Source organism: Epinephelus lanceolatus, chromosome 4 (genome assembly GCF_041903045.1).
Source record: "Epinephelus lanceolatus isolate andai-2023 chromosome 4, ASM4190304v1, whole genome shotgun sequence".
NCBI classification, from domain to species: Eukaryota; Metazoa; Chordata; class Actinopteri; order Perciformes; family Serranidae; genus Epinephelus; species Epinephelus lanceolatus.
Window position 1 is genome coordinate 32,214,081 of NC_135737.1, and position 256,189 is coordinate 32,470,269.

At 41.3% G+C, this 256,189-nt stretch overlaps 8 protein-coding genes and 1 non-coding gene across 9 annotated transcripts; 3 read left to right on the forward strand and 6 right to left on the reverse strand.

Moving 5' to 3' along the window:
- Positions 1-17,587: 17,587 nt before the first annotated feature.
- On the reverse strand, positions 17,588-31,012 carry rab38a (RAB38a, member RAS oncogene family). The gene is made up of 3 exons (XM_033631702.2): positions 30,654-31,012; positions 23,337-23,617; positions 17,588-18,859 (listed from the first exon to the last, which is right to left on the reverse strand). Exons 1-3 carry the CDS (start codon positions 30,853-30,855, stop codon positions 18,704-18,706), a joined length of 639 nt encoding a protein of 212 aa, XP_033487593.1. The 5' UTR covers positions 30,856-31,012; the 3' UTR covers positions 17,588-18,703.
- A 2,095-nt stretch (positions 31,013-33,107) lies between these two features.
- ctsc (cathepsin C) lies at positions 33,108-43,917 on the reverse strand. Its single transcript, XM_033631701.2, has 8 exons — positions 43,568-43,917; positions 41,884-42,029; positions 41,050-41,204; positions 39,563-39,718; positions 39,222-39,340; positions 36,695-36,826; positions 34,190-34,422; positions 33,108-34,023 (listed from the first exon to the last, which is right to left on the reverse strand). Exons 1-8 carry the CDS (start codon positions 43,731-43,733, stop codon positions 33,757-33,759), a joined length of 1,374 nt encoding a protein of 457 aa, XP_033487592.1. The 5' UTR covers positions 43,734-43,917; the 3' UTR covers positions 33,108-33,756.
- A 22,065-nt stretch (positions 43,918-65,982) lies between these two features.
- On the reverse strand, positions 65,983-157,497 carry grm5b (glutamate receptor, metabotropic 5b). Its single transcript, XM_033630342.2, has 18 exons — positions 157,326-157,497; positions 151,182-151,572; positions 149,529-149,966; positions 149,201-149,315; positions 134,484-134,558; positions 133,883-134,057; positions 87,006-87,241; positions 86,181-86,302; positions 85,268-85,392; positions 84,998-85,166; positions 83,386-83,512; positions 78,834-78,951; positions 77,011-77,197; positions 75,256-75,414; positions 73,980-74,105; positions 72,043-72,225; positions 70,657-70,823; positions 65,983-67,222 (listed from the first exon to the last, which is right to left on the reverse strand). The coding sequence occupies exons 2-18, from the start codon at positions 151,353-151,355 to the stop codon at positions 66,085-66,087; spliced, it is 3,834 nt and encodes a 1,277-aa protein (XP_033486233.1). The 5' UTR covers positions 151,356-151,572; positions 157,326-157,497; the 3' UTR covers positions 65,983-66,084.
- A 13,537-nt stretch (positions 157,498-171,034) lies between these two features.
- tyr (tyrosinase) lies at positions 171,035-176,941 on the forward strand. The gene is made up of 5 exons (XM_033632104.2): positions 171,035-172,278; positions 172,766-172,982; positions 174,473-174,620; positions 174,807-174,988; positions 175,084-176,941. Exons 1-5 carry the CDS (start codon positions 171,451-171,453, stop codon positions 175,329-175,331), a joined length of 1,623 nt encoding a protein of 540 aa, XP_033487995.1. The 5' UTR covers positions 171,035-171,450; the 3' UTR covers positions 175,332-176,941.
- Positions 176,559-210,821, reverse strand: nox4 (NADPH oxidase 4). Its single transcript, XM_033632103.2, has 18 exons — positions 210,400-210,821; positions 209,862-209,957; positions 203,361-203,471; positions 202,822-202,906; positions 199,953-200,050; positions 198,275-198,302; positions 197,845-197,917; positions 194,531-194,611; positions 192,727-192,886; positions 191,518-191,682; positions 191,271-191,333; positions 190,474-190,534; positions 187,269-187,350; positions 184,332-184,451; positions 184,111-184,219; positions 181,994-182,062; positions 178,852-178,952; positions 176,559-178,765 (listed from the first exon to the last, which is right to left on the reverse strand). Exons 1-18 carry the CDS (start codon positions 210,454-210,456, stop codon positions 178,645-178,647), a joined length of 1,680 nt encoding a protein of 559 aa, XP_033487994.1. The 5' UTR covers positions 210,457-210,821; the 3' UTR covers positions 176,559-178,644.
- On the reverse strand, positions 181,230-181,301 carry trnad-guc (transfer RNA aspartic acid (anticodon GUC)). The gene has a single exon. It is a non-coding gene; the product is annotated as a tRNA-Asp (tRNA).
- Positions 210,822-217,963: 7,142 nt separating the features above from the next.
- naalad2 (N-acetylated alpha-linked acidic dipeptidase 2) lies at positions 217,964-231,529 on the forward strand. Its single transcript, XM_033630541.2, has 20 exons — positions 217,964-218,121; positions 218,751-218,862; positions 220,086-220,272; positions 221,443-221,544; positions 221,652-221,777; positions 222,095-222,175; positions 222,465-222,570; positions 222,651-222,744; positions 223,990-224,085; positions 224,860-224,945; positions 225,223-225,342; positions 226,304-226,386; positions 226,491-226,554; positions 226,661-226,728; positions 226,875-226,966; positions 227,822-227,912; positions 228,469-228,733; positions 228,838-228,919; positions 230,058-230,150; positions 231,099-231,529. The coding sequence occupies exons 1-20, from the start codon at positions 218,040-218,042 to the stop codon at positions 231,286-231,288; spliced, it is 2,220 nt and encodes a 739-aa protein (XP_033486432.2). The 5' UTR covers positions 217,964-218,039; the 3' UTR covers positions 231,289-231,529.
- Positions 231,530-244,685: 13,156 nt separating this feature from the next.
- Positions 244,686-247,727, forward strand: LOC144462858 (uncharacterized). Its single transcript, XM_078167512.1, has 7 exons — positions 244,686-244,759; positions 245,143-245,484; positions 245,907-246,033; positions 246,199-246,293; positions 246,929-247,288; positions 247,364-247,412; positions 247,501-247,727. The coding sequence occupies exons 2-6, from the start codon at positions 245,148-245,150 to the stop codon at positions 247,387-247,389; spliced, it is 945 nt and encodes a 314-aa protein (XP_078023638.1). The 5' UTR covers positions 244,686-244,759; positions 245,143-245,147; the 3' UTR covers positions 247,390-247,412; positions 247,501-247,727.
- A 576-nt stretch (positions 247,728-248,303) lies between these two features.
- On the reverse strand, positions 248,304-250,956 carry LOC117259219 (lithostathine-like). Its single transcript, XM_078167513.1, has 5 exons — positions 250,897-250,956; positions 250,474-250,560; positions 249,611-249,970; positions 249,487-249,535; positions 248,304-249,398 (listed from the first exon to the last, which is right to left on the reverse strand). The coding sequence occupies exons 1-4, from the start codon at positions 250,940-250,942 to the stop codon at positions 249,510-249,512; spliced, it is 519 nt and encodes a 172-aa protein (XP_078023639.1). The 5' UTR covers positions 250,943-250,956; the 3' UTR covers positions 248,304-249,398; positions 249,487-249,509.
- Positions 250,957-256,189: the final 5,233 nt, after the last annotated feature.

The following is a 256,189-nucleotide window of genomic DNA, read 5'->3' on the forward strand; positions in this document are numbered from 1 at the left end:
ACGGTTAGATAGTTAACCACGGGAATGACAGCATAAACCAGCAATGAAAGTAGGCGCAGTAATCCAAAGCAATCCGCTTTCAGAAGTGACTGTCATAATATGGATTTTGCCTTTAAGACTGATGGTCTGAAATGTTAAGGACATGCTGGCCTACAGTGCAACGACCAATGCAAAGCCTCAGTATAATACTGAAGCATAATGTGTGTTGATATTCAGTCAGTCACACCCAGTCCCACATCAGTGGTTGAGGCCACTTGTAGATCCAGAGGCATCATTATATTTTAATACAAAACTGAACTATGTAATGTTAGCCATGGGCATATTCAGCTTTGCTATTTTATGACAGCAAATCTGTCTCTCCTCTGTGGGCATCTGTGTGTGTGTGTGTGTGTGTGTGTGTGTGTGTGTGAGTGTGTGGAGTTGGCTTGTGAGGGACAGTTGCAGAGGCTGACAGTGTGCCCATGAAGCCGTTGCAGCAGGAGCATTTGCCAGCCCCTGGCACTTCATCAAAGACAACAAGATGGGGACAGAAAGAGAAAAAGACATGAAAGCGAGACGGGGTGAGGGAGACAGGAGAGGGCTTGTGTTACAGCATATGGCCTGTGTGGGAAGACAGATGTTTCTGTGCAGTTGGGAAAGGTGAGCGCATACGTGCCCTGTTGCGTCTGCAATTGCAATCCCCCCACCCCCCCCATGGGATGAACAGACAGATGTGTGGAGAGGCCGCACTGGCATGCTGCGAATCTCAGAGCTCATCCAACGTCACTCTAAGGAAATTCTCTCTTCTCCTCTCCACCATCGCCATCATCATGTCCTCTTCATCTCCTCATCACGCCTCACTTTCACGATTCCTCCAGAGTTGCTCATACTCTGGCATCTCTCCTCTCAGACCCCCCTCTTCACAGCTTTCTTTTCAGTTACTCATCTTCTCACTTTTCCTACAGTGTGCATGTTAGCCATTCTGTCGCCGGCACTCGTGCATGTTCAGTGCAAGATCTACAAGTTTGTGCCTAGGGTGTTTTAGGGTGCGCTCTTAGTGCCTTTTCTATAAATATGTCCCAAGATTCCTGATTTAATTACTGCTGTTTATTTGACAGAGAGTGCTCAGGGTAACATTTTGCCATTCTCAAATACCTAAACAAATAAAAGTGACTGACTCTAATGCAATCGTTTGAGATTTCCTTCATTTTCAGGCTGGTTTTGTGGATTTGGAGCTAAATGTTGTGCCTGGGGCACATCGTGTATTAATGATACTCGTTACCTGGAGAGGTTGGAAAAAGATATACGTTTCTTCCCTGTTCCAAAACCAAAATCAAACCCTGAAAAGTGTAGGGTTAGCTAGCTAGCTACTGAAGATATAGCCTACTGAATGTATACGCATGCTGCTTTTCCTTTTTAATGATTATAACAGTGAAACAAAGACCGACCCTGCTGTACAGGAACCAGTGAAGGGAAGCAGGGAAACTTTGCTGATATTCAACCAGCTGTGTGTCATCACAGTGTGTGCATATTAACGTTGTTTGACTTCCCCTGGAGAGCCCTGCCCATCCCGGGTGGGGCAGTGGCACAGGGGTGAAGCCAAACACAGTTCATCTGCACACACTGTGATGCCACACAGCTGGTTCAATATCAGCAATGTTTCCCTTTATATTCAGTGTCTTCTGTGGCGATCAGCAGTGATGTGGTGGTTCACTTTTACACTGTGATCTGTAGCCTATAGTTCGGCTTTAGCTTCTAACTATCTTTGTCTTTTTAACCTGTTGTTGCTGCTGAGTCAGTTTGACATCCTGGATATATCCTTCAAACACAGACTGTAGACCCCTCTGTCTGCTTCTCTCTGGAATCACTGTTTCATTTTTCCAAAAATATGATGATATTTCTTCAGGGAGTGCAGTTAGCTACAGTGAGGGCTCCATGCTTACTCTGACAGCTTGTCAGACCATCACAAAGGGGCAGGGCTTAGCGAAAGGTAAGTTCAAGACTTGGTGTGTTTGCAGGAAAATGAGACAGGTTAAAAACAATGTGGTGTTTAACTGTCTCTGGTGACAGTGCTGATATAGCTGTGGTAGGTGAGCCTCAGTTTTAGTACAGATCAGGGGCAAGCCAATCTGTATGATATACTCACAATATTACAATTATTCCCAAACCGATCAGGAAAATAGTGATTGTGGTCCATGAAAAAAAGATAGGATGTGCTTCTTTGACAGCTAAACTACCCCAATAATCCTACTTGTCCAATAGTGCGACAGTATGGCTTCCTGTTTATAAACTGCATGTGATATCCGCAGGTCTTCTTGGTGTATACATCAGGACAGAGAGAATGTAGCATTTGTTCTTCTTTCATTATCTTTACTGCCTGTGAAATATGAATCTTGGAGAACCTGTGCATCATCGCAACAGACCTCATATTTGTTTTTTCACAGATTCTACATCTATCTGCTATGTCCATTTATCTTCTGTCTTTTCTCTCCTTCCTCGCTGTGAATGTGCACAGATGACTACGGTGTCAGGTCTCAGGTGGTCTCATGTGTTTCTCCTGTTTTTATCCTTATTCCCTCTCCCAGGGACAGTTATAAATCACATTGTGTGTGTGCGTGTGTGTGTGTGTGACAGAGGGGGATAGAAAGAAAAAGAGAGAGAGACTTGATTAAGGAGCAGAGAGTGAAGCAAAGGCTGTGGCAGGATGGTAAAGGTGAGACAGACACATTGTCTTGCTTACAGAGGATTTCTGGATGTAAATGACTGCATTATAACATAATTTACAGTTTAGACATTTAGAGAGAAGAATTATTAGTGTGCCTAAACTGAGTGACCCATTGTTGAGGAATAAAGGAAGGATTTGGCTGTGGTGCCACATTTACTTCTTTAAAAATATACTGTACAGGGTTTACCTTTTTCTGCAGAGACTCTGCCCTCTGCGTGTATTTTCTTATTCTTTTAATATTTTCTGTACCTGGGACATTTATGGACGTGTACCCCCACAGGTCTCAGGTGAGGTTGGCGGTTTATAAAAAGGTAGCAACCAGGTGCCAGACTGTAAGCAGCAGGCATTCAAGAGACACAGCACCAAAAAAACTCAAACATCCCAAGGTGAAACGGCAAACATGAGTGAATCTGAGGTTTACTTTTCCTTTCAGTGTCGCTGGTGATGGTCTTTACAAACATTAACTGACAGTCCTGCATAGTATACCTTTAAAGCAGTGGTTTCCAAGTTGCGGGTCCATTCTGAATGGATCAGAAGTGACTCGGGAACATGTTGAGTTTGTAAAAACACACTTTAATTTGAAGAACAGTGAATTTTTGGCACAAAGCTTTTATTTTGAAGTGCCGCTTCCTGCTGTAGAATGACTGAATAATGGACAGCTACTTGACAGAGACAGCAAACTAGGTCAAGGACATGACCAAACATATGTATGGACCTTGAACTAATGGCTGAGGAGCAATCTGGACCCCGTGGGTGGACCACATGGGAACCATTGCTTTAAAGGGTAATTTTATAATGAAGTGCTAGTTTTAAATGACAATATCTATAGGTCATAATACAGTACTGCTTTTAAGGGACATATAAATGAAACCATCTAACATTAATCAGTCATCATTCATCTACTGATTTATAATCACCCAGTTTATTTAGTGCACCTGTTATTAGGCTAATAGATAATGAACCTGACAGAGTCGGTCTGTTTTGATGCCTTGAGACACTCTGTGTGCACAGTTACAACCAACAGGTACAATGAAATATATACAGCATACAAACCTCCTTGTGTGCAATGAGCTCCTTCGATGGATTATTCTGTGACAACTCCTGTTTATAATCAGCACCCTGGAAGGAAAGTCCTGCTGTGCACAGAGCAGTATTAGCATTAGCATTATATTAATGATATGTTATTGCAGCACTATTATGAGTCCAGTAACTTTGACTGGAGTGTGATCTGGATAAGAGTGTCAGCTGACTGGTAAATGTAAACATGGCGCCAGACTGTTATTACAGACTGAGCCTGAGAAAGAGATTAGATGTTTTGTCTGACGCAGGTCACATTCCTTGACCTTGCATGTGATGTGCAGCATTGATAACAATGCCCTAATCTGCTCCCAGTGCTACTGCTGTTACTATAACTGGGAGCAGTGGGTCGGGGTTACGCACTGGTTTTAGTCTTGGGCAGAAAAACACATCACATGGAGCCACAATCAAACAACCACAGACACTAGCTGCATGGTGAAGTTGTCAGGTGATGTTTTTATCAGCATGTATATGTGATATTAAAGCATCCATATGTAGCACATCCTTATACAATGGTTCATGTGCTATTTAATGAATTAGTGCCCCATGAATGATAGCACTTCCTTCTTTACTCCTGTCAGTGCATTGATCGCGGCCTTCCTGAATACATGGTTATATGGATTATGTGGATTATACACAAGTACAAACAGTGCACGAGAACAGCCTGCCATATGTCATCACCTTATAAAGTTTATATCGCTAACAAGTTAGCAGACAGTGGCCTATCTATACACCCCGCAGACACAGATCAACATAATTAGGAGTCGTGTTTCTGTTGACCTGAGGAATCTAAGTTGAATATTCACTCTTCTTGAAGCTCTGTTTTGCTCCCCACCAACTCCTGAGGGAGTTATCTAACTGTTTAGCTGCTAAGCTAGCAGCTGGAAATGACTGATCCAAACCAAAACAATGAGCTGATGCCAAAGACCGTATAAATAATAGATGTAGCTACCGTGATGCCACCCATTGGTTCACAGTCTGCTGTTTAAAACTCGAATTTGGCATCTCAGCCATCGCCATCTTGGATTTTTGGAGCCAGAAGTGACCATATTTGGATGGTAGGGTGGAGCTGTGGAGGGGCAAAGGATGAATCTGACTCATAGCGATGCCTAGCAGACAGCCATCACTTGCCCTCCCCTTTATTTATGCATAACTTTAAGCTTTAATTAAATGTAAACAAGTTGCTTATATAAAAATAAACCCCTCGTACAGTTGTCATGAAGGGGGAAATTAGAAATAGAGACCAAAACTGTATTTGTGCCAGGCTGCAAACATGTTTATTGCTGCTGTAAAATTGGGCATTTTAACATGGGGGGGTCTATGGGGATTGAGTCGCCTCTGGAGCTAGCCTCAAGTGGCCATTAGAGGAAATGCAGTTTTTGGCTCTTCTGTGTTGGCTTCATTTTTCATCCCTGGAGGTTGCCACTTGGCTGAGATACACTAAAAGCATTTGAGAGAAACTGCAGAGTTGTGTGATGGTTTTCTGTGGGCTCGTCCCCACAGATATCACCTTTTACATTACATATGATCCAAAAGTACAGATTACTGACAGGATCCGTCTTTTCAAAAACTGTGTCTGTTTATCTTTGATGGTAATTTATTTATCTTTGGTACAAACTCCAGCAAACTCTAAGCACCGGTGAGAAACTAGAAATGCCTGAGGGTCACAAGCCTGACAGAGTTAAGCAGCCTCTGTGTTTTGATGTTAGAATTAATGGGCCATGTGTGCGCCATGTAAGTTGGGGAGAGGGGGAGGTATGGTGAATTACAACTCCCCATGTAAGGATATCCCACCAGTGAGTCTATGCAGGTCATTAGAGCGAAAATCCAAACACACATACACACACACAAATAAACACTGTGGCAGCCTCGCTTCAATTTATTACCTCTATTTATATCTGTTACGGCCGTGGAGGAGAGGAGGAGGGGGATGGAGTAGGAGGAAGAGGAGGAGGACTGGGGATTGGAGAATGCGGGGAAATGGGGCAAGAGAGAGATGGATCTGGAGAATAGCAGGATAGGGAGGTGGGAGGAGAGGAGGGGTGGGGGGCAGGATGAGGAGTGAGCGGGTGTTTTTGGTACAAAGAAAACAGAACATGAGAACACAAGAAAGAGACAAAGAAAGGCGAAGACAGACCAGAGAAGAGAGAGACGTCTGTAGGATTCTGGGACAGCTGAGATCTTGCAGAAAAAGACGACATCCTCTGTTGCCATGACAACTGCCTCCATGTGAGCGATCGCTCGGTCCCATGCTTTCTCGCCCACACAGAGAGGAGACACACATGCTCATAGACACAACTCTTCAACATGCCCTCAAACTCCCACGCTGCCTGGCAACTTACCTCTCATCCGCCCACCTCCTTCCTATCCGTCCTCCCACTCTCCAGCCATCAATCTATCTGTGCAGCCAGCACATCAGCATCCATGCTTCCTTGTACCGTCTACCACCCTTATATATGTCCATGGAGTCATTTCCTTCCTTTAGGGATGTCTTTTGAGTTATCAGAGACGAGTGTTGAAAGTTTTGCAGAGGTACAAATGCTTTAGGTATCACAGCCTTAGATCATGTGTTTAATTTTGCAAAGCATTACCTTTCTTTTGTATCTCCAGTTTAACATGTTTGTGCAGCCAGATTATGTGGGAGTGTGTTTGTTGGTATGCAGTGTTTGTGCAATGCAACACATGCACTGCTAGATAGCGCTGTAAGGCACCACAGCTGCTGAACCGAATCCACAGACACCTACAGTGACTCCAGAGCACAAATCCATGCACAGTTTTTGAATGTGTGGGGGGAGAAGGAAAAAAAAAAAACACTCACTGACACACCGGATTGAACACACTCAGCACAAGGTCACATTAACATGGATATTCTGTACACATGCTGTTCTGTACACATCCGCAGGAGGAGAGACAGTTGGCACAGAGGGGAAGGGCATTGCTGACCAATATTCTACCTAGCCTTTTTCTCTGCCAAGGCAAAGAGCGCCAGTAAACATGCTGCTGCTGACACACACACACACACACACACACACACAGTGGCCTTGGCCAAAAGAAACCCAGGGACAAACACAATGCAGCAGCAATCAACTTCCTGAGCGGAGAGACACTTGTTATAAAGTGGAAACCATTAAATCCATACTGACATAAATTTTGCTGACATTTCCTACCTCCTTTTGCCACAGTCGAAAGAGGGTTAACTGGACAAATTGAGTGTAATTGTATGGTAATGTGACACAAATATAACCCTATTGTTTCGACAGAGGACACTGAGGCATTGTGCACCTAGAACATAAGTACCATAGACTGTATAAAATAAGTACATGGAAAAACAACAATTAAAGAGACACCCAGCCAACATTTGTATGTGGGGCCCATGTGGGTGGTAAATGGGCTGAAAAATGGACCCTATATTCACCTAAAAAACATAGCTCGTCTCCACCCTCACTCTCCCCCACTGTTGCTGAAACTGTCATCCATGCCTTCATCACATCCAGAATTGACTACTGTAGCAGCATTCTTTATGGTACACCATCCAAATTCCTAAATAAACTCCAATACATCCAGGACTCTGCTGCCCGTCTGCATCACCCCATCCTTCAGAACCTCCACTGCTCATAAAGCCCTCCATAACCAGCCCCCTCCCACCTCACTGACCTGCTCCACCACCACATTACTTCACACAGCCTCCGCTCCTCTGATTCCAATCTCCAGACTCCTCCACTCAGGACCAGGCTCTTGACCTGGGGCGACAGAGCCTTCTCCATATCTGCCCCCTCCCTCTGGAACTTTTGAGACTGCTCTGACCTCTTGACTGAAATCACTACTCAAACCTCATCTTTTCAAAACGGCTTTAATGTGTGTATTTTATTGTATTCTATTTTGTGATCGATTTCAACCAATGTGCTCTATAAATGAAATGTATTATCATTATCATAATTATTGTAAATGGGTTCCATAATGGCCCTATACCAATTGCCCACATGGGTGGGTTTACTCATAGGTCTGCCAGATTAGATGCCTATTTTGGGCTCACACCCACTTGGTACCCAGGTAGCCGTGGCGTAACCCATGTTGGACCCACAGGTAAACCCACCTATGTGAGCATGTGTCATGGGGCCATTACAAAACCTATGGACAATGCCATATAGCACCCATTTTCAGCCCATTTACTGCCCACATGAACCCCTCATACAGATGTTGGCTGGGCAATAAGGTATAAGATGTTGCGGTGACAATCAACAGCCCTATTTTTAACATTTGGCACCAAAATGTGTCACATCACTGTCCAAGGTGCTGATCCTGGGACAGGCAGGGGTACAGAGCTGTTGATGTACTGACAGCAGTCTGGAACTGATGCATAACATGTGCAACATAAAGTAAAAATCACTCAGGGGGGACATGAAGACACAATACACTTAATTTTACACATCAGTGTCTCTTAAAATGCTCTCAGTGTGATGCACTTTTGAATGAGAAAAGAATGGCCTTGAGTGCTCAGACTTTCTCGTTTGCATGATGGCAGGCTAGGCTTCTACCAGCATGCTCTAGAGAAACACCCTGAAAAGGTCAACAATCTACAAGGTTAACACAGACTCATACACAAACCTGCAGACTGCGCCTTGGAAGAAACTGGAGCACTATAAGGGGAAACCTAAAAGGAAGACAATGCAAACTCATCACAGCATGTGTGTGTGAGTTTTTCTCACTGTGAGTTGACAGTGCTAATCACTGAGTCACTATGTCACCTCATACACAGACAGCCTGTTCAAATAGAAAGCAGGCGCTGTCGGTCACTGATGATCTGCGCGGCGGTGTGGATGACAGGCGAGATTTGCAACTTAGGGGACGATGCCAGGTTTTCAAACCAGGCAGAGATCCAATTGCATACTAAGCGGTCTGTGATGAGTCTGTAAAAACAGTATTTGTCTTTTGTGTACATTCCAGCACTCCCCCCCTCACTGTGTGAACCTGAACGTAAGTGACTACTTGCTTTTTTATGTGTGTGATGTAAAATTAATAGCAGCCAGTTTACTGAAAATCGTGAACTGAACATCACAACCATTTTAAAGTTTGTGGATGATTAAAAGTCAAACTCTAACATGGCTTAAAAGGAAAGTGTACATGTGCAATCCACTGAATTCTTCAGGGATTTTCAGTCTCTAATCGTAACAACAGATGATAGCATTCATCTCCTTTTCCTTTCATAACGTGCACAAACACAACAAGGGAGTTCTTGTAGCATAGGAACAGCATTGAGATCTTAGAGCTGCATTTTCTTTCAAAGGTTCATCCAGGGACTTAAAGATGTATCCTTTGTCTGACAGTGTTATCAGTCAGGTGAACCTAAGACTACACTGCTTGGTGTCAATAATATAGTGTTGGAAAAAAACACTCTAACAAAGAAGTCAAACTTAATCACATGTGTAAGGACAAACAGTCTGTGCTGTTCTCCATCTTTAACTCAGCGCAGAAACATCTCAAAGAAATCACTTCCTGCTCTCTGGCTCATTCAGTGCTTGTTAGAGTGACAGTGTAGGAGCACTTGTCTAGCTTAGACAGAGACATACCTGATGTGCCCTCTTTAGCTCTCCCAGCACAGGTTTTTTTTTTGGATTTAGACAAAAAGCCCCTGGTGGGCAGTTCTTTGCTGTCTAGACAACCACTCAGTCAGGGGCTGCCCACAGTACATTATTGTGTTTTTGGCCCTGTTGGCAGTACATTACATCACTAACAACCTTTGCCTCTGGATTTTAAGTACATCAGAGGGCAGAAAAGACATGAAATTAGAAATGATGTAAAAGTGCACTAAAAAGTTTTCAGGTCTCTGTAGAACAAACATGAATGAGAGTTGAATGAGATTTTTAGATACCTCCAAGTAGGATACTATTTTAATCGGAGTTTTATAAAATGAAATCAGTCTCAGTTCAAATCCAAATAAGTACATCTCTAGATTGTATAATGCTTTCCTTCATGCTAAACATTATAAATGCCTTGAATGTTAAAGAAAAATGGAAAATAGAAGCAAAAATTGAGCTTTCTGAAAAGGTTTGAGGGGAAACTTGCAGTTTTCAGTCATCCTCAAATACCTCCATGGATTGGAAAGAACATGTGGGTAAAGAAGTATCAAGAAATGTTAAAATCCTGCACCGGCAACAGTCACAAGAATCTGAGTTGGACAATTTGGAGACAATGTGGATCAGGGAGCAAATCGTTTTCATATATTCTGGGACTGTCTGAGTTTATATTAGAAGGACATCCTCCAAACATTAAGCACATTATTTAACACTCCAATACTCCTGAACTTGGAGACTTTCTTTATCTCAGACGTAAAATAAATACCTCGTCCTCATATTAGATTCACAGCTAAAATTCGAGAAGCATGTTAAGATGATGAGCAAACGTACATACATTTAGACTTATCAGAGACCATTTACCATCTCACAGTTTTGTGCATGCTGTTTTTTTCACATTTAAGTTACTGTGTAAGATCTTGGTCACAAGCAGCATCTACAATAACTAAGCCTCTTATGATGATATACAATCAAGCAATTAAAATTTTGGACAGGAAACCAATATGAGCACATCATTGTCATGTTCTTCAGAAACTAAGTTTTGATAATTGAATTAATTTTTGCCAGTTTCAAACTCATCCATAAATGCCTACATAATCAACCTCCCCAGGTGCTCAGTGACCTTGTGGTTCCACTTAGAGCTCCTGGCTCAGTAACACGTGGAGCAGCCAACGGGAATTGTAAGGTTCCCCTGTGTAACTCCTCATTTGGGCAAACAGCTTTTTCTGTCTGTGGAATTAACATGTGGAATTCTTTACCTACAGAACTCAAATTGGATCCTTATTTAGATCACTCTAAACTCAAACTGAAACAGTTTTTGAAGAGGAATCAGTTATGCAGTCATAAATAATTTGGTGCTTCCTATTCTATGGTGCTAATTATGTATCGCAGTTTGTGTCTTGTATTATTCTGTCTGTATTTTATTGTTGTTTGTACTTTGCACTGTTACTTGTGTTCTTGTTGCTGAGTCTTTTGTCTTTTGTATTTTACAGCCCAGCTAGGGACAGGCATTTCAAATTAGCTAAGGCTATAAATGCTGTGGTGTGTGGCATTTATGTATGCTACATACTTGTCCCTATACAAAAAACACTAAATATATAAATAGATGAACAAAGGGACAAAACAATTGCAAAAAAATACAAACTGACTACAAAGATGCAAAGCAACTACACAAAGACTCAAAACTACTACTTAAGCCCTATTCGGACAAGATTAGTTTTACACAGGTACGTGGGGTAAAGTAATAATTACCAGAGATTTTAGTCCCGTCCGAATGTGCCATGTCAGTAATCATTACCGCACGATGTCAGTGAAGATTACCGCGACTTTTACCTTCTGTAAAAGGGTCCCGGAAAATTACCTCAGGTAATACTAATCCCGTGCAAATAGACCAGCAGTAAATATGCATGTGTAGATATTTCTTCATATCCTGTTTACAAGTGGTTTTTCATGGATTTTCATACATGGAGGCTCTTGAAGAAGCACTCAATTTTGCACTTCACAGTCGGACAAATCCGTGTGAAACCTCAGGTACTGTGGGCCTACGACGAACACGATTCAAGTGTGTTCCAGTGTGGTACGCACAGGAAGCAATGTCATACGCACATGACGACAGGAGGGGACAGCGGTACATGAAAGGATTTACCCCTCCCACTTGTGGTAGTTTTACTGATATTTCTTATCCCATGTGAATTGGCCATTAATATTACCGACGTCCTGTGGTAAAGTGACATTACCCCACGTGCCCATGTAAAACTAATCACATCCGAATAGTGCTAAAGAGACACAAAATGACTATAAAGAGACTCAAAATGTCCACAAAGAGACTCAAAATGCCCACAAAGAGACTCAAAATGACCACAAGGAGACACAACATGACTACAAAGACTCAAAATGACTACAAACAGACCCAAAATGACAACTGAGACCCAAAATGACAACAAAGAGACTCAAAATGACTACAAAAAGACAGACACAAACAAACAGACACAGAAGTGGTAGCCACTGTTTCATCCATGCTTCCACAAGCACCCTACCCAAATGCTTGACTCATTTAATAGTTTCCGTCTAATTTTAGCATTTCGGCTTTAGATGAATCAAATAGTGGGCATAACCAGAACACAAATGAGCATTTTCTGAGGGAATATCTACTAATTTGTACCAACGTATAACTGACATCATTAAAAACAAACACAAATGAACAATCCTTTAATACACAGGCCTGTAAATCCCATCAAATCTAAAGGTACAAAGGCTGGTATTGGTGGCAAAAATGTACAAACAATATCACGTCCTACACAACTGTATCACTGCTGTATGTGTAAGCAAATCCTCAGGTGTAGTCAGTACTACATTTGCCTGCGTGTGTGTGCGTGCGACCTGGGTCTGGCATTGAAGCGGATTCTCTCTCCAGCCAAGGTGGTTGCAAATGATGAATCATCCAGAGTAGGCCTTTGATATTCCACAAAGCAATCCATTTAAAAACTCAGAGAAACTTCTGCTGCTGTGAGGTCGGACACACACACACACACACACACAGGTAGACGTAAACGCAGACAAAACCTCACACTTATCGATGAACGTTGGAGGTGCAGCCGCTATTTTCATTCATGCAGAGTCTCCCTTGGCTCCTGCTATCGATTCCGTTTTACCGGGTGTTTAATTCACAGCCAGGGTACGCCTGCCACAGCCTCCACTTCCAACACCTCTCTCAATGTTTATCGACCGTATAGTTGCACTGCAGCCGAGCTCAGTGCCTGTATTTTCACTGTGGCTGTTTTATTGCTGCACTTATAAATCATATTATCCATACTCATATGTATCAATGCTGCAAAATCAAGATGCTTTATCTTCAAAGGGTATTTTGTCATTTAAGAACAAGAGGCTGAATTTACAGTGGACAGCCATTAGGATTTATTCTTGCAAAATTTGTTCTTGCCAAGAAATCCTTGCAAACTCCAGCTGAAGGCTAATGCAAACATTTAATACCATGTACTGAACAATAATCGTGACGCCCTGACAGGTAGAGCTGTGTGCATATATATATTGGTGTGTATGTGTGTGTTTGAGCTAGTGTGTGTGTAAGAAAGAGGGAGAGAGAGAAAAGCCTTTTAAGTCATTCTGCAATCACGTGCAGCTTATTTCCCCCTTATCCTGTATGACTGAGAAGTCTTGTGATTATAGTCCCTTGTTGTGGTTCCTCTCTTTCTCTCATTTTTCTCCTCCCTCTGTTACATGGGAAAGGAATCTAGAAGAACTACAAGGACAGGGCCTGTGAGTAAAGAGAAACGACACTATCACTCTCTCTGCAGCGTGTTGCCTTAGAGACCAGCAGAGAGCAGACAAATCTGTGAAATCTTCTGATCATCTCTGTATGTGTGTGTGTTTCAGTGTGTGCGAGGAGGGTGCCTGTGTGGGTGCACAAAGAAGGGGGTCGGCATCTGACACACGGCAGAGGAAAATTCCCACATAACCTCGCTCCTTGCTCCCTCCGCCCTGTGTTGTCTCTCACAAATTGTTAGATCAAAGCTGAAAAATCGGATCCAATTATTACAACAAATTACAGAGTGGCATCGTCTTTCTCCAGCACATGCCCTCACATCTGAACCGATAACCAACAGAGATTCTGTTAAACAATAGATTGTGTATTTTGGTCTCACTGGGATAAAAAGAAACCACAGTGTTAAACAAGGCAAAAAATGTTATCTTCAGAGGGCGTTAATTAGATGGAGTGTGTGTCAGGATAAAGGAGAGGAGTGGTGGTGGAGGCAAAAGACTGGAAAAGGTTGAGTAACAGGACAGTCGTGTTTTGGTAGAACAAATTTACAAACTGAGCATCACCTCACCAAACTAGTGAAATTAGCGTCTGAGGAAGCTGTTGAGTAGATATATCTGCAGCTGGAGCAGGTATGTGACCCACCCACATGCTACATGACTGCCCACACAATCTGCCGCCTTCACTCCTTGATCCAGAAGCAGAAGCCCTAAAGCAAAATGACAAGTTAGCACTTGACCAGCTATGAAATGTTATGTAGGATTTATAGGCTACTTCTGCGTCAAATCGATGCTTACCTACGTTGTAGGCTCTGCGTAGACGTAGCGCCTACACCATACCCTACACCATAGCCTAATGTGCACCTCTCCAGAAATGTAACTACACGTTGCGGCGACGCAGACCTCCTGTCTATTTTTGCAAGCTGAAACCACTTACCAAGCTTTTAACTTTAATTTCACAGATAATAAAAATACTTTGTGAAGACAAAGCCTTCACAGAATAGCCTTTTAAGTCTTGTGTGTGATTTATCCTGGCTTCATATGAGGAGAGGAAATATCAGCTTGTTGCTATAGGCTAATTTATACAATGTAAAATGCCATAGGCTTGTGCTAAGAACATTAGCATGTTGTATTTGTGGGGAAAATGTGCCCAGATAAAGACAAGTACTTTGTCTGTGAAGTATGTGTCTGTGAAGTGCGAGTTATAGTGAAGCTGATTTGTGCAGTTGTGTTTGAAATTGTCTCTATTAAGCCATGTTTAATGTGTGTTTTGAATCAACCAAACTTTACAGCACTTCACAGAAACCCTGCCGCCCACTAGTGTTTTGGAGGTGTAACTGCAGAATGACAGACACACCACCACCACACAAGTATAAATGCCCACAACAGCGCAAGCTTTGTGTGTAAGCTACGGTGTGGGCTCTGCATAGAGCTGACACACAAGTATAAATCCCGCTTTAACTAAAAAAGTGAAGCAGTTAAGGTAAGGCAAAGGGTAAAGGTTAAATCTCAGTACTTCAAAAGTGAATCAGGCCTAAATGTATAATGAATTAGGTAAATGAATAAAGTGGATTACTGCTACAATGTTGTGTTGGAGCAGGGTTCAAATAACCATCGGGTTGGTGGATTTGTCTTGTCGTGGTGGGCGCAATTTGTATGTTCTCCATGTTGTGTAGGCATCAAACTGAAGAAGGGGCTGCAGTTATACAAATCTCACAGCAGTTGCAGTTACTGTGGTGAACAAGCAAACAAGCCAGCAGATATTTTGGCAGGCAACAGTCTCAATCAAATGTTGGTGGCAATGCTCCATCCAGTTGCAATTTGGCATTAAAAGAAAAGAAGCGGTCAGATGTTGGCAATAACCATTTCTGTGAAGTGCACAACAGCAGTGTTTGATTTGAGATAACAATATCCTGTCAAAATTCACCCATTACACAAGTACACAGTGTACACATAAAAGTGTACTACCAGAAGTATTCAATTTAGACACAGCTGGATTAAAAAACATATCATATATATAAGTAAATCTAATTTAAATGTCACAATTCTTCTTTGTGTGGTTGCTTTTTTGTCCTACAGTGTGATGGTCACAGCCGACACTCTTTAAACTCATTACTTTGTTATCTGCACAGGTTACTTTCATTTACATCACACAGTCCAATTTAGAATCTGTTTATTTGCTTTTAACTTTACATTGTTTAATTTAAGTGTACACATTCTAGCATTGTAAGGTTACAAAGGCAAATTGTTTGATATTAATTATCTGTTTCTTTGTCTCCGAGTTACTGTGGTTGTCCGGGGAGGTCCCTTCCTGGTGGAGCAAAAGGCATGGCTGAGGGCTGAGGACACTTAAATCCTGGAGCCAGCTCATTGGACCAAACCATGTGCTGCCATGTCATGGGGGGGATTTGGATTTAGTTAGTTTTGCTTTGTATTTAGTTGTAGTTTTTGGTTACCCCTTGTGTATTATTTGAATTGTCTGAGCCACTACATATGCTCCCTCGTGTCTCATTTTGACAGGTCAGTTTGTTCAGTTATCACCTTGTTTAGTTATTATATTGGGTATAGTTTTGTTATGTTGACCTTTTTATAGGCCTATCTGTCCATTTCTTGGTTTGCGATTTTTCATGCATTTTTGGGGGAAATAAAAACCCACAATTTTGTCAACAACTCCTGTGTCCTTGCTGCCTCACTGCTTGGTTCCTAACATGACGAATTGGTGCTAGTCATTGAGAGGGTGTGTGGGTCAGCCCCAGGTTTGCCTGTTCTTTGCTGTGACAGCCAAGGTGGAAGCTACACTTGGTCTTAAAGAAATGATCATCAACATCAAGAAATTCTAGGTACAGTATGATGTATTATGTTTCCGAAACAATGGACCACTACAGTGTTATCTGGTATGAAGGTAAAGACTGTGCAGTTCCAGCTGGCTGCAGTCATATGGCAGGTCAGATGCAGGTCACTGAGTAAAGTAAATCAACAAACAAAACTATTATACTGGAATCTGAACTCTCTGTGAAATCGGATTTTCATCATATTTAGTGGGGTTGACTGGTAACTCATACTGTGAGAAAAACATAACCCTCTCCTAAGAGGAACTGAATGAATGTTTGTCCATGAGCCTGAAATTTCCTAAAAAGAGAGACACTGTAAATAAATCCTGTTGTTCAGTGCCAGAAGACTTAGAATTGCATAAACTGAAATGTGTTATGCTTTCACTGAACCTGTGAATCTAAAAGGTATGATGCAGTCTGATTTTTAGCAACCGCCTTCTAACATAATACACCATTTATTTCTCATGTGGGTCCAGCAATGATGATGATGATTTGGAAAACGGTGCATTAATTAGCTGCGTCTTCAAAGGATATCTGACCTGAGTGGTTGTGAGGTTGCCGGCTGCAAAACTTTTACTCTTAGAAAAATTGGTTCATAACAAGGCTGATAAAATTACATGCTGCCTGTTTGTGGCAAGCTGCAAGTTTGTTAGTAATTTAGCCAGAAAAATAACAGGAGGATGTCAGTCACGCGCAATCTGGTCACAACCTAAAAACAAACTAACTGCCCACAGATATAAAACCCTCAAATTGATTGTCATTGCACCAGGGACACTCTCTAAATAAGATTTTCTCCACCAGAGCCCCTTCTAAATTTCTGCTGTTTGACTGGTGTATATGACTTAAAACAAAATATCTGGATCTGCTTACGGGGACACAGACATGCTCTCTTAAAACAAGGGAAATAATGGTGAAATGTATCCCGCATTAAAACAAAATCCACTGTATATTTTATGTTAGAAAACACCATGTTTTTAACAGTAGTTTAGCCCACTGTATCAGAGTGATTTAGATGTATGAATGCTCTCAACTCACCCAGGTGTTTTCACTTTGTTTTCTGATTAGGCCCCTTCTCAGGGCTGTGTAGATGTGTACCACCTTTGCTCAAAAGTATTTTCTTTCATATGTAATGTCACAGTGTCAGATGTTCATATTAGACATGGCCAAAGTTTCAAAAATGTGCCGCAAAGTGCCGCATTTTTCCATTACAGTCATTCCCCAAATGGAAGTGTATTTTGAAAGAAGACAATGCATTTAACAGGCAGAACTTGACACGGCGTCCCAGAACGTCAACAACCAACACACCCAGGGTACCTTTCATAACATATCTTGAAGTAGAAGGTCCATAACCAAACGTCGATATGTGACAAGGTCGGAGTAAGAATGTGATTTGAACAGTAAAACCTGTTAACGTGTCCTTGTAAAAACCCAAAATACAAGTATGAACCCAGAAATTGCAAAAAAGCGTAATAGATCCCCTTTACTCAACAGCCCCCTCACTCTCCTGTAAATCTGTCGCACCTGTTAGGGCGGGACTATTCACACCTTTACCATCATTGGTCCAAATTGCTAGAGTGATTGAAAAAACCCGGGTGTGCAGACTAAATCATAAAATGACATCCAGACATCGGTCAGTAAAGCGATGGTTTATTCATAAGAACATGTTGAAAACTGGATACATCTTTGGTTCTATAATCTGTCTTATTATTCTGTATATAATATGTACATGTTTGTATATATATATGCATTTATCCCATAATTACAAATATTACAAATATCAAACAATAGAATATAAATGTAATATAAAACCATTGAATTAGAATGGAAACTTCTTTCTTTAAGACACAAAATGTTGGTCATAGTATTTTGAATACATTGAAATGAGTGGAGTTCTATCACAGTGATGGAAAGTAAGGTACATACCTTTAAGTGCACTTATAAATAAAATACGTAGTGACTATATCTATTGAAGACATTAAATAAAATGGTTTGTATTAGAAAAGGCACTTAGATCAATATAATCTGTTATACATTACTGCAGGTGGCAGATGTGCATGAGGGAAGACATACAAAGACAAATGACCGTGTAAAACAAGATGAAACCAGATCTTAAGAAACCATAGCTAATAATGTAGCTGTAGTGTTATCAGGACTGAGATTGATTTGCTTTGGATATGTGGATAAAAACGGTATATAAATTTGCTTTTTGCCTGCTTATTAGCCCAGAATGACACGTGAGAAACTAAAAGATGTCTGTGAGAGATGAGGAGAAAACAACAAGAAAGAGACACAGAAAAATAAAGAGTGGGCAAGAGAAGGAGGGAGAAAGAGAGACAGCGTGGTTCGTAAATAGAGATTACATCCATGGACCTTTCTACAGATATACTGTGATTTGCTGCGATCTTTCTGTGCCTGTGTTCATTAACTGTGTCTCCATGGTAACCCACGTGGCAGTGTCAAGGCTTGAAGTCACCCAGAGGGTGACCTTGCCTTTGACAAGCGCACACAGCTGCATCCATCTCTCTTTCTGTCTCCATTTCTTGAGCCAGCTGCCTGTCTGTCATCCGCTCACCCCCACCCACCCACCAACCCAACCACTCCACCTAACCCGAGCTACCACACAGGAAAAACAGTTGGCAACCCTACTACCTTCCTTAAAAAGTGGTTCTCTCTCTGTCTCTTGCTCACAGACAGACTCGACTTTGTGTCTAACGAGATACAAAAGGACATCCACCTGTCGGGGGCAGTTACTGGGATCTGAAGCAGGAAGAGCATGTCCCGCCTTTGTCATTCTCTAATTGGGGGGTGATGGTGTCAGGGACTTCTGATTGGAGCATGTCATTCTCACTGGCAATGATGTGTTTCACCAAGCAGTTCGCCGCTTCATCGATGTTGATGTTTTCCTGAAAAGAGAAGGAAAAAGTAAAAGAAACAAATAAAAATTGAGATTGAAATATGAGGAGGTGGGAGAGAGAAGAGAGGAGGAGGCAAGAGAAACACTTTTTTTATCAAAGAAACAAAAGTGCAGCAGGAAAAATCTGTGGGAGCAGGTAAGTGAAGAAAATGGACCGTTACTAAAGCAGCCATGATGTGAACACAAAGTGAAAAGGGAGTTTTACATAAATTTCTCCCCAGCTGCTGCCACTGTGTTGCTGCTGTGGGGGCAGTGACAAATGACAATACAACCTCATGCTTCATCTACATACAAACACGATGTGATGACTGATCAAACAATTGTAATGTGTGAAATCTCTGAATTGAACAATAGCATTAGAGTGTAACAAATACAGACAGTAAACCAAAACAGAAGTTTCAACAGTGCGTCTACATGTACAGTATTAGAAACTATTCTCAACTTGAATGTCAGTGCATTACACGCTCTAGCAGATAAGGTATTGAGTGTCTCCTCATTTTGGACGAGCTGGCTACACTCACAATGATAAAAAGGCTATGGTTACATAAAAATACTACACAAGCACTCACATACAATACAGATGCCAACCCAAATTAACTGTAATGATTAATCTATGCAAATTGTATTCCTTTTCCAATCTGTATCTCACAACGTCAAACAAAATTCATCCAAAAATAATTTCTTAGGTCCTGGATAATGTGAAAGACTGTGTTTTCTGTTACAGGTGAGTAGCTTGATTTGTCTTGCCTGATTCTGCCTATTCTGCCCATCAAAATAAAACACAAATGCAAAATGACCATTCTGAACAGCACCCAGAAATTAGACAGCACCAATACAAAAGATTCAGAGCGACTTGGACCGCAGCTGAAGGCCAAGAGAAATAGAGAAATGGCCCTGGGCGTTCAAGGGAGGTTCACATGAGGAGAGGACCAGCAGCACCAGCGAGTATTAATGAGACACACACACACACACACACACAGACATGCACACTCGTTCTTAATATGTGATGCAGTAGCAGCAGAGATGCTGAATATTCATAAGATCTAACAGTGTGCTCAGTTGGATGTGACATGGTGCCGTCTGCAGCTCCCTGAGCTTCTCCCACATACAGAAAAACCCCTCTGTGTGCCATGTCGTGATCTATCCTGCTTACTGTTGGATCTGGAACAAAGGATTCTTGTGCATGCAGACCGTGTGCAGCATCGTTGAAGATAAAAGTTTGAAATGATTCTCCTGGCATGTTATTTGGCAGTGAGCTCAGAATACTTTAGATATCATCCTGATATGTTACAGACTCACTTAAAATTCAAAGCTGTATACTTTCTAGTGGTGTCACAAAACTGGAATTTCTAGCTTCTCTACAATACCTTGAAAAAAAATATCAATACATAAATACCATTTTTTAATACCACAGAAAAATGGACATAAAAGGCATTAAATGTAAAACTTATATTAAAAGACAAATATAACAAGACTGAGAAAACACAGCTGATGAAGAATTAGGTAACAGTGTATCGATACTGTGTAAAATAAGCATTAACACCATTTCAAATATTCAGAATCCATGTATCGATAAATTAATTTTTTTTGACAACACTACTTTCTTATACAGATGACACTTGAGGCATACGGATTTAATGGTCAATGGTTTTCTATATTCATAGTTATAAATATGATGACTCTTGGCAGGATTTCACAAAACAAAGAGCTGTATGGGCTTTGAACTGTGCAGTGTACACCGAGTCATCAGTGCAGCCATCATTTTTCACATACCAGCTCACACAGCGTGACCATCTACAATTAAAAAAAAAGAAGAAAAAAAAAGTCACATGATTTGTGGTGGCGCCTCAGTTCGTTTACTGGTTTATTGCAGGCTCTCAGTGAGTGTGCCACACTGTGAAGCCAATTTGTATAAACACAACCTCCGAGTCCGTCATGTAACGCCACTGGGCCCAAATATGAGTTTTTCTCATATACTTATATTAGAGGAAATGTCTGTAAAGCAGTGGATACATTTTGTTGAGCGTCAGAACCCTGAAATTACTCATTTCAATATCGGGATTTGATCCATTCATTCTAAAAGTTTCCCGCATTATTGGGCTCCATGGGCCCAGTGATGCTGGCTTATTTTATGCTTGGGAAGCCGAACCACTGAGCAAGGAACAGGGGCCCGTCTCAACACTGTATCAAATTGTCTTTGTACATCCGTGGGTTACTGCCTCGATTTCAACTGCTCCAATCCTAAATTTATCTTTGGCAGCTGGGGTGGCCTTTAACAAAAAGGTACATAACTTCCAAATGGATCTACAGTCTTCCACAAGATTTCTTTTGGGAAGACATGGTCATGAGCCAAAGGACAGCTGATTAACAGTTCATGCCAATAGGGTAGCGGCCTATAACAAAAAAAGCATATAACTTTAAAACGGATTAATGTGACATAACTAAACTTTGTAGACAGACAAACACACATAGCCACAAACACTCATAGACAAATACACACACATCATTGTGCCATGTCTCCTTTCACAGCTCATGAACTGGTTGTCATAGGGAGGTGTCATTGGATGAGTGACGAGTGTTTTTGAGGTTGTGTGCCTGTGTGAATGCATGAACGCTTAGATGCTTGTGTGTGTGCTCATTCATTTTCCGTAACTGCTTATCCTGTTAGGGGTCACAGGGGGACTGGAGCCCACCCAGCTGACACTGGGCAAGGGGTGGGATACACCCTGAACAGGTCGCCAGACTATCACAAGGCTGAGACAAAGAGACACACAACCGTTCACGCTAGATTAAAATTAATAAACATTTTCTATTGCCTTGGTGAAGGCACACACTGAGTACTCTCTGCTGTCAGTTTGACACAATTATGCACCTCCGACAGCTACAGTGCACAACAACACAAGAGAGAGAAAGCACGTCTCGGCTTTTTTCCCTCACCTACCATCCAGCTGTGAGATTCCTGCGCCACATTAGCTGCTATCACTATCAGGCTTGTGTCGGTGTCTCACTGAGTTAGTGTGTAGGTGGGTGAATCCTCAGCTCATCTCACAGTCAGAGCTCAGTCACCACGTTCTTTCACTCCTGTCTGCGTCTAAGAGTCTTGACTTATACGGTACATTTATTTGTTAGTTTAAAAGTCTTATATTTGTGTTTCATATTTTCAGGTGTTTTCCCCTGTTTTCAGTCTTTGTGCAAAGCTAAGCTAACCATCTTCTAGCTCCAGCTTCCTATTTAACAACCATGACGGTGGAATCAGTCTTAAATCACGTAGGAAAAAAGCAAGTACTCTCAAAATAAATCCGTATGTGATGAAGACTTCCTGTCGAAACGTCTGTGTTTCTGGTACTGCCACCCAAGTTGGTTTATTAAATTTACCAAAAGGACATTTGTGAGTGCTGGCATTTTTCCCTTTGGTGGAATCAGTCTTCTCATCTAACTCTGGGCAAGAATGCAAGTCAGGGTATTTCCCAAAATGCCCCACTATTCCTTTAATGTCTGTATCCATTAGTAGAAATCAGGGAACTGATATATTCCCTCATCATTCTTGGACACCCTCCCTGGATGCGAGAAGAAAACTGATGCAAGTGCAGCTGACCTGAAATAACATAGTGGGAATGTCTGCTGTGAGACTCAGATCTGCTCACTGACTGAAGCAAAAACTGAGTAGACTGAGAGTCTGTTAAGCTCAGCACTTTTAAAGGAATACTTCCCCAACAGAATGATCATTTGTAAATCACTTACTCACCCAGTGTAGCCTTGACTTCACGAGGAAAACATAGTTATTTTTGCATACCTCCCCAGTAAATGAGGAATCCAAAACGGAGAGAATTCTTCATGACTTGGAGTAAGAGAGGCAACAACGATAAAACTATACCAAAACATCCGTTTACAAACCGTCACACAATTTGTGCAGTATAATGCGAGTCTCATTTATCCAGTCATATGCTCACTGCTTCCCAAATGCATGTATTTTACACCACAACCTTACTATTTAAAATACTTCCTCATTAACATTCTCATGGGAGACGAGTAGCCCGCCTAGGCAAGGACGTACTTTGAACTCTGCTCTTGCATTCCATTGAGCAGATTCATCGCGCATTTTCTCCGTTTAGGGATTCTTTGTTCAACTTGTTCAACTAAGTTTTCCTTGCCAATTAAACGTAACGCATGGTGAGTAATTGAAATAGAAATGGTCATCATGTGGGTGAAGTATTCCTTTAAAGAATTTCTTCACTTCCTGAATGTGCCTCTGTGGTAGTGTCTCCATGGGTTAATCAGGTGTTTGGTCTGCTACAGTCCAGCTGGTAGGGCGTAAGATGCTTCTCAAGGACATCTGAACAGGAAGGACACGCTTGCTTGAACCTCAGCGCTCCATCGAAGGCTACTCTATGTAGCCACAGCAACAATCCTGACAGCTGTGTTGCTGCTTTGTATTCATGTATGTGTGTGTGTGCTATCTTTCTCACCTTGGCAGACGTCTCGTACCATCCCACAAAGCCATTCTCTTGGCAGAACTGCTCCATCTTTATTCCATTATTGGTCAGAACGTCCCGGCCCTGGTCACATTTATTGGCCAAAAGCACAGTGGCTACATGTTTCCCATTGGCAAGTGTCAGTTTGGAATCCAAGTCCTCCTTCCATTTGGTGACGGCCTCAAAGGAGGCGGGCCTTGTGACGTCAAACACGATGAAGGCGCCCATGGCCTCGCGGTAGTACACGCGGGTCATGTTGCCAAACCTCTCCTGACCTGGAAGACACACACGGACAAGGACATAGATGTATACACACAAAGAACGAGACTGCAACTTTGGTACCAGTGTAAAGATGTAAAGACGTGTTATACTTTCACAGATGCACATAGAAGAATTAATCTTTTTATTTTGATCAGCTTTATGCTGGCACTGAAACAACAGCAAGTGATGCTGCTTCACCTCAGCGGCAAACAGACACAGAGGCATGCATCATCCGATTTACTCATTTTATCACACCCCTGTCTCAAATGTGCTACCATGCAAGCATTCCCGACATACCCACTCTCTCTCTCACACACACACACACACACACACACACACACACACACACACACATAATTACATGCATTTTTTTAACTGTTAGATCTGCAAAAAGAGAAAGATAAGATGTAGATACGGACAGAGGCAGGATAGGAGGAAGAGAGAGAAGTCTTTGGTGTGTGCCTGCCTGTGAACTGTAAAAATTCCTCAGGGTAAAATTAATTCGATAAGCTCTGTAGGAATGTTGTATCCTCACAGATTTTTCCCATCCATAGCGTCTGCTAGAGCACCATCAGTACCAGCCTCACAGTTCAGCTTGTGGGCAAGACATTTTCACAGTGTGGAGTAACTCCAAAAATCTAAACCGATCCTTTCAAAAGCAGTTTGCATCCAGAGGAAGAGGAATCAAGATGGTATTAATTTCAGGGTTGTCAAATATACAGCCCATGGGCCAGAACTAACCCACCAAAGGGTCCAATCCAGCCAAGTGGACGACTTCACGCACTAAATATTGATGTACTTGCAAAGGCTAAGAGGAGCCAAGTTTCAGGAGCAAGGTAAACAACAATACTGCCTCAGAGGCTTTTCCACCCTGACCAGAACACAGCAAAACATATTCAACTTGATATTGAACACTGTACAAAATACTGTCAATCAGCAGCTTCAGTATAAAGAAACATGTATCAGACTTCTGACTTAAAGCAATACCTTTAGATTTGTGAACTGTTGGTAAGGCAGGGATAACTTCACCTGCTTCCTGAATAGCTTCCAGGTTAGTTTGGTGTGGGGATGCCAGCCTTACTACACAGGAGTGGAAATGTATAGAAAAATTCACATGTAATGGTACTAAGTAGAGTTTGATACCCCTGCTTTACATGCAACTGTGTTGAGGCCCACGGGATCATTTGCTACTCACCTGGCGCCTTATTTCGGAAACTTCCTAAGTTTGAAATCCGATCTTATCTTAGTTTAGGATGACAGTTAGCATTCTTAGCCTTGCAGAAACACATTTCCTAACTGCATTTAGGAAAGAAAAAATCCTATCTCATCAATTTAGCCACAACTGTCCTAACTGAGGGATTTCCCACCTTATGAGTCCTAAATTAGGATGGCATAGACTCTGTCCTAAATTCATGAAAACTGCCAAAACTGCTCGTCCATCCACTGCACTTCACCCACAAAATGGCCGTCTGTAAATCAGTTTGTCATTCCATGTTACCTTGAATTGGTGAAGTCATTTTTCTTTCTCACATGCCTCATGAAACATGGCGAACATATTGATTTATCGGGGGGCCACGTTTAATGCAAACTCTCACACAACTCGAACAGAATAATCCAATTTTGCTGAAAACCATATGATTTAAAACTGAACTGAAAGTGAAAGCTATCTATGCTTTCTTTGAAGCCAAACTCCATTGCTAAGGTTTTTCAGGGAATATTCATGTTCACTGTTAACTGTGGAGACATGCAAGAAGAGTTTTCTTCACAAATTCAAAGTAACACGGCATGACTAACTGATTTACAAATGGTCATTTTGTAGGACAAGTATTCCTTTAACATAGATGCAGGCATGACAGGATGAGTACAAACCGAAAAATCTAATTTACAGTTGTAGTTAGGATTTCTTAAGACAATATAAGACAATATAAGATAAGATAAGATAAGATAAGATAAGATAAGATAAGATAAGAGCTCTGACATAGGATAGCACACACCCATGAATTTAGGAATTGCCTCTGTAATAGGAAGATAGGATTTTTCCTGTCTTTGACACTTAATAATAATAATAATAATAATAATACATTTTATTTCTTAGGCGCCTTTCTGTCACTCAAGGACACCTTACAATGGATAAAAGACAATGCACAGTACACAATGTAATCAATTAAAATAATTTAAAATAAAATTACAAAAGAAAATCACAAAAAGTACACACGAGTAAAAACAGTTAGATGTGGACAGGAAATGGGGTTAGTGAAGGGAAAAGGCGATCTTAAACAGGTGTGTTCTGAGTCGGGACTTGAATTGTGATAGTGTACTGATGTTCCCTATTTCGGGTGGAAGAGAGTTCCAGAGCTGGGGAGCAGAGCGGGTGAAAGCTCTGCTCCCCATGGTGGTGAGACGGGCGGAGGGGACAGTCAACAGAATGGAGGAGGATGATCGGAGGGTGCGAGAGGGAGTGGCGATGTGGAGAAGACTTAAGTTAACACAGGACAAGCAGTTAGGATATTTTTTTCTGTAATGAGGCCCCTGCTTTCCTGCACAGGTGGATCAGGGCACAGGGTCAGCTGCAGAACAGCTGGGAGAAGGTGTGTCTAGTTCAAGGACATGTCAGAAGGTAGAACACTGTATTAGATACGTACAAGTATCATAGTGTCATTGTATACCTAGTAAAAAATAATGTTCCCACCTTTCTGTCTGAGCCAACTAAAACATACCAATGTTTTCTGGGCAATGATCAAGTAAAAATACTATAAAATGTTTTCAAACTTTACAATATGAATATTCATGATTAAATGTGTTCAGAAAAAGACAACAATATCAATTATGAATGCGAATCTGCTTCATTTAAACTGTGTGGATGTAGTTTGATCAGATTTGACAGACAGTGTATCATTTTAATTTAAATATTTTTAAATCATGATTGATGCACAGGTTTAAATGACATCACCTTTACGAAACTGAATCTTTCCAAATTATACTGCTAAAAAGAACTCAGACAAAAACATAAATACATAAATCTCTCATATAAAATAAACCAAACTGTCTACGATGGCAAAAACTTGTGTGTTAATGTGTAGACCCCTGTGCTGATAGTAAGGAGCTGATGGAGAAAGCAGAGCCTTTAAGGTGCAACGGCTTCATTGATAGAAATTAAATGTGGTAATGGTAATTATTATTCCATCGAGATGAGGGAAGGCAGACGCCCAAAACATCAGGAGTTCATCTCAGTATTGTGTCAAACCTGGTCTGCAGCCAAAGACTCCCACTCAACATGTACAGTACAGGCCAAAAGTTTGGACACACCTTCTCATTCAATGCGTTTTCTTTATTTTCATGACTATTTACATTGTAGATTCTCACTGAAGGCATCAAAATTATGAATGAACACATGTGGAGTTATGTACTTAACAAAAAAGGCGAAATAACTGAAAACATGTTTTATATTCTAGTTTCTTCAAATAGCCACCCTTTGCTCTGATTACTGCTTTGCACACTCTTGGCATTCTCTCCATGAGCTTCAAGAGGTAGTCACCTGAAATGGTTTTCCAGCAGTCTTGAAGGAGTTCCCAGAGGTGTTTAGCACTTGTTGGCCCCTTTGCCTTCACTCTGCGGTCCAGCTCACCCCAAACCATCTCGATTGGGTTCAGGTCCGGTGACTGTGGAAGCCAGGTCATCTGCCGCAGCACTCCATCACTCTCCTTCTTGGTCAAATAGCCCTTACACAGCCTGGAGGTGTGTTTGGGGTCATTGTCCTGTTGAAAAATAAATGATCGTCCAACTAAACGCAAACCGGATGGGATGGCATGTCGCTGCAGGATGCTGTGGTAGCCATGCTGGTTCAGTGTGCCTTCAATTTTGAATAAATCCCCAACAGTGTCACCAGCAAAATACCCCCACACCATCACACCTCCTCCTCCATGCTTCACAGTGGGAACCAGGCATGTGGAATCCATCCGTTCACCTTTTCTGCGTCTCACAAAGACACGGCGGTTGGAACCAAAGATCTCAAATTTGGACTCATCAGACCAAAGCACAGATTTCCACTGGTCTGATGTCCATTCCTTGTGTTTCTTGGCCCAAACAAATCTCTTCTGCTTGTTGCCTCTCCTTAGCAGTGGTTTCCTAGCAGCTATTTGACCATGAAGGCCTGATTCGCGCAGTCTCCTCTTAACAGTTGTTCTAGAGATGGGTCTGCTGCTAGAACTCTATGTGGCATTCATCTGGTCTCTGATCTGAGCTGCTGTTAACTTGCCATTTCTGAGGCTGGTGACTCGGATGAACTTATCCTCAGAAGCAGAGGTGACTCTTGGTCTTCCTTTCCTGGGTCGGTCCTCATGTGTGCCAGTTTCGTTGTAGCGCTTGATGGTTTTTGCGACTCCACTTGGGGACACATTTAAAGTTTTTGCAATTTTCCGGACTGACTGACCTTCATTTCTTAAAGTAATGATGGCCACTCGTTTTTCTTTAGTTAGCTGATTGGTTCTTGCCATAATATGAATTTTAACAGTTGTCCAATAGGGCTGTCGGCTGTGTATTAACCTGACTTCTGCACAACACAACTGATGGTCCCAACCCCATTGATAAAGCAAGAAATTCCACTAATTAACCCTGATAAGGCACACCTGTGAAGTGGAAACCATTTCAGGTGACTACCTCTTGAAGCTCATGGAGAGAATGCCAAGAGTGTGCAAAGCAGTAATCAGAGCAAAGGGTGGCTATTTTGAAGAAACTAGAATATAAAACATGTTTTCAGTTATTTCACCTTTTTTTGTTAAGTACATAACTCCACATGTGTTCATTCATAGTGTTGATGCCTTCAGTGAGAATCTACAATGTAAATAGTCATGAAAATAAAGAAAACGCATTGAATGAGAAGGTGTGTCCAAACTTTTGGCCTGTACTGTATATCTATGTGATTTCAAGAGGCTGAACAGTATATAAAACCCCCATAATCTGCCCTAAACCAGCTTCACTCACATCTTCATGCTATATTGAGCAGCTGGCCATGTCACCCTGTCGGCCCTGAGCATAGAAAAAATGGCAGTCAAAAATAGAACGGTTGAAGTTATTATTTGTCTTGGGAAACACACAGCAACAGCAGGTGATTTATTACATCTGTGGCCTGAGAAAACTTCAGTCCAGCTTCAGATCCCCAAACAAACCCACAGCAGTGCTGGGGAAAGTAAATCTGTTTTAAAAAGGACATTTAATCCACATATTTGTTTTGTAACCTGTGATTATTTGACAATGGACACATAATATGGCCCACATAATATTATAATGGACAGACTGTGCGGATTTAAGATTAACAGGCTTTTTCCAAGGCCTCCACGACTTCAGAGTGACTGTAGGGAGCACATACAATACAGACCTATCGCTCTGAGGGAGACACTCATCCTTCGTTCACAATAAAAGCTTTCTGTATACAAGAGCTTGGGCCTCAAATCTCCCTCACATGAGTTTGAGACACATGACTGCTTGCGCTCACTGGAGAGGGCGCACAGGAGGGGAGAGAACAGCAGGTCAGAGGATTCTTCTAAACCTCAGCCGACACTCATGTGAGATGAGACTGCTGTAGCCTTTAGGTTTCATGTCCTTCCCAACAGCAGCCCACTCAAAAGCCTTCATTATTTCAGTGTCTGCCAAAGGCACTCAAAGCATTTCAACACTGACTGCGAAAAGATATTAGAATATCTTATTTGCACAGAAGATATTTTCTACACTCTTATCAAAAGGACCGGGGCGGGCATGTCATATCTGAACCTCGATAAATGCATACAACAAAATAAATTTTAAAAAAGGTGAAGAATACAGAGTATCTTAAAGGTGAGGAATGTCACGCAGTACATAAGATTGCAGAGAAAAGGCAAGTGGCCACTGGAGGCAAGACAGAATTACTGTTACAGAATACAGATACAGAATATATGTATCAATGAATTAATTCATGAGTAACATGACTTAAATCTTAAAGACAACTCAGATGCCACCTGCACATGGCCCCACAGAATAGAGCAGATTTAATTTTGTTTAAGAAAGGTGAAAGGTCATAAATACTTTCCTGATTTAATAACAACAATATATATGTAGTGATATCCATAATCAATATGTGATGTTTTTGGACCTTGGTTTCGGAGAAAGTTTCTCTGTCTGGATTTGTGTGTGAGCTGCTTGTGAGTATAAATAAAGAGAAACATGTAATTGCGGCAATGCATTGCCAAGTGATTTGAAGTGAGTAACAGGTCAGCTGGTGCACATGAGGAACATTAACCCCGGATCACAACTGTGACAAAATAGTCTCATGCTCATGCTCTGAATCGCTGTCTTTTTCTTTATCACTAACCTCAAACTATCTGTGTATCTAAAGTACGCAATTCTTTGAAAGTCAGGCCATGACATCTGAGTTGAAACAACGTGTTTATTATCAATGTTCTATTGGAGCATCTGAACACTGAAAAATATTCAATTTATGATTTGGAAAGTTTTGTCTCTAACCTTAAACAACATGCATTAACATTGGGAAAAAATGATTTTCATAACCACCACATTGAAAGATTGTAGAGCAGATTCATTTAACTATGTGATATTCAAAAAAAGAATAAGCAACATAATTATAAACATAATTTCCTCCAGGACTAAAACATTAATGAATTTCCAAATGTAGCCTTCAGCTATTTTTACTTAGAAGGACATTTTCAAATAGACTGAGTGAATTTATTTAATTGTCTATCAAAGTAGTTCAATTTTCAATTTCATCTGAAAAACAAACAACAAAAATAAGTATTTTCTCAAGAGTATTAACCAATAAACTAATATCCATCTATTTTAGAACAATGTGCCCTGCCATATGGGTTACATCTGCACAAATCCCAACTAATTTCTAATATATTTATTCATTTAAAGATACTAAATCGACTTTTCTCCTTTGTTGTGGCTTCCTAAAAAAATGTATAAAGTTTGAGTCAAAGAAAAGTCATAGAACCGCCTGGAAATTTCAAACTTCAAATCAAATAATCCCTCATATTTGTTTGCGTAAAAGTTGGACCGTACCTGCAATGTCCCACAGCTGCAGACGCACCGTCTCCTGGTCCCAGTTGAGGACTTTGAGTGCGAAGTCCACGCCGATGGTGGCTCGGTAATTGGGGCTGAAGTTGTGATGCACATACCGCTTGATGATGCTGGTCTTGCCCACACCGAGGTCCCCTATGACAAGAATCTTATAGAGATGCTCCTTGTTGTGGTTGTTCTGCATGGCGACCGAGGAGGGCGAGAGCTGAGCATGAATCCACCGTTGTGGAGAGGGCCGGGGGATGAAAGGGGGAGACGCGCAGGACGGCGCACAGAGGACTGAGGGGGAGCTGGGAATGAGTTCAGAGGCGAAGCTGGAGAGAGGAGAGGGGAGGTGAGGTAACGTTACGCCCTGGCCCGCTGGGGGAAGCGGAGCAGAGACGTCTGGACCTTGTGACTCAGGCAGGGGAGCTGCCTGGGAGTGCCGGGATGTATTTGAAACACCCAGTGGACGGTGGGAGAAGTAATTAGATTACTTAGAAAAGTAGCAATCCATTTGAAGTAAAAGTCTTGCATCTACAATGTAAAATAATTGCCAGCAAATTGTATTTAAAGTTTCAAAAGTACAAAGAGTGGTGGAAAATAACTACATTTACTCAAGTGATGTAGGCTACTTAAGCACAATCTCCAGGTACCTCATAACTTTGCAGACTCAGATTCATAATACAAAATATAAATCAACAAATACACTATGGCTTATTATTATGGATAATTATAACACTATTGATGAAGATGAAGAAAATGCAATTATTTTTATTGTCACTGTATATAAATACAACAAAACTCAATACACAGATTAAATTCATTTCAAGAGTGATAAATTAATAATAAAGGAGGGGATATCATTCATTCATACTCTAAACACACACATGCTGCACACATACACACACACAAGCAGTGTTAACAGCTGTGAACGTGAAGTAAGAAAAAAGTCAAATAAAACCACCACCTCTTGGCGATGGTGAGGCCTTCTGTGTTGAGCTGGAGACCCGCTATCGCTACAGTCTGTGAACATTGTGAAGACACTGGTTTCGCTTTTAGCACGTAACCTTGCAACTATTCTTTAACTACTCGCAGGAGAGGCCACCTGGAGGGTGTCTTCAACTCCCCCTGAAACACAATCAAGGAACTACGGCTGCACAGATGACCTGGTCATTCTATTCAGCAAGTCATCCTGGGAAGCAGCAGAAGAGGGCCTCTCTGAAGACATGAACATCCTGTCTTCATACTGTACCTGAAGAACTGGCGCCTCAAGCTCAGTGTTGACAAGACCGTAGAATCAATGTTCCGCCTCAACAACAAAGAAGCAACCCGCGAACTACAGTTCCAGCCCTTCCCCACATATCTGTGTGTGAAGCTTGACAGGACACTGTCATTTAAACAACACCTGGTCAGTGTCAAGGCAAAGACAACCGTCCGTGCAGCACTAATACAGCGTCTAGCTGGTGCCACATTAGGAGCCACAATGAAGACACTGAGCTTTTCCACCGTGGCCTTAGTGTTTTCAGCCGCTGAGTACTGTGCTCCAGTCTGGTGCTGTAGCCCCCATGCCATGAAGCTGGACGCTGCACTCGAAGCCTCCCTACGGACTGTCTGCAGATGTCTACGAGCCACCCCAACAAACCAACTGCCTGTCCTCGCTGGTATCGCTCCAGCAGAGGTCAGACGAGCAGCAGCCACGCTGGCCCTCGCTCAAAAGGCACAGATGAGTGAATCCCACCTCCTCCACAAGATCACAATGGAGACACCACAGCGCTTGCATCGGAAGTCCAGGCGCCGTACAATACCCTCTGATACCTCCAAGGCCACCTAGGTCAAGGCAAAATGGAGGGAGCAGTGCAGGAACCATCCAGGCTTCACCACTACACTGCCGACCCCACAGATGTTTCCAGCAAGCACATACTCCAAAAGCAATGGACAACCCTCAACCGCACATGCAAAAATTGGGTCTCGTAGACAGTGCCCACTGCGAATGCAGGGATCCACTACAATCTGTGGAACACATAATAACCAGCTGGCCCAAACACCAGCCACCAAATGGCGACTGTAGTCTAGTTGACCTGAACAATGAAACATTGGATTGGCTTGCCTCAATGGAGCTGAAGGTCTAAGGACCTACGCCAGAAGAAGAGTAAATACAAGCTACTTAGTTACTTTGGTCAGAAAATTAAACTAAGATTTACCCACATAAAGGAGCTTGTGACAGTAAATCAACCATTTTTTCATTCCTTCACCTCCTTATACAGTTATATTGTTTTGCTTGTAGTTTGTTGTTAACCTCATCATACATTTTGGTTTGTTATGAGAATCTTTGCTTGAGAGTAAACTGTTGATTGACTCCAGTCAAAGCTAAAACAGACCTTAAATAAAATCAAACAATGCAGGAAGATTGAATTAAAAATTCGTTCCATCTTTCACACGCAAAGAAATCATGCAGACATTTTGAAATGCTTTTATTCTGTCAAATTTTAAAAAACAAAACAGTGCAAATCAGAATAAAAGGCACTACAATCAGTAAAATCCCTTTATTGATTCTGTATTCCCTTTTAAATGCTTCAAAGGAAACTCCTACAAATTGCCCCAGAGAGAAACATGGCAGTCACGGTTTCAATTTGATGCAAGGACAGAAGGTGTTACAATTCTCCACTGTTGCTTCCCTGAGACAAAGAATCAAGGTCCTGCACCTGACAGGCAAACACAAACACTGACTCCTCAGTTACCAGTTCCCTTTTAATCAGAATTTATCACACTTCATGATTTGTCACAGCATGTACCGAGGCATTTTGAGTCCAAGTTTGTGTCGGCAGTTACAGCTTGAATTAAAATCGTCCATAGACAGCTAATCAGTGATTGGTAAAATCAGGAAATGTTTAAAAAAATAAAAGCAATGTGGTAGGCTAACATGCTAAAATCATGGCATCCAAAGAGCAGAAGAGCAGTTTTCCTCCAATTCAAATCTGCTGTAAACAGTATGTGTCAGTACTTACTTATACTTTTAACTAATGTCAGAGATGCTTAATTTTATGACATCTACAGTGGGTAGATGTTGAAACCATTCCTTCCTTTCATCCTCACTTTACAGCCTCTACAGTTTGGGGATGGGGTTGGCTGCTACAGCGATGCTCTCGATGGAACACTCATCGCTGCCCCGGCGGATTCGGAAGTAGCCATCCTCGCCCCAGTCTGTGCCCCAGCTGTTCTTGACAATCCAGTACTTCTGTCCGGTCTTGTGGCAGCGACCATACCCTACCAGCAGCACGGCATGGTTGGTCAGCTCGAAGGGATTGAAGGAGTCTGCGAGGCCTGTGTGGTGGTAGATGCCCTCCTTATAGATCATGAAGTCAGGGTAGACCTGTGGGAGGATAGGGGCACTTTAAGACTAAGGATCTTTTGTTTTTCAGATAAGTTAAGGATTAAAACGCAATTTCTCAACCACAAAACTCAACCAAAACTCTTCGCTGCACTGACAGAGCAAAACTACTATACTGTATGTATAGAAACAGCAGCAGCTGTTTTACCTCAAAGGCCACTGCCATGGGTCCATTTTTGACGAGTTCCAACATCATGGCCATCTCACTGCAGCCGCCATAAAATCCACCGACGTAGTTGTATTCAGCGGTGTAAATGCGGCCACAGTTTTGAGGAACGCCACACGGAGAGTCCTTCGCAATATACGGAAAGCATGACTCATCCACAATCCCAAAATCCTGTATATACTTCCCAATCAGGTATGGGAACCCACCATCGCAACCTTAAAGAGGAGAGATGAACGTTAAATACTGTTTGTTCAAATAGGTCTGAAATTCATTATCATCGTCAAGAAATATTATTGGAGGTCCTCGACTGTCTAACTGGTTAAGAAAAACAAAACAAAACTTAAGTATTCTGATTAGGGAGGACAGTCTGTCCCAGAGCTCAGAGCCCAGAGCGCTCTCCATGTATCGCAAGATAAATATTCGACTAAGTAGGGGAGACTGGGAACAGCTGTAACATTTTTTGGTCTTGATGTCATTACTCCAAAATCTCTTGAGCCATTTGGATACAGTTTTTATGTGGGTAACTTGTGTCTGTTTTCTACTTGATCACAGATATTAATTGTTTTTACAAGCAATGTTAGAGTCAGAACATTGATTAAAACATTAGAAGTTAAATGTTGCATCTGCCCCAAGGTGCAGGGGAGATTCAAACAGCTTATGAGGGTAACTGTAACAGCACATTTAATACCTTCATATAAATACCAAGGACAACAATAAACTTCTATGCAGGGCTCAACAATAACAATTGCCCGATTGCCCGGGGCAAGTAAAACTCAAGGTCAGGCATGTAAACTAACAACTCACTTGCCCGATCGGGCAAGTTGCTAAAAATAGTAAAAGTTAATAACTAATTGATAAAATTCTGAAGACAAAAAGTAAAGTTCTGAAGACACCCCCATTAGCACTTAGCACTGCAATAAATCGACCAATCGAGCAGGGGACTACAGCCCTAATAAACAAAGAAGGCTGAATGAAGCCTGTACTTCTGGTTTTGACTTGCACTCACATGATTTGACACTGTCATTTTTGTGTAGGAATTAAGCTACAATACATGACATATGTTGTTTTAATTAATAAATACAGTGTGAATAAAGATTACATAACATAAAAATAACTGCAGTCATTGTTATTTGATAGCCGCTTAAACAATTTTTATAGGGCAAGTAAAAACTGACTTTGGGCAAGTAGATCTCTGACCAACTTGCCCAACCGGGCAAGTGGAAAAAAAAAAAACACCTTAGCGTTGAACCCTGCTATGAATATAGATATAATTAAAACAAGTCATTATCCACTGAACAATTAATTTTAGCTTAATTAGAACAGTATATTTAATAACACAGACATCAGTTTGTCTTTTGGCAGACAGAGAGGGACCATCACAGACTATATGCATAATGGTGTCATAGCTCTGTCTCATTTCAGGTTTTGATTTACGTTTTACGTTTTGATTTTCAATTTTTGGAGCTGGACTGTTCATTAGGGAGCGCTGTTGGATTCCACATACCGTGCAGTTATTTATAGCTCCATAAGACTGTAAAAATAAAAAATGTAGTTACTGTGACGTCACTTATTGGTTTGGGGACTCCCATTTTAAAGCCTTGAGTTCTGCATTTCAGCCATTGCAGTTGTGGTTTTTTAAAGCAAGAAGTAACTATATTTGGGTGAGAGGCTGGCGCTGTGGAAAAGTGAGGGGTGGATCTGACTGAGAAGCTGAGGACAATATCTACAGACAGCCTATCACCCAAAGTGGACCGCTCTTGATTATGCGCAACTTTAAACCCTGAAAAAAATATAAATGGATGGGTTATATAAAAATTCAGCCTGCAGTTGTCATGAAGGGTGAAATTAGCAATAGAGACAAAACCTGTTTTTTGTACCAGGCTGTAAACATGTTTATTTCTGCTGTGAAGTTGGGCATTTTAACATGAGTGTCCACTGGGATAGACTCGCATTTGGAGCCAGCCTCAAGTGGCCATTCAAAGAACTGCAGGTTTTGGTGCTTCTGTGCTGGCTTCATTTGCAAGCCCCAGAGGCTGCTGCTTGATTACTTCACTCTCAGAGCCCAGATCGCAATCTGGGTATTGACAGAGCAGCAGAATGCAGTGGAAGTGAAACTAGGGTCTAAACATTTGCCTTGCCTCTGTAGCAGTTGCTCCAGATCAGATCGCCTGATCAATAATCTAGCCCACAACTTAAAACTCCTCAAACTGCTGCGGATGAAAAAAAAAAAACTCATGAAGAGCTCCGCCTGTGGTGCTTTTGTGGACACAGACTGATACAACAGGACACACGGGCAAGAAAAAAAGATTTTAGAAGATTTTAGTTCTGGTTGCCACAATGTGAGATGTTACCATTGCTCCTGGTCTCCCCTACATCACCTACATTTTCTAACTGCTGCCTGATCGATATCTACAATACACTGCCTTTTTAATGTAAAATGAGTCAATATGGTTGTGAAACAAGATTTTAGAGTTTGAGTTAGTTTACCTTGAGAATACTCAGAACAGGAAACCACTTGCTGCGGGCTGAGGATGGGATTCGCAGTGTTATTGGTGAGGATTCGAATACGAGCTTCCAGCATTCCCATGGAGGCAAAGGAGTAGCAGCTTCCACATGATGCTGTAAACAGAATGTCAAAGATTCACCTTTGAGTTAAATCGCACTGCTGTGAAACACAACACCTTTAACACTGTCCACAAAAACTGTCCAAAGATACTGTAGGTACCTGTCAACAGCACATGCAGTCCTCTAAAAGACCCCTAAAATAAAACCCTCATAAGTTGGTAACTGTGCATTGTAATTTGTTTCAGAATATATTTCATCAGTTGGTACCAAGTTTCTGTAATGTTCCTACTCCAGTATACTTATCCGCATTAGTTGTAATGCATAATAATGGAGCAAGGCACAGACACAGATACACTCATTAAAGCCGCTGGTTAGCATCAATAATGTGAGACACCAGGTTCTTAATAAAATGCTCTGCAGAAACAAATTAGGTCAGAGAACAGAGGCTGTGGGGATTTGCAGGGTGGTTTAATTGTAGTAATGATTCAAGTCAGGGTGACAGTGAGAACAGTTTTCATTTGGGTCCAAGACTTAAGTCTCTTAAGACTAATAAGATGTTACAACTTTAAATTAAAGATCTGCGCTAGTGGGAAAACTTTGCCGTCCTAATATTTTATAATATGATGCAATCAGTTCCCGAGATGAAAGATGAGAAGTTTGTCATGTTTGACCCACAGGACACAAAAGTTAGAGCTCCCTCAGAGGACTTATGGGGAAGCTTTAAAGGAATACTTCACTCAAAAAATGAGTTTTTGTATATCAGTTACCCCGTGTTACACTGACTTTGTGAAGAAAAATGGTTTTGCATTTTTCTCACACGCCTCCATGGTGAAGGAAGAATCCAAAATCTGAGAAAATTATTAAAAACTTGGACTAAAAGGGGGCTGCAATAGCTAACAACAGCAGTTATCAAAACCATCTGAATACAAACACTTACACAACTCTTGCAAGTCTCATTTATGCAGTACTTTCACATGCACAGGGTCAGTAACTGAAATACAAATGATCAATTTGTGGGTGAAGTATTTCTTTAAAGGGCACCTATTATTCTTTTTCTGTGATTTGTTTAGTGTTACAATGAGGGATGTTGATATTAAGCATGGCCAAACTTTTAAATAATGAGGCAAATGTATGTAGAAGTAATCCCTGTGAGACAAAACAAAGGTTTCCCACCATTCTGAACACTTTGTTTCCAGTAGTTTTCTACTCTGGTTACAGCATGATGTCATAGTGTGCTAGATTTATTTATCTGTTCCAGGCACGCTACTGCAAGTGTTTACATAGTCTTACTGCTACATGAAGCTAACATCTGGGAAACCAGTAACCTTGGTTGCTGATGTTGTTATTTGCCCCCAATTTTGGATCATATTCCTGTTCATTTGGAAGCTTTTATTAGTGATTTTTCACAGTAGAAAGGGCCGCTATTCTACGTTACAGCCATTCCTCGGTTGCAATGATGGTGCCAAGACCCTGAGATATGGAAGACCTGTAAACACAGATCATTTAGAGCATACTGGGCTTTTTTCGGTAGGGAGGCTTAAGGAGACAAGCGCTAAAACAGAGCATCTCAGACGTAGGGTGAATACAGGTGTTCCAGCCCAGACAGCATGAACAAAATAAAGCGTTTTCATACCAATTTTTGTGAACTGAAATGGAACCTACAAAGTCCACCTGACTCGAAACGCTGAAGCAAAAATAAGCTCTGCAGCACTGCACAGTGGCTTAGAGGGCTTCTATTGAGACTCTCCAGCTCTCTCCAGATCCTTAAACCCAGCCCTACAGAGGCCCTCTCAGACACTCAAACTACTCAGCACGCATAATCTCTCCACTCACACACAAGGCTGTGCAGAAACACAGGAGGAGAGCAGAAAGCAGACCCGGGCCTGCCAAGAGGAGCGCAAAGTAGCTGGCGAACTGCTGTTCAGTGTCTGCCCTTACCGACAGCTGCTCAAGTGTAAAAGTGCGGCTTTGTCTGCCCCCTGCAAGTCTTCTGATTCATATCTGTGAAATTTCTAATATCATGCGTACACAGGTGTAACACAGTTAACTCTCTGTCCCTTTAAAATCGAGTTTTGGGATGCTCACAGCAACTTAATGTGATACAGTCTCCAGCTTTTGTTTGATATCTAGTGTTGGAAAAAATGTTGTACATTTCAGATCCACTGTTAGCATAGTAAGCACCCATTAGCTTGGAAGGCTAACTTGGCTTGTTTACTATAATTAGGTGAACGACACTGTCACCCAGAACATCCCACTGAACCACATTCAAAAATCTGGCACGTCAATAAAGTAAGAAAAAGGAGCAAACCGTCCAACAGTCAGTGAATCCAATTCGACTGACACAATACCAAGTCGTGTACAGCCCTATAACCAATTAACTTCGCATGTCAGCACACAACAGCAAAAAATAAAGCCTCAAGGTTTCTAAAGAACAGCAACTCAATGTCACCTTGGTTTCGCACAGGGCTGACAAAGTTAACGCCGTCAATGTTTCTCCAGTCCCAGTGCTCAGGTAGAGCTGCTGCCATCTTGGCCATGTTAGCTTCCACAGGCCTAGGGCGAACACGCCTAAAGTAAAAAAGAATGATGAGGGAACTTTACATTAGACATTTTGCCTTGAGAAACAGTTTTACAAGAAACTTAAGAGGTCATATTATACATTTTAGAGTGGACATCAACCTCTTAAATGCACTAGTTATTCATTTAGAAGATTATATGTCCAATATTTGTGCATTGAAGTATTTTTTTTCCTCCATGGTTATAGTATGGGAAATGCAAATAAATACACACATGGGGATACGGGAGGCGGGCCCTCCTGCTCTGTAGTGAAGCTCCTGCAAAGTGTACATCTCAAGCTCTGGGTAGGGTGCAGCCTTCCAGGATTTCTGAACAGAGTTGATGGTTTCAATGAAGTCCAGGTTGTGTTTGTACGGCTTCTGGAGCAGCCTGGAGGGCGAATAATGTTACAGGTTAGGCTTTTTTTTTCCATAAAAGGGGGCTCATTTGCCACAGAAACATAAGAAAAAAAGATATTGCAAGCATCTGCTGAGTTAAATCACAGTGTTAGTTAGTATGTGCATCTTTGACAAAACACACACCTGTCAGTGTAATAAAATTATACAGTTGCACTGCAACAAAAGTACCACTTCTGTTAGTTTAAATTGGATAATTAAAACTTGCAAAGATATTTTCCAGTTATTCATACTTAACAGTTTTGCAAAGGGGTTTAGTGCTAAATTGTTCCCTTGAGGGTTGAAAGTATTCCAGTATGAAACTACACCTAACAGAAAGTTAAAAGGAAGGACAGTACAAATCCAAATACAAAGCAGAACTATAGAAACCATCCACTACTGAATTACGTGCAGAAATGTTAAGTGCAGCCTTGACAGGAGCTCTGCAGATATTTTAACAAAGGTGTGAATCATTATCATGAGTGCAGAGTTTCACATTTCATAGTGAAAGAATAGGTTACAATACTTACAGATTCATATTACAAAGTATATATTTTTCAATTGCAACTGTGAGGAAAAACAGTTTAGATAAATACAACACTTGCCATGCACCCCCCCCCCCCCCCTACTGCTTGCAAGTTGAGTGGAATAGCTCTCTTGTCATAGAAACAAAGAGGGTTAGGTTGCAAAGCATTGCCTACACAAACAGACCTCAAATTCCACTGATCATTGTTGTCAGTGGAGGAACAAACATAGGTTAAACATTAAAACATCTTGGCATAGTCTAAAAAATACTTCTGCAGTCCAATGCTCATGAGCAAGCAGGGGCAAAGATGAAGACAGACATTTTAAATGTGAAAATGCAACCCTTTTATAGTTTTATGATGTAATTGTGGTCAAGAAATATACTAAAATAATAAAATAATATACTAAATAATAAATTGCAGATAAACTTGAGTCTGGTTGAGCTCCAACTGGAACCAAAGAGGCCAGGAAGCAGCTTTATGTTGCCAGGAACTGTGTCAACATTCATTTCTCCACAAAGCATTTTGGTATCGCCTGTTCAGCAACATTTGTGCTTCAACATCAGATTTCTCAGATGTACATTCAGATTTCAGGCCTGTGCCCAAGCCTCACTGTGGCTAACTTATTCGCATCAGAGGAGGAATGAAGGAGGAAATGAAAGTGTTGATTAAAGCTGAGATGTCAAAGCTGCACAGCGCACTGAACGCAGGGATCGTCAACACTGCCTGCTCTTACATTCTGTGTACATCTGCACCACTGATGTCATGCTTGTTAGCTTAGCCATCATCATAATATACGTACCAGCTGCTGAAGAGTGGTTTGTAATCTACACGGGGTGGTGTTGATTTCACTCTCTTCCCCACAAAACAGGCCCAGTTGTTCCCCAGAACATCATGGACCCACCCTGGCAGGGTCTGGTCACAGTAGCTGGTCACTTTAGAGCCCTCTTGAGTGTACTAGAGGTGTAGTAAGGCAGATTAGGGATTGTTGTTTAATATGCAATTTTATGCAAATACAAACACTCAGGTCTTTAAAAAAGCAACTAAGTTAATATCAGATTATTGTGTATAAAGTGAGATATTTTCAGCACATTATTCGGACATTCACTGTTATAAGCTTGAGAAGGAAAACAAACCAAAAAAAATTCTCCATTCATCTCACTAAAGCAAGTCTAGAAAATGGGGAAGTTGAACTAGACATGGATAAATCATGACAGGCTTGAAGGCTGTCAAACTTCCCTCAGCTCAGTGTCACATGAGTAATGGCAAACATTAACACATGACTGAAAGATTAACCTTTAATATAGCTGCTTTCAAACAGTGCATTATTTCCTACTAATTTCAGGCTGGCCTAGCGCACCAAAGACATGCATAGTTTCCAGATGAGAGCAGAGGAAACTGAGTGACAGTGAAACTAAACCTTTAATGTCAGGAGGTGCTGAATGATGAACTGAACTTTGACTGCATAAAGTTTGTGATCAGCTGGGCAGGAGATGAACGGTGCATGATACATGCTGAGTTATACAAATGGAATATTAACTTGTTTGTTGCAAGCATTTTACTGGACTGTAGTGAACCTTGACCACCCAGGAAATTAAAAAATACTGAACTAATTGCTCAGATATGCATCTTTTACCTTAAAGAAGGCAAACCATTTGTACCCATTAAGGACCACTTCATAGCCCTGGTTGTAGATGAGGGTGAAGAAGCCAGTGTGCCCCAGCTCATCTGTGGCTACAGACAGTTTCTCAAGGGTCACAGTCACGGTGCTCTCACCTGTGGCTGAGGAGGAGCACCACAACATGCAAGTGTTACACTGCAGGAAATGATTCAACTTCTCCTTTACAATCATCACTTAACAAAAAACATTAACCAAATGCTCCTATATTGAGCGTGGCAATATTACAATTTGATATAATGTTAATATAATGTTCTTAAAGGGGAACACTGCCTACGCTAAGAATTTCAGTACTTTCTAGGAAAGTGAAATCAATAGTTGTAAGCATGAGCTACTCTCTCAAAGCCAGAAACCAGACACGTTACTTTAAACTTGTGATGTCATCAAGCACAAACTCTGGAGCTGCTACACAGACAATGAATGAGAGCCTGATTTTGTGGATCCACAGAATATTTGCTTTCTTTTTTAATACACAAATGAGATTTATTCTAATATAGCAAGCATGTCTTAAGTCCAGCCTGGGAGCAAATCGTGGCCTGTGGACTGATTTTAAATGGCCCCCAGCTTGTTCAAAATGCACTACATGTGGCACACAATTTGGTTATTTAACCAAGTTCACTTTGCATTTTTTCCATTCACCTCACGAAGGCAAGACTATCATACAGTTTGTGGACATGCACCAAATAGGAACTATACAGAAAACTAATGTGTTTCCATAAAGAGATAGTAGACAAGCAAACACACAGTCAACAGCAGACCTTTTCCTGCTAGACAGCAAACATGGCCACAGCAAAGAAGAGATAATGGACAGCTAGGGCAGCCTCTTTCAGGAACACAAGGCAGTTGATTACTTAACTAATGATGAAACAACTGCATTTACCTCATTGGTATCCAATTTATTTGACACCTGACACTCCTGTATTATAGCCTTCTTAGCTCTAAAACAGAAAAATGTACCCATGTAACATCTTTCCTAATTCATTGCCTAAGGAGCACCTCCAGACTTTATGCTCTGTGACATCACACATTTTACTTTTAGCTCTCCAGTCTTTTGGGGAGAGAGTTGCTCATGTTGACTAATATTTTTTGACTATCTTAGACCATAGATATAACATGTATGTGATCTTAAGATGGACATAGTTCCCCTTTGAATTACAGCCCTGATGTAGGAGTAGTGAGAGATACTGTAAGCCCTTTTCCTTTAATGCTCTACCATATTTTGCTAATAAAGCTAACACAAATTCTGATTTATATATGATGTGAAGAGTATTTGTATTTATACATGCATTAATGTGTAAGATATTTTATATAAAAGTTAACATTTGTATTGTACCAATGTTAGCTTGAAGCTAATCTTCATCTGTAGTCCCTTGGCAGGTCAAAACATGCACACACTGGTGAAAGGACACCACTAAGTATGTAGTGAAAAGTAGTATTAAAGTAATGTGTATACCTGACTGATGGTGCACAAAGAGGAAGAAATCAGGGGAGCATCAGGAAACCCCCTGCTTTCTGTCTTAACTTAAAACCTAAATTCAGCAGGCCCTAAAATGTCACCTGATTTCCAAATTACGAAACTACTTCCGTCTCTTCTGCCCAGTCCCATGATGAGCAGTTTATTCTGTAGTAATATGGTCTTTACCTTCAGCGGAGCAGTTAACGGTCTTGTCGTGTCCTCCTTTGGACAACTGAAACACCCATGTCCCCAGCAGGTCCTCGTAGGTGCAGTTGGCCGGGGTGTCACCCCAAGACCCCTCAACCCACAGCAGCAGCACACACACGAGCACACCGCTCAGCCTCATCTTCATACACAGCTAGCTAACCTGCCTATACACACACTTCAAAAACTACGCAGCTAACTCTGCGTCCACTGAGAAAAGCTAAAGCTTGAACCTGTATGGTTTCAGCACCACCGATCCCACTTTAACTCCTCTGTTAACCCCTGTCCTCTGCCTGTTATTTAAACTTTTAACAAAGAGACACACTCCAACTTCTACGGTCAAGATAACACCCTGAAGCTAAACACTGAACTGCACATGCGCCCAAGTAGCTAGCTCGTAGGCATTTTCTAGATATACAAGAGTATTTTCACGACATTAGCTCATTAATATTAATTAAATTATAAACATACGCGAGCTCTCAGCATGCTAACATGTCTTATCGTAACGTTTCAACTCGTCCACTTCTGACCAATCTTGCTGTGATTTCAGCGAACAAGGAACAACACACAGGTATAAATCTCAACCACGACCGTGCTTTGTCTGTCCTTCGCTTTTTGGTTTCGGTTTCCTTGTCATGTGACTACCCGCCAGCTGCGGACATGCGCAATATACACGAGAAATGAACCGCATGAGGTTGTCCCTTTTTTTTTTTTTTTTTAATTTTAGTTAATTATGTCAGCTTTAGTGATATTTTAAATCAAATATCAGTAAAAAAAAAAAAAAAAAAGAGAAATAAATGAAATGTCATACAATAAAAAATAAAATGTAATTGTAAGAATTTGAAAGTGACACCATGATTTTTTAAAAAAATATTTTAAAAATAAAGAAATAAATAATAAAATCTAAATACTACAGGGATTTTTATTTATTTATTTATTTTTGACTGTTATATGTATTTTTTGGAGAAAAAAAAAATCTATACTTATGGATTCAGTGTTTTTAGAACCTGGGTTTTACTTTTGAAATTTTGGTCATACACTGTAGGCTTTTTTTCACAGCACACATTTTATTTTTTCATAGCAGGAAAAGCAAAGCCAGATGGAATTAATAACATTAATGACAACTGCATTAAGCATATGTGTGCTAGTTCCTAGGCCCACTGACAGGGCTTATTTGAACTTCCAAACTGTGCCAACTTTTGTATTAGTGTCCTTCAGAACAATCCCACAATTGAACAAATTAAAACAGTGTCCACTACTTATTGTTAAAAATCCTTCAATGAAGTGCATCACATTTCATAGATGCAAAAAAAGAAATGTGGTGTTCAGGCAGTATTTGATGGTTGACATTGACTGTTTGCAGTATGCTGTGTGGCTACATCCAGTCATATTCATTCAGGTGTACAGTGCCAAAGTTATGATCTTCACTTATCACTGTTACTCTAACGATCATGCTCATGCAACGCAGTTTGCTGCCACAGCTTGTTCAGCCACCCCAAACTTCTCCTTAGTTTATATAATATCTTGCATTGTTGATTTACTAAGATTTAATGATAATGTAGGCCTATGTGTTTTTTTTCTCAGGGGGATTGGGTTTCTGAAGCAGAATCCTTGGATTCCTTAAGAGCATCATCAAACAGCAGAGCCTATCCCACCAAATCTTAATGTCAGTAAGAGGCAAAATCATCTGAAAAATCACTTCGCTGCTCACTATAGAGTAAGCTAAGTGTTTATTATATGGAGAGTCATATTAGTGAATGAGTGAACCAGGTTGTGACTTCATACACAGCCAAAATATGACTACCAAACAAGCTGCAAGTAAATCTACATTTAACCATTGTATCTTAACTCTTCATATCACTTTATAATCGACCATTTTATGACTGCACACGCACTCAGCTGTGGTAGAAACTAAAAGTTGTTTTTAAACGACAGTTTGGTTAAAGAGATCTCCATTAGTACTTTGATCATGTAGCAATGTTGAAACATTAACAGGGTGCATGATGTCTTGTGTGATGAGCCAGAAAGACCAAATGACATTGCATCAAGAGCTGGCAGCGGGTGGAGTGGCAGCAAATTGCCTTACACAGAGAAGCTCACCCAGAGGTTGATCCTGGAGTGTTTGAACATACTGAGCCCCAAAAGTCACCTTTTGAATTAGTTTGTGTAAACAGGACAATAAAGTCCTGTTGATGCTGCTGTTCAGTTGCTGTTTGCCACTTTATATTCGTGTTTGCAATGCCACAGTATTCTTACAATCCCTGTGGACGACGTCTCTTTTTACTTTTCTCCTGAGGGAGGTCAGAGTGTCAGCTTTCCTGTTTGCATGCGTTTGAGTGTGTGTGTGCGTGCATGTGTCACTGCATCCTGATGGGTCTGTATTAAAGGGGATAAAGAGCTTTATTTTTTACCAGCGGGCACTTAAGGGAAGTGCTGGAGGCTTTGATCACCATAGTAACCATGACACAGACTGACTCATCTCCTTGACAGACCATAATAAGCACTCATCTGAAGAAGGGACTGAAGAGGTATTAGTCATGCAGTCTCATTAGTGCCATTACACTGTGTTTGTGTGCAAGTGTGTGTGTGTGTGTGTGTGTGTGTGCGCGCGCATTAGTGTGGGCACATGTGTATATTATTGCGTTTATGTGACTGTGTGTGCCTATGCAATAACGCAAAATCGAGGAGCAGGGAGATGGAGGGATGATGTTATGAATGTTAACAGCCTGAACCCACTGAGCTCCCTCTGAGAGTGACTCATTGAAACTCATGTTTCAATCTTGATATTGTTCTCGCTTCCACTGGCAGGAAATTAAAACTCAAGTGACTTTCAGTTCTGCTATATTGGCACCCACAGATTTGTTCCCTGCTTGCATGGCTTCCTCTCTCCCTCCATCACACGTTCTCTTATTCTGTCATGCCTTTTTGGTTTCTCCCCTCTCCATACTTCCGACTGGTGTTGTTTAATTCTTGTGCGTGTCTCAGCAACACATAGTCACACAAGCTCGAGATCTGCTTTATACGAGTTTAGACACCTATCAGTAACACCTGTTCAATTATTTTTTTGATTAATTGATTTGAGTCAAAGAATGTGTTTAAAATGTCAAAGAAATCCATCACAGTTTCCAAGAGCCCAATGTGACACCTTTTACTATCTTATTTTGTCCAAAAATAGTCCAAAACACAACAATACTCTTACAGACTCATCTATCCATTTTCATCCGCATATCTGGGGCTGGGTCGCGGGGGCAGCAGGCCAAGCAAAGCACCCCAGACATCCCTCTCCCCTGCAACACTTTCAAGCTCCTCCTGGGGGACCCCAAGGCGTTCCCAGGCCAGATGAGATATGTAATCCATCCAGCATGTTCTGGGTCTGCCCCAAGGCCTCCTACCAGTGGGATGTGCCTGTAACACCTCTATCGGGATGCGCCCAGGAGGCATCCTGATCAGATGCCCGAACCACCTCAACTGACCCCTTTCGACGCGAAAGAGCAGCAGCTCTACTCCAAGCTCCCTCCAGATGTCCGAGCTCCTTACCCTATCTCTAAGGCTGAGCCCAGCCATGCCACGGAGGAAACTCATTTCGGCCACTTTTACCCTCAATCTCATTCTTTCGGTCACTACCCATAGCTCGTGACCATAGGCAAGGGTTGGGACGTACAGGTCCAGAAAATCGAAAGCTTCACCTTCTGGCCCAGCTCCCTGTTCACCACGACGGTCCAGTGCAGCGACCACATCTTACAGACTCCTCCTCCCAACTGAAAGGCTTTCGGCTGCCAGTCAGTTGTCTGCCAGTTGCCAGTCAGCAACGGGTCTCTTGACAGGGCATGTCTGGATCTCATTCCAGCCAAGGACCAGCCATGGACAGTACAAGGTCCCAGCGGGGATCCACCATGGCCCTGCCTGCACTTTTGCCTGAAAAAATAACCTAATGAATTGTTTCAGCTCCAGCCTGCGTGCAGGTATCTGTGTGTGAGTAGGCGCACCTTTACAGGTGTACAGTATGTGTATGAGCATAAGCACGCCTTCATCTGCACTTATCTTCTTTGTATTCTCTTCACAGTTCCTCACTCCCTACCACATAAAAAAAAATCCCTTTCCTGAAACTGCAGCAGCCGTTTGAGCGTGATCAATCCTGTATTACCCATTTATGCAAATTTAAACTCAGAATAAATTACTGAAATTAATAGAAGTGTAATAATAAAAGTAATTTATGAAACCGTTTGCTCCAGTCCTCAGTTCAGACAAGTTAAGTCATGTTCGAAGCTGTAAATACCTGATGAACATCTGTGACTAAACTGCCTTTCATTTCTACATTAACATGCTGTTTGAAGGCCATTAAACTCCTCATGTCGCTTATGTGACTTCAGCTGTTCAATCATGATTTAGCTCCACTTGATGGGAGAGAACATTTCGTAATAGTACGAACATCATTTACTTTTTCTGCCTTTTTCTCACACATTGATCATCTGGAAAAAAAGAATGCAAGAGCAGCATTTCATTAAGTTAGAGGTGTGGGTGGAGCCACTCCATCACAGAGTGGGGTTGGCCACTCCGGCCCCGTGGTGTTAATGTTACATCCTTCACATTTAAATTAAGTCCTCTGGAGTGGCTTCACGGTCACTTACCTCAGCCATACACAGACACCTACACACAGCAGAGCCGAATGAAATGCTTTCACCTCATACATATGTACATGCCCACACAGGCATGCTATGTATATACACGCACCTAATATGTATGTCCACGCACATGCATGCACAGTCTGACTCTTACTGTTAACCACATGCTGCCATGACACTCTTTGCCCACACACACTTTATATATAGGCTCCGCCTGACTACGCTGAAGCCACAGCATGTGGTTTAAATGGGAACAAGCAAAACTAATCACTGTACATATATGTTGTGGGATGTTGTATGAGGATTACTCACTACTTCCTGGTTTTATTCTAGTCTTTATTATTCAAAAAGCATGTAAAATGTCATACTGCAAATGTACAGTGTGACATTACAGTACCAAACGAACAGCTCACAGCTGAGTGAGGGTGTAAAGTAGAAAATTAGGGAATTTAAGGGGCTCACAAGGGTGGTGTGACGTCACATCTAGCCTAGCATCTTAAGATACATTTTATGGCATCAGAAATCAAATCAGAGCTTTTATGTTTCTTTTAATATCAGGCACAATCAGGGTTTTATTCACTTGAAGCAGGCCAACTAAAGCATTTACGGATGACCTCTGTGTTTGACCTTGTGATAAATTCTCGATTGCACTTATAGGAATATTTCAACATTAAAATCTGCAAAACTGTATTCCTGCCAAGAGTTAGAGAAGATTAATATCGCTATAGTGTCTCTGAATAGGGAGCTACAGAAGCAGTCAGTTAGCTTAGCTTAGCATAAAGACTGGAAACAAGGGTGAACGGCTAGACTGGCTCTACCCATAGGTGCCAAGAGGCCTTCCAGTACCTTGAAAGCTCAGTAATGAACACACTGTGTCAATCAAAGAGTCTAGACTGTCAAGCAGTGGGGCCTCCAGGAGAGCGCAGGGACAGTTCACCTCAAAAATCAAAAATACTGATTATTCCTCTTACATGTAATGCCATTTATGAATTGTTTTGGTGTGAGTTGCTGAGTGTTGGAGATATCGGCTGTAGAGATGTCCTTCTCAATTATACTGTGACGAAACTTGATGGCACTCGGCTTGTGGTACTCAAAGCACCAAAAATTCAGTTTGGGGAAACTCAACAGCAATGTCTCTTTCCAGAAATCATGATCTGGTTACTAAAGATAATCCTCAGACCTTGTTGTGAGCAGTTACATGTAGGAACTCTCTTCTTTCTACCAAACTACACCCGTCAACTATACCACTACGCAAAAGGAAGCGTGCATCTGCTGCTAGCTCACCTAGCACCACTGAGTTCACGAACATTACAGCTCAGCCAAGGAGGACGGCATTAATGTTACCATACTTTTTACAGTCACAAGCACAGGTATCTCATCCACGAGTACATGCATGCTTCCTTTTGGGTGGTGATTGGGTTGGTGGGTGTAATCCGGTAGAAAGAAAATAGTTCCTACATGTAACTGCTCACAACAAGGTCTGAGGATTATCTTCTGTCTGTGGATTATCTTGAGAAGCCAGATCAGGATTTCTAAAGAGAGACATTGCTGTTGAGATTTTTCAAATGCTTTGTGCCTCTAGTTCCATTAAATTTGAGAGAGGGGAGACATATCCAACACCTGGCAACAGACACCAAAAAAAAAGAAAGAATCTAGACTGATAAATAGCACTACAGGTAAGAGATATGTGTATTTTTGAGTTTGGGGTGAACTGTGCATCCAGCCAAGAAATAGCTCCACACTACCACTGTGATGAGTGGTATTTAGGACCCAAACGCTGCACTCTGGAAGTCAGCAACAGTTGGAAATGACCTTTAAACACAGGCAAAACAGGAACTTGGGCAGATGAAGAGACGAAGGTTACAGTTGGTTCCTTAAGCTGGAAGTCCACTCACAGTCTCTGGGGTTCAGGCTTGAGGGTCAGACCCGGAAACGGGGCTGTGAGCCCATGGGAAAAACACAGTTCAGTCTGTTGGGGGGGTGACGGTACCTGAGAGGGGCAGGCAGGGGACGTGGTCGACAAAGCAGAGGGTTCAGAACCAGACGAGCAGGAGGATGAAGCAGAGGGACCTGGTAGGCTAGCAGACAGAGCAGAGGTGCCGACAGGGATGAGCAGGAGGCAAGCAGAGACCAGGCAAGGGATCCAGGAGCCGACAGGTTGGTAAATAGAGAACACATACACATGGACAAGTGCAGCATCTCACCAACAGTCTCTGAGTTGCAGCCGACAACAGGTAAGCAGATGGGAACACTCACACTGTGGCATTGATGAAAGGCAACAATGCAGCCACAGGAAAACAGAGGCGCTGACGCAGAGCTCATGGTTGGGGACAGAAGGCTGGTGTGTTTACTGGGAGTCGGATGAGGAAGGCTAGTCTGAGGCAGGTAGAGTCGGCAACAGTAGATCAGGCAGGAAAAGGGTTAGAACGCTGGGAAGTCTCGCATTAAGGTGAAGAACAATCTGGCAAAGGGTGAGTGAGCTGGAGAGGCTTATATACTGGGCTGATTGGAGATGAGCTGCAGCTGTGCTTGCAGGTGAGTGGTGTTGGGTTGATGAGGTGGGAGTGGCTGGCAGGTAGCGTGAAGCAGAGGCAGGGGAGAGTGGAAAATTGTTGAGGGAGAGGGAGAGCAGGAGAGTGGAGCTGTGACAGCCATGTGGTTTTTACACATTGTTTTTTTCCCCCTACAAATTAAACAAGATACATGTTAATTGGTGAACTTAAAGGGATAGTGCACCCAAAAATGAATATTCAGCCATTATCTACTCATCCATATCCCGAAGGAGGCTCAGGTGAAGTTTTAGAGTCCTCACATCCCTTGCGGAGATCCCAGGGGAGAGGAGGTAGCAACACAACTCCACCTAATGCAGGCTGGGCGCCCCAGGTTAAAACATCCAAAAAACACACAATTGAAACCACAAAATATCTCCATACTGCTCGTCCGTAGTGATCCAAGTGTCCTGAAGACGTTTTTCCAAACAGCTTTTTATGTCGGGGCTTCAGGGCACTTGGATCACTACGGACGAGCAGTATGGAGATATTTTGTGGTTTCAACGTTTGAATCTGGGGCGCCCAGCCTGCACGGTGGAGTTGTGTTGCTACCCACCCTCCCCTTGGATCTCCGCAAGGGATGTGAGGACTCTAAAACTTCACCTGAGCCTCCCTTGGCATATGGGTGAGTAGATAATGGCTGAATTTTCATTTTTGGGTGCACTATCCCTTTAAGAAGTGCTGGTGGCCAGATTTTGTTACCTTCACACAGATCCAGGCTAGCCGCTTCCCTCTGCTTCCAGTCTTTGTGCTAAGCTAAGCTAATTGGCTGCTGGCCATTGCTAGCGCATGGCAAAAAGATGAGAGTTGGAATGTTTTTCTTTGGTTGAAAACAGTCAGGTTTGGTTGAGCTGCAGCCACCAGGGACTTCCAAACATGTATCTTATACTGTTATCTTTCCACAACAAGATATGTCACTCCAAGCAGATTATCTATCAGGATAATTTATTGTCTTTCACTGATTTCTTCTCTGGTTTTCACTTCAGCATCAATAATTATTGATTAGTTGCTGAAAATGAAGTTTGAGGACAAACAACCTAATTAATTAACCTCATACTGCTTTTTTTCAGCCACTAATATAAGAGTGTTATCTGAGAACACATCCAGTATACCAAGTCTTCATGAAGAGAGTAACTATCGATGCTATCTGTGACATTTATATAGATTGTCCCACAGCACTGACACTGGTTATTCAAACTGAAGCTACAGAGGCAGCTCTGGTGATCACTGAGCATTAAATCAATACATATTCCTTTGAGATGCACATGTGAGCATCCTACAGGAGATGACCGAAATAAATATTGATGCAGTCATGATACTTGAATAAACCTATCAATGACTGAGCTGATGAATGTGTTTGTGAGCATATTATATGCACTGCCCAAATTACCTCTATTGTAATAAGAAACCAATTTCTGGCTTCCTTCATTTTGTTTTTTCCATCTTTTTTATATTCCTGACATTTGCTCATCGCCTTTTCATCTCTTGCATTTACTTGAATAGCGGGTCATTTGCAACAATTTGGAGATTTCATCTAGAGAGAACATTTTCCGTACCGAGAGGTGAAGAAAGAGAAATAAAAGGATGATGACAGAGGGGAATACACGAGGGTGAAGTGAGGAGGCCGGGAGGAGATGGGGAGAGAGAATGAAAGATGGCAGGGTAATTTCATTGTCTTGACCTGTATGCCTTCCGTTAAATGGGGCTGTTTCATAGTGGAGCTGTGTCACCCTGTCACAGTGGCTGTCACTGTGACACTGAAAGAGATGGAGGAAGTAATGGCAGCTCTGCGGTGCTCCGGTAATATTAAGCCTGAACCCTCCTAAATGTGGTAAATATTTGTGCACATTTTTCACCCCATTAGTATTCTTTTGTTTATTCTTACACATGTATTGTTCATCTTTTGGAGAACCAAACCTTAAGGGGTGGTGGTATCTAACAGTTGTGACTGAGATATTTGGTACCTCTAAAATCACACATGACCCTGACCTGTTCCCATTTGAATAGGTGTAGACATGCCACTTGGAGGAGGAAGTGAATATCACAGGAGCTGTCAAGGTGCTGTCTAGCAGCTTCCACTGACTAAGTTCAACATGTAGGGCAGAGACTCACAGACTGTTGAGTTCATTTAATGTGGGCGACAAATCTGGGAGTCTGTCCAGCTACTGGATGAAATACAACCAATGGAGACTGGAAATGTAAGGTGTGAAAAACGTTTCTTTCTTTCAGGCCTGAGCAACATCTAGGTTTAGTTTTCAATTCTTTTTGCATGATGATTGCTGCAGTATTTATTCATTTATGTGTGATTGAATGATGCTGTGAAAGAATACTGAATGGATCCATGAGTATGATTTATGGATATCTCCTGATACAGGCTATTATAAAAACTGAAACCTCACTGTGAGGAACTCATTGAACTCACACAATTTTTAAATGACATTGATAAAATTAGTATTTATGTGGACTAGCTGCTTAATGTGGTAAAAATATGTGCATCCCCAATATATTCTGCATTCATTTATTATACATTTGCTGTATATAGCTTTTATTAACATATTCCTTTCAGTCATGTGAAATTAAAAACCCAGGAGTGAAGAGATAAATCTAAAGCCTATATATTTCTTAAATCTTATGTTTATTTCATTTGGACCATCAGCTATGTTGAAGTTCCTGAACTAACATTTTAGTGACCACTTTTAATCCATTAATATTCAACATCCTGTTTGGTACACATATTTATGTACAGCCTGATTTAGTTATTATGTGTTTAGATTAGGCTAACTGACCGTTTTTGACCCCAGATCAAAAGCCTGGTGAGCATAAGATGGGTTGACCACTGCAACATGATCGCCAGCATGGATGTTGGCATTGTACGTTTCTGCAAAACACAGATATGTAACATTTCTATGATATTATGTAGTGGATATGTTAAAAAAAAAAAGTAGGCCTTTCCATTTCAGAAACACTGTGAATGTGTGGTTCATGTTTAGGCACAAAAACACATGATTATGGTTATGAAATGATCATGTTTTGGCTTAAAATACTCAGTTTTGGCAGCATAATCATGGCTGGAAATGCCACTGATGTCTCGCTAAAAATTGCCCGTTTTGGTGGCACAATCAGAACTATGTCACTTAAAAAATTTTTGATATGACATTATGACATATTATTTGGTATGCAACAATGTAAGGTATCCATAGTTTAGAAAACGTACAATGCTAACATTTTCTTCTGATGACTGGGCTGGTTGACTGCGTTAAGGTTTGTATTAAAGGTCCAGTGTGTATATTGGCAATAAGTATGTTTTCTTTCATGTATAATGACCCAGAAAGTAAGAACTGTTGTCTTCTCTTTACCTTAGAATAAGCCGTTTATTTATACATAAGGAGCTGGTCTATGTTTATGGAGATCGCCATATTGCACCGCCATGTTTCTACAGTAGCCCAGAACAGACAAATCAAACACTGGCCCTAGATAGGGCCGGTTGCATTTTTGCATTGGCCACCGTAGTAAGAAGTCCAACTGCAATGACCAGTGGTGGAAACTGTTTTACTCAGTTTAAATCACCTGCTCAGCTTGTTTGGAGAGAAGGGGACCTTTGTTGATAATTCAGCTTCAACGTCTGGATCTTATGCTGTCGGAGAAAAAAGACCACACACTAGCATGTGTTGGACTAGCCACCACAGCAACATACCAAACTGTGTCAAAAATACATTGATTTGCAACATGAAACTGTTTGATTCAGTGTTTCACCAGTTTTAATCCTGAACCTTAAAAACCTCCTGACTGTCTGGACCAGAAAAAGGTGAGCACACAATAGCATGTTGTGGGCGAGCTGACAGTATCCAAGATGCCAAGCAGTGTCGGAGATGCACTGATTTGTAACATAAACTGCTTAATTCAGTGTTTTTAGCTGTTTTAATCACCTGGTAGGGAGACCTCTGTGGATAATTCGGCTCCCGTTAAAAACCTCCTGAACAATGACCACTGAAGGAATCTCAGCTGTGGGAAGTTTAGCTAGCTGCAATCTGCAATTCACTGCAAGACGCCACCAAGATGCCACACTTCACCTTTGAACTGTTGTAACTTTCTTATCATATAAAGATTGACTAAAAAGATGGAAAAGACAAAGCGGTCAGTCATAGATTTTTTTAATAATGGTTTCAATAATGATTCAAAGGTACTTTTTAGTACACTTACACAATGATTTATCAACGGCAAAAAAATTAATCAAAAAGCAAAACCCTTTCTTTGTTTGTTAGTTTTTTCCCCACACCATATCCCATCTCCTGTCTGACTCCACAACACTGCTGCATGGTGGTCACACTGACTGGAGGGTCTCAGAATTGTAGCATTACATCCCAAGTAAAAAAAAAACAAACAACATGAAGAGAACCAAGTCATCGTGAAGAGCTGTAAGTTACAGTTAATGAATGCCCTGTGACTTCTTTTGCTCCATGTAAAGAAGGCTACTCTCGCTCTTTCCTGGTGCTCAGTGTGTGGGTGTTTGACCGCGCTGAGTCAAACTACGGTGACTTTTAAAAATCCACCTGTTAATGCCAGAGTGCAGTGGTAGCACAGTGTGTCTGCAGAGAGGAGAAGTGCTCAACGAAAGATGTAATTCATGTGTTCCCTTACCCACAGTTACAAAATCACAGAGTTACTTCCTGGTATGTGGATATGCAGCAAACTGTAGCCGCCTCATGCTCGTCTAACTTCTGGTGCTCACGGTTTCTCTTTATGCACAGGCTTCTAGAGGTTTGTGGTTCTTCTTAGATCACATCTAATGCATCTGCACTCCCAGCCTTGCAACATTAATGTATTGAATATATATATATATATATATATATATATATATGAATATATTTATAGAGAGGTGTACCCACCTATGTTGTGCCACAGTTGGTGGTTTTTAGGAATTTTAAATAAATTTAATAAATAAATTGATTTATTTGCTAGTTTTTTAATCATACAATGTGTTTTTTATTACTCCAAAACAACTGAAAACAATAAAGCACATCCATATACAATGTATATGTGAACTTGCTCAAAGCCCTTCCAAAAATCTCACCGCTCCTCATTCCTTGTGTCCTCCAATAAACAAAAACAACTCTGTATGATTATATTAAGAGCACAGGGAGCATCCTGTTAACACTGCCCACTCTCCCCTCTCTTTACTGTTCCCAGTGGCCACAGATCAGCCCAGAAAGGTGCCTTCACAGGCATTGCCGAGGGCCAATTTGGAGTGAGGAGATAAAGATTCATTAATTGGGAGATGAGAAGAACTCTGTTTGGCCGCAACTGCTCATGATCTCGCTGCCAGGTCGTATGGGATACTCCAAAAAGCCTGTGAACGAGGCCCCAGTGTCAGTGACAAAACAATCCAGTTTGGATCCCAGAACAATCTGAAAGCACTTCATTTGGTGATCAAACCTTTCTGGGAGCGAGACATCTTACAAAGGCCGAACTAGTCTAAAGCTAATTTGTGGCTGAAAACAACGATCGAACATAAAATCTGCCTAAAGTAGATGTCTACAACCCCTCCCCCACACCCACCCGTCATCAACCCCCACTAAAAAGCCACTTAGAAACATACTGTATTTCCAAATAGAGCCACACGCTATATTCTCACATTTCACAAAGCGGAGTGAAAATATTAAATAGAGAATCAAACATCCAAATATAAAACCATCTTCCATGATCACACCAATAGAAAGCATCAAATTACATTCTACAGTTCTGAACATCAGAGGAAGAAAAGCAAATAGACAAAACACGCTTTTAAAAAGTCATGTTCATTAAACTAATTCACTTACTACCAAATGTCCCCGAGGGTGGATAAACACAAGGCTTCCTTTAAAAAAATATGAATTTAAACCATCTTTTTCTTTACACAAACAAGATGTTGGCTTTGTTAAACAGCTTCTGAAAAACATTTTTTAATTTGAAGCTTTCACCACATGTAGATGTAAATTCAGTTTAATCAAATGTCTGAAGTGTTTATCCACCCCTAGCAAAAAAAAAAGAAAAAAGCAAAAGCACTTGAATTAAAAAAAAAAGATGAGAGAAAGTTGGCACTGAATGGTGGAGCTTATGTTAACGCTGCAATTCAATCTTAAATTTGCTGTTCTTTTTTTTAAAAAATAAATAAATAAATAGCACACATTAATCGTGAATTTTCATTTCAGTAATGGTGACTGGCCACCTGGAGTGAATAAATACCTCTAAATCAATATAGAAAAAATATATATTACATTCTATTCACTCATTATAGGAAATTCAGCTCATTCCACTTCCCCTTAATTACGTTGATTGTAACTCATCACCATTTTCTTTTTATCTAAACGAAGCCCAAACTAGCCGCTCCAATGAGCCCGACTGAATTACGGTTTTGATAAACCCGGGTTGTAAATAGATTGGAACACTTGCTTACAAGGTTGTAAAATGTCACAACAACTGAAGTCAGTAATTAAATGTGATCATCTTGATTATCTCAAGTGAGCAGTAGGCATGTAAACATCACTTCTAGGCAACATTCGTCTCCTTATTGATTTCTCTAACACTCTTTTGAAAATAGAATCTCATCAGAATTTAAAGCAGGGGGTATTAATGGGATGTTGTTTGTGTTTGTGTCCACAGCAGTAATCCAAACAAGATGATCTATGGAGAATATAAAAAAGCACACAGCATAAAACCATGTTCTCTGACTCTCAAAGAAATCACCCACATCGGTGTTTCTTTGATCCTCCGTCATGCCCTGCAAGGATTCCTCTGTGTTGTACGGTGTAATATCACAGCTCGGTTTGGTTTAATTCTCTTATAAATAGAAACATGAGTTTGTTTAACTAAATATATTTCACAAACCATCAATATACAATACTGTAAATTCTGCAACTTCTCTGTATTAAAAACAATAAAGCCCCAAAGACACACACAGACCTGCTTAATGAGTTATTCCACTTCCTCATAAATCCTGAAGCCAAATAAAAGCAAACTCCTCTCTTACTTCTTATCAATATAACATAGAACCTTATTTCTTATACACAACTCCATGTCCTCTGTACTATATAACCTACACCAACTACCTAAGATCATTTTACTCTATAGGCTGAGGAAACAACTGCATATCAAAACACACATGCTCCTTACTCAAGTTATAAAAAGCAACATTCAAATCAGCAGCTTCGGACAAACTTACAAAAATACGCTAATGATTTTTAAGACATCTAGCTGACAGCCCCCCCGGCCACGAGCTTCATATAACCAACTGCAGCAAAAGTGGATTCATCCAAGGAAGAATGTGCCATTCTCAACAGTAGGGCTGGGTAACGCTCCGCAGGCTTTTCTTTTGCTCTTAAAGGTCCAGTGTGTAGGATTTAAGGGGATACACTGGCAGTAAGTATGTTATCTTTAGTGTATAATCACCTGAAAATTTTTCTGTTTTTGTTAACTTAGATTGAACTGTTTATATCTACATAAGAAGCAGATTGCCATCTAAGGAGATTGCCATGTTGCACTGCCATGTTTCTACCGTAGCCTAGAATGGACAAACCAAACACTAGGATTGGGAAGGTTCTTGGTAATACCAGTTCGATTCGGTACTCCGTCTTGGACCAGGTTTTTTTTTTTTGAGACCGACCGGACCGCATACTTGGGCGGAACGTACGCGGAGCGGACTCCGCAGAGGTCCGCCCGGTAAAAGCGGACGTCCGCAAGCCCTGTGTGCGCAAAGCACGACCGCGCGGACTCCGCTCCGCGCACCAGTGTCAAAAGACTGCTCGGCATGTATGTCTCACATCATGGGGATTTTTCACAGACATTTTTACAGGAAACTACAACGCGGAAGTGCGCTTGACTATGGAAGCCTGAATGCCTCAGGACATTCCTCGCGGAGTCCACTCTGCTTATAGTACGCCCAAGTCTGTGAGCACCTGTGTCTGCCTCTTCGCCAAGTGCACAGCGAGCAGGAGAGAGCGGGGGGTGGGGGTGGGGTGGGGACTGAGCTAGGGGGTGCGAGTGCGCATGCACCGAGGACTCTACTGTAGCCTGGGGAGTCGATAATGGCGGACAATTCAGTCTCGAAGAGATCAAAGAATGCGCCACTATGGCAACACTTTGGCTTTGAGCCAGACGAAGGAGGCAACCCTTGTTTGCACTGACTGAGTAAGCTGCAAAATATATCTGTACGGAATAAAAGAAACATCGTGTTACTGTTACTCTGTTGTCCTAAGGTCGTTTTTTATTTTAAATGAGTCAACTGCGCCTCCAAGTGGCGAAAATCCGGTATTACCGACTTGATGCGGTTTTTCACAAAAACCGAACCGTTTGTTATCAGAAAAAAACAGGGGGAGCACACATTAGCATGTGCAGGGCTAGCAGCCTGTCTCCAACATGCCAAACAGTGTTGGAGAAACACAGATTTGTAATGTGAAACTGCGTTATTCAGTGTTTTTGTTTTGGAGAGAAGGAGACCCCTGCGAGTAATTCCACTCCTGGTAAAAACCTCCTGAACATCTGGATCAGACAAAAGTTGTGCTGGGCAAGCGGGCCATCTGTAATACGCCCGACCAACAGCAAAGGAGAAAGACTGATTGGTAACATAAAACAGCTTTGTTCAGTGTTTTTACAATTTTTAATCTCCCGGGACCTCATTTATAAACAATACATATGCACAATTCGAGGCCTGAAAGACGTGTATGCCACCTCCCGTGCAAAAGTTGTGATCTATAAAAACAGACTTGATTGGACAAACTCTGACCCTTGCTTATGAACATTCTGGAGATTGGCGATGCTGATGGTGAGGTGGAAGCCTGAGTGTAGAAACTGCCAAATATTTTTTGCCTCACGCCATTTTTGGCTTTTGTCTGTACAAACGTTTTTAGTAGGAATCCTACGCACTGTTTTATAAATGAGACCCCTGGTCTGTTTTGGAGAGGAAGAGACCTCTGCAGATAATTTGGCCCTGAACAATGAACATTGAAGGAATTCTTACTGGGTAAAGTTTCTGCTGGTTGCAAACTGCAATCCTCACCACTAGATGCCACTAAATCCCCCTAAATCTTACACACTGTTCCTTTAAATATCCCATTTTTACAGCATTGCATGAAGCTATTACTCTTAGGGATGAGTATCATTAGGATTTTAACCACACTGTGTATAGATTTTTTGATTAGTGTGCAAAAAAAAGAAAACAACTGACAAATGTGAAGTGATTTACTGTTTGGCAAACAGAGGGAAGAGGGGCTGGCTGATCGTAGCTGAGAATTTCACAACCCAACCCTACTCATCACCTCTCTCAGTGTGGTTTAGGCCACATAAGCATCTTGCCATTTACTCATTTCATTAATACTGTTAAAAGGTAAGAAACAAAATGTAATGTCTACCAAATTACACTCATCAAGGTGTTCATCATGACACATTATTTATAATAATTCCACAAGAGTCTGTGAATGTGGGCTGTCAAAACAAACTTCTCCCAGCCTGCCCTGACAGTGTATTCAACCATATGTCTATTTGGTGTTTACACAGTAAACATAGTTCTGTTCTCTGTATTAAATCAAACAAATAGTCGTGCAGGGCAGCGGGAGAGGCTGCTGCCAGTCTAAGTTAAAAGGCTCCTCTTCTGAAAAAACGTATCCCTCATCGGTACATCACCAATCTGCCTCCAGATGCTGATTTACGCAACATAAAACTAAATCATACTGCACACTGAAACTAAGGCTTGCTTGAAATACAGTTATAAATAACACTAGAGGGAACCATGTGGAACAGCTCCATGGTGACGTATATATCTGGCTCTGAACCAGGACTGGTTTTATATTTTCATTCACAAAGTATAAAATAAATGACCTTGTGTCTTTTTTTCTCCCTCCGAACAGCAGATGAGCACGTCTGGATTAAAAGTATTTTTGAGCACGGGGATTATCAATCCAATTCTTTAGAGTGCATTTTACGAAAATAAAAGCATTTTGGGTAGAAATCATCAGGAGATCATCTTCTCGGAGAGCATAAGATTTTACTCATCATCATCATGTTTTAGCTTGTATATGAGAGGAAATATCTATAACTGAGATCATCCCAGATTAATATGAGTGGTGGCTTTTTGTGATCCTTGAGGTAAGATGCAAAGCAATGGTTTTGGTGCAGAGAGCAAAATGTTCTGTCTGCAGCTCGACTTCTTTCATTTCCGTACAGGGATGATTACTATGAATTCTTCATGGGAAATGTTAGAAAGACAACAGAAGAGGCTGGATTCAAATGCAAGAGGGCCTGAAATCTTAATTTGTCAAAAAGCTACAGTGTATGACAGATTCATTTCTATCTCTGTGTGGTTCTGTGGGTTTATGTTGATCTTACAAGTCAATACCTGCATTATTTCTGCACACCAAATACACACGAGGCCATGATTCTCTGCTGCTCTCTTGCAACCAGTATCCTTTTAATGACTACTTGATTTTAATAAAAGATGATGTCACAGCCCTTAAAGAGAATAAGACAGCAGTAGATTTAAGCACGGATCCTGTCTTTTTCTGCAGAGGTAGCACACAACTGTCGAGCCTCACCCAGGGGGGCTGATAACACGCAGCTGAAGTGCTGAAGCAAGCTCCTTGTTACTCTCTCAGCATGTTTTAAACACTGTCGGTGACAGCAGCACACAAAACAACTCCTCCCCGATAACATCTCAGCGATAGCACTGGTTCGTTTTCCGACAACAGGTCACGGCCTAGATTATTAAAATTAGATGAGGAGATGTGGAGGTAATGATGCACAGACAGCACTTTGAGACAGGAACCAATTATGTCAACAATTATGACCAACGGTTCTCGTTCGGTGCTTTTTCTGTGAACATTTTTAACCCTCTTATAAGCAAAAATCTCCGTGCAATTATTTCAGATGCTGAGTTGTAGAGACATACTGTAGCTACTTTGAGGACACAATATCAGGTTTGCATTGATTAACCAGTGCTTACAAAAACAGCAAAAAAAATATTAGCAACAATTATTGGCACACACAAAATCATCTCTTAATTATCTCACATGTCGACTATGTCATCAGTGGACTGGACTCTGACCAAAACTTTAGATCAGAGACTGAACCAGGGATACACAGCAGAAACAGTGGAACAAGCCCCAGGTGAGAAGATAACACTGCAAAAATTAGGAGTCACACCTTCTTTGTTACTAGAAATTACGAAATGCATCCTTCTTATTACATTAAAAAAAATGTCAGCTAATCTACCCGCCATCTTCCTTTCTTAATTGTCCACCACACGGTACAGGAGGATGAAAAAGAACAACAATCTAAAACATTGTTTATGATTTAAGAAACCCCTCGGATGTGCACCTTGTATACGTATGGATAATATTGCTTTAACACTGGAAAATGTGGAATATTTATATAGAAAATATCCAAAACAATAGAAACAGTTTTACATTTACATTTTTAAACATTTTTTTATGAAACCACTTATTTACCCACGAGCTAGTAAGCTAGACCCTCCCGGACCCCTTTGGCACAATAATCATATTAATATTAATTATTATATCGTTGAATTACAAGACATTTGAATAGGAATGGTCACTCACACATTCAGAGTAGTAACACAGTTTCTGTAGTCGTAACACATATTGGTACTGTATGATGTTATAACATAGTTCAAAAACATCTCTTTTTTTCATTTTTTTTCACCTTTGTTGATATGTAAATAAATTCACTTTCATCTGAAACAAAACAGAACTGTCTTTGCATGCCCTTAGTATTTACAGAATCCCTTTGTCTGAGTTTGTTCTTGCTGGCTACTGTAGAGCAGAAATACAACACTCACAAGGAGAAATCAGATCTTGGACTGCATCTGCATTGGTCAGCAGATGAATGCATGTGCTGCAGGAAACATGGAGATCATGATGGACAATAATACACAGGCAACATTTTGAAGTACTGACTTTTGTTGCAATATCAACAGTCCAATTATCTTTAATTATGTCATATACTGATTCATGTCTTTTCTGCAGAGAACATTCCTCGTATAAAACATCTAAAAATGTTTGTGTTGTGTATCACAGCCTACTGACTCTTGTTTTTTTTTTTTTTTGACTTTGCTGAGTGTTTTCCTCTGCGGAGGGAGCTGTCACAAAGCCAGGGCCCCATTTCTCAAAAGCATCTTAGTGAATGCATTCATCGACACGTTTTAGATCCCAGTCTGGGTGTTCATGAATTCTGTTTAAATGTGGGCACATGTAAGTAAAATATATTCCTTTTTCAGACATACACTTTCAACCCAAATCTTAAAGGGACATTTCACCCCAAAATGAAACTACATATTCTTCCTCTTATCTGTAGTGCTATTTAGCAATCTAGATTATTCTGGTGTGAGTTGCCGAGTGTTGGAGGTATCGGCCATCTCCAATATGATGGAACTAGATGGCACTCAGCTTGTGGGGCTCAAAGTGCCAAAAAAAAAAAAAAAATACATTTGGAAAACTCAGCAGCAATGTCTCTTTCCAGAAATCATGACCTGGTTATTCAAAATAATAACAATAATAATAATAATCCACAGACCTTGTTGTGAACAGTTTCATGTAGGAACTATTTTCTTTCCACCAAACTACACCCAGCTCCCAACTACAAAAGTTAGTGTCCATATACTCATGGACGAGAGGCTAGTAATCATGACCACGTGAGATGTAAACCTTTGGGTGCCAGGTGAGCTAGCAGTGGATGCACGCTTCCTTCTGCATAGTGATATGGCTGGTGGATGTAGTTTAGTGGAAAGAAAATAGTTCCTACATGAAACTGCTCACAACAAGGTCTGTGGATTATCTTGGGTAACCAGCTCATGATTTCTGGCAAGAGACATTTTTTGGCTCTTTGAGCACCACAAGCCGAGTGCCATCTAATTCCATTATATTCAAGAAAGGGCAAACATCTCTATGGCCGATATCTCCAACACTCAGAAACTCACATCAAAACTATCAACACTGATAAATTGCACTACAGGTAAGAGTAAAAATTTGTATTTTTTAAATATATATATTTATTTGACTTTTGGTTGACCTGTCCGTTTAAATTTGGCCAAATTAGATATTTTAGATTCTGCATTCTTATGTTAGGCAAGTTCTCACTCAGGTCTCACTCCGAAGTCGTCGAAAACGGGCACTTGGTCAGTGAATTCCGGTGTGAAACACCAATTAAAAAAAGCCGTCCTTTCGTGTCGGCATGATAAGCTGCTGTTAATGTTTAACGTTGCCCGGCAGCATCAGGGGGAAACGCGATGGGACAAAAACGAAAGTTAAGGCTGTGGAAGTCCAAGTAGGATGGACAGGAGGGGTGGTGAAAGGGCTCCAACAACCATTGACTTTCACCCAGAAAGATTATAAAGCCAAACCCTGGTCTTCGTTCCAAAACCCAACCACGTGCGAGTGTTTGCAAAACACTGTTTGGAAAAAAAAGAGGTCAATTTACGACATAGTGCGTTTATTTTGAAAGAGACTGTATGCAAACAGTACATTTCCTGTGAAAATGGAAGTGTATTTTGAAAACAGGCGATGCATGTAACAGGCAGAAGATGACACGGCGCCCCAGAACATCATCAATCAATGCACCCAGGGTACCTTGCACGCCATATCTTGACATGGAAAGTCCATGACCAAATGTACGCCACCTACACAGACGTCACATCTCATGTTAATATCACATGATCTACCACCGCTGCCGAATACTTTTTTAGAGAAAAAGTGATTATGACTTGGATTGCATTCACTCGCAACATTTTTCCTAGTACAGGAAGTACAGGATTTGGGATTGTTCTCAAGAGGCCAGACCTCACTTTAAAGGAACAGACTGACATTTTGGCAATTCACTGCTTCGCTTTCTTGCTGAGACAGACGGGAAGATCGATAGCACTCTCATGTCTGTCCATGAACCTCTTTTGTTATTCTGCCCTCCTTCTTCTAAAAAGAGAGGAGAGGTTCAGAAAGGTCTTTCCACTTGTGCAACAGATGACCCTCTGATCAACCAATCTGTGCCCACAAACATTAGAGATGATTGTGATTCCAATTAGTCCTAATCAAAGCACTGTCTGTGACGAACAGAGTGACACTTGTGTCCCGCTGACACATTGTGCAAAGAAAATGTCATGACTGGGATCCCGCTGAGCCTCACATTATGCTTTGTCAAATGTCACACACCAACAATAAGCTCTGAGGTCAGGTTTCTGCCAATTATCCACCTGAACAAGATTCAGTGACTAAGATGTTAATGGTGAAACAAGGCCTGGTCTTGTCAATCCCTCCTCTCCCTCTTTCTCGAGTCACAGACAGAGAGGTACAAAAGGTTTGGTCCCAACTGCTTCAGGAATCATGTAGAAAATATACATTCAAACTTCTGAAGAAAACAAACTGGAAGAGTAGAAAATACCGAAACACTGGCAGGATAAAAGAAAGCAGCGAGAGAAAGAGGGACTGAGGAAAAGAAAGCGATGTGGAGGGAACAGATTGGAGAGCCGAACGAATAAAAAGATGCGTTTGTGAGAAGGTTCTTCAGAGTAACATACAGTCTGGTATGTTAACGCAATGCACTTTTGTCAGAAGCATGTTGGATTTTATCACCAAAGAAAAATCCATTACCTCTCATATATTTACAGTGTTTTCCCCTTACATTGTATCTGTGTGTGCTCATGCCTAAGTGTTTGTATGTGTGTGTGTGTGTGTGTGTGTGTGAGTATATCAGCAAATGTACTATATGTGCCCTTGATAGCCTCTGTTAGTCTGCACAGGCTTTAGGAGTCTTACCTCATCAATACCCTTGGCTGTCTTGTTGGCATTTCATCTCACTGACTAAGATACACCAAAACATACTCATGCACACACACACACACCCACCCACACAAACACAAACACACTGACACTCACAATCTCTAATTAGTTGATAGCCATGATACCTTAAGGCCACTACCCAAATCTAAATGATACGTAGCTCTAGACCTTCAAGAATGATTTCTGACTTCACAGACAAAACACTGCAAAGTCATAGTGGCCCTTTTTGCAGCTCGTCACGTCCCACTTGTGAGAAACTGCACTAAGAAAATAGAAGCTTCTTATACTTGCATCTCACTGCAAACATGTAAACACAACAGCAGACAGCAGACTGTCGCAGCTTGGTGTCTTCACCAACCAGCCCTCCACGACTCCTTCACTGCAGGTTTTTTACTCCACGTAGGGACGAATGGATTTTAGTCTTTCCATCCTCCGATACTCTTTACTCACATTGACTGTGTTGTTTCTGAGTGCTCCTCTTCACTTCGGCGTTTTCTTGACTTGTCATGTCTGCCTCACAGTGAGGATGAACTCTGACTGTAGTTTCTGAGTGTCAGTCTGCTGTACCTGGGTGTAGGGGGGGATGGGGGAGGGTGGGAGGGGACCGGGGGGAGACATAGACCTGTCTCTGAGACAGGTGAGCCGCTACTCGATGCCAGGGAATCGCGGAAAGGCGACGGCGGAGTCAAAGCAATAAGCTCCTCTTCCAACTCCCCCCGCCTCAGAGGGGAGTTGTTGAGGCAGGTGATCAGGCCTCCTCGCATGGGGGAGACAGAGGGGGAGGTCTGGGTGTGAGGAGGTGGCAGGGGGTAAGGTGAATGAGGAATAGGGTGAGCGAGGCAGCCACTCCGGCCCACCAGGCTGGACTCGACAGGTGGGAGGGGCTGGACGTCAGCGTAGGTGGTGAGGGTCGGGGGCATCTGGATTTCACGTGGCAGCAGGTATGGGTCGGCGGGGTGAGGAGAAGGAGGTGTGTGTTTGTGCGTGTGTGAATGTGTCGGAGAGGATGACAACATCATGCTGTTGAGCTCGGTGATGTTGGCGGTGAAGCGGTTTACCACGCAGCTGATCTGATCCATCAGTGAACTCTGTCCTGGGCGGTTGTCCACAGCAACCAAAAGACCGTCGGTCCCCATGATCAAACGACCATCACTGCATGCAACCAAGCGACCGTCACTCCCCGCAACCACAGAGCTGCTGCTGGCATGACCACAACTACTGCCGCCAACGCTGCCACCACTGCCACCGCTGCAAATGCTGCTCGGGTAGTTTGGGATACCAGTCATCGGAGGCTCCTCCGATAATCCTGCCCCGAGCCTCTGGCTGACCGTGCTGATTGGTGAGGGCGTCTGCGGCCGGTATGTCATCGAGTAGTGCTCCTCTGCTTCAGAGAGCTCATACAGAGTCTTGTCCGTGCCAGAATCAGGATGAATGGACAGGGAGGACATGGAGGGGAGAGAGGGCAGAGGGACATGCGGTGGCAGATCTCCCCCTCCACAGTAACGCTCCTCTGAAGTTTTGGAGAAGGGCTTGATGACGGCAGTCTGATTGTTCTCCTTCTTCTTGATGTGGAAGGACAGCCGTTGCCACAGGTGGTTGCCGCGTGAACTGCTGCGCTCCGTCTGCGCCCAGGACACTGATTTACCGTTGGAGCTGGAGAGCAGGAAGGAAGTGGAGGGAAAAAAGGAAAGAGAAGGAGTTGTTTATAGAGCTTGGAGGTAGATGTACCACTTTTAGTTAATTAGTAGCTTGTTTTTTTTTTCAGTTTGCTGTGAAAAACAAATGTAACTTTTTTTAGTTTAAACAAATTATTTGATTTGAGATTATATAAAAGAGAAGGTACACAGTTTTATTCCATCTTTTTCAGTTTAAATATAGAAAAAGGTTTTTGATTTGCATGGTTGTATTTGTTATGTATAGGTCCCGGCTTCAGCTTGACAACAGGCTGTCTAAATGTTTTTCTCTCACTTATTCCAACTGCAGACTCTACTTTCTGAACATGGGGCATTATAAATATACTGAAAATTATTTACACTTTCCTCTCCTTTGTTTTTGTATCACATTATATGACATTCCAAACGTAGATGTGATAGCAACTACAGTCAGTTACTATAGCAGGTGATTTTATTGTTCTTGAACGTGTAGAATTACACTTTCATACTTGTTCCTACAATAAATGCTATTTTATTGTGCTGTTAATCATCAGTTCAGGGTTTTTCTAGATAGCAAATTTAGTAGTAAATTAGCATTACAAGCAAAATTACTGTTAAAAATACTGTTAAGCTGGCCTTACACAGCTTCTAGTTTAACCTCAGTTGGAGCACACTCCCGTGAGTCTCCCAATTCTGACAAAATCAAACATGTTTAATATTATTGTAAGTTTTTAGTCGAGGTTTCGTACTAATAGTGAAGAATAGGTGCGCGTTGTCCAGCACCAACCAAAAAGCAGTCGAGGAGATAGTAAATATGGAGGAGCCTCAGAGGAGGCAAGAAGTTGTTGTTTAATTCATATCTAACCAACTGGAACTTATTTTAATGAGAAAGCTAAGCTAAGCTAAGATAACCAATGGAGGCTGGCGGCAAGTTTAGGGCGACAAAATCCAAAGTGTAAAGTTTCACGCAAATGCAGTTTATTTTTATGGATTATGCTGATGCCAAATTGACAAGAATACTATCCATGTATGACACCTTTTATCTGGTGTTTCTAGAGGTATGTGTTTTTGTGGACATGTAAGGAACTATTAATATGTCATTATTTATTTATTTATTTTTTTACTTTTTATTTGTTCATTTTTCAGTTTAACAATGAACAGAATACACAATTAAACAACATTAATAAAAGAAAGGGAAAGAAAAATAATAATATAGACAGGGGCAATACTCTCTCTTTATCTCACGTATTGACTTATTTTTATCATGTCAGCTGGGAACACGACCCATAATTGGTCTTGTATGCCGTCCATTTAGCCCTCAGATAGTGAGTCAATTTTTCCATTGAGTAAATTTCCTCTACGATATCCAGCCACTGCTCAAATGTTGCAGGGTCACATTTCAACCAGCTCCTTGTGATGGCCTTTTTACATGCAAGTGTCAAGATTTTGAAGAGATACATGTCCTCCTTTAGAATTATGTCGCCTGGTTTCAATCCCAGGTACACAATCCAGGGATCCTTAGGAATCTTGGAACGTAAAACATCCTTGAGAGTCTGAGTAACCCTGTCCCACTACGTCATTATTTTTAAAAGGGGGTTGGCGTAATATTTTCCACCAGGACAAAGGTTGGCAAATAATCTCAAAAGGAATCTAGTTCTTTCAAAGAGTGACCCTGCAAGATCCCCCGTCTTCTAGTCTGTGACTAAAAATGTCACAGTGTCTTTAGATGTGAGCCAATGTCAAACTTTAAAAGCCTTTAAAAAGTCTTTTCAAAGTCTTTTAGAGTATTGTAGGCAATAGTGATGAATTTGGATAAGGGCAAACAGTTTTTAAAAACTTTACTGCAACAAAACCAAACATGGCAAAAACATTATGTAAATGGCGCCTGTTTAATATTAGTTCTTTTTAAATATTAATCTACATTAGTAATGTAATTTAATTGATGCAAAAATTTAAATGGAGCCTTGGCTCAACCACAGAAAATCAGTTGGACTTCACATGCGGAGTAATTTCAATTACAATTAATTTCCTGTTCTATTTTTTCCAGACAGTATGTTCTCCATTTGTCTTTGTCAGGTTCTCTCTTCCTCTCTCTGTTCCTCCCTCTATCTTACACTTTTCTCCACTTTTCTCAGCTTCACATCAGTCACAGTACTCTGTCCCCTGCCTCCCCCCCAACTTTTTTCCCTCTCATCCTTTTGTCAGGTTAATTAGTGTGATTAATCTATAGTGGAACTTCTGATTAAACCTCACACCACCGTGGCTGGGGGTGAAAAGAACTCAAATCACCCTGGACACACACTCACATAGACACATATGCACACACTGCATGTCCACACACACACATCCATATGCTGCACATGTCAACCTGCACCTACACACACACAGTGCTGTGATCTACTCATTTCAGCACACAGGAAGAGTCTCTGACAGACGCTTTTGGCGAAAGGTAGACCCAAGCCCGACCTGCAGAAACACATGTTGCACATACTGAAGGAGTGCTTGATTGATCTTATCTTACATACAGTGTGTCACATCCAGTTTAATGTCTGGTGAAGGTAAGCTTCAGTAGTTCAAACATTTGGTTCAAAAATCAGTCAAATATTTGTTTCTTCTTCTTCTTCTTCTTCTCCCCCCCCCCCCCGGTCTGCTGGTTTCATGTCTCCCTGTGTCTGTGCAGACTATACAATGACAGCATCTCAAAGGCAACAGCTTCCAACCCTGCACTGAGGAGATAGACAACCCTGCCAATTACCACCACCCACAGGGGAAGATAGGACCAAAAGAGATGGAGAGGGGAAGAGAGGAATAAAAGGAACCAAGATGGAAGCACTCCTGACATTTCTCATAAGAGCGTGATTGAAATCTTGCTTGCCAAGCGGGGTGAGCTGCAGTAACGTGCTGACAAACGAAAATGTGTTCTTGTCTTTTTCCTTCCTTTTCATTCTGGGCAAGTGGCTGTGCATCACTCCCTTTGTGTCCTTTGATCGGTTCCCTGTCACTGTAGATGGCTGCTGGATGGCCTTAAGCTGGGTGTGAAAGCCATTATGTCTTTCTTCTTTGCACTATTACTTTAGCTCTTTCTTCTCTTTCTTCACCATCACTGCTGCTTTTCATCTCTCTGTCCGTTCCCTCCTTCCTCTGTTTGTATTCAGATTTCTCTCCCTCCCTTCCTCTGTTCACTTCTCTCCTTCTTTGCCATGTCTCCATTAGGCAATTGTCTGCAGTTCATGTTAGGGTCAGAGGAACAGTCAAGCAGACTCAGGGGAGTTCAGAGTATCAATCTTTCAGAAAGCTCTAACACACACACACACACCATAAATAGTCTCAGAGTGGGGCCATTACAGAAATGGTGCCTTGGACTGTAACTGAGGAGTAACCTGGCATTAACCTGGCCAATGAGCCTCTAGTGTACACACACTCACACACACGTACCTGAGTGTCTCTCCAGTGGAGCCTCTGCGTTTCCATAGGTTGACCAGACTAGAAGAACGGCTGGCGGCTGAGGACGATTTGCCGTCGCCCACATGCATGCGCACCACTGTGCTAGTGGTAAAGGCACTGCGCACGTTACGCTCTGGTTTGGCTAGAATGATGTACACCTGTTATAAAATACAACATGATATTCAATATATGATGTTCAAATACAGCAAAACAGCTCTAAGACAAAGAGGACCACTTAATTTAATAATATACAGACAGAACAAATACCTACATCACTGCATCTGTTTTAATAAATGTTCTTTTAAGAGGAGTGATGGAGGCGTCATAGTACGCCTTATTAATGTAAAACTCTAATGAAAACACAATTCTCAAAAGAGGCAGCAGCTAATTGTTTTTATTGATTGTAATGCTGCTGCTGTGTCTGAGCACAAACTTCCTCCGTGAATCTCCACAGGAGTATCGAGCTATTACTGTGGAACGGGGAGAAAACATGATACGTGATAATATTCTAAATTAGCCATTTCACTTCAGCGCAGGCGTTTGGTGAAAATTTAATTTCAAGTTTCTAATCCCTTATTCAAAAACTGAAGTTGAACACTCACTTTCAATTACATGATGTTTACTGGGAGTGCTGCCCGTGCATTACCACTCTAATGACAGGGTTACTGTTAGACTGTCAATAGGAAAACAGTACCGTGGGGTGCTTTATCGTCAAATGTAAGTCTTCACATACCAAATTGTAGTTGTAAGTGTAGTTTAACTGTGTGCATAACATGAGGACAGGTATCGGGGTGAGTATGAAAAAGTAAACTTGTGGAAGAAACACAAAGAAAACAAGTTTCTTGGTTCTGGAGTTGGACATCAACATTCATACAGGGGCCGAATAACTTAATCAGAACACCTCAGAGTGTATTACTGAAGTCAACCTGGATTGTATCAAAAACAAAAGATTGTCAGGAGTTTAACATGTTTGTAAGTCTATTTCAATAATAAGATTTATATGCTATAACAATGTAGCATGACGTATCAGTACTGTTGTCATGGTTACCTCCTGTTTAAATAAACCTTGGACCGTGGATCCATGCAGAGAGCTTACAACCACAATATGTTTGAAGTTGAAGTGTGTGAAGAATTTTCTCAGTTTTTGGATTCTTCGTTCACCAGAGGATTGTGAGAAAAATGTACTTCCTTTTTTTTTTTTTGACAAATTCAGTGTAACATGGGGTGAGTAATATAACAGTGCAGAACAAAATAGACTACCAAGCTTTTATTGTCATGAAAGTATTCCCTGAATGTTTAGGGAGACTGAAAGATATATAAATCAAAAGCAATGACTGAGCGAGATGTAGAAACCATGCATTATAGCTTCAGCCTTACCTTGGGTACGAACATGCAGCACAGTGCCACAGTGGCACTGAGGCTGACACTGAAGCACATGGTGATAATCTTGTAGTTGGAGCCAAAGTAGATGGGTACAAAGGCCAGCCAGATGATACAGGTGGTGTACATGGTAAAGGCAATGTACTTTGCCTCATTGAAATTAGCTGGAACGTTACGGGTCTTGGGAAGAGATAGAGTCAGAGACAAAGTGTAAGCAAATATTCATACATTTCTTTACTGTTGTTGAATCATTCTGTGGATTCTGCCTTAAAGGGAAATTTCCGTTTATTTCAACCTGTCTCCTATCGTCCTAAATTTGTTTCAAGTGACTAGTGACATAAAAATAATAGTTAGCATGTTAGCCATTAGCCTAGATACAGCCAGGGCGTATAGTAGCGTCAGACCTGTTAAAACGTAAGTGAATGGGCAATCTTCAAGTGCAAAGTTAGTCCACTAAACAAGCTTTTTTTCCACAAAGACCGCCTCATATCGTTAGGATAAATGTCAGAGAACATATAGAAAATGACATGTAAACATGTTGTCTTATCTTACCGGTGTGGTGCCATGTTTGTTCACATTTAGCTCTGTTTTCCAAAGCGCGGACAAAATATCGCGAGAACAAGCAGCGATCTCATACCGTGCCTGAAATCTTGCGAGAACAAGCAGCAACAGCTGGAAGGCAGAACCGGACAGTAGCCTGAAAAGTTCATTAATTTATTTTATGAAAGATTTATAGAATAATGGCTGACTTTTTGCCAGACTTCGACTTTGTGGAGGAGGAATTTATTTTGCAGAGTTTGATGGCCGCCCTTATTTATTTGAGCCAGAATACACTGATGAAGAGCTTCGTGAAACTGAAGAACGGAGGAGGAGAGAGAGAGAGGTGCAACAGGTAGAGGACGAGAGAGGAGGAATGGCTGCTGCAAGGCTGCGTAGCTCTTGAGATTGGTGGTGTACCTGTGAATGCTGTGCCCCAGTGCCCACAGAAGAGGAATGCCTCTGTTGCAAGGAATGGGACCGGTTGCAGCCTTATTTTCAAGGTCTGGATGTGACCGAGGACGAGACACCTCCACCTGGAGGCTGTGCTTTGGAAAGCAGAGCTAAACGGTAAACAAACATGGCAGCATACCGGTAAAGTAAGACAACATGTTTACATGTCGTTTTCTATATGTTCTCTGACATTTATCCTAACGATATGAGGCGGTCTTTGTGGAAAAAAAGCTTGTTTAGTGGACTAACTTTACACTTGAAGTATGCCCGTTCACTTACATTTTAACAGGTCTGACGCTACTATGTGCCCTGGCTGTATCTAGGCTAACGGCTAACACGCTAACTATTATTTTTATGTCACTAGTCACTTGAAACAAATTTAGGACGATAGGAGACAGGTTGAAATAAACCGAAATTTCCCTTTAAATTAGGAAATAACACAAAAAGAGAAACTGACAGCTTTGGACTACAGGCCTTTACAGAACCAGAAGTGACACTGTTGACACTATTACACACCTTTGCCTTACCGCTGGTTAGTTGGTTAGTTGGATTGTTTTTCTACTGTTGTGTTCATAAACATAGGTTGTTTATTTTTCTGATGTGCAGTGTATTTCAGCGTTTGTCTCCTTTTACCGTTCTGCTCTCACACACTGCAGCAAATGGATGGCTGCAGGCCACTGATAATCAAACACTGACTTTATAATGTGTTCAACAGAATTTCATTTACTGCTGTTGAAAGTTGGAGAGCACCAAAAACAAACAGCATTTCAATCATTGCTTTTTACATTATGTCTGTGTGACCTTTCTTATGTAAAGCACCTTCAACATAGTATGAGTACATGTTTCTACAAATAAGGACTACGCTTGAGATATCCATTAAGATATTTTCATTTAAATCATACTCGGCACTGAATCACAATAGTTACAAACACTTCAGCCAGTACCTTGAAGGCATAGAAGGTGCAGCTGAGGATGAGCAGGCCATTGTATCCCAGCGGAGCGACCACACCCAGGTTAGTGGTGTTGCAAATGAGGTTGACCTGGCGGATGCTGGGGTAGTCATGAATCACCTACAGAAGACGGAGGAGGAATAAAAGTCAAAGTTTTTGCTACAAGCAAAACCGAAAACTCTAAATAATGTTTGCCGAAATGGGTGTGTTTATATGGACATAAATAAACCCATTTATGGTCAGGTTGCTGGAGTCTCCAGTTTAAAGTGTTCAAGCACGCATACACCATATCCCATTTTCAGAAACCAGGATAAGACCTTATCCCGTTTATGAGAAAAGTGAATATCCTTGGTGGAGTGCTACAAAAGAAACTGGGATACTGCTGCATGTACACACCTTACCACATTTTCTGAGAGCCGCTGACTACCCGCACAGGCATGGCTTTAGCCGTGTAACAGAAATAAAAACAATGTTGGCAACGACAGTGTCTCACTTCTTCAGCAATGAAGCAAATTAAAGTCATTCGGTAATGAAAGAGGCTGCGCATCTTTATCCATTGCCCCCCTTTCCTACATGGTGGCAGACACAGCACTGGTCAAAATGGAGGACAGTGTTATTTCGAGGGGCATAGCTGCTTTCAGGAATAATGTTAGCTGAGTTTTGTGGTGCATTTGTGATTAAGAGAGAAAGACAGTGGAGGTGGTCAGAGCAGACAAATGTTAGCAATCAGAGCAGAGAAGAAATTGCATAGTGTGGTGTTCAGTATTTTCTGTCGCTCTCATCTCCCATTGCTGATTTGTTTTCATAAACATTACAGGTCCCTGCGCAAATAAACTGCAGTAATCAGTAACTAGGTCACTAGTATATTTCATGTAGGGGAATAATCATAACCTGACTTCTCTGTGCTCATGTAAACACCTTATCTTGAATAAATAGGATTATAATCGGGATACGCCTCATAAACGGGTTATTCATGTCCATGTAAACACCCTGTATGTGACCAGGGTGGCATTAAAATAGAGTGGGGAAGCAGTATAATTTCACAAACTAGCAATTCCCTTCAATACGCTGCCAAATTGAGATCAATACTTAAAGTCTGCTGGCAAAAATGACAAATAGAGTGGGACTGATTAACTGCTTTGGATAAAGGCAAGAAAAGTGCTTCATTCAAGATTCAACAGATTCAACAGACTCAATGGAGATCACAGGCCTAATTATAAGGTAACTTCTGCTCTTGATTCGCCTTTATGTTTCTCAATCTCTCGCCTACCTCAGGTGGCTCCATGAGGAAGAGAGCCACGATGATGCCCAGCTGCAGCAGTATGAGGAGGAAGGCAATGATGAGCTGAGCACAGGCAGACATGAAGCGAGGTTTCTTTGTACAGATCTTCTTCTTGCTGCCTGCCAGGATCCGAGCAATGCGGTTTGTCTGGGATCAGATTGCAAATACCATTTAGTAAAGTATCATACTGGCCCTCATTTATCAATCTGTCGTACAAACCAGCTCAGATTTGAGTGCAGAAATCATCTAATGATAGGATTTATGTGCAATTCATGAAAGGTTCTTATCTTGCTGATGACAGTGTATGAACGATCAGGTGTCGATAAATGTGGCCACTGAAAACAACTGTCAATTACATATCCCAGCCAAATATATTCTTGGTTTAGAGGCCTGGCCCCTCAAGTTTATGACATGGAAAGATGTAAGTCGGCCAAGAGGAGAAACTTCTCTTAGCTAGAAATGGAAACAATGACGTCCCAAGTCCATATGGCGGCTATACATTTTTCAGTGATTAATATATGGCTGCAAATACTTGGATGCCAGTCAGAATATGGTCTAATAACAATTCTCCAACTCAGTCAGATTTACTAAGGTGAGGTGAGGTGAGGTGAGGTGAGGTAAGGTAAGGTAAGGTAAGGTAAGATAAGGTAAGGTAAACTTTAATGTCCCTGAGGGGCGATTTGAGATATAGACAGTAGTCCTGTGTACAACAAAACAGACAGTACAGTACATAACACACAGTATCCAGTATCACACTGCAAATGGCGGCGCAGTGGTTAGCATTGTCATCTTGCAGCAAAAGGGTTCTTGGTTTGAACGTGGGGTTGGGAAGCCCTTCTGTGCGGAGCTTGCATTTATCTCCAGGTACTCCATCTTCCTCTCACAGTCCAAAGACTGCAGGTTAGGTTAATTGGTGACTCTAAATTGGCCATATGTGCGAATGTGACCATGAATGGTTGTCTGTCTCTATGTGTCAGCCCTGGGATAGTCTGGTGACCTGTCCAGGGTGTACTGTATAGGCCCCCAACAGGATAAGTGGTTATGGAAAATGAATAAATGAATAAATGCACTGCAAGTCTTGCATACACGAGCTGAAACCTGACGTGAGATCTGATCGTAGCTTCCACTCACATCCACATGACAAATGCAGACCAGTTTTCTGTCATGCTTTCATTTGGTAAATGAGGGTCACTATATCAAAAATTCCAACCATCTGCTTTCTGTATTTCTACACTGCTGTTACTGTCCTTAGGTAGATGTATTAGTAAGAAAAACTTAAAAGATATTGCACACAGTAGTCAAGATCTAGTACGATACACTCTAGATATTCTTTTACGGGAAGGACATTGCAGTTCGCTGCCATCATTGAATCCTACCTCCCTGTTCCCTCAGCCCTCATTTGAAAAATCCCATGGGCAGGGTTAGGACAGACTGGCCCTGCTTGTAATGTTATAGTACAAATCTGCACTATCGAGCAACTACAGCCCCTGTTTTTAACCCAGTTTCTTTCTGATTAAGTCAACAGTTTTGCGTCCCCCACAGGTGTATCTCTGGTGATGACTGTCCAGCATCTGAAGCTTTTCTGTGGCTATTCAGTCCAGACCACTGATGACCAAGGCAAGTTAACATAGATCTAATGATAGGAGTGTTCCATGTCTTTAGAGGTAACCTCTTTAGCCCTACACCTCTCACAACTGCACCACCCTACATCTCATACTTATTCCACTGATCCTTAGACATTACCTTGGTGACAAGTGCAGAGTAGCTCATAGCAGGTGACAAGCCTATTCCCAGTCGTTGGAGGTAGCAGTGGATGACATGGGGTTTGGCTATGAGGCTGAAGGTACACAGGTATCCGAGGCAGATCCCAGCCAGTATAATGTAGCACAGCTCCCTACTGGAGGATTTCACTACTGGGGTGTCCCGGAACCTAAACACATCCAAATAAACAATTATGCACAGATAAATGTAAGGGATAACATACAGACATGCAGAAATGCAGATTATATACAATTTAAACATGCACAGTGGTTAAAACTGGGGTAGGCAGTTTAGAGCTCTCTCCCTATATTGCTCTGCTTCATTGATCCACTGTGGACTGCTTTGCTGGGAAAAGGGGAGCAGCGAATTCGGAGACAAACTGTCACCGAGCAACTGCAGCAGCCAGCCACAGCACTGGATCTAACAACAGCAACAGAGTTGGGGAGTCAGGGCTGTCCACTCCCTGGTGCTGGTTGCTGCAGCTGCTAGCTGGGGTCCGTCTCGAGAGCTGCTGCCTGCACTTCTCCCATCAAGGTGGTCTGTATCGGCAGGGACACACTGTAATTGTGACACTAGCTAGCTACATTAAAATGAACTTGAACTGGCAGCATATGTGAGCCTTTGGCTACAGCTGGCAACCCTAATCCAAAACTATCCATCCATCCAATTTCAACCACTTAACTGAAGCTGGGTCAGGGGGGCAACAGGCTGAGCAAAGTATTCCAGATGCAACTCTCCCAAGCAATGCTTTCCAGCACCTTCTGGCAGATCCCAAGGCATTCCCAGGCCAGATGAGATATGTAATCCCTCCAGCGTGTTCTGGGTCTGCCCGAGGCCTCCTATCAGTTGGACATGCCTGGAACACCTCTAATGAGAGGCGTCCAGGAGGTATCCTGATCAGATGCCCGAACCACCTCAACTGAATCTTTTCAACGCAAAGGATCAGTGGCTTTATGCAGAGCTCCCTCCGAATGTCCGAGCTCCTAACCCTCTCTCTAAGGCTGAGCCGAGCCACCTTTTGGAGGAAACCAAAAGTTGTATCCGTGACCTCATTCTTTCGGTCACTACCCAGAGCTCATAACCATAGTTGAGGGTTGGGATGTAGATGAGATCAGCTCTCTCTTCACCACGATGGTCCGGCACAGTGCCAGCATCAGTGCAGATGCTGTGCCAAACTGCCAATCCATCTCACGCTCCATTCTACCCTCACTCATGAACAAGACCCCAAGATACTTGAACTCCCTCACTTGGGGCAGTAACTCTCTTCCAACTGTTCAAATCAACATTTTCTCTACATCTCTGAAATGCGTTGCCAATATTGACACGTTTAATTTTATTTATTTATTTATTTATTTATTTATTTTCAGACTCACTTTTAGACTTTTTTTGGTTGCTTGACAGTGTAGGCGGTTGTTGCCAATGCTGCAATAGCAACTTTTTCTGCAGGATTCTCCGCCATTGAATCAAGCTTTTACAGAAGAGACGTGCATGTGCATTTGTCTTTGAAGAGTAGCCAATAGGAATGTCCTCTCTCTGAAATGACCTGTGATAGGCCAAAGTCTACAGTCACTGCCTACATTTTCTAAAGCCTAAATACAGAGCCCAGTAAAGGTGCAGAAGTCTGGTTTTCTCCCATACTACTTGAATTACAGTATGCTCAAAGGTTATTATGGGATTTTTGCCCAATAAAGCAGAGTAACAAATAAATAAAACTGTCTATCACAGCTTTTAGAAAAGAGTAGGTATAGTTTTGAATTGTCTTTCTCAGCTCTTATATTTTCTAAGACAGATGAGAGATTGATTACCTGATAAAGACTGCAGTGACAAAGAAGGTGAACATTAGACCAAGGCAGGCAAAGACCACAGCAGCAATGGGTTCAGGATCTCCCCACCGCAGATACTCCACTGGGATTGGGTCACAGCCTGGGCATAGAAGAATGAAAAGATGCAGTTCTTGAGACAAAATTAATCAAAGACTTCTTCAATGTGTGTGAAGCTTAGCAAAATGATAATACAGAGTGAGCTTTAGGCAAGACTGTCATATTTTGCCACACATTTAACTGTATCTTTATCTCTATCAATCTCTATTTCACTGTCGCTCTTGTCGTGCAGATTTTCCTTTTACACTTCTTTCTTTGCCTCTTACATCATACTGCCTTTTGACCTTGCAATACATACTTCTCCATTTTCCACACTTTCATCCGTGTCTCTATTTCTCCCCTTCTGTGTTCATCATTCAATCTTTGTATCTGTTTCCTGTCACTCTCTTTTTTTCTGTAATGCCTCATCCATCACTGTCCCTCTGTTTTCCCCCTAATATCTCCCTTATCTCTCCTCATCCTCATCCCTCCTACCTTTCTCCCTAATTCTCTCCCTCCATCTCTGTCTTCCTCCTAGGCAGGGAGATAAAGTGTCATTAATTAAAGGGACAGTTCTAATTATGAACCGTCTTCACGTTTGCTGAAATTATCTGGCTGGTTGGTCTAGACATACTGTAGCAGCAGGGACGCATGTAGACACTTTAACAAACTTTCTGTCCCGATACTTCTTCACATTTCCCCCCATCTTAAGTCTCTCTATCTCCCTCCTTCTCCCTTGCCCTTACTGTAACCCTCTCTTACAGACATGCACAAACACACACGCCTGCAAGCACACATCTGTTCATACAGTAATGTGAATCACAGAGAGAGTAAGAGTCATTATAAAAGACTCAAGTAATTTAATGACTTTGTCTTTAACACGGTCAATAAAGTTTATCAAATCAGTGAAGTGGTTAGGTCTAGGGGCATAAACAGCAGCCTAATTGCTAAATGGGAGCCAAGGGGATGGAAACAAACAGACAGAAAATAAGTCAGACGCAAGCACTCTGCAGAGGATGTGGCTCACTTGCCGGCTTGCATCACTGAAAAGCTCAAAGTGCCATTTCAGTTAAAACTGAGTAAAATCGATATAAATCATGATGTAAACAGTGTTAGAGTACTGAACAACATGCAGTGTGTCTAGAAGCGAGCAGCAAAATAATCTGTCCAATAATTTTATAACATAAACCATGCAAAATGTCAAAATGGAGCAGCTTCACAACAAAATCAGTTACTTATATGAAAATGTAACTGTTTAACATCATGGAGGTTTTTTAATACTTAAAGCTACAGTTGGTGTTCTTTAAGACTGTCACTATATTCTGAAAGAAGCACATGAGACGGATAGTCTGTGAAAAGAAAATCATGTCCTTCCTCTTCCTGCTGCCTCTAATGGCATTCGCTGGAATTGAGCCGAGGAGTCTCTACCACAGCCATCAGTCACGTCAGTCACTGCTTGTGTATGGTCAAACTGTCAAACTGTGCAGCGCTGATCATACATGAATCAACATTCTGTTACAACATTGACAGTTTTTCATTTTCAGAAGAAATCGGCAAATATGTTTTCAGAAACATAATTTAGTCTACTGTTTAGCTGCAAAATGAGAAACTTTGTGACCCAGTCGCCATGTTGGAATTGGTCAATCAAAGTACCAAGCACTGCCCACCAGCCGGACCAACTTTCTCATTTTACAGCCGAACACAGTAGCGTGAGGTAGTTACGTCGGGCCCCAGTGCATACATGACTTCAACGCAACGCCACTCACTGCCGTAACAAAGGCCACGCCCCCTTTTGCGTGAAAGTTTTGAACTCGACCCGGGAGAGACGCTAGTCGCAGCTAGGAGTTCATAATGCCGAAAAGTTCACCCTGTCGTCAAACGGCAGGGTAAAGACGGAAAGCTGTGGGATCCAGCCAGTCACTACATCTAACGTTAAGTCTGTGGCAGGCACTTCATCATAGGTTATTTGGCTAACGTTAGTTAGCTAGCTAAAGTCAGTTGATCTCAACGATAACATGAGATGCTGAAAGCCAAGAAGCTAATTCTAATTAATGTTAAGAAATTAATCGACAGAACATGAATTGAATGAATGAACTGACAGGTCATTCGTCCACACAGAGGCTGGCAACTGAAAAGGGCAAACACCTCCTATCATTTTCACTTTCTCGTCGTACCGAAGGCGATCAGGACCTCTTTAACTCTCTCCGTAGCATGTAGCCTGACTGGCCATTTTATCTGAAGGGGAAAGACTCAACTGATGTGTTTTTATTTACACTTTACGTGTATGAAGAGCTCTGCCGCCAGTCAAAATCCCATGTTTCTATCACCTATGACGTCACTGACACGTGACCCGTTGTAGTTCGTTGTAATCCTGTTGAAGTCATGTATGCTACTATGATAGCCCCATAGTGTATGCTATTGTGCACATATGGTCTCATCACATCAAAGACTTCATCATCATTATAGAAATTATTCATTTAACTTAACAATTTTAATTGTTTAATAGTATATTTATAGATTTTACAGCTTACAGAAATATAATAATATTTTTGTGTTCGATAGCTACTGACTATTCAATTTGTTTTCTAAAAAAAAAGAAAAACTTTGACAAAGATGGGATTGCCTTCTTGAGGACATATATAGCAAATGGCACCATTTTTAAATGAATACTAATCTCTCTACAGGCCTCTCCACTCCAGGGGCCCCTGTGCAATTGCACTGCCTGCACTATCTATATTTACACCCCTGGTTTCAGCAAATACAATTGCAGTTATTCTTTTTTTTATAAAAGTTACCAACCGTAGCTTTAAGTATATCCCCTCTTGAAGACACAAGCACTACAGTAACTGTCCTGCCTAGCAATGAGGGGTGAGGACCACCCAGCCATGAAAATGCAAGGTGGGAGGAAGCATTTGCTGAGAATTTAGCTCCAATTAATCCTGCTCAAATTAATCTAGATGTTGGGGCTGAAAATCCCAGATCAGTGTTTTCCTCATGGGTTTTTCTCAGAGTAGTCGAAAAAGCATTGGCTACGTTGGCATTTTAATACTTAATTAGTTCACGAAATCTGCAGGAAATGGTGTTGTGTTTGACCCTGGGCCAAACTGCTGCAGTGAGGGGGAGGGAGGGCGTTTGGAGGGTTCAGTCGATATAAAGTTTTGAAGCAAACTCTTTCAAACATTTACAATCAAACTGTGGAACTTTACTGATCAGTGGAGAGGCTCAAATCCCAAAGCTAATCCTCCCTTTTTCTGCTCCTTTCACTCTCCCTGGCCGCTGCTTCTGTCAGTATTTATCTCCATCTCGCTCTTTTTCTCTTTCAGCCTCACTTTTTCTTCTTCTTCATGTTTCTCAGTCTCTTTCCTCTCGCTCTCTTTTTTCTTGTTTTTGCTCTATTCCTGTCACCAAAACTCTCCCATTGCTTTCTATGGTTTTCACACCCACTGTACCTCTGTCCCTGCCAGCTGAGACCTTGCTCTTTCTCCTCTGTTCCCTCTGCCTCTTTAACTCTCTCTCTCTTCATCTCTCTTTCTTTTTGGCCTCAGGGAGAGAGATCAAAATGTCTGCTGGAGGAACAGGGCAAGCAGTTTGTTTACACCTCATTATTACTGTTCCATATAGCCTCGCTGGGGAACACGCAGCACTTATTGTTGATGAAATGAGTTGCACACATGAACTCACACACATGTGCATGCAGTCAAACACACACAAAGTAATACATTGGTAACCCTGATCACTCTTTCAATTCGTTCTCTCCCCGTTTTTTATACTGCCAACTTTCTCTTTGTCATTTTTTCACGGGTTTGCTCCCTGTTTTAGCGTACGGATGCTTCTCTCGCTGGCAGTGAAGCTCTATCTGAATTTTCAGCAGGGCTCGATTCATGTTTTAATCATTGAGCTTGGTGAGGAGCTAGCAAGCAGCATAATGAGCAGCTGAAAGCATAACAAGGCAATATCCAACCGCTTCCAACGCAATGGAGAGGAAATAAATTTTCATTGCAACTGAAGTGCATTTGCATTGAAAGCTGCTCTTGATGCAGAATAATTAAAACATTGGTGACCATGTTGGCAACAAATTAAAGGGATGAGAGAAAGGAAGGGGAGGGGAGGGTGAAACTGAGAAATTTTCTCATTTTTTCTTTCTAATGTTACTGGTACAGGACTTACTGTATAAAAAATATGCTGTAATGGCTTGCTGTATCAGGAAAAACACAACTATCTAATTCTACTAAACATCCTTTACCCTATGACCCTACACACACACACACACACACACATGCACACACACATACACTGCACAGTTTCCTTTGAGCCTCACTACTGCATCAGTATTACAGCATTTTCATGCAGGAGCACAGTCAAATACTGTAGCTTCATGTGCTCATTGCAGTGATTCTATTCAAGAGTTGTCTTGACAGAGTGGAAACATCTCTGCGATTGCATTTACATATTATAAATAAACATGTGGGAATGCACACACAAACACACAGACACTGACCTGTGAGGTCATCTGTAGGCCAGGAGCCCAGTTCACAGGCTCGGCAGGTGTACTCGTCAAACACAAACTCATTTTCTTTACAGGGAGTGCACGTCCAGCAGCAGCTCACTTCACCCTTACGGATCACCTGGAAGGGACAGAATCCACGTCTGTGTGAGTACCCATACCTTTGTGTAGTGCATGCTTGCAACTCATGGGCACCAGCCACTGGAGCCTTTTATTCCACTAATAATATAATATAAGCCAGTAGTGCGTATATAACCTATGTAATCAATAATGCTGTGATTGCGTGACCAAACTGACGGGAGTAAAGACATGAGTAAAAACATAGCATAAAGAGCAAAAGTATGTGTAAGCAGACAGGTAAGGACACCATTTATAGTCCACTAATTCAGACGATATCCAAAACATTCTCACGCTAACCTCGTCACATACTGACATTTGGTCATGGACTTTCCAAGTCCAGATACGACGTGAAAGGTACACTGGTGCGTTGGTTGTTGACGTTCTGGGATGCCGTGTCAAGCTCTGCCTGTTACATGCATTGTCTTCTTTAAAAATACACTTCCTTTCTCACAGGAAATTTACCATTTACATATTTCAAAATAAACTACGCCGGTACAACAACGCAAATTTCCTTTTTATCCTTCATGGGTTTAGGCAACTAATGCACATGGTTAGGTTTAGGAAAAAAGAACAGGGTTTGGCTTTATAGTCTTACAAGAAACGAACACCACTCTCCCAGGTGAAGGTCGATGTTTGTTGGACCCATGCACCATGCGTCATGCCCATCCTACTGAAACTTTCACCACCTTAACTTTCCTTCTCGTCCCAATGCGTTTCTCCTTGACGTCAACAAGCGTCTGAAACTGTACCAGCGACCGGCTGCGTGTCACGCTGAAGTTAAAGGACGGCTTTTTTGTCAGTGTCTGACGCCGCAAGTCACTGTCCAAGCACTGGATTTCGATGACTGCGGAGTGAGACTAGGTTGAGATATCACATGAACCACTGAATGAGGATACATTGGTGAAGTAAATACTCTATGGTAGGGTGCTGGATTGACTATATTGCCTTTTAAACTTTAACTGACTGCAAAGTAAATACTTGAAAAATGCCCTGAAAAGAAAGACCGCTCATTGGAGGGGAAAATAATCACTGCCACAACATGCAACCAGGGGCTGAGACGCTAGCAAAATGCCTGTAGCTAGCTCAACACATTAGATTTCAGCATGTCAAAGGATTATTTCAGCACCCTATGTCTTCCAGAGAGGAAAAGGAACATTGACAAACTCAGTATTATCTCTCTATCTCATTGTCCTCTTCCGTCCACCTAATTGCCTGTATCCACTTTTGTCTTCTTAATGGTTCCGTTTTTCAGTTTGGCATCTTATAAGACTAAATTCTGGATTATTCACACTGTTGGTCATGCATTCCACCACACAGAAGCTTTATGCATTTTTCTGTTGTCTGCTAGCAAACTAAAGTGACTATGAGATACCTTCATGCAATACAAAGTCACTGGAGAGAAATGGATTGTTGTCCTCTCTGGAGTGGGTGGAACTTAATTAATTCTCTGTGTAAGCTGACATTTTATCTGTATGAGTAATCTTACCTTAATCTGTCCCTTGTCACAGGGTTCACTGCAGACTGACTTGATCATGGTGTCTTTGTTGGGCCAGATTTCATCGTCATCTATCTTCAAGCCTCTGTTGTCCCAACTGCCGACATTTATGTAGTCATAGTAGTCATTCCCCATCTTTTTAAAGTTCATTATTTCATACCTGTGGATGAGAGGTACACAGCATACATCCGACACATGAACACCCACATAGTCATACACCTATCGAATATGTGACAGCTCTGTTACAGTTACAGTTTGTACCTGCCAGGTGAGTCTCCATTCGCATCAAATAAGATGCCCTCTCCTGACACGCCTGTGAAGTTGGTTTTCATCAAGAAGTCCAGCAGTGTAGCACCATCTATAGGTCGCATGGCATCACACAGGCCCTTAAAATACATAAACAATCAAGTCATATCCAACATAAATGCCCTGAGCCAGAGCTTAACAATCACTGTTTCATGTAAGTTTTGTGAGCGCACAAGTGACTTTGGAGATGGTTGTATTCACGCTGATAAAATACAAATAATATGAACAGTAAAATATTTCTTTAGTTAAATCTCAGCTTCATTACAGTACATTCAAATTATAATTACTGTGCAGTTGGACTAAAATAATATAAAGATAAACTTGAAGCGATCAAAACACCAGCAAAGAGGATGAGTCATCCCCCCAAGTTTAATGAAAATTGAATGTATGGTGAGCGGTGCCAAGCTGAATCATCTCATGACATTCAGTCAGAAGTGAACCCTTGTGTCCATAATATTACACTCCAGTTTACATGTCTGCAAGGAGAAAATCTGAAGTCATTACCACAAAGTTACAACAAATGTGAGCCATAATCTGTACAAGTTAAGCAGCACTTATGTATCTTCTTCGGTATTTTCTGTTTGAGCTAAATATGTTTTAGTTTCGTACCTTTCTGTCTAAATCAGCACATAATTAATTAGTTATGTTATTATAGTTTACGCCATCATCCAGGTTGCCATTTTGCACTTTCCTTGTGAAGTGTATAGTGCGACAATAAGTCAAAAATGGCCACCATGGTAACAAGGTCAAATATAATATGGCAGCATTACCCAGCTGGCACCTTCTTTTGCCCCCATTCATCTCCCTCCTTTATCTCCTTGCTGTGTCCTAGAGTGTTCCTCTATTCATCCATCAGAACAGTACATACCTGATAGCCTGGGCAGAGCGCCCGTTGCATGTTATGCAGACCATATGCCATTGAGTAGATGGCATTGATGACAAATCCCATCTTAGTGTCCTGTGCATACTGCTGCCGAAGCGACTCTCGCTCTGCAGAGGTGGGTGGGTAGAGTGGGGGGGGGGGGGGGAGAGAAAGGCGCAGGTATATCAGAGAAACTCTTAATTTCCCCTCTAGTTTTATGAAACACAGCGTGCTTTTTTTCCCCTGACATCAAAGGCCGCTCTCTTTCCTCTCGTTTCTTCTCATCGGCCACTTCCCACCTCCACATCTCTTTCTGTCTGCCTCTCTCTGTGTCCTGTTCATTTGTATTTCACGTCCCATTTCATTAGAATACATGAGACATGACTCCCTTTGATGCAGCTCTCGCACACCGTTTTGCCTATGAATGGAGAGAATGAAACAGAGAGAGAAAGACGAGAGGAGGAGACGAATACAAAGAAGTAAAGGGAGGGTGCACTCACAGCCACAAGGGATATCTCCAGATGAACCGGAAAGCTGTGTGCATCCATATGGTGTGTGTGTGTTCAGCCAGTCTGTTTGTATGTTATTTGCATTAATAATGGCCACTCTGAAAGCCTATCAATAAAAGTGCAGATCGTAACTGTAGCTTGTTATGTTGAACCATAGCAATGCAGCCTCTGTCTTTCTCTGTACCCCAGATGGTCGTGGTCAAAACTGAAGTACTAATTCAAAAACACTGGGTCGTCTCTGTCCATACTCACTGGTGTTCAATAGGTAACATTCAGGTCTTATCCCCATTGCCCTTGTATGTTTTTGTGTGTCTGTACTCACTGCTACAGGTGCGGTTGTATTTGCTGCTCTCCTGCGGGTGACCTTTAAGTCGACAGTGGAAGCGATGCTGCCAGAACTCCGGAAACCAGGGATTCCTGAGGTTGTTTTCAGGACGAAGTTTAAGGTAGTACTCATCAAACCATTTTACATCAGCCGACTGGAGCTTGATGGTAATACCACCCGCTGCTTCCCTCACATAGCCATCTGTTACATCGTACCGGTCCGCCCAACCGTCGCTGCAAAGAAACACAGGGAAAGACAAGTAGAAAAGTTTAGCAAACTCAAAAAATGAAAACACCTGACATTTTATGCTTTTCAGAGGTATTTTTTGTGGAGAAGCCTAAGGTGGAGCCTCCCAGTGGCAAACCTTTAAGGTAAAACACACTGTCATTGCAATGCAGCATGTCATATGACACTTGTCAAGCACCAAGTCTATGTCAAATGGTGTTGCTGTGCTGTGGTGGCCATTTTTCATGTCTAACTAGAAAACAGGAAGTTGTTGTAACTAACTAACTACATTGTCCAATCTGTCCCAGCCTCATGCCATCTACATGCCTAAATTAAGTTACAGACATAGCACCACCTACTGGCAACAGGAAATGACATGTTTTATACATTGACATATTTGTCCGACACGGTGACCAGATCCTCCTGACCCTTACCTGTGAGAATTGTATCCAGTTTAAATCGAAGGACACTGCCGTGGTGACACCTTATTCGCCTAAAAACAGGAAGTTGTTGTAGCTTCCATGTACCTTGTTCAACCTGCCCCAAATTTCACTTGTTTTATAATGTTCCAGGACTGAAGCTACTAACATGCATATAAGATGTCATGGTGATTGTGCCACTTACTGCAAACAGGAAGTATGACTTGTCAGACAATTATCTTTGGATTTACATGATGCAATTGATGTACAGAAACATGATGCATAATTAGTATGTTCTCCTGTGCCCCATAGCAGACACAGAAAGAAGTACCAAATGTGAAATAGATCATTTCAGCACCCACACTCTATGAAGGATAAACCATCTCACTCCTGCGTGCAGTGTCTGACTTTCACAAAAACGAACAGCAGCATCAGCCAACGTCCTGCCAGTACCCTCAACGTGAGTGACGGTGCCAGGGCACGTTCATGGCTGCTTGCAGCTTTAATTGAACTTGATTTCTCACCTGAAGTGCTAATCTCCAGATAACTTGCCAGGCAATACCCTTTTTGTCATTGTCTGTATAATGACAGAATTGTGGGTCGTGTAGCACGTGATATCTTTTACCTCAGCATCTACTTTCTCCTCAACACATATGAGAAACAGCAACAGCAAGAGGTGAGGGAAGTAGTCGAGCTGCCACAGGAGCTGTACAAGCCAGGTGCGAGCGGGGGCAAAAACGTGGTTTTTCAGACACGGTGCAGCTGGAAATAGGACAGTGGCGTGAAGTGTTGTGGGTTGGCACATCGACAAGAGTGGGTGCATGTCTAGTTGTTTGGCGGCAAAGTGTTTGAGCCTTTACACCCCATCTGGACCCTATTACTGTTTTAACAGCCCCTGTCTTTGTGAGAGAGCCTCTAATGTCTAAAAGGGACCCTCTGGCAGGTGAGCTGCCTTGGGGAACTTTTACAGGGCATCCCTCTGTGAGTGTGTACAGTACATTATAATGTGCAGAGATGCAAAGTTGAGTGGGTCAGCCTCTGGAGAGTGCTAAGCTGTCTTTATAGAGCTTATATTACAATGCACAACTATGGGTGTTGTGTGTGTGTTTGTGTTTGCGTGCAGTGAACAGCTGACACGCCTGTTACTGGATGAAATTACATTTTTGGGTTGAGAGGTAAAGTGCAAGGGCAACAATATGTCAACATAACAAATAAACCCCATTTCACACACACACAAACACACACACATTTACTTGGCAAGTGTTCCAGTTTTCACGGAGGAAGGGACAAACAAAAAGAATGAGCAGCAGAAAGATGGGGAAGAAGAGCGAGAGACAGAGAGGCAGAAATAGCAAATCAGGGAGAAAACCAGTAAGAGGAGGCACAAACAAAATGATTAACGGAGAGGACACATGGGAGGGAGCTCTTACATCATTATAGGCAACGTCCAACACTCATCATATCGCCGACAAATAGGCATAAACACTATGCACAGACACACATACACCAGCCGGGTGACGAGATGATCTAGGTCAAATGGAGTATTTTGGCTGCAGCTCAGCAGCCGTGCCCCGTCAGACACCAGCAAGACGAATATAACCACCTCACAATACACACACTGACAAACTGTGGAGACATATCGCTGTAGTTTGCATTTTTTAAGGGGGAAGATTTGAGTTTACTGCTCCTCAAGGAAGCACAGATGGCACAGTGAGTGTGTGTGTGTGTGTGTGTGTGTGTGTGTGTGTGTGTGTGTGAGAGAGAGAGAGAGTGTGTGTGTGTGTGTGTGTGTGTGTGTGTGTGAGGGAGAGATAAAGAGAGGAAGGGAAAGAGAGAGAAATGGATGTGAATGACAAATCTTCTCTACTACTGCCAACATGGCCTCAAGGAGGACAATGATCCTCAGCTCTTCCTGTGGAAATTCTTATTTCTTTCTTTTCTTTCTTTCTCCCTCTCTCTCCCTTTCCCTCCTTCTCTCTCTCCGAGCCTCCAGAGAACAAAACTCATTTTCTCCTACAGCAGGCCTTCCAGCCTCAGTCTGATTGGAGACCCAAAGTGTTTGTGTGTGTATGTGTGTGTGTGTGTGTGTGTGTGTAAACTGCCTTTCTCGTCTGCCACCATTTGTGTCTCTCTAAGCGTCGCTCTTTTTCTTCTTTACTTCTGTCATTCTTCTTGTCACCCTCTGCCCCTAAGCAGTGGTCATAAATCACAGTGGAAGCATTTCTAGATGGTTATCCATTATATGATATACCATGGCTGCAACCATCCAAATAAATGTGTGACGGGGTTGGGGGTTGAGCAAAGGTTATGTCGCCAAAGCTTGTTTGGCTTATTGTCACAGATGAGTGATGAGATGCCACTTTAGTGGACACAGACTTGAGCAGAAGTGTGTTAACTGATTTCTTTTGGTTATTAGGGCTTAAAATATGTTTCAGAAAAACTAGATGTTGCATGAAAGAATTAAAAATGAATTCTTAATAAAATTCAGAGTCACCCTAACCTGCATGTCTTTAGACTGTGGGAGGAAGCCGAAGTACCCTGAGAAAACCCACACTGATACAGGGAGAACATGCAAAGCAGGAACCCCCTTGCTGTGAGGCAACAATGCTGAACACTGCACCGCCATGCCGCCTGAAAAAAACATTTGCTTTACAAAATTGTATTCATTTTATTATTTATTCAGACATTCCTGTGATCTTTGCTTTAAAAAAAAAAAATCATCTAATTTGACTTCTCTGAGCCTAAAAATGACGCCATCACTTATCGGTTGACATGATAATAGCCCGTAGAAATATGCAGCCATGACACACTGTGATGGGTCACAAGCAGACTTCATATTAAAGGAATACTTTATTTTCAAAATGATCATTTGTGTATCAATTACTCAACCCATGTTACATTTAATTCCTTTAAAAAAAGTATTTTTCTCAAATGCCTGCACTGTGAACAAATTAACTGAAAATGGAAATCGAAAATTAAAATCATAGGGTGCCACATTTAACCAAAGCAAAACTATATCAAAACACCTTCTTCAAACTCTCACACAACCTGCACAGTATAATCCAAGTCTCATTTATCCAGTTGTATGCTCAGTACTTTCCAAACACATTCAAAACACCTTTGCATAAACAGTCTCACGCACAGATGAGTAGCACCTAGGCAAGCGCATGTGTTTGAACTCTGCTCGTGCATTCCTTTAAAATGTTTTCCAGCTTGTTCTTTGGCCAGGAAGAGACAGGTGTTGGTGAGTGACAGCAGAACTCCTCGCCAGTAAACGAACCAGACTGAAACTGTTAATGCTTAAGTGTTGTAAATAGTAAGATTTTAGGTGTTTGGGAAGCACTGAGCATGCAACTGGTTAAATGAGACTTGGATTATACTGCACGAGTTGTGTGGGACTTTGATTGTTTGGATATAGTTTTGCTGTTGTTAAATATGGCACCCTTTTATCTTAATCCATCAAGTATGTCGGCCTTTTATGGATTCTTTGCTCCCGTTGAGGCATGTGAGAACAATACACTTTTCTTCACAATTTCAAGGTAACACAGGGTGAGTAACTGGTATACAAATGATCAGTTTTGGAGGTGAAGTCTTCCTTTAAAGGGTCACAAAGCAAGATGGGAACAACACATTCTCTCTCCAACCTGGTCACATATCTCTGCTTGGTCATGGACTTTCAAAATACACTTCTGTTTTCACAGGATATGTACAGTTCGCATACAGTCTCTTTCAAAATAAATGCACTGCGTTGGTACAACGCCGCAATTTCATGTTTGTTTTCCCTCTGTAACAAACGCATGTGGTTATGTTTAGCCAACACACATGGTTGGGTTCAGAGATAAATAGCAGGGTTGGGATATAAGCAGTTCACAAAAACCATCCAAAATTTATATATAAAAACACTTTAAGATCCACTCACTTCTAAAAGTTTGTCATATAAAAACTAAAGTTAATGTTCCACCTTAAAAGTTGCCGGCAGTCGGCCAAGTGTATAAGGTTTTTTTTTTTTTCTCTGACTCCAGCTGCTGTGAGAGGCAGCAAAACATCCTTTCATTTTAAAGTTACAGTTTACTAATAGAACACGCAGTATGGCCAGTGGTTACAGAAGCCTCAGAAGCAGCCACAACTCAGCCATCTGCTATTGACTAGTCAATGGACTGCAGTGTTCACAGCTCCACCTTTTAGTACCAGATCTGTGTGCTAGGTACCCCAACAGAGGGGGGACCAAAATTTGGGTCAGTACAGAACTGTTCCATTGGTACCATCCACAACTTTTTACAGTGGAAATGGAAAAAAAAGTGAACCAAACTCTACTGTATCGTACTGCTCGGTGGAAATGGGGCTTTACATTGTTGTCTAGCTGCGTTCCCCTCTGATGCTGTCAGTTGCCCATACACAATAACAGTGACCAGCCACGAATCAAACCGATGTGAGAGGACTGCTTTTTTCGTCTGTGTCTAATGCGGAAGTAACTGCCCAAGCACTGGTATTTGATGCCTTCGGAATGAGACCAAGTTAATGGGAACCACTGGTTTATCTGATACCAGAGTTTACATCCTGTTCCACAGAGTCTACAAACTTATTATTCTTATGTGCTGTCACCTAGACATAAACTATCAATGTGTCTATAGGTGCTTTCATGCCTTCTGCAGTAACACTGCATTTGGTACATTACTTTTCATTTAACTAGCTGGATGATTCTTGGCACATATTGTTCTACAGTATGTTTTGTCTTGACTTGACCAACTCCCTGCAAAATGAGTCTTGCGGCAAAAAGCAAATCAATGGGCCTTAAAATAGTTTTGAGCATTGACTGTTGTAGTTTTTATAAATCCACACTGTTTCTCAAATCATTGACCACTTTTGGGTCTGGCATCATGCAGAGGATGCTGTCCACTGCAGAGCAGCAAAGCGCAATCATTGCACCGCATGTCCTCACAATGAATCAATCAGTAGCTCCCCTGAGGGATGAATAAACAGGATTTGGGGTATACATGTGCATATTCGCTCCAAGTTTGTGTCTCACATAATGTTGTATTGACATTATGAGACACAATGAGTGGAGGAGTGAGAAATAAAGTTAGAAGAGGAGAGAAGAAAAAAATAAAGACAAAATCAAAGAGATTGACGAATGAGGCAGTGAAAACGTAAACAATCGATGATAACTAATCAGCACTTTCTCATCCTGTTGATAGTTTTCTACTTTGTCTCTCACAGCTGTCTCTCTTGCCCTCTCGCACTAACAACTTCAGCTTTCCCTTGAGCTCCCTCATTCTGTTTTTCTACCCTTTTCTACCCTTCATCTTCCCCGTCCTGTCACATTCCACTGCATCCATCTGCACTGTTTTTCTCATTTTCTTCACACAACACATACAGTACAGGCCAAAAGTTTGGACACACCTTCTCATTCAATGCGTTTTCTTTATTTTCATGACTATTTACATTGTAGATTCTCACTGAAGGCATCAAAACTATGAATGAACACATGTGGAGTTATGTACTTAACAAAAAAAGGTGAAATAACTGAAAACATGTTTTATATTTTAGTTTCTTCAAAATAGCCACCCTTTGCTCTGATTACTGCTTTGCACACTCTTGGCATTCTCTCGATGAGCTTCAAGAGGTAGTCCAACAGTCTTGGTTTTCCAACAGTCTTGAAGGAGTTCCCAGAGGTGTTTAGCACTTGTTGGCCCCTTTGCCTTCACTCTGCGGTCCAGCTCACCCCAAACCATCTCGATTGGGTTCAGGTCCGGTGACTGTGGAAGCCAGGTCATCTGCCGCAGCACTCCATCACTCTCCTTCTTGGTCAAATAGCCCTTACACAACCTGGAGGTGTGTTTGGGGTCATTGTCCTGTTGAAAAATAAATGATCGTACAACTAAACGCAAACCGGATGGGATGGCATGTCGCTGCAGGATGCTGTGGTAGCCATGCTGGTTCAGTGTGCCTTCAATTTTGAATAAATCCCCAACAGTGTCACCAGCAAAACACCCCCACACCATCACACCTCCTCCTCCATGCTTCACAGTGGGAACCAGGCATGTGGAATCCATCCGTTCACCTTTTCTGCGTCTCACAAAGACACGGCGGTTGGAACCAAAGATCTCAAATTTGGACTCATCAGACCAAAGCACAGATTTCCACTGGTCTAATGTCCATTCCTTGTGTTTCTTGGCCCAAACAAATCTCTTCTGCTTGTTGCCTCTCAGTGGTTTCCTAGCAGCTATTTGACCATGAAGGCCTGATTCGCGCAGTCTCCTCTTAACAGTTGTTCTAGAGATGGGTCTGCTGCTAGAACTCTGTGTGGCATTCATCTGGTCTCTGATCTGAGCTGCTGTTAATTTGCGATTTCTGAGGCTGGTGACTCGGATGAACTTATCCTCAGAAGCAGAGGTGACTCTTGGTCTTCCTTTCCTGGGTCGGTCCTCATGTGTGCCAGTTTCGTTGTAGCGCTTGATGGTTTTTGCAACTCCACTTGGGGACACATTTAAAGTTTTTGCAATTTTCCGGACTGACTGACCTTCATTTCTTAAAGTAATGATGGCCACTGGTTTTTCTTTAGTTAGCTGATTGGTTCTTGCCATAATATGAATTTTAACAGTTGTCCAATAGGGCTGTCGGCTGTGTATTAACCTGACTTCTGCACAACACAACTGATGGTCCCAACCCCATTGATAAAGCAAGAAATTCCACTAATTAACCCTGATAAGGCACACCTGTGAAGTGGAAACCATTTCAGGTGACTACATCTTGAAGCTCATGGAGAGAATGCCAAGAGTGTGCAAAGCAGTAATCAGAGCAAAGGGTGGCTATTTTGAAGAGACTAGAATATAAAACATGTTTTCAGTTATTTCACCTTTTTTTGTTAAGTACATAACTCCACATGTGTTCATTCATAGTTTTGATGCCTTCAGTGAGAATCTACAATGTAAACAGTCATGAAAATAAAGAAAACGCATTGAATGAGAAGGTGTGTCCAAACTTTTGGCCTGTACTGTACACACATCTTAAATAACTCAAACACATGCACAGTATGTATTGTTTCTCTTGTGCTACGTCTTTTTTTCTTCTTCTTAACCTTTTGGGGCTTTTTACACTCACTTTTTGTCCGGCCCTCATCCCTTCCTTTCTTCCACTTGTCATCTGTTTGGCAAGCTTCCCAGCAGGTCACACCTGCAGCTCCTCGGAGGCCAAAATGACAAGCAACGCTGGCACCATACACACAAATACACTCACAACCACACCTTCACTAATCACCACTTGAAGGTCAAAATAAGCGACTCTGTTTGTGCTGCAGAGGTTTTGAACCTAACTGGTGACCTTCACTGTCTCACCAAACAGCTCCACTCTCACTGAATTACGCTGTCCGTGATCAAATTCCAGAATTAAATAAGTAAAGATACTCATCAGCGATAATAGAAAAATAAATAAACGTTGAGTTTTATCACCAAATTCTAATTGCCCCTTCAGGAAGTGATATGTTTCGTAAGCTTTCCAGTACAATCATGATGAAATGATACTTGCTCTGTTCTCTGTTTAGCACAAATAGTGTAAGAAATGTGATTTTAATAATTTCCCAGTTAACACAGTGACTCCCACACACGTTGGAACACACAAATAACAACAGTACATTGCATTTTTGAGGGTTTTTTTTTTTTTACATGTGAGTCAGTAACTGTTCACGTGGTTCTGTTTTCTAGGCAGTGTTGTGCTTAATTGGGCAAAGTATCATAAACAATCATGCAGTGACTTCTGTTTAAGGATGATTTTTTATTTTCTTTTTCTTAAAATCCTCATCAGTGAATTTTCTGGAATAGCTGGATGAAAGCAAGAATCACTGATACAGGACTGTTTGCACTTCTACCAGCCTCAGTAAAGAAACCTCAAACATGTAAGATGTGACAGTGCACACTGCACGGTGAAGGGCTCTTTTTCTAACACACAGCGAGGTCTGTCTTCACCTGCGCCTGTTTGGTATCTTGGTGACTTGCCTTGCGTCAAGTAGGCGGCGAGGCACAGTAGGGGTTGAATGCTACTGTCTTTCAAACAGAAAACTGCAATCTTGGTGTCAAGGCTGAACACAAATAAGTGCTCGAAATAGGTCTTTTGTAATAACTGTACTACAACAAAACCCTTTACCTGCATATGGGTTTAATAAGTGTTTCAATCTCATAACCACTCACAATGGATACAAATCATAATATGCAGCCTTTCAGCGTCTCCAATAATGTTTATTTAACTACAGTTCACTTCAGGGTACATCACCAGCGCTATGCTAGTATGCTCAGTCAGAAGAGTGGACTCTTTGTTCAATTATGAAGTGTCAGTAATTGGTGGTGGGGAGTTCACAGCTTTTAAAGGGATGAGTGGAGCTGATGTGATTGGCAATGATTGACAAGGGCCCCTAACACTGATAATGTATGATAATTGATTCCTTCCAGCCCATTTTGAAGCTGCCCCCAATCATAAAAAACTAAAGGTGCACTGGTGAGTCCTCTGCATATAATCTTTGCTCTAAATTAAAAAACATAAATAAACATCCTGTTGAGTCTCATGTGCTGTACGGGCTTTGAACCAAATGCAACAAACATACATTAAAAACACACACAGATGTTTACTGAGCAACATTTTCAGGGTGTAACTATGTGGGCGATGCTGCCGCAAGACAACGGCTTGACAAGATGTCTTCAGGGTAAATGTATACGTCAGTGAGAGAGCTAAGAGATAGAAGGAGTGTGTGTGAGTGTGTGCAAGGGGGGGCAATGAGTCCCTATGAGTGTGTGTCAACAAAAATTAGGCTGATCAATCACTCACTCTATTCTTGGTCAATATTACTGTAGTTAATGACATCCTGGTTCTTTCTCTCTCTTTCTCTCTTTCTCTGTCTCTACATGTCTAAGAGCCCAATGCCGTTGCCATGGTTTCCAGCCCACGCTCAACCTGCTGTCTGTACTTTGTGTCTCATTAGAGCGCACTGGATTTTAAGTGTATGCATACAGCTATACACACATACACACATGCTCTCTCTCTCTCTCTCTCTCTCTCTCTCTCTCTCTCTCTCTCTCTCACACACACACACACTTTCCTATTCACTATTCAATTAACATTAGACGGCCTGTCTCTACCAATATTGGAGATGCTATTTGCATAATAGTACAGTATGCCAGTGTTGTAGGCCAACACACTACCTTAAGCAGAACTTCTACAAACCAATTCTACATACTGAGGCCTGGGGCAATTGCCTTTCCATTCTGTTCACTCACAGTATAAATAGAAACTGGAACTCATTTGCGAGTGATTATTAATTTTCAGTTAATTCTTTCTTGGTTGCGAAATCCATCTAAAGCAAGAAGTTTTTGACTCTTTGAATTCCAGCAAAAGTCGGCCAGTGGGATTTGGCTACAGGAGTAGTAAAAGCACTAAACAAATCCATCTTTTATGTAACTTGTCGCTTGATAACACACTTTCTGGTGTCTACCCCTTCTTAAAATGGTTGCAACTGACAGTGCAAACAACTATCATCACAACTGAACAAGCGTGCCATACAAAAATGTGTGAAAAGACATTTAAACCGATCACTCTATCAATGGCAGTGCAAAGTAAAAGGAGACTGCTGTGGCAAACCTTTTTCATAGTCTCTCTCTTCAAGAAAAGAAGTTGCGTTTTGGCACAAAGCAAAGTGGATCTTGACTCAGTTTGACTGCTGTTGTGGGTTTTCACTCTTTTGTGACAAGAGTCTATGGACGAATTCTCCGAAAGACTGTTGCTGTGACAACAAGCAGCAACTCTTTGCTTTACACCTCAGACTAATTTCAAAATAAACCAGGGACTCGATTTCCTCTGATTCCAGACTCCTGTCTGTTGTTAGTCTCTGTGTATTCATGAAGATGATGAGCTACAAATTTTCATTCTTATTATTTCTTCAGTTTTAAGGGAGAGGGCCTACATTTAAGATAGGGGCCATCAACTACATCTGTCCAAGCAGACACTGCAGGGGCCAGACTTTCACATTTCACAAAAGTTTAGACATAATTAGCATATAATACAGGGCAGCAGTGGTTAGCATTGGTTAGCATTGTCATCTCCTGGTTCAAACCTGAGGTGGGGGGTTCGAACTCCAGGTTGGGGGAGCCCCTCTATGTGAAGCTTGCTTGTTCTCCCTGTGTCAGTGTGGGTCTTCTTCATGTTCTGTGGCTTCCTCCCACAGTCCAAAGACATGCAGGTCAACTGGTGACTCTAAAATGGCCGTAGGTGTGAATGTGAGCATCAATGGTTATCTGTCTTTATGTGTCAGCCCTGTGATAGTCTGGCAACCTCTCTCCCAATGTCAGCTGGGATAGGCCCCAGCACCACACCCACAACCTCTAACAGGGTCAGTGGTTAAGGGTGCTTTCACCCCTGCCCTGTTTGGTTAGGTTCAATCAAACTCAAGTTTGTTTGCCCCCTAGGTTTGTTTGGGCAGATATGAACACAGCCATCACAATTGGGCGTGCACCAAAAAAACAGGTCGAGACCTTCTTGAAGAGGTGGTCTTGGTCCGGCTACAAACGAACTCTGATGCAGTTCGTTTGTGGCAAGAATGTGTTGTGACCTCGATCCGAACCAACTGCAGTCACATGACACATTGTTTGGGTTAAACATGAGCATGTTACAGTCCTGGAGGATTATTAATGTGCACCTCCTCCTGTACTGCCTTAATATGCACATTCAGCACATCCAATGCATCAAAACATTGTTTTCTAGTTGGAGCCGCGCCTCGTTTTCAAACTGTATGGTTTGACTAAAATGAACAATGACAGCAATATAGTCCACAATGAGCAGCACTAAAATCAACCTGCGTAGTTGTCCCTCCATTGTGACATTAGAAAGTGTCTCATTTATCTTACAAGTGTACTCTTCTTAAACGTTTTGTTTACTTCCTGGATTTTTCCTGCCTGGAAATTCTGACCAATCAAGAGCAGCTTTCTCGCACAAGGCATTTGATCTGGTCCGCTTGTAAATGCTGCCGTGAGAACACGAACCAGCTCTAGACAATTATGCAACTTTATAACAACCTCAGTCCCTGATTCAAGAATAAATGAATGAATGAAAATAAATACATTCTAAATAAGTGCTATGAGTTTGTCCCCACTCTTGCGTAATGATATGGTGAAAGCTGCTTCAGCTTTTCCTATACAATCCACACCAAAATATGCATTAATTAACCACATGATGAAACCTGCAAACTGCCAAATTGATGCATTAAAGTAGCAAAACAGTCAGGACTGAGGACTGAGACAAGGACTGAGTGCTTTGGCATGTGTGCATGGGCTGACAAAACACGACGTAGACAGTGGACTATTGCACGTGTTTCTTAGTTATTTATAACTAAATCTGATTATCAGAATATTAGATTTTTTCTAGTGAGCATACCTGAAGCTGCCCTGTGGGCTTTAGGTTAATCTGCACGTCAATACTTATAAGCTGACAGATGGATTTATAACATCTTTAGCACCTGGAAGAAGCACACATAATTGGGGGTGGGTAAATCATTGCTATTAACATCATGTCCATCTCAATTGTTTCAGAGGTTGCTTCAATATAGGAAGAAAACATTGCTAGATATCCTAAATGCCAGAACATGTTTATTTCCTCCTCACATTTTCTGAATTCATTAATATTTTGCGGGCCAGATGGGAAGCTTTGGGGGGCCATATGTGGCCCACAGGCCACCAGTTGATGATCAGTGATCTATTAAATGTTGTGATTCAATAGAGAATTCATGAAATTGTCTAAGAATGGTGGAAATCAGAAGTAAGTAAATAGGAAAAAAAGGTGAACTTGACAAAGGTCACAGTAAAAAGTATTGTGACTGTATCGATGCGCGAGCTCTGTGTTGTAAATAGAACCAAATCAAGAGCTGAAAGTATCATTACATCTGTATGACTAAACAAGGTCATCCCTGCGGAGCATTTCATCTGAATTAAAGTGAGTTAACATTTGATCAGTGAATGAACCACAGTGGGGCTCCACAGCTTAAAGTGAATGTTCATTTGTGTTATTGTTTTCCTTTGACCTCAGTTGTGCTGCGCTTGGTCACGATGCATGTTTGATGAGAGAGTAGAGAGTGGAGGCATGCATTTCAATTTCGGCGCTGTTATAATAGGGTCCAAATTTGGATTGTTCTGTAATCACTGTAGAGAGATCAGTTGAGCTCGGGAAAATGAGGTCACAGATTTTGTATTGGCAAAATATTTGAATCTGATCTGAAGCTGCGCTGCCAATAGGTCACTATGGTAATTAATGTGTGAGTTCAATAATAACATACCACCCGACCCCAACCCACCCACTCTCTAGCTGCCATGGCAACCTGGCAGAGATTCTAGATGAGCATCTGCTGCTTACAACCATACATACTGCGCGCGCACACACACACACACACACACACACACACACACACACACACACACACCAGCAGTCCACTACCCAAACCTGACAGCATTAATTAGCTGGACAGACAACACAAGTGGGAAAAGAGAACACAGAGCGCACACATACGGACCGATACAAGCTGACAGGGCAGAAAAAAATTGTAAGCTGCTCTGCATGTCTGTGAACATCCAAAACTTCAGTGTCGGCAGCACAACAGCTGTACGCGCACAAGCTCTGCTATCAATTCAAACCCAGAAGACAAACAATAACCAAACAATGATGTTGTCCAAAGGCTTGTGTGAATTTGCTTGTGTAATACATGCAAAATGCTGCTGTTCATAAGCCCACGTTTAAGTCAAGGTAGTTGTATGTTCACCGAGCACGACGGCAAAGCAACAACTGTCAATTTGTGTCAACACACATCAGAATCTGCAGCAGACTATTTCAACAAAATAGGATAATGCATGCAAAACACTGGTAGGGTGTGCTTTTTGCTAATCCTATACAGTCATAATTTGTGAAGGAGAGAGCTCACAAGAGTCAGCTTAGTCAGCTCCTAATAGATAGTGGAAAAAAATCAGTTCATTGCCCTGGGTTTTGATGATGTAGTGGATGGTATTGTCCAGACAAAAGCTTAGACAGCTCACAGAGCTGCATGTTATGATGCAATAATGTATGTTATAGTTGTTGAGGCTCTATGATCTATGGTTTTTGGATTTGGAAATAGGAGAGGCCTCCACAGTGTGATGAAAAAGTACATTGCTGTCAAATATTATGATTTTCAGACTACTTGGCACACCGTTGTTTAGGGTTGGGAATTTGGTACCAGTAGCCAATACCCTTTTTGGTACCTCCCTTTCTCCGTAATAACAAGATGTAATTTGTAGTGATGTAGTTGGCTAAAACACAGCTCTGCTCCTCTGCTTTGCTCTAATCACTTCTATTTCTGTCTGTCTGTCTGCTTTGTGTGTGTGTGTGTGTGTGTGTGTGTGTATATATATGTCTGCATGCCTAGCACCGATACTAGGCTTTTAGTTTAATATAGAAAAAAAGTAGACCAGATGCCAAATCTACTGCTGTAGATCAGCAGTGCAGCGACAGTTTTGGCTCACTGGGAGGCCGACGGAGCAGCTCTGGCTTTCCAACAATACAATACACAAATATTGAGGTTAGCACAGATTAGCGTGTGATCAAGTCACTATGACGAGTGCAAACTGATACACCCGGTGTGGCGGTCAGCTACAACAACACCAGAAAGAGAGTTGTGCATAAGAATGGGACGGTGTGGCAGTGTTGCTCTGCAGCTGTAGGGGATGTGAATGGAAACACATTTAGCATATACTAACATCACCCTTACATGTCTTCGGGATGAGGAAAAGCCAGCTCCTTATCCTTGCTACTTTCTAGCAGCCTCAGGATGCAAAAGCAGAACGGGATATGGTGTAGGTTTATGAATGGAAACACACTGTGCATGATAACATACACGATCACAGGCACTCTTCTATAAGGTAGCGTATAATCGATGACATGACAAGGTACAACAACTGCGTAGATAAGTGAAAAATGAAAACAATAAACAGCTTATTTTGGGTGTTAACGCATTATATGACATTGTAAATATAATAATATTACCTAAAATACTGTTGGTAATGCGTTATATTACTTCCCTACTACTAAAAAGTAATTTATTATTGTAACCGATTACTTTTGTAACACGCTTTTCACACTTACCACACATATTTTTTCACTTTTCTAATGTGTTACCCCTAACACTGGTTGGTACCCTTAAAAGTGCTGATTTGGGTACCCAACCCTGCCCTTGTTAAAGTCACGCATTATATTTTTCATTATGTATTTAGCGTGTAGACAAGGCCCGAGTGACAGGCGCAGAAAGAGGCTTTAGGACGAGTATGAGCTCTGACATTTTTTAGCAAACTGTAATTTGAATGGAAAGTATCACCCAGTCATCGGCTGCGACACCTCATCTATAAACAGCGGCAACCAAATGGAGGTCAGAGTTCACCATGACAACAGCAAAACTCATTAAGCCAAATGTCAGAACTGTCTCACACACAGACACAGTGGCGCTAAACTCCGTGTGTGTGTGTGTTACAGACAGAGAGATGAATACCAGGCCCGTTTCCATGTGTGTACCCAACTGTGTAATTATGTGAGTGATCGGACCACTTTACACACCCGTCATTCAATAACACACACACACACACACGCAGCAGAACGGCCCACGCCTGCTTACCTTGGCAGCAGGTTCACTTTTACTCATCTATCGATGCCACACTTCATTACCCTCTGTCTCTGTTTTTTTCCTGACAGTCTCTCACCTCTCGTATTTTTCCAGTTTCTCTTTTCTCCCCACATCTGGATCCTCTTTTCCCCCCCTCTGCCCATCTCTTGCACTTCATACCTCTCTCACATTGATTTCCTGTTTTTCTCCACACTTTTCTTGTTGCATTGCTGCCTTTGGGTCTGCATGGGTTGCTGTGCATTCTCTTGCCATTTATCCATCTATCGTTTGACTCGTGCTTTCATGGAACTAGCTACACTGGCAGATCATTGTTTGACACAGACGGACAAACACACAGAATATTCATATCTACGAGGGATGGTGACTGTTTCAACAGTTGGAAATAAGCATTTTCACCTCACAGTCTGAAACCGTGTCACTCTGAGGCTCCAGTCTTAGCACTTTCCATAGCCTTGAACTCTAAAGCGACCCTTTTTCAAACTGAAGATCAACAAAAAGCACTAACATTAGAAATGCCCTCACTTCCACAACTGTCTGCAAAGATAAGTCACAGATACAGAAGTGCACACTCCGCCTCTTCCTCACACTCACCCACACACACTTTGTCCAGGCTAGTTTGGGCATACAGAGTGCATTTCAGATTTTGGCAACTTTGCTGATTTCCCCTGGGCTTCAGACAACAGACGGTGATTTGATATGTGGCAGGGGGACAGAAACAAAACTGTCAAGACACAGAGGCACAAAAAGTTACAGAGACCAAAATATTCAGCAGAGACCGAATGAGAGAAACACACAGTCATGAAGAAGAGAGGCCGAGAAATGAAGTAATACAAAGTAGGGAAAAGTAGAGCAGACCATTCACAGAGCGAATATGGATTATTGTTTCCCTTTTTTTATATGCACATCACAAAACCCGATGGCCAGACAGACCTTTCCATTCATTCTCATTCATTGTGGACTGACTCATTGAAGCAAAGTATAGCTCAGAGAAGGTCAGTTGAAGAGGGAGGGAGGAGGACAAAGATGAAGAAGTAGTGATGGAAACAAAAAGCTCTTTCCTAATGGAGAAAAATGATCTGTTACAGCAATATTTCTTTTTCCATATGACAGTTCATTTTTTTGTTCTTAGCATGCTAACTTCAGCAATGTGTATTGACCTTCAGGGCCCGTTCAAACTCGCTCCATCACTGTTTGTCAAACGAGGAAAAGTCCGTCTTGGAGTATATGTCAAAAGCAATGGGGAAGAATTGCTTTGTAACAAAAAAACATCACAACACTGTCGTTTTTAGACTTTCCACAAGGACATATAGGCAACACATTGGAAAATATCCAATCCATTTTGTTTTCAATACTGGACAAATTTACTTTTAATCAGTGGAAGTGTGGAGGAGATAAAGATAGAAAGAGGGGGGGTTGGGAGGCCAGATAAAAGTAGTAATTAGCCACAGCTTCGACAAAGACAGAGCAGAGAGGGAAAGATAGAGGGATAAACAAACAGACGTCAATTTCGCCAACAGAAAGAGGACGACAATATCCCCCTTTCTTCCTAAGCCATGTAACAATGCCTTTTATTACGAGTGTATTAAGAGAGTATTTTGATCGCCGTGTCCCCAATGGAAACTGAAGCACAAAACTTTCCATGCTCTACCTACTAAAACATAATTGAAACCATTTTATGTGTCTCATGCACAAACAGCGTGGCATTGAAGCCCCATTCAAATACAAAGTTTGCACTTTCTTGCAGACTCCGACTTTGTAATTGAAGTACTTTGTTCGCACTGAAAAAAGAGAAATCCCAAAGCTCATCTTTGCAATTGCGAAATGGATGAATGATCACGCAAAAACACCTCTCAGCCACAAAACTAGATAAGTATATAATGTTAAAAAGCAAATTGAATAGTCTCCTTTGGAATATAGATAAGCCTGTGATTAGAATAAATGGTTATTGTATTTCTGTTCACTGGATGTAACAGGATTATGATGCGGAGGGCATGAGCACTTACCGTGAAGTGGACCTTGCATTACCATTTTCATATTGGCAGACCGTTTTTATACCTACTGTGAGCTTGACATGCAGCTTGACTCTAAGTTTAAGTGATGACTGACTTGCATGTTAAATGAGAAAAAAAACACAATTGTCTTTTTGTGTTTTAATAATCACAGCAGAATTGCCCCTCTTTACCAACAGAAATATGGGGGAAGACAGAAAGCAGGGGTTGCACTGAAATTAGGAGGAATGAGGAAGGAGATGAGGAGTGAAAATAATTTGAGATGGAGGGATATAGACTGAAATAGAAGGAGGGTACGAGGGAAGAAAGATGGATGAGTGCAGATAACAGACATTATTCCCCTCCAGCTGGGGTCTTTGTCTGGACACAGTCAGCTGTGAGAGTAACACACACACACACACACACAGATATTTAGAAGACACTGGAACACATACACATTGTTTTGCCAAAAAAATCTCATCATCTGTTGAATGGTTTGTATGTGTGTGAGTGGAAAAAATACAGTGAAGGAAGCTCCATTATATCGATCTCAATATTTTGGGTCATTCTTCTTGTTTGCTGATTTTAAGCATTGCCACGCAGACCTTCAGTGGCTGTAGAGAAGGAAGAAAAACAGAAAAACAAAACTAAAGTGGAGCAAAAATGCAGGTCAGCAAAGAAAGGATGAGATGAAGTGGACATTAAACTGAAAGAAATGGCAAAAAGGGACAAAACAGCAAAGCAACAGAGCAACCGGAGAAGTTACAGACAACTAAATCCACCGCGATAAGACAGGACTGAGGCAGACAGAGAGAGTGAGGAAGGATAAAGTGACACAGATATGATCTCTGGGGGGGAAGAGATAAAATGACTGACAGAGAGAGAGGGGAGGATCAGCAAGGAGACGGCAGTGTTTTGTAACTGTGCGTTTCTCGGCGAGGTCGAGAAAGATGCAGAGCAATAATGTCTGAGGTGAAGAAGTGAGTTGAGCAGCGGAGGAAGAAACACACGGAGAGAGAGAAAGAGACGGAGGAATGATGTCAGGGGGGAAAGAGTTAGAGGGAGACACAGGCTGTATATTCTGCCTATTCCTCCTGGTCTGGCTTCATCATTTTTTATTGCTTCTCACATAAAAGTGTCATCTCTCATATTCAGCACAGCAGACATTGTAATATCACCTACTGAGGTAATACAGCATCACTGTAACATTACTCTTTCTCTCTCAGCCTCTGATTTCTGCTTCATCTTTATCACCATGTTGGCCTTTTGGTCTCTTGCTCCCTGATGCTCTCGCCGTCTCTGCTTTTCCAACCCTCTCCCCATCATTTTCTTTTCCTCTCAGCACTCCCTTAATTTCTCTGTTTCTACATTATAAGACCACTGTGCCAGAGCCAAGTTATTTAAATGACTTTCAAAGGCAACGTCCCAGTCTGGGACCAGACTGTAAGGTGAGTTTGAAGTTAAGTAGTGTCATTATTTGGCAAAGCCATTTCCATTATAAGCCAGTCAAATGAATCAACATTTAAAGGAGATGTTACAGTTGGGTCGATTTCCTGTTTTATGGGTCCGGGCTGGTGTACAAGCTTAAACTGTTTCGATTTTATGGGAACAAATTGAACCAGCATTTGTCATAACGACATGTTCTGGCCAATCAATAAGTGGTCTAATTGAGCAGCCTGCACTGATGGTGTCACAGCGCTAAGTCCAACATGTATTGCATTAGTAATAAGCAACTTGACAGGTGATACCACATTTTATGTTTTAAAGAAGTACCAATGGAGCCACTAGTGTCTGACTGGCTGTAAGCTGAGCACAGTGACATGAAGGAGATATTTCAGGACATGAGAGGGGCAGAACAATGAATGCATTGATTATTAACAAAAAAGTTCATGTGTTTTGGGGTGACGAGAGAAGAAATGGCAAGAAAACTAAAACTGCACCAATTGGCAACATTTGGAATATGAAGCCAACGAAAGAGGTTTCTTAAATAGCCGTGAACGCTGCTGTTGTGAGCTAAAGTTGTCAGATGCACGGTTTCTATTCCTATCTGTTGCTGGCTTTGAGCTTTGAAAGTGTTGCTATGGACGAGGAACGGCTGATTTACAGAGTTGAAATGAGGAATTATCTACATACCTTCTTGCTTCAATACAAAAACCTAAAAAAGGTTCAGCCGGCTGAGGGGATCACCTGGAAGCAAACGTTTCTGGTGAGCTAAATGACCATTGCTAATGACAAGCTAGGCTGCTTCCTGTTGGCTATATTGTATGTCATTTCCATTAAATATCAAAAAATAAAACCTTACAAATTGAGGAAGATAGCAAGTAGGCTGTCCACCCATCTTTGAAGTGGTTACCTCTCTGGTTTGATCTGGTGCACACAGCTGATAACTGGGTGGCTTGTTTACATGAAGTAATAGTAGTATTTCTTGTATTCAACATGGACAGAGAGCTCTGGTGTTAAATGACAACCTGGTCTCACTCCGTCAAAATCATCTGAGTCGTCGAAATCGTCGGAGAAAAAAAAGCCGTCCTTTATCGTCAGCATGATACACAACTGGTCGCCATTGTAGTTTAACAGCTGCCGGTGGCGTTAGGGTGAAGAATAAAAGTTAAATAAAGTCCGAGCAGGGTGGGCAGGCAGGGTGGTGGATGCATCCAACATAGAGCTTAGATTCTCTGCCCAAGGACAGAACCGGGCCATAATTTCCCTCCTCTACTCTCGGGCTCGGGCGGGTCGGGCTCCTCATAATAGACCTAGGCTATGGAACCAACTACTTATCACACCTTGATGGTGCCACTGGCCGCGCACACGTGAGTTGTCGACAGTGACAACGTGTGTTGGCTTCGTCGAGTGTATCAAGTGCAGCACGATGCTGGTGTATGAAAGCCTCGACACTTAAGAGGCACATGATGAAGGCTTGCCATGGAAAGAAAGACGAGAGTCAGCCTTCAATGTCCACATTTGTATCCTTAAAAAAAAATGTCGGGTTAAAACCGGGCTCGGACTCATTATTACAGTTAAAGGGACGGGACGGGCCAGGATGGGCTCGGACAGAACATGCATGGGCTCGGGTGGGGTCAAGCTGGATTTTTTGGGGCCATATCTAAACTCTAATCCAACAAACACCGACTATCACCCGGGAGAGCAGATCTAAAGCCAAACCGGTTCTTTTTTTTCCTACACCCAACCACATGTTTTTGTTGCCTAAACCCAACCACATGCGTTTGTTGTTGAAGAAAAAAAAAACGTTTATTTGGTTTTGTGCCAACATAGTGCATTTATTTTGAAAGAGACTGTATGTAAATGGTAAATTTCCATCAACATTAAAGACAACAATCTCTAATGCCAAGTATGTACACACACACACACACACACACACACACACACAAACACCACACACTCTTCTCTACACCCACGCACACACGGCCATTAATGGACAATCTTGTGTAACCTAATGATGGGCCGGTGGCTTAGAAGCAGCAGTCAGAGCTATTCCCTGCTTTACACGATGGCAATAATTATACTGGTAGGGCCACACGCACACTAACACACATACACACACACACACACACACCACCACCACCACCACCACCACCAGCCTGTCTGTCTGACAGCAGGGATTAGCAAGGAGAGGTGCAGCTAATGCCCGGTAACGAGACATCCAGCTTATCGCCTACAGAATCGTGAATGTGTGTGTGTGTGTGTGTGTGTGTGTGTGTGTGTGTGTGTGTGTGTGTGTGTGCGCGCGTGCACATGTGTGTGTGTGTGTGTGTGTGTGTGTGTGTGTGTGTGTGTGTCAGAGAAAGAGAAAGAGAAAGAACAAGATGGATCTACAGTAAATTAGCTGCATGTGATTCTGGACTTTTATGACATTCCCACATCCCACTTATACAGTACCACACAAATCTTAACTTTGCCTCATTTGCATGAATTGGTGATAGCTATTGACACAACAGTAGCCTAAAAAATAACAGCAATAAGTTAAATAGAAGATTCAACATATTGTGATCACATGACAAATGATCACATGACCAATGTGCTGACTTGAGAAAGGAAGGAAGTAGTATAAAGACCAAAAGTATATGTAAGGATGCAGATTGATTCATTGGTGGGTGGGTCAAACAACAAAGGACTTTTCCCCAGGAGACCAGCACTCTGAAACATATGACACCAAGTGAAACTGTGTATATATAGTAGCTGTAAGTAGGCACATGTACTTAATAATTCACATCATATACAGACTTTGAATACATCCACGTACACAGTGCACATACGCATGGATTCATAATGGTATCATGAGACTGATGTTTTACTCTGATGGCAGGGGATGATGTTATCTGCAGATTGTTGTGGTTGTGTTTGCCTTCTCACCCGGAGCACCAGCTCCTCACAGCTTGATTCATATAATTCTGGTATTCTTTCGGCCAAAATTGGGAATAACGACAGGTGACAAAGAGAAAATCTGACTAAATGAGCGGAGAAGCGTAACGAATGCAGATGCATCCACACAGGTGCACTGGCACAATTAAACAGTTAACATCCAATCATGCTCTGTGGCATGTAAATAATGCTGAGCAGGCCCCGTTGATTCCAGACTTTATTTCAGAATGTTAGACAGCGATCTCCGCCACCATTATTAAAACACAAAATGAGGGAATATCTTTTAGAAAAATTGTGTTTATCTCTTCAATAGAGTCTCAAGGGCTTGTTGAATTAATATCAAGGCACACTGAAGCACTTCTTGTTGCATGTTCTGTTACTAAGACACTTTGCTAGCTTTTATTTCTCTGCTAGAAAGATGGTCTTTTCACAAAACTGGAAACTGCAAACACTTTTGAAATCGGTGCTACATGTCCAGAGAAAACAGAGAAGAAAAGAGCTGTGGCATTTGCTTTTGCTAAAGAGGTAAAAAGAACCCTACGACTTCCAGAATACACTCCTCCACACCAGACCACTACAGGAAACAGTATGGTGCCCGCCTCTTGTTCACAAAGTCTTGTATTACAGCCAAACAGTGCACTAAAATAGGTCTCTGAGGACATTTTAGGTGAGAAGTACGCAATCACAGTGAGACAGCCTTGGTTTATATTTGATCAGCACTGCCTTGGTTTTATGTTTGGTTTGGTCTGAGTTGGAGAAACAGAGAGGGGAAGGTCTCTTGATCCACTTCTATGCTCTTTACATGCATGGTGAAAAAGTGGACTTACAATCTGTAGTTTGAGCAACAGCCCAAGAACCAGCACAAACACATGAGCAGGGAGATCTGGATGCTGGTAAGATGGAGGGAAGTTTACCACAGTCAATTTACACATACAACCCACACTGTTAGGACACAAAGCTGGTTGAAAATCCTTTTAATTTGTCACCCGTCTGTAATTTTCTCTGATCTGTTAATATTCTGAGCAGGAAAGTAAAAAATGCTGCCTGTCCTCTGTGTGTCCTAATTAAAAATGTTAGCATAATCTGGTCCCTGGGTAGCGATGTTTTTGCTGTGGCGGCCGATCTCTATGGCCAGACTGCGTCCCTGGAGTTTGTGCATGCTTAAGGATTTGTTTTGCTTAAACTCATCAATGTCAGCAATGGATTTGGGAGTTCCCACATAAAAGCTTTATGCTGTATTGGAACGAGTGGTGAAACTTTTTGATGGCACTCTTTTGTATTTGCAGCAGCAAAAGATGCAGTTCTTCTCTGGAGGCAATGCTTGTCGACTTTAAGGATGTTCTTGGTTTTCTGAAACATCACTACTTTTACCATGTTTGTATTTATTGATGATTAATTAATGAGTACGTCTTAAGATACAGGAGTATGATATTTGCACTGAGAGGACATTTTATTTATTAGTCCCCAGTGAGCCAAGGTGATACAGATGAGTCATTGATATAAATGTTAAATAATGTTCAGCACAGATTGTATTCTTATGTCATCTAACCTTAGCTAAAGATGCTAATCATGAACAGAATTGTGATGTCAAAGACTTTGCCCTGACACTACTTTGAAGCAATTTTAAGAACAGATTCTGGAGCCAAATAACTTCGGAAGTCAATTAAATCAATAGATCTGTTTTCCTTGGTATTTCTTCCCTTAGATGACGCATGGCATGGGTTTCCTCTGATTGTTACGAAGTCATTTATTGTGGCAATAGCTAGAATTTCCCAGTGCTCCATCTGTGCTCCATCTCAATGTTTGAAGAAGATTCACAGTTTGACTTGTGTTACATTGTTGTTTAACTGCATAACTTTGCCTCTGATATAGATGTGTTGCCATGTATGTGAATGTCTCTGTCAGAATTGAAATCTGCTCCAACCCTCAATCGGTAAAACTGACCTCAATGATCCAACATAAAGGATCTGAGTGAAGAATCCAGAAACTGTCGTCATTATATCAAGGGGACACAGATGGAGGAATGTGTGAAGTACACAAGTAAACATCCTGATCTCTCCCTTGCAAACTTTCCCTCTGTCACACGCACTCTCGCTCTATCTCTGTCTTTCTATAATTTTCTTGCTCTCTGTCTCCTGTGTTGCTATGGTAACAAGCCGTGCGGGGGCTGTGATGCGGCACACATCACACCCGTCTCGCTGAGCTCACCGGAAGAGAGGGGAAGCGAGGGAGACAGAGACAAATGGGTGACGGGGTTTGGTGTAGGCTGTGTGTTTGCCGGGGTCGGGGGAGGATATACTTCACTGCTAACTTTGGGTGTCATCCAGTCGCAGGAAGGCATTCAAGTTGAAACAAACACTTTGAAGTTAAATAGATAATAATATAGTTTTAAGGTCCTGCGCAGGATTGAGGTGACATCTGTGGTGTTAAATCTGTAACCTAAGTATCTATGTCATCAGTTTGAAATGATTGCAAAGGTAATTAAAAGTGAGTTTTCACTGCGTAATCTGGCGCTTGCTTGGGCTGATGCTAAACCTGGCCAGCACCTGCAGATTCCTGTCAAAAGCTTGCCTGTGTTAAAAATAATTACATATCCAAGCCAATCACATTGTCTGACAGTTTCGTACAGTCACCCAACACAGGCATATGATTATAGAGTAACAGCTCATTACTCAGAGTTCTACATGTATTGTCTGATTATGGTAGGTTACCCTGATTAACCTTATCTTGATCACAGTCTTCATCAAAGGCTGTAAGCTGTCAGCACTGGTACCTTTCTGAATAGAAAGATAAGTAGATACTGTAGAATGATATACTGAAAAATTTTGAGAGTCGGACTATAAATGAAAGCAACCACCATGTTTATTTATAGCGGCAACTGCAGCCGCAATGAAATAAAGCTTAAACTGTTTAGTGGAGCACTTGGGGACATTAAATGCCCTCTGAAGGAAGATCTGTGGCTCATTAGGACACAACAAAGAGGGAGAGATCAACTGATTATTGACTTGGCTGATTATTGGCTATGATATTCAGCATTTTGACCATTACTGGAAATGCTATTTTTTTTCTCCAGGAGCTGATAAAAATAATTACTTCAAAATTGCTCTGCTTTGGCTCTGATGCAGCCGCCTGGGCAAGGACGGACACAGACTGGGGCTGCTTTAGAGCTGAATGTTGAACATAAGGCAGTAATAAAGATCACAATCCTCAAAGCTGAAGTTGCAAAACCATCCATTGTTTCCACTGGTAATGCTCAGCTGTTAGTAACAATAGTTACTGGATGTAACTTCAGCTGTGTGAGTACGAGAACTGCAAGGAGAGAAGGGGAGTAAGACGGGCCTGGACGTGGCCAGAGATGTGATCAGATTATCACTGTTAATATAAACACAGCACAGTGAGGATACAGAAATTTCATACACGATACTTATGCTGTATAACACAGAGCTGCTGATGCCCTGTCTCTTAAAAATTATGTTTTGACTAGTCCATACCCATTGGTAGCTTTGTCACCTTCTACCTATGCCAGTCCTCAATGCCTATGTGCAGTGTCACATAGATTGACCATGTCAGTGAGTAGAAAAACGTGGGACAGACAGACAGAATGACACACTGACAATTTCTGTGATTATGTACAGCATACCATACCATGACTTCAAATCAATATGGCGGTTAGGCCTAGATATGAAATTAGCTCTCTAGCACCCCCATTTTGTTTGATGGGGTCAATAATGGAGGGTTCCCCTCAGATTATGTGTGGTCATATGCCTACAAAGTTGCGTGGTGATCGGTGAAACCCTTGAGATGTTATACACCTTTATGTGATGAGCCATGCCCTCCGCAATATTCATTGCCTTATAAAAGCTCAGATTTAGTAAGTTTTCCAACTTTTGCCAAGAGGGAACTTTAGATATTGGTCCCTAGATTATGTTCACCAAGTTTCATGCAGATCGGTCAAACTTCCTAGGAAGAGATCGATCTTAAGTGTTTTTCCAAAAAATTCAAAGTGGCTTAAAATTTGTATCACCGGAAATTATGGGTTCTTGAGGCAAATTTGTTCCTCGTGAGGAGAGGCATCTCTGCGCAAAGTTTCATGTCTCTACGACATACGGGGCGTGAGATATGCCCATTCAAAGTTTGCAATTTCAATCGGTTGCTATAGCGCCCCCTTTGACCAACTGATGTAATATTGCTTCATTCGCATCCTCCCATGACCCTCTACCACTGTGCCAAATTTCACATGGATTGACCAAGTCAGTGAGGAGAAAAACGTGAAACACAGACACAGACACAGACACAGACACACACACACACACACACACACACACACACACACACACACACACACACACAGAGTTTTCGTCATTATAGTAAGATACAACTTATTTGAAAGAGCAAATGCATTTTTGAGGGAAGAGCAATGCCCAGAAGATTATCTTTTCTATTAACATAATGAGGAAATATTGCCTAATGTGCCTAGCAAGTCACAAAAATGTTGATTCTAAATCAATCTTGCAATACAATATCCAATCATAGTGATACAGCAATTTCATTTTTATTTATTTTTCTTGCTGTTACCATTAACATTTAATTAAAACCATGACCTTTCCCTAACCTTAACCAAAGTGCTTTTGTTGCCTAAACCTTAAACAGGAGTCTGGGCTCAGGTACCATACTCCCAAACCACCACCTTCCGAAGAATACACAGTACATGAATGAAGTGTTTTGTTGCCTGAAAAAACTCTGTCTCTGAACATAATTAAAGCACTCATTATGTTGCCACAACAACGTAATTAAGAAAGTGGCTCAATAACTTACATACATTAATTCTAGAAGACAGAGTTGGCCAATTCAATTTAACCCATGTTGGACCCGTTTATATGAGTCAGCCGTCACTCTGTTTGTCACTGTGGCTAGAGCATCCAGTCTGCAGTGTAGTGTATACACTTGACTGATTAAACCAGAGAATGTTTTAAAGCAACGCTAAGCTTCATGTTTAAATATAAGTTTTGCAGCACGCCAAAACATCAGTTGATTCTCTCTCGTAATGTTCATCAACTTAGCTTATGTGAAGAACATACTGTACTTATTCTAACCCAAACCATAATGTTTCCTTAAACCTAACCAAGTAGTGTTGGTGTTTAAACTAACCAGAGGGTTATTTTGAAAAGACACTGTGTGCATTTAAAATTGACACATGCAAACAGACGTTGACCACTGACCAAGCTGCCATATTTGATGAGATGGTAGTGAGAACAAGTCCGTTGTAAAAGGTACAGATGTGTGTTTAGATTGCTTTGTATGTGATCCAACAATTGTCAAGTTTCCATCTAAATGTAGATTAAATTTGATCAAATATTAAAAAAAAAAAAAAAAAATCAGCATTTCGATCCACTACTGTTATACGAATATTGGTGGTAGTTTCATTGAGATAATTAAAAGGTGGTGCTGCAGCAGAGGAGGGCACAACGAGATGATGCAACTAAGAAGTGCTAGTCAAACCACAATGGATGCAACGACGATGCAGAGACGATGAAGAGAGCTTGCAGTGACCGATGCAACAATGGTAATGTTCATCATGATCCTTTGAATCTGGTCGGCTGCCCTCTTCCCTCACTCCAGGACACTGCAAACACATGCTAGCTCCCCAGAGCCCAAAACAATGTGAAAGACTGCTCTCACCCTGATCAACACCTGTTTGACCCCCTGCTCTCAGGCAGGTGCTACAGGTCATTGAAAACTCGGACCACCAGACTCATGAACAGCTTCTTTCCTAAGGCCATTCACTCTGTGCAATGTGGTTTTTGCAGTGTGCTTAATGTTTTTTAATATTGTATTCAATGTGTCCTTTTTTCCTTTTAACTCTTATGCACCAAGCAGGAGTGGCACTCCAAATTTCCTTGTATCCTGCACAATACAATGACAATAAAGGCTTTCTTCTATCTTTTAGCACTACTGTACATAAACTACCCCAAGTGTAGACATTTTTTGCAATATTTCAAGATTTATTTGATTTTTTTTTTTTGGTGATTCCACCCAGTTTTTTAGGTGCTATTAAAAATACATACAGAAACAGGTGGAGGGGAATGCACCTTATCTCATTTTGGGTTTATATTGTTGTGGCCGATTTCTCACAGATTTCATACATCCTCTAGCACCATATAACACTGTATGTTTTGTATATGTGTTTGTATGGCCAGAAGATATAATTATTGAGCTTCTTGAACACCTACACACATGTTGTTTTGCTGAAACATCCACCCTTTTCAGTTTTTTCCTGTATGAAGGACATGTGATTCATTTGGAGCTTAACTATGAATTGTCAGAAGCCGGTGTAAGTCAGTCCATTTCCTCAATATTCTTGTGAGAGTCAGCCAAGGCAACCCATTTTCAGTTAATATTTAATTTAATTTGATGACCCATTTCTTGCTGTAACCCATTAACACATTAGGCAACTGAACAAATTGCCCGATGTGATGAATGGATAGAAGCATCCGTTTTACTTAACACGTCAGGAGGAGCTGACTTCTTAAAAACTGAACAGGAAGACAAAGGAGAACAGTTAATGAAATACTGATGACTAGATGTCTTCTCTCTCTCAGCCTGTGTCACACAATCCCATTTCTTCAATTGCTCCTATTTTTCTGTTCACACACACACACAAAAAAAAGCGGAGAAACAATTTTCAAAATATGGTATCTGACAAAACACTCAGTCGCTTCAATTTTTTTCGTATTCCCATCTTTTGTTTCAGCAGTGGTCTGCCATTTCCTGGAGGCATCACATCTCATATTTCTCTTAATTACCTTTGCCTGGTTCAGAATCAGAGCTAAATTAAGGGCCAATTCATTTCCTGTCCAGACACTTTATGCAATAGCAGAGCAATTCTTTACAGATAGCCTTTCAAATGTGTGATGGATGACAAGCGAGTGCATTTCCAAGAAAAGACAAATAGGCTGAAAAGGTGCTGACGATTATGGAAATAAAGCAGAGAGATACAGAGAGTCAAGTGTGGAAATGGAAACAGTTGGAAGGAATGAAGAGTACTGAGAGCAAACATCAGAGGTAATTTGCATCCTGATTCGATCTGTGTTGTCATTAATGTATGTCAACTTGATACCAGCGTAAGAAGTACAGTAAAATGAATGTTCAGAACATTAGCATATCTCAAAAATTAAAGAGAAAAACAAAGGGGGAACCCTTTAGATTCCTGTGTGGATTACTATAACGACTATAAAAAGGATTATTTTTGTGTGCATGTGTGAGTATGCTGAGCCACTGGGCTGACGTAACAGTCGGTTTAATCCCACAGTGTAAATCTCAGAAAATGAGCAGCAAAATGCCGAAATGAGAGCTGGCAACAGACGAGCCGCACAAACAACACAGTTTGTTTTACCAACACACAGATTCATAAACACACAAATTCAAACAGGGACAGATATAGATTTACTCTGGTTAACCTTCTTTCTACCTCCCTTCCCTACTATCGCTGTCTGTCTGTTACGTCTGTCTGTCTGTCTGTCTGTCTCTCTGTCTGTCTGTCTCCCCCTCCTATCCTCTTTAATTCCAAGCACTTTTCCCATTGGAGTGCTGTAAGAGGATAAGGCCATTCCCTGGGAGAGCAATAAGAGGATGAATCTGTGTTTGTAGGTGTGTTTGTGTGTCAGCCAATGCTCAAGTGTGTGGGTGGATGCTCATGTGCATTTTTTGCATGTTGCACATGTTGGTAAGCCACCTGGATATAGGTGTGTTTATGTGGATAGTTGTAAGTATAAGTGTTTGTGTATCAAAGTGAGGTTGTGTTTGTACATTATGTTGGCTGACTGTGTGTGCATGTGTGTGTCTACATGCCCACAGGTCTGCCCTACATATGGAAAACCTCTTAATTCCCTGTCAAGAGACCGTGAGAGTTGGAATACCATTAGAGATTCCTGTGCATTCTTCTTTTGTTCTTGAATCCTCCTCTCTAACTGCGGAGCAATCACTCACAGTCATTAATCAGCCTGTCCCTTTCAGTGGGAACAGGGAGAAGAAAGATGAAGGGAATGTGCTGCAGTAGAACTGCCTGATGATTTGATGTTTGAAAAGAAAGTTAAACTAGCCATTCATATGTCGATGTTCTCAAGAGGTTTACTCGTATGGAACCATGAAGGACTTCTATCATCAGACCTTCTGAAACTTCTTTATTCCTTATATATGCTGTTTCAACCACAAATACTGTACATTCAACCGTGTAACCAGCACAGGCAGAAGGTGACACGGTGTCCCAGAATGTCAGCAATGCATGTACTTAGGGTACCTTGCATGTCATATCTTGACGTGGAACGTCCATGACCAAACGTCATTATTAGATATGTGAGAATGTGTGTGCAGACCAAATGGAGCCTAAACTGTAAAACCAGGCAGCACTGATCAAATATAAACAATGAGTGTCTCTCTTTCTGTCTCATTGTGTCATACGGATTACTGTTAATTTATTATGTTGATCTGTTCTGTACGACATCTATTGCATGTCTGTCCGTCCTGGAAGAGGGATCCCTCCTCAGTTGCTCTTCCTGAGGTTTCTACCGTTTTTTTCCCCGTTAAAGGGTTTTTTTTGGGGAGTTTTTCCTTATCTGCTGTGAGGGTCATAAGGACAGAGGGATGTCGTATGCTGTAAAGCCCTGTGAGGCAAATTGTGATTTGTGATATTGGGCTTTATAAATAAAATTGATTGATTGATTGATTGAGCTGCAATATAGTTTCCTGTGCCAAAACAGACCAGCTAACATTTCATCAACCACCAGCGGGAGCCTTTATAGGTGCGGTGCGTTGCAGTGCATTCTGGTAGTTGTAGGTTTTCTACCTCTTGAGCAAAAGCAAATGCCACAGCCCTTCTCTCTGTTTTTTTTTTCTCGTCATATAGCGCCAATATCAAAAGTATTTGCATCTCTGTACTGCAGAGACAGTCCAGTTCTGTGAGAAGACCATCTTTCCAGCAGTGATATTCGTCTCTAAGCTGTAGCTATACCGAACCGTCTAAACCATGAGAAGAACTACATTTTTTTAACCAAGGTGATATATGAACAGGAGGTGTGATCACTCCATGTTCCCAGATTTAAAAAAATATTGAGACTTGTCAAATACATTTTAATTTCAAATGAGTTACAAATATAACCATGGCTTTATCTGTTCAGTAAAAGAGTGGGAGGATGGGCGAAAACTGAACAAGCAGGTAAAAGAGAGAAAACTGTATTTGGTGGGTTGTTTGTCATTTTTGCTGTTGTACCTCAGTGTTGGTCAAGTTCAAATTTTGTGGCTAAAAATAACCTCACACCAGATTTGTCATGCACCACTGTTACATGGTTAAAGCAGCATTATATTTAACACCAGTTTTTGGTGCTGTGTGATGTAATGCTATTTCAGTGGCCTCAACATCCCATTAAAAATAATTCACAGCTAAAATCCTGCTGCAGGGACTGACCTAGAGGGAGTGAACACAATAACAGCAAAACCTTATACAACTGCCCCAATACCTCCCTAACAGTGTCATCAGAAAGATATTTTAACTTTCACAGAGACAGAGATCATCACTATTGTATAAGACTGGAAAATACTGTATAATAACAGATGCTCCTGTTGTTGTGTTAATCCCCAGCACGATATGGGCACATTAAAGAGTTAGTATGAAATGATGCTACACCATCAGACACAAACAGAGACATATGCACACTATTATGAGGCACAGCTGTCTACCAAGTCAAAGCCTATAATGGACTCTTCTTGTGCATCTTTTCAAATAGTTTAAGGTACAGTTAGTAGGATTTAGCATCTAATGGTGAGGCTGCAAGAATTGAAACTTCTATGTGCCAAGCACGTAGAACTACCGCTGCTGATGCAAAAACATGATTGGCCCTGTCTAGAGCCAGCGTTTGGTTTGTCCGTTCTTTGTGAGAGAGGACTCACTGTGTGTAGCAGGCCCCGAGGAAATACACTGGGCCTCAAAGCCAATTTTTTATAGTGGCCAAACAGTGGAATTACAACTTAGGTATTTGTTCATGTGATGCCATGTGGCCTAAAATGACTTTTTTCCCCACTGACTTACATTGTGCCATATATGTCTGTAAATCAGTTATTTTTTGAGTGTTAGATCCCCCGTGAAATGATTTGTTTCACTATCAGGATTTGGTTCCTTTGGTTCAATAACATCTGGAAAGTCTCAAAGAGCAGTACGATTAAATCATTTTATCCCTATTCAAGTTAGTGGAGTGCTAAAAGGGAAGTTAGCCACTTGGCCAACTGGAGTCTCTTGTGTGCTTGTTCCTTTATACATGGCAGATGGCAGATTTTTGGCTTCATGCCCAACAAAGCAACTTCCAGGAATGAACGGGGTCCTGCCTCCCACGCTCTCCAGATCTCTTTATACATCAATGGTATGTAGACATAAACTCTAAGGCAACAAAAACACAACAATTCTTATTTTCAGGTGATTAAAATGAAAACATAATTAATATTATACACAATTTCTGCCAGTAGATGTCCCTAAATCCTACACACTAGAATATCCGTAATCGCTTATCCTGTTAGGGGTCGCAGGGGGGCTGGAGCCTATCCCAGCTGACATTGTGTGAGAGGCAGGGTACACCCTGGACAGGTCACCAGACTATCACAGGGCTGACACATAGAGACAGACAACCATTCACACTGTCATTCACACCTACGGACAATTTAGAGTCACCAATTAACCTGCATGTGTTTTGACTGTTGGAGGAAGCCGGAGTACCTGGAGAAAACCCACGCTGACACAAGGAGCACACGCAATGTCCACACTTGCTGTGAGTCGATAATGCTAACCACTGTGTCGCAGTGCCGCCGTTTTTGGAATGTTTTCACTGTTAAAGGGAATTTGTTGTCAACTTGGCGGCAAGGTGGTGCAGTAATTGGCCTTATTACCTCACAGCAAGAGGGTTCCTAGTTCGAACCCCAGGTGGAGGAGCCTTTCTGTGTGGAGTTTGTATGTTCTCCCCGTGTCAGCGTGGGTTTTCTCCAGGTTCTCTGGCCTCCTCCCACAGTCCAAAGACATGCAGGCTGGGTTAATGGGTGACTCTAAATTGTCCAGAGGTATGAATAGTTTTCTGCCTGTATGTGTCAGCCGTGTGGTGTGCTCCAGCCCCCTGCGACCCCTAACAAAATAAATGATTACGGATATGAATGTGTTGACTTGAGTCAGTTTCTCTACATTATGAAGAAAATACGACTGTGCTTTTAAAGCAATAAAACGATGAATGAACTAAAAACAGGCCAACTTTTTGTTGTTTCTGTGTTGTTCTCATTTTTATTGTATTCATGTATCCAGTGAATACCTCAGTGCTGTAACTCAAATTAAAGAATTATTTACACCAGTGTATTCGAGCAGCTCTGCAGACTCTCATCCTGAAGGCCTAACGATGAACAAAGAAGCCGTCTACTGTGAAGACGCCTGAACTCAAGCCAGTCTAACAACAGGGAAGCGGTTGTCCTGAATATCACTGCAAGTCTCCCCTCTCAACTCTAACAACATTGATCAGTAGACCTTCCTCTTAAGTTAAATATACAGACCAGGAAGAAAACAATGCTTTCTGTGGTTTCCTTTCTGAAGCAGGAAGAGAGAGAAGTAAAGTGTCAAGAAGACAGAAGCAGCAGGAGAAAGAGAGGGAGATAGTGACGGAGAGACCAAGAAAGAGAGGGAAAACCTGTGAGTTGAATAGAGAATTCTTTGATTTTGAATAGTTTCAGTTCAGCAGCCTTTTGATCGCTTGTCTTGGAGGACTTCACCCACACTGACAACAGAAAATGAAAGTCAAGGTAGAGATTCATTGGGATTTAAAATGAAACCTGCAGAGCTCTTTGATATGAGGTTGACATTTTTGACACCAAGTAAGAAAGAGATCCAAGGAACCTTGCTTTAAAAAATCCTTCCCTTGTCAAATTTATACAAAAAGGGCTTGATGTTGTACAACAAAAGAATGTCAATAACAATGACAAAAACACACAAAAAATCTAAATTTAATAAAAGGCGTTGGCTCCTTTTCTGACAGACTCTGACAGAGTTTGGGGCGTTTAATTTAATATGCAAAACAATTCTTTTATAAGGTTAAGTTTTTGTGGCCATGATTTAACTCCTACTCAAGCCCACTTGGTATGCAGTTTTGAACACACATCATGAAAAAAAAGACACTCCAAGTACAAAGTACAGACATAAAGAACAAGGCAAAAAGTCCAAGAAGACCAAGGTCTGGGTCAAATATACGAAAATTTGATTTAAAAAACATAATGGAAAACACTTTGGACAAATTCAACAACATTAGGCTGAAAAATTTTGCTGGTAGACATGGTGACTTAAACCAACATTGAGTGAGGAAAAAGTACGAATAATACATGTAATTTGTTCAGCTATGAGTAGAGGAAATCTCTGCTGGTCACTAGGCTGATTCACGTAACGTGAAAGTTCTTAAGCTAATAATAGGTGAATAGTAGACAACAGCAGATGAAGTGCTCATGTGGGTTGCAGTATCATGGTATCCAGGAAGGTGCTCTTTGGTCAGAAAGTGTAGAACATCTTGAAAAAAACTAAATCCAAGGCAACTCTTCTCTGGTGCAAAAGTTAAAAGGCCTTTATTAAATGGCTAGTTCATGATGAACATTAAAATCACCAACATGTTTCGGCCCTGCTCACTGGCCTTCATCAGGGCATATAGCTGCAGGGTTCACAGGTGGCCTAAATGAGGCCCTACTCAGACATGGGTGGAGCCAATCAGCACTCCATTTGTCAGACTGCAGGCATATAAGCAAAACTCCCTTTACACAATGCACTCATAACTAGAAACCTGCATAACAGGGCCAGTAGGCAAACATTGAGAATATAACAGATATAATTAGAAAAAATCACAATAAACCATCAATAGGTCAAATTCTATAAGGAGAACAAAAAAATATATATATACATAAACTGCATTCAGAAGCAGAAATAACATGAAAATTAATAGAATATATACATAAAACACAAAAAAGAGACAACCAAGAATAAGAAAAAAAAAAAGAAAGAAAGAAAAAAGACACTAAATATATGCAAACAGATATATGAAGCAGGGCACCTTTACATAGGAAGTATTAATTTACAAAAATGGAGTGAGGTCAAGGTCCTCATTAATTCCTGGATATACAGTAGCTTTCAGTTTGAAAATCCATTCCGCCTCTTTTTGATTGAGACGTTTCTGTCTATCCCCTCTTCTATCTGCCTCAGGGATATGGTCAATGCCCATAGCCAACACAGAGGAGGGGTCATTGCCATGATGTTCTTTGAAATGTTTAGCCATAGGGTAGTCCAGGTTACCTATCCTGATTGCATACTTATGTTCTGCAAGTCTATCTTGTAACCTGCGTTTAGTACGGCCAATGTAAAAGATTCGGCATACCTGACATTCAAGTTTGTAAATCACAAAGGTGGTTTTACAATTGATGAAATGATGAATACAATATGTTTTATTTCTAACTTCAAAGGTTTTAGATTTAACAATATTATTACAATGAGGACAATGGCCACATCTGTAACAGCCCTTAAGTTCAGATTTTAGCCAGTTATTGGGACGTGCAGCTGGTAAATGACTATGAGACACTCTGTCTTTCAAAGTAGGTGCCCTCTTAAAGGTCACAACAGGGGGTTCAGGGAAAATGTCCTTGAGAGTGTTATCACATTCAATTATGTTCCAATTTTTCTTAATGATATTTTTAATTTTGAAGGCTTCTGTGCTATATTTAGTTGTAAAAAACACACCTTTAGGTGCCTCCCTCACAGGTTTTCTTTGTAGCAAAGAGTCCCTATTAAGGGCTCCGGCTTTGTTACTTGCCTGTTTGACCATCTGTCTTTTATAGCCCCTATCAAGAAAACGAGCTTCCATCTCCTCACTTTTCTCTGTAAAATCTGATACCTGATCACAGATGCGTCTCAAGCGCTGGAACTGGCCAAAGGGAATATTTTCTATAAGGGATTTTGTATGAAAAGATTTTGCATGGAGAATTGTATTTCTATCTGATTGTTTCCTAAATATTGAAGTATGTAGCTCTCCATCTGCAGTCTTAGAGATATTCAGATCCAGAAAATTAATGTCAGTTTTGCTGTAGTCAAGTGACAATTTTATATTAGAATTTGTGCTATTAAGATATTGATGGAATTGTAATAATTCATTTTCATCTCCCGACCACAGCAAAATGACATCATCAATATATCTCCCCCACCATATAATATGATGAGCAAAAACATTATTCTCTGCATTGAATACAAAGTAGGTGAATAGGTGAATAGTCTTTGAACCTGGACAGTTAATATTGAGTATCCTGAGGCTTTATGGTAGATGACCCTTAAGTTCCAGAAAGGTCTTTCTGACTAAAAGCCCTGAATGCTAAAGCCCAGTTCAGGCCAAAGATTTGCGACAAGACAAGTTAAAACGGGCAACTACTTGCAATGCACTGTTCTGCAATGTTCTAAAAACCTGCCAGTTCACACCAATGTAACTAGATGAAATGGCGTATCATCTCTATGCAACAACTCTCTGTACTTCTGTTCTGATTTCCAGCTTTTCAGGCCTGCGATTTGACCAGCTGAGTTGAAGGTGACACCATCAGCCGGCTTGAGTCAAGCTCAGAGGGCCAATTTACACCGCCGCAACTTTTCTCTGCAATGTTGTCTCGTCGTGAATCATTGATCTGAACTTGGCTTTACTTATCTCATGTGCTGTTTTATGTGTGTTAGTGGACTCAATTTAAAATGAACTCAATTATTTACAATTATTTATATGTTGTTTTATGTTTCATGGCCGAGAGCAAAAAAAAAAACAAAAAAAACTGTAATCGAATTGAACTGAAATTGTATCGTGGCAGACTTTGTGTTATTGGCAAGTATCGTATCATTGTCCAAAGAATCTAGATAACATCACATCATGATGAAACTACTGATTTACACCCACAGAATCCACTGAGCTACAGACCATGTATTGATCTCACAATCTTTACAGATGAGTTTGCACCATAGGGGGATCATTTGCTCACCACACAAACACACACACCTGCATACATGCACAGTGTCTCACATTATGTAAAGACGATGAAGAAGATGCACACTCTCATAAACACTGGCGATGTATAATCACACACACACACTAATTCACATGAAAATTTCTCTTAATGTCCTCTGTCTCCATCTGTCTTTCCGACATATTCCCCTGTGTTTAATTAGCAGCAGTCTTTTATTATAAAGCGATGAAAATAAAGAGCAGAATTAATTTCCATCATTTCATCAATTAAATGACACAAAGCATTTCTTGTTTTAATCAAGAGTGAATTAACATGACACCGGCAAATATTACACAGCTGCATACCCCAAACACCACAGACCGGAGAAGACCTTGTTTGTGCATGCATGTGCAGTATGTAGGAGTGTGTGCATCAGCAGCTCTGTGTGTTAATGTTCGCCCGTGTAAACGTGTGTGTTTGCAGGGGCAGACGCATACTAAACCCAGCGGTGATGCAAAAATTACACTCCTACTGTGGGCATTTTGCTTTTCATGTCTGACACAAATTTTCTATTACCATTATATTTGAATACCATACAGGCACAGATACACACACACACACACACACACACACACACACACACACACACACACACTACACCTGTCTTTGCTCTGCCCTCAGCTGCTAATCTCTGCTCTCTTCAATCATCTTCTCCCGTCTCTCCGATTCCTCACCTTTCTGCATCTTTCCTTCCCCCTCCTCGCTCTGTTTGCCTGCTCTGCCTGAACCATGTCTTTGATCTCCTCTCACTACCACGCAGGTGTACAATTCACTAAAAATCATTTTTGAAGACGGCGGCTTTGAGACATCTCTGATGTTTTGCCACGAGATGCCGTTTAACCTCTCCCTTTCAATTTCTCTCAATTTAAAACCACGAGGAAGTGCGGCCTTCGCAGACAGCTGCGGTGTGAATTGGGACACTGCGGGGGTCTGACCTCTGTTAAACGATCAGTTCAGGGTCTCAGTTCGCATACATCACACTCTTACACTGACAAAACGCAAGCAGCTGGATTCAGAGAGGGACACGGTGACAGACCGTGAGAGATGATGAGATAGAGTCACAAATGAGAGGGGAAAAAGGGTAAAGGCACAGATTGATAACGAACGGAAATTCTTTAACGAGGGAAACGCTGACAAAGATGAGAAATGTGAAAAAACAAGAGAGTTATGGGAGATGAGAGGACAGTGAAGTCGCAGAATATCAGCACAGAAATGTTCAGGCTCTAAATGTTCTGGCCATAAGCATTATCAATAAGCCCAAATTCTAACAGTGGTGCTGTTTGTAGTTAACGCCGCTCTCAATATGACCGTTAGCTACACAGATAAAACCTGCTATACAGTACAGTAACATACATATATATATATGTATGTATATATATATATATATATATATATATATATATATATATACATATATATATATAGATGCACCCACGTACGCACATAGCCATTCACATAAACACATGCGCATGCGCTACATATCACCCCAGCTGCTATACTGGATTCATCCAAATATGGTAGGGGATATTTCCATGGCAACAGCAGGCAGAAGGGGTGCAGACTTGTGCTGGATGATCTCCAGAGAGAGTCTGCTTTTTGACTTTTGATTCAAACTATTCTCTTTCAATTCATTCAACAGTGAAGTCGATCTTCAGCGCAGTCTGAATATGAGCCTCTTTTGAAAACAGAGAATCCAGCAGTGGTTACATACTGGCTGCCATGGAGATGCAGTTACACCGCTTAACCCGTATGGAAGCTGACTTACATGCATTGGTTTTAACCTATCATGTAGTCAATTTGTTATATTTGTACTTTTTAACAGGTGTTTTAACTGTTTTTGAGTCTCCTCTCATAAATGACATGCACAGCGCAGAGGATGTTTCCCTGAAATCTGTTGCTGCTAAACAGCTGCACATGTGCAGCACATTTATAAATAGCAGTGATGGAGCAGACATACAGTAACAGGTAAAAGGCAGACAGTGCTCGGGAGGGAAACATATTTCAAACGGGAATGCTTGACCATAAAATACAGAGATGTTGTTGCTGTGAAGTCAACTGCATGATAAGTCATAGCTATTATCACCGCCTGCCCTGTGTGGTCTGGATGGGAATTTGTTGCGAGGAGGGACAGTGCGTCAGGGCATTCTGTGTGAGCGTGTGTGTACACAAGAAGGTAAATACCATCTTAAACTCCTGCTGCCTTACCTAGTGAGTCATGCATCTATTCTGCATCTTCACTCTATAAACCAACACATACTGTAGAATGTGGATTTGTCTAGTACAGTACATACACACACACACACACACACACACATGCACACACACACAATCTGCACTCTTTCTGTAATATGTCATTTAGAGGATTAAAGATTTGTGAACCTTTTTAGACTAACACGTCAGACAGCATTTGCCCATATTTGCTGCGGGGCCCTGCCACAGAGGCGTCATCATCTGTGTGCTTGACTGATACAATATGTATTTTTGGGGGGAGTCTATGTATGGCTGCAAAATATTGGAGGAGGAAATGCAATTTTACAAGTGGCGGCTGAGACAGACTTACTTGTGTGTCACTGAAAGGACCTCATTTGAATTTGAGAAAGGAGAGGATGTTTCACTTGAAGACAGACAAAAGAGGTTATTAAGTTGATTTAGGGAAACGCTAATGACATGGGGGCATGTGAATTTGTGCTCGTAAGTGTGTGTGTGTGTGCGTAGATGTGTAAGTGTTGGGGGGTGTTTGTGTGTCCCATGTGGCTAGATATTTATCTCAGCCCAGCTATTCATTAATGGGTCTGTAGCCTGCTGGCACCATGAGGAATTATAGGACAGAAGCAATCAATACACTCAGGCTCCAAATCCAGACTGCATGTGTGTGTGTGTGTGTGTGTGTGTGTGTGTGTGTGTGTGTGTCTGTGTCTGTGTCTGTGTGACATAGTTTTCTTGTGATGTGGTAGTTAGCCCCAGGACCTGATGTGGGTTTTCAGGATTATTTCTAGAAGAAGAACATAAGGAATCTAAAACCAGACACACAGTTTAAACTGAGCGCCTGCTGAGGCTTATAAAGGTGACAAAATGCAAAGGCCAAGTTCACATAAAGAGCCAGCACTGACAGTATTCCTGATGTCACTGTAATGCCTTAACTGCTCTTAATAATCTTGGCTTTATATAATATGCTAATGTTAATGGGGTACTATGTGAATTTTATTGTCACTTATCAACTGCAGGCCCATATACACTACCTCCTAAATGACAAAAGTGCACAAAGCCTGTAAAAATGCATTTACTGAACAGACTTTTTGAATTGATCAATTCATTTAAAGTGCAAGTGGCACAGGCTTAGATTTAGAAGGAAGAATTTAAGTTTGAGAAGGAAGGAAGTTGCTACCAATGTCCTCAGTAATGTTAATTCTCATAGACTTATCTAGAGCAGGGTACTGAAGCTGTGGCAGAGAGGACCTATTCAAAGTAAAAGCAAAGGGGGGGTTATTATGTTTTGTCAGTGCCTTATTTTGAAAGGGGTAAAATGTAAGCGTTACTCAAAATAAGCCCACTATGAGAGGTCGTTGGAGGATGTTGGAGGATTTATCAGACAAAAGCTGCTGGACAATATTTCTTCAATCTGACTGATATCATTCTGATTATAGATTCCATCTTGTCTGTTTACATCAACACTAAATGCCAAGTTCGAGCAGTTCTGCCTCCTGTGAAGGGTCTATCTGCTGCAAAATGTAAAAATTCCAACTTTATTGAGAAAACTCAAATCATTCAATTTATAAAGTACAGAAGGAGCATAAGTGGTTCCACCTGTTAATGCAATATAGTAGAGGTTGAATGTAACTAAGTACATTCACTCAAGTACTGTACTTAAGTGCAGATCTGAGGTACTTTTACTTAACTTGAGTATTTTAATCTCGTGCCACTTTCTACTTCTGCACTGCTATACTTCATAAGTAAATACTGTACTTTTTACTCCACTACAATTATTGATATCTTTGGTTACTAGTTATTTTACAGATTAAGTTATTGCACACAAACCAAATGGAAATCTACAAGTGCAGCTGGAACGATTAGTTGATTGAATAGAAAATTAATTGGACAGTATTTTGGTAATCTTCTAAGTAATTTTTACTTCAAAAACATTTCATGTTTTTTCCTTTTAATCATTTTTATTATTATTTTATTATTCTTATTTAGCGTGGAGCACAGAGAAGCAGTCAGAGCTACAGGCTACAGTGAGGCTAGAAACAGAGTTCATATGACGTTTTTCGAAACAACTTTTTATGTTGCGGCTGCAGCACACTTGGATCACTATGGATGAGCAGTATGGAGATACTTTGTGGATTCAATTTTGTGTTCTTGGACGTTAGTCTGGGGCGCCGTCTGCCATTAGGTGTGCTAGCTGCTCCCCCCTCCGATCTCCGCAAGGGATGTGAGGACTCTAAAACTTCACCAGGGCCTCCATCGGCATATGGGTGAGTAGATAATGGCTGAATTTTCATTTTTGGGTGCACTATCCCTTTAAGTCTTTTCCTGATTGTACTTTCACCCTGTTACTTAGGTAACATTTTCAATGCAGTGCGATATTATTCATTTTAATTAAGCAAAGGATCTGAATACTTCTTCCACCACTGCAGTTCAGTCGTAAGTAATGTAGAAGTGACCCAGGTCATTTCCTGTAGCTACAAATAACAGATGTCCCTAAACACCTCACATGCAGCATATAGGTAGAGCCAACAGTTTACAGATGTTCCATAAATGTCTCATATGCAGGCTACTGCTTCCAGTAACGGTAGACTCCACATTGGCACCTGTAACAACTGTTACGTAAAGCGACTGTTTCAAAATCAAGAAGCGCTCGCATCAGAATGTAGCTTTAGCAAAGTGCTACATTTTTTGTTTATGAATGATTCTCTGTCAAAATCAACAGAGGGAGGTACGCAGAAACAGCTGTTGTACCATGTCAGCACACGTACCTCCTACGTCACCTAATGTAACCCCTAACATGGGGCAAAAATGCACAGGAAGAGATTAGGCAGGGTTATCAAACTTTTACAGCACCCTCTGCGATCGGACCGGTCTCTTCCAAATGAAGTGTTTACATGAGGCATTTTAATACTGATTGGGATATTATTCTGATCATTAGTGGAGTATTAGGATCCATGTAAATGCACCCAGTGACTTGACCTATATTCAAAAAACTCCACAAGATCAATTTCAAGTTTAGCACATGTTTGAGCCCATAATACAGACAGACAGGATTCAGAGACAACCAAACATCTTAAATTACGTACGTCATCCAGCAAACAGCCCATCTCAAACAGTAAAAATGCAATCTGGAGATCTCGCAGTCGTCTATTCTATTAATGACCCTACTTATCTGCCTAGGTAACTGAATAATCTTCTGTGTGCTCTTGTGGTAATGTAATTATCCTGGTGTTAAATGTGTGTCTGCCCAACTGGGCTAATCAGAAGTTCCTTCCACAGACCTCCAGTGAGTAGGGCATCCACCCGTGACCATCTCCAATTTATAACTACAGCCCATTTATGACACTGACACTAACGAAGGATGATATTCAATTAACCAACCTAATCAAGACAGACTGGCCAGAGACAGAGGACTACAAGATATACTGCAAAAAACATCAATTTTAACAAGCCATTAGGTTCAACCGTATATTCGGCCTGAGAAAATTATTTTCTTCTCACAAGCGGAAGCCAAATGGTGTGAGAGCTTTAGTTGCTTTAAATGCGTCTTCACTTAGATCAAGAATTTCTAATTTGACAAGAGACCGTTCAGTAAGAAAATAGGGAGACTGGTCAACTGGTATCAAGATGCCGTTGCATAACTGAAGGAAACTGTAGGAATACACTGATTTAATTTGGCAACGCATCGCAATGTTATGTCAGCTTAAAGTCCAGGATCTTGATGAACTTCTGAGATGTAATATCAAATAACACTTTATTTTGGTTTTTGTTGAAGTGGAATAAACTGCAAACTGCTGTGCCAAATTTCAGAGTCTATTTGGTGTACCATAGCTGGTCTTTCATCTTTTTCTTATCTAGTATTTACATTACTTTATCCAAGAATGTTTTCCCTGTTTTCCTCTTAATTGGAAGTCATTAAATGCATTTTCATCCATGTCTTTTCATGCACATTTCAATTTGTGTATTAAAAAACCTGAGTGGAAAAGCCAAAAAAAAGAAAAAAAAACAAAAACAGAAATATTGAAAAAGGTTTTTACACTTGCGAGAGGATGAAAAGTTGTTGTGTCAATAAAATGTAAATGTGACTAAATGCAATGAAAACAAATTCAGTGACTGTTGATTTGATTTGTTGATCATTACATAGGCCACTGGAAGCTCTCTTCGTCATCTCTGGGTGGGCTATTAACACTCTTATGTAAACACACAGGGCTGTTAACGGAACTTTTTCACAACTCTCTAATTCCAGGTTTGACTGGCTCTCTTCCTCTGCAGTGGTATAACGACACCTGACTGGAGAATTAGTGCGACCTGCTGTTTATCTTGATGAACCAGCTCCCAATATTTGCGTGATAGTAGTGGATGAGAAATTTTCTGAAAATCTGGTTAAAATTTCAACTACATTTCAATGTAAACCCAGCTATTGTCACTGCTAATTTTACTGGGGAGGTGTAAGACAGCTATGTGCTACACAAGCTGCTTCTTTTTTTTTTTTTTTTTTTACCTGACAGGATAAACCTTCGCCAGAAAAGTGTGAAACTGACAGAGGATCCAGCCGTATCAACCCTGTCTCACTTTGGAGTCGTCGAAAACTGGCGCTTGGGCAGTGACTTCTGACATCAGACACTGATATAAAAGGCCATCATTTCACATCGGCATGATATGCGGCCGGTCACAGTTATTGTTTAACGGTGCCCTTGGCATCAGGGGGATACGTGGCTGGACAACAATGAAAGTAAAGGGGGCGAAAAATCCGAGTAGGGTGGGTGGGAGTAGTGGTGGATGGGTCCGACAACCACCGACTTTCACCTTGGAGATCAGTGTTTGCTTCCTGTTTCAATATAAAGCCAAATACAGTTCTTTTTTCCTAAACTCAACCATGTGTGTGTTGCCCAAATGTAACCACATGCGTTTGTTGTTGAAGGAAAAAAAAAGTCAATTTACAGTGTTGGACCGATGTAGTGCTTTTAGTTTGAAAGAGACTGTATGCAAACTGTATAATTCATGTGAAAATGGAGGTGTATTTTGAAAACAGGCAATGCATGTAACAGGCTGAAGTTGACCAGCTTCCCAGAACATCATCAACCAATGCACCCGAGGTACCTTGCCGGTCGTATGCCGATGTGGAAAGTCCATGATCAAATGTCAATATGTGACGAGGTCGGAGTGAGAATGTGTTGGCTTTTCCCCTGATGCAATTCTCCTTCATGCAGGTGCTCTGAATAACTGATACAAGAAGCAATGACAAACCAGCGATAAGGGCAAGAACCCTCAATAGCTTACAGCTCACCAAAACCACAAACTGAGTTTACTGGAATGATTCTTTCCCAGAGTTACAGCATCTTCTGTTGAAGAAACCCCAGGTTTCTGAAGCCGTCTGACTCTAACCGAGAATGACAATTCCTCTCTTTTATCCACTTGCACATATTCACATTTGGGACCTTACATAACATTTTTGTGCTGCTGACCATTGAGCAGCCACACTGGACCAGTTGGAGATTAAGTGTTTTGCTCAAAGGCATATTCACAGTAATAATTAGAAGAGGAGAAAGCACTGTTGTGGGCTTCTCCTTGGTTTTGTAGCTTTGGCCCACTGTTCACAACAGATGTGTTGTAGTGAGACTATCCATCAAACTCTCTGTATTGGAAATAATCACATATTAAAAACAACTCAACCCATGACAGGTTGACTTAAGCTAATAAATCCATTCACCTCTGACGACAGGATATTTATCTCCATTTCATGATCTTTCTCTCTCTCCTACTTTTATCTTTAACAGCAAGGCAAGCCCAGTTAACAGAAGTAGAGCATGTTTAGCATGGTTTAATACTTTACCTCGCTCTCAGCAGGATGGCGACGATGAGGATGTGGATGAGGATGAAGATGAGTAAGATGAGCGTGATGATAATGAGCATCATGGTGGCGACGACAACAAAAATGATGCTGGATATGATTTAGTTACACAGCACAGGTCACTGCGGGAAGAGTAGAATATGTTTAAATACAACTGTGGCATTTTAATGGTAAATACATGATAATGGCTCCAATCTATTCAAAGTCTGTTCCATTCTCTGAATGTTGGCTGGCATGGCTGCTCAGATCATTATTCATTTTATGTTTATCGCACAGTTGGCATGGCAACCAAAAGGCTTTGAAACATACTATCATACATAAATGCGTACACACACACACACACGTGCACACGCACAGATGTAGATAAAAACAGCCTATTTGGAAGGTTATTTTTGCAAGTGAAATGTAGGAGGAATTCATCTAAGTGAGAGCAAAACTTAATGTGAAAACCACCTCTGAAATTCAAAACAGCGTGTGTGTGTGTGTGTGTGTGTGTGTCTTTGTGTGAGTGTGTTTGTGAATGTCTCTTGCTGTATGATTTGGACGAATAGTCTATTTGGGTATTTAACACCATTCAGCAGGGTTCTCTGTGTTTGTGGTACAAAGACGACTGCTCCACCATTTTATGGCAGAAATTTACAGTTTTTCCACTATCAAGGCTCAGACGTTCCTCTGTTCAAAATTAACAAAAACTCAATAAATAAATGTCTTTGAAAAGGAGTTTTTAAAACAAAGCAAACTCAAACAAGAGTTAGAAATGATCTGGTTCACTTATAATAAATGTACTTGTTGCTCTGGGGTAATGTCGAGCCCTGGCGACTACTACACAGTACATGTATACACCAGGGTTTGCTGCATCCTTCTGTAACAGAGGCAGACCACCTACTCCACTAACATCAAAAGAAGTGAATGCACATTTATAAAATTAACCAACTCAACTGATAGCAAAAGAGAGGATGTCTGAATCTGTCCAACTCTGCTCAGCTTATTACAGTCACTGATTTATCAGGCTTATCAGTCATTTGCTGAAAGGGACACTTCACCCAAAAATCAAAGCCGAAGATTCACATGGGAATTATATTTCTTTCTATCGAGCGACACCAGCCAACTGTATCACCTTACAGAAGAAAGCATGCAGCTACTCATGGACAAGACACTCGTTGCTCTTGACAGCGGGAGATGTAAAGATTAATGGCGTCCTCCTCAGCAGAGCTAAACTGTTAGCTAGCTCAGTGGTGCTAGGTGTGTTAGCAGGGGATGTGCACTGGATGGCACATGTTGCATGGAAAGAGACAATGGTGTTAAGTTTTTCAGATGTACTTTTTGTCACTTTAAGCAACACAAGTTGAGTCCCATTTGGTACTATCATATTTGAGAGAAGGCAGGCATCTCTATGGCCAATATCTCCAACACTTGGCATCTCACACCAAAACAATCTAGGGTGATTTTTTTTTCAGTTGGTAAACAGCTACATCAGTCACAATCATTTGGGAATGTGTGCAGAATAATTTTTAAAAAATGTGAAGACAAGCAGCACTGAGCAAGGTTGAAGTTACTTTGAAGTTTGATAATCACCACTTGGATGCACATTTTATACAAAGAACATGATTGATTTAAGTTTGAAGTAGCTGGGCTCTTGTTTTAATGTTAATAGCTCTGTGTTTATCATCATCAATGTCTCTCATAGGAGGGTTAGAGAGGAGCGCAGAGCCACAGCTTTGCCTCTCCATCTGCCCTCCAAAACATTCAGTGGCTGAAATCCCCAGTGGATCACACAGTCTGAATATCGCTGCCCGGCTGTGGAACACACTAGTTACAAAACAGAGACTTCTCCATCTTAATCACTGTTTTTACTGATTCAATAATTTTTCATTTCCATACTGAGCAAGACTCACAGACACTGAGCAAACAGAGGAAATCAATGACGCACTGACATATCTCAATCAGTCAGAAAGACTAACCTTCCTGAGGAAACCCTGTACATCAAATCCTGCATATACCCCTGCTTAACATAATACAGAGGAACTAAACCTTGTAGCTTCACTGACCTGCCAATGAGTAGAAACTCTCCCACCAGTCCCTGGCGTCTCATGGCCATGAGGATGTTGCGGACAGTCATGCCTTCACAAAAACATGCCACCACCCTGGCCTTAGGCAGGTGACCCCTCAGTCTCTCCAGCAGTCGATCAAAGCTCTGCTCTCCGGCATTGCTCCAGATTTTGCCTGGGGAGGGGAACATGTCAGACAAATACAAACAGGGTCTGTGATAGATGTGATAATTTTAGATCTCTGTTACTTCAAGCACTGAGTTTCTTTTTTTGTTGTTGTTTTGTTTTTTAGTCATAGTTTCTCTATTTCATTGTGCTCAAGTGTCAACCACCTGACGCCCACAGTGTGAAATGGGCCTTCATGAGGTAGTAAAACAACAGGCAGATCTTCATTGTAAAATATACGTCTTCATGTTCAGTAGATGTCTGTAAGCTGAGATGGCAGGTGAATTCATTTTAACTGCTCATACCATGGCATCCTTGTTTAACAAAACGTAAAAAGGTAATTAGATGTGACTGCTGCTTGTTGCCGTTTGTGTGAGAAAGCTAACGAACCCTTGCTCAAACTATAAACCCACTAAAATTCAATGCAGTCTCTTACCAGAGTGGGCGATGCAGATGCCCTCCTTGGCTGCCATGTCCTTGAACGCTTCCATCCCACTTTCACCATAGTTGCCTGAAAAACCACAGAAAGGGTAAGGGTGAGGGATGGTTCATTGAGGATAACTCCAACAGCTTTTTAAAAGGCAGAGGAACATGGATGTATCGATGTCAACCCAGCAACCAGAATAAAATTTAAACCCTGGGTGGATGACCCTTCTTTGCGGAGTTTGCATGTTCTCCCCATGTCAGCTTGAGTCTTCTCCAGGCACTCTGACTTTTCCCCACAGGTTAATTGGTGACTAAATTGTCCGTAGGTGTGAATGTGAGTGTGAATGGTTGTCTGTCTCAATGTATCAGCACTGTGATAATCTGGCAGCCTGTCCAGGGTGTACCCTGCCTCTCGCCCAATATCAGCTGGGATAGGCTCCAGCACGCACGCAAGATTTCCAGATGGGTTGTGTGTGTACTGTACAAACGGTGAAAATGAGCTATATGGCTTATGGAAATAAGGAACTCCAGACGGCACTCTGTCAGAAGACTCCACTTGCAAATATCTGCGTGGGACTGAGCTCGAAATGTGAAGCGCTGTCAATCACAAAGGGGTTGAGCCTTTTAGACAATTCCTCCAATCATCATGCATACACCAAGTGTCCTCTCCCACCTACCGCTCCATTAGGTCCCAGGGAAGCTGAGCCTCCCTGGAAGTGACGATTTTGTCGCATTTATCCAACGACCATCTCGCTTTGCTGCATGAAAGAAACCTGCTCAGCGCTGTCTCATAGGAACGCTTGGAGGCTCCGTGTCCACTGTGCTGACATAAGAATGTATGACAGGGAGGTCGCGTTTGAAAACTGGTGATAAACAGCTGACATTTGGACATCATAGTCATGATGTGAAATGCATCCTAGTGCACATTTAATGCAATGTAAATTCTTATTTTAATGTAAATTCAATAGTGAATATTTGACCATTTCTTCTATGAAATTTTAGGGGAAGTTCAGCCTCCCTTGTTGTCTCAGAGCAATCGCCCCTGATGTGCTGTCATGTTTGTGGTGACACATTTAACTAGTTTAGGACATGTTCATCTGTGTTTGCTGCGACCAAATTGGGCAGTTTTACAGAGAGTTTAGGACATGTCCAGCTGTGATTGCAGCAAAAAAAGCAGGCATTTTTTAACCATAGCGGGCATTTTTGGCATTTTTCATGCTTTCATAGAAAATGAGAGACAGAGAGAGGGGAAGACATGCCGGGCCCTGTGCCAGACTCAAACCCATGCAGCTGCAGTAAGGACTCAGCCTTAATAGTTTGCACCCTATGTGGTGAGCTACGATAGTTGCGGATATGTCCAGCCATGTCTGTAGTGACCAATCCGGGTATTTTAATAACCTTTTGATAACCAAGTAGTTTTTGTGCTGAAACTTCACCACACAATAACCACACAGCTTAAAACTGAAAACTGAAATGTGAAGTAATGTAAAGTTTCAACATACCTGCTACATGTTAAACACACAAATGCAACATAGCCGTAGCTTTTTGAACAGAAGGATTGATTCAGTTGATTCAGTTGTTCAAGCTACGACTAATGAGGGCAAACTGAAAGAGGAAATGTGCAATCACAAACAGTGTATTTCTCCCTAACAGATAATAATTTTTGTTGGAAAAGATGACAGTAACAGACCTGATCCCTTCTGATTTTCTAAAACTGCCCACTGCAGTAACTCGCCTGCTACTGCACTACTCATGAAAGCTCAAATTTATGTCAGAGAAAGCGTCTCCCCACTGTGGCACCCGTTTCTTTGCCAGAGAAAGTGGGTGACCTGGAATTTATGCTAATGAATGGTTGTACACACTGGCAAAGAATATGATAGGATTCCCCTCTTTAATTTCTCTTCCTCTGCCTTTTATCTCTCTCCGTTCACTGTGTTGATTGAAGAAAAGATCAAAATTCTTTCTCACCCTTTTTTTTTATTTTTTTTATTACCAGTGTGTCATTTTTCCCCACTTAGTGAGGCACTTATATTTTTATTTTTTCCTATCAACAATAGGGTGCAGTCTAATTAGGTATCATGATTTATGCTCTACTTAAAGTGTTGAAGATAAAGAAGAAGTCAAAGGAGAAAAGTGAAAGATATAGGCAGAAGAGAAATAAAGGCAAATCATGGCAAGACAAAGAGAGAACGCAGAGAGGAAAGAGGGAGAGATGAAATGTATACAGACAGTAGAAGAGGTCCCACAATCCCTGACCGCTGCTGCATCTCAGTGTGTGTGTGTGTGTGTGTGTGTGCGTGTGTGTGTAGTCAGGCCAATGATGAGTGTGGTGGAGCGAAGTGTAAAGTCCTGTAATTAGTGTCTCAGTGAGAGGAATGGGAGACAGATGGTACAGACCGTCCTTCCTCTGCACACACTGACACACACACACACACACACACACACACAGACGCTCGTGCACACACATTCATAGTGTTACCATCATCAAAATCGATAAAGCTTGTAACCTACTTCACTCCGGTCTCAACAGGGATTTATGTGTGAGACAAATCTCCCTCTCTCTCTCTCTCTCTCTCTCTCTCTCTCTCTCTCGCAGCCCGTCATGTGTCTCTGTATCACTCTGTTTCTGCCTCTCTATCTCTCAAACACACACTCAATGCTACTTTACATTATTAGCATGCACACGCAAATACACACACACACTCATCAATTTTAGATTGACTGTAGGCTATTGACATTGAAATCCTCTAGGCTAATTTATACAGACACTTAAAGCATGGGGGTCCTATTTGTCGCATAATTTTAAGAATACTGACCTCATATGTTGGGTGTCACTATGTCATCTATACTAATCACCTTCATTTCACATTGACTGTGATCAAATACACTATACACAAATGCAAGGCAGAAGGGCTCAACAATTAATCAAATTTTTATTGAAATCTTAAGGCCTACTGCAATTTTCAAAACACAGAAGGCACATTTTTTCTTAAAGACAAAACTTGTGTCAAAATACCATTTTAAATTAAACAGGCCTTGTTCACACTGCCAGCCCGAATCTATTTTTGGCATATCCAGATTGATTTTGGAAAGTCTGGACTGTAGAAAAACACATGAAATGCATTTTTTGCAGAGCAGATCCAAACCACATTTGAAGGTGGTTTGGAATATGATTTCAATCGATTGTCCAGATGCTCTGGCAACTCAAATCGGATTTGCGTCTTTGAACGCCACACACGACAGCAGTGCCAAATCCAGAGTGCTGAGCAGAATCCATGCTGCTACAAGCAGAGCACTCCGGAGGACAACATAGAGAACAACAGTTCATGGACAGACGCCAAAACAAATTGAAATAAATTACTGCGATTTGACAGCGTGATTGTTTGGAGGACAAAATGATGATTGGCTCCCATGTTCGAAGGCAATGTCACCAGCATTGCTACGTAGTCACTCACGCCTATGTTGTTACTATGACAACCTGTTAGTGATACATGTTAGTGATGTCTGGATGCACAAACCTGAAATGATTAAACCCCTTGAGATGAATCATCTTGTTTTCGACGGCGTCCCGAAACACAGTCATAACACAAATGGAAAACAGAACAATGAAAAAATATAAAAAAGAACAGTGCAGACAGTCTGTCCTCAAATCTGATTTGAGAAACAAATCTGACTTGCCTGCAGTCTGACCCTGAACACTGCCATATTGTCATGCTGCTGAGATGTCCTGCCCTTCACGTCATATTCTAAAGACCTAAGAAAGCATCTATGTTTAGTACGGATCACACTATGATCATTTTAATATGTTTTTCAATGAAAACGAGAATAGTGAGGTAAAATTATCTTCACATCTAATATTGCAAATCATTACCCAAATGCAATATCAGTCAAGAAATCGCAATTAGATATTTTTTTTTTAAATCATTCTACCCTACAAAGTACAGTGAAAATGAACAAAAAAAAAGTACACTCCTTTCAATGTCTTTGATTCACCTCGCCCATCTTCCCTCTTTCATCTACTCACACAGGCCATACTCCACACAGGCTAAACTACACACAACTGGCAGCCATTATCTCCCGTGTAGCTCCACGGTGATCATCACACTGTGGCGCAAAACCCTCATATACAGTACATTCACCCCAAACTCTCTCCTCACATGCAGTGACTCCCCTGGTTTTATCACCTTGCACTGGACAAAAACAACTGGAACATCCAGCACCGAAATTGCACTTTCACAGCCTCACTCTGTTCACTCCTTTACCCCTTCATGCTTTTTTCACCTTTTACCTCTTGCTGGTCTCCTCTACAAAGCTGTGTCTCTTTAATCCCTAATCTAAATCTATAATTCAAATGATAAACAAAAAAAGAGCAGAAACAGCTTCAAGAAAAAATCTGCAGTAAAACATGAAAGATAAAATAAAGGACAAAAATCCATTCGCACTGTGTGCTCCCCACTTGCGTGGCCCTCTACCCTCTGCGTCTTTGATCTCTCATCTTGTTATTCAGTTGATATATTGCAGTGAATTACAACATGCAATCAAATGCAAAGCTGAAGGGTCTTCTGCTTGCCCTCCGCGGAGCTCCCTCTCCTCCTCCTCCTCCTCCTCTAGCTACTGCTTCGTCCACCCCCCGCTTTCCTGAAGCCGCAAATCAGGCAAGTAAAATTTAACATAAAAGGGACAGGTGCTTCTGTGTCTTTCCCCCGATGGTTTTCATGCCTTTCGACTTCCTCTCACCCTTCCACCATCCTTCTCAATTACCACCCTCATCCTCTTGTCACTCTTATCAGGTCTATTACATGCAATTAGATGTGTCCTCCCTCCTCCCCCCTCTCCCTCCTCCCTTCCTTCCTTGTCTGGTTCCTCTTTTCAAGCCTCATTCCCTCCGGTCACAGCTTCACCAAGAGAAAAACAACACGCTGTAAAAATGTAAACATTGTTAAGTAAAGGGCATCATCCTGTCCTCTCATCCTATTCCTCGTGATCCCTCTCTCGTTCCCTCCCAGCTCTCCTTGGTCCTCACCAATGCCCCCCCCCCCACCCCACCCCACCCCCACTACCCCATATCACATCTGGAGTGCTACAACAGTGTGCAGCTAAATGTCAAACACAGTAATACCCTGGGGAAGACGCTCGCTGACACTCACACTGTGTCAAACACCGAGTTAAACAAGATTACAGAATTACACGGCTAATGGAGCACACGCATAAACACAAATACATGGCAGCACGCAGCAGCACACAGATATGCACAGACTCATGAACTCTGTATTTGTGTTTGTATCCCTCTGTTTTACTGAGGAGTTGTTGAGTAAAGTTTGTTGTAAAGTTAGTGGCAGATGTGTTATTCCTTATACTAGCTACTGGCACAAATTAAGGCTGCAATCAACAATCATTAAATACCACAATTATCGATTGAGCTGCCAATTATTTTCTCGATCAATCAGTCAGTTGTTTGGTCTAAAAACTGTTTGCTTGTAAATAGTAAGAAATTAAATCCCAATTTCCTACAGCCCAAATAACTGTCTTCACATTACCTTTTTCCAACCCCAACAATCTATAACTCCTAAATATTCAGGGTGCAATTAAACTAGACACCGAAAAACTTGTCCATGCTTTTATCTCCAGCAGACTTGACGACTATATCGCCCTGTTCGCAGGCCTCTCAAAGAAATCTTTAAAACAAACTGCAGATGATCCAAAATGCAGCAGCACATCTACTCACCAAAACGAAACATTGAGAACACATTTGTTTAAAGGTCTTCATCGACTTCCCGGTCATATTAGAATTCATTTTAAAATGTCGCTTTTAGTTTTTAAAATCGCTTAATGGTCTGGCTCCTGACTATTTATCGGATATGTTGGTCAACTACAGTCCCTCTTTATTCCTAAGATCCTCCACCTCTGGTCTATTAAATGTCCCCCAGAGTAAAACTACAAAGTACGGGGATGCTGCATTCTGTGTCACTGACCCTTATCTCTGGAACAGCCTCCAAGAGGACGTCAGACTTAGTAGACATCTTCAAACGAAATCTTAAAACCTTTCTTTTTAGACTTGCATTTTTGTAGCTTTTATTTAATTAACTTGTATGAAACCTACTTCTTATTTTGCATGTTTGTGTATGTGAGAAAGTCTGTGATCAAATCTTTTTCTATCTTTATGCCGTCTTTTATGTGTATTTTCTCATTTTATTGTGTAAAGCACTTTGAGTTAACCCAGAACACAATGGACGGTTTACATGTCTCATCTGGCCTGGGAATGCCTTGGGGTCCTACAGGAGGAGCCGGAAAGTGCACTATACAAATTATGTTGTTCTTAACATTATTACATTAAACACAAAAAACCAGGGAATCCTCACAGCTGAGGGTCTGGCACCAATATGTGTTTTTGTCTTTTTTGCAAGAAAAAATAACTTCAAAAATCTATCGATGATCATAAAAGTTACAGATTAATTTTCTGTCCTTCCTAAATATAATACAGACAATAACACAATGATCAAAACACAAAATGACCCTTTGCAAATCAATTCATTATGTCATGTTACGTTGAATTCATGAAGAAACTTTGGCATGCCTCCACTGAAAGCAGCAAACAGATTAATTTGTGGATTAATTGGGAACCAGGTTTAGCGAGAGATGTCAGCGTAAATGCATGTGTTTGGGAAGTGCTGAGCATAGGAGTGGATAAATTATACTAAATTAGTTATGCTGTTGTTAAACTCGGGCCCCAATCAATCAGTATCTGTCGTTTTTCCTGAAGGCATGCAAGAAAAACAAAGGTTTCTTCCCAAATTTAAGGGTAGGTAATTCACATCATGACTAATTGATTTACCAAGTGAAGTATCCCTTTAATGCCATTACTCACTCAGTGTATGATGGGAATCTATTCTGTAGCTTAGAGATGGGACAGGAAACATTCAGCCTGCATTTCCCTAGTCTGGTAAGTCGCGAACAGTCTCAATGGAGCTTATATAAGCTCTTAGATGATGTAGTCACAATCACAAATTAGTCTATTCCAACATATGTATCCCTTTTTTTTCTTTCTAGGCCTGCAAGTCATCCTGCAGGGTTGTAGTGCCAGTTAGTTGCTCAGTTCAAGCCACTAATTAAGAGTGAATAGGAGAGAAAAAAAAATCTGAAAGACCTCAAGGGGTCAGTAGCCATTATGACTCTTAGATTCTTATTCATAACAGTTAGCTGTTGGATACATCCTCATGAATTTCAGATAATATGTGCATGTCTGTTATCCTATTTTTTGCAATGGAAATAGCTCCAGGCTGCAGACAAGATGAATATCTGCAGTTTTAAAAGCATAACCAACTCCAGTATGCTTTACTGAGCAAACTCTGGGTCTTGCAATATACTATGTTTGTGAAACTGTTCTCATCTTATCTCTTACAAACACATGTACATACAATCAGTGCACATCATTTACACTGATGCATCCATGTGCTCATATATCCTGTACAGATGTGGGTGATTATAATAAACAATTGCCCTGCACATATATTCTCCAGTAAATGTTTTTAACCAGTTTTAACACGGCAACAGCTTAGACATTTTCCCCCTTAATGACTTACGAACATCTGTGCCAATAGGAAATCTCTATTTAATACTCCCTCATACATATCGTGGATAGAGCCCGGGCAGCAGAAGGGCTGGCAAACCATCTATCTATCTTAACAGAAGCCATTAAATGGATTCCCAGAACATGAGTTCTGCAATCTGAGCCCGAGCCAATTTGAGTAGATGTAGTTCTGTGACCCAGGCTCATTAAAAACACAGAAGAGCTCTTGTTATATGGGGACCCACCAGAAACTGGCCCATGACCCACTTTGAATCTTCACCCTTAGGCAACACTGCCAGAGAAGACGGTAAAAATGTGAGCATATTCAGCCATTCTCCTCTTCCCCATTTATCATACCTTTCTCTACAGTGTGCTTTCCCAACCCATCACAGTTTCATCTTCCTCAATTTTGCCAAAGCCATGACAGTTAAATAGGAGCAGGGCATGTCTTGCTACAGAGACGGGGAGGGAGAGGGATGGTGGGAAAAGACAGGCAGAGAGAATCGGAGGTGTTGAGATGGGAGTGCATAAAGACAAAAAGGAGAAACAAATTAAAAAAGTGAGAAAGACAAAAGGGGAGAAAGATAAAAGAGGAAGAGGTGGAGAGAAGGCTGACATCTTGATTTATTGAGAGACTGATCAATTTCTGTTGGAGCGTGCTTGGGTGACACATGTCAAATTTCATGTCAATAAAACCCATTGAGCTGAACTGAATTGAACCAAGAGGGGCGACACGGAAGGGAATGAGGGAGACGGAGGTAGAGAAAGAGTCAAACAGCGGAGGATAATAATGATTCTCTTCAGATAAATACTAAATGAACACTGACAGCCAATTGCAACGATGTGTGTTTTTAATGATCAGTTTGTTTTATACATCAGACTGCGATCAATACTGTACTGAATATGCACACTTATTTTCTATACAGTAGGGCCGTACACATGTGCAGTAATGTAAGTGATGGTGGATTAAAGAAAGATGCTGACTACGAAGAATGGACAACACTGCCCTTCCTCTTCACAGTGCCTATTGAAGCAGTTGAGCACCTTCAGTTACAGACTGGTCTCCCCAAGGTGCTCGACAAAGACTTTATTCCAGGAATTGTTAGACTCTACACCTCCTCTGTCTGATAAAGCATTGGCTTCAGTGGTTCTCTTTTCTGTGAGTCCCACAGACCTCAGCTTACTGAAAATTCATATTCATGTTTCAAGCTCATGTATTATTTTGTATATGCCTGTACACATGATCTATGCAACTGACCGTTTAATTCCCTTGTTCCTGTTTTTAGTATTATTTCCAAGGTTTTAATCCCATGTTACATAACACAGTTCATCTGAGTTGCTATGTTGCACTGCATAATGACTATCCATCCATCTACCCTTTGTGTCTTATTTGTCAAATTTGTTTTCGTCTCACATCAGATTTTTGTGGTACTTAAGATTTGAAAGTAAAATCATGCTGCAAACATGAGAAATGGAACTGATGATTAGCCCTCCCAACCATTTTAGTATTTTTTTAATTGTTAAATAAAGAAATCTTTAAAAGTTAACCAGCCATTCTGTTCTTAATACGATCCCTGGCTGCGTACCCATGCTGCATGTGTTACTTATGGGCTCATTCATACCCCCTTTATGCACAAAAATAGATACTCCCATTTCAAGCGCTGTAAACGTCACTGTCCTCGTATTTGCATGCCTCCTTTATGATAGCACAGACAAAGCCAATAGATGACACTGGAGGGCAGAGTCAAATGTTTCACACAACAACAACATATATATATATATATATATATATATATCGATTCTATATATCTGCGACAGTTGCAATACACATTTTCCGCTGTATGGATGCTATTGATACTACTTTCTCACTTTGACGCATACACACACACACACACACACACACACACACACACACACACACCACTGCGGTGCCCCCCTTTTATCTCAGCCACTCTGGTTGCATGTAGGCTTTTGCAGCACTTTTTTGTTTTGCACAAAGTCCCGGAGATCGCGGATACAAGCGGTAGAAATGTGTTTCCTCTGTGGGGTGTCTGGGCTCAGCCTTAGAGATAGGGTGAGGAGCTCGGACATCCGGAGGGAGCTCGGACTAGAGCCGCTGCTCCTTCGCGTCAAAAGGGGTCAGTTGAGGTGGCTCGGGCATCTGATCAAGATGCCTCCTGGGCGCCTCCCGCTGGAGGTGTTCCAGGCATGTCCCACTGGTAGGAGGCCCCGGGGCAGACCCAGAACATGCTGGAGGGATTACATATCTCGTCTAGCCTGGGAACGCCTTGGGGTCCCCCAGGAGGAGCCTGAATGTGTTGCCGGGGAGAGGGATGTCTGGGATGCTTTGCTTGGCCTGCTGCCCCCGCGACCCAGCCCCGGATAAGCGGATGAAAATGGATGGATGGATGTTTTGTTTTGCCTTTTATTTGCACATTATTGCATTCTGAACGTGTGACGATCTAAGAGGCTTTGAACATGTGCACGACCACAAGAAGAATATTATTCTGAATATTTACTACAGTCACTCTGCTGTTCTCTGCTACAAGTTGTCATCATGTAATCATGTCATCATGTAATAGCCTTGTTATATTTATCTTTTAATAAACAATTTCCCTTGTATGCCCTCAATGTCATTTTTTATCCCTGGAATCAAAATGGGATTGAATATCAATATCAAAAACTGAATTTCCCGGAATTGTATCGAAGTTGGAAATTCCAGTTATCGTGACTCTAGCGCTCGCACACGTTACACTACGTTATGTAAGCAATGGAGCATTTTCTGATCAAGAGAATTATGATTAGATTATTTGGAATGCATGCACTTCTTGTTGCATTTTGGATGTCTTGTGTTGCATTAAAAGGGACAGTTTGCAGATTTTTAACCAGCTTTGTATCATAACAATGTGGGTAGTATGTGTAAATGAACTGTGGTAAACTTCCTTCCATTTAACCAGTGCCTACATCTTCCTGCTCCCCTCAGTTGCTAGAACTACAGGCTGTACATCCGCATAGAGTGCCGAAGTCACGCCCCTTTCAGTGAAGCTCATGGGACCTTAGATCGGAAAAAATATGAATGGCAGTGAATGAGGAGAGAAATATTATCTTTTGGTACCGTTTGAGTTGTGACATGAAATCCAAATATGTCGTTAATGAATTTAAAACATAAATTTTAAGGTCAAGAAAGTCATACTTTGTGGTAAAACTGTTGAGATATAAGCTTTTGAAAAAACATAATTAGAAAAACTACACAGGAGGAGGTCGCGTATGTGACGTCATAGCTTTCGCTCACTTACTGCAGCTTGGAGTGACTGCAACCTGGAACAAAACACACAGACATCTTCAATCATAAATCGATTAATCATAAAACAGTGGAATTTCAGCAGGGAGGCCAAGCTGCAGGAAGCGAGCGAAAGCTATGACATCACATACGCGACCTCCTCCTGTGTACTCTTGAGTCTTTCTAATTAAAAAGCTTATATCTCAACAGTTTTACCACAAAGTATGACTTTCTTGACCTTAAAATATATGTTTTAAATTCATTAACAACATATTTAGATTTCATGTCGCAACTCAAACGGGAACAAAAGATAATATTGCTCTCCCCATTCACTGCCATTCATATTTTTTTCCGATCTAAGGTCCAATGAGCTCTACCGGAAGGGGCGTGACTTTGGCACTCTATTGTCATATTGCCCTCCACCAATGCCGCCACCATGGACACAAAGAGTATAGAAGTGGATCAAGAGACAGAACTGCCCCCCTCTCTTCCCCAAACTCTGACCAAAGTCCGCATCACCTATTTCTAGCATCAGATGTTTTCGGTAACATGTTTTAGCTTACCATTTAACTGTACTATGAGTTCGTGCGTTACCAGCTGGCTGCCACTGTGTCAAACGGACGAGTTTGCATTACGTTACACATTAGTGCGAGAGTGTTTACTGGTTAGGTGTGGTGCAGTGCATTCTGGTAGTTGTAGGTTTTCTCACTCTTGAGCAAACATGAATGCCACAGTCGTTTTCTCTGGTCATGTAGCACCAATTTAAAAAATGTTTGTGTCTTTCTACTGTACAGCCCAGTTTTATTAAAAGAACATCTGTCCAGCAGCGACATACAGATGCTGAAATCTTTCCTTTTTGCACGATAGACATTTTTGTCATTGCCTTGGTCACTTATACAAGGCTTAAAGCTATTTTGGTGAATATTCGTTGGCCAAATTCGGTTAAAAACTACATTTATACTGAACGTGCTGTGTGCCATATCTACTTTCATTGATAAAATGAGGACTTCCTTGGAAAATGACTCTAAAGTAATGAAAACTGAGTCTTTTCTTAGCACCCCACATATTGGTGAAGCTCCTACTTAGCACCGGAGACTAAAACTCCTGGTGCCCGCCATGGCCCAGAGAGACCTCTTTTCATTACAAATGGCCCAGAAACAGTTGTAAAATCCACACATTACATACATATATTCTGGCATGTAGTAGATACGATGTCCCCAATACTCACGATACTCCCCAATAACATTATTTCATTACGCCAATATAATTACTGTGCTGCTATTACATGTATTATTCAGTTTCTTGCATATCAATTTCTATCGTCTCTTGCCTCCAGATGCAAAATGTTAATGCAGAGAATTAATGAGTACCCTCCCACCCCCCTTTTCTGAATCTGCAGCTCCTGTATGCTCTCTTATCTATGGCGGCTTTCTGGCACTATTATCATTGCTCTCCCCATTCTGTCTTCCTCCCCTTCTGTCCCACATCCCCGATATTTTTTCTTCCTTTCCCTCCATAAACCCTTCATTTCGTCCCCTCCTCCCTCGTCTTCCTCCCAGCCTTCCCCTCCCTCTACCCCCCTCTTCTTGTCCTCTCCCTTCATTCCTCCAATGCCCTCCCTATCCCTTTCCTCTCTTCCTTATCGCTCTCTCTCTCTTTCCTATCCCTTCCTAATTCTTTCAGTCTCCACTCTGCCACCCTCCCTCTCTCCGTGTTTGAGACTGATTGTGTTTGAGAAGGCAGCAGTCGACCTCGAGGACCAGTTCCAAGGTCAAACACGCTTGTCTGAGGAAATACAAGGACCGATACTTTCCTGACAAACACACACATTTGCACACACAGCCACAAGCACTCTCTCAAACACAAATGCCTTTACACGTACACGCTCCCTGTCTGAGATTAATAGCAGCACACTAGCAAGCTCGCACACACACGCTCATATAGATCGGTCTCGTGAGGAGACAAAAATAAATGTCACATGCAGGGTGAGGTGTCTGTCATCATTTACGTAAATGTAGACAGATTTGCAACAGTGTCTGAACGTCTGCAGAGAAATCACATTTTAAATTGGAAGAATCAGAATAAATGGTAATATAATTCTGCAAGGTTTAACGAAAGGTCTTGTGTGTAGGGTTTAGTGGGATCTAGCGGTGAGGTTGCAGAAGTGTGGCAGGCATGTAGGTGAACTACAGTGGCCGATGGAAAAAAATATCTGGACCCTATGTCGCATTGCTTATCAATACGGACTCTTAGTAATACTCTTTTTACCTATAAAGTGGTGCAAAAAATAAAGACATGGCATAAAAAGGTAGAAACATTCAACTGCTTCACTTCCAAAAATTTGACCAGTATTACAAATGACCAAAGAACTTAAGTCCTTGAGCTCCTTGGAAGCGAACAGCAACAGATAAAGAAGAAAGGTTCCTAATGTTAGCCCAGATTGATCATGTGTTAGCTATGACTGGAGACCACAGAATTTAAACATTCTGTTATGTAATGTCAAATGTAATCACATGACGCCGGCAGCTTTGTCATCATGAGGGCACTGTTAGGAATTTGAAAATGCCCGCTATGTTAGAATGAATTCATGCTACTGTACATAAATACCGATAGCAGCACCGTTTGTCCAGGAGCTCACTGGTATTTCTGTACTGACGTGTGAGGAACCTGTACCAATTTAGTGCTGGTTCTCAATACCCATCCCTAGTTAATACACACACACACACACACACACACACACATACACTTGCCCTTCATACCTCAAATACTGTTGTAAAGCCCTCAGGCAATGCCAGAGGCCAGGATCGAGTCCTCAGCGCGCGCGCGCGTGTGTGTATGTATGCGCGTGTTTATCGCTCTTTATCACACTTTCAGGTTCAACAAGCCATCTCTCGGTGGACACATGCACACACACAGACAGTGTAACTGCATTGTCCTCCAGTTCCTGTAGCTGTCACACTATCTCCCAGACGTCCAACTGACTCAACTCACCACCACCTTCAGAGTGAGTGAGTAAGTTAGTGTGTACAGTAAATCTCCACGCCTATATCAAATACATAATAATGCCAAAATCAATCATGTGTTCCAATCCTCCTGCAGGTCTCCGTGTGTTTCTCTCTTGTTATTCATCATTGGGGATTTAAGATACTTTAAACTCTGACTTCAGTGGCATCTGATGCTCTATTTTTTTTTTTTGACATGCTCTTTGGCATAATGTCCCTCTCCCTCCGTTATGCCCAGATGTTTATTTCTGGCAGTGTAGCAACCACCTGTTCTTGTGACTCCATTCATTTCCTTATCCTCAAGCAATCACCTGCTGATCCACACTGCTGTTTTTGGATACTACTGCTTCATCAACTTCTTGGCTTCTAGCTGTCTTCACCCCGGCTACAATGATTCATTTTTAAAATTATATTTACTTCAGTGACTTGAAAACTCATCTCTTAAAAAAACACTCCCTTCGGCTTTGTTGCATGTTTGCTACAACCCTCGTCTTCTAGATTCCTCTCTACCTTGACTTCCTTTTTCTTCTTGTTCTGGCGCTGAAAACACTCCTACAAAAACTCTTCTGCTTTTTCTCCTTTGCTCTTATTGTTCAAAAAGTTAAATTCTGTAAGGCATCACAATTGTCTTCACAATTGGATATTTGAGAGCAATCAAGGACTTTCTATTTGGACTAACTGGTCCATTTATTTTAAGCCACTCTGGATAAGATCCAGGTAAATAAATGTAATGAGGAGTCAAGAACGCAGTATAATGAGGCAGAGGCAGAGAGAGGATGAGAGAACACGAAAAAGGAAAAGACAAGAGTCTGTGTGTGCATGTCTGAGTTTGGAAGAGGAGTTTAAAAGTCAGAGACAGAGTGTGTGGGTGGTTGTACCTTCAGTGTGTATCGCAGACACGTAGCTCCAGTTGTATCTCTTGACAATGTCCACCATAGCTCTTGCCTGCTGGGCATCTGAAGGCACCACCCGCATAAAGTACTTATAAAGGCTCTGAAACAATGGAAATAAAATCAATGACAAGAGTTATCCAGGAGCATCTAGAACATTCAGTTCGGTAATGGATAATTCTACACAATTACATTAAAGTTACATTAAAGTAGCAATAATACATCATCTCTCTAATTGATTCCCTCTTGCATTTATGGGCCTACGTCTGTACAACTTCAGTGATGTAGAAATTTGTCTGCAAGCACATGGTCTCACCTTATCGCTGAGGTCCATACTGGTGGCAGAGTAGGCAATCTGTGGTATGTTGAACAGCTGTAGAAGGTTCTGGACTTGGATGGCAACTGAGCTCGACCCCGGTCCAATTAAACCCACAATGGGTTTTTTCCCCCGCATTGGAGTGGCAGAGGGGTCCGCACACTTCATTGTCGCTCCTCCACCTCCTCCCCCACCCCAGGCTCCTCCTCCACCCCACTCCTCGGCCTCATCGGAGGAGACAAGCGAGTCCCGTATGAACTCAATGCTCTGCTCCAGAGCCACAGCAGAGTGCCAACAGGAGTCCCGGATCTCACAGCCAAGGGAGATGTTGGGAAGGATGTGCGGGTCGGTGTTGATGCGGTCCAGTGTGTGCATCATGGCCTCCACCCTCTGGATGCCATACTGCTCTCGCACTGCGCCACACTTGCGCTCATGTACCTGTGCAGGCAGGGTGAAAGAAGACATCAAATCAAGTCTAATTGAATTGGCGTTTAGATAACACTGTCTAAATGTTGTCATTACTGATGATGGCAGTAATTATTGAGAAACATTTTCATATTTTAACCAGAGTGAATAAACAGTAAGGCACATTTTTTTTTAACTTGTGCTTTTCACACACGGGTGCTTCACTGCTGGATTAATATTGGTTTTATAGTCAAGTGGTTTCATTATAATTATGTACATTTATGCTACCTTTAATGTGTATTTTGTATATGATGTTGTCTATTTACATAGCAGGCCTATGGTGCCGTGATGTGATTATTATGTATGATTGCACTTGTATAGCACTTTTTTAGTCTCAAAGTGCTTTAACACTACATGTAACATTCACCCATTCACACATTGGTGGCCGAGGCTACCATACAAGCTGCAACCTGCTACTCAATAACCATTCACTCACACTGGCACACTGACGGAACAGCCATTGGGAGCAATTTGAGGTTCAGTATCTTGCCCAAGGACACTTTGACATGCTGGCTGGAGGAGCTGGGGATCCCACCGCCAATCTTCTGATTACTTGACGACCTGCTCTTCCTCTGAGCCACAATAAAAGCACTGACAGTTCTGAATATTACATACAATTTCTGCAAATAGATGCTCTTAAATCTTACACTAGACCTTTAAGATGGTCTCTCCCTCTGTCTTGTAAAATAAGCGGATGAAGGTCTTTGCATCTAAAAAATTTTTACCAAGAATTTTTTTGACTGTTGCAAATGTAGAAGACAGCATGCAGGAGTTCTTTGCTCTATTATGTTCACATGGCTGCCATGTTCAAAGTGTTATTTTTTTCCCTGTTTGCAATTACCTATAATGAGATGGGGGAAAAGCTTAAATGTCAGTGGGTGATTGCAGGTTCCTGGAGAAGCTAATGGAGGTTGAACGTTCATGACACAAAGAGGTACCCATTTGACAAATTGAATGTGTTCTTTGGGTCTTAATAAGCAGACTAACATCAAAACTCATCTCATATATTTTTTCTCACCATAATTTTACCTATTTTCAGTCTTAATTTCTTTAACATTTCCAAAGTGCCTCATTTAAAACTCAGCACGATTACACATTACATTACACAAGATTTACACTCGCAAAAACTGAATTCCTATGTCTACAACACACAAACCATCCTGCAGACATACACAGACACAAAATTACCTTGTCAGCAGGAGGCTGATGATGGACAGAGAACAACGCTCCAATGATGATGTCACCAGACATGTGTGCTACAACTCGCCGTTCAGACTGCGCAGAGTCAGCTTGATTAGATGCCACCCAAAAGGACAGAGATAGCAGCAGCCAAATCATCATCGTGGTCCGTTGAGGTAACATGGGAGAAGCAGATCTCAAATGTGTCGCGTAGAGCCGTCACAGGAAACTACTTGTCCGAGAAACACTTTTCCTGGCCATGGCATGAGCTCCTGGCACAGAGGAGTTTTTGAGAATGGATGATTTCAGTATATTCCTTTTTTCTGACTTGTCTTTCCGTCCTTCAGATTTCAAGGTGGGATCATCACTGCGACAGCCGAGACAGGTGCAGCATTGCAACCTGGGAAATTCAAAAGAAAATGTGGGCTAAGTCTCAATGGCTGAAACAACTTCAGGCTCCCCCAATTATAAGGTAGAGTTGGTTTCCACAGTAACAGGTGACAGACAGACATGTTCACATAAACCTGTGAGCAGAAAAGACTTTGTTAGAATTTCAACATCTCAGTTGGTGCTGGATTTCACAGGCATGCTGGCCACACTGGCTTGTTTGTATTTCAACTGCTTGATCTATTTACGTCTACATAATCACAGTCTGTAGATACAATCCCCCATCTTTGCTCAAGCTTGATAGATCTCCAGTATCACATTCTTTTGCATAAGCATTTATAATATTTGATTAAATACCACCCCAATCTTGCATATGTTATGAGTTTGATGTTGTTTATGTACTAAGATAAGTTTAGCTGATCATATTGTACGCTGTATGGCAAGATGGGGAAATGCGTTAACAAATATAACATGAGAATTTGATGTCTATTCATAAAACCTTACACAAACAGGCAAACATGCTGGAAGATTGGCACAGTCATTTGCATTAAACACAAGCATTTTGGGTAAATCAGACCATCAGTCAAGTTTAAATGAAACACATTTATATGAATGAGTTACAAAGACATCCCACTTTGTCTTTTCCGCTACTACTGCGAGGGAAAACTGTGTAAATTAAAGCTTAAACTCATATCACTCTCACTTGACACTGTGTTTGTGTGCACTCATTTCACAGCAAGTGTCAGTCTCAGCACACTTGATGGTTAATTGAAATGGGGATGCAAACTGTAATGAAATCAACATAATGACCATTGCATCGGCCATTATAGTGACCAACATAATGAGCTGTTACTGTTTGTCCTTAATGAAGCTTAATGTGATGACTAGAGAATCTGCTCTGGAACAGTACTCTTGATTTATGTAGGGAGGCTTTAGAGAGTCCAGACCAGCTTTACAGCCTTGTCCTGTTCCTCCTGATGCACAGCTCCAAATCACTGTGACTGAGCGGCGTCCCCACAGTCACCACTAGGGGTGGGACAAAATATCCATGTAGGAATATACTGTATTACTTCGCCTTGCAACACATTGCCTGGAACCACACTGGAACCAGAGTTGCCACTCTATGACTCACTCATGGTGGCACTTAACAAATGAATGAGGGTGAAGTGAACAGAAGTTAAACAGCTTGCAATGCAGAGGAAACTCAGACGAGGAAATGGGGAATGGTATGAACAGCGGGGGAAAATGAATCAGAGAGGCACCCCATCATCTGGGCCCACTTCGGCTTTTACAACACAGATGGGACAAACAAAATCGAAAGGCGACGTGATATGCAAGAACGGTTCCATGAACACAGCAAACACGATGAACACGCATAGCCACCAGGTTCATCGCTATCCTGATATTATCATGGGAAAAATGACTAATGCTAGCACATCTGTCAGTCAGCCTACAACAAATACAGGGTGTGTGTGTAGGTGTGTGTGTGTTAGAGGCACTAAGCATAAACTCTATGCACTTTTTTGTCATTTTTTGTTGTTAAAATCTGTGAAAGTGACACCACAATGCAGTGAATAAATACATAATCACTCATTTTTGCCTTCTTATTTTTTTCCTTCTTCAGTTAGTTAGATATTGTGATGTATCATAAATGACTATCTAGCAATGCATCAAGTATTGCAGAATTACATCTGTCGCTACATACTGATTTTGTATTTTTGGAGCAGTTTGTCTGCAGCTGTGGTTCCTCTGATTTATCAATTCATCTGATCAACTCTGCAACCCTGACACCCCCCAAACTGCTGCTGATGAGAAGAAAAGAAAAAAAACTTGAAGACTTTCGCTTTGCACTGCGCTCACGGACCACACAAACCACAGAATGATACAAAGGGACACAAGGAGACCCCCTTCCTGTCATCAGCTACCGCCACACATTGATTCAAATTCTGTGAGAAACACTGCCACCGTTGTCATGCAACTTATTGTGATACTTTCATATCATGACTCGCTGACTTACACTGCAATTCCCACCCCTAGTCTCCACTGTGCATAATATCAATAACACAACCACAACAGCGCATCACACCTCACAGCTGCTGTGAGGAATCTTTGGTCGTCTGACAAATTTTATACAGCACTCGCTTGTAAAACTATAACACCAACAAGGTCACATAAAACCTCAGGCAGTCCCATTTCTGTCTTTAATTTATTTTTGTTTTGGTCCTTGAAGAGTAGAGTAGTAAAAGCCATGATGAGCACCAAAAAACGCCATGAGTGTATTGTATGTCAATCCTCAAGTGTCTGCCCCTCGACTCTCACCAAATCAAACTTTGTATGTTATGGCCTGTTCTCCCACTGCTTTATTGGTATTACTTTAACACTGGCTTTGGGTGTTCTCTCTAAATTGGGCCCCCTTCCATTGTTATCATTACAGTGTGAATTGTTTTCGAGGCTGAAACAAACAATTTGGCAAAAACTGTGCATTCAGGGGTGTTTTGTATTCCCTTTGTTTTAGCACAGAAGGTAGACTATTGCATGTGCCTTGCTTTAATAAATTATAGAGCGCATCCATTTACTGTGATGACTTACAAACAGAAGTGAGGCAAAAGTGAGGAATCCCCTTTGCAAAATGTGTGCAAGTCAACCTCTAAGTGGATGATTCCAACAGACATACAGGACACATCTAGCTATGAGAAACACACCAAGCATACAGTGTTTAACAATCAGCCAAATGGGGGGACATCAGAGTCCTCCCCTGAGTAAACTTTGAAGTAGCCATCCCTACAATTTGCTTAACCTCAGAGCTACACAAATACTTTACTTCACTGCAATGGAGCAGTTTAATTGACCGTAAACAGCAGGGGATCGGGGACAGTTTAGACAGCAGAGGATGGCATCCACTGCTTATGCAAAACAAGATCAAGGTCGTGACAGAGATGTTGGTGGTTAGCTGAATTGGGGGAAGGGGGGGAGAGAAGTGAAGGTGGACTGTAGGGAAATATAGGAATAGAGGATGAGAGGGAGCAAACAGATGCATTGGATGAAAAGACAGAATGAGGGGAGGATGGGGAGAGAAGAATAAAGAGGGAGAGGTGGGGAAGAGAGAGCACAGAGAAAGAGGTAGAGGAGGAGAGATAAAGCCAGAGAGGAAGATAAGAAAGGAGACTGAGGAAGGAGGAGAGAGTGATAAAAAAAGAGGCATCAAGGGACAGAGAGTCTCCGAGAACGTAATTAACATGACAGTGTCAGGATGGCAACAGGGCTAACTGCTGCTCCAATAATGAACAAATCAAACAAAACTCAGCTCGCTCTCACACACACACACACACACACACACACTCTGTCTCTACCGATGACGCAATGGTGTTTCTGTCTGACATTCTCCAGCTATATCTACTGGCTTATAAATGTAAAGAGTACAAATATCATTTTTAAGCTCTCCTCACTTGGAATTGCACTCAGGTGAGACAAATTCCCACTCACCCAAAATCATTTCACCACACTGTTCTCCCTCCCTGAGACAAGCCACGGTTTCATTTGCAATCCTCCAGTGTGCCTCTCTCACACACTCAGTCACATACATGCTGCGTCTCTCTGTCACGCTCCCCCTCTGTGTCTCTCTCTTGTTGCGTAGGCCTAACTGTAGCCGAAAGGAAAAGAAAATCAAATCCTCATTCCCTAAACAAACATCTCGCACACGCCATTAGGCATTTGTATCTCTAGTTCTATACAAACTACGCACAAGGGCATTATAAAACCTTCCAAATCAACTTTAACGCAAACACAAACAGATGACATGGGCAGACACAAACATTGGCCCTCCCTCTTTGTCTTGCTTTAATTCAATGAGTTTCATTAGTGCTGACACACTGTTTTATGTGTTGAGAAAGCATTTAATTTACTGCGCATTAAACAGGGACAATAACAATTACAATTTAAAATAATCCCTTGCACGCAAACACATTTATTTGCTCTGTCTTGTCCTGTATGACGCACAGACATTTGTGTTTGTAATGGAGCAGGGGGGGCAGCGTCTGGAGTTTTCAGAACACACTGTTGCTCTTTTCATCATCCGAGCAACTAAACATGGAAAGTAACAACCTATTGAAACAGGTTATTTGCCACACACAAGACACAAATGTGCTAATGGCAAATGCAGGCATCTTGAATACTCTACAATGATGGATTTGCATTCACCAACATTATCTTAAGAGTGAGCAGGACCTTTATCACCCTCTTGAAACCTAGGAATAAATGAAGTACCAGCACATGAGCATATTAGTTTGAGTTTAACAGGCACATCTTTACACAATGCAGTATGCCCATGTCTTACTGTGAATATAAGACATACCACCTTCTGGTCACAGAGGAAAACTCAGGGGCATGACTGTTCATCAGAAACCCCACCAACTCAAATTATTTGCTGGCAACTAAATTGGGTCATACTGCCTTTTTGGTTGTGTACACAACTTAAGGAAGCAGTAATATTTTGGGAAGCTTCAGTTACTCAGGGAAAGCTTTTTGCTGAGTGGGCATGTGACGATGTGTTTCCATGCACCTCCCGAGTGAGCAGAGGCACAATATTTTGCACCTGAGCCCCAGGAAACAAGGTGTTTCAGCATGTTTTAAAAAGTTTAATGGTTTATTTTGATCATCACTAACTGCTGCTGTGTTTCTGGAAATATCTTAGTGCCACTAGGAGCTGTTCTGGTGCTCAGACCTGGGACGCCAATGCTCGCAATAGTCAGATTTATATCTCTTGTGTGTCAAATATATTTTTCAGGTTTGACCTTATGGGCCAATAAAGGACAGGAGGATGTCAAACAGCATCCAAATCGCTCTGATACAAATTCAGTATACGAATAAAAAAGATGCCTACATCAGACAGTCAACAATAAGTCATGCACTGTTGACTTCATGCTGCCTCCCTATGGGAGTCTTGCACAGTCTGCAGGTATAGTCATTGTCAGGGAGTACTAACACAGTAATGACTTTACCTGCTGCAGCGGCTCATCAGACAAGGTGTGACACAGCTGCGCCTGCTTCACTCTCCCAAACAAGCTCTGACCTTAAATCACTTCATCCTGCAATGTTTCAACAGGGACTTGCAGCCCACACTGGTACCCTCCTCAATCGTCGATTTTCAGCGACCTCATTGTACATTACATTTTTCTCTATTATGGGTTCGCTGATGTTCCTTGGGTGTCCTTATTAAAAAGGAATGCATTGATTGATGTGATGTTTCTGTATAACCTTAGTCACTGACACAAGCGTCTGGTCACAAACTGCCTCTCTCCAAGGAGATAGAGGATCCAGAGACAACAACAATGACTGGCGCAGCGCTGCATCCGTCAACCGCAATGGGAGATCAGAGTCCATCATTTGCACTGAATCAAACACACACACACACACACGATTTTTTTTTCCTACAAGCGAATGGTGCAAAGCATGACAGAGACACCGTCTGAAATGAACATGGCCACAGCATGCCGGGGCTCTGATCACTCTGTCTTATTGGCATCTCCTATTCATCAATGCAACTGGCTGCTCTTTTTTAAACTAGGTTACGGGATATAACGCAAGGATAACTAGTCCAGATGCAACTGCATGCAAGTCATGTTATGCATACTGCAAGAACAATAGGTAGGCAAATAACAAAGTGCGACAAAATAATCACTCTGAGCAGAATATTGAGTAGGGCAGACGGGATAAGTCTCTGAAGAAACACGGTGCTCTCTCATTGCGCGTATCTTTCTGTAACCTTACCTTATAGGAATCTGAATGTCTCTCTGGCGTCACCACCACGGTCCCGCTTGATAATTAGGTTGCAAGTTACTGTCACTCAGTAAAGATACAGCCTATAATGTGTAGTCCAATGTCAAACACGCCGGAGCTGCCTCTGATTGCTGTGCAGCCTCCGAGCTCCCTCCGTTTTCCAGTCACGCACACCTGAGCCTGTCTCCAAACACCTCTCTCCTTCATCCCACCCCTTTCCCTCTCCTCCGCTCCTCCTCTCCCCAGCCCCTCCGCTCATCTCTGTCTCCACACACACCCCCATCCCCGCTCATCCATCCCTTTCCAAGTCCCCATCGCTGTGAATTCGTCCTAATATAGTCCATTTCCTCCTAATTCTCCTTCTCTGACTCTTTAAAAACACCTTTTCATTTAACTCCTCTCCTCTCCTGTCCTCCCTTTGTGATGATGGGGTGAAAAATGAGGAGCTAGCAGACTTGTTATCATCAAGTCTACTTCTGCGATGCTGAACCTCAACCTAATATTACCTTTATAACAGCATCACACCTGTACCGGGTTAGAGCGTGATTCAGCCAATCAGAGCTGAGTTCTTGCCACTTCCTCTCCTGTTCTGTCCAATCTCTAAATATTTAAATTCAAAATGTGATTTCCTGGCATGAACACAGCATCTTGTTGCAAAAGGATGCCAACTGTAGGCTATATTAAGTCGCACCAAGAGGGAACAACAGACAGATGGATACGTGCAGAGACACACAGTGAAAACTCTGCAGCCTGGTCAAACCGAGTGTATTGATTTGTGTGACTAGTGTCTTCTCCTCTCTATCCTGCTCTATCCCTCTGCACACGCTTTTCCCATTTCTCTCGTGTGCAGCCCTCTCCGCCTGTCTGTTCTCTGGTGGTCCCTCTGCCTCTCTGCGTAAAATCCTGCACCCAAAGCGCCTTTAATTTAATCAGAAAAAAATGACTTATGCAGTGCAAAAACATGCAGCTGCAGTTCTTCTTATAGCCTAATGTTTGGATTAAAGGTGCTGTCTGCATCTCTCCCCCCGCTCTCTCTGATCAAATAGACATCAGAGGTGACACTGTGGGCTGGGATAACGACGCAGCGGAGGAGATCGATAACATTTGAAGTTTCATAGCGGTCACAGGAGTAAAGAGCCATTAACCTATACAGCTTCGCCTGGCGTTCACTTGAAAGACCCACAGAGATCAAATCATTAAAGATAAAAAATCGATGCAAATCTAATGGAAACATCCCGCTCCCCTGCAAACGTCTCCAGCCATATAACACTGGCTGCCACTGCCAGCAGCGACGGTCTGCTCAGGTTTTGCACGAACATAGACTTGTTTGTGTTTTTAAGGGCATGGTAACTTTTAATTACATTAAAGTTTTATAATTCTTTTTATATAAGACTTGAGTCGTTTTGTAAATGCTGTTTTGGATAGGCTATGAAAAACACATCTTTCCTTCTCTTGCGTTTTACTCAACTCTAGGGAATCTGTTTATGTGACTTGCTCTAAATGGGCTAAACTATATTCCCATGCAAAATAAAATAAAAAGTGATACAGCACCGTCCACTAATGTTACATAAATCTTGCAGCAGAAGGAATTATAGGAGATTAAAAATACCATGTGTCGCCATCAGCTCTCAGTGAGTAGCCAGAAGACACCTTTTCTCAAGGGAATATTACAGAAGTGATTTTAATGGGTTTAATACACGTGCCTGTGATAAAAGCGGGTATCTGAATCTGGAGAAACCCCTTAATGTTTGAGATGCATTGCCTACATGAACTTGATGCTCGTGAGAAATCAATGCATGAGACCATTTCAGTACAATTTCTCTCCACGAGTGGAAAACAGGAGAAGTTACATACCTTTGCTTGCAGGACAGGTGAATGCTCCCAGAGAAACACAGCATCCCTTACGCGTCCATCAGCGCATCATGGTGTCGGTGGGTAATCTACTTTTTCACTATGGCAACAAATGAACCCCCCCTCTGTCCTCGCGCTCTCTCCGCCGCGCCACGCGCTCCAATGAGGAGGCTCCGCTCGCGTCACAGGTCATCCACCCTCTCTCGCGCGCGCTCTCACTAACTCTCTCCCCCTCTCTCTCTCGATATCACACCTACCTCCAAGATACCATCTGGAGATAGATACTGATAGAGAGTAGCCCGGGAGGGAGAGTGAGAGATGGAGGGAGAGACGGGGGGGAGAGGGGGGTATGGGATAGAAGGGGCTTTAGAGCTTGGCTATGACAAGGCTTGGATTAATTTGCCAGCCAAATGCATTTGGGATTAGTAGACCATTAAAAGAGCATAGACACAGACACACATGCACGCTACTGCAAAAAAATTTACACACTGTCTTTCACACACACACACACACACACACATGCAGGCTGGATATGGCTTTAGCTGATGCAGTGATAGCCTAACCCTGACCTCTATCTCTCTCAGTCTCTCTGAGGGCTAACAGGCAAACCAGTGCACACACACACACACACACACACACACACACACAATTTCACAAAAGTGTGCTACAGTGTGTCTGCTTGTAAAAATAATGTGTTGATGTAGTAGACATATATGCCACATTTTGGGTTTTCAAGAGCCAGAACAAAGTAAGTAAATATCTCAATCAAAGTCAAAGCTCAATTGACCTTTAGCTTAGCCCCGCCCCTTTCTGATGGTCAGACAGCGCCCGGTCCCAGTCCGAGGTCATTGAAATCTGACGCCTGGCCTGGGCAATGACTTGCAGTGTCAGAAACCAATGAAAAAAGGCCTCCTTTGACACGGCTGGTTGCCGTTAGTTTAATCTGCCCGGTGGTGTCAGGGGGAAACACAGTGGGACAAGGATGAATGTTATGGTGGCGTAAGTCCGAGTAGGACAACTGGGCGGGTGGGTCCAACAAACACTGACTTTCACCCGCCAGAGCAGTGTTCGCATCCTGTAAGACTCCCTGTTCTTTTTTCCTAAACCTTCCCATGTGCTTTCGTTGTTGAAGGAAAAAAAAAACATCAATTTGTGGTGTTGTGTCGACGTAGTGCGTTTATTTTGAAAGATTCCTGTGAAAATGGAAGCGTATTGTGAACGAAGACAATGCATGTAACAGGCAGAACTTGACACGGCCTCCCAGAACGTCAACAACCAATTCACCCAGGGTACCTTGCACCTTGTATGTGAACGTGAAAAGTCCGTGACCAAACGTCAATATGTGACGATGTTGGAGTGAGAATGCGTTGTCCAACAAGCGTCCGACAGAGTAAGCATGGAGCCCACACTGTAGCCAACTGCACTCCCTGAAGAAATATCATCATATTTTTGGAAAAATTAAACAGTGATTCCAGAGAGAAGCAGACAGAGGGGTCTACAGTCTGTGTTTGAAGGATATATCCAGGATGTCAAACTGACTCAGCAACAACAGGTTAAAAAGACAAAGACAGTTAGAAGCTAAAGCCGAACTATAGGCTACAGATCACAGTGTAAAAGTGAACCACCACATCACTGCTGATCGCCACACAAGACAATGAATATAAAGGGAAACTTTGCTGATATTGAACCAGCTGTGTGGCTTAGCCCCTGTGCTGCTGCCAGCACCCAGACCTCCTCTGCTGGACAGGCAGGGATCTCTGGGGGAAGTCAAACAACATTCATCTGCGCACACTGTGATGACACACAGCTGGTTGAATATCAGCAAGTTTCCCTGCTTCCCTTCACTGGTTCCTGTACAGCAGGATCTGTATTTTTTTCACTGTTAGTAATCATTAAAAAGCAAAAGCAGCATGTGTATACATTCAGTAGGCTAAATCTTCAGTAGCTAGCTAGCTAACCCTACACTTTTCAGGGTTTGATTTTGAGAAACGTATATATATTCGAAGAAACGTATATCTTTTTCCAACCTCTCCAGGTAACAAGTATCATTAATACACGACGTGCCCCAGACACAACATTTAGCTCCAAATCCACAAAACCAGCCTGAAAATGAAGGAAATCTAAAACGACTGCATTAGAGTCAATGGAGCACAGCTGTGTTGTTATCAGACCCTGGTCTGAGCCGACGAAATGCTACTTTATGATTGGCCTGCGTTCAGGGATGGGCTTAGCGAATGGTCAATTACCAATCCTGCAAAACAGGCAACTACCAAAGGACCCTCAGGGGCCCCATGGACCCTAGGGTGACTTTGTGGCAGTTCATTTTTTGGTAATATGATTTGGACTCTGAGGCAACAAGTGCATTATTATCCCTATTTTACTATGAGGTCTAGTGAAAGGACCATGTGTCAGAACGTTCCGCTTGCCTGTTGTATGTCCTTTAATAAATTTGCATTTCATCAGCTTTTAACCAAATGAAGTTAGAGAACATTTAGGACTCAATAAGGGGCCCCCAGCTAAATCTTCACCCCAGGGCTCACTGGTGGGTTAATCCAATACTAAAACTGCCGAAAGTAAAAAACAAAACAGTTACAGCACATAATTTGTCCAGCAATATTTTGTTGTGATGAAAATCAGACTGGTGTGGTTTTGGAAGAAGACACAGGATATGTTGAAACCACAACGTCGGTATAGTTAATTGCAGCTAAATAACCATGTGAGATGATATTCCATAAATTAAAGGCATTAAAGGGAAACCATGGCATTTTTCAAGCTGGACCCTATTTTCCTATGTTTCTACATCTAAGTGGCCAATGGAGACTGCAATGGAGGCTGCAATATAATCCCTGTGGGCAGTTGTGCACTGCAGTTTACATTCTTTGAAAGTACTTGTTTTTGCCACTGTCAGGTTCAGATTGATATGAGATGTGTCTGACAACATTACAGAAAGGACCCCACAGAGAAATGAAATGTTTTTCCATACCTTTCGCTGATCCTGTCTGTTTGTTACGGTGACCAAGTCTCAAGCTGTTGTCATTCAAATACACTGCAAAACACTGCAACAAGAAACACAAAAGGACCCATGTAGACTGTTTATGTTAGGGACTGTATAGTACACTGGTGACATCACAAATTCACAGAAATCCCGACAGCTTGTTTAAAGGCACAGCTTCTGAACACAAACTGTCATTTATCATTTATTTGACACCTATACCTGTTTTATCTTTTAAAAGATAGGGACTTGGGTTGGGAACCGGAGGGACGCAGATTTAAGTCCCTGTCCGGACCAAATATGGCGTGTGGACTGGTAGCTGGAGAGGTGCCAGTTCACCTCCTGGGCACTGCCAAGGTGCCCTTGAGCAAGGTACCTAACCCCCAACTGCTCAGGGCGTCTGACCATGGGCAGCCCCCTCATTCTGACATCTCTGCATTTAATGCATGTATAGGTCGTGTTTGTGCATGTGTGTGTATTTCAGGCCTGTGTGTCTGTGAATACAGTGGAAAAATAAATTGAATTTCCCCTCGGGGATTAATAACGCATATCTTCTTCTTCTTCTAATGGACATAAATTGAAGGTGCACAACTGCCCACAGGGATTATTTCAGCTTGTTTTGCCTCTCTCAGTACTGGATCAGTTTCGAAGACTGTTGTCTCCATTTGTTACTTAGACCCAAAGTCATGGGAAAATAGGGTCCAGGTTCAAAAGTATTGAAGTTTCCCTTTAAGCTGGATCCTCTGAAAGGACACAGTCCACAAAGGCAGGTGCCTCAGGGGATCTGATGGCCAAACTGCTCGTGTCCTTCCTCGTGTAATCTAAAAAACCAATCTCGTCGGAACCCGGTATCTGTTTATAGAGATTACACAGGGACTAAACCTAAGTATGCATTTCAGCAGCTGCCTTAAAATCCTAAACTCATGTATCCTCCTGAGACCCAAACTGTTGTTTGGTATGTATATTCATTTTTTTCCTAGCTATTTGGGATTAGCCGGAACTAATAAGTACAAAAAACTAAACATTGTTAACAATGATAAATTCCCAATGCCCTAAAATGAGACAATAATAAGGTCCCAATGTCCTTCAACAAGCTGATGATAAATTCCCTGCATCTTCAAACAAGTACTGTTTAATTAACAGCGTCTCAACTTGTTACTGTTGCTAAAATTGACAAAGTTTGTACGGCATATCAAACGACAAACATTATTAATCATAAATAATCAAGTTTCAACCATGAAATGTTATCAGGTTTTGGACCTGGTCCACTTTTCTGTCGCGATCAGCTGCAGACTGACTTGGCAGAGATGGCTGCCATCTTGTTTTTTCATGGATTAATGTATTGTGGTCTTACTGCCTCTAGATGCCAGCCAAAAATGTCCACAAACAAGGACAACAGGTCTAATTTAAGTAGAATGAAGTATCCACTAAGGTCAAGTAAACCCCAAATATAATGTAGACACAGGGTCTCAGGAGGGTCTTCAATCAAAACAGCAAACAAAGAAGAACATATCAGTTAAATCAGGCAAGTTTCACGGCGATTCCACGACACAGTATCTGAGCTTACAGTGCAAGTTCTAACGTTTCAGTTTATCACATAATGGAAAACTGGTCAGCAATGTACCAGCCTTTGATAGTGGTGAATGTATCTGTATATATCTGTAAATATACTTGTGGCTTCCACCCATATAGCCATGTAACTTCCACGTCTGTGGCGTTCTCTCATCAACATCACAGTTAGGCTGCTAACAAGAACACTGACTGGTTTCAAATACTCACACCTTTTTTGTTGATCAAGATTATGTCATGCATTAACCACTGACTCCTGACCACATGAATACAACACATGGTGTGCAATCACTCGAATGCACCATTAAATGACTGGCTGGCCCGCAGTGGATTATAGGATACTGATGGTGGCAGTGATTCACCAGCTGTGTGCTGCAGATTCAGGAAAAGTTGGCATTCCTTGGATGGCACAGCTTTGTTGATGCATTGTGACACATTGGGTGTTAAGCTGCAGACTTTAGAGGATCCAGTCTCTAATAATCCTTCATCTGCTCATATGTCCCCGCTTTAGGCCAAAATGAGCACTCATTATAATCTTAGAAGCTGGACCCGACCTTACAGATCTCTATCTGGTGAGCTGTCTATCAGAGTATCTCCCTCAGATGGATCCTTGCACATGTGTTTTTAAGAACCTCCCTGATCACTCAGACATCAACAATATACAGAGAGCTTCTGACCGCTGTTGCATCACATCGTGTCCTTGATTTTCTAAATAGGGCTGTTTAGGACGGATGAAACACCAGAATGATCTGGGGTCACATTTCCATGGCAACCCCTCGCTGCTGTAGTAAAACAGAAAATCAACAAGCAGCCAATGGATCAGCTTGATTTTGTCTCACATGGAGCCAGTCACCCTCTCTTTCTCCCCCCGCAAACTTTGGTCAGTAGGCACATAAATATTGAAACGTGACAGAGCAGAGTGTGCTGAATGGTGAAGAATTGGATTGAGAGGTATGACATGAAAACTATCCAGTTACCACACTGACTGTGCTTCATCTGACACTGACACTGTTAAGCAGAGTGTGTGGGCTACAGCGGAGTGCATCATATAGTGACAGGTCCCCTGGTTACAAGAAAATAAGATTACGGTGACACAACAAGGACATCCTATGAAACACACCTGTATTCTCTGTGTGTCTGTGTAGCTATGTACAAGTGTGCAGCACACACATCTAAACATCCATAGGGTAAAATTATCTTTTTTCACCACCCGCCTCCACAAATCACAAGCACAACAGAGTCAGTGTCACAGTCGGCAAATCAATTATTCAATGGCATTTCAAAATAACAGTGGATACCCATGGTTGCCATAGACACATAGCTGATTTACAGGGTTGTCACTCGTCTGTGATATTCCCACTCTAAGTAGGACAAATAGAGGAAAAAAAAAAACTACAACCGCATTATGCCAACGGAGAAACGAGGACGTCAGTTATGAAACATTCAGTCTCATGTTATGTGATTCCCCTTTCATTAAATAAGTGAAGATTGAGGTTTTAATGTCATTTATATGTTTTAATTGAACTAAACAATACGATTGTGGCATGTGGTGAACATTCACCTTTTTGGCATTTAGTTCCAAATAAGCCATGATCATGATTTACATTCAAGCCTTCTTAAAAAAAATGTAAAACATCTGAAATATGATTTGAAAAACTTTCCCAGTTGGTTGAAATAATGCCACACTGTCACAATTTTCATGTGACACTTTGACACAAAAGGCAGATCTGCACCTACTTCAGCATTATGCAACTCAACTTGGCAAAAATATTGAAACTAGTTGAAACACACTGTAATCAAGTGGAAAAGTCTTACGTCATTGCCAGATTTGTAATTAAAAAATGGAGAAGCCCGCCAGAGCAGATGCAGGTTTAGTATGTAATATAACATAACACTGTGTTTATAGTTTATTTAGCTCATTTTTAAGGTGAGAAATGCAAATTTGATGCACTTTGAGGAAAGGAGTTTGTCCTCAGATCCTGTGGCAGGCTGTTCCAGAGTCTGGGTGCATACAAACTAAAAGCAGCCTCAATGTCGATGTTAACTGTCAGCACAGGTTGACAAGCTGTCATGGTGTCTCTGAGTACCAGGACGCCCTGATAATAAGGACAGCACACAGACTGGGGATGCTGCAGCTGTGTGTGAATTTATACCTCGCAGAAGTGAAATAACAAAATCTATCTATCTATCTATCTATCTATCTATCTGTTTATGTTAGGGCTGCAACTAATGGTTATGATAGATAGATAGATAGATAGATAGATAGATAGATAGATAGATGTTTTCTTTGTATTCAATCTGGTTATTTTCTCAATTAATTGACTTATTGTTTTGTTGACAGACTGTCACAAAATTGGCATTACAGTATTTCCACAGCCTAGGATAATGGGTGTCATTTTGTGTGATCAAAAGGGGAAAACCCAAATATATTCAGGTTACTTTTACAGGAAAAAAACAGGGAATACTCACATTTGAGAAGCTGGAGCAAGGGAAATTGTGTTGTTTTTGCTTTGAAATGAATTAAATGATTAACAGGTGAGCAGTAAGGGTTGCGTATAGATTTTCAGTTGATCAACTAATTGATTAATCTCATTTGTAGATCTGCCTGCCTCAGTCGCTGTCCAGATGCAGATGAGGAGCATGGGGTCAAAGGTCAGTAGGTCATACCCCCTGATCCTGAGCCACACACACACCCATACACACCCACATGATCAACACTTACAGAGAGTTACACCAACACTTTTCTCCTCCCATCACTCCTGTCCTGTGAGCCAGCCATCCGCCTGTTAAAGATTTTTCATAGAGTACAAAGCCAGTTAGGTACAGTTCCACCTCTTTCCAAATTTGAAAAGCAATGTTCCTATTTTCAATCACATTTTCTAGCGAAGAGACAAATTGTCTCCTTGGGCAACGAGGTGCAAATTATGTCTCTCCCCTGTAGTAGAAACTAGGAAGATTTGTCTTTCATCTGGCGGCAGGGTGGATTTTAATATGAATAAGCTTTGTGAACTGAAAAAAAAAAAGTCACATAACCATATGAAACACCACCAGCTGGTCAGATCATCAGTGTTCTCCCTTCTCTCCTGTCTCATTACAGCTGATGAGCAGGAAACAAACTGCGTGCTGCGACAGGCAGTCACCCTGTGGTGCGCCTCTGTTCCAGGCAACAAAGGGGTCATGCTGCCCTCTTGTGTCTGGTTGGGACAAAAGAAGAAGAGATTTATGAGAAATCTTTACTTGATGTCACGTGGTTGTTGAAATATTTAGGAGTTACTGGGGTGAACTGCTGTAACTTGAGAGCTTTAAAGCAGGTGAAATTCTCAGTGAGTTCAAAGAAAATGTTCTCTCTTTTACACACACACACACACACACACACACACTGTCTGTCTCTCTCTCTCAGAGCAGCCCTGCGGACAGGTTTATCCTGTGATGGTCATTCCTGTGCGCTCCACTGCATTCCTGCAGCGGGATAAGCTGCACCCCGTGCCAGGCTATGGCAGCATGTGACCGGCTTGTGATCCTGAGGTTTGCGCAGATGACCTTCTGCCCCGGGCTCGACTGTATTAGTCTGCCTACCAGAGGAGACAAAGCATATGAGGGGGAAAACTCACTTTCATTCACTATCTTACTCGTAGTCTCCACATATTGTACATTCTTGTATTGTGCGGATGATCGTCACGCTGCAACATGTGGTACAGATGATGAGGACACTGTGAAAGAGTCTGTTATATTGTTATAGAATGGGCTACTTGTGATAAAATGTTTCAGGAAGTATTCTGTAACTTTGTTATACATTTGTTACACGTATATTAAATATATTATATTGAATGATACAAATAGCATTTATAACAAATGCATTATCAAGGGCGTATGTTTCGTTTTAACCCTGGGGGGGGGGAAGACGACGACGACGACATCAAATTTCCTCCCCCAGGAAACACTTATTTTCCTGCCTGCTGTTGAATTTTTATGCACCAGTTTGTTCATTTTCTGCATCAATTTATGGTGGAAATGTATTTAATTTAGTGAAAATAAAATTCCTGTTCTACGTTTAGAAGGGCTTGGAGTTTGCATTTTCTCCCTGTGTACTCCGGCTTCCTCCCACAGTCCAAAGACATGCAGATTAGGTTAATTGGCGACTCTAAATTGGCCATAGGTGTGAATGTGAGTGTGACTGGTTGTCCATCTCTACGTGTACTTTAACATTGGCATGATACACACCCAGTTGCCGTTACAGTTTAACAGCGCTTGGCAGCGTCATGGGAAACGTGGGAGGACAAGGACATGAAGTAAAGGAGGTGAATGTCCAACTGGGGCAGGTGCGAGGAGTGATGGATGGGTCCAGCAAACATCGACTTTCACTAGAGAGAGTGGTGTTCGTGTCCTGTAAGATTCTAAAGCCAAACCCTGTTCTTTTTTCCTAAACCCAACCACATGCTTTTGTTGACTAAACCTAACCGTGTGTTTGTTGTTGAAGGGGGAAAAAAAGTCAATTTGTGGTGTTGTACCGATGTAGTGTGTTAATTTTGAAAGCTTGTAAGCAGGTCAGAAGAGGACCCAAATGCAGACCAACTGACAGTCTAAAGTCCCATTTATACGACAACGATTTCAACTGAAAATGGTAAACTTTAGTTGCGTTTTGGCTGATCGTTTACACGACAGCGGTGTTTTGGGTGCCTGAAAATGCAACGTTAGAAACGGGTTCCGAGTGCAATTTTCTGGAAACAGCACCGTCTCCGTTGTCATGTAAACTTGCAATATGCGGTTCCTCTGAAAACAGAGAATTTTTGCACATGTGCATTAGGCATGCACGAGAAAGTCGACCATCGTAACAATGGTGGACCCCCCGAGCTCTGTTTGTGCTGCTCACCCTATTGAATTTATCAACGCTTCTCCAGCAAAGTGTAGATTTACTGTAGCAACTTCACCTCGTTATGGAGTTTCATTGCGAAGTCACACCGCCAACTTCTGGCCTGGCATGTATACTGCAGCGTTTTTGGTCATTTTTGCGGATCCGTGTGCACAGCAATTGTTATCAAAATGTTGTTGTCTGACGCGGAACTTTTTTCAAAACAAAAATGAGAAATTATTCCATTTTCAGCGGATCATTTTCACGTAAACATGGCCTAAGTTTCTAACAAAAAGCAAGCTTTAATGTAGCCGATTGAAAATATCCAGTACAGGCAGGCAACTCAAAGTTCAAACAAAAGGAGAACTAAAAACCAAACTGAAACCCAACGGGCAAAACAAGATGAACTGGGGTGAGCACAGGAATAACGCAGGGATGAATGCAGGAACGACCACAGAATGCACCAAGGAGGAAACACAGATGAACTGACAAAGGGAAACACACAGATATATATACACAGAAAACTTATCACAAGAACGAGACACAGCTGGATTAGGTGGACACGGGCAAGAGGAGGAAAATTGAGACTGGCTAACAACAAGGGTGGAGCTAACAAGACTACAGAACAGGTGTGAATGGAAGACTCAGGGAGCAGGGAAGGACTAATGAGACAGGTGTGACAGGAAACAAAACACACAGAGACAGGAAGTAAAAGCAGACATGACACATGAGGAGAGAATCTACATAATAAAACAGGAAGCAGATTAAACATGAATGAATAACACGAAACAAGGAACACAAACAGAAAACTCCGAAACAAAGTCCATAGGATAACAGACTATAAACAAGAACCCAGGATCATGACAGACTGTATGTAAAAGTTAAATTTCCTGTGAAAACATAAATATATTTTGAAAGAAGACAATGTATGTAACAGGCAGAACTTGACACGTGTCCCAGAACGTCAACAACTAATGCACCCAGGGTACATTGCACGTCATATGTGGATGTGGAAAGTCCATGACCAAACGTCAATATGTGACGTGGTCCGAGTGAGAATGTGCCCTGTGATAGTCTGGCGACCTTTCCACAGTGTACCCCGCCTCTTGCCCAGTGTCAGCTGGGATAGGCTTCAGCACCCCCAGGTTCACATGTTCACATGTCCCATGACGTGCCCCCTGCGCCGCCCCTGAAATCTACGCCTATGTACATTATTGCCATCGTAATCAGTGTTGGGAAGATTACTTTGGAAATGTAACAGATTAAAAATGACTGTTTACCCAGTAAAAATGCCATGAGTGGCAATAAAGCTGAAAATGTTCAGATCTAGACTATGCCAAAAGAAGACATTCCTGCATGATGAAAAAGATGCAAAGCAACAGAATGTGTGTTTTGTTGTACATACACCAGTTACATGTAACTAGTTACATCCCAACATTGCCCACGATCAATGTGCTTTACAGTTACTAAGTACTTGTACTTTATTACTAAATGTTATACATGAGTAGTTTCATATTTTGTACTTGTATTTTCCTGTCAATACCTAACTTGTATTTTCACAATATGCCATTGCTACTTAAGCAAAAGTACTTGTTGGACCTGTGATTATCACCATATTCTAAAAATTATTAAATAAACTGATACTAATGTTGACACAGTTTGCATAATACCTTGGCAGCCTTGAAAAAGATCTGTGATTGTCTACTATGTGTTTGTGTGTGTTTACCAACACAGATGCACAGAGGAAACAATAGCCTGTATGCTGTGAACAAGGGCAGCGGCACCTTGGAGAAGCAAAACAATTGCTGCAATTTCCACCAGGAAAAAATCTCGTCTCACTCACACATTACTTGAAGGTCAAAAGTGATGAGCAGCAACATTCGTCAAAAAAAAAAAAGCACTCAGCAGTTTACTTTTTCCTCTGAAGTGTGGAAATTAAAGGTTGTAACTTTCTCCTCAACACTGCAAAACGCCAGTGACATTAAATGTTTGTAGTGGTCTGCATGACATGACCTCCAGACCTCACGGTCACTGTGGCACAAGACCTGATTCTCATTAATATACTGTGTATTATCCATTTGCACCTTCTTAGCTTTTGTTTCTTGTATCTCACTTTTTCTGTTCCAACTGCATGTCTACTTCACACTTGAGCATGCATAAATTCCAGGCCCGCCTTTGCCAGGGGTAGGGGGCTGTGCACAAGACACACACTCAGACACACATACACACACACACACACCACATTTTTTTCTGCCTGAGGTATATTGGAGCAGAGGTCGGCTGGTCTCAAGACAAAATGTAAGAGGAATCAGGAATATTATCCTGAGCATGTGATGGTGTGTGAGTACACGTGCTTGTGTGTGTGTGTGTGTGCGCCTTGACGAGTGCGTGACATCACAATAAGATCACAGACTTTGTCGGAGGGCAGCCCCTAAAACGGCTCAATGAGTAGGGAGAGAACAGGAGGCTGTTGGCTGGGTGCAAGAGAGAGGTGGAAGGAGGCTTGTTGGAGGGTTAGATGGTAGCAAGAAGTAGAGTAGCAAGTTTCAAAAAGCAGCAAGCTATAATTTTCTAAAGACAGTAATTGATTGATTACAGGCACCTGAAAAGTTTGTATTTTTACTCTTTAAGTCTAGAAGTCTTGTGTAGATCAAATTCGGCTGAATCCTGTCTTTATCTATCATATATTTATCGTTGAAGAAAGTCTCCAACAGTCAATCTGCTCCTCTGTGCTGCTTTTGGGTAACGTTTTCTACTGCAGTCTGTGAGGGCGTCAGGTGCCACTGAGTCCATCTTTTCAGCAGGAGCTCACATTCTCACTTTGGTTCAAACTGGAGCTGCTCTGACTTTTCATCATGAAGAACTTGTGTGTATCTGTAGTTCTGCTGCAGTTCATCGGGACTTGTTTATGCCAATTCCCTCGCCCATGTGCCAACTCAGAGGGACTAAGGACCAAAGAGTGTTGCCCGGTATGGGATGGTGACGGCTCAGCATGCGGCGCCCTGTCAGGGCGTGGTTTTTGCACTGAAGTGGAGGTCTCAGATGAGCCCCATGGGCCCCAGTACCCACACAGTGGAATTGATGACAGAGAGCGCTGGCCTTTAGCTTTCTTTAACCGGACGTGTCGCTGTGCTGGTAACTATGGAGGTTTTAACTGTGGCGAATGCAGGTTTGGTTACTGGGGTTCAAACTGTGCTGAATACAGGGAGTCAGTGCGCAGGAACATCCTGACCTTGTCACCTGCCGAGCAACAGAAGTTTATCTCTTATCTGAACCTGGCAAAAAACACCGTCAACCGTGACTATGTGATCTCCACAGCGACAAGAGCAGAGATGGGTGAAAATGGTGAGAACCCCATGTTCTCTGACATCAACACCTATGACCTGTTTGTCTGGATGCACTACTATGTGTCCCGGGATGCCTTTTTGGGAGGGCCAGGGAACGTATGGAGAGACATAGACTTTGCCCACGAATCTGCAGCATTCCTGCCGTGGCACCGAGTCTACCTGCTTCACTGGGAGAATGAGATAAGGAAGATGACAGGAGATTTTAACTTTACCATTCCATACTGGGACTGGAGGGATGCCCAGTCGTGTCAAGTGTGCACAGATGCTCTGATGGGCGGACGCAGCCCCCTCAATTCTAACCTCATCAGCCCTGCTTCAGTCTTCTCCTCATGGAAGGTAAGAGTATTTGATTGTCTCTTGGTGACTGAGTGTGTGTATCTGTGAGTGAAAACTGTGTGTTTAACTATGTGAAGATCTATGTGCAAATCTTTCTTTTCCATTATTACATTAGGAGATGGAAAGTTCCATTCCCCAAGAAAGAAACAAAGGCTTGTTTTATTTCCATTTCACTCTGCGGGTCCGTTGTTCTAAAGCTGGTTTAGCCTCTTAATCCAAATTAGAGATTTGGTTGGAAAAACACATTTTTTTTAAGAATTCATCCTCAAGTGACCCAGCCAACATAAAAGATCAGAGTGAAAATCCTACTTCAGAGGCTTTGTTTCCACATCCCCGAAAATGTATTCAAATCAAACTGACAAAAAATTTGCAGTACTTTGTATCCTGCACTTCATGTTGATGGATAGAGCTTCATGAAGGTCTTAAGACTCTTTAACCAGTAGCTCACTAAATGTGTGTGTGTGTGTGTGTGTGTGTGTGTGTGTAGGTGATCTGCACCCAGCCAGAGGAGTACAACAACCGAGAGGCATTGTGTAACGCCACCGGGGAGGGACCACTCTTGCGCAACCCCGGCAACCATGATCCCAACCGCGTGACGAGACTCCCCACAACAGCTGATGTGGACTTCGCTGTGGGCCTCCCAGAGTACGAGACAGAACCCATGGACCGATTCGCCAATATGAGCTTTAGAAACGTCATAGAGGGTAGGAGTGGCAGACACACACACACTCACTATTATTAATGCACGTCAGTGCTTAACAATTGGACCTGAACCTAATCCATGGTCCAATCTGTTTAATCTAGTGAATGTGTTTTGGCTTGTTTGGTTCATACAGGGGTAGAAATACAATCATTTGTGTGTTTCTCACTTTCAAAGAGAGAAAGCACAACTACAGACATGCATCTTTCTCATCTCTTTAAAATAAAGGCGCTAACTCAAACCATAGGGTTTCTCGGCTTGTCCCAATAGAAGAACTCCTGCTAGAACCTTTATACCTAGAACCCAACATAAAGGATTATTGATAGAACTCTCTGTAAAAGGTTTCACCCAGAACCTGTCCACCTTCTAAGGCCCAGATTAGATTCCACCGAGCCCTCTGTTTCCATCCTCACAACGTGCTGGTGCTGGATGGTGGGTCGCTGAACATAACCAGTTCCATGCCGGTGGAAAAGGGATACCCTGGGCGTCATGAGGCTCTCAAAGGGCCAGGGATGATTTGGTCCAGTGCAAACCACAACAATCATATCCACAATCACATTTTAGGAGGTGGAGATTTCGTGAAATCCCTGCTACTACAGCCTTTATTATTTCAATGGTGCACTAGGGTGTTGAACTGAAATTGGAATACAAAATGTCAAGTACCAGGTATCTGTAAAAATAAATTTCAGCAGACAGTGTGGTATTGGTATAAAATGGTGGTTAAGATATTAACTGTGGCAGAACTCACGTAAAATGAACTGATTAAAGGGATTTCAGATACATGTACATTTAAAAATGGCATTTGAAACATGGACAAACTTTTGAATATCTGAGGCTGAGGATCTTTTAACACCCATCCTGTCAACAATCCTTGGAGAACTTTCTCTTACAGAAACGTTTCTTTGGATACAAAGGGTTATTATGCTTAGTGCCTCATGTGTTTGTAATTTTTTGTAGTAACTGCTTAATGTTAGATGGCAGATAGAGTAGCCGTCGGGGGCAGGCCTTCCTGTCTCTCCCTGCTTCACCTTATCTGATGCAGATTTTAGTACGTGTGCAACCACGTCCCTATCAGTTTTTCCTCACTGACTCTCCTGGCATGCCGGAAAAAAGAGTAAGATACAGAAATGTGTTTAGTTGTCATTGGGGTTAGTTGTAACACTTTTTAAAAAGGTGTTGCAACCATCCCTACCCCTGTCAGCCAGTGGCTAGCGAGCAGTTACATAATTATAATTGCAACAGTATCAGTAATAATCAAAATATATACTTGGTCCAAAAATACTTTCATGCCTCAAAATCACTGTTTTCACTGTAAAATCTGCACACTTACTCACACAGCTATGAAAATTCAGGAATAAGGTGATCTTTCGACAGATGTATTACCTGACTCCTAGGTCATCCCTTTTTGGTGAAAGTGGAGCTGTTACAACCATCCTCTTGTTATAACCATATCCAGTCTCCCCTTCATGTTCTCACTTTCCTCCCCACCTGCAGGTTTCGCCAATCCATCGACAGGCATGGCAGTGCAAGGCCAGAGCACCATGCACAACGCCTTGCATCTCTTCATGAACGGCTCCATGTCCTCAGTGCAGGGCTCAGCCAACGACCCCATATTCCTGCTGCACCATGCTTTCATTGACAGGTACAATGATGCACACAACTCATTTACTAATGACATATAGAAAAGGGAGCGTACACTACAAAGTCACTTATTCATGTGGTCGATTGCAGTGAATAACCACATTTGTTGAACATGATGAACAAACTGGTTTTCCTCTTTTATCCTTCACTCCTGTTTACATCTTTGTTCCTTCCTTCTCTTCTCCAGCATCTTCGAGCGCTGGCTCAGAGCCCACCAGCCTCTCCGGACCAACTACCCACGTGCCAACGCCCCCATCGGCCACAATGACGGTTACTACATGGTGCCCTTCCTGCCTCTCTACAGAAACGGAGACTACTTCCTGTCCAGCAAGGCTATGGGATTTGAGTATGCCTACCTGTTGGACCCTGGTTAGTACAACAACAACAAACAAGTCCATTAAGCGTGTGTTTCTACAACTTTTCCTTAGTGTCAAACTGTCTCACACTGTGTATCTCCACTACAGGCCAGAGGTTTGTTCAGGAGTTCCTGACGCCCTACCTCCAGCAGGCCCAGGAGATCTGGCCGTGGCTCCTGGGAGCCGGGATCCTCGGGGCGCTGATCGCTGCAATCATCGCTGCACTGCTTATTGTTGCAAGAAGGAAGTGGAAGCGTAACCAGAGGAGGAAGAGGGCGTCGAGCTTCGGAGAGAGACAGCCATTACTGCACAGCAGCTCAGAGGAAGGTTCATCTTCATATCAGACGACTCTGTAACACACACAGGCACTGTACAAACAGCTTTATATTTTCATGAAACAAATTAATGAATCCTGGAACAAAACCTACATTTGTAATTGAGTTCCCAGAATAAATCTATTTAAATTTCAAAAAGGTATCTAGCAGAGAGTTCTGTGTTGTCTTTGCCTCTGAGATATTCACTGCCAAGACTTTTGCACCTCAATACACTTGAGGTGGGAATGGAGATAGCACTTAAAAATGTCAGCAACATGTCTTTACAGAAACACTGTCAAGGGTTTAAAACAACTTTTAAATACTTTTTTATTCTTTAGGTTTGCGAGTTTTTCCAAATGTTTTCCATAGTTCAAAATTTTGTGGGTAGTGACAGTAGATATCTCAGAAAAAAAATGCTGTAGTTTCTAATCAGTAGAAGTGAATGGGAAATCTATTTTGGGATTTAGGTGAACTGACCCTTTACTGTGTGAGACAATTTGAATGGAGATTATAGATAAGGAGCAGGAACGCAACATCTGGAAGACACACAAAGCCATCAAGTGTTCATTAATACAATGCAACACGTCAAGAGTACAAATTAAAATTTAAAGATTTATACAGTACACCTCAGTCTATTCTTGTATTTGAACTGTGACGTGCGTCAGGTGATTATTTACACAAACTACTCAGCAGTCAACGACAGCATCTGTGTTTGGATCAGCAAAAAATGTAAAGTGATGTGGCTATTCTTTCCCCCATGGCAACTTATTTTTTACTTTCCTCGCTGCCTTGAAACACAGATGCATATTACATAATTTATTATTTTAATGTATGGCACTCTAACTGTGATTCTGTTTACAATAAACATACTGGACTGACTATAGCTTGAGAAAAAGTTAAACGTTAAGGAAGAATTTTTGATCCTCAAAATCAAGGCCAGGTCTGTTGCACTGTAGCTTTAGTGACTGCTCAGGTTGCAAGATCATATTTTTTGCCTTCTCATACTGAATAAATCAGTGTCAGAACTAAATTAAAGTCCTTTCTCCCAAATTACCTCTCTCCCTTCATTAATTAAAAATGCACTATCTAAGAATTTTTCTTGTGACTGAGATCCAGTCTACTTTTCTCTATGTAATTTGAACATCAAGACTCCTTAGAAAAAGCTTTCATGTACCTCTCTTAACGTGTATACAAATGTGTGGAATTTGGGGGGGACACAGGGAACACTTCCCCTCAAAATTTAGAACAACCCCCAATAAAAACATGGCAGTAGCTGAGGACTTTTTATTTTGACGAAATTAAAGACATTTCCACCACAAACTGGTGCAGAAAAGGCAAAAATTGACGCATATAAAAATTCACCAGAATGCAGGAAACTAAATGTTTGACGCTAAAATTCCTGGGGGAGGATGCCTTGTCTGTGTAGATCAGAATGGCCGACCATTCACTGATTTTAAACAGTTCATATATCAGTGTCTTTCAGTGCGAAACAGTTGTATAGAAGTAAAATCACTTACCAAATCTCCAACACACTCTATTGTGTGTTAGCACTGGTGCTAAAGGATGACAGTATGATGACTGTGATGTGTATCATGACAACAAAGATGAATCATGAGTTTGTACATGCTGCATTAAAAACAAACTAAATCCCATTTTCAGTGTGATTTTTTTTAATCTGTCGGTTAAATAGGAATGTTGATTAAAAACACGTTACCTGAGACGATCACATCTTTTAAAGGAAATCTGAATGTGTAGAGAGAGTTAGCAGATAACAGGACAAAGTGTTAATGTTGCTAAACAGTCAAACTGCTGTTTGACAGTATAATATTGTTTCTTAAGTATTAGCTTGTGCCTATGAATTATATATGTGTTATATATACTATATATATGTATATTTAAATCGTGCCAGGATTAGAAAAAGTAAATATTTTCCCACTTATTATGTGCAGGTAATCGAAACATAATAAATAAAAAAATCTCTTTTATTTCAGACATTGCCTTGTTCTTATAAAAAGAGGACAATCCTGATAATAGACAAACACTTTAACATTTAAATATATTTAAATTATAAATGCTAAATAAATGGTTGCTAATCACAACGTGAGAGAAAACTGTTCTTTCAGTCACAAAATCAGAAATATCAAGATGTTGATTCTTTGCAGAAACCTGGTGTTTCCAGTTTTGGCATTAAAAAAAGCAGACTCTAAAACCTGACAAACTAAAATATAGTGTTAAACTTGCATATGATTTGTTAGAAATGCTTTCATTCATTTCCTTTATCAGTAACTTGACTTTCAGGAGATATGTAAAACATAATGACACCTAATTTGTTGAGAAACTGCCAAAGCCCTGCAGAAGTTTTTTCACATAAAATAACTTTAAAACATATAAATAAATTGGAAAAAATCTAACTAAGCATACTGGCTTGAGGTGTTGTGTAGGTTTGCTTAGTGTAAAGACAGATCTTTGATAAGCATACATGAACAGTTAACCAACAAATAAAAACTGAACCTAGAGTTTTCATTTAGGTTCCACTCTCCTCTGATGAGAGGAAATCACTGTGGATCTCATGATTGACAGTCTCACAGACAAATCAAATACTTTGAGACTGTTTTCAGCTCAGACACAGGAAGTGTTTGGTCTCTGATGAGGGACTCAAAACTAACATTTCCCTTCAGGCTGTCTACAAATCCTGCTTCCACACTTTTTGGTCTGTAGAGTGTGTTGGCTGCCAGGTTGATGTCAAGTAAAGGTTAAGTAAAGTCATTAAACTGACACTAAACTAGTTCTTGGTTACAACAGTTGATTTGCCCATGTGGTGCCAATTCATGGTTATATACAGTAGGATAACAGTTTCTTAAATGTGATGTTTCAGCCCTGATCCACTGAAAAATGAATTCCCTCTTGTGTAATATCATTATCTTGCTGTGTTTGTGGTCAGTGAATTGCAGGTTGTGTAAGCAAATTTTCTTCCTCACAATGGCAACCAGCATGAGAAATGATTTTACTTCACAGTAAGGATGTGTTAGGTAAAAGATGAAAACCAACAGCAACTTTAGAAACTCAGAGCACCATAAGACGAAAATCCGAGCAGTGGGCTGGTCCCTTCAGTTTCACAGATTTTTTTTTTAGAGCCGTCAGTTGGGGGTCGGGCTGGTCTAGAGAGAGAAACAGGCCTCATCTGCATGTTATGGTCTTGTCCTGCTGGGCCTTTTGTGAGCATGGGCGGGGATGCACATGAAATAATAATAATAGTCTGTGAATACTCAAGTTCTTTTGGCACATTTCATATATATCAAATGGCAAAGTTGCTGTGAGGTTGACCTCAAACTTTGGAACCAGCTCTAATGTTGGATCAGCTGAAGGACTCCTTGTTGAATTCAAATGTTGTTCCAGAATATCGGGCTGAGTTACACAGTCTGTGGAGAGTCCTGGAGATGCCCTTTGGTCCACAGCAGAAAACACCGACTCGCTTGCTGAAACCACAGTGAGAGAGAAAGACTTAACAAATGTAATAACACTGGAGTCATACTCCATCCCTGGACATTCCCACTCTACTCACTGCTTATTGGTCCTCCCGATCTCATCAAACAGTAACTTCCACCTGGGGCGACCGACCAGCAGCCTGGAGGTGAGTGGGCGATACCTCTCCTCAGACATACTCTGAAAAATGAGAACAACACAACAAAGCTGCAATGACTGATTTGTTGTGGCCATTTCAGAGCAGCTGAAAGAAGCGACACTCATATTATCTCTATTTAAATGTATACTATGCAAGAAATTCCTAAAAAACAAAGTATAGACTCATACAAAGGTAATCCCTCTCAATCATCACTTATGACCCACTAGAAGTGTTTGAATGCGTCTGCTGAGACTCAGGCCTGTGCCTGTATTTTCTTATGTTCTCCTTATTTTAATGGTCGTGTACTTCCACAGTGCTCAGGTGAGTTTGGGGCTTTATATAAAGTGTCTTTCAATTAAAAAACGTACATTTAAGGCCTCTGAGGGGCGAACGCGGAGAACTTTTCGGACACGTGTTCTGGGCAGCAACACTAAACCAATGTCCAATTCATCAGGCTTCTTTGAGTGCGGCGACCCATTTATTTTCACATGTGCTCACCTTCACACAGGTAAAACATTGTCTGCCCATAACTTATCTTAGGCTGGTTTCCACAGTCAATCACAGGTTAGTGTCCATTCAGTAGTTCAGTGTCCAAGTTTCCATTCATCAATTCCAGTTTCAACACACCACAAACTCTTCATGCTGCTTCACTTAACACAGTTAAACTGTTTGCTTACCTCGTCACACAAATGCTGTTCATCACCTGCACCTCACCTGCATTTTCCCTGCTCTAGTGCGCCACCTCATGTACAACCAACAAAACTGCATCAAGGGTTGGCTTTTACTTTCAGATTAAAAACAGTAACCAACAATCCTGCAGAGTATACCTTTAACCTTGTTAGCAAATGAGCTCTACATCTACAGTTTAAAAGATCCAACTCTGATATGACAACAGTTCCTCCACCTCTCTCACCTCCCCCCTGCTAACCTACAAACTGCAGCAGCCTGTGCTCTCTAGTTTTAAGGGCCATTAGATGTTATCTGTAGTGCAAACAGCTGCGGGCAGTTATCGGCAAAGAAAAGCAAATTCTGGGACTGACGAGGTGGGATTAAGGAAAAGATAATGAGCTGCAAGGGTTGTTTGTGTACCAGCAGGGTGAGCTGCTGATCTATCGAACCTTGTCAGTTTAAAATTGAGCGGTTTCAGATCAAAAGCTTTTCAGTTTGCCTTGAAGATCCATCAGCCACCAGGTAAAGTACACTAATCTGAGCCTCTTAACTTGCACTACTTTATATCCTTATATCTATAATCTCTTTTTGTTTCTAATTGTGTGATTTTGTTATTAAATTATTATTGTTTTTTTTACATATATATTTAAATAATAACGAATACTCTTGCAAATGTTGCTTACTTGACATTAACTTCCTGCAAGTGCAAGTGATTATTTTATATATTGTGCAGGCCGGAGATGATGTGTTAAAGCAGAAGTTCCCAACTGGTGGGTCGCGGTCCAAAAGTGGGTCACAGGTCCATTCTGAATGGACCGCAAGTGACTCAGGAATGTGTCAAGTGCGTAAAAAAACACACTTCATTTGGAAGACAGTAAATCTCCGGCATAGAGCTTTTATTTTGAAGTGTTGTTTCCTGCTGTATAATGAGTGAATAACGGACAGCTGCTTAACAGAGACAGCAAACTAGCTTGAAGACCTAGCCAAATGCAAGCATGACGTTGAGTGTGGACCTTGAACTAATGACTGCAGAGAAATCTGGACCGCGTGGCTGGACCACTTTGGCACCACTGTGTTAAAGGACACAGGATGGTGTTGACAATGTCGTTTTACTCATTATTAACAGGCATCCAGGTTTATATTTAAAGCAGATTGTATTATTCATCTGCAAAATAACAGAAACAAATGAACATACGACATACAACTTTTTAGCCTGCTGGTTCAGTATGTGTTATGAGACTGAAAAACCAAGACACTAAATCTCAAGGCATTTCCAAAGGACATGGGTGTGAGACACAGGTCAGGAAAGTGTCCTGCATCGATCCTTTCTCACAGAGCAGCTCTGATACAGGTCAGGATCTGTCTGTAGAGGGGTAAGGCAACACCGACTAGTGTTCTCTGATTTTCTTCCTCTACCAGGGCTCATCAGAGATCAATACAGCTACGCGTTTGAGCACAGCATGAGCGGGAACACTCCCAAATCAGGAGCATGAAACAAAAACCTGGACAAATCCTCCCTGTAGAGTGTTTCACATAGTTCTCCCGCATTAGTCGCGCTTCCTGTGACAGGCCTCCGAGTCATGACAGACGGGTTTTATGGCTTCTTGTGAACTCAGTCATGGTGCAGCTTGCCTTTAGAAAAGTATACTCTCCCCGTCGGGGAATCGAACCCCGGTCTCCCGCGTGACAGGCGGGGATACTCACCACTATACTAACGAGGAGTTGTTCTCTAGAAGTCACATGATCACATAAATAGGAAATGAGCAACACAACAGTAGAACTTGTTGAAAGCCAAATCCAAAAACCTGTGTTGGTTTTTCGATTTGATCCACACATATGTCTAACATGTTCAAAAGATCATTAAAGGTTTGGCTTGATTTCAACACCTTGAATCAATAATTACATAACACTAAAGGAAATATCAGCAGCTTTTTGAAGTACGATCGAAAACATGCTTAAAACAATTGACAAAATCAGTGATATTGTTATTCTATGTATTGTTTTATTGCTGTATGTAGCCTTTTGGTTATTACATAAACTGAGATGAGTAAGCATTTTTGTCAACATGACCATTCATGGTCTCCAATGGATGTTTGCCACAGTAAGAAAAGGTGAAGAGAGTTCAGGTTTGAAACAAGTGGATTGCTTCAGAAGGGCACACGCTGAAACAGTGTGACACAATAAATACGGTGTAGTTCAGAGAGAGAACAAACAGCAACAGACAAACAGTGAACTCAAGACGTCAATGTGCTGTAGCTTCACTCTCTGTCATATGCTGCCCTCTAGTGACTTAGGTGTGTAACAACTTCCAAACAATGGATCAGTGAGGAGATAAATGAGTGAGCAGACATAAAAAGCTAGACCGTGTGTGTGTGTGTGTGTGTGTGTGTGTGTGTGTGTGTGTTACACCTACCTGCAGGTTGTCTGTCTGACTGACGTACAGTCTCAGATTGAAGTAGTCTGGTCTGTTTTCCTGCCAAAGCTAGATGACAAACACAGACATGGACATCTCAGGATTTCACTGGTGCTGCATATATCTGGTTTAATTCAACAAAGTCACATTTAGGAAAAAGTGCAACATTTATTCCTTTGTGGGTCCTGATACCAAACTCAGAACTTTTTAGGGTACCAAATTACATCGGTACGACTGAGTATCTATTCACGTAAAATCAATCAGTGCCAAATTTCGGTACCTAAGAGCCAGTGGCGGCTGCTGGTCTTTCAAACAGGGGAAGCTCACTTTAAGTTTACATCATAAAATTTGTCATACTGTAGTGAGGCAGTAACTTATAAAAGGAACATTTAATTGAAACCATTTTTCAACCACACTTATGCCATAGAACTGTAGCAAAACACACCTCAAAGATTTTCAGATGGGTTTAACAGTGAAAATGAGCTATATGGCTTATGGAAATAAGGGACTCCGGACGGCACTCTGTCAGAAGACTCCACTCACAGATATCCGCATGGGACTGAGCTTGAAATGTGAAACGCTGTCAGTCACAAAGGGGTTCAGTCTTTTAGACAATTCCTCCAATCATCATGCGTACACTGAGTGTCCTCTCCCACCTTCCGCTGCTTTAGGTCCCAGGGAAGCTGAGCCTCCCTGGAAGTGATGATTTTGTCACATTTATCCAACGACCATCTGGCTTTGCTGCATGAAAAAAACCTGCTCAGCGCTGTCTCATAGGAACGCTTGGAGGCTCCACATCCACCGTGCTGACACGAGAATGTATGACAGGGAGGTCGTGTTTGAAAACTGGTGATAAACAGCTGATGTTTTAACATCACAGTCATGATGTGAAACGCATCCTAGCGCACATTTAATGCAATGCAAATTCTTATTTTAATGTAAATTCAATAGTGCATATTTGACCATTTCTTCTATGAAATTTTAAGGGAAGTTCAGCTTCCCTTGTTGTCTCAGAGCAATCGCCCCTGCTAAGAGCACACCTGGGTGAGAACACTGGGTTCAGAAAGGAGGCAGAAGCACTGTGAAGTGCCCGGCAGCTGGGAAGCCTGCCATGGAGCTCCTTCGGCTTCCCAGCAAGTCGAAAATTATCTGGTCTATTTTCTATTTTATTCAAAAATAAACTAGTGTCACTGCTATTTGCTATTGTGTTAAATTATGTCGTTTTTCCATATATTTATCTGTTGTGTCCAAACAGAGGGCAAGAGAGACAGACAGAGATGGTCTTTGTGTGATGAGAAAAGAGAAGAGGAGTAGAGTAGCTTGTTGACTGCAGCTTGTTCAAAAATCACACTTTTGGTGCCTGCAAAATTAGTGAAGCACAAAACAAGGTACCACTGGGTACTGATACTGGTTCAAACGTGAAGCCCATCTTAGACTTCCTTGAAATGGGAGAGGTAATATCACTTACAGCCACAAGATGGCGGTAAATACAATAAATACAATTAATGCTCTGCTGACTGTTTCAGTAGGCCTGTGGAGAAGTTTCCAAAAACAGTTGCAAAAAACAAATCATTGACAAGAAAAATGAAGTTTGAGTTGTACAGAGGGTGATATATGACCTAATGAGTGTTTTTATTTAATCATACCAAATTTCTGCACCATCTTTGTTTGACTGTAATCAGACTTTAAAAGCCCAGGTCCCTCAGTAACAACTCCCCTGTTGATCGGCACTCTTTTCCACTTAGCCTCTGACCTTCCACTTCCCCTTAAAACCCAGAAAAAGTTCACTGACCTGACTGAGCACAAAGACACACAGGAATGGAAAATTGCTAGCCACAGTAGCCTGTGGCAAGGTGAAGATCTTTGCCAGTAAACTGGCTTAAGTTATGGTAAAAGCAGGGGATGCACAGACATGTTTAGGGACAGTGGCTCCATTCAAAGTTGCAAAAAACTTCTTTCAGAAAGTGAATCTTCTGACCCAATGCTGACATTCAAGCACTGAAAAGCACTGGATGCTGGTCAAACAATTATCAAACTCTGATTTTGGACCACAGTTAAGTCCCACATGTTTTAATTAATATAACATGTAGACTATAGCACACAGACTGTGTCCTGACCTTGTGATGAAGTGCACACAGCAGCTCAGCAAACCAGTAGAAGGACTGGAGTTCCCTGCAGACCCACACAAAGTACAACCTCTGCAACCTGAAACCCGTCCAGCCGTCACTGGTATACAGCAGGGAGGAAGGGAGAAAGGAAAAAAAAAACATGCTAATGCTTGCTGAAATTGTTCATCATTTGTCAGTATGTGATGTTCGTTTGTTTTTTCATAACTCACAGCAGAGCATGCAGCACGCAGGCAAACGGCGTGACTCCTATTCCACCCGCGACACAAACGCTGACGTCGTAGTTAAACACTTCCTCTGATGGACTTCCAAAGGGCCCGTCCACGTAAAGCCTGAATATACAGTGTGGATAAAAGCACAAGAGACAATCAACAAAAGAACTGGACAAATACATACACCTATATTTATACTTTCCCCTCAGGGCCAAACACACACAAAAGTAGATAAACATCCTGCGTTTGAAATCCCACTGGCTGGGTGCAGCTAGTCTGATCCCCCAAACACACACACCCATCATCTCTACAACAGCTGCTTCAACACTTGTGTCATCGAAACACACACACAAACACAGATACATCTTTCTCTCACATACACACAGAAACAAAATCACCAAGCACAGTCAAACCCGAACATTTAAAGAAAGTACACCCAGATATGCTCGGACAACACTACACATGAAATTCAAAACTGAGCCCAGTAAATGGTTGGTAATGCTACAGCAGCCTTCACACACCCCAACACCCACCACACAGCCAGTTGAGGATTGGCTCAGTGTAACTGTCACATAATCACCAGCGCTGCACTCGGAAACACTTCCGATAAACTTTTATTCATGGCCAAAAACATGGTGTAAAAAGTCTATAACATCAGTGTGACAGCTTTGCGTTATCACAGAGCCATTTTTTCACTTTTCATGCAGCTTAGTAAGCAGTTTCTCTCTGTTTCCAGTCTTTGTGCTAAGCTAGGCTAAACATGTGTTTAACCTATTTCCTCACAGAAATGAAACTAGTATCAATATTGCAGATATTTCAAACATGTCTGACTGTTGAAATGAAAAAATAAAAGTATTTTAGGGTAGTTATGTGTTGAGTAATACCAGCTGTACTCATTCTACCCACCACTTTATTGGTGACATTAAAAAACTTGACGTCCTAAATAACACTGCTTTCACTGATTGTTTTGTTACATTAAACCTTATATTCAAAGAAACTAAATTATGTCAAGCAGCAACCTCCGGGGCTGAAAATGAAGCCAAAAACTGCAGTTCTTCTACTGGCCACTTGAGGCTGACTCCAGAAGCCACTTAGTCCCCACAGACACCCATGTTAACATGTTAACAAAGGGCAGGATGAGGGTTACGTTTTGATGATGTGTTATGCATGTGACCCACCGTGGGAGATTAAAAAAGTAGCTAGCAGCAGTTAGCAGCTAACTCAAAGACGAAGAACAGTGGCCGGAAATTCAGGAAACAATGACATCCTGAGGCTCCGGGCAGAGGATGACATCAGCCACCATATGACAGGGATGGTAAATGATTGTTATTGCCATGTTGTTTAGGAAATGCTGCCAACACACATGTCACTCTCAAAGCTGACGCCGTTATGTTTTACGTTATGCCTGCCACACCTCTTTTGCTTCTGGGATGCTTGTATGCTATCTAAAACCACACACTGGAGCTGCATGATGCTGCCTGTGTTTGGTTCTGTGTAAAAATACAAAGGTGGCATAAAGAGGGGACTTCCTAGCGGCCATTTTAGCACAATCTCCGAGTCAGGTCCACCCCCTGCTCCTCCCCAGCTACGACCTCTTATCCAAATATGGTCACTTCTGGCTTCAAAAAACCAATATGACGATGGCCAAAATGCCGAACTCGATGCTTCAAAACAGGAGTCCACAAACCAGTGGGTGACGCCATGTGGCTACGTCAAATATTTTTATACAGTCTAAGAATTACAATGAATGAATTATTGGATAAATTGAATGTTCATGCACCTTCAAGTGTTACAGGCAGAATTTAATAAACAAAATATGCATGTCCACTAGTTGAACTGCACCAGTAAATGTAAATCAACCCAAACCCTTCAGACCATAAGTGGGCGCTGTTGTGCCCCTCAGCCCATTTAACAGACGGAGGGGAATAGGGCTGTCAACGAATATTCTAAATTCGAATTTAAATTCGAATTTGAAAAAAAAAGGACCTTCGAATGTGAAAACTGATATTCGATTGTGGAGAAAAAAAAACCCACCACTGCAGCTGTCCTCTTTGCGAGTGGGCGTTGGCCTGGGCCGCTGCACCGAACGCACTGCATAAGGCCACACCGCCCGCGGAGGTGCTGCGAAGCGCAGCGCACGAGCCGGAGCATTTCCGTTCACATCAGATGCGCATTTCTCCATGCTGGTCGACAAGCGGCTCTGCTCCCAGCTGTTGTCTCCGTCACCCGGCTTAACACATTCGCTCGCGCAGAAAATAGACCAGAGCCGGCCACGGAGCTGCGCGGCGCGGCGCAGCCGGTGTGGATGACACAATCGGTTAACATGGGCTCCGAAAGTTAACTGGCTTCGCTTCGAGGCGCTTCGAGGCTATTCGCAGTGCTTCCGCGAGCGGTGTGGCCTGACGGGTCAGAGAGGGGGGGGCGAGCGAGAGGTCCGCGGTCGTAATATAACGTAATGTTATAGATAATTGTTTTATGTGTTTTAATGTGTAGGTATGTAAATGTTTTCAAAGACGTTTATGTTGAACTAAAAATACCTACAAGTAGTTATGTTTCCTTGTATTAATACATATACAAGTATGTTTCCTTGTATTAGTTTGCCCTCTTGTGGACATAATGCGAAAAAAAAAAAAATTCGAATGGTTCGAACCTATGAGTTATTTTTAGAAGGAATATTCGAATGTCATTTTTGAGCAATTTTGACAGCCGTAGAGGGGAATAGGGGGTTTTGATGGTTTGTTTAGCTCTGGTTTACTGTCACAAAACAAACTCATCTCCCTTTCTATCTCTGCCTATCTGTCTCTCTCTCAGACACAGAGCAGGAAGAGCACAGGATCAGAGGTCAGGAGGTCAAAACCTCTGACCCTCTGTAATTCTAAGCCTTCATGAGAAATCATGTCAGCCACATCACACAAACACACACACACAGAAACATACTTGGGGTATCTCCTCTGTTGCACCATGGGAAGGATCTCCAAGTCTTTCCTCGGTTCAGGAAGTAACAGCTGTGTGAAGCGCTCTGGGGGGAGGAGAGGAGAGGTTTTGCATTTCTCATTATATTAACTGCTGATCTAACTCTCTAAGAATGAAAAGTATCATATAGATTCCCGAGCAAATGTTACTGTGTAAATATTGCCATATTTAGAGGTGTCTATACATTCCAGCTCAATGCTTTACAACCTTTCCTTAACAGCATGTGGTCATGGCAGATTAAGGGGCCAACACAAACAAACCCACTTCCCTTCCTGTGTTCTGAAAGCGTGTGTGCGTGGAAATGTACAGTAGCAAGTGGAAATGAGTGTACATGTTCTCGAATGTGTCACAGGCTCCCAAAGGACACAACTTCCTCTAGCAGTGAGTCCCTTTTGAGTCTGCTGCATACAAATTTCAACTGTTCAAATTAAAGTACAAGACAAAGGAAAGTAATTATCATTGACCTTTTCTTTTTTGTAAGTGCATGTAGTGTTTGAGTCTTTAACACAAACACAAGCTCTGAAAGTCAAAAACATCCTAAAGAGATCTACTGTTTGCCAGCTCTTTAGCTGAAATCCAACAAGCTTTGTAAATGTCACTTAAAGGTCCAGCGTGTAGGACTAAGGGGGATATAGTGGCAGAAATGGAATGTAACACATTAAGTATTTTATCTTTAGTGTATAATCGCCTGAAAATAAGAATCTTATTGTTGTAGTTACCTTAGAATGAGCTGTTTATATCTACATAGGGGGCGGATCCTCATCCACAGTGTCCAACATATTGCACTGCCATGTTTCTACAGTAGCCCAGAATGGGCAAATCAAACACTAGCACTGCACCCGACTCGAATCAGATTTGGCCATTTAATACGAATATTCCATGTTTCTTTTTTTTTTTATTCATATACAGTTTTAAAGTTTGAACAGGGCTCAGCAGGACGTTCAGTGTGACAGCAGCATTCATGTTACATAGTAAACAAGCTAACAGCGCTAATGAAGGAGCAGAAATGTGCAAAAACATTTTCTGCTGAAACTAGATATCAAATAAAAGCAAGACACTGTGTCGTATGAAGTATCTGTGAACTGTAAATTCACCACTTCTAAGCAGAAGAGAGAAGAAAATGTTATCTCGGAGCCGCAGTCAAGAGTTTCTCCTCCTCTGTGCTGCTGCATCACACACACACACAGCTGACTGTACCAAAGAGTAGCGTGAAAGTCAGGAGTACTCACTCTGCAGCAAAATCTGGGGACCAAAATGTCACTAGAAGTACACTGCACAGCACACTGACTAGCGAAGAAAATAAAAGCTTGATTTGAAGCAATCTCAGTTGACTGACTGATGATTCAAATCTTCATCTTTCAAGGAGCAGCCCTACTTAACACTGGCTCTAGATAGAGCCATTCGCATCTTTGCATCAGCCACTGTAAGTAGCCCTTCTGCAACGAGCAGCGTGGGAAGAACACATTTTTTAAAGTGAAACTGCTTTATTTGGTATTTTTCTAGTTTAAATCACGTGAACGTGACTACAGATGTCCCGATCCAATATTCGGATCGGTATCAGCCGCCGATATTAGCAAAAAACGTGCATCGGCATCAGATCGGACTGCATGGAAAAATGCAGATCCAAGAACTCCGATCCAGTTTTTCACGGAGTCCGATCCAGGTTTTCCGGCCAGCCCAGCGCTCCGCGATCCAAGCAGTCCATTCCAGTGATCTGCTCCAGCACTTACTATCAATCCACCAGGCCAGCATGCAGACGGCAGACACACACGGAGGGTAGGAAGAGTAGCGGTCAACTTAGTTAACTGACTATTTGTTTTCTGCTCTGGTTTTTTGAGAGTGATATTTTTATTTGGTTTACACTCTTACTGTTTAAGTAAAGAGCACTGATGGCATTGTTTTGGGCACAATTAGTGAAATTGGAGCCATGGATGGACTATTGCTTGTTTAAACAGCTGTACAATATTGTGTGCCTGTGCACCAGGCTGGCACTGACACTACTAAAATAACTGAAAAGGAAAGGCTGCATAGTTTGTTAAATGCCAACAATGTCTTGTGGTGTTAATCTATTTTTTATTTATTAGGGGGCCAGAGCACAAGTGTGTGGAGTCTTGCTGCTATTTTAATTTCAGTATTAGACATTTTAAAGATTTCTTGTGTTGATTTATTTTCTATTTATTAAGGGGCCAAAGCAGCCAAAGCAAACCAGCTATATTTTTTATTTAATGTTAATGTTCAAGTTTAAAGTTTGTTTATTTAACCCTGTTAACAATAAACAGGTCAGTTTCTCATACCAACTGTTGTGGATCATTCTAACTAACCCGATTAAGTAGTTGTTCTTGTTAGAGTAATATTGCAGACCAAACCTTTTCTAACACGACTGACAACAAAATAAGTGAATATGTATAATACGTGCTTGGATCGGATCAGTATCGGCCAAAACTCGAGGCTGTAATATCGGTATCGGATCGGAAGTGAAAAAGCTGGATCGGGACATCCCTAAACGTGACCTCTGTGGATAAAAAAGAATAAAGGCAAGCACACATTAGTGGGTGCTGGGCTAGTGGCCCGTCTCCAGTGAGTAAAACAATGCCGAAGAAACACTAATTTTTAACATGAAACTGCATTATTCAGTGTTTTTACCTGTTGTTATCACCTACTCTGTTTGTTTTGCAGAGGAAGAGACCTCTGCGGATAATACCTCCTGAATAATGAACACTGAAGGAATTATAAACTGGAGAAGTTTCCGCTGGTTGCAATCTGCAATCCTCACCACTAGATGCCACTAAATCCCTCTAAATCTTGCACACTGCTCCTTTAAATGTATATTGTGTGTGTGTGTCTGCACATACATTAGTGTGTCTGCACTAATGGTAAATACATTTTTCCAACCAGACAGTAAAACTGTGGGAACCCTGGAGACACAAATAGCAGGACAGCGTCAGGGAGGGACACTCACTCACATGAAACTGTAGTTTTCCGGACGTGCATCCTCCCCAAAGGGAGGAAACAAAACAAAGTGACCTCCATCCTGTCAACTGTGATAGGGAAGTGAAAATGTGTGTCTGTGTCTATGCTACGTGTTTGTCCTTTTATCTGTGTTTATCTGCATGTGTAAGTCTATGTATGTGTGTGTGTGTGTGTGTGCGTGTGTGGCATATACACTCACCAGTCCAGTCTCCCACGACTCGAAGATGGATGCCAAAAGTTTCCTTGTTCTCCGTGGGACACTGCAAGGAGTTAAAGAGCAGACAGTGAGTCACAACAAAACACACACACACACACACACACACACACACACACAAGTACGCATACTCTCAGTTGTTGGAAAGCACAAGAAAAAACTAACATGCACGTGCAACTATCACAAAGACATGAATATGCACATACACACACATCCCAATGCACATCAACAGTGCATAGCTACAACTCTTTTCATCAAATTTAACAATACACACACACACACACACACACACACACACACACACGGACACACACAACACAGCCTTCCTGTTGGCAGACGTTTTAACTAGCCTCAGGGGTCTGTCTGCTCTCTGTCAGTGTGATTCTCTGCCCTCCTCCTCAAAACTCCATAACACACCAGGCATAGGCATGCACATACTGCAGTGTGTGTGTGTGTCTCTTTGTGAGTGTGTGTGTGAGTAAGTGTAAGTCCATTCCTGTATGCTGACTAAACAGAAAGCTGTTTGTTTGTCTTCTGCTTTTGTCTCATGCAATCTGGACTAAATCAGAAAACATCAACAAACAATGCCAAGCAGAATATAAGTGGACGACCCAGCTGTCATTCAAGTGTCATCCAGCAGCGGAGGAGGGCGGGATGTTGGGAGAGACAAAGAACTGCATGTTCCTCGCCAGGGGGAAGAAAGTTTAAGGAACTATAAAAACATATGTGTGTGTGTGTTTGCATTGTGTCATGAGTGAGGAATGTGTTGCATAAAGTCTTACCGTCGTGAGCGTGAAGGGATGGTTCTCAAATGAAGAGACACCTGGACAGTTAAGAACAATATACTGAGACGGAGAAGAGATGGGGAGACAGCAGGATGAGGGGAAGAAAGACAGGATTAGAGAATGTGGAGAGAAAACCAAGGTGGAAGCACAGAAGAAAGAATTAGATGAATCTTTTAACTTCAGACACAAACCAGAGTTACAGCGAAAGAATTTATATTGTCCTGTTCATGTCACATTTTCTCACCTGTCCCGGACGAGCCTTGAAGTTCTTCTTCAGCATGCGCAACTCAATGACATTACAGGGGTGCCTGATGACTGTCACTATGGTAACAGGGCTGCTGCTCCGGATGTAGCGGTAGAAACGTTCGGCACAGTAAAGGCAGAGAGGACCGGACACCCAAAGCCACGTCTATAAATACACAGAGACTTTCTACATTATCACGTTAACACTTAATCACCAGCAGTTTGATGTCATATTTGTTGCTCAGTTGGACGACGTCACCCTGTTCAGAGCTCTCCGCAGTTACATAGCTACGGTAACATGACCAATAAAACCTACAAACATAAACCCCAACTTGTAACTAATTGTAGTTTTCCTTCAAGGCTTTCTTGTTTTCTATATTTGGAAACAAATTAAAAAACTGTGTAGCTCCTTTTTAATTTCTCACTTGATTGCATTAGTTAAATTAAGTTAAATCATAATCTTATTTAGATGTAACCGCCATCGATGACTTCGCAGCCATTTTGCTACCAGTTTACGCCCACATCTGTAGTTCTTAGGTTGCTCATGATTACAGTTTGTGCGATATGACAAGCGTGCAGCATCAGCCCTGACACAGGCAGCGTTGTATCAGCTGGTGTCTGTCAAGGCTTTCTAATTCTCCCAATTTGTTTCATGAAAAACACAGAGAGGCGCCAAATCAAACTCAACCAAAGAGAATACATGCATAAAGAGGCATGCGAAATCTCTGCAGCTTTCCATCACAGTGTGTGGCGTTTCTGTTTCTGTCTGTTGCCAGTTACCTGCGGCAGACTAATTGCTAACAACTCCAGTAAACCCTGCAGAGCACATTCGGGTTTAAGGGGGATTTTATGGAACCAGCTCGTTGCTTAACGACCATGTGCAAACACATAATCACACACGCAGGAAGAAAACACACACAAACACAAGCCTTGATGTAGAAAGAGGATGCCTGCCCCTCCCTCACAGCACTACACCTCTAATAAACGCGACCAACTCCCACCAACACCTCCCAAATACTGAACACACACGTCTTACACACCTTCTGCGTCAGACACACACTTGCAGGTACGAACACTTCCTTCAACATGCACACAAATAAATTGAAATGCAAAGATACATGTAATAGACACCACTAACATGTGCGCACACACACACACACACACACACACACACACACACACACACACACACACACACACACACACAGACCTGGGGGTAGTGTGGCTGGAAGTGAGCCTCCTCTTTACATCTCCTCTCTTCATCTTCACCCTGCTCCAGCTCCTCGCCCTGCTGCTCTGTGCTGCTCTGATTGGCTCTGAGGCAGCCAGGAGGGTGGGCCTCTATGTTCGTTTGATACTTCAGGGCTCCGCTGATGGGAAAGACGACATTTATTTACAAGAATGTTTACATTATTTAGGTGCATTTTGATCCCCTTTTACTTTCACATTCAGTCCTCCTGATATACTTAATACAGAACAATTCATGCAATCTACAAGTCAGTGATGATGTTTATATTATAAAACACTTTTAATGACACTATGCATTCAGTCAATCACACTGTACAAAGGCATGCAGCTCATCGGGGGTATAAATCACAAGTTTCATCACAATACGACAGCATTATGATTCTTTGGACAATGCCATATTTTGCTGATATCGCAAAGTCTGCCAAGGGGCCTGAGATCAATACGAGACGATATCAGTAAGTACCCTCAATGTGTTTTTCTTGGCTGCTTACTATTGTCTCCTGGCACTAGGCCACAAGCACTGTTAAAATGTTTAGAAAGGAGGTATGCTTGGATGAAAATAGTGAAACAGATGTGCCATGGGAATTTTGAAATGAAGAACTATCTTAAAGTTGACACTATGTTTTCTTGTTTTCACTTTGCAAAGACGATATTCCCTATAAAAAGATTCTGCGTATGTGAGCAGAATCTGTAGGTGACAGGACAAGTTTTGGGACTGGAAGTGTTCTGGTTTCTGTTTGTGGCCCAAGTGGTACTGTTCGATCACATGTAAGCAGCACGTAAAGAGTCCATGTGGAGAGGCAGAATGCATCGGACAAAATGCAATCTCAGAACCCCTCAGCTAAGTCTGATGATGATTTAGCTGTATGTTACCTTTTTTTAAAAAAGAAAATCTGCATTCATGTGCTGTAATTGGTTTATAGAAATTGGATAAGATGACCAGCACATGCAAGAACAAGTGTTGGCCCCGATATCTGTTGGCTATAGCCATTAGTATAGCTACAAGCTGTTGGTTAATAAAACATATTAAATTTAACCCAACAAAACACTGCAAAGAAAGACCAGGCCTCAACTTTTTCCAGCACTTCAATGACACGCTGAAGCATCAACCAATCATATGTTTTTGTTTCTAGCTGTGACACTGCGTTATTAAGCTTAGTTAGCTGATGCTATGCTAGCTTTGGGATGAAGTGGAGTGGCGAAATGATACGTTAAAATGGGGCTCCGACATTGATCAAAAACATATAATTTCTGACAAAATACAAACATTCACTAGAGGTGCTTTGTGGCAAGTAGCAGACACACTTGGCAATAACGTAGCTGGTCACACTGTTGCATTGTTGCTCATAGTGTGAACACAGCATGGGTAAGTAAATAAATTCCTATAGCCTGATTTCACCTGAAAAAACTTGACTTTCATTTTGTCAGAACAAGAATGACACTTTGTGTTGATGTGATATTTCATTTTAAATAAGTCTTTTTTAATAAAGTCAATGCATGGTTTCTTGAAAAGCAGAGAGGAGAATTGCCATGTCAGTAAGTCTGGAGCTGCTGACGGCAGCTTAGAGATGTCTCCAGCTGTCAGCGGGAGTCTCCAATATTTGCTGACATTCACATGTGAAGCAAACTCTTATCTTGTCTTGTGGAGGTTGTGGTTGAGAGGGAGAGAAACTGTACCAACAGCAGAGAAAAACTCACCAACTCATGCAGAGATAAACCCACATACATAGACACACATATAGATAATGTGCTGCCATCAGACCTACCCAACCATGTGCACCATGAGGATGACGTAGAAGACAATGAAGAGGTTGTGAGTGTACCAGAAGATCTCATAGTTGGACAACCTTGGAAAAAAAGGCAAGATAACAACATATATGATTATTTTTAAAGAAACTCTTACTTCAAAGTCACACCAATTATGTTTTAAAAGACAGATAACCAAAAAGAGATGTAAATGAGGAATTATAACACTGTAACATGATAGAGGGAAACAAGAGAGCAAGAGACACAAAAAGAGCAGAGACAACAAAAGAAGAAAGCGAGGTCAGAGTTTGTTCAGGACCAGACGCACAGACTCCCAGCTGAGAGCCTGAGTAAGCAGGACATCAGAGGTCAGTATTAGAGGGGTCATTACACACAACGACCCCCCCCATAAACACTGCAAACACTGAACATCATCAAACCCTGTATTCATCCTCTTTTACTCCAACTTCTTTCATGTTAGTTTTCATAAAATATACTCTGTTTCTGTACAGCTTGGTCATTTTAAATCAAAATGTATGTGTTTACCCCTGGTAGGTGGTCTAAACCAATCGTCAGCTGAAAACAATAATAACCCAAAGCTGAATTACAAAATATACAAAATGTTACAACATGTGAGGGGAAAATGTGTATAACATTGAACAATTTGTTTACCTGTACAACTATATTTCCAATTAAACTTTTTCTCTTCTCAGTAGTGTGCTTCAACAATGGTATCTATTTCTATCTCCTATTTTGGCTGTACAAGAGAGACATTTTAATATATTATCAGTATTCATATAATCCAATTTATAACATAAATTTAAGGCCACATCGATCTTGGCTCACACAGTTTTTCAGTGTTTTGGAAAGACAGGACTGGGGATGGGAATTGAGAACTGGTTCCAAATCGTACAATCAATCAGTATCATTTGCCTCGAAGCCTATTAGTTCTGGTTTTCAAAGGCCAGGTGTTCTTCTGACAGTTGTATATTGCAAAACAATGGCGTCAAACTCATGCATCTACACTGCTGGAAAGAAGGAGTCATGGTGGATAGGAGAGTGTGGCGTCATTTCGCAAAGAAAGATGACAGCTATGCTTCTTGTGATGTCTGTACAATGATGGTTTCAATTAAGGATGGAAATAGCAACAATATGCTTAAAACATCTCTCTATATGGGCTTTAAGTCCAGGAGTAGCCTGTATTTGACACTCTACATACGAGTGCTACTGCTTCCAACAGAGCAGCAGCCTTTGAGGTTGAAAAGACAAAAGCCCCTTTTACACTGCCAGATTTTCCGCAAATGTTGGGCCGATTTGCCGGCAAGCTGCGAGTGTTTAGACACACAGAGCCGGATTGGCGAGTTGATCCAAGGTGCCCATTTTTCTGCCGCGTAGGGTAGTCATATTGGCAGAACCCTTTCAGTTTAAACAGTCTGAGGCAGCCTTCTGCAACGGGAGGGGCTGTTGAAGACTTGTGGGAGGAGCTGTTGATGACGCCACACGTGTGAGCCACTGACGGTGGATAAACAGGAAACAGCTGATAGCAGGAATGAGCAGCTAGTAGCAAGAGGGAAATGCAAACCTGACAGACACTGTAAAGATGAGCAACTGAGGAGACAAGGAATTGCGCGCCCTCCTTGCCCTCGCAAACGAAGAGGTCATTAACGGGAACGGTGAAGAACAGGCTGACTTAAGAGAGAATCGCCGTAGGACTGATCAGCCGCGGCTTCCCTCACACGTCACTATTTACGTCACACGCTGAGCTACACATTTTGTCTTGCTCACGCCCCCCATTGCCCCGAAAAAGGCACATTCTGTATAAACAAAAGTAGGTAGGCGGCATTTTGTCGCACTCTCCGATTTTGTTTTTATACTGCCAATGCTGAAAAAAGACTGATTGGGCTTTCCTGCAAATTCCTATCTAAAAAGGGCTAATGTGCCAAAAACTGCAGTTCTTTGAACGGCCACTTGAGGCTCGCTCAATATTTCACAGCTCATATTTCAGGCTGTGAAATATTAATGTTCACAGCCTGGTACAAAGAACGGCTTTGGACTCTAAAGCTGATTTTTCTGTTCAGAAAAACTGAACGGGGATGACTTTTTATATAAATCACCAGTTTACATTTTATTAAGGCTTATGCTCAACCAAGGACAGGCTGCTTTGACTGACAGGCTGTCTGCCAATAGTGTCCTCAGCCTTTTAGTTAGATCCACCCCTCGCCCCTCAACAGCACCAGCCTCTCGCCCCAAAAATGCTCTCTTCTGGCACCAAAAAAACAACATGGTAGTGGTCAAAATGCAAACTGAACAGAACAGGAGTCCACAAACCAATGGGTGACATCCCGGTAGCTGCGTCCATTATTTTTACAGTCTATGTTACCAACCAAGCAGCACGTCTGTTAAAGAGGGTAAATATCCTGTGATATAATATCATAAGTGCCACAACACAAGCACATACATTTTACAGTAATAATCCCAGGCCAGAGACCTTTGGTTGATTATCTTTTGCTTACACTGACAAACTGGAATGATGTTCTTTCTCCTGCCTTTGTTTTCAGATTAGCTTATTAACTACCGATTTCTGCTTCCATGGACAAAGCATCTAAAAATTCCTAAGAAGTATGTAATTAGCAATGTTGTTTAAAGGTGAAAATGAAGATGCAAAGTGTTGTAATTAACAGAGCATGTTCATAACCTTAGGAGCATTAATGTGTGTTAATATCACTGGATCATTGTGACTCATTATGTAGGTATTCTTCTGGTAAGTGGCAGCCCTCATCCCACCGCTCCAGCCACTTACCCAAACTCTTATCTAAAGCCTTAAGTGGTCTGGAAAAGCCTCTTATCCTCTGTTCAATTACTGAGCAAGGCAAGGACAGCACATGCACACACACACTCCAAGTCTCACACACCTGCACACACATGCAGAGTGGGTGACCCGCTATGACCCAAGTAATGACAGAGCTGTGAGTGGAACACTTGAGTGAGGATTTGCTCTGTAACAGACCCCTGCTAGCGTCTCTCCTTATGTTTTCCATCTTGTATTTCTCTCTCTTAAACACACACAGGCTACACTCAGACAAAAACAGCAACAGACATGACACAAAGAGATACACATAGAGGCAGAGACACATAAACACAAAATCCAGGGTTGTATTGAGACAACTGGATGCCACATTCCAATATGGCTCCTGTTCATTTCAAGGAAAGTGTCTCACAGCGAACAAACCTTTTAGGTTTTCTCTCACACATGCACAGCCCACAGATATTATTGCTTTGACTCTACAACATAAGAAGTGATTTTCTAGGCTTTGGGAAACTTTGGTTGACCTACCGTACGCAGTGGGAGGAGGAAGTGAACATCAGGAAAAGGATGAGAACCAACAGAACGCCTGTGACTCCTGGGACTGGAGATAATCAGCAAATTAAAAAGTGAAGACAAAGTTGACATCCCAGGATACATACATGTAAGACTCATGTAAGTGGAGATATCTGCTCACTATGATACTCTCACATAATTAAATAGTATGCAAGCCCTATTTTTTCTCTGAGGTCATATTTTACCCACTAAAACACCAAAAATACAGAGAACAGAAAGAGAGGACGAAACACAGCATGACTTCTTCCTCTCCTCTTGGCATAAAGCCACTCTAATCTGCAACACATTCACCACATTTCATTGCTATACAAGTCAAAAATGTACCAGCATACACACATCTCTGGTCTACATGCAATACTGTATTAGAAAGAGTAGTTCTTCTTACTTGTGGTCAAAATGATCAGCTTGGGGTCCTGGAAAGGAAACGCAAAACTTGTCAAAAATAAAATTGTCAACTTCCTGCACTTGCTTGGCCAGGTGTGCAGAGGTGAGGTGCAGGATTGATACCTCCCGCTTGGGCTTTTGTTGAACCCTTCAAAAACTACTTTTGTAGACACCATTAAAGACTTTGGGGAGACTGACCAGAGTATGTTAATATTAACTGGTTAACCGCTGAATTATTTTACTGCACTGTGCACTACCCACATCTGGTGGGAGCCAGCCATCAGAGCCACTCATTCGGTGATTAACACTAATAAAGCCGTCCTGACCCAACAGGGTTACGATGCAGCTCCACTATAAACGACCAGAAATCTCGCTCCCATTCATTGTGTATTGGTAGAGACAGTTTCACTGCACAAAATATGCTGGGATACCTGTGATGTGGACTCAGCTGGCTGTATGATGAGCCAATTAAGCTGCGGCAAAAAGGTTGCCCTGGTGAGTAAGCAGATCAATTTTGTGCAGCAAACCCCGATGCCGATACAGATTTTTTTCCATCACCCTTAGCCGATGACCGATTATGGACTGCCGATTTTCTTGAGCCGATATTTGGGGCCGATACTGCTTTTGCTCCCTCAGTTTACATCAAAAAAATGACACAATGATAACAAATATTACAGGTCTCAAGTTTAAAATAAGAAACATTTATTGAACAGTAAAAAAATACTAAAACAAGATGGAAAGTTGAGGTAGAACAGGTAGAATATTATTATTATTATTATACATTCAAATAAAAAAAAGAGTCCAGTGCTCTTAAATCTTCCAGTAATGTCTTTATAAAATAAACAAATATTTAAGCTGAAGCATGAATAAAACAACAACTACTGTACACAGTAGGATTCGCTGCATGTGCGCTGCAGGGTCTTCCGGCAACACAGAGCTGCCCGTGGATGCCTGTCTGTAAATCATGCCAGGGAAAAATAAATCCGCGAACCCACGCGCGTATCGGCCGATGCCGTTACAAGTAAAAAACTCAAATATCGGCCCGATATATCGGCCGGCCAATGTATCAGTCTATCCTTAGTCATCACAATTAGCAGTGCCTAAATGAAGACACTTTCTCAATGGGGCTAAGTGGGGTGAAACCTGAGGGTGGCTACCATGTTTTTAGATCAACGCTGTCCCACCACCCGAACAGCGTTACCAGCAGTAATTGCCGAATGAGCAGCGCCGCTAGCTAGCTCCCACCTGACCCAGGTAGTGAACCATGCAGAGCAGCCTAGGCAAACATTAGATTGGAGACTGTACAGTGTGCACTGTATTTCCGCATGTTAACGCAGCTAGCTGGTTGGCTGTCAACAGAGCCAACAAAAAATTAAAAAGGGCAAGACATGTACATCACAAAACATTAAAATTTCACCTAAATCTAAATGGAGACAGAATTCCTCTTTTATTTAATGTCATTTTGTGTTTTTTTTTCTTACAATTACCTGATTAGTTACCGGTAACATACAATTAACCAGAGCTGACACATTCCTAGTTCAGACATCCTTAAGGTCAAGGTAAGATTTGGGGTTAGACATGTCGTTGTGGTGGTTATGAATAGGGGTCATGGAATGCATCAAATCAGTGAGGGCCCTCATGAGTATAAAGTGTAAAATGTGCATGCGTTTGTGTCTCACCTCTCCTCTGTAGCGAGCCAAATTGAGAGCAGGAAAGTCGTCCGAGTAGCTCACGCTGAAGTTGACGACATTCACCAGGTGGGCAGACACGTGTACAACTGCAGGAGGAAGAGAAAGGGTTACGCGATGCTGATTTATAACACATTTTTGTGCACACACATCAGCAGACATGCAGAACAGCCCCTCTGCTTCAAACACACGCACACACGTAATTATAAAGGTCAAAATGAACTCCTAGTGGACACTCGTACAAACATCTCTTTGTCTATTCAGCAGAAAATCAGCAAAACATCCTCCTGACTCACCAGCACACACACTCACACGCACTCACACACACACCTCCCTGACATCATGGGCTAACCATGCAGCCGTTCGACAGCTGATGGAATTAGAGGGCGTAATCATGAGACACAAGGGTCCTTTTTTCTCACTCACATCCTTTCTCACTCCCACTGCTTCCCACCCCCTCTCTTTCTCTCTTTCTTCTCTCACTCTCTGTCTCTGTCCCATCCCTGCTGTCTCTCTGTCTTCATTGTCATCTGTTGTCTCAGAACTGTGGAACGCCGCTATTAGAACATGAGAGCTTTGCCCCAAGAGAAGAGGGAAGATGTTGATGATTTGAGGAGTGAAAGGCAATGATGAAAGAGGACTTAAGCTTACAGATGATGTAATAGTTCAGAACAGATGACAGAATGTTCTATTGGCTCAAGGGACGGTCGATCCTACCGACTAAATGTCTCAGCGGCTAGGGTTTGCCATGATTTTTTTGCAACTACTAGATGGACTGCACAGAGGATGAATCCTGGGTGGACTGGGGCAAAATTTTCATCTCACACCATCAGCAGGTCATAATTTTCAAATGTTAACTGATACGGTAAACATGGTAAACATCATAACTGCTTAACACCAGCATGTTAACACTGTCATTGTTAGCATCTTAGCACACTGATGCATTTAGCCTCACAGAGCAACTAGCATGGTTGTAGCGTGGATTAATAGACTTGGTGTCGTTTCTTTGTATCTGTTTTTAATAATCCACCTCACTATATTTGTTTTCTGTTTGTTTTGGGGGGCACTCCTCTGAATTTACATGCCAAAGTCAGTTTCCTAGTAAGGCTGACTCAATTCTACAACATCATCTGTGGTTCTGGAGCAGCTTTGTCAACTCTAACTTTAGAACATAAAGGGCCCTCTCTCACAACCCGTGCAAAGCACAACTGTCACTGCTAGTTTCAGACCAATGCTGCTGTCATCTGTGTGGTCAGCACACAGGTTGTGCAAGTAGCAAATGTACATGGGTTTGTACGTCTTAAAATGAGGCCTTATCAGGTGCACTGTTGGCACATTACTATTCTGAGACAGCAGAAAGCAACTGACCAACAAAAACCTGGTCTAGAGTCAACGGTGCAGTATTTTCCTGCTATTTAAAGGGCGCATTACTCGGATAGCAAGATGCGTATACGTCAGCAGGTTTTGCAACACGCTTACACGCTGCTTGTTAAACACACAGGGGTGAGAAGATGGGATGAGCATGAGTAAAATACCAGACCAATAATGAACAAAATATTAATTACATCTTCTAAAATGTGAACAAAGCAGAGAGCAGAGCAGAGCTGCTGTCAAGACTGCATTACAAGAGATGCTGTTTGCATTTATGCACGAGGAGGAGCGTTACTTCGCTGACTTTTTCAAAGGTCAAAGTTAAGATCTGTTTTCTTGGTCAAGTTTACAACTACAGGTTTTAGTTTTGCTGTTTAAATGTCCCACTGAATTTGCTGCCGTGACATAACTGCTCTTACTGCATTACCCTCAGTAGAAACCACTCTTATCTGCAAAACCCACTGGCGACACACCTGCTTTTTTAAAGGTTTGGGAGATGACAGTCTTATTTGTTGAATTCATTCACACCCAAAACATACTTATGATTGTTTAAGAGACTACATATAACACCTTTGCTCCTTGTATCTAACTTTGCGCCCAGTTTATGTGCCGTCAAAAGTGGAGTTGAAAACGTCCTAAATGCACTCGCGCCATGCACTTTAGACCAGTGCCCAAAGCCTGTATTACAAAGACATAGGTATTTACAATGCAGATAGCATATAATAATTGATAATCGATTGAGCTGCATTATGGGAAGTGTAGGATCTAGTGTTTCTGATGTTCAACACACACAAACGAAAGAGCAAATCTTGGGCTGTGCTGCTTTGATGTTTACCATGCCTTTACAGTCTGTCTCTTTTGATTTCCCAATTTTCTGGTAGTAAATACTTGCTAAAGAATTCATCTATCTAATGGAGCAGAAATGCTTGAAGTCGGGAGGTATTTATAGACTGTTTGTAGACAACAACGTCTCTACAGGCTTCGGTGAGTGTTTCATTCCAACACTCATCAGCCACTGTGACGACTGGATCACTGCGAGGAAAAGCACACAGCATGTAGATATGTGTAGGTGGCGAGCGCTGACTTAGGTTTTCTTTTTCGTGAGAAAAAGATAGTCATGTGTCACTGTACGGACATGAAGCCAGATCTCCAAAAAACCATGAATGAATAAGAGGAAAAAGCCTGTGAAGCAGAGACCCAGAGGACGCACAGCTGCAAGAAGCTCCCATGATGTCATGAGAGGAGACTCACAAGAGCAACAACTCACACACACACACACACACACACACACACACAACTAGACAGCACACATGACCAGCTGGAGGGACATCACAGCTGGTACGCCAGGAATGCTTAGCTAGCCTCGGTCCATTTATCTACACTTCACACACACATACTCACACAAACACACACACACACACACACACACACACACACACACACAGGGATACATGAAGACATGTGAGCTGTGGTGGTAAGTGAGTTTTACCAGAAAAGATGCAGATGGCTACTCCACATGCCACATGAAAGGTCTTGCTCTTGTCCAGCAGTCTGCGAGTCTCTCTGCTGGATACCTGCATGAGCACGTGTGTTGGAACACAGACAGTAGTATTATCTTTGTGGCCGGGATTCAAGGGAAATTCATTTTCAACGTATCCTCTTCCCTTCCCTATATGTGGAATTTATCTTTAACAGTAATGCACTGAAATTCAAAATATTTTCTTGCATTTTCTTGCACTTAAAAATCTCTTAAATATACCTCATGGAAAACACTGCATTTAAGCAGTTCATTTCCAGCAGAGTAGGTTTACGTAAAAACTACTAACAAGAACATCATCACAGATTTTTGAATAAACTCCACATTTCATGTGTGTATGTTCCCAAAATATCCTGCAACTTCACGTTTCAAAGTGACATATAAGCAAAAACTCTCTGCATATTCCCAACTCAATACACCATTTCTTCCCCTCCCTCTATCTTTGCTTTCTCCCTCTTTCCTCTCCTCAACCCCCTCAGTCTCTTTCTCACCTTGTGTGTTCCTCGGAAGAAGGTGAGCAGGGAGCGACACATGGGCAACAGCACCAAGCTGCAGTTCAGATTCAGCACAGACGCAGACGCCCTGCTGATGCACAGCCCTAGCTGGGAAAGACACACACACAAACACACACATTGTTAGGCGGGTTGCTGAAATGGGGCTGGATACAGCGGATGTAAAGTAATAAGGGGCCCTGTGGATTAGGATGAACATTTTTGAGCTGCTCCCATTCAGATTTTGGGCTATTAAGTGTGCACACTGAGGGCTTGAGGCATGACTTCCCCGCCACACAGGGTTATTTAAAACCATCTTTGTCCTTCTCAGTATGGGGAGCTAATAACTGCTCTGCTTTAGGCATCTCTCTGCTGGAGCTTTGCCTTTAAATAGAACACTAATTTGGTTTTGTCGGGATGATGACAGACAGACTTCTTTGTAATTGTCTAAAAGAGAATTAACCATATCCGTTAAAAAATCTAAAATGACTGAGGTTAATTTATTTGAAATGATAATAACAACAACATTGTATCCTTCAGTAAGTAAGTTGTATATTAAAAAAATAGTTTACATTACAGCTGCCTACACAACCAACTCTCCAGTTGCACTGTTGAATGCAAATAAACTGTGTGCCAGTGTTGCAAGATAGGTCTTGGTCTTGAGACCCTCTCAAGACCATTTTTTTGAAGGTCTCAGTCTCGTCTTGGACTTGATCCAATTTTGATTGGGTTGGTCTCGGTATCAGACAAAAATGATACTGGATTTCACTTTAAGACCGGTCAAGATGACAACTGCAACGATACAACTAAATTGCCTGTGCAAAAAGGAGTGTTGAATCAAGGTGGTTAAGTCAACTTTAAGTCCTTAGTGTCGGCAAATCAGTTCTTTTATAAAGACATTTCTCATGGCACTCTTGCACATACCAGCCATGGATACAGTATGCATGCAAAGAGATGCATAAAGAGGAATCATCATTTGTTCTCTGTCTGTGTTTTTATGTTTTTAATGAGGATTTTTCAGATTCATTTGAGGAGTGCCCATGGTTTGCATGTTCCACATTTTATCATAGTGTGTCATGCAGTGTGGGACTCGCACCGGTCTGGTCTTGGTCTTGTCTCAGTCTTGATACGCTCTGGTCTTGGTCATGACTTGGCATCAGTTTAGGTGGTGTTGGTCATGACTTGGAATCAGTTTAGGTGGTACAACACTGCTGTTTGCAAAGAAATAAATATGAATGTATGAGTAATTTTGTGTTTTCCAATAAAGCAGGGTTTTTCAAAGTCTGACACTGTGGGCCTCCTCTCCGACGCAAATTTAAAATTGCTGGTCTCAAATGTTCACGTTTTCAACGCAGGGCAAATACAGGGCACAACTGATGTATGCCATTTTAGGGGTTTCTTTGTGTAATGTACCCTTGGATGTGCAGACATCTATCATTGAACTACAATTTGCTCTGCCTCACTAAGAAATCTGGGCAATTTGGCAAGCCAACTTTCATTGAGCAGTTGCATCTGCCACTCAGTCAAGTCGCTTTGCACCATATAACATCATGAGATCAGGGCTTATCTGATCGAGTATGCAGCTTAACTCCTTGCACAGTCACTGGTCACCTCTCGCCTTCACCACTGTAACGTCTTCTGGCAGGGCTGCCAGTGTGCACAGTAAAACTTCTGCAAATGGTCCAAACTACGACCAAACATCAGGTCTTTAACCAGCCAAAAATCCACCTCTTCTGACAGTACGTTCTCACCTAATATGCTCTTTGTCTCTCTCTCTACATCTCGAACATTGTCTAGTTTTTTCTAAAACAACGTAATTTGCTCGGCACTTATACTGTATGTTACTTCATACACCTGCAGGCCTTGTAGCAATTGTGTGAGATGGAGTAGTGAGGCACTCTCAAAGGCTCAAGGCTAATTCAGCACCTGACACTAGGATGAAAAGAGTGCAGTTTACCTTAATCGACATGGGGGATGCCCGTGATGTAATATGACTTTACAAATCTCAAGCTACAGCTCAATAATCAAAGCTGTTTTCAAGCGGAAACACTGGATGTACTTTGGCGTTGACTAAACTCAGCACATGTGAACGCTTTCTTGGCAGACTCTCTGAGCACTGCTAGTGCCGTCTCCTCTGATTATCCCAAAGAAACTGAAACAACTAGTGTGAGAGATGAAGGTGAGTGACTGCAGATCAGGAAGACAGAGAGACAGGTCATGTGTAAAACTGTAGATCTTGCGAGTATTGAACTCTCGCCCCTTGTAGACTGATAAGGTGGCTGTTAAAAACGTACTGTCTAACATAATGAACATTGCTACTGTGACATAACCTCCTGGTCTGTTGACTCCTGTTTTGAAGCCTCGGGTTGGGCACTTCAGCAGTCACCATCTTGGTTTTTTGGAGCCAGAGGTGACCATATTTTGACGAGAGAGTGGAATTGTGGAGGAGCAATGGGCGAATCTGATTTATAAGCCCCTTTTACACTGCCAGATTTTCCGCAAATGTTGGGCCGTTTTGCCGGCAACCTGCGAGCGTTTAGACACACAGAGCCGGATTGGCGAGTTGATCCAAGGTGCCCAATTTTCCGCCTCGTAGGGTAGTCATATTGGCGGAACCTTTTTGGTTTAAAAAGAACAAGGCGCCCCTCTGCAACAGGAGGGGCTGTTGATGACTTGTGGGAGGAGCTGTTGTTGACACGGCACGTGCGACCCACTGGCAGTGGATCAACAGGAAACAGCTGATAGCAGGAATGAGCAGATAGTTATAGTAGCAAGAGGGAAACACAAACCTGACAGACACTGTAAAGATGAGCAACTGGAGGGACAAAGAATTGCGCGCTCTCCTTGTCCTCGCAAATGAAGAGGCCATTAACTGTCAGATGACGGGGACGGTGAAGAACGGGCCAACTTATGAGAGAATCGCCGAAAGACTGACCGGCCGCGGCTTCCCTTGGAGCAAGGCTGTTTACGTCACACACTGAGCTACACGTTTTGTTACTTGCTCACGCCCCCCATTCCCCCAAAAAAGGCACATTCTGTAAGAACAAAAGTAGGCAGGCGGCATTTTGCTGCACTCCCCGATTTTGTTTTTATCCTGCCAATGCTGAAAGAAGATTGATTGGGCTTTCCTGCAAATTTGCACAATTCCTATTTAAAAAGGGCTATAGGCTGTGATGATGGCTCGCAGACAAATTATGTGGCATATAATATAATATGATCACCTTCACCTTTAAAGATCTATTCTCTACCACCTCCCGAAAGAAAAACTTGGCTTTTTAGCCTTCTAAATGCTCCACTATGTTCACCTGCTGGTCGCTAACTGTGTCTGCCTGCTGTTTGGTGCTGAGCAGTTAAAGTACAGTGGGTTTTCAGAGCTTTTTTTCTGAAAATAACGTTATGAGAGCAGTGAGAGTGAACCAAAATACTAAGTAGCGGGGAGCTGCAGAGTCATGTGATAACTGTCGACAGGGTCATCAGTACAAGTGATTCATCCAGCTAACTAATTTATATGTTAAAATGTAACTGGACAGGCACCAGGTGTAAGTGGTAAGACAAGTAAAATGACTAAATTCACCCCCAGTAGAGTAGGCAAGAAACCACAGTTTTCTTCACAACTGACTGAAAAAGACAGAAGTGCATACTGCGGAGTTTCTGAAACATAAGAATGAAGCACATAAACAGGCCAAAGTGAGAATCTACATATAGCAAGTCAAGGCTAACGCTAGTGTGCTTCAAAGTCTGATACCTTTACCCTTTAAAAACCTCCCACGCACATTCACTCAACTCAGCTTCCCTCAGAAAAGCAGCTGACGGCAAAACCACAAGGAGGAGATCTGATATCCTGCTTTCTGTACGACCCCAACACCCCAAACAACCAAACACACACACATACACACTCTCTCTCACACACACACACACACTGAACCATACAGGTGAATGAGATAAGATGCTTTCTGAGGTTAAATCTGAATTCCCTTCAGCGGCATTAAGCTTTGAAACACATCTCCATCATGCATGTGTACACATACACACACATACACACACACACACATAAACTTAAGCCCTCTGGCGAGGCATTCAGTCAAAGCCAGCGGCGTGCCCACACTTGCCCCTGTCTCCCCTGTGCCTCCCACTGTACAGGCAGTGCATGAATAGATCACACATGCTGCTTTCTGCCACATCTTATTTTTCCTGTTGTTTCATTCTGCATAATTTATTTTCTTCACCTCCATCACAAAAACACAGGTCTTAAGAATAAGGAAGCAAACAGCTGGTGGAGAGCAACAGGTGGTGTCTGAGCTTAGAAAGTCTCACGTGATTGGACAGTAATGTCAATGACATTTGTGTGATTTTCTCCGAAGGCAAGGAACATTTTCACCGGCACAAACATGCATTAAACACACACACACACACACACACACACACACACACACACACACACAATCACACACACTCACACACACACCAACATGAACTTGTGACAATAATTACACTAACACTAACATGAGTCAACTAGCATCAAAATTGAATTCCTGATTTTATGTGAGTGTGTGTGACTGTGTGCCCAGGCTCGTGTCACTATTGGCCAGAACAGACCAGCCAATCTGTGAACACACACACACACACAGCGATCTGGCTAATTGCCGTCACAGAGTTTAAAGTCACAACTCAGACTCATTAAACCTGCATGTGACAGTCGACCATCCATCACAAAACCTACTCCTGTGATATAAATAGAAGTCTGTGAAGCCAGCAGCAGCATCATTCTTCAAAAACAGATCTAGTCCCAGTACTGATGAAAACTAAGAAGTGTCACATGACCAATTTTGGAGCCAGTATTCCATATTTATTGTGTATAAATGTTGACCCCTCATGAGGATGCAATTATTACGACCTATGACAGTTTCAATCTGATGTTTCTCCTGAAATGTTGCATTTGAAAAAGCTCTTCATTGATTTTCCTCCGTCTGACCTGCTACTTCATGAGTTTTGTAACATTTTTTGTCAAAACTTAAACTGTAGATAACTCCTGTTTTTGCATAATCACACACTGTGTACAAACACAGTTTTAAGTAGAAATCTAATCAAGCATCAGTAGTGGAAACCCCTGTGTGAGTGGACAACAGGTGCCTTAAGAAGTCCGAAAAAAAAAAAAATGAAATGCCATCAAACAAAAGAGCTGTGTCCAAAATCACTCACTTGTTCACTCACTAGCTACTGCCTGTGCAGGAAACCTAAAGGGACAGTTCATCCAAAATTTAAAAAAAAAAAAAAAATCCTCATACCTGTAGTCTATTTATCAGTCTAGATTGTTTCGGTGTGCGTTGCAGAGTGTTGGAGATATCAGAAATAGAGATGTCTGCCTTCTCTCAACTATAATGGAACTAGATGGCGCTCAGCTCTTGGTGCAGTTAGCGCGTGCAGTTTGGTACAAAGAAAATAGCTCCTACATGCAAATGCTCACAACAAGCTTTGTGAATCATCCTGAGTTAATTGCAATTTTAGCATCTATATAATGCAGCACATTGCATTATGGGATTGTTAGCAGAGGGTTGTGTTCATGCAGACACTCAAATAACTTGACGGAGGTTAATTATATTAAGTATTCAGGAAGAGGTGAGTGATTTCAGACTGAGATTAGGTCTTTTTCACCGCAAACATTTTGACTTATCTCAGGAAAAGCACAGGTGTTGATGATAACGTTACTGATGGCTCTTTTCTAGTCATGTTAACCAGCAATCCATTACAGTCTGACTGAGTCAACATGCACAACACCTCCACCCTGAAACTGAGGCAGCTAAATGGAATACAGCTTTTTTATTTGATACTTTACACACGTTTTTTTGCCTACACTGACATGTCAAAATATCTGCTATAAATCCAAATCAGCTCATCTAGTGATTCATCTAATTCTTTACATATAATAAGAGTTTGGATGTTGTGGCATTTACTATGTCTTGCTACTGTGGTGCTCCGAGTGGGGTTGCAGGAAACAATCTAAAGCTTTTTTCTAAACACTGTAGTCAACTCTTCAAGCTTCCTCCCACAACACAGGTGACTTTTGCAGAATAAAGGGAATAAACAGCAACAATAAACACCATGAAACCTCAAACCGAATCTTCGTTTAGCAACTTTTATCCTGTACGTCATTATTTAAAGGTCCAAGTTGCATTGTTTGAACTATTTTACAAATACACAGTAAAGGATGTATTTAACTTGCAGATAAAAGTAAAAAAAATGTGTTCTTTATCCAATGACTGTAATCAAAACTAGCCTTGCCCGCATCATAAAAGCCTTTAATATTTTAAATTTAGTTGCTAAACACTTATTCATCTAGTGTTTGGAAGTGACAACAGGTTACAAACCTGTAGTTTTGAATTTTGGTGGCAGGGCACACTTTTTATTTATATTTAAGTTACAGATTTGAAAGCACTGAGTATCAGGTATTGAGCCATAGCTGGAAAATGATACGTGCAGTGTGCAGTTTGTGTCATGTCTTACCCCGAGCATCTTGTAGAGGTAGTGATACTGCTGTCCAGTGGAGTACAGCAGGAAGGTCTTCAGGAACAGCCAGGTGTTCACTCCCAGCCAAAGCATCTACACACACACATACACACAGCACAGAATGTACAGTATAGTTTTATATTCAATATGAGGACATTTTCAACACATGGGAATAGAAAATACTCCAAACAGCATCTCTAATGTTCTCTGTTGAGCTGTCATGAGATTTTATTTAGCCTACATATATTAACATTTGATCTTAAAGCACAATATAAATCCATGGCACATAATGGTTGTAGGCTGTATGGATACAGCACATGAAGTACAATAAACTCATTGCACAGCATTGACAAACTGGCAAACAGTGAACTAAGTACCTCCTCGGGATGAAAGTTGAACTTCGTGAACATAATGTGCAAACTGTCTTGGAAAAATACAGGTGTAGCAACAGTTCGTGAGCAGGTAAAACAAACATATTCATGAACGATATGAGTGGAGCCAAGCATGTAAAATCTCTCGACAAAAGTTTCCCCACCAGGACCAAGTGCTTTCCTCCCTCGTTGGCGACCCAGCTCCGCACAGACACAACCATGATGCCTTCACTGTCCCAGCGGCTGCCCAAACTTTTCCCACCAAAGCCTCGGTGTGGCTGAGAGGCAAAGACTCGTCCTTTCTGCAGCTCTGTGTCTATGTCTCTGTGTGCCTGTGTGCAGCGTCCACAGACCGGCCGGTGTCTGCTCCGTCCCCCCTGCACCCCTCTCCGCCGCCGCTGCTGCTGTGTGCTCTGAGCGCAGCTTGACTTTTCATCCCCCCCCCACAAGTCTCAGCGATGAAGAGCTCCGTGTCAAACTATCTCCTCATCTCCTGTCGGTTTGCTCTCCGACAGGCCTGAACGTTAAGTGTGCAGCGTCGTTAAAACATCTTGAATACAAGTTACTGTGGGGAGAGCAGAGTCACCCAACAAACGGACTGGAGAACAATAAACACCGCTCCACACTGCTACTCTCCGTCACTAGAGGGCGCCATAGTCTCACAATGAAGTGCACCCTCACCTGTGACTGCCATAAAAGGTTTTCCACTTGCGCGAAACCACCATGGCAGGAGCGTAAATATAAACACTGCAGGCAGGGCAGTTGCACTGGGGCCCATTGGGTGAGGGGGCCCATAGTTAGTGGGACCTCGAACAATATCTTCTAAAATCTGTAATTTAGATTGCCACCTTAGAAATATGCCAGAGTTCAAAGAAAAGCATTTAATAAAAAATGCTGCTATGTGCGTTAAATGACTTTGAAAAGGCAAACCCACCTCTGTCATGGTTTTCTTTCTTTTCTTTTTGTAAAATATCCAGTAGCAATCTATGGCAAAATATGTTACGCTACATAAACTACAAATATTATGTAAACTGTTAAAAAAAGGTACAAAAATTAATTAAGTTAAACAAATAATTCCTTATTTTCTTTGGTATTTTTCTCCTATACATAATGCAATTATGGTTTGTGGTTGATATGTATGTTGTTGTTTTTTTCATTTCATTTATTTTTATTTTATTTATAAGGACAACACACATTAATCAGCGTATTCTATTAATGTGCCAGTGTTAGCCAGCTGGCTAATTTTCAACTGCAGTCCTGCAAAGAGGCATAAAGACAGCATTAATTGCTGTAATTAGGAACTGTCAATATGAAACAGAAGCCATGCAAAGCAACAAGCATCGGTACAATACAATAACACAACAACAACAACGAACAGCATGTTAGCACAAATACACAGATTAGCATTCAGACATGCAGAGCAGTGGTCGAAAGTGAACACAGATGAAACACAATAGTCATTATGTATGGTCATATGCACTAACACACAAGCCATGCGACAGAAAGTTAGCCATGCTGTTAATAAAATAGATATTGCACACATACAAATGTGAAATAACAACAACAGTGTTTCTGTGAGCAATGTACTGTGTTGATTAGAAATGCTCACATGTCTGACTGTTCAATAACCAGGTCTTGAGCCTTCATTGGAAGGTGTGATAGATGTTAGCGTTTCTTACTCAGATGGGAGTTTGTTCCATAGTTGAGAAGCTCTGACAGAAAAGCATGATTGGCTGAGGGAGCTGGACCTGAGAGGGATTACACAGTCCCATCTCAGTGCAGACCTTGTGGATCTGGAGTTTTTCTGTTTAATAAAAGCGCTGAGTGGTGGAGGAGCCTTGGCATTTCATATTTTAAACATCAGGCAGATGTCAGTGTATTTCATTTGATTTTGGATGTCATGTTTATCAAGAATTTTGCAGTGATGATGTGTATTGGGTGTTCTGTCCAACACTTTGAGAGCCTGCTTGTAAACCAAGGGACTGGGCTTCTTTGTTATCCAGTGTCAAGTCTCTATTTGATCATGTGATGATAAGATTATATGGTAGATAGTTTAGGCTCATAATGAGAACTAGCGTGTCTTGGGGCCTGTCATGACACCATGCGCTACTGTGGGACCCATTGTAACTACTTTACACCACTGCACCATGGGTTACTGAAGGGCTCATTGGACACAGGTTTTGGGGCCCAAAGTGTCAGGTACCCCCCCTGGCCTTCACCTGCAAAATATCACTCAAATTATTACTTAAAAGCCAGATAGAGACTCAAAATGACCACATAGAGATGCAAAGGAGCTGCAGAGACACAAAATGACCACAAAGGGACACAAAATAACCTCAAGGAGACACAGAACTACAAAATCAATGCGTAAAGATTACAGAGATGCAAAACAAAATATAAAAAAAGAGACAAAACCAACACCAAGTCTGTGTGTCTGGCTCCTATGTAAAAGAGGTGGTGAGACCTTTTGCATATCTGTGCCCAGGGGACCATTGTCTGATAATCTGGCCATCACTGAAAAGGGTCACTGTCTGCATTATTAATGATTAATAACCATTACTAATGCTTTATAAATCAGTTAAAAGGCATTATTAAGAACTACTATTGGGTTGTGAGGTTGTGACAGGTCAGGCCATTTGATTACTTAATTTCTGTTTAAGGCTGCATACAAAATGGGCCAAAATCAATTTACTAACATCTTATTAACACTTGCAATTGCAGTTATCATGATTGAAACCCTTTGCTAATAACTTATTAACATTTATAACTGCAGATTTGATGCCTTATTAGAAAGTGTGACACTGACTTATAACTGCTCTATTAACAAAAATTAAAGTGTCAACACCTGCCAAAGGGGACACAAAATAGTTATTATGTCTTATAACTGAGCCATAGAGCATAGATGATTTAATTAAATACGCAGTGGTTACAATTTATTAACCCTAAAGGATACCATATTAGGAAGTGACCTCAAAGTGGAAAAGGCAGCATAATCATTGCTTCAAAAGTGTAAATGTTTATTTCTGGCATATGTGTTAATCTCTGATATTGCTTTATAGTTTCAACATTTGTAGATTGATTACCCAATCTTTTGGGGAAATAAGCCACATGACTGCAAGTTTACCTCACAAGTGTCCCAAGTACTGCACCATGTCATCTCTGTGAGCTGTTGGCGCCATCTTGTGTCTGCAGTAAGAAATGCAGCTGAAGCTGTGGATGAGAGAAGATTTCTATTGGACCAGAGGTTTATCTTGAAATATAGGACAATGCAAACACATATTCATGCTGGAGAAAATAAACATGAAAAGAAAAATAAAGTAAAGGTGTGTCTACATGACCTCTCAGTCCAAATAAGTCACTAACCAAATCACTAACTGGACACGAGCTTCCACAACTCAGGGTAACCTTAATGCTACAACATTTTTTACACAATATATTCTTGTCCCTAGCGATTGATAAAACAGTCTCACTTTAAGGTCTATTTAGCATCCATTTTTAATCATGTGAGTTTTTAATGATGCTCCAGAACAGCTATTAAAAGGACTTTGAGATATGAGATTGTTTTATCGGTTATAGATCCATACAGAAATGGCTCGGAGTTTGGTTTGTAAGAGTTTAACTGGCCTGCAGAGAGCCCTGATCTAAACCCCATTCTGCATCTTCATGATGAAGCTGAACACCAAGTGTGGGCCAGGTCTTACCAGCCAACGTATGTGGTGAATACACTTCAGGCTGAATGGAAGCAAAACCATGCAAACATGTTCCTAGATCTTGTGGAGAGCTTTTCATGGAGAGAAGAGGCTGATATAGCAGCATTTTATTGTATATGGATTTTAATTACAATAATGTACAAAAATCACAAAATTTGGTTCAGTCTTTATTACCTGACACACTTCGGCCTCCGTACACAATATGTGTAATGTTTGATATCCAGTTTTTGTACCCCTGCGTTCACCCTTGGGGGTACCCCACCTATAAAGGGGTGTCTCCCACCTTGCCTCTCCCCTTTTGCTGTTGTGCTCTGTGGGAGAGGGGCTGGAGTTTGCCACTAAGTTTGCCACTTGCTGTCAGGAGAGGAATAATGTTTTGCTTTCTAAGGAGTGGCTGCAAGAGGATCTTCTGTAGTAAATTTGTGTCTCTTGGCAGTGTGCTTGTATCTCGTTGTGGACTTTCCGTGTCTCTTTGTGGTCATTTTGAGCCTCTTCCTGGTCGATACATGTTGTTTGAGTGACATTCTGCAGGTGAAGGCCAAGGGGGGGCCTCTGACATTTTGGGCCCCTGGGCCTGTACTCAGTTGGCCTGTTTAGTAATCCATCCCTGCATGTTACTTCCATCGTCTTGGGCAAAAGTTTTGTGAACTTAAAAAATTTGCTCGTGATCTTAGGGTAGGAAAGCTAGTTAGGAAAGGTTAGGAAAGTTAGGTTAGGAAAGAGTTAAGAAAACTTTAACCTTAGTTACATTTTATTGCCAAAGGAGGAGTCCTGACATTCCTGGATTAGTTTACTTCCTCAGTGGAGCAATTCTTGGGGAAAAAATGCTGAAAAAAACAAGCAAGAGGTCAACATGTGATATACCAGATACATGCTGGACTTTGAATCTCACAGCTGTCCTGACTTTGAATCCCACGCACGTCATTTCATAGTGTAAAAATAATAAAATCTATATTGGTTTTACTGTAGGAGAAATTAGGCACCCAAACAACACCCCCATACCTGCTCAAGGCTGCTGATTCAATGAAAGTTTTCTCTCCAGATAAACAGTGTGCTGAGGATGAGGCAGAGCTGTGGTCTGTGTCCTCCCCACATTCCTGAGGGCCTCCTCTATGCTCACGCTCCAGCCCACCGCATGAAAGAGCCGTCGTTCAGCCCACACAGCTGTTCACAGGACCAGGAGGGGTCAAGCACAACCGAGGCCTGCATGTTTTATGGTGTGGGAAAATACGTCTGATTATATTCACCGGTGCAGTAACTTGAATTTCCTCCTGAAGAGAACCAAACTTTAATAAACTGACTCACTCCATACCAACATGCCCTCTTCTGTAAGACTGTTTATTGGTGTTTGTTGTTGTTATTGTTATTTGATTAGAAGTTTTGATGTCTGACTGAAGTTAAACAAGGGACACACATATTTACATATATGGAAACCTACTTCTACTAGTAAAAGAATAAAAGGTGAAAAGATGTGTATGATAGTTTTCATACGAATAAAGTGTCTGCACTAGTGTTAATGGGTTACAATTTCTTATCCATCAACCTTCTATATCCAGCTATACTTTAGTGGCAGGTGAACATGTTTACTTCAGGTAGGACACTACAGGTGAAAATATTTTTCATGCACGGGTCAATTTTAAGATTTCGGGCTATTTTGCCTTCTTTCTGACTATAACAACCAAAATCCACATTTAGGTGTTACATTTAGTTCAGAAGTTTGTGCAAAAGGTGCATATTAAACCAGATATTGTTTCCTTTGCATATTTAAACATAAAATTTCAGAAAACTTTGTGGTCGTATCATCATCAACTGATCACTACCTGGTGGTGAGTTGGATCAGACAGTGGGGGAGGCTGCTGGACAGACCTGGCAAACTCAAACGTGTAGTGAAGGTGAAGAGGGAACGTCTGGCTGAGCCCCCTGTCCGAGGGGTCTTCAACTCCCACCTCCTGAAGAATTTCTCGTGCATCCCGGGGAAGGTTGGGGACATTGATGTTCAAATCCTCCATTGTGGAGGCGGCTGCAAGGAGCTGTGGTCAGAGGAATACCTAAAAATAATTGTCCTAATACGAGTACTTAACAGGAAAAGTTTCATGGTGAGATCGATTACTTAAAAATGTCACCCTATTCACCTGAAGTGTCTGAAGTGTTCAAAGATGTATAGAGGTTTAAAATGCATATCTCTAAAGCCGATTAATTCATTCATTCACGTTATTTTAACTCGGAAATACATTGAGGTAGCGACCTCATTTACAATGTAGCAGAGTAAAACAATATAAAATAAAAGCACTTAGACACAGAAAAAAAAAACCCAAAGAGAAACTTTGTGGCAAGAAGACGTAAAAGGCAAAAAGCCCCAGTCAAAAAATGTACATAAACAGATAAATAAAAACATAAATGATGAATAAAAAATGTAAAATACATTTTACAGAAGCAAAATGATACAGTTAAAGATTTGAATTGCCCTATGGATAAAAATGAGGAAAGCTTTAAATTGTTCTGCATGTTGTTCCACGTCGCAGGTGCACAATATAAAAAACTGGATTTTCCAAGTTCAGTAAAAACAGTCGGCACCTGGAGTGTAATCCAATCACTAGGCTGAGTTTGGTAAAAGCCCACAATGGAAGAAACCACTGAACTCATATAAGAAGGTAAAAGACCGATAAGAGCTTTTTAAACAAATAAAATCCAGTGTCTTTTATGTCTTACACAGAGAGAGGGCCACAAATGAGTTTTTTCTCAAATGCTGAGCAAGAGATTTCCACTGCAGCAGCACTGACATGTGCCAAACCTTCCAGTTTTGTTCCTTGATATGTTCCAACAGAGGTTTTAACAGAGGGGTGTATTCATATATCATTCATAGCTGAATTTATACTGTTTATTCCTAAAAACATGGTAGAAAATTGATTGTTTGTACTTTCTGATTTATGAAGTGATAAGAAGAGATATTTAGAATCCCCTCTGTGAAAGCCCTTGGGTATATTAGCGAAATCAAACAACAATTTTGAAACTGGCTTTATCCAATGTTCAGGTTTATGTAGTGGAAATGTGTGCAAATTAGTGCATATTTAATTATTTAATTTGTTATTTGCACATTTAAAATAACATTTCAGAAAAGCTGTAATACAAAAAAAAGTCCTGATGTAAGTCATCAACTGAGAAAGTCTCACAGTGACATCTTAAAAGTTTTACCCCATAGTATCTCCCCTTGAATAACCTGTTGAGGAAATTACAATATAAATAGATGGGTCAAGTTTCTTACTAAGATGTTATTCCACTCTAAACTTCCAGGAAAGCTTCAGTCTCTATCAAGTCTCGGAAAGTTTACTGATGGGCTGAAAACATTCTTATAAAAGTTAATCCCTAGTTTGGTTGATGATGATGGTGGTGGTGGAGAGAGTGCTGCCTAACATGTGGGTCCAAAATGTCTTACATGTTCTGCTGACTGTGGAGGCAGAATTATACATGACTCACACACATTTTCATCCTCTTGAAGCCATTCAGTGACCCCTTGTGGCCTGTGCGGACACATTTGTATTTTTTTCCACTTATTTATTCATGTTTTCCTTCATTTTGTCTGCAAATTGGTCACCATACATCATTTTCATTAATGCATGTTCACTTTTTATTCTAGCATGTAACTGCAGTTAACACATGAGCTGAGTGGAAGTATCTGTTGATTGAGTGTCACTCTGTAGAGACTCACTCTTGATTCCTTTCTGCACCGAATTGTTACTTATACAGCTTATTCATGGCTGGATTGTGGATCCTTGGCCATTGAGACTTGGGTTGAGTAATGCTGAGTCAACACATGAATGGACAAGTTGCACAAGAAAGTCATCAGCCAAACATTACCAATGACAAGCTCTGCAACTTCTCACTTGCTGCGTCTAGAAACAGAAGCAAAAACTCAGCTCCTCCCCCTCCCTCTCTCCCTCCTTCTCTCTCTCTCTCACTCTCTCTCACTTTATCTCGCTCTCCCATACTCCCACTGTGCACTATTTAAACAAATACCTCACTCTCTCTCTGCCAGTGTGCACTGCGGAGTCACTTGTGCCGGTGCGTGGAAGCCTTTGGGACATACTGCTTCAAAAATGAGAAAGGAGAGCAAGTTAATTCGATGGATCGGGTGGACTGTGTTTGTGACAGCTTTGTTCTTGCTGGGCTTCATCATAGGTAAGATAAGTGAACACAACAGAAACTCGCACTGGACAGTTATATATTATTCCACAAGGGATATCTGCTATACTCTGTGTGTTTGTTAATGAAAAGGCTATTATTCAACAGTGTTTTAACTATGAAAAAATGGGATCATTGACCAGGAGAAGTGTATAAATGGATGTGAAGGCAGCTGGTGAAATAACAGAAACAGACTCACAGCATAAGGAGATACAATCCTGCATTTTTAGCTGATTTCTTTCTAGAATTACTGCCATGAACATCAAATCTACAAAGTGTTGCTAAGTTGAATCTTGAAGGTGCGTTGTTGTATGTTTGAGCTGTAGTTTGTCACTGCTCTGACACATTTCACATCTACCTGCTCACAGCAGGTTAACACATGCTGTCTATAACCACCACCAAAATCATTTCTAACTTGTCTAACTTGTTAGGATCTAACACAACTGGGCAGTGTGTGACTGTATAGATGTTCTGTATGTTTCCTCCACTTTGTCAGACTGCAATTTGTCATTTTTGTATCAAATCATAAAGTCATACGGTGGTGACAGTCCTGAGAGAGCGGCTAGTGTTGTTGAACTGTCTGTAATGTGTGTGCGTGTGTGTATGTGTCTGTGTGTGTGCTGTAGGCTGGTTTGCAAAGCCCACACATCAAAACACCGCAAACAAAAGTGCTTCCAGCAAGTATCTGAGGGAGTTTCTGGACGAAATGCAGCCAGACCAGATCAAAGAGCATCTCAGGTAAAAAGCACCATTGATACTGAACCTGTCCTATCCGGGGGGGGGGGCACCATGGCCCCTCTAATACAATTGCTGGGTCCCCCTTTGTCCCCTCCTGGCAAAAATAATTGAAGGCTGGACCTGTTTTTTTTTTTTTCTTTCAACTCTCACCTTAGATATCTGAATGAAAATGTGTTCTACGGGTACCCACTATACTCTTCACTAAACTTGAGAGGGCTTGTTCCCAATAAATGTTTTGTTCCTTGCAATCAATGCACTCCTTTTTAGGAAAAGGACAACCAGCCTATTTGAAGGACAATGAATCACCTAACACATACACATGCATAACATATAAAACAGGGTTGCTGTGGAACTCAAAATATTAACTGTACTTGTATTTAGTCTATGCACATCAGATAATTATTAACATAAACTTTAAAATAAGAAACCAAAGAACCAAAGTATATCAGTATGCAAACCCTTAATGCTCTGCATTGACATAATTTGCATCTAACTTATATACTTCAACAGTATGAGGGTTTGGTTTGGTGCCACCAAACTAATGGCACTAACTTTAACCTCTTCAACCCAACTGGGTGAGTTAGTGAGATACAAAATCATGCTTTGCGGCCAAACATTGATCAAACCCAAAGAACTTTATTTTTGATTCTAGTGGGGAAAATGTCTGTGTGTATAGGCTACTGTGAGAGCTGGACAATGACGAAAAACAACCCACACATCAACTGTGAAAGAGCCTGGATTAAAACAGCCAAAATAAAGCTGCTTAAAGGGAGCAAAAAGAAGAAAACTGGTGTTAACTGGTTTATTGCACCTATCTTCATAGTATGTCATGATACTAAATGTCATAAATATTGTAAGTTAGCATGCTAAGCTAACATTGCTATGGCTTACTGGGACACTTAAATAGAAGAGAGCCTTTGTAAATGCCATTAGTAACACCTGCACCTGCGATCAGTAAACACTTGTAAAACAGGGGCTTTTAGATGCATGAATCATGATGTTTTCAAATTAAATCAGACACATGCATGTATTGTTCTTCTTTACCTTACTTTTATTTATTTATTTATTCTTTAAATATAATTTTAAGGGGAAAAAAGTGGAGACTCTAACATCAATCAGCAATACTGGGGATTCAAACTGAGTGCCTTCTAGCCAAAAGACAAGCTTTTTAGTTTGTAAGCAACTGGTAGCCTCGCGACTAACTGATTATATCTTCTCCACAGGAAATTTACACGACTCCCCCACCTGGCTGGTACAGAGCAGAATCTGATATATGCAGAGCAGATCAGGAAAGAGTGGCTGGAGTTTGGACTGGACTCTGTGGAGATGGTGCCCTATGACGTCCTGTTGTCTTACCCCAACAAATCACAGCCAAATTACATCTCGCTTGTTGATCAGCTCGGCAGTGAGGTACAGTACATGGACACATCAGGTCGAATGCACTCATACTTCAAAAAGAACACATAATTTCAACATCTCTATGACATGTCTTGCAAAAACCTCTGTACCCATCTATTATAGCATTAGGATGGCAGTGAGAGTCCGTTTATTACACAGCTGCAAGTTAAATTATTTAAACTAACCATTTGCTTGACTTGTGTTCACAGTAAGAAATGCCAAATGTTATAATACCAACCCATTTTATGACTTCAAACGCTCTGATGAAATGCATCTACTCTCTCACCCCTGTGGTGTTTTCAGTTTCAAAGGGGCTGTGATTTTCTCACGCACATGAACAACAACACACTGCAAGACAGTTCATTCAAGTCCAAGGTCCTTTTATAGCCTTGTGGTGAGATAAACCTCTGTATGTATCTCATGACTAGAGATAATGATACAGCACAGAGGTAAACACGAACAGACCAGAGTTAAACGCACTGTCATGCTGCAGCATGCTGCTGAGATGCATTCAGGAACTTTAACACAATCAGGATTTACGTTTCAGTTAATTCTGTAACACATTTCAGTTGATTACCATTCAATAAATCACCACTGAAAGTCCATTCTCCAGCTAAAAACAGGATCAACTGGTGTCTACAAAAAACAAAAATCATGGAAATTGTTACAGACTTCAGAAAATAAATTATCCAGAGTTCATGATGACACCTTCATGTTGCTTGAAAAAAAAAGAAAAGAAAGACAGAAAATAAAAGAACCATGGAGAGTTTGGCATTTTTGCATGAAAAAGTTACTTAACCAATTATCAAAATAGTAATTCATTTAATTTTCTACCAATTGGCTATTAGTCAAAAAGTGGAGCTGCAATGATCAGTCGATTAGTTGTCAACTATTGAATTAATAGATTTGATGACTGATTCATTGGTATCATTTTTAAGAGAAAAAAGGCCAAAATTCTCTGATTCCAGCTTCTTAAATGTGAAGTAAATGACATAGTTTGGAGTTGTGGATAAAAACAAAAAAATTAAGGATGTCATCTTGGGCTTTAGGAAACACTAATCATCATTTTTCACCATTTTCTGAGATTTTATTGAGCAAACAACTAACTGATTAATTGAGAAAATAATAAAAAAAAAAGATTAATAAACAATTAAAATATTTTTTTACATCGAAATTTCACAGGTTTTTAACACTTCCCTGGCCGAGCCAGTTCCAGAGGGTTATGAAGATGTTTCTGAAATTGTGCCTCCATACAGTGCGTTCTCTGCCAAAGGACAACCTGAGGTACACACATGCACACACAAACAACCATACTGACAGGAGGACAGTAATGTTTAAATACATTTTCATTGCCATTGTAAAAGTTGCCTCCTCTTTCTGTCTCTCTCCAGGGGGATTTGGTGTATGTGAACTATGGTCGGACAGAAGACTTTTTCCAGTTAGAGAGGGAGATGGGCATCAATGCTACTGGGAAGATTGTCATCGTCAGATATGGGAAAATATTTAGAGGCAATAAGGTAGGGAAAGTCTTCATCATAATCCTACATCAACACCCCAGTAAAAGGATTTTTGTCAGTCACTGAGTATTGTCATTTAAAGACTTCACCTGTGGTTAAACATACTGTAAGCTCACATCTTAAAAGCAGATAAATACAGTTACATACCAGCATTTCAAAAATATGTCCCTGCATACCTTATAATATTTAATGCAATTTATCAGTGTCAAACCAATTGATAGCTTGTGATTCAAATGGCAAAGAAAAGGACAGCAATAAAAAATGTTTTGCACACCGTCAAAATGACTCACTTCCCTCTGTCTGTTTCACTCCACCAGGTGAAAAACGCCATGTTAGCTGGAGCAAAGGGGATCATTATGTTCTCAGACCCAGCAGATTACTGGGCTGCTGGAATTCAGGTATGCTGTATAATTTTAAACACAGTATTTTTGTATTAATGTGTGGATTATGAAACTGTGTTTGTGTAACAACCAAGAGGTTGATACTGACATGAGAAGCTTTAAAACAAGCCTTGATCAGCAGAGTAAACAGACAAAAACTATAAATTCATGATCTGGCTCATGATTGGAAACGGTAGCAGATTTTTACAAGATAGCCTTCAGGACCTAATCTCTGTAAACGTTCAAATCCAGGATACACTGCAATCTGTGGATTCAAATAAAGAGTTTTAAAAATGCGTGTGTGCAGCCCTACCCTGATGGCTGGAACCTTCCTGGTGGAGGAGCTCAGAGAGGAAATGTTCTCAACCTGAATGGAGCAGGAGACCCTCTCACTCCAGGCTACCCTGCTAAAGGTGTGTTCTCTATGTGTATGATGTGTGATAAAGCCTGAAGGAGTTTATACATGTGTGAGTTTATACCTGCTTTCTTATAGAATACACGTATAGATTCAGCCTGGAGGATGGAGTAGGTCTTCCCAAGATTCCTGTGCATCCAGTTGGCTTCCATGATGCAATTCACCTGCTGAAGTAAATAAATGTCTCTTTTCTTTTCTTTTTTTTTCCACTTTTCCTCGATCTGAAATGCAGTCATTCACAGCAGTGCTATTTGAAAAAGAAATGCGAACCTGACATCTCTCCGCCAAAAAGTTGCACTTGAACACACTGCAAAGACTACCACCAACAGCCAACTAGCATGACGTTAGTCTGTAGGCTGTTTGTCATTCAAAAAAAAAATCGAGAGGATGGATTCAAGACAATGGTTAGCCAGTTAGCACATTAACAACACTACCCGATGTTGAAGGAACAAATTACATTCGGCTTGAGCTAGCAAACAATAACACAAACCATTACAAACCGTTTCTGCTAACACCATCTTGACTTATGCTTTTTTGTTTACTTTCCTCACTTTGGTTTCTCATCTCGTGCACTGAGCTGAACTGCCCATCAGAGAGATTTAAATTCACTGACAGGCTCTGAAGTCTTCCGATGCCAATTCAATGTGCTGAATTAGCTTTAAAAAAAAAACAATAAGGGCTGACTAGTGGCACACCACAAGACCTAGGGTGACAAATGCTCACTGATGGCCCAACACTGACCGACAGCTGACTGTCTGATTGATGTGTCAGGGTGCTAACATGCATACAATGATAATGGTAACACTGGCGATGATGAGGTAGCATTCACCTTAGTTTAATGTGTTAGCATGCTAACATTTGGTAACTAGCACAAGACACAAAGTACAGCTGTTCAGTACAGTTCTAAAAGTATTTGGTCATGGTGGTGCTAGATGAAAAGTGAGGAGGCTAAAGGGGGGCATGAATGTATTTGCAAATTTTCATGGCAATCTATCCAATAGCTATTGAGATATTCAGGTGGCTTTGGCTCAGGATGTAGAGTGAGCAAAAATCGGTGGATCTGTCAGTCCCCAGCTATTCCGATTCACATGTCAAAGGATCCTTGGGCAAGATGCTGGACCCCAAACTGCTTGCTGTGTGAGTGTGTGTGAATGTCTATACTGAGCCTCTGCCACCAGTGTGTGTGAATGTGTAAATGTGACTCTGTGATGTAAAAGTGCTTTGAAGGAAGGTGCTATACAAATCCGTCCATTCCATAATTCAGCATGGATCAACCAACAGGCAGACACTAGATTGGGTAAAAACTTTTTAATTTGAATCTTGAATTTAGGGCAAGAAACTAAATTGTTCATGATGTCCCGAAATGAAATGAGCAGCTATTATTTCCACAAAATGTGAATTATTTACCATTCAACAGGAACATGGGAGGACAGATTCCACCCAACAACTGGAAAGGTGCTCTGAATGTCTCCTACAGGATTGGTCCAGGCTTTACGGATGACTTCAAGAGCCAGTAAGTGCTCACATTAAGCTTTTTTGTCCAGTGTCACAGTGATCACTTGTGTCCACTTCACCCTGTGATAACATGATTCTCCCATCCACTTATTTTTTTTAATAATAAAACTCTTTCCTCACCAATTGACGGTCTCTCCTCTCCTGCTTCACTGCTGTCCTCACTCCTTAGTGGTTTTACTGTTTGAATTGTCTCTTGCTCCGCTTTAATGACCCAGTGGCATGTAGCCAGCGGACATACAATAGAAGCCCTTGTACCCCCTGTTTGTGAGGGACATAAATAACACATCCACACACAAACAAGCTGCACAAATTAAGGATGTACAAGTAACTGGGGCATTTCGTGCTTTTGAACTGTGGTGAAGGTTTTGTGAATTTCTGGAGCAAAAGCCACCATAACAACAAATATATGTATTATTCTACAGCCCTGTTTCTTTAGAACTGATTTTTGAGGTACAAAACACTTCATAATGAACTTATACGCTGCTGTTTGCGAGGGTTGGATCTCTATTCCCTGCTGTCTTCTCCTTTGTCTATTTATGTCTATCATTGCATGAGATAAACAAAGTAAATGTTTTTATTATGGTGCTGTGCATTGTAAAAACAAATGGAAAACATTTGTATTATGTGAATGTTTCCTGTTCATAAATTCTGCTTACATTCTCATTTCCTGTTAAAAGTTACTGTTGATCTGCTTCTCCTCTGGCTCTTTGTTTGTTGCTGTATCTCTTTCTCCCTTGTGCGTATTAACCCTTCCTCAATCTGTCTGTCTCAGGAAGGTGCGTATGAACATCCACACGAACAACCAGGTAACCAGAATCTACAACGTCATTGGCAGGATAAGAGGAGCTCTGGAGCCAGGTACAGTACTGCAACCTAAGCTGCTCTAACACTTCACTAAAGCTTTCAGCAACATTGTACACACGTGAATAACACTAATGATGCCAACATGGACACTGACACTAAAATAATCATGATAAAATGTTAGAATACAAAGACAAACTAATTTAAATGCATCTCAGGCTCTTAGGTAAAAGGTTCTGTGATAGAATGAGCAATTTGGTAGCATTTGTATATTATAAAGAATAAACACTGTATACAATACAAATTGTGCGTATGTGTGTGTGTGTGTGTGTAGACAGGTATGTGATTCTGGGAGGGCACCGGGATGCCTGGGTGTTTGGAGGAATTGACCCCATGTCAGGAGCTGCCGTGGTCCATGAAACTGTCAGGAGCGCTGGCAAGCTGCTCAGTAAAGGTACTTCTCTGTAAGTGTATGAGTGTGTGAGTGATGGTCTCAATAGACAGTAGTCTCAGTATGTGCGTGTGTGTGAGTGTGGCATAAGCCAGGAGGACATCATGCGTTTGATCGTGTGTTTGTATATACGTCTTTTATCACCTCGTCTTACAAACTACTGGACCTATCAGCCTAATATTTTGTGTGTACAGTTATGACTGTATGCTCAAGGATCTTTCATGTATCCAGTGATTCACGATTGCTTAAAAAAATGTATTGGCTGTTTTAGATCATCATTGACTGCTGACTCCTCACTCCACAAGTTTTCTGGAAATCAGCTCGTCTAAAAACAACCAGTCTGTTGCAGGACACATTCTGGTCTTCGTCAAGGCTCAAAAACTGACATCCATTGAAAAGTTTAGTCTCATTTTGTACCAGAGCATCTGCAGATTAATTCCATACCCGATACCTTATGATCCAAGAAAGCTACGGAGCTAGATGTTTTCTTTTCTCGGTCTGATTTAATTGTGTTTATTGTTCTTTTCTACTTTGTTGTGCTGCAGCTTTCAGACAGAGCTAAGCAGTCCAGTTATGAACGACATGGATCAAAGATTTTTGGTTTTGTTTTAGTCATTAGAAATACATTGATTCTCATAATTACAGCGTAGGCTATCTTTATTTCACCTAAAGTGCCTTTTAGCAGGAGACATTGATCTGCCCTGTGCAATGTGCTGCAGCTCCATTAAAAATAGACAATGTGTGTATTTTTATTATCATCTGGGACACTTCTGAATAGTGTTGCACATCTGCTGGAAATATAAGAATAGGACAGAGTTACAGCGATCTGCTCAGGCAGTGATGCACTCTACTGAGTGCACTTTTCTAGTTAAATGCTGTGCAGTCCTCAGAAAGGTTGGTTACACATGCTACAATGCTACAAGGTTGAGAAGGTGTGTGTATCTGTGTGTGTCTGTGTGTACAGGCTGGAGGCCTAGGAGGACTTTAATATTTGCCAGCTGGGATGCAGAGGAGTTTGGACTGCAGGGATCTACAGAATGGGCAGAGGTACTCATACACCAACTCATACACCTTTGCACACACACACATACACACACACATACGCGCGCACACACACACACACACTGACCACACTTGGTCCTTCTCAACAGGATAATGCCAAGCTGCTGCAGGAGAGAGCTGTTGCCTACATCAACGCTGACTCTGCCATCGAGGGTGAGCATGATTGTGTGCGCTGCTCAGTACTCTTAAAAAATTATAGACAGTGTTGTGACTGAATTTGTTTTGACATTGCTCATGTGTGGATCTATTTGAATGCTAGGCATGTACACACTGAGGGTTGACTGCACTCCGTCTCTAAACACTTTGGTGTACGACCTTACCAAGCAGGTGAGCGGACATATACATGCAAAAGGAATGGTACATCAAATTGATCTAAGAAAATTATTTTTGTCTACCATGTTCACGCTTATGCTGTATTCCTGTCTTTCTCTCTGCTTTATCTCTTTCTCTTTCTTTCTGTGTTGTGTATGTAGATCGCCAGTCCAGAGGAAGGAGAGGAGGGAGTGTCTCTGTACGAGAGTTGGCACAAGAGGGACAACTGGACGAATGACCGCGATGCACCCAGGTACAAAGTTGCTTGATCTGGTCAGGGCCAGGGTGTGCACAAACGAACAGATTAACTACAACAACAGTAAAATACACAAGGTTCAAGGAAAAGAAAATGTAGGACGCCACAAGAGCAATGCTGCAGTCAGAAGTTAGCAGAGGACAAAACAATTGGAGGATTAAGAATTTTTCAATGCAACTGTTAGAGAAATGTTTCAGTTTTGATTTACAATGCAAAGATGTATACAGACTATTGACAAGCCTGAAAGGAATACTTCACCCCCAACTGATCATATGTTTATCAATTACACGCCCTGTCTTAGGCTGAATTTGTGAGGAAAACATATTTTTCTCACATGCCATCATGATCACGATTAATAACAGCAAACCTATATCAAAACATCTGCATACAAACTCTCACACATCTCATGCAGTATAACCCAAGTCTCATTTCTCCAGTTATGTGGTTGTTTGTGTTATTGTGTGAGTTTGCAAAATCTGAACTGACCCTGTGAAACACCAAAGTGACACAATAACACAAACTACCAGTTGAGGCAGCAGTAGATCAGCAGCTGACGTGCTCAGCAAGGTAAAATAACTGTTTGTCAGTGGAGTCTGGCTTTAAAGAGAGCACCAACAAATTATATTTTCAGTTCAGTTCCCTGTCGGAGGGGGCTGTCTGTTTGGGAAGAACTGATCAATGAGCTGGATAAATGAGACTGGGTGGGTGTAGTATTTCGTGTCACTGTGTGAGATGTGTGTTAGGTTAAAACAATTTTTGATTGAATACTTTGGAAGATAATCAATCAAATAATCATGAAACTAATGTAACAAATCACTAAATCAGTTTGTCCTCCACTCTGGTGTCATGTAGGATCAGTAAACTCGGGTCAGGCAGTGATTTTGAGGCCTATTTTATCCGTCTGGGAATTGCTTCAGGCAGAGCCAGATACACCAAGAACAAGGTGAGATACACTCCACTTACTGTACAGGTTTATCCAAACATTAATACTAACCTATATTTCTGTGTTTCTGTAACTTTGTGTCTGTTTGTATTGTGCATACAACTGTTCTATCAGGATGATGAATTTTCCTCTTTGTGAATTTCAATCATATGCAAGCCTGTGCATATGAGGACAACATGTTTGTTAGTTTAATATTTGTACTCTTTTTTTCTTCTTTTCTCTTCAGTGCAGGTTTTTGTCTTGTACGTGTTTGCAGCATAAGTGTGATACCTACTCTGCTTTGTCTGTGTGACTTTATCCCTGTCTGTGTTTGATCCATCTGTACTACGTTGTGCTAAGGATGAAATTTTGGATTTGAACAAGTTGTTTGTGTAATTGGGGATAAAGTCGCTGTGTCAAATTTAAATTGTAGTTTCACTAAGCATAATCTGAAGTCATGTCTGTCTTAAAGGCTGAGTTAAGGTTTGAGCAGAAGCAGAAAGAGGGGTACTGTAAAGGTAACTGAAAGCCTCCAAGGTGCCATCGTATCTCAGGAAAATGTCCTCTGTGCGTTCAGAAAACGGAGCGGTACAGCAGTTATCCAGTCTATCACAGTGTGTATGAAACCTTCGAGATAGTGGAGAAGTTTTACGACCCCTCCTTCAAGAGGCTTCAGGCGGTGGCCCAGGTGAGAGGCGGGCTCATCTTCCTATTGGCCGATTCCCAGCTCCTTCCTCTCGACGTCAACCAGTATGCAGACTCACTGAGGAAGTACGCAGAGAGCATCGCACAGCTGGCACAGAGACACCCAGAGGAGATGAAGATGTACGAGGTGTCATTTGGTGAGTGCTATTTAAATATAAAGTTTAAGTATTGTTAAATATGTGAGCCAACTAACTAACTTTTCCAAGACTTTCTCTGCATTATTTTTTTCTATATTTTGTAGCGTCCTTATTTTCTGCTGCGGAGAACTTCACTGTTGCAGCCAGGGACTTCCATGAGCGCCTGCAGACTCTCAACAAAGCAGAGTAAGAGTGTGTTTAACATTTCGTATATTTCAGCTGTCCAAACAAAGGCTGAAATATGTTGGTGTGCATGCTCTTGTTTATTCGAAATGTACACTCAGTACTCTACTAGGTACACATGGGTAATCTGTTGCAATCTAGCACAACAGCTCTGCCATGAATTCTGCTGTTATGAAGTTTATAATGTTCAGTTTTTGTTTACAATGTCAGAAATATGTACATTTAACTAGATGTTTATTAATGAGGTCACAGTTAAAGGAATACTTCACCCACAAAATGACCATTTGTATGTCAGTTCGTCATGTTTTTTCTCACATGCCTCCACGGGAGACAGCGAACATACTGATTCATTGATCGATTGGAGACCACATTTAACAACAGCAAAACTATATCAAAAAATCTTTTTAGAAACTCTCACACAACTCGTGCAGTTTAATCCAAGTCTCATTTATGCATTTGAATGCTCAGTACTTCCCAAACACATGCATGTTCTCTGACACGGTGCTATTTAAAACTAAACCTATCTTTATCTTTATTTATCTTCATTCTCTGCAAAACCAGACTCCAATACTGACAGATTTTTTCAGTGTAAATGCATGTGTTTGGGAAGCACTGAGCATACGACTGAATAAAGGAGACTTGGATTATACTGCACGAGTTGTGTGAGAGTTTTTAAATGGACGTTTTGAGATAGTTTTGCTGTTGTTAATGCGGCCCCCAATCAATCAATAAATCAATTGTTTCCTGTTTTTCGCGCAGGTATACCAGAGAAACGTTTACTTCACAAATTCAAGGTAACACGGCATGACTAACTGATTTTACAAATGGTCATTTTGTAGGTGAAGTATTCCTTTAAAGGTGGATTACATAATATTGAGAGGTGTCCGTCGAATTTTGATACATGTGGAGGGCAGAATATTAAAAACAATTTATTCATTTGTTTATTTTTTTAGAGTCTTATTCCCAGATCATCAAATACTGAAGCTTCTATGATGGTTTCAAAAGCAACTGAACATCATAGGGATCCTAAAAATAGACTGTATAGAAGAAGTGTTGAATTGTTTGTGCGTGTTACTGATAAAGTTGCATAATCTGGTGAAGCGTGTAAGTGAGAGGCATTTAATGTGCATGTGTGTATCAGTCCTCTGCAGGTTCGCATCATGAATGATCAGCTCATGTATCTGGAGAGAGCCTTCATAGACCCCCTGGGCTTACCTGGCAGACCCTTCTACAGGTTAGTCACACCAACAATCACACAATCACACAATCGATTGATATTTGTTGTACATGCTTTTTCAAGAGTTCAACCAGTCAAGCACTTGTGCACTTGAGCACTATGACCACTAAAGGGCACTGTTCTCAGCATTTGACTTTGAATGATCAATCTACCTGCATGTCTTTACATGTGATACTAAAAACATTAACAATGGCTCTGTTGACTGTCCATTATCTCTTTCACACTATCCTATTTAGTTTTAATTTAAGCATAGTCCATCCTTGTCTTATCAGCAGGTCTAGTTTTTGCAGCTGTCACAAAGCAGACTGAGGGAAGGGCTTGTTTATCATGTGAGAGGTGAAGATAAAGACCACGATTCTCCAGCAAAACACTGGGAAAGAAATAAAATAATGGCACAAATTCATTGTGTTATCATCATCTGATATATTTAATGTTGCATTTTCAAACCCTTTCAAGATTGTTTTTTCATACTTTTCCATGACCTGGCTTGTTTGCTACAGATTGCTCTTACAAGGCTTGGCCAGTGTCTGTTTTTTCATATCTTTCTGAAAATTCACTGAGGTATACAGTGCCAACCCCCCCACCCCCCAATTATATCTTAAATAGTGATGATTACTCGTTGCAGTATCCTAATTGGGTCCCAAACATGTCACATAAGTTTGACCGTAACTGAAATTCTTACACTGCTTGCACAAACATAAGATGGGTTTTAAGTTTTTGATCTAGACAAGGACCATCCTGCATAATTGCTACTGCAAACTCTGTTAGGTCTGCGTGTATGACTGTTTGCAGGTTTAATTAAAAATATTTTAGAAATCAGTTGACCATCATGAATACCTGAGGAGTGCCTTTACTCCTACCCTCTTGTTAGGAAATACCACACAAATGTTACATCTGTAATACCTCATTCCTTGACGTGCCACTTCCCCCTCTTCTCTGTTTCAGACATGTTATTTTCGCTCCCAGCAGCCATAATAAATACGCAGGAGAGTCTTTCCCCGGGATCTTTGATGCATTGTTTGACATCGAGAACTCAGCCAATCCACAGAAGGCCTGGGAGGAAGTCAAGCGTCAGATCAGCATCGCAGCATTCACTGTTCATGCTGCTGCCATGACACTAACACCACCTGCGTGAATAAGGCACAGTTTAAAGCCGTGTGATGGAGGTATCTATTGACAATTGTGTTAAAACACCAGACTGTGAAGAGAAGGCATACACTGCCTCCTGCAACACACAGAGATGGACAAATTCCTGTTTTCTGAATCAGTCAAGTTCCAGGAACATCCAGAGCTCAGTGATACAGTGACTCTCTGAGCGCCATCACCATTGCACCTTCTGATTTATGTGTCTACAATAAAGTCATGTTTTGTGTTTATTTGGTTGGTTGTTGTTGTTTTTGTTCGTTTGTTTTCTTTTTTGCTGAGTCTTGTTTTTTGTACATTTTGTACATGTGGGCAGAAAACAGCTAATATCCTGACAATGTTGGTCTGAGAAAAGAGCCCGATCTCACTCCGAAGTCGTTAAAATCCGACACTTGGGCAGTGACTTACGGCATCAGACACCAACAAAAAAAGGCATCCTTTCTTGTCGTGGGACCAACTAGACGAAACACTGGTGAAAAGAGGTTCCCACCCGATGACCCCAAAGTCATGCTAGTTATCACTGCTCATTGGTTTGTATAGTTAAGCCTTGCCATATTAGCTTATCATAGGGCTTAGGTTTTTCACTGAGTGTTGATCCTTTCTCTAGAGCACAAACTTCCTGTGCTTATTTGAACTTATTTGAACGCGGCAGGTTGCTGTTACAGTTTAACGGTGAGTTCAACAAACATCGACTTTCACTCGAAAGATCGGTGTTTGTGTCTGTAGGATTCTAAAGCCAAACCCTGTTCTTTTTTCCTAAACCTAACCACGTGTCTTTTGTTGCCTAAACCCAACCATGTGTGTTTGTTGATGAAGGAAAAAAAACGTCAGTTTGCGGTGTTGTACCAACGTAGTGCCTTTATTTTGAAAGAGACTGCATGTAACAGGCAGAACTTGACACGGTGTCCCAGAACGTCATCAACCAATGCACCCAGAGCACCTTGCACGTCGTATGTGGATGCGGAAAGTCCATGACCAAGCATGTCAATATGTGACGAGGTCGGAGTGAGGATGTGTTGTAGAAAAAAAAAGTGAAGTCATTTACATCCATATTGTTGATTTTTTTTTTTTTTTACGATTTACATTCCTTAATTTTCTTAAAGGTCCACAGTGATTTTATGCACACCAACAACTACAACAGATTGTAACAATAAACCTACATTAAACCAACTTTTTGCTTAAGGAAATACAGTTTAGAATTCTAGTCTTTAGAGTTAGGAATCATTTATTAATTATACATAACCTACTATGCAGGTATTGTCTGAGTACTGCAGCTGTCTCTTGTGCTTCTTCAGTTTTTTTTTTTTTTTTTATCTCTTTAGTTTCAGGATTAAAACATTAACTGTTTTTACTGGTTCATGAAGGAATGAACAACATAAGTCCAGGAATAAGAGAACTGGATATGACATACACAATGCTCACGGGCCATCCTTGAGCATGGAGTGCATTGTTGTCTGTGAGTGCTTTTATCTTCATACTGCCACGGGAGGGCGCCAGAGTCATGACCTTTCAAATTCTAAACATGGTGTCTTATCATCTTTTCTTCAACCATACCTTTTATCTAAGAAACTGGTTTTACTACTACTGTAAAACAAGATGTTTGATCACCCCCCCATAAGCTGATCTTCTGTTCAGCACCAAACAGATGTTGACTTGAAACAATCAGAGACATATACTGCTGAGTATCTAGACATATTGTATGAGGGAGTATATGTTAGAATGTGAGAGAGGCAGAGTGTGAATGTGTGTTATGATGAGTGTGGACGTGTTGTCATGTCTGCATGCCTCTGGTGTTTTTCACATGGTGTTGTTGGCCTCCACGTAGCTGGGCTCTGGTAAGGAGTAAGAAGGTCTGGCATCAGACTGCAGGTCCTCTGGGGGCAGACAGAAGCAGAGAGAGAGAAGAGAGAGAAAGAAAACATACTAAAAAAAAACAACATTTATCACATATGATTCAAAGGTATGGTTCGGATTTTTTAAGTGGGGTTGTATGGGGTACTTATCCATTGATTAGGGTGACCATATTTTGATTTCCAAAAAAGAGAGAGGGACCCAGCTGCAGACATGATGGCGGACATGGGCGCCACCATATATCCAATCCATACCGGAAGTTGGTCTGTGTGTATGTATTATTCGCCGAAGAAGAAGAGGAAGAAGAATTGAGAAGAATGCAAACAATATACGCACGACTAAGAGAAAGAGCGGTAAGAGAACGAGTCTTTTAATTATTAGAATTAGACAACTTTATTGTCACTGTACATTGTACAACGAAATTCTGTTTGGCACTTAGCACTAGCAGTACTAGCTACTGGTTAGCACTAGCATAGAGTACCAAGCCGCTGCGTTTATATGCGCTGTCATCTTCATTATATTTTAACACGTGCGTTATGTTCTCTAAGATGCAATTCTACGTACAAATTACTACCACCAGATGGGTTTAGCTACATTTGTTGTGTAAAAACGAGGGCATGATTGGTATTAACGTTAGCTGCTCAAGGTCTGTTGTGCTCCCTTTCATCAATGTCTGTGTGTAAACAGTGTTAATGTTGGTCAGAGACTATTACTTCCCTCGCTTGATGTGTTGGTTAATTTAGATGTGTAGTTTGCAGCGGGGTTAATATGTGTTCCTCTGCTTTTGGGTGTGTTGTGGTGTAAAACATCTGTGCACCCTTACTGCACACAAGCCATTTTTCCCAATTTTTGGTTCGCCTGGTCTCCTTGTGTATTAATGCTTGTATAACCTCAACCCTGTACTGCTCAATCAAGTTATATACAGCTTTTTTTCCCGGAGATATTCTAAAAATAGTAACGAGAGTCGTCTCATGTGGTATACGACATGAGCGACCCCCGAGGGTTAACCGGGTCAGATAAATAACGTATACATAGCCCCGGGTGTCTGCAAAAAATACATTTGTATTATGTTTTAGTAATGCAGAACACTAATACACACACACACATGTGGATACATAAATAGCTGTAGTGCCTCCTCCACCATGAGTCCTTTAGATCAGTAAAATATGGTTGATGTTCAGTATGTTTTACAGCTATCAGTGTTGATTGACTTCTCCTTTTTTCAGATGCACCCCTCTATTTTGAATGACGAAGCCAGTCTGGGGCACACAACCCTTTCACCATCCGAGTTTGGGTGTCCTCTCTGCCCAAAATTTAAAACCAAAAATGAGAGCGCGATCCAGAGGCACCTGAAAAACCATACGGAAAATGCAGTTCATTTCCATGGTATGTTGATGAGAAGTATCTGTTTGAGATCATATACTTCTACATTTAACAGTAATGTTTAATGATATCTGTTTGGGACAAAACAAGACATTTTAGGCTGCATCTTGGGATCTTGTGATTTGTGGAACAGTGGTTGACATTTTATCCCATTTTCTTAAATTTTATAGACCAAACAAATAAATTATTTTACTGTTTTTCCATTTTTTTTCTTTGTTTTTTTTTTTCTACTTTTGAGATTGATATGGATATCTGGAATAAAAACTTGTTCACAAAAAAGAGAACTCCAAGTCTACTTCTTTATGTTGCCAGTACAACAGTGTAATATTGTGTTTACATGTGTTCCTGAAATATAATAGAATATATCTGACAATATGACAATCTAATTATTAGATCATTTAATAGTTAAATAGTTACAATTAACCATATTGATGTAAGAGTAAGTATGACATTTGTTGTGTCCATGGTTTTCAGTTGTTTTGAATGACAGGATAGCAATCTGCATGTTGCTGTACAACTGTAGCCCAATAAATGACAGTGCTCACCTTATTTAATCTTTGTTAAAAATTAATCCAACTAAAATTCGTGTGTTTGCTGATTTTCTGCAATTTTTGTAGGTTTAACTTGTTGAGGTCAATGTTATTCCAAACAAATCATGATTGTATTTAAAATAATTGTTGAAATAATTGTACTATTATTATTATTATTATTTATTTTATAATATATATATATTTATAATTGTTGGTTGCTTCAAAGTTTGTTAATGTATTGCTAAAATAAATAATATAAAAAAAACAGACTTAAAAACCAACTTCTGGGGAAAAAACTGACTTCCGGTATGTATGAAACTTCCGGTATGGACTTCCAGTATTGTAGACACGAAGAAGATTGACTTCCGGTATGGATTGGATATATGGCGGCGCCAAACAGCATGGATACCAAGACAAATAGAAGAAGCTCAATAGAACGCCCCATAGCAACAGACTCGTCCCTCAATACTGATTACAAACTATTAACACATATTTATGCAAACAGACTGAAATCTGGTATTACACAAATTATCTCAGATACACAATCTGGTTTTATTAAAGGACGATCAATTCATAATAATATACGGCTTGTGCTTGACTTGCTGGAATACAACCATCTAATTGAAGATGAAGGTTTTATTTTGTTCTTAGATTTTTTTAAAGCGTTTGACACAGTCGAACATAAGTTTATTTTTAGCACCTTAGAACTATTTGGTTTTGGAGAAAACTTCATTAACGTGATTAAACTAATTTATAAGGATACTAACAGTACAGTCATACTACCACAAGGAACATGTCCAAGACTCTCAGTTAATAGAAGAATTAAGCAAGGCTGTCCCATTTCTCCCTTACTATTTATCACAGCAGCGGAAATGCTTTCTATTCTTATAAAAAAAACAGATTTTGAAAATTTGATGGTGTTAGGCAAACAACTGGCAATTAGCCAACTGGCTGATGACACAACCATATTCATGAAAAATACTGAACAAATCCCCAAAGTCCTCAATACAATTAATTTCTTTTCCAAGGCATCTGGACTAAAATTAAATCTTAAAAAATGTGAATTATTACCAATACATAGTTCCCCTCTAACAACAATTCATAATATCCCTGTTAAATCAACCATTAAATACTTAGGCATACGCATTACTAATGACATTAACACTCTAGATAACCTCAACATTTGGAATACTTTAGATAAATGTAAATCATATTTAAATATGTGGTCTCAAAGAGACATCTCTATTATTGGTCGAATTTTCCTCACAAAAATGGAATGCCTCTCAAGATTCATTTACCCAGCCTATTCGCTATCACTCTCTAAAAGTGCAATAAAGACTATAAACCAAGCAAACTTCAATTATATATGGAATAGGAAAACACACTACATCAGAAAAGGAATTATGGTTAAAGGATACGAGAAGGGAGGTCTTAAAGCCATCGATATAGATTGTATTAATGGCACCATTAAAATTAATTGGCTAAGATCCTTGTTAAGAGATGAAAATAGCCAATGGTTCCACATCCCAAACCATATTTTTATGAGCTTAGGAGGAATTAACTTTCTCCTTAGATGTGATTTTGATCTGAAAAAGATCCCCATCAAATTATCTGCCTTCCATCAACAGGTTTTGCTATACTGGAAAATGATTTTTAAGCATAATTTTAGTCCCCATAACACCCCATTATGGAATTGTAGGTATGTCTTACTTAGAAATAAATCCATTTTTTACCAAAATTGGTTAGAGAAAGGAATATGGTCTGTAATGCATCTGTTAGACAACACTGGAAATATTATACCCTTTGCAGAATTTTGCTCCAAATTTAATCTTAATGACAGAAGGCAATACAATAATATAATCAAAGCAATTCCTCAATCTATGATTATAATGTCTAATAACTTACTTCAAAGTAATATTAACCCAAATCTTCCTTCACTTTTGGTGAATGGTCATAATCTCAATAGCTTTAAGTTGCCTAACGTCACAATCCGGCAAACCTTTATTAAAGAATTATATCCATTCTCAACAAACAGAAACTCAATTCTACAATTATTCTCTAAAAAGGAAGCTGAGAATTTAAGGGCCAAATTCTTTAAGTGTCCAATTGCACCAAAAATGAAGGAAGTTCACTTTAAAATTCTTAATGGAATATACCCTTCTGCTGAATTTTTACGATGTCGTTTTGGTTTTGAGCATAACAATTGCTCATTCTGTGATGATGAAATTGAAACCACAGAACATTTATTTTATGATTGCAAGTTTATTCATGTCTTTTGGGAAGATTTACATGACTGGTTATTCCCCAAATTTGTCAATTTCTCTAATTTAACAAAAGAGAATATTTTATATGGCATACCTGTAAAAGATCCAACACATGATCTGGGAATTAGACTACAGATTACAATCATCATCCTTGCAAAAATTTTTATACATAAGAACAAATTCATGAAAACAAAACCCCAAATCTATGTTTTTCATAAGGAGTTGTGTCATTATTTCTCATCTTTAAAATGCATGGAGAAAAAAACGGCTGTGAAGCTTTGTGATTTAGTAGAGGAGCTTAACCTCACAGAGTTCCCCTAGCTCTCTCCCCTTCTCTCTACTTACTTACTTTCTCTACTTAATAATTTTTGTTGTTATTGTTGTTTTAATTTGCTTATGTATTTATTTTCTTCACTCTCAGTAATTGGGTAAACTTTTACTGTGACATTTTGACTATTTGTACTGTTAAAACCCATATTGAGGCTTGTCTGTAGCCTATTTGGTTGTATAACACTGTTCTATGCCAAATTGTATTGTAAATTTGTCAATTAAAAAAAAAAAGCAACAGACTCGTCCATGTTTTCGTCCTACGGCCGCCATTTTTGACTGTCAGCAGATCACAGCAGACCCGCTTGCATACAAAAACACACAGACAAACTGAAGTATATCGCTATTAATTATGCTTGCAATACTACTCACCTCGTGATAGCTTGGTCACAGCTGCTTTTTCACGTTTTTGTAAAGCAAAATATAGACTTTAAAAAAAACAAAACGAAGAAAAACGGCCTAGATGGCATCTCTACATATTACATCCACTTATGACAAGATTAACTTAATTACTCCTTAAAAATCACTCCATAAGCCAATCTACAAAAAAAAAATCAATAAATAAATTAAAAAAAAAAAATCAATATTTTAACTCAAAACACATTAATGGCGACGTCACATAGTCAGGAATAAAGATTTAGGCTATTTACAGTTTGTACAGTACGGGGACAGTAATAATAATAATAATAATAAATAAGCTATTTTAATATGATATATTTTAATGCTAAAGCAGTAATCAGTTCTGATATAAATAGTCCAAGAGGCCATATATATATATATACACATACATATATATATATATAATCAGTGGCGATTGCTCTAAGACTGCAAGGGAAGCTCAGCTTCCCCTAAAATGTCAAAAAATGAGTGGTCAAATATGTACTGTTGTGTTTACATTTCATTGACCAAATATGCGCTAGAACGCGTTCAACTTTTGTTCAGAATCAGTTACTTATCACAGGTCACTGACGCGACTTTCTTCTCACTCATTCCCGTAGCGTCACAGTAAAGCTCAGCGTCTAAAGACTCCAATGGGGAAGCATAGAGTGGGTTGTTCCACTGCAGCGAAACTAGACAGTCATTGGATAAATGCTCGGTTTTGTCCCGCCCATCGGACGCTCAGCGTCTCTGGGGGTCTATGGGACAGTGGGCTGGCCTCGGCTGGCCTGGACGCTGGGCTTCTGCACGATGATTGGATGATCTGTCTGAGGCTGAATCCCTTTTTTTTGACAGCGAAATGAGCGAATCAGCGATCTTGAAATATAAACCACCACCGGAGCATTTTTCAAATTTCATTCCGTTGTTCCAAGATGATCTGGAGACTTTTCCAATCCTCTTAGTGACTTTTTCTTTGTTAAAAACGACTAGTGACAAATCTAGCATCTTTTTCTGGTGTTATTGGAGACTGTACTCGTGTTTGGAGACTCTGACTTCTGTCGCTCTGCAGTTACTGTCCCCAACGAGCAGCGGGTGTTGCTGTGAGCCCCTCCACCGTCCCAAAGCACTCACAGGCGGTCACACTAGCCTTGCGCAGCAGCCCCAGAGGGTAGAATTTACATATAAATAAACGGACACATTTTATGATGTAGGCCGAAAATGAGCTTCCCCTCCTTGAAAGACCAGCAGCTGCCACTGATATATATATAACAAAACAAAACTGGCATATTAAATTGATATTAAAACACACGACAGGAGTTTTTACCTGTCGGGATCCTTCGGGAAACGGTGGAAGGCCAGGTGTGGGGTGTTCCACTGATAGTTGTTGCAGTTAATTGCACTACACTGTTCTCTTTTACTTTTTTCCTCTTCTCTCTTTGACATCTTGCATGTTGTCTGGGCCCAACAGTCCAAAATGGCGGCAGCGCCCCTAGTGGCTGTTGGCAAAAATTCAACGTTGAACTTTTGCCAACAGCCACTAGGGGCGCTGCCGCCATTTTGGACTGTTGAGCTTGGACTCCTGCCCGCCTCTCCAAACTGATGGCGTGCAGACTGACATCTACTGTAAGTAATACATTGACTATGGATAAGTACCCCATATAAGCCCACTTCAGAATATCCAAATGATCCTATGATGAGAGGCATTTGTTCAAAGATAGAAGGAGACCAATGTTGTTTGCTACAAAATGACAAAAACAAAAATGCCATTTCACCTCACGCTACCAGTTAGGTATTAGATAAGCTTTAAGGAAATGGCCACATTAGAATGAAAATACAGACGGTACTTACTGACCCTCATGCCAACAAGAAGTCCAGTGTAGTTTTTTAATTCACAAAACTCATTCAGGGTATCGGAGGATAACAGCTAGCTGGAATAACAGCTACACTTGAAGTGCATGGAACCCACATTTTGAAAATGTAATAAAACTCCGCTAATGCATTTCAAAAATGTCAGAACGGCTCGTCCATCGTAATCCAAGTGCCCTGAAGCCGCGGCATGCAAAATTGACTTGAAAAGACTTTGAATTTACTCCACTTTTATCCACCTTATTTTTCACGGAAACACGGAGGCAAAACAGAACGCAGCCAGCTTCCGTTTTTTTGTGCGACACTTCCGGTCCACTCTTACCACTGTAAATGGGAATCGCCTTGTTGTTTACCTTGCTGAGTTTAGCTATATATATATGTATATATCACATTTTTCACGTCACTATATCACCGTTTAGACTAATCTGATGTTTGTAAAGTCTATAAACACAATGACTGAACAAACATTAGTATTTTCTCTGTGTGTAATTAATAACATGGTTATCGTAGATTAGCTGGGCTAACCGTTAGCTGTTAGCAGTTAGCCGTGTCTGTAATAACTCACTAAACTCACAAAGTGGCCCGTGAAAAACATATTTTCTCCAGCGGATGTCTTAGTTACAACATGATTGAGCTAACTGGAGTAGTTTCATGTCGTATCCGACAACGGGAGGCTTTTAACGGATGGCGATCCTGATGTTAGCTTTGCTGCTAGTGTTAACGTTAGCTGTCCCTGTCAGCTGCAGCCACTGATGCTTTCTAGACATCGTGATTTCCCAAAACTGAATAAATACCACACATAGCAACACAAAAGTGCTTTGCTAGCTCAGTCATGTTGTAACTGCTGGATGGTTGATGCGTATATGCAGATTCGGGTGCTATCAGAGCCGATCCGCGCATCACTATGGCTTAATGATCAACTCAGTCAATTAAAACAACCCGTCCTGTGTTAGGAGTGTATGTCGCTGACAGAAAGAAAGAAAGAAAAGGGAAGAAAAAGAAAGAAAAGCAGCGTACACCTCACATATTTATTTCTCACAGTTGCGCACACGTTTGGCTGGCATGCAGAAGCACCGTCTGTGTGTCTGTGTGTCGAGGGTGCGAGCCGCAGCTTCAGCTGCTCATGTAGAGAGGCTGTGTAGCCCGGTGTGTTTTTTCGCTGATTCAGTTCTGCAGGTTCTCTGCTGGTACACTGGAGACGGGGATCAAGCAGTTTGTCTCACTCGGGATAGATTGTGCTTTTGTGGTTCATAGTTTATGATTGACGTGCGATTTATTCGCGTTTAGAGGGAATAAATTTCCGTTATAACGGAAACGTGGGCACAGTTATCTAACGTTATACAAAATACATAGACTAACTAACTAACTAACTAACTGATTAACTAACATAAACAACTGAAAGTTGAAAAAAAAAATTAGCTTGCACCGTTAGCTCCGGTAAGGGAAAGCATGAGTGAAAGCGGCTGACCGGAAATCACGCACAAAAAAACGGAAGTTGATCACTATTTACTTCCGTGTTTGAAAATCAGGTGGATACAGTAGCATCATTTCTCGCCCTGCAGGTGGTGCTAATTCTTGAGTCTCCCGCAAGTTGCCAAGTAAACACAGCACGTCTGCAGGGCAGGCTAACTGACCATGGTGAGAAATGATGCTATAAAAGTGGAGTAAATTATGTCTTTTCAAGTCAATTTTACATGCCGCGGCTTCAGGGCACTTGGATTACAATGAACGAGCCTTTCTGATGTTTTTGAAATGCTTTAGGGGAATTTTATTACATTTTCAAAATGTGGGTTCCATGCACTTCAAGTGTATGGAAAAATCCGGCTAGCTGTTATCCTCCGATAACCCGAACAAGTTTTGTGGATTAAAAAACTACACTGGACTTGTTGGCATGAGGGTCAGTAAGTAGCTACTGTCTGTATTTTCATTCTAAAGTGGCCATTTCCTGTAAGTATAGCTCAGCTGTATGAAATATAAGCTCAAGGCTTCTTAATTCCTGTGAGGAGCTGTGGAGGATAGTGAAGCACATTTCCAATCTGAGTCGGATGCTGGGCACAGTGCCACAGCTGTGGAAACATCCTGCGTGGTATCAGTCACCCCAAAGACCTCAATAGCAACAGGCCAGTGGCTCTGACTCACACCTGATGAAGACCGTTCCATGTTCAGCAAGTGCAGATACTCCTACAGCCATGAATCCCTAGAGACTCCAACACTACTGTAAATTCTTACTCTTTGATCTAAGTTTGAGTATTCCCTGTTTGACCCGGTTATTTATCCTCCTGAGGTGACTGCCTGTAGTGCAGTCCTGCTGGGACAGAAAGGAGGTGAAGTCTAATGTTTTCTTCCTGCAGCAGCTCCAGTACTTCATGCTGCAGACAAAAACACACACATATAATGAAGCATATTTAACTCAAGCTCTAAAACAAGCAATGCAGACTGACAAAAACGACACACCAAACACTTTGCCACAGCTAATTAGACAGTGTGCATTGTTTGTATCCTCACCCCTGATGGAAAACAGGAACTCCCTGATGGTGTCTGCAGGCTTCCCTGTGTTGTGCAGCTCCAAATTAAGACTGAGAATCCAAACTAACAGACAAATTCTGACATTTAAAACTCCACTCTTACAGGAAGTGCAAATCCTCACCTCATCATCATCGCCCTTCTGTGCAGAGACAGAAACACCATTTATATTCTATGTTTTTCCCATGTGTGCATGAGTTGTTATCTGTATGGAACACTAATCCATGTGATCACCTGTGTTGTCAGCATGTTTACTGCCATTTAGGTCAAGTTTTTCATGAGCCTGTCTCACTGATGACGACACCTTCTGGTTGCAACTGTTCCAAATTACTTTGTTTATTCCTGTATAATTTTATTAATACACTTTATTACTGAATCATACTTCATGTCCATGGTGTTAACCAGTCAAATGGTGTCAATTAATCAGTATCTCAATCAGGAGAGACTGACCCCCAGATGGTATAATTTAAGGAGGGTGATTAATCCATAGTCAAATAGGGAATAGGGTCTAGACACTGGTGGTGGTAGAGGTGGTGAAGATGAGATGAGAAGAAGATGGAGAAGTGCCAATGATCTAGATAAGTAGAGGAATGAGCCTTTATTGAGCTCGTCCTAGACTCTGGATATGATGGCTGGAGGGGACCGTGGTGGAGGAGGGCGTGACAGTTCTGCCTAAAATGACAGCTGACAGCAGCAGAGAAGAGAGCAGGTTTAAGGTATTGCAGTGGCATCCTGATTGGCTGATAAGGATCGTGGCAAAGTTTGATTGGATAACTAGAAGAGCGAACACCCATGGTCAGCTTATTAGAGGAAGCAGTGGGAGTGAGAGGGAAAGAATTGTAAGTGGATGAGCGTAAAGAAAGTCTCCCTGATTGAATTTAACGCTGAGCTTCGTTCGTATGAGTGGTATATGGATTTGTCCTTTATATAACACATTGAAAACATTTTGTGCTTTTGCATCTGATTTATAGCTTTTCTTTATTTTAGATACATTTGGAAACCTGTTTTGGATCTTAACTCGATATTATTTTTATCCCCAGTTGTTGTGGGACAGGTCTCTCTTTAAAAAGACTTTAATGTCAACAGGACTGTGACCTCAGCAGCTTTCCTGTACAACTAGCACCTTCAACAAAAGAGGCATTGTCTCATGTACGCTGCTGACAAAGCCAATACATTTACATTCTCTTCTTGATAGTTAATAAGCATCACCCAGAGAGCAGATATTTGCATCCTGTAGGACTGAAAAAAACCTCCTCATTGTTTCGGATTCTGAACTTGGATTTGCATGAAGTTCGTGGAAACAGGGAACTGGTGTTTTTAGCTTTTGGATGGACACAGAGGCCTCTATCATTTATTTTAATATGGGTAGATCCTATTGCAAACACTGAATACAGTGGAAGAAACATGTTTCCAAAGAACGTCAGACAGAAACAACACACAGACAAACCAAAAGGTTAACACATAAGTGTCTGTAATGTTGATTTGTGTGCATCCAAAGCCTCAAAAATATTGTAGGTTTTAACATCAAAGTCAAAATGTACATTTTGCTGATTTATTGTGTTATAAGGATTGAGCTGTACGCCTGAGGATGAGACAAGGTGATGAGATAACGGTCTTGTGTGGGTGTTGTCAAACAACCTTGTCCTTGTCTCATGCTGTACTGCTCAGTCTGTCAGTAACGTCTCCATAGTCGGCTCACCACACTTGGAGACACATCAAACTGATGAGCTACCACCTGAACCCCTTCACCATCTTCCAGCAGTTAAACTGCTGTCACAGTCTCAGTCTGGTCAAAATGCTGTCTGACACCACCAACCACCATCAGGAGACACCCAGCATTCACAATCCATTCAAAAACCATCATCCTGCCAATAGACTGGATAATTAGCTGATAAACGGAACACAAACTCCACTCCTTATGTAGGGTGTGTTCACACAGCCACTCCTATAGGCATCGTCTTCACACTTTAAACCATTCAGACATAAAGCTGTTTTATACTGATTTAGGATGTGCTGTCAGTTTGCTTTGGCAAATCTTTTGTGGGTTCATATTTACCCTCTAATATTATACCAATATACCATTACATGTGTTTGTACCTTAAAAATGAAAAGATGAACAGCCAAACTAAAGTTTGGAAATCTCCTCACACTTCCCCCAAATTAAAAGTCACTCTCAATCCCCTATAAACAAATGAGCACTCTGGTGTGGGTGTGTTTCTTTGGCCAAAAGGCGGAGGAGGTAAACAGCTCTATAAAGTGATGCACAGTGAAGTCTCCGGTTCACATTTCCCTACCCACCCTCCTAACACATTTTACAGAGCCACAAGTCTTCATTTATTGGGTAAGTTTTTGATGAATTCATACAGCATTAACATCAGATGGATACTGTCATTTTGGTGTTTAATCATGTAGAACGACTTCATACAAGTAGATATATTTAGACTTAGATATTTTTATTTTGATGTAGAAAAGTTGTGCATGGAAATTATAGATGAATTAGTGTGTTATTACACATTAGGTGCATGTTTGTCACATTAGAAATCAAGAAAAATCAAGACTCTTGAATATTTTTACTTCAACATATTGCATATTGCGTTCCCAACTAATGTTGCTGCAAGTTGAAATATGCAAATTATATTCCCATGAATAGATGAGCTAAATCTGGATCCATGGTGTGCTGTGCACTTCTCTCCTTAATCTGTGAACTTTTTTCTTTGGTTTCAGAAGCCATGGCACAGTTCATCCATCTCTTGCTGCTGCTGGGTATGTGTCATGTTGCAGCAACATATGTTTATGAAAGACAGGTGTGGCTGCTGGAGGGAAGCAGTGCCACTTTCCCATTTCCTTCACTTCGGACCATAAAATACTGTGGCAGAGGAGGCAGCAAGTGTGAATGTGATTCAAACAATTGCAAGTCCAATAATCTCAGCCTCCCCGGAGTCACAGTGACTGGCAGCGACCTGACCATTACCAACTTTACGCGAGAGAATGATGAGATCAACCTCTGCTATGATTCCTCTCCATCCAGTTCACCAGGTCGGTGTGTGCATCTGAATGTGTCAATAGGTAAGCACTTTAATCATTTGCCAAGCTGTGTTATCTCCTCAAACTTATTAAAACATTATTAAGAGTTCCTCTGTTTTTAAATTCACATGCTTTTCAAATGTTCAAATACCCAGTTTCCTTAAATGAAGCTAATGTCAGAGGAGCAGGATGACTTATATTGTCACAGCTGAGGGAATCATTTCATGTTGAAATGAACTTGGTCTCCCACATGACAGACTGTCAGAGTGTCACTTACTACTTGAACTTAATTCCTGGCATGAAGCCCAACAAGATGTGTGCACTTAAAACACTTTATTAGTATGTTTGCAGGAGAAATGGATTTAACAAATTCACATAGAGGAAATGAATAATGAGGAAGTTAAAGAAATCTGTCTGCACTCTGACTCTAACTATTTTTCTGGATTCTTCTCTTTATTTATCAGGTTGTTCAGAGTCAGGTGGTATTACCTTTGCAAAAGGTCAAAACAAACACAACGTGACGACTGTTGCTGACTGCAGGAGACTCTGTACTGAAGATCCCACCTGCCAATACTTCACATTTTATACAGAGTAAATATGTGTTGTGTGGACTCGTGGCCATAGAAAACATAATGAGCCAGCATATTTCTGTCATTTGATAAATATTTACTTTAAAAACACTATGTAGCAGCACATAATTGATGGGACATCTGATTCAACACAGATTTGTGATCAGCTTTAAATTTTTCCCCACAGCAAGAAAAACTGTTTCCTGATGACATCAAGAGATGACATGCTGATATACCTTTATTCCAACGCTGTCTCAGGGTACCCTGCTAGGGACGACTGTGGTGAGTTAAACTATAAACTGGAATTCTGTTCAGTATTTATTAGTCCCACAATTTTTCCTTAAAACCACAAAAACAAAAACAAAATATCATTTCAACGTGAGAAGTATTTCACTTATAGTTTTTCCCAATACTACTACTACTACTACTACTAATAATAATAATAATAATGATAATAATAATAATAATATTAGATAGGTCTCCATCTCACTGGAGATTTGATTTGACTGTTAGCAGTTTTACACCAGGTACATGGAAAAGCACTGCTAAATAAAGACTGCCATCCTATGGCCACTTATGATAGTGCAGCTTTTGTTGGTAATAATATCAGTGATGCATCTTTATTCTCAGTTCATTTAATCATGAATCATGTTACACACCAATGCTCAATGCCAGTAGACTACATGTCAGGTGATTACCATGGGACTACAGCAGAGACTCCAGCCTGCAAACATACATTTATTATTAATATTTCAGGTCCTCAAATGGGTTTTGCAGGTGTGGTTTGTTACAACAATGTAGCCTATAAGGATGATCTGTGGGGGCCCAATATTATATTATTTCATGGGGTCTAAAATCTCTGGCAGCACCCCTGGTTGCAACATGCACAAACTCTCAGTGTCACCTCTTTGATGCAGGTCTCCGGTTCTACAAGGAACACAAAAGCTGGATTGATGCCCTGCAGCACTGCCACAACAAGAACTCCACCCTGGTTCAAATCACCAACCAGCGAGTGAAGGAGGCAGTGAACTCTGTCCTACAAAATAAGAGCGGCTTGGATGGTGGAGTGTGGATCGGCCTGGAGCGCTCCATCTTTGGTGTCAACGTCCCCTGGCAGTGGATTTCAGGGGAAAGAGTAAAGGAACATCATTGGAGCAGTAGCGCTTTTGTCGACCCCTTAAACAACCACTGTGGAAAGGTCATCCAGGTGGAAGGGTCACAAGAATTCAAGTGGCTGGACGAAGACTGCCATAAAGAGCTGCCTTTCATCTGCCAAGGTAAGCTGCTGTTTGGTTTTCCACCCATTCTGACATGAGATTGTTGACAAAGTTTATCTTTCTTTTCATTTTCAGATCTGAATGGAAAGGCCTCGCCATAATCACTTCACTTCTCGAGACCAAGGTATATCAGCTGAAAACTGTTATGTTTTCCAGGTTGACAGCAGAAATGTTCTTCTCACTGTATGTTCTGTCTCGTTCATGTCCTGTAGATCCATCATGACGACTGCATGGGGCTCTGGAAACTACAAGAGTCACTCCACTATTCTTCTTGATATTATGTTTGAATGAATATTGGTGTTGTGGGCTACTGATTTTTGCATTCACTGTTCATTGCACTTGTTCTCACTTTCTAATTAAACAGCCTCTTTGACCATCACCAAGCTCATGATTTCATACTCTGGGAATTCTGGCCTTAAGTGGTGTTAAGGTCAGAGGTGAACACTGGGGTAATGCTACTACTACCACCGATGATGATGATAATGATTTTTCATGATGTATTTAAGGTACCACTTAAAATTTTAACCCCAAGTGAGATTTTCCTGAATGTTCAATCACATTCCTGTCAATACATTTCACCCAAAAAGTCAGAACAACAATGGCATCAAATTACATGAAGTAGTTCTTACTATATCATAGTATACCATATACACAATTACAGTGTGAGTGTGCATCAGTAGTATGTGCAGACCTCAGGGTTTTAAGTCATCATCACAAAATGTTGGTAGTTAAAATAATGGTGATGATGATAGTATTACAGGATAAACTATATATATTATACATATATACTGAAGCAATGAAACCAGTGAGGAAATGGAAGAGGAAGCAAAGGACAGTGCAGGTACCTGCTATACTACATACTGCCCACATTATTTATTTACTCATGTTGCTTATTTATTTATTGTCTATTCATCATAATAATTTCAGTGAGACATCTTTATTCTCATGTTGAAAAATGACTTTTAACTGGATTCAAAATTGAGGCAGGATATTAATAAACAAGATGAGAAGGAGGTGAGATTAAACATGTTTATCTTTATTGGATAAGTGATAATGAATAACAACCTGCATTAAATAAATTACAATATTGGTGAATTAAAATCCTTCTTCAGGCTTGTTTCATTAGATCTTTACCCACAATTCACCAGTAAATAAAATGCAGTCCATCAGAGTTCAAAGTGAAATAAATTTATTTATTTTTTTTAAATTTAATTTTATATACTTTATTAATCCCCGAGGGGAAATTCAATTTTTCACTCTGTTTGTCAATTACACACAGGTCCGAACACACACATGCACAAACTGGATGTAAACATGCACTAAGTGGAGAGATGTCAGAGTGGGCTGCCCATGGCAGGCACTCCGAGCGGTTGGGGGGTTCGGTGCCTTGCTCAGGGGCACCTCGGCAGTGCCCAGGAGGTGAACTGGCACCTCTCCAGCTACCAGTCCACGCTCCATATTTTGGTCTGGATGGGGACTTGAACAGGCGACCCTCCGGTTCCCAACCCAAGTCCCTATGGACTGAGTTACTGCCGCCCCCAAAAATTAACTGTGAGTCTTTAAAGATTACACACACACACACACACACACACACACACACTCTCTAACTCTGAGCTGGGCCCTGGAGCAGACAGTTGTTTCAATATTACATTCACTTTCATGCTGTTCACATTCCCCTCCCATTGTAGGCCTTGTTGGCAGAGCCCTCCGATCACCACGCTCTACCTCTGCCACCATTGTCTCTTAAACTCAGAACATCATGACATCACCTGAGTGCAAACACACCAACTTGAGCACAGATGGTGAAGGCATACACCATCATTTTTAGCTCCTAACTAGGGTAACAACAAGAAATGATTAACAATGATTATGTGTTTCTTGATTCTGATTATACACTGATTATTGATACATTCAGTTGAGTAAAATATGAGTAAATATTTCCCACAGAAAGCAAATCAGTCAGTTATTAGAAAGTGAGTACTAGTGCAATGAACAGTGAATGCAAAAATCAGTAGCCCACAACACCAATATTCATTCAAACATAATATCAAGAAGAATAGTGGAGTGACTCTTGTAGTTTCCAGAGCCCCATGCAGTCGTCATGATGGATCTACAGGACATGAACGAGACAGAACATACAGTGAGAAGAACATTTCTGCTGTCAACCTGGAAAACATAACAGTTTTCAGCTGATATACCTTGGTCTCGAGAAGTGAAGTGATTATGGCGAGGCCTTTCCATTCAGATCTGAAAATGAAAAGAAAGATAAACTTTGTCAACAATCTCATGTCAGAATGGGTGGAAAACCAAACAGCAGCTTACCTTGGCAGATGAAAGGCAGCTCTTTATGGCAGTCTTCGTCCAGCCACTTGAATTCTTGTGACCCTTCCACCTGGATGACCTTTCCACAGTGGTTGTTTAAGGGGTCGTCAAAAGCGCTACTGCTCCAATGAGGTTCCTTTACTCTTTCCCCTGAAATCCACTGCCAGGGGACGTTGACACCAAAGATGGAGCGCTCCAGGCCGATCCACACTCCACCATCCAAGCCGCTCTTATTTTGTAGGACAGAGTTCACTGCGTCCTGCACTGTCTGGTTGGTGATTTGAACCAGGGTGGAGTTCTCGTTGTGGCAGTGCTGCAGGGCATCAATCCAGCTTTTGTGTTCTGGGTAGAACCGGAGACCTGCATCAAAGAGGTGACACTGAGAGTTTGTGCATGTCGCAACCAGGGGTGCTGCCAGAGATTTTAGACCCCATGAAAGAATATAATATTGGGCCCCACAGATCATCCTTATAGGCTACATTGTTGTAACAAACCACACCTGCAAAACCCATTTGAGGACCTGAAATAATAATAAATGTATGTTTGCAGGCTGGAGTCTCTACTGTAGTCCCATGGTAATCACCTCACATGTAGTCTACTGGCAGTGAGCATTGGTGTGTAACATGATTCATGATTAAATGAACTGAGAATAAAGATACATCACTGATATTATTACCAACAAAAGCTGCACTATCATAAGTGGCCATAGGATGGCGGTCTTTATTTAGCAGTGCCTTTCCATGTACCTGGTGTAAAACTGCTAACAGTAAAATCAAATCTCCAGTGAAATGGAGACCTATCTATTATTGTTGTTGTTATTAAAAAACTAAAACTATAGCTACTATCCATGAAATACTGCTCACCTTCTTCTTCCTCTTCTTCTTCCTCTTCCTCATCTGAGTGTTGGGGACGGGTCTGACCAGGAGGGACTGATGTTGGGTTCACTGGAGCTGTATCGACATGAATTGATTAAGGTAGTGATTACATTTTGGATGACTTAAAACACTGAGGTCTGCACATACTACTGATGCACACTAACACTGTAATTGTGTATATGGTATACTATGATAGGGAAAAGGGAAATCTCACTTGGGGTTAGAATTTAAAGTGCTACCTTAAATACATTATTATTAGTAGTAGTAGTAGTATTGGGAAAAACTATAGCTACTATAAGTGAAATACTTCTCACTTTGAAATAATATTTTGTTTTTCTTTTTGTGGTTTTTAAGGAAAAATTGTGGGACTAATAAAGACTGAACAAAATTCCAGTTTATAGTTTAACTCACCACAGTCGTTCCCTGAGACAGCAGCTGAATGAGACTGTATCAACATGTCATGTCTTGATGTCATCAGGAAACATGTTGTATTGCTGTGGGGAAAAATGTAAAGCTGATCACAAATCTGTGTTGAATCAGATGTCCCATCAGTTATGTGCTGCTTCATAGTGTTTTTAAAGTAAATATTTATCAAATGACAGAAATATGCTGGCTCATTATGTTTTCTATGGCCACAAGTCCACACAACAGATATTTAGTACTGTGTATAAAATGTGAAGTATTGGTAGGTGGGATCTTCAGTACAGAGTTTCCTGCAGTCAGCAATAGTCGTCACTTTGTGTTTGGGTTGACCTTTTGCAAAGGTAATACCACCTGACTCTGACCACCTCTACCATAGAGGATCAGCAATGCAACAAAAGTAGGCTACTGGTCGAGATACAAGTGTCATAGAGAGAAGAGAGTGAAACACCATAAGCTCCTGTTATTAACTCTGGGGTTCGGGTTGTGTGGGGAGCTCTCCGCGGTGCTGAACGGCTCCCGGTGGGCGTATTTCTGCCTTGATGGTGCACCGCGACCTACCCTGGGTCAGCTGGGAAAGGCTTGAGGCGAAGCAGGCTCACGGCTTATGTGTTTGTCACTTTCTTTTTCATTTTAACCCACACCATGATCTTTTCCTAACCCTAACTAAGTGGTTTTTGTGCCTAAACATAACCAGACCTTAACCACAGGGCATCATGATGATTTCGGAACAACGGAACTTCGGAACAATGGGTAGACCACTTTTCGTACATCATAAGGCATCATATAATGACATTATTCAGTCATCAGGCCTTCACCTGTGTCACCTGTATTGTTACCTATGTTTGCTTTACTAATTTAGGCCCCATCTTGTGATTAAATAAAAACACACCTGGCAAAGAACAAACCAAAAAAATCAAATTCCAGTATCTCCAACAAATTATATCTAAGCTAAATAATACCATGAACTAAGCATGTAAAGAACAACAAATATTCCTTTTTTCCTTACAAGCTTATTTTATTTTTTGCTTACAGATAAACTTTTTAATAAGGCCTATCTTTAAGTATTAAGCTTTGATTTGAATTTTTTGGTTTGTTCTGTTGCCTGGATTGCTGTGTTTTTATGTAACCACAAGATTGCGCCTCAATTAGTAGAACAAACACAGGTAACAATACAGGTGACACAGATGATGAGCTGATGACTGATTTGTACCCTATCCTGAACATAATTACTGATTAAAAATCGACATCTTAAAATAACCAGAGATTCCTGAGGACTGTGATAGGTGAAAATGGAATAAAAAAAAAAAAAGACTTTTTTTTCAAATATTTTTTTACCTGCATAGAAACCTTTATTTGACAGTTATGAGACAGGAAATCACGGGAGAGAGAGAGGGGATGTGACATGCAGCAAAGGTCCTCCGGCCAGGATTTGAACCGGGGTTGGCTGCGTACGTGGCATTATACTTCGCTATGCTATGGCCACCCCACACTAGCTTTGTGTCCCATCTTGGCCACCCCAGTAAAAATGTCCTGGATACGCCACTGTTTCTCGCATGTAATAAAGTCACAAATATAGCTCCATAGAAAGCATTACTGGAAAACGGGTGTCACTTTTGGCCGTTTTCACCACCATTTCACCATAGACATGCATTAAAAATCCGTGTCACAGCTGGCTTGACGGCGGCTCGCAAATGACGGCTCACTTTTAACCGCAGTGTAACAAAGACTCCGACGCGCAGGACCACCGTTAGCGCGCTGTCTGATATGGGGTGCCGTTTGTAAAGTGGCTCACGCTGAAAATAACATCAACATTTTGCCACATTTAGCTTCAAACAATGTTTAAAAAAGTGTTGAGAATTTTTTAGAAATATATTAAATAGTTAAATCTAAATATTAAATGTGGCACCTAAATGTTAAATGTTAAATCTAAATATAAATCTAAATGTTAAATCTAAATGCTAAATCTAAATATAAATATTAAATCTAAATATTAAATATAAATATAAATATAAATATAAATGTTAAATCTAAATGCTAAATATAAATATAAATGTTAAATGTTAAATCTAAATGTTCTGGGTGAAAATAAATATTTAGCTAATATGCAAATTCACACTGCCGGTCACCGGAAGTACCAAAATAAAAGCTCGAGATGGTCAGACTGTGTTTATAGAATCAAATAACGAATTAAAACCAACTTATCGGGGGAAATGGACACTTGAACATACATAAGCGTGATAATAACTACCTAAAATAACAAGAAACGTGTTTGGGGAAATTTGATGCGTACTTTGAGTTGTTAGTGTCCCTTCGGAGGGAATCACCTTGTTGTTTACAAATACTTCCGGGTAGAAAACCAGCAGAGCTTTTAGCTATATATATATATATATATCACTTTTTTTCACATCACTGTATCACCGTTTAGACTAATCCTATGTTTGTAAAGTCTATAAACACAATGATTGAACAAACATTACTATTTCTGTGTGCACGTTTACTTTAGCTGGGCTAACCGTTAGCTGTTAGCCCTGTTAGCCGTTAGCGGTGTCTGTAATAGGTAATAACTCATTAAACGGTCCGTGAAAAAAATATCTTATCCAGCTGATATCTAAGTTACAACATGATTGAGCTAGCAAAGCAGTTTTGTGTTGCTGTGTGTGGTATCAACCTGATCTCACAGAAATACGTGAAATGTCCACGACCTCTTAACACCGCATTCCGTGGTGGCAGCACGTAATGGGTTGAAATTACGTGCTGCCACCACAAAAACAATGCCAATGTAAAGTCATTTAGGGTCCTCTCGTGGTGGACACACGGATTCCCTGATTCAATCACGTCACGTCAACCTCGTTTTCCTCAATGATATCTTTAACATTCCTGTATACACAAAAACGCGGAAGTGTTCTTGATATTAAAACGGCAAATCTATTCCTCTGTTATAATTTCCCACCAATAATAATAATAATGATAATAACGTGATAGTTCGGCTGTTCTAGATATTTGTTATAGCCTATTCAAATATTCAATCCCAAAAACGCCGTTTCTTGCTAAAATATCTGAAATGAACCATCATGCCTACTTTTTCTTAACATATTTCATCTAGGTGCAGTGTCATTACTAGTTCAGCTTTACTAGACATTTGATATATTCAGTAGATGTATCTTTTTACGACCCTGTTTTACAAGCCGCAAAAAAAACCTACCGTCCCAAAAACGCCGTTTTTAGAGTACTATCTAAAATAACTACGATTAGCCAACGTCCTTGCTTTTTTTCTTAACATAGTCCATCTAGGTCCAGTGTAATAACTACTTCGGCTTTACTAGATATTAGATTTATTCAGTAGATCTAGCTTTTTACAACCCTATTTTACAAGCCGCAAACGAACCTACTGTCCCAAAAACGCCGTTTCTAGTGTATTAGCTAAAATACTGAAAATTAGCCGACATCTTTACTTTTTCTTACCATAGTTCATCTAGGTGGAGTGTAATAACTCGTTCGGCTTTACTTGATATTAGATATATTCAGTAGATATATCTTTTTACAACCCTATTTGGAACCCTACTTTGCAAAACAGAAGAACGACAACTATGTTGCTGATATGTATCAAACTGCATGGCGCGGTCCCAGGGAATTGTAGTTTTTTAAAAATCTAAGTGTTTTTCCCAGATTTGGAAGTTGTAAATACTGAATTGAGAGTACACTGTGGACTTTAAGGGGATGGTAAACACATTTGTGAAATCAGATTTTAAATATCTAATTTCTAAATGGGTGAAAATTAATTTTATCCATATTTTATCCATATCTGACAGCACCCTCGGTTGTTGACTACACTGACATGATAGCTGAGGTCAAGAGCTCTCTATAACAGTTGGTCCCATGTCTGTATCCCCTTTAGTTGCTGAGTTATAAGCCCTCAAACATGCACTGAGGTCAAGGTTCAAAGGTCAATGGCTGAAAGCAGGAGCCATGTAGAATCTTCATACTGACATATGTTACTCTCCAGGTTGAGACCTTTCCAATGATGTATTTGGTTTAGCTCTACGACAAAGTTTAGATTTTTTCATTTTCTGGACACAAGCCATGCCAGGTGTAGTTTCAGAGAGCACTTTGAAGGCCCCGTGTATAAAATGAGTTTTGTTTGTTTCTTTGCTTGTTTTTTTCTTTTTTACTGTAGATAGTTACTAACATGAGTCATCCTCAGACAATACAATACTACTAAAAAGTAAAACCAATAATAACAATAATGAAATAAGCAAAAATAATATTAAAATCATATTGAAATTTTTAAATCTATTTACAGAGTGGAATGGTAGCCTAATAGATAACTTAGATAATATTTATTATTGTTTAGACACTTTATTATTGCTTAGATACTATTTAGCCTATTATTGTATTTACTTTTAGCATGTTCTACTTTTGAGTAATTTCTGAGAAATTATGATAAAAAAAATAAAAAATTACAGACTATAGGAGACAACCTCTTCAGTGTCTCACGTCAATTAATTAACACTATTTGTCGGCTTTTTATAATGCTTTTTTTTTTTTGCTGCTGTCTCCAGTTGAGAGTGGTGATTTGCTAAATACATTCTACAATAATAATTAGATTAACATTTGGTCTGTAATATTGTTGGCTATATTACGCATTTTAGTTAAAAAAAAACAGAAGAATAAAAGAAATAAACACCGAAATAATTACTCTTTTTTATTATTGATACTCCTCTCTGACACACACACACACACACACACACTGAACACGCGATTGAATGAATGAATGAATGAATGAACTTTGGAAGTGGTTCAGCCACAGTCCCACCGGCTGGTGCGGTCACATTGAGATTACATTTGTTTTTTATTACTAACAAAATGTTTTATATTGACCGTATGAATGGTTTCATTTTCAAATAAATATTTGGAAACGAAAATATGCTTTGGTGTACTTTTACAGAGTTTTGCAATATGTATATAGCCTACCTGTATCACAATGTATAATTTTCAGCAGCGGTTTGTGTGACAGCTGCCACGGCTGGTTCTGTGGCACTGGCTTGGGGTCCACTCTCCCCTGGTGGAGTGGAGGGTGGCCGGGTTGCCAGGGGCAGATGGCTCCATGTGATGGTGTTTCCTCTCTGGTTCTTCCGTGCTCAGCCTTATTTTTATCTTCTTATTTATTTATTTGTTTATTTATTTATTAGTGGCGTCTTGATTCAGTTACGGCAGACGGATGGCAATCTGAAATGGAATGAAGCCCACAGACGGCCGACAGCAGCTACAAAACAGTAGTGGA

Coding starts and splice junctions, on each gene's coding strand:
- naalad2 (XM_033630541.2), top strand. CDS start 218,040: ATGAGAAAGGAGAGCAAGTTAATTCGATGGATCGGGTGGACTGTGTTT. Junction 220,273..221,442: donor TTGATCAGCTCGGCAGTGAG/GTACAGTACATG, acceptor GAAATTTCACAG/GTTTTTAACACTTCCCTGGC. Junction 225,343..226,303: donor TGGCAAGCTGCTCAGTAAAG/GTACTTCTCTGT, acceptor CTGTGTGTACAG/GCTGGAGGCCTAGGAGGACT.
- ctsc (XM_033631701.2), bottom strand. CDS start 43,733: ATGAAGATGAGGCTGAGCGGTGTGCTCGTGTGTGTGCTGCTGCTGTGG. Junction 36,827..39,221: donor CAGCCCTGTGCGAAACCAAG/GTGACATTGAGT, acceptor TTCTGTTTACAG/CATCATGTGGAAGCTGCTAC. Junction 34,024..34,189: donor CCATGGCAGTGGCCTTTGAG/GTAAAACAGCTG, acceptor ATCCTCCCACAG/GTCTACCCTGACTTCATGAT.
- tyr (XM_033632104.2), top strand. CDS start 171,451: ATGAAGAACTTGTGTGTATCTGTAGTTCTGCTGCAGTTCATCGGGACT. Junction 172,279..172,765: donor CAGTCTTCTCCTCATGGAAG/GTAAGAGTATTT, acceptor GTGTGTGTGTAG/GTGATCTGCACCCAGCCAGA. Junction 174,621..174,806: donor CACCATGCTTTCATTGACAG/GTACAATGATGC, acceptor TCTCTTCTCCAG/CATCTTCGAGCGCTGGCTCA.
- nox4 (XM_033632103.2), bottom strand. CDS start 210,456: ATGGTTGTGTCTGTGCGGAGCTGGGTCGCCAACGAGGGAGGAAAGCAC. Junction 203,472..209,861: donor ACCTCTACAAGATGCTCGGG/GTAAGACATGAC, acceptor TGTCTTTCCCAG/CTAGGGCTGTGCATCAGCAG. Junction 187,351..190,473: donor AGTCGTGGGAGACTGGACTG/GTGAGTGTATAT, acceptor TCCTCCCCCCAG/AGCGCTTCACACAGCTGTTA.
- LOC117259219 (XM_078167513.1), bottom strand. CDS start 250,942: ATGTTGATACAGTCTCATTCAGCTGCTGTCTCAGGGAACGACTGTG. Junction 249,971..250,473: donor AGAAGAAGAGGAAGAAGAAG/GTGAGCAGTATT, acceptor TCTTTGATGCAG/GTCTCCGGTTCTACCCAGAA. Junction 249,536..249,610: donor GCTGCCTTTCATCTGCCAAG/GTAAGCTGCTGT, acceptor TTTCATTTTCAG/ATCTGAATGGAAAGGCCTCG.
- rab38a (XM_033631702.2), bottom strand. CDS start 30,855: ATGCAGAACAACCACAACAAGGAGCATCTCTATAAGATTCTTGTCATA. Junction 23,618..30,653: donor GCAGCTGTGGGACATTGCAG/GTACGGTCCAAC, acceptor TGTGTCTTCCAG/GTCAGGAGAGGTTTGGCAAC. Junction 18,860..23,336: donor GGTACGAGACGTCTGCCAAG/GTGAGAAAGATA, acceptor TTCTCTTTTCAG/GAAAACATCAACATCGATGA.
- grm5b (XM_033630342.2), bottom strand. CDS start 151,355: ATGTTACCTCAACGGACCACGATGATGATTTGGCTGCTGCTATCTCTG. Junction 149,316..149,528: donor GTATGGACCTCAGCGATAAG/GTGAGACCATGT, acceptor CCATTGTTTCAG/AGCCTTTATAAGTACTTTAT. Junction 74,106..75,255: donor TCCTCATGGAGCCACCTGAG/GTAGGCGAGAGA, acceptor CGTCTTCTGTAG/GTGATTCATGACTACCCCAG.
- LOC144462858 (XM_078167512.1), top strand. CDS start 245,148: ATGGCACAGTTCATCCATCTCTTGCTGCTGCTGGGTATGTGTCATGTT. Junction 246,294..246,928: donor CCCTGCTAGGGACGACTGTG/GTGAGTTAAACT, acceptor TCTTTGATGCAG/GTCTCCGGTTCTACAAGGAA. Junction 247,289..247,363: donor GCTGCCTTTCATCTGCCAAG/GTAAGCTGCTGT, acceptor TTTCATTTTCAG/ATCTGAATGGAAAGGCCTCG.